The following is a 288,358-nucleotide window of genomic DNA, read 5'->3' as shown; positions in this document are numbered from 1 at the left end:
ATTTAAATATTAACTCACTTGCAAAGTAATGAGATGTTTAGAGTTGTTTTATATGCGGTATTTCATTTCTTACAAGATTCGGGTATAGGGGTGTTGGTTACTGGTAGTATGTCCTTCAGCTTAGTGAAATCCATCAATTCATCCTGCAACCTGTTTTATAGCAGATCCATTCACATCTACACTAACAAAGTACCTGTTGTAAGTAGCCGGGCGCGGTGGTCTCGTGGTTCTAGGCGCGCAGTCCGGAACCGTGCGACTGCTACGGTCGCAGGTTCGAATCCTACCTCGGGCATGGACGTGTGTGATGTCCTTAGGTTAGTTAGGTTTAAGTAGTTCTAAGTTCTAGGGGACTAATGACCACAGCAGTTGAGTCCCATAGTGCTCAGAGCCATTTTTTTGTTGTAAGTAGCAATGATTACAGTCCTCTCCATATGAGATGCCGTCTTTAAAGGTTGTACTATAACAAACGTAATTCTACGACAACTTCCTAGTTCATCTGAAATTTGAGGCCCCTCTTTCCTTTTGGTAATTTTTATTCCGATTCTAAGCTGCCAAATATGAGACTGACGTTTCCTACGCAATACATAGGTGGCAATTTCGAAATTTTATACTTTTCCAAATTTGTCGATAACGTATAACATTTTTGCATAGTGCTGTGATACAATGTTTTAATACGAAAATTACTTATCTCGCAGATTTCACTGTATAATTACCTAGATATAAAACAGAGTATGTAGCTGTGCTAAACTTGATCTGGTTTTTGTTTCCATTTCTCTCCATAACTCGTAACTAGTGCCAGATATACATGGTTATTTTTCAAATTTAATTTACGTTATGATAAACAAAAATTTATTGTTCATCAGACTAAGAAGCTCATTATATTTCAGAAACACACTAAACTTTTTCGGAAGTAGATTATATTGATGTAAAAGATAAATATTCTCAAACCTTTGACGCACCATATTTTTAAATTACTGAAATTATTTTCGTATTGATGTTACATTTCTGAAACTTTTGCGGGCTAAAATTTATAATTGTCGTTAGATTTGGTACTGTTTTAAAAAACCAGTAACTGTACAACATACTAATTTGATGCACTGATATTTTTAGGAACATTCAAAAAGCAATGTCTTTCCGTATGTAGTATACATCGAAATACGTTCCAAAGCACTGATTTCCTATTAGCTTCCAGTATGCGTTTGTCAGTCTTCAGTTTGTGAGAACATACACTCCGCGTCCAGGAAGTCTCTGTTTTGAAAAAGTGTTACAAAAATATCTCACCTGTGAGTAAAAACTTTATTTTTAGCTCTCGTGAACATTTTTCATGTAATCAAAAGGTGTCATGAGAAATCGTCAAAATAGAAATATCAAAAATGTCATATTTTAGTGTTGGTACAGGTTTCTGCTTCACTATTGCATTATTTACTCGTAAGTTCAAATGGCTCTGAGCACTATGCGACTTAATGTCTGAGGGTATCAGTACCCTAGAACTTGTTGTAGTTATTGTTGTTGTAGTCTTCAGTCCTGAGAATGGTTTGATGCAGCTCTCCATGCTACTCAATCCTGTGCGAGCTTCTTCATCTCCCAGTACCTACTGCAACCTACATCCTTCTGAATCTGTTTAGTGTATTCATCTCTTGGTGTCATTCTACGATTTTTACCCTCCACGCTGCCCTCCAGTACTAAATTGGTGATCCCTTGATACCCCAGAAGATCTCCTCCCAACCGATCCCTTCTTCTAGTCAAGTTCTTACACAAACTCCTCTTCTCCCCAGTTCTATTCAATACCTCCTCATTAGCTACGCGATGTACCAATCTAATCTTCAGAATTCTTCTGTACTACCACATTTCGAAAGCTTCTATTCTCTTCCCACAGTCTCCAGGTTTTGTAAATTTGCCCAAATGGTTTTCTCGAGAACTGTGTCGTGTGTCTCCGTAGGTTTCACATTTAACTTCCTTAAGTGTTTCTGTTATATTTTCTTACTGCCTATAGAGACATATCACAATCTAGCAGGCCGTTTCTGAATTCGTCTGTTACTATATCCTCATGATAAGGACTCCAAATACTGGAACAATGTCCCAGAGTTGGTCACACAACCATCTTGTACGTGATATCCTTTATAGATAATTTGCATTTTTCCAGTACCATTCTAACAAATCTGAGTCTTCTGTTCGCTTTCAATAGCCCTGATTATACATAATACTCCTACGTCTTGCCGCATGTTAGTTCAAATGGCTCTGAGCACTATGCGACTTAACATCTGAGGTCATCAGTCCCTTACAGCCTAGAACTTCTTAAACATAATTAACCTAAGGACATCACACACATCCATGCCCTAGGCAGTATTCGAACCTGCGACCGTAGCGGTCTCGCGATTCCAGACTGCAGCGCCTAGAACCACACGGCCACTTCGGCCGGCTAGGATCACATCGATCCAGGCGTTTGGGAGATCCTGACACACACACATACAGACACTAACTCATACAGACACTAACTCTGTGCTACATAAATAAGACATATGGTGGTAACAGTTTTTGAATCTAGTATTTCTTCCACACTTCCTTCTGCCTTCTTACCAATTTAAATGTTTACAAAATTAAAATGCTGAGATGTGTGTGAATTCCTAGAGGACCAAGCAGCTCAGGTTATCAGTCAGTCAGCCGAATGTTAGTGCTGCTAGCAAATACTTACATGATCTGACTTGTTGGAAACGTTCACCACTAACCTCGTGATCACATACTATCGGGTCGTTTCTGTTTTACGCAGACATCACGTTGAGTTTAAAGAGAACAGCCATTATTCACAGCAAGTGAAAGTTCTATCTAGGTTTTATCATTGTTCAACGACAATACGTTCGCAAACATCGTGCAGTGATGTGGTGATTGATTTACCGATTGGTACGACATTGACATCCTGTTGAAGTTGCATTTCACCTCTGGTAGAACTAGTTCTTACATCTCCCATGGTTTGCTCTTAACTTGTTATTGATAGTCTTCAGTTTCCTGATGAAGTGGAAGATCAGGTTCTATTTCTGTGATGAACGCGCGGTCGTAGGCATACATCGGCCAGGACTCGTCCCACTGTTTTTCCCACGTTGCGGTGACATTAAAAACTATTAGCTAGACCAGCAGTAACATACAAAGCGAAAATATTGACGCCGAAAACAAAAGACAAAAAACAATATTGTAGATGTGAAAATTATTCATTCTTGAATACTAAAATGATAAATTCTTCTCTTTCTAAACTTGTAACGGAACTTCATCGTTCTTCATTCCTCATCTATCCCCAAGTTCCTATTGCAGAGTGCTAAGAGCCATTAAAACAAAACTAAGAAAAGAAAAATTGATGTAGTTTAGTGAGTAAAGCACCGCATTAACCAAAAGTTATTTTGTCTCATGTTGGTGTTAGACATTGCATAGTTATTATCTCGTTAGGCACTGTACTGGTTATTGGTGCTGATCTTCTTCTCGTGCATTGTAGATACGGAAGAGATCTTCCGATTACAACCAGTATACAATGGTGGTCTCAATAAGGCATACACTGCCGAGCAAACTGTGTTCCACGTAAAGTCCATATTTGTTGTCATGAAACGGGGGCGTCTTCTCAACTACATAGATATGTTTACCTTTAGTTGTTGGAATTAAATCGAACACAAGTTAAGTAATATCTCGAATCTACAAAAGTTTTTTGTCACGTTTTGTTCTGAGTTGCGGGTAGATAGCTTCGAAATAACGTGATCTGAATAGTTTCAATTGCAAATTGGACAATATTGTAATAATTGTTAATTATCATTAACCTTCACAGCAAAATAACTAACTAACGGGCAACAATACTGTGGCCACCATACCACTTATAGGAAGCGAAAATGCGCAATGTCAATCCAAGTTGACGCTCCCGTCTGTCGTACCACATCGTAAAAAATGGCCAGAACTACCTGCCTTCGGTTAGGAAACTTCCTTTATTACGGTGGATCGTGAAGGGAGTTACAAACGAACGGTATCACCTTCTACGTATTCGATTCATTTTGCACCAGTGTGAAGAAATCCAATAGCTGTTCAGAGTAAGGCATTATATTTCGTCATCGTCTTCGTTGTGGTCTGATATTCATGTCGAAATTTTCATTTTCCTCCAACAATTCCATTACTGTATCGCATTTGAGGTATGGAGACGCCTTTGGTGCTTTGGCAGTGATCTACTTGTTCCAAAGGTGTGCTGGCCATAGAGTCACTGAAATTCTTAAAGACAGTTCCAGAACCTGCTTGTGTTAGTATCTTTGTATTATGGATGGTGAGGCTCAGACCACACCGTTTATATGTAGAACTGAAACACTTAACAGACAAAATCTTAAACATGGCTGCAAATCAGCAGGTGTATAGCTTTGAGGAGGTTGAAAAAATCAGCCTACGAGTTGCAAACCAAAGGTTTATTTATCCCTTGATCTAGGTTTAGATATTTATGAAAATGTAGGCCTTTGTCTGTGCCATATTTAATACTAAGATTAGGCAGATAATTTATCCTTTCAGTCCCTGTTATAATTTTATGTTGACAAGAGCCTTAACCAGTGGGCGAACATATTTGTGCACTTGTTCTGTCTTCCGATGAATGTAATATGGCTGTTGTCTTAAGCCATGGCATGTGACGTTTCTGGTCTTTATACCAATTTTACCTCTGCCAAGATCCACTCAGCGTCAGAAAATGTAATTTAGCACCATGTGATATTACAAGGCCCACTCTGAAGATCATATTTCTAGAAATATCAAAACTTAGGTCACGGGCTAAATAAACCTTTGGTTTGCATCTGGTTGGCTGATTTGATCTACTCTTCAGATTTACAGACAGCTGCAAGGTAGATGGCAAGCATCCTTGTCTGAGCCCATTAGGAATGGGGAATTTGTCAGATGCTTCATTCTGGTATAGCACTTCCCCATACATGTCATCGTGGATAGTCCCAGTGGGTCGAACAAAGCGTTCAGGGCATCAAAGCCGTTCTAAGACTTTACACATAGCTTCTCTGGGCAGAGAATCAAAGGCCTTTTCTGGGTCATACAATACAATTAATGTTGGTAGTACTAGGGGTTATTTCTGAAAAGGATACATGAGGTGAAAACCTGAAGTATGCGATGAAACCTGATAAACAAGAAATAAGTAAAAAGATTTACATGGAAAGAAACGCATAATGTCAACAAATGTCTTTCATTTAACTGCAAATTGTATTACTTTCCACGTTTAATACCTCTTGAAGCTATCCTATCAAGACACTATTTTTATTTTACTTGGTTCATTTATTTAATTCAAACTGTAACATAGGCACAGTTTTGAGTATAGTGTTTATATTTTTCCTGTTTGCTCCTTTTGTATTTGGATGTTGTTCAACTTTCTACGCAGCACCACACTTTCGAAGACGGCATTTACTGTACGTTCCCTCACGCTCCTCCATTTTCCTGCATTTATTCATTTCTGTTTATGTTACTGCTATTGCTTAAATTACTTATGTATTCTGTAGTTACATTGAGAATTCTTTCTTCTTTTATCCGGTCCATGTATCACTCTGCATGTTTTGTACCTCCTGAAGTAGCCTTATCAAGTATTACTTTTATTCTATTTCATTTTATTGGTTTTGTTTATTAATATAAACCGTTATTCAGGATTGCTGTTGCAGTTTTTTCCTGTTTACTCCATTTATATTTATCTACTGCTCAACTTTTTACTTTTTACATTGCATCATCAACACACTGTCAAAGATAGTTATTCACTGTACGTTTCTGCTTCAGTCTAGGTATGTAACTACTTTTCCAGTGTCGTTTATAGGCATTGTAACCTCTTTGGCGATGGTAGTCAGTAAATGTTTGATGATGGCCTTGTAAGCCGAAAACCGGTTTACGCATTAAAAGTAATACTGTACAACAAAAGCCAACTAGCGTTTTTCATTGATTTATTAATGTAAATAAAATTAATGCCGTAGCCTAAGTGACTTTTATGTTGCATGAGAACCAACTTGTACTACGCTAAAATTCAGGTTACGATGAACAAACAGTTTACCGTCTGAAACAACAGATTAGGCCTTCATATACAGTGCTTGCAGTCAGTTTTTGATTTACAAAAACAGCGGAGAATTCTCTAAATTATATTGCACTACGTCATGCCGATTGGCTTACATTCCCATGAATATGGACGAAGGTGTCCATTATAAGCTGTGAAACACAATGTAGTAGGCGTGACGACCATTTCAGTACTACTGGCGAAGAACGTAAACAGAGTGACGTACATTTAGCAATTGGGTTTTCCTACATTACTCATCTCTTTTTAAGGCGAGAAGGCTGGGGCATTCACGCATTGTCAAGCAGTGTGACAATGTGATCCGCCATCACCCAGCACGAGAGCTGTGACCACGGAGGCGATACGCAGAAATACGCGATTCAGCGGGAAGCCGTCAGCGCGGCACCTGGTTTTTATGGCTTCTCTCTCAATTAGACCGCTGGAAACCCTTCACAGTCGCCTATAGAAGCGGAATCAACGGATTTTGTGGCAAGCTCTTCTGACACAGCGTGAATCGATTCTGAGAATTAAACACAGCTGCAGAAGGGCTTCTTAAAATCCTTAGGGCTATGCGTCTGTTTGCATTGCTCTACTTCCCTCGTCACTTTTGTTGAAAGGGCGATAGCGTCACCTGTCTCCGTCTCCCTCGGCAGTCACTGGTAGAGAGTGAATAGTAAGGGACAAACCTTTTTATATATTCTCGGTACGCAGATGTAAATAGCATCGTTTCATCGGCTTGCAGATACCACAGAACGCTCCGACGATGGAACTGCTTGAATGAAGTCAGATAATCATGATATCATTCTCGAACACTTAATTCATATAATAGTTCGTGTATTAAGTTTTGTCTACATTTTCGAAGTGTGATATACGTATCATTTAAACATTTTCTTTTCAGAGAAACGTTATAGGTCCATTCCGACACTTTTTATGTCGGTAAACATCTCTGGAACGCCACCAGTCCGATAAGGTCCATCGAAATATTAAGAGAACTCAGGGTCTTCTTCTTTATGGCTTTATCCAGAGTTGAATATCATTAAGTTCACTTTTGTCGAATTAAATCAAGCGATGCTGACGGAATTAGATTATGGAACCCGACCCTTGAAGTAGTGGATGAGTTTTGATATTTGAACAGCAAAATAATTAATGATGGCCGAATTAGAGAGTATATAAAAAGGCAATTCCAAGATGAGCATTTCTGAAGAAAAGGACTTTGTTAACATCGAATATAGATTTAAGTGTTTGGAAGGCATAACCAATGAGCCGTAACTAATGAGGAGGTACTGAACAAAGGGAAGAGGGGGGAGAAATTTGTGGCACAACCAGACCGGACCGGATCAACCGATCCGGTTGATAGAACACGTTCTAAGACATCAAGGGATCACCAATTTAATGTTTTAGGGAACTGAGGGGAGGCAAATTTTTAGAGGGAGACCAAGCGATGATTAAGCAGTTTAAGAAAGATATTAAGTTGCGATAATTATTAGGAAGTAAAGAAGCTTGCACAGGATAGAGTAGTGTGGAGAGCTACAGCAAACTTGTCTTCGGACTGAAGGCCACAACAATACTGTTCCCAGAATTTATAGCTTGTTGGCTGTTGTGCTCCTAATTTAAGAAGATGCTATCAGTTTCTTTCAGACAGGTTAATGTCGTGCATAATAACAATCATATGCCAACACATCTTACAAGGCGCGAAAAAGCGTCTACAGACGCTGTTGGCAAACACCTGCATACTTCATACTAGAACTAAGCAACTTCTGCCACCACTGCTGGGTGAAGTGATCCTATTTAACTATAGCGCTATCTGTGTGATCAGTCATGAATCACAGGACATTTGGAGTAACATTGGTTTTGGTAGAAGAGAAATGTGAAGCATTGATTAACAGCTTACAATTTTTAAAGGTATTTTGCAGGTTTGGGATAATGATTTTAATTTCTCGGTTGAGATGAATTTGCAAGAAGCTAATACGAGCGTTATTTCAAAACAAAATAATTTTTTCTCTCTAAAATGTAAAATTGTAACAGTAAATTGCTGACCTTCGCTGTCCACGCTATTGTTCTGCTTAGAAATTGCTTCTACCTTTAATATATTCTCGTAAAGTAAATTTGTGACGTAAAGAATGATTAAATTCGACTATATAAATTAACCTGTTATCAGTGAAAATAGAGCCTATGTTTCCATGCTATTGCTTGTACCTAGGTAGTTTCACACCGTGCTTTATCTGAACCAGAACAATCTAACTGATGAGCTGTGTAAACATACTGATGTAATGTATAATGTGCAGTTCACTGCACAAATTTTGTGTGAGAATTCAGTGCAGCGAAGTCGGCGCTACAAAGCCTATTACGTGACTATGAACTGACTATCCTTACGTCTTGCAGAAGTGTTACTGTTCAATGGTGTGTACACAAAACAGGAATCCGGATATATGTACTCGCTTTATGAGTAAATGTATGTAGCCTGTTAGACATCTAACTAATATGCAAATTAGGAACAAAATTAAGATAGTGTATGGAATAGAAAGCTAATGGCATAATTCCCATATTTAGCTTACTGTCTATGGGAATTTAACTCTTCGGTAGTCCCCAGTTTTCGCTTTGTATTATGTTTTATTAAGCTCGAAACAGAACAGTAAATTGGAATTACATTACATATTTTGTGGTCATCTTGACCTTAACACCGAATTGTGATTTTGTATTAGCTAACTTCATAGCATGCAAAATGACACTTCATTCATCAGAAAAAAAGCAATTCAAGAAATAACCATATTTAAGTTATGTCTTTAGCTGTTGCTTACAAGTGAGTTAAGCGAAATGATGTATTAATAAATCTCTGAGCTGTTGGTTCAATCAAGACATGAAATGACACTTTACTCTGTTTATTAAACCATACTGATACATAAAACATTTACATACCTCACACGCACACAACATTTGGTGTTTTGTGTCGGACAACTTTTTCAAAGAAGGATGATGTCTAAGAAATACACTACTGGCCATTAAAATTGCTACACCAGAAAGATGACGTGCTACAGACGCGAAATGTAACCGACAGGAAGAATATTCTGTGATATGCAAATGATTAGCTTTTCAGAACATTCACACAAGGTAGGCGCCGGTGGAAAGTTTCCAACCGATTTCTCATACACAAACAACAGTTGACCGGCGTTGCATGCTGAAAAGTTGTTGTGATGCCTCGTGCAAGGAGAAGAACTGCGTACCATCACGTTTCCGACTCTGATAAAGGTCGGATTGTAGCCTATCGCAATTGAAGTTTATCGTATCGCGGCATTGCTGCTCGCGTTGGTCGAGATCCAATAACTTAGCAGAATATGGAATCGGTGGATTCAGGAGGGTAATACGGAACGCCGTGCTGGATCCCAAAGGCCTCGTATCAGTAGCAGTCGACATGACAGGCATCATATCCGCATGGCTGTAACGGATCGTGCAGTCACGTATCGATCCCTGAGTCAACAGATGGGGGCTTTTCCAAGACAACAACCATCTGCACCAACAGTTCGACGACGTTTGCAGCAGCATGGACTATTAGCTCGGAGACCATGGCTGCGGTTACTTTTGGCGCTGCATCACAGACAGGAACGCCTGCGATGGTGTACTCAACGCCGAACCTGGGTGCACGAATGGCAAAACGTAAATTTTTCGGGTGCATCCAGGTACTGTTTACAGCATCATGATGGTCGCATCCGTGTTTGGTGACACCGCAGTGAATGCACATTGGAAGCGTGAATTCGTCATCGCCATACTGGCATATCACCCGGCATGATGGTACGGGGTGCCATTGGTTACACGTCTCGGTCACCTCTTGTTCGCACTGACGGCACTTTGAACAGTGGACGTTACATTTTAGATGTATTACGACCTGTGGCTCTACCCTTCATTCGATCCCTGCGAAACCCTACATTTCAGCAGGAGAATGCACGACCGCATATTGCAGGTCCTGTGCGGCCCTTTCTGGATACAGAGAATGTTCGACTGCTGCCCTGGCCAACACGTTCTCCAGATCTCTCACCAACTGAAAACCTCTGGTCAATGTTGACCGAGCAACTGGCTAGTCACAATACGCCTGTCACTATTCTTGATGAACTGTGGTATCGTGTTGAAGCTACATGGGCAGCTGTACCTGTACACGCCATCCAAGCTCTGTCTGACTCAATGCCCAGGCGTATCAAGGCCTTTATTACGGCCAGATGTGGTTGTTCTGGGTACTGATTATTCAAGTGCTATGTACCCAAATTGCGTGAAAATGTAAACACATGTCCGTTCTATGACAATATATTGGTCCAATGAATACCCGTTTATCATCTGCTTTCTTTCTTGGTGTAGCAATTTTAATGGCCAGTAGTGTAAGTTAATATGGTTCCAATCCCCGGGTTCAACGCTTGCGGGATATTTGGTTGATTGTAAGGCGTATGCAGGAAGTGGTAAGTCCCTCCCATGTTTTTCCCAACTGGGATCCCCCCATTTGCCCCTCTATTACCTTCTCTGATAATTGACTGAAAGCAATCGCCACTCTTAACATGTTGGATCTCAAACAGCCTATTCCACTCCTAGTGTTTCGGTGTTTGTATCATCAACATCGACAAGTGCAATGAAGATGAATTATACGATACTCTATGGTATTCTGCGGTTTGAATTCACTCGCATTTTTTTATAGCAGTTGCATTGATTTGATTTTGTAAATGATACTTACAATGTTATATATATGTATCATGCGTTATTCAAACTACAACGTCTCCCGGATAATTACTTTGTTCAAATTGCACAAGAATTCCACCTGACGTAGTGTAATAATGTCGACTGTAAGCTGTGTTAAATCACTAAAATTGGAGATCGTACATCAGAGCTTTTATAATTTTTTTGTCTTCGATGGATTTAATTATTCTTAGCAAATTGTTCATGAAAGGGAACCACAGAATACCACCCACACATAACACTGATGTATGCTACCAAAAATATTTTTCTCCGTGATTCGTGCGTAGTTTAATTTTGGCCACATACATCAGCAATGAAATCTTGTTCAACAATAAATACCATCAGCACTGTTCTTAGAAAATGCAGTCTGATTAGATTATTTTTTGATTTTATTTTATAAATAGAGTTCAGTACCACCGGTGCACATTTATTTCTTACACATCGGAATATTGAAAGTTTGCAGTTTCAAGTAATTTAAATTTGTCGTTGTAATAAAAGTGAAGATGGCGGCCAGCATAAGATAGAGGATTTCTTTTTTAATTAAGATTTTCCTTTTCCGAATAAATCATTTAAATCATTTAAATTGATGCTACCAATAAGAAAAATGATTAAATTGTTTTTCAAATTAGTTTGACACAAACCCATGCTATTTTCAACTAGAAGTACAGACGAAGTTGCTATATAATCGCAACTAACAATGGCCTCGCTTCTTGCAGGTATTGTAAAACAATTAACACAAAATTATTACAAAAACAGGAAGTGAATTTTCAATAATTAATCATAGATAGTTTTAACGTATTTGGCTCTATTTGTTTTTATCAGCAAATGAACGTAAAAGTACAATAATTTTACATTACATGCTTTTAATTTAACAGACCTCAAATCGATTCGCGTCTTGCGATGTACATCCGAAGAAGACGACAAAAGGGTACAAAACCAAAGGAAAGAAGAAATAGATTAACAAAGAATGTGAGACAAATAATGTCACTGTTTTACATAATTATCATTTTTTTAAGAAATAACTACATAATTGAATGAATATTATCCACACATTCATATTCCACTCGTAATAAAAAAATTATATATCGTGGATGTTATACTACGACTGCAAAACGAAAAGAGTAAAAGGAAGAAACTGAGTTCACTCAGTGTCTTGCTGCATTTCACTTACATAGGGCATGTAGATTGATCCTACTGTTGTATTTGTGGGCGAATATCGATAAATATCTCAGTTTGATGATACCCCTACCATCCTGAACCACAGAAGTAGGCAATATGATGTCAGTGATTTACATGGGAATGTCAAGGAAAGGCAAACTCATCATTAAGCAGTCGTAAAGACTCTAAATTCTCTGAAGGGCATTGACTAAATTTGACAATGAGTTTAATTCTTTTCTGTATTTTTCAGACATCTGACCTATATTTCCCACTCATCTTAATATCAACCTTTCAATTCATTGAAAACATCGTCTCTGGCACTGTTCCCTGATGAACATGACAAAACAGGCCGATTCCTTCTGCCATAAGAAGGCATTGTTCTTCTTTGTCCACTGGAGCTGTTTTGTGCCAGAGCACATAAACAGGCGAACTTTCCACATCACCGTTCATCTCTATACCGTCTGTCCATCGAATTCTCTCACCGCCGTGGTTACTGTGAGGCATTAGATGTACAGGGCCATGTTGAAAAGTAATGATTCCCAATTATTATGTGAAAATTCTTAGATTCTAAATGAAAAAAATACTTTGTTAACATTCTACGCCTTTATTCTTGATGTCTACATATCTGCAGCCCCTACTGTTTGAGGGCTTCGGATTGAAACGTGTAACCTGGCGGTGTGTAACAAAACTATTTCGTTACGTGAGAAACAGTGAGCTGTAATCGAGTTTCGAATTAGAAGAGTCCGTCCACATAATGAGCACACTCTCCTTCAGTACGACAATGACAGACCATACACAAACGCTGAGGCATCTGTGGCAATCCGACACCGTGGGTTCTCTGACGTTGATCATCCGCCATACAGTCCCGACTTGGCCCCCTCCGATGTTAATCTGTTTCCGAAACTTGAGGCATCTCTTCGGGGCCTTTACTTTCAATTCGGAAGTGAAGTTCTATATACTGACTTGGAAGAAAATTCTAAGAAATTTTGGTCTTATGCCAAAACGGTAGGTGCGTCAAAACAAAATATCCAGACATTCTGTGACCAAAATGGTACTGAAACAGAGGATGACAGACTAAAGGCCGAAATACTAAATATCTTTTTTCCAAAGCTGTTTCACAGAGGAAGACTGCACTGTAGCTCCTTCTCTAGATTGTCGCACAGGTGACAGAATGGTAGATACCAAAATAGATGACAGAGTACGCGAAGGAACTTGCTCCCCCTTCTTGCAGCGGTGTACCGTAGGTCTCTAGAAGAACGTAGCGTTCCAAAGGATTGGAAAAGGGCACAGGTCATCCCCGTTTTCAAGAAGAGACGTCGAACACATGTGCAGGACAATAGACCTGTATCTCTAATGTCGATCAGCTGTAGAATTTTGGAGCACGTATTATGTTCGAGTATAATGACTTTTCTGGAGACAAGAAATCTTCTCTGTAGGAATCAGCATGGGTTTCGAAAAACAAGATCGTGTGAAACCCAGCTCGCGCTATTCGTCCACGACACTCAGACGGCCATACACACGGGTTCCCAGGTAGATTCCGCGTTTCTTGACTTCCGCAAGGTGTTCGATACAGTTCCTCACAGTCGTTTAATGAATAAAGTAGGAGCATATGGACCATCAGACCAGTTGTGTGATTGGATTGAAGAGTTCCTAGCTAACAGAACGAAGCATGTCATTCTCAATCGAGAGGAGTCTTCCGAAGTAAGAGTGATTTCAGGTGTGCCGCAGGGAAGTGTCGTAGGACCGTTGCTATTCACAATACACATAAATGACCTTGTGGATAAAATCGGAAGTTCACTGAGGCTTTTTGCGGATGATGCTGTGGTATATCGAGAGGTTATAACAATGGAAACTTGTTCTAAAATGCAGAAGGATCTCCAACGAATTGACGCATGGTGCAGGGAATGGTAATTTAATCTCAATGTAGACAAGTGTAATGTGCTGCGAATACATAGATAGAAAGATCCCTTATCATTTAGCTACAATATATCAGGTCAGCAACTGGAAGCAGGTAATTAGATAAATTATCTGGGAGTAAGCATTAGGAGTGATTTAAAATGGAATGATGATATGAAGTTGATCGTCAGTAAAGCCAGACTGATATTCATTGGAAGAATCCTAAGGAAATGCAATCCGAAAACGAAGTAAGTATGTTACAGCACAATTGTCCGCCCACTGCTTGAATACTGCTTAGCAGTGTGGGATCCGTGCCAGAGAGGGGTGATAGAAGAGATATAGAAGATCCAACGGAGAGCAGCGCGCTTCGTTACAGGATCATTTAGCAAACGAGAAAGCGTTACTGAGATGATAGACAAACTCCAGTGGAAGACTCTGCAGGAGAGATGCTCAGTAGCTCGGTGCGGGCTTTTGTTAAAGTTTGGAGAACATACTTTCACCGAAAACTCAAGCAGTATAATTGCTCGCTCCTACGTATATCTCGCGAAGAGACCATGAGGATAAAATCAGAGAGATTAGAGCCCACACAGAGGCATGCCGACAATCTTTCTTTCCACGAACAATACGAGACTGGAATGTAAGGGAGAACCGATGGAGGTACTCAAAGTACCCTGAGACACACACCGTCAGGAGGCTTGCAGAGTATGGATGTGGATGTAGAGGTGGATAGTAATGAATTGATGGAAAGTAGAGGTGCGGTTTCGCTCCGTCAAACATTCTTCAGTGACGGTATCAACAAACTGGTGTCTCATTGTGTGAAATGATCTCGCCTACAGGCTGACTATATTGAGAAATAAATATATAGACACGAAGAATAAATATCTGACATGCTACCAACGTTTGTTTTATTTAAAAATCTTTAGGAATTTTTTGGAGAAAAATTCGGAGGCATTACTATTGAGCACGCCCTCGTACAAGTTTGCGTAACTGACTTAGTCAGACAACCACGGCAGTGAGTTTTGCTGAAACGTGTTTACAGGTGATCATCTACCTTACTGTGTCAGATTCATTAAATGAAAACACACACACACTGACAGACAAGTCCTTGTGTTTGTTGGGGTCGTAACACCAACTGTCAGATGGAAGTAGCACTCAACTAGAATCATCTCCTCTCAACTACTTCCATCTGCGGATCCCTTGGCCCTTCCTCCTAGCTTACACATAATTTCAGTATTGAACAGTGTATTCGTATACAGTACTTAACGTCCAACGTCCCCACTTGGAACAGTAGAGGCACCACAAGAAATTTCAATTTTCACTTCTATGCTTCTACAAAGAAATTTTTAAAACTTTGTCAGCATTACCAGGAAGGATTCAGAATTCACACTCTTAACAGTGGAAGTTCGAAAACATAACGAAATAATTGTTTTACATGTGAAATTTCGTCATTTTTTTCACTTACTAATGGCAATATTTGTGGCTATAGGTACACTTTTCTTAATAAGTACGAGAGATCGTTCGATGAATTTTGCACAGCATGCAAAGCATACTTAAAGGTGTATGAAACTCTAGAATTTTCCAAATCTATTAAAAACTGTGGTAAAAATTGAGGTAACTAACTATAAAATTTGAGTTTTTTCTAAACATTATGTTTAAAATATAACAACTCATTCGTTTTTTCATAAATTAAATAAATTCTAGAGTCTCATACACCTGTAAGTATGGTATGTATTCTGTGGAAAATTCATCGAAGAATCTCTATAACTTATGAAGAAAAATGCACCTATAGCAACAAATGCAGCCATTAGTAAGTGTAAAAAATGATGAAATTTCACACATAAAAAAATTATTTGTTATGTTTTCAAACTTCCACTGCAATGAGTGTGAATCCGGAATCCTTCTTTGTGATGCTGACAAAGTCTTATGAATTTGTTTCTAAACGTATAGACACTGGAAATTATAATGTCCTGTGATGCCTCTCCTGCTCCAGGTCGGCCCGTTTGACGTCCTATCCCCTGTAAGCGGAACCGTGATTTGTCATCACTGAGGTCGGCTTACAGCAATTTTGGTATACTGCAGCAAACATTGTAATTACTTCAAGTGCTTTGCGACTATTACTTACTAAACTGATAATTAGGTAATATTCCCACACCTGACAGTATCTTTTCTTTTTACAGATGCACTAAATGCATTTTTCTTGTAAATTGGTGGGTATTTCACCTACGTCATCTCTATTGTACAACAAGTAGAATAGTTTTGTCACTAGGGATGGCGATTATAGCTGAAACAACAGGTTTTCGGTTATATCGTTGTTTTTTTTTCACGCCAGTTTAACCTGACAATTAAAACTTTTCAAAATAACCGCTTTCTGAAATAATCGAATTTCAATTTTTTATTCCTCTTATTTTCTTAATAAATGTATTAATCGAACAAAGATTGAAAAATTTTAAGTCTCTAAGTTTCAAGATACATAGAATCAAAATATTAAATACGCTAAAACTTTGTCTGTCCACTATTCCTTGCTTTCCTTGAAAAATGATCAGTGGTTGGATACTACAAGGAATCACCAGTACTCTACTATTGATTATAAATTTTTGAAACTCTGTTCAAAAATCATGTTGCATTTGGGAGTAATGCCATTATTTAGGCATTACGAATAGTCAGTGCTAATAGGTGAAACGTTATGTTGGCGTGCTTTATTTTTTGTGTTAATTTGTCGATTTTCAAGGGCTGCTGCCAGGTAAAGGCATATTATACAGGGTGGTCCATTGACAGTGACCGGGCCAAATATCTCACGAAATAAGCATGAAACGAAAAAACTACAAGAACGAAACTCGTCTAGCTTGAAGGGGGAAACCAGATGGCACTATGGTTGCCCTGCTAGGTGGCACTGCCATAGGTCAAACGGATATCAACTGCATTTTTAAAAAAATAAGAACACCCATTTTTATTACATATTCGTGTAGTACGTAAAGAAATATGAATGTTTTAGTTGGACCACTTTTCCGCTTTGTGATGGATGGTGCTGTAATACTCACAAACGTATAAGTACGTGGTATCACGTAACATTCCTACAGTGCGGACGATGTTTGCTTCGCGATGCATTACCCGTGTTAAATTGGACCGTACACCAATTGCGGAAAAAGTTGATATCGTGTTGATGTATGGCTATTGTGATCAAAATGCACAGCGGGCGTGTGCTATGTATGCTGCTCGGTATCCTGGATGACGTCATCAAAGTCACCGGACCGTTCGCCGGATAATTACGTTACTTAAGGAAACAGGAAGAGTTCAGCCACATGTGAAACGTCAACCACGACCTGCAACAAATGACGATGCGCAGGTAGGGGTTTTAGGTGCTGTCGCGGCTAACCCGCACATCGGTAGCAGACAAACTGCTCGAGAATTGGGAATCTCAAAAACGTTGGTGTTGAGAATGCTACGTCAACATCGATTGCACCCGTACCATATTTCTACGCACCCGGAATTGCATGGCGACTACTTTGAACGTCGTGTACAGTTCTGCCACCGGGCACAAGAGAAATTACAGGACGATGACACTTTTTGCACGCGTTCTATTTAGTGACGAAGCATCATTCACCAACAGCGGTAACATAAACCGACATAATATGCACTATTGGGCAACGGAAAATCCACAATGGCTGCGACAAGTGGAACATCAGCGACCTTGAAGGGTTAATGTATGGTGCGGCACTATGGGAGGAAGGATAATTGGCCCCCATTTTATCGATGGCAATCTAAATGGTGCAATGTATGCTGAATTCCTATCTAATGTTCTACTATAATATGTTTCACTACAGGACAGAATGGCGATGTACTTCCAACGTGATGGATGTCCGGCACATAGCTCGCTTGCAGTGGAAGTGGTATTGAATAGCACATTTCATGACAGGTGGACTGGTCGTCGAAGCAACATACCATGGCCCGCACGTTCACCAGATCTGACGTCCCCGGATTTTTTTTCTGTGGGGAAAGATGAAGGATATTTGCTATCGTGATCCACCGACAACGCCTGACAACATGCGTCAACACATTGTCAATACATGTGTGAACATTACGGACGGCGAACTACTCGCTGTTGAGAAGAATGTCGTTACACAATAAAAATGGGGTAAAAAAAGCAGTTGATATCCGTTTGACTTACGGCAGCGTCATCTAGCGGGCCAACCATAGCTCCATCTGGTTTCCCCCCTCAAGCTACTCAAGTTTCGTTCTTTGTCATTTTTGCGTTTGACGCTTATTTCGTTTGATATTTGGCCCGGTCACGATCAATGGACCACTCTCTATAGACACAAGCAGAATATCAGTTATTATTCGTTTTTGTAATATGAATGAATTTTTCTTGTGTTTTTAATTTCTTAGGTCACAATAATTTCTTTCCCCTTTTATTTTTTGATAGAAATGGCAGGCAAATCTTAGATTTCTTAAAGCAAATGAAGCAGTCTACTTCACTGCTATATTACTACGTAAAAAAATTCTTGAGACTAGGGTTGATGCCATTTTGCAATACAACGGATATCCGCCCTTGAGAGCGGGAAACTACCGTATAGAGCAGGTGGGGGAAGTCTTGCACACTGCACGTAGGCAGACACTTTAAGACGGGACACATGGTAAGAGGGACATACACTGATAAGCCAGAACAATATGTTAACCTATCTAATAGCTGTTATGTGCACCTTTGGCGAGGATAACAGCCGGTGACACATCGTGGCATGGGAGCAGTAAAATCTTGTTACGTCGCTGAAGGGAGCTGGGACAACAGCTGCACGTACAAGTCACCTGATCCCCGTAAAAAAAATCCGGTAAATTCCGAGTCGGAGAGCGATGAGCTCCGACGGTAAGTTCAATTATATCCTAGATGGTTCGATCGCGTTCAGACCTGGCAAGTTGAGGGGCGAGCACAATTGGAACCCGCTACTGTGTTCTTCGAACCACTGCATCTCACCCTTGGTCTTGTGACATGGCACATTGTCTTGCTGAAAAATGCCACTGCCGTCGGGAAACAGGATCTTTATGAAGGGGTGTACATGTTCTTAAACCATTATACGCTACTTGCACGAGCTTCACTTGACCTATGGATGGACACATGAATTATCCCCAGAGCCGTCGCGAGCTTGTCTCCGTGCCGCAGTGCAGGTGTCTCCTCGAAGACGACCGATTCGCGCCCTTCCATTGGCACGATCAGGAAGGGATTCGTCAGACCACGCTGCGCTCTGACAGTGCGCCAGAGTCCAGTGCTGATGGTCTCATGCGCATTTCAGTATTGGTGGGGTAACCATTAGCACGAGTGCAGAAGCCGATAAGTACCAGTGTTCGGCGCACTGTGTTTTCAGACACACTTGTAGTCTGCCGAGCATGAAAGTCTGGTGTCAGTTCAGCCGCCGGCCAGAGTGGCCGAGCGGTTCTAGGCGCTACAGTCTGGAACCGCGCGACCGCTACGGTCTCAGGTTCGATTCCTGCCTCGGGCATGGATGTGTGTGATGTACTTAGGTTAGTTAGGTTTAAGTAGTCCTACGTTCTAGGGGAATGATGACTTCATCAGTTAAGACCCATAGTGCTCAGAGCCATTTGAACCATTTTGAGCCACAGTTCGGCCTGTTCGTCACTTGTCATGTGTTACCCGTGTGCTCAGCCTACGACGTCCAACATTTGTAATGAGGAGTGGCTGCCCAAACTCACGACGTCTGGACGTGATTTTACTAAGGTTTGCCACTTGTTAAAGAGTTGCAATGATCACTATCTGAACGATGTGGCCTATTCTACACCTTCTTTTACATCCATGTAACGATGCTGTGCTGATTATATTTATATGTTTTGACGATGCCATTATGGCCTTATCACTTTAGGACATGCTGTAAAAAATATCTGAGGATGGTCATTACACACTGAAACCTGTCATCGTCTAGAGAATTGATATTGTGATCAGAGACTGGAATAAAAAACATTTGACAGTATTGGATCACTGTTTGTGTACACGATTATGTCGCAGTTGGTGAAACGTGTTAAAGACACTCTCCACAGCACTCATAGAACACCCGAAAAGTCAAGCAGTTTCCGAAATGCTCGTGCAGAGCCTCCAGACCCTCCTTCAATCTCGGATAGATCGCACGCCTTCCCCATTCTAGACACGGGCGGCTCTTTCACTGCGATTATTAGCACCGTGGCGTGTCTGACTGGCAGTTATTCCTCGCCTTGTGACGCTTCTATCTCCCGGAATAGTTTGTATGATAGTTGGTCGGTGTCGTGTCTGCTCATCACTGTACTGTCTCAGCAGTGTTGTACCAAGTCTTACGCCATGTGTTTGTTGCCCTTTTCTATCGACATTGTTGTTAAAACAGCAATGATTGCTTTCCTCATTTTCTAGAGTAATGCAATATTTCAAACCAAAAATTTCACAAATTTCCTTTTCTGTAACGTTGAGACGTGTCGAGTGTGCTGTTCACTTCTGTTTTGTACTTTTGTGTAACAGATGTCTGAAGATGGGTGTAATCCCGAAATGCATAGCATGTTCTAATGAAAGAGTCAATTGAACATCTCATGAACTTATTGCGATTGTACAGCGTCAGTAGACACTATTAAAATAGCTCCATTTTTGAAACAGTTTTATTTTAAGAAAATTAGCACTGCTAGCTGATTGATGTTTCTATTTTTTACGGTTATTAGTGAAAAATAAAAACAAAACACACCTGTTATAACCGAGACCGAACAAATGCCGGGAAGTAACGGTAATTCATGACTAAATTACCGGAATCGGTGCTAGCCGATCGGCTTTTTCCCCACCCCTACTTGTCACTGCTGCCTCCTGGGCTGCCAGCCGGTCTTGGGTAACTCGACTGCCCCACCTGTCTGTATTGGCAGCGTCCTCCTCGGAGTTGATTAATGGCGGCGCCGCTGTCTGTGCACTGAAGGGGCTCGCGCCCCGCTCATCGACGTGTTTGTTGTGATTAACGCGCTGGCGGCGGCACCTGCAATCTGGCGAAGTGGGGCGCTAATTGCAGAATGCTGTCTGGCCTCGCGAGATAAATGATTGCAGCACGTGGCACTTCTGTTCCAGGGACACCTTGACAGCCGTCAGCCGGTATATCTTGATACTGGTATGAAACTTCCACCTTAGACCAACAACAAAATCGTATAGTGACTGGAAGCGCTTGTTTCGATGGTTTATTGCCCCAAACTTTTTAACTATAAATTTACAGGATAAACAATTAAATAAAAATATATGTGAACAATGATTTATTTTCAAAGAATATTCTTAAGAATTTATTATATTTACAAGCGATTCATCAAGAAAATTAACAAATTTAATTACACTATGTAAGCATGGAAGTAGGTGCCAGGGAGTAATTGATGAAATCATGACAAAATTCCTTTTAGAAGGCCGGAGTGGCCGTGGGGATCTAGGCGCTACTGTCTTGAGCAGAGCGGCCGCTACGGTCGCAGGTTCGAATCCTGCCTCGGGAATGGATGTGTGTGATGTCCTTAGGTTAGTTAGGTTTAATTAGTTCTAAGTTCTAGGCGACTGATGTCCTCAGAAGTTAAGTCGCATAGTGCTCAGAGCCATTTGAACCATTTTGAGCCAATTCCTTGTAACAATGGGAATTTTGTTCACTTTAATAGCGCCTAAAATATTTTTTTAAGAACAGATTTAAAATTATAATCAGAAAGCACCCTTTAAATAAAGTTACAATTTATTCAGAGGAAGAAAGAAACAAGTTTTGACTGTATGAGATTTCGGGCAGAGAACCATGCCGCTTCCTTTTGACACGACCGTAGTTACAACGGCTCACAACAGCCTCTGAAAGAATACACTGGTACAAATCTGCTACACACCAGATAAGTTTAAACTAAGAGTTTTAACAATTTACACATTCAAACAAACTATGCGCCCTCCGTAGGAGGGATGGAAATGGTACAAAATACTAACAATTAAGACATTAACCTTGCCACCGAAGATGCAACTTCATTTTAACTTCTAAGAAAAGTCTTACGGTGAAAGGGTGAAACTTTATATACTAAAATCATCATTTAAATAAAAGCCCATGAAGTGCAATCTTATATAAAATCTACAAGGTTGGCCAAATAATAGTCAAGATGCTCTACGTTACACAGATACCGCCTCTCAAGACCATAGGCAATAATATCAAACTTTCCGAAGATCAAAACATAATTCAGGTATTTGCCGTTACACTCCAAGCAATAAATTTGTTAACACACCAAACCCGACAAACATGACACAGGCAACTACTAACGTACGGTAGATTGATAGGGAGATTACCGAACAACCCGAACCGCAGGTTGTTCTAACCAGCCCCTATTCCACAAGGGAAAAGCGGACCACCCAATTTATAAACAACTTCCTTCCTGCGGGTGGGCAAAAAAATCGTTCAAATGGCTCTGAGCACTATGGGACTCAACTGCTGTGGTCATTAGTCCCCTAGAACTTAGAACTACTTAAACCTAACTAACCTAAGCACATCACACACATCCAGGCAGGATTCGAACCTGCGACCGTACCAGTCGCACGGTTCCGGACTGCGCGCCTAGAACCGCGAGACCACCGTGGCCGGCGCGGGTGGGCAAACGGAGAAGAATGGTGGGACGACCCCAAAGCAAAACGGCTGGTGACATCACCAAAAAAATAAGTAGAATTTAACAAGATTAAATCAAACAACATATCACCAATCACTTAACTTCTAATAAACTGAGATTTCTCGAAAAGACCTGGCGCAGCACCCCCAAATAGCTCTCCCTAACCGTCCGCTGCCAGCCGCTTCAACGGACGCAGGAAGGCGCTCCGATCTCCCGTCTCACGGCGTCGCAGCTCGCACCGGCCAGACTGATGTCGTGGGTTGACTCCTGTTGCTCTCGTGTCGACCGCGAAGTCACTACCCCTCGCTATACGCCGCGGCCCACTGGACTCACGTGGTGACCTCACATGCGCCGACGCTCAAGACGGACGAGTCATCTAGTGTCTTAGTGGGCGACCGACCAACCGATCGATCCAACCGCCAATGGCCATTGCCTGAGCAAACTCGAGCAGACTGGCGGCCTGACGCGCAGACTCAGATGCAGGAACTCAGCCCCCACCGGGCGACCACTCGCTCAGATCTCTTACAGGCGGAGTGGAAAGACTCTCATTTTGGCGGCTTTAAAGGTTGATCCAAACGGAGACATACTAGCACTCCGAGCGACAGACAGACACTATCTGCCTAACAAATGCGGACGAGGGATAGACGAGCAAGCTGGGGACGAGTGACTGACCCAGACTGACCCACTGGCGTGCTCATAGCGCCCCTTAATTGCACGTGAACAGGCAACCTTTCCACTTTCGCACCAGAGGGACACACCAAAGCTGCGACTGCCACAGCTGCGCCACCACCAGAAACGGAGGGCAGCTGATTCACACTACGCGCTGCGGCGAGCTCTTCAATACGGCATTTTTTTTACGACGGCTCAATCTGTATTGCGTTTATTTGTCATCAGAGAAAGTTGCAACGTGTAGAAATCCAAACGACCGTGTTATTTTATCCATGTCAGATGTTCTTATGTTCCTATTATTCAGTTACACACTGAAGAGCGTAAAAAACTGATACACCTGACTAATACCGTGAAGGGCCTCCGCGAACCCGCGGAAGTGCAGCAACACGACGTGGCATCGACTCGACAAATGTCTGAGGTAGTGCTGGAGGGAACTGACGCTATGAATCCAGCACGGCTGCCCATAAACACGTAAGAGATATGGGGGAGTGAAGACTTCTTCTGAAGAGCGCGTTTCAAAGAATCCTAGATATGCTCAATAATATTCATGTCTGGGGAGTCTGTTGGCCAGCGGAACTGTTTAAAATCAGAAGAGTGTTCCTGGAGACGCTGTGTACCAATTCTGGACGTGTGGGGTGTCATACTGCCCTGCTGAAATTGCCTAAGTCGGTCGGAATGCACAATGGACATGAAAGGATGCAGGTGATCAGACAGCATACTTCTGCACGTGTCACCTGTCAGAGTCATAGCTAGACGCATCAGGGGTCTCGTATCACTCCAACTGTACACGCCCCGCACCATTGCAGAGCCTCCACCAGCTTGAACAGTCTCCTGCTGACATGCAGGTTCCATGGGTTCATGAGGTTGTCTGCATACCCGTAAGCGTCCATTGGTTCAATACAATTTGAAACAAGACTCGTCCGACAAGACAACACTTTTCCAGTCATCAACAGACCAATGTCGGTGCTGACAGGCCCAGGTGATGCATAAAGCATTGTGTCGTGGAATCATCAAGGGTACACGAGTAGGCCTTCGACTTTGAAAGCCCATATCCATGATCTTTTGTTGAGTGGTTCGCACGCTGACAGTTGTTGATGGCCAAGCTTTGAAATGTTCAGCAGTTTGTGGAAGTGTTGCACCTCTGACACGTTGAACGCTACTCTTCAGTCGTCGTTAGTACCGTTCTTGCAGGATCTTTTTCCGGTCGCAGCGATGTCGGAGATTTGATGTTTTACCTTCTTCCTGATATGCACGATACACTTCTGAAATGGTCCTACGGGAATACCCTCACTTCGTCGCTACCTCGGAGGTGCTGTGTCCCATTGCTCGTGCGCCAACTGTAAGACCACGTTCAAACACACTTAAATCGCGATAATCTGCCATTGTAGCTGGAGTAACAGACCTAAGAACCGTGCCAGATTCTAGTTGACTTACATAGGCGTTGCCTACCGCAGCACCGTATTCTGCCTGTTTACATATTTCTGCATTTGAACACTCATGCCTACACCAGCTTCATTGTATAAGAGCACACAACTATTTCACTTTACATGTTTTCAATTCCATCGACGTTAGAATATTTGTGTGTATTTCTTAAGTCTCCCACACAACACATAAAATAGTCTTTACTCATCGATATTGTTTTGAAGTACAGTAGCAAACCACATGTTGCTAACAATTCTGCCGCTGTACTAAAACAAGCGAAGCCGTCTGTAAATGGGGATACTGGACAGAAACAAGTTATGGTATTTAATTACAGCTTTCCGAAATAAAATATTTGTGACTGATTGCGCCCAAACTCAACTATTAAAAAACGTACTTACTGATGTCTAAGAAAATGGCGAATTATCTAAACAACTCACTGAGCTCACTGAAAAAATAATGCAGCGGAAATACAACCTCATTAATACAGTTTGATGCTAAAGATGACCGAACACAACGTTGAACTCCGAAAAAAACAGGGTGACAAGTCTAAATGACTTAGTATCCGTTTAAAATCTTCCGCAAATTGTGTTAGCTGATAGCCGCGGAAGGTGTGAGGCGGTAGCCTGGTAACACATGATCGTTCTCCAGATGTTGTTGTTCTTGTCTTCAGTCCTGAGACTGGTTTGATGCAGCTCTCCATGCTACGCTATCCTGTATAAGCCTCTTCATCTCCCAGTACCTACCGCAACCTACATCCTTCTGAATCTGCTAAGTGTATTCATCTCTTGGTTTCCCTCTACGACTTTTACCCTCCACACTACCCTCCAATACTAAATTAGTGATCCCTTGATGCCTCAGAACAAGTCCTACCAACCGATCCCTTCTTCTAGTCAAGTTGTGCCACAAACTTATCTTCTCCCCAATCCTATTCAATACTTCCTCATTAGTTATGTGATCTTCAGCATTCTTCTGTATCACCACATTTCAAAAGCTTCTATTCTCTTCTTGTCCAAACTACTTATCATCCATGTTTCACTTCCATACATGGCTACACTCCATACAAATACTTTCAGAAATGACTTCCTGACACTTAAATCTATACTCTTCTTCAGAAACGCTTTCCTTGCCTTTGCAAGTCTACATTTTATATCCTCTCTACATCGACCATCATCAGTTATTTTGCTCCCCAAATAGCAAAACTTCTTTACTACTTTAAGTGTCTCATTTCCTAATCTACACTCCTGGAAATTGAAATAAGAACACCGTGAATTCATTGTCCCAGGAAGGGGAAACTTTATTGACACATTCCTGGGGACAGATACATCACATGATCACACTGACAGAACCACAGGCACATAGACACAGGCAACAGAGCATGCACAATATTGGCACTAGTACAGTATATATCCACCTTTTGCAGCAATGCAGGCTGCTATTCTCCCATGGAGACGATCGTAGAGATGCTGGATGTAGTCCTGTGGAACGGCTTGCCATGCCATTTGCACCTGGCGCCTCAGTTGGACAAGACCGCGTGAGACGACGCTTCATCCAGTCCCAAACATGCTGAATGGGGGACAGATCCGGAGATCTTGCTGGCCAGGGTAGTTGACTTACACCTTCTAGAGCACGTTGGGTGGCACGGGATACGTGCGGACGTGCATTGGCCTGTTGAAACAGCAAGTTCCCTTGCGGTCTAGGAATGGTAGAACGATGGGTTCGATGACGGTTTGGATGTACCGTGCACTATTCAGTGTCCCCTCGACGAACACCAGAGGTGTACGGCCAGTGTAGGAGATCGCTCCTCACACCATGATGCCGGGTGTTGGCTCTGTGTGCCTCGGTCGTATGCAGTCCTGATTGTGGCGCTCACCTGCACGGCGCCAAACACGCATACGACCATCATTGGCACCAAGGGAGAAGCGACTCTCATCGCTGAAGACGACACGTCTCCATTCGTCTCTCCATTCACGCCTGTCGCGACACCACTGGAGGCGGGCTGCACGATGTTGGGGCGTGAGCGAAAGACGGCCTAACGGTGTGCGGGACCGTAGCCCAGCTTCATGGAGACGGTTGCGAATGGTCCTCGCCGATACCCCAGGAGCAACAGTGTCCATAATTTGCTGGGAAGTGGCGGTGCGGTCCCCTACGGCACTGCATAGGATCCTACGGTCTTGGCGTGCATCCGTGCGTCGCTGCGGTCCGGTCCCAGGTCGACGGGCAAGTGCACCTTCCGCCGACCACTGGCGACAACATCGATGTACTGTGGAGACCTCACGCCCCACGTGTTGAGCAATTCGGCGGTACGTCCACCCGGCCTCCCGCATGCCCACTATACGCCCTCGCTCAAAGTCCGTCAACTGCACATACGGTTCACGTCCACGCTGTCGCGGCATGCTACCAGTGTTAAAGACTGCGATGGAGCTCCGTATGCCACGGCAAACTGGCTGACACTGACGGCGGCGGTGCACAAATGCTGCGCAGCTAGCCCCATTCGACGGCCAACACCGCGGTTCCTGGTGTGTCCGCTGTGCTGTGCGTGTGATCATTGCTTGTACAGCCCTCTCACAGTGTCCGGAGCAAGTATGGTGGGTCTGACACACCGGTAACAATGTGTTCTTTTTTCCATTTCCAGAAGTGTAATTCCCTCAGCGTCACCCGACTTAATTCGACTACATTACATTATCCTCGTTTTGCTTTTATTGATGTTCATCTTATATCCTCCTTTCAAGACATTATGCATTCGGTTCGACTGCTCTTCCAAGTCCTTTGCTGTCTCTGACAGAATTACAATGTCATCGGCGAACCTCAAAGTTTTTATTTCTTCTACATGGATTTTAATACCTAATCCGCATTTTTCTTTTGTTTCCTTGACTACTTGCTCAATATACAGATTGTTCCTTTACTGCTTGCTCAATATACAGATTGAATAACATCGGGGACAGGCTACAGCTCTGTCTCACTGCCTTCCCAACCACTTCTTCCCTTTCGTGCCCCTAGATTCTTATAACTGCCATCTGGTTAGTGTACAAATTGTAAATAGCCTTTCGCTCCCTGTCCTTTACCCCTGCCACCTTCAGAATTTGAAAGAGAGTATTCCAGTCAACATCGTCAAAAGCTTTCTCTAAGTCTACAAATGCTAGAAACGTAGTTTTGCCCTTCCTTAATATAGCTTCTAAAATGAGTCATAGGGGCAGTATTGCCTCACGTGTTCCAACATTTCTACGGAATCCAAACGGATCTTCCCCGAGGTCGACTTCAACTAGTTTTTCCATTCTTCTGTAAAGAATTCGCGTTAGTATTTTGCAGCTGTGACTTATTAAAGTGTTAGTTCGGTAAAGTTCACATCTCCAAATATTTGTCCCTGATGTAAGTTAGCACCACTTTGCTTGTTTGTCAGTATCAACACGATCCAAGGAACGTAACGATAATCCGCTCAGATTTGTTTCAAGATGAAGAAGTCTTTTATTAGAAACTCATACGCCTCTGATGTTATTGTACGCAATGTTTGTAGGTAATTGGTTACTGCTGTTATTTACACTGAAAAACCACTTGTTAAATAATAACGCTACGTTTTTAGAAGAAATTACACCTCAGTACAGTATCTTGACCTACCCTGCTCAATCATTAACTCTATACATTCCAATGCCTGACTTCCACTACCTTTACTTGATTTTGCAAAAAATTTAACCGATAGCCCTAGTAATTAGCACCTCCACAGGCTGACTTCCTCAAGGAGTGTTATTGCCCAGTAACGCTGTTGTTTTTCAATTATTGACCTTTATCTCACTCCATTTAAGCTTTGCAACATTGTGGTTCTCTGTTTCTCAGTCATAATCGTATGGCGGTTATTTGTTTAGTAAAGAGTTTATTGCTTTAAGTGAACTCAGAATGCCAAAGAGGAAGTGTTAACTTCAAGGAAAGTATTCAGAAAAATGGTTCTCCATAAAACGAGGGAGGAGTGAGTATGAAGTAGAATGTGCATTTTGCGTTATGTTTTCATTGCATTGGCGGAAGGGCAAACAACAGACGCTTATAAATGAAGTATAGCTACTCACAGAACTCCAATGTGGGCTGTCAATTATCGACTGGCAGCGAAACTTGATAGATATCTTAATGCATTAAAACGAAACTGATTTACACTGTAAAAAAATAGTTTCAATTTTGGCCACCACGCACTCTATAGTATCTCGTTAACGTCTCGGGTGCTCATATTGAACGAATAGTGTAAGCGGTGGGTAATAATATAATCAACATTATCCCTTTTGCACTGTTTCGACAGTTTGTACTCATGTCCGGTATCCAATCCATCACACGTGGAAACATATCTACACGTCTTTCTTGCAATCACACCGCCAAGTTTGCACCCAGTGGTCTAAATTGGAACTAATTTTTTCCAGCTTAAATCGGTTTTGCATTAACACATTTGCATACCTAGCAAGTGTCGCTGCCGTACAATAAATAGATCCCACACTGGGGCTCTGTGAGTAGCTAAAGTTTCATTATAAACACCAGATATTAAGGATAATGTGTAATTATGTAATAGGCGTATTTAAACTGTTTTAGCATGTAATTATCTGAACTGTTTCTTATTTAAATTGTTTTGTTAATTAAATTGCATTGTGTATTACTGAGAAAGAGCGGGAAACTGCGCGCAGTAATACATCTGTAATGGTAGCAGGGATTGTCTGCACCAAAAACCATTGTTGGCGGCGAGACCGCACTTTTTGTAGCATTGAGCGTTGGAAGCGAGCAGTTGCGAGTAAGATGTGAGACGAGGCAGTCGTAGCTAGCGAGACATGAGAGGAGGTCGCTGTAAGCGAGGTATGAATTAACACTTTGAAAGAAGCGGTGTGCTCGCCAGCCACTCGCTATATGTAGCGCAATGCTAGTTTTTAAGAATTTTTGTAAAGAACTATGCCCCTTGTAATTGTTTGTCAAGATCGTTCTCAGAATATAGTTATGTAATTTTGATGGAAAATTAGGTATGTAGCGCAACGCTACTTTTTAAGAATTTTTGTAAAGAACTATACCCCTTGTAATTGTTTGTCAAGATCGTTCTCAGAATATAGTTAACTTCTACCAGATTAAATGCATTAAGAATTTTCAATCCCAAAATCATTCACGTAAATGCTTTACGGAATTTATTGTTATCTTAAAAGAAAAGTCTAAACTGAGCTTCAGCTTTTATCAAATCTAAATTAACTTCAACTTAAAGAATTCCAGTCACAAAGTATTATGAAACTCCACCAGCAGCTTATAATTATGTTAAAGAGAAGTAAGTATATTCATTCCACAGTTTGCTGTAGCAGTCAGATGGCGATCCAGTATAAATAATTAAAGGTAAGAATCAGTCTTAATAATTTCAGGTAACGACTGAGGGCCACGGCGACAACACATTTTATGTTTCGTCGTAATAATCAGCAGGTAGTCTTGACAGAGCAGCAGTTAAAAGATTTTAAGAGACGCAGCGTTCAGTCAGCAAGCAAACGAACATACAATATTAGACGGGAAGGTTTCTGTAATGATTATTTTATTAACTTGACGTGAATCTAAAACTAAACGTAGTGATCCATCCTTCTTTTCAACAATGTGTAGTGGATTTATATATTGGCTGGCTGCTGGTTCTATTATTCCTTGATCGATCATTGCTCGTAATTCTTTCTTAACTGCTTCTGTGTGTATGTGTGGGATTGGATAATGCTTTGCTTTGAAAGTCTCGTGTGGTTTCACCTGAAATTCGTACATAAATCCTGTCATTGTTCCTGGAACATTGACAAAAACTGCTTTGTGTTGTACCAGAATATTTTCAAGTTCTGTGCGTTCTGCGTCGCATTTTGCTACACTATTGTCTACCTTGCGTGTAATTGTCTCGAACATATTGTGCATGGGTGTGTGTGTTTGTACTTAGGATAATTTAGGTTAAGGGTATAAGGAATGAGTTTTTCGATGAAAAAATCGATTTTTGGGTAAATGCATTTTCGAAAAATTTGGACTCTCCTGTTTAATACCATGTATAAAATATTTCGATGACGTGAGTAGAACTATTTTAAATACACTTTTTAAAATAATTTCGATACACGATGTTCCGCACCTTGTATATGAGACGCGAAATATACCTGATATAGACAGCCTTGTCAGAGATATAATTGAGCACAAGAGAGTTAGATTTTCTGTTGGCTACACTGCTAGACAGTTGACAATAGATTCTGCACCATTTGTATTGTTTCCTTTGTGAGTACATCCATGTCATTGTTGTGAAAGTCATGTGTGGAGAAGTCATTCAGTTTTCTTTGCTTCAAATTGCCAAGAACTAGTCTGAAGGTATTTAGAAAGCGTGTACATTGGCGCAAGAAAGTAAAGTGTACTAAAAATTCATCTGATTCATCTTCGTCAGTATCTGCTGTCCCAGTAGCGACTAACCTCAACACTGGTAGTGATACATTGAGTGATGCTGCTGCCACTACACCGGAAAGTGCTTCAAGACGAAAACAAGCTGGAATTGAAGAAGAATACAAGAAACTAAATTCTGGGACTACATAATATGAGGTACTTAACGTCTCTTTATTATCATATGTTTTGGAGAACAATGTGTGCTTCAAACAATGTGGAAAATGTGGTGTTTCATTGAAAACAAACTTACATGTAGGACTTGCTTGTGAATTAGAGTTGATGTGTAGTTATTGCAAACACAATGTTACTTTCTTCAATTCCTCACATGTTACTGCAGATACAGGTAAACTATATGATATAAACAATAGACTGGTTTATGGATTATGCTGTATAGGAAAGGGCAGGGCTGCTGGTGCCATGTTTTGTGGTGTGATGAACCTCCCTCCTCCACCTTCAAAATTTACAAACACATAATTGCAATAGGCTCTGCTGTAGAAGATGTGGCACAGGAAAACATGAAAGAAGCTGTTGAGGAAGCAGTTGTTGAAAATAATAATAGCAGAGACTTGTCCATAGCTTTTGATGGAAGCTGGCAGAAGAGTGGCCACACATCTCTGAATGGTGTAGTAACAGCTACAAGTCTGGAGACTGGTAAGGTAGTTGATGTGGCAATACTTTCCAAGCATTGAAGATGTAAGGAGAAAATGAAAAATAAACATGAAGAGGAGTGCATGGCAAATTACTATTGGTCAAGTTGTGGTATGGAAGTTGGTGGTATAAGAAGTACTTATCAACGCTCAGTAAAATGGTACAACGTTAGATACATAAATTATCTTGGAGATGGTGACTCAAAGGCTTTCAAAGAAATTGAGGAACTGAGACCCTATGGTAACGATGTGAAAATTTCCAAACTGGAGTGTGTTGGCTATGTTCAGAAAAGGATGGGATCAAGACTTCGACAGCTCACGCTAGCAACACAGCAGATGCAGAATCAATGAGAAGAGCAGTCTGGGCTCTGTTTTTTCATACAGCTTCAAACAATGAGAATCCCCAACATGGGCTATGTCCAAAAGGACACGGTAGTTGGTGCAAGTACAACAGAGGCAAGGTAAGTAAGAAACAATACAATCACCCTCACCACCTGCCACCTGCCATAATGGATGAAATAATACCAAGACCTCGCACATATTAGTCTACTAAAGAAATGTCTTCATGGCCGGACTCAAAATCCAAATGAGGATGTGAACCATGTGATATGGAATAGACTACCTAAAACTGTGTTTGTGTGTATAAACACACTTCACTTTGGCGTTTATGGTGCTGTTTCATCATTCAATCAGGGCAGTATAACAAAATGCAAAGTTCTGCAGAAGGTGGAGCTCTGTCTAGGACTACGAACTGCCGCAGCTATGCCTTGTTTGGACAAGGAACGGCTAGACAGCATAGCAGAGCCATTAAGAAGAAGCTGTTGGACGATTCTGATGATACAAGCTATGGAGCAGGCTTGTACTGAAGTAGAAACTTTGAAGCAAATTTCCTGTAACTTTAGTTTTTATGTGTATAAGGTACATTTTCTCAGGGCCTATTTATAGTAGAAAGATGAAATTTTCTGTAGTTGTTCCTTACGACCTTCTAATATATCTGAATTGAAAGATATGTGGAATTATTTTGTATTAATGGATGTAAATTTTAAAATACTTGTTAAAATATATAACTTATTTAACATTTACAAAAAGTAGAGTATCTGAAAAACTATAAATTATTTTTTCAAAATTAATAATTCAGCATAAAAGCAGAACATACATCTTCGTTCTGTGAAAAAATCAAGAGTATCGCCCAAATAACAAATGAGAAAATGTTCCTAACTTTTAGCTCAATTTAACATTGTAAGCATAGGGCGCTCCGTATACCCTTAAGTAGAGTGTAAGCTTAGGGACTGATGACCTTAGGAGTTACGTCCCATAAGATTTCACACACATTTTTTTTGTTTGTTTGTGAAATGCGTGTTATAGCACAATACTGTCATACAAAATATACTATGCTCTTTCAAAGAACAGTTGTTTTGGTAGAACAACAGACGGTAGTAATCACAAAAATGACTCTGAGCACTATGGGACTTAACTTCTGAGGTCATCATTCCTCTATAACTTAGAACTACTTAAACCTAACTAACCTAAGTACATCACACACGTCCATGCCCGAGGCAGGATACGAACCTGGGAGCGCAGCGGTCACGCGGTTCCAGACTGTAGCGTCTAGTAGTCACAAAGCTGATAAAATGTTTCGATTAATTAATTCACTCTTGTGAGGTTATGGGGAGTTTCCTGGTTTCTATTTCGCAAATTACGTCAGTTTTCAGCGAGTTTAAGAGACATGTCGTGGCTCGCCAGACAGAAATAACGGGAACCACAGCTGAGCTGGTATAGGCGCCAGTATTAGAAGAGCGGTAAGGAGTATTACCAATCGTTGTGTGTGAAGTAATACGCACAGTGTGAGTAACTGGTGTCCTACACAGGGGTACTGCTGAGGTCAGTATGCCGCACATCTTGTCTGACATGTGCGGGTGCAGTATTCGTGAGTGGCTGCCGCATCAGCGATGTTGGCACTGCCGTAGACGGATTCCGCCGCGTGGAGCAACGGATCTGGCATCTGCTGCAAGCGGAAATCGGGAAAGCCCCCCATTGTGTTCGCGTCAGGGGAGCAGATTACAGTGTCGCCAACTGCTGACGAAGTGTAGTTCGGGGCAGAGCATAATGGCGGTGAGACAGAGGCGTCTCACGGAACACTCCCTGGCGCCGAGTTTCTGCTTGAGCACACCATACCGTCGACATATAGTTTACCAGGGCGGCATCTAACGCCTTCTTCCGGAAGAAAACTCGTTATAGCACAGTCAATGGCTATTGACCAATTTCTATTAGCAGTTACATTCTCTTCGCGGCGATAGAAAATCATTTTAATGTGTCTGTCTCCCACAAAAATGACGAGTAAATCTGGAATTCACGTACAGTGTAGATATCTACAGTGTCTCTATATCTAAAATAAGTGCTTCTTTCTAATTAGGAAAAGAAATACTCTAATTGTTTTGAAACGGATAGTTTTTCATGCCTAGGAAACAGTTCCAAACTTTTCACTTCGTAGCTAGAAACCTAGTCGTCATTGAAATACTTTTCTTTCCGTTGTTTATCGAAGTAGTTCGTTCAGCAACAGAACTTTCCAGTGTTACGTATAGTACTGAGTTTCCTATGTATAAGCTTCGGAAAATGGCATTTTTTGCAATTTTAGTGATTTTATACTCGTAAGAGGTATGAAGTTAGATGCCGCGCGGGATTAGCCGAGCGGTAAAGGCGCTGCAGTCATGGATTGTGCAGCAGGGCCCGACGGAGGTTCGAGTCCTCCTTCGGGCATGGTCGTGTGTGTGTGAGTTTGTCTTTAGAATAATTTAGGTTAAATAGTGTGTAAGCTTAGCAGTTACGTCCCATAAGATTTCACACACATTTTCACACATGACGTTAGATGACTTACCTGATACAAAAATCACAAAAGAATTCTATAACTGACATATGGAATAGAATTTCATAGAACAATAACAATATAAAAAATCCGTTCTTAATTTCATTTATGCCGGAATCTAAGCTTCTGCTCCAAATAACCGAAATTTTGCGTACAGGAAAGTTGCTTGTTTCAGAACCGTGTAGAGGATGTGGCAACACAGTGGTAGGCGACCGACGCTGATAGGTTCCCATTGGTTGCTGGTGTCGGAAGTAGGCCAACCTTCTAGATCTCAAATGCCAACCACTTAAAACGGAAATGAAAAGAAGGTGTAACATAGAGTACAGTCATTGATACCATAGTTATAAACGTTGTAAAGCTGAATGTTACAGTGAATGCAATTGAACGCTTATTTTCTTTTCTTTCTATCTCTCTCTCTCTCTCTTTTTTTCTACGAAAGTGTAACCCTTCTGCATTGTCAGTAATTTTTCAGGTGACCCGATAAAACCTGCTAACGGCTCACAGTTTTCACATAGTTAAATAGTCTTAGACTAAACCCTATCTAGACTATCAAAGAAATATTGTAACGTTCGAAAAGATTTGTTCCTGATCGATTATGACCAATGTAGTCTGTAGTAAACACGACCACAGAAGGACATGAGATGTTTTTATCTGAAAACCTTCAAACAAAAGTTCTCTTTCGAATGAGAAAACAAGAAGTTATTTTATTTAATAGCTTCCTTTGTGTACAGATGTATTCTCTCGCAGCGATAACCATTAACACAATATTCTGGCGTTTTGAAACGTACCCTTTGAAAAATTATACAAGACTGTGCTTAAATTGACACACAATATTTTTAGCGCACGCAATCTGACTTTCAAAAATCCCTACAAAAGAATGGCCCTGACTAACATTAACCTATACGTTTCACAAATTACTTACCTCACAAAAATCTTCGTTACTCGAACTACTGCAATACAGCGAGCGCCACTACTGTCAGCTAAATAAAAGATTCAAACTACGGAAGGCACTAACTACTGATAGGGATACTTAGCAAATGAAAGATTTTAATAGAGAACAAACAATGTATTTACCTTAATAGTCATAATATATATAGCAGTTCATGACATCCAGTCTTACAAATTTCAAAACTCCGCCATCTCTCTGCCCACGTCCACCACTGCTGGCGGCTCACCTCCAACTGCGCAATGCTACGCGCCGCTAAGAGCCAACTGCCCAACGTTACAATGGCGAGTATTTCAACAACTCCAACCAGCCAAAGACTGCACACAGCACAACCAGTGGTTTTCATACAGAGGTGGTGTTACAAATAAAAAACCTAAACAGCCTAATTACAGTTTCAAGTCGCGTCAAGTGGCTAACTCCATCGAATTTATCGTCTACGCCTTGTTGAAGTATCATATGGTTAGCTCTGACGTGGCTTCCCTAATCACGTGTGTGCCCATCACAGACTGTATAAGACTTGCTGTACCGGCACTTTGACGCCACCATAGAGGATTTATTTACACACTACGTTGGAATAAATTTTTTTACGTGGTGGAGAGTACTTCAACCAGACGGACGGCGTAGCGATGGCGAGCTTTTTATCTCCTTTTTAGCTAACGTCTTTATGGAATATTTCGAGGACGTCGCCTTGAACACGACTCCTGCGAGTCCTTATTCTTTCTATCGCTATGTAGGCGATACGTTCGTCAGACGGCCTCATGGATACAAAAAGCTTGAAGAGTTCCTGGAACACATAAGCGACATCCACGACCACATATAGTTCACGATGGAAGTATAGAAGGACGATTTCGTGCCGTTTTTCTCCGCTGTAAACCCAATGGGCATCTCCGTCACTGTATTTGACGGAAGTCCGCCCACACGGATAGCACGCCACCAGCTACCACCATCCGCTACAGAAACGGTAAGTTCTGAGGACCTTCGTACATCGAACTGAAACCGTCACAGACACCGAAAACCTGCCGAGGCAACTGCGCCACTTAGGTAAAGTTTCCAAGGAACTCGGTTACAACAACAGACAAATTTCGCAAGTAGTTTCACCTAAGCCACGAAATCAGAAGGCCTCCGAAGGAGACACGAAGCAGTGTGTTTTTTTACCGTTCTGTGACTTAATAACAGGGAAAATTATCTGGCTCCTGAAGAGGCATAAAATCGGCACGGGATTCAGGTCTCCTGGAAAGTTCTGGCAACCAACAAAGCGTATGAAAGACGATGCAGACTTCGGAACGCCTGAAATGTACAAAATCCGTGGGGGCGTGGGCGGTTTCATGTCGGTCAGACTGTCCGTACTCTTGGACAGCGTCGAATAGAACATGAAAAATCCCGAAAAATTAAGTGTAGCGGAACATGCGCCGAAAAACGGACACCGAAGTGGATTCGACGAGACTTCTTTTATTAAACGTGTAAATGTTATTGTAAATATAATACTGCCATTAATCTGTATATTTAAAAAAAAATTGTTCCTTAATAATTTTGAAAAATTAAGCAAATACTATAACGAAAGTAAGCGTTTGTTAAGCGTAGTTTATCTGTTTAAAATAAACTCTTTGACGTAGGTGGAATAAATGTATTAAAACCAATTTTCTAAATAATTAGGTAATATTTCAAGTACAACTATTATTATGTCAATTTTGTATGTATATGCTGTCATGCAATTGTAGATGGTTCATACTTAGCGTTTTTGTAAGCTAAAGTGTAAATTGAAAAGGTGTAGGGATCATAGGTGGAACGGAACTCCGTTCTGTAGTGGAATGGGAAAGGTGGTGTGGTGGCGCGCGAGTAGCATACAGTCGGTAGCTGCCCTGCAAGAGGTGAACACGCATTACGTTGGTCAAGCACTAGAGGCCCCGAATTTACCTTAAAGATTGGGGTTTTGGCCTCCGACGTGTTCTAAATGATTGGCGCAGTACGGCAATAAATTAATACCTCGGAAATTTGCAGTTTTATCGTCGCCACCAAGAGGAAGACAGATCTATGTACATCAAGAGTCGTACCTGCGCAATGTTACTGCGCAGCACAGCCTCGCGCCACCTTCGACATCAGTAACAGGCAAAGTACTTTATTTAGAAGTGTATCACAGTCTGAACCATCCGTCTTCAATCAGTAGAATATAAGTGTTAAATGTACCTTTGTGTTTAACTGTGATCTTCCTGTGTCATGTACCTCAGTAGGGTCCTTACCTAGACGAATTATTCCGAGTATCCTGACGTTTATTGAAGCTTACTGGCAAGAGTACTGTTTTAGTACTAAATTCTGAAAATCATTATTAAATACTAAAGTTTGCACGTATCAGTTTAAGGACCACCGCTTTGCATGACCATCGGGATAGGTTTTCAACAGTATTCCTCAAAGTAAAGTAATATAATTGTTTAACTGCAACAGTCTGAACAGTAATTGTTCGTGTTGCTTCTCCATATCAAAGAAAGACAGACAAATATTGGTGTTAGTAATACATTAACAAATAACAGTCCTAAAGAAATGAAATTTAGTGGTGTTAGACAATAGTTTTAGTCATATGAATGATAGCTATAAGTTTAATATTTTTTTGTATCCTTGTTGAATCATATGTGTGTCTTCTTTAAATAAATACTGAAGTTTAGTGATAAAGACCATAAGTAACAGAAAGTGGTATTAATAGGACTTATTGCCAAGTGACCGTAGTAAGTGAAAGTAGTAATTTATTCAGTGTCGAAAATTGACTTCATCTTTTTGTGTAGACACTGTACCCGATTTGGGCTGGCGGCTGTTTTATTAAGCGAAACAGTTTATTGTTATAACAGGCTTTGTCTGGTTAAAGGTTTCCAAAAGTAATTATTCTAACTGCTTTTCCCCCAAACTGTATGATTCGACACTTTACCATTGGATTCAACACGGTTAAAATCTCCCTCTGAGCGTCGATGGTTTTGCGTGTAAGTGCTGCTTGATTTTGTGGTTGTGTTCCTGTCGCTACTTACTGCACAGTTCTTACATTCCGAATCGCGGGTCTTCTGTCTTTACAGTGGTAGAACTTAAAAGTTCTGGTACCGTATTGACGAGAACGCGAAAGTACCGTTGCAAACGGACCAACGGCTTCTGTGATAACGTAATAAACGAGGCAAGAAACATTAACATATAGGACAATACTCTCAATAAAGACGGTGGATTGTAGCTGAGTGCATTCTGGGATCCTGTGACGTGGGAGTTGAAGTGTTCGCGGCGGTCGTGGCGCCAGAGTATCACCACGTATGGTGAGGCACTGGGCAACAGTGACGTCACTGGCGGCGGCGCGGTTATATAAGCATGGCAGCGGCAATAACACGACAGCCAACCGTTGGACAATGGCAGGGAAAAATTTTTCCGAAAACTTTATTTGTGTTAACTTTCAATGTTACGACATAGCTGAACACTCTAAACCAAGGAAATTTTCTTTCTGTACTTTTAGCACTTTTTAGTTCATACATCCTCACCGCTTCTATTATCTGACTCATCTGTATAAGCGTTGTCCACGTCACTTCAGCTAGGAGAATTAAGAAAATTTAGTCCCTTCTCTGCCAGTACGCGATTCTTTCTTTCCCTGCCAGTCGATTTTGCACCACTGATAGGAACAGTCGGGAAAAATCAAGTACTCAGGCATTTGATCCTTGTTTCGTATGATGAATGTTCTTCATGGTCCAATACAATTACCGAACTTTCACAAATGGATACTGCCTGTCCACCGTCTTGGTTCAAAGCATTTTCTGGTGAAGAGGTGGCTTTGAGGTTACAGAAAGTAAGGACCTACAGTTACCTTTATGGTCAAAATAATTCTTGCACAATGTTCACAAACTTAAACTGACTCTGGTATCTTCGCAGCTATGCTGTTATGTGATTCTACTGCAACACAGACAGCAAAAGGAACGTACACACACACGCTCGAACACCAGCAGAAAAAGAGAAATAAAAGTAAACTATGTCCAGATTCGATACCAAACTTACACCGGAACGAATGAACGTCGAGGAGGCTAGGACACACAACAACATCGTTTACACCAGGTCTTGCGAATTGAGTAGGCGTTTGTTAAACCAAAATTATACAAAGTACGCTAAACATGAGTATTCAGTGCTCTCAGGACCTGAAAGTAGAAGGATCTGTCACAACAAAACCTGTGTAATAACAAATATATAAAATATGACAATATATATACATATATATACAGTAAAACAATACACAAATATATACGCAAGAGCTCAGATGGAAACCCAGTTCTAAACAAAGAAGGGAAAGCAGAAAGGTGGAAGGAGTATATAGAGGGTCTGTACAAGGGCGATGTGCTTGAGGACAATATTATGGAAATGGAAGAGGGCGTAGATGAAGATGAAATGGGAGACAGGATACTGCGTGAAGAGTTTGAGAGAGCACTGAAAGACCTGAGTCGAAACAAGGCCCCGGGAGTAGACAACGTTCCATTAGAACTACCGACAGCCTTGGGAGAGCCAGTCCTGACAAGACTCTAGCATTTGGTGAGCAAGATGTATCAGACTGGGAAAATACCCTCAGACTTCTAGAAGAATTAATAATTCCAATCCCAAAGAAAGCAGGTCTTGGCAGATGTGAAAATTACCGATCTATCAGTTTAATAAGTCACAGCTGCGAAATACTAACGCGAATTCTTTACAGACGAATGGGAAAACTAGTAGAAGTGGACCTCGGGGAAGATCAGTTTGGTTTCCGTAGAAATATTGGAACACGTGACGCAATATTCACCCTACGACTTATCTTAGAAAATAGACTAAGGAAAGGCAAACCTACGTTCCTAGCATTAGTAGACTTAAAGAAAGCTTTTGACAATGTTGACTGGAATACCCTCTTTCAAATTCTGAATGTGGCAGGGGTAAAATACAGGGAGCGAAAGGCTATTTACAATTTGTACAGAAACCAGATAGCAGTTACAAGAGTCAAGGGACATGAAAGGGAAGCAGTGGTTGGAAAGGGAGTTAAACAGTGTTGTAGCCTCTTCCCGCTGTTACTCAATCTGTATATTGAGCAAGCAGTGAAGGCAACAAAATAAAAATTCGGAGTAGGTATTAAAATTCATGGAGAAGAAGTAAAAAATTGTAATTCTGTCAGAGACAGCAAAGGACTTGGAAGAACATTTTAACGGAATGGGTAGAGTCTTGAAAGGAGGATATAAGATGAACATCAACAAAGGCATAACGAGGATAATGGAATGTAGTCGAATTAAGCCGAGTGATGATGAGGGAATTAGATTAGGAAATGAGACACTTAAAGAAGTAAATGAGTTTTGCTATTTGGGGTGAAAATAACTGATGATGGTCGAAGTGGAGAGGATAAAAATGTAGACTGGCAATGGCTAGGAAAGCGTTTCTGAAGAAGAGAAATTTGTTAACATCGAATACAGATTTAAGTGTCAGGAAGTCGATTCTGACAGTATTTGTATGGAGTATAGCCCTGCATGGAAGTGAAACCTGGACGATAAATAGTTTGGAGAAGAAGAGAATAGAAGCTTTCGAAATGTGGTGCTACAGAAGAATGCTGAAGATTAGATGGGTAGATCACATAACTAACGAGGAGGTATTGGAGAGGATGGGGGAAAGGAGAAGTTTGTGGCACAACTTGACTAGAAGAAGGGATCGGTTGGTAGGACATGTTCTGAGGCATCAAGGGATCACCAATTTAATATTGGAGGGTCTCGTGGAGAGTAAAAATCGTAGAGGGAGACCAAGAGATGAATACACTAAGCACATCAGAGGGAAGTACGTTGCAGTAGGTAATGAGGGATGATGCAGCTTGAACAGGATAGAGTAGCATGGAGAGCTGCATCAAACCAGTCTCAGGACTGAAGACCACAACAACATACGCAAAACATTTTGCCACACCAAAATCACATTTATAAAAATCAAGGGAGGTGTTAACTCGCTGATAAAATTCACATTTACATCGTTTGGTTTACAGGTAATAAGCCACCAGCGCGTGTCATTATACAGCTAGTGCTGCATAGCTGTATAGTGTAAAATCAGGGTAAGAACAAAACCGGACAAAAACTGTCTTTAGGCCTCTCTTTCATAGACCAGGTACAACCTAAAATATGTTCACTTTCTGAAGTTTTTTAATAAACAAAAGCCACTGCTGATGGCAAAAGCGTGCCGAAACATCTTTGGGAAACAAGAAAGAACAGTGTTGTGCATAAATGGTGGAACATATATCCAATAATATATCCTTACGTTGTCAAGAGAATGTGTAGTCAGTCCTCTCTTGAGTACAGAAAATGATGATTATCTGTCACTGCTGCTTCTAAACGTTACGACGTTGTTCTTCACCAAGTGCTGCAGTACGTCCCACAGCAAATATTGGCTTTTATGGCAACCTTAATTTGTGCAGCTGTTTCACTTTCTCGAGCAGCAGTATATTATAGTAGTCGTCCCGCACTTCTCTAAAGTACGCCATATTTTCTTTCTCTGCCAAGGAATATTTCAACAAATTGCGAAAGTATTCAAAGCATGAATTGAAATGATATAACGAAATACATGGCTTTTATGTGGAGCTGATTGTAAGCTGGAATTTGCTTTCCGGATTTCACAGCAGTGGATTTTGGATACATTATTCACTGTCGGCTATTGAAGGAATGTTACATACTTTAAAGGCACAATCGGAGGATGGGCGTTAATATATTGCAAGTACGTAGGTATAAGTTGAGAATATAAATTAATAATTACTTAAGATAGTAATTAGTATAAGCCTTTGTATCGATTGTGGCGTGCAACCGCTGAAGCATTAGAATAACTTTATAACTACGCAGTTCAGTTGTCTTGAAGCGAAGAAGGCACCTTTTCTGTTCCTGTAGCGGACGCATATCTTCCATCGTTGCAGATAATCATTTGGCACACCACCATTATTACAATTTTATTGAGACGCAATCTCACTAGGCGTACTCATAGTTACACACAGCAACAGAATTAATCTAAGTTTCTATTTAAATTAATTTAGAATGATAGTTTGTGAATACAGTGATACCGTTTAATCTTGTGTTTCATTTACGTTGCAAGCTATTGTTCCAATTCAGCGGCGTCTAGGTATGGCTAAAGGTTCGTGTTATAAATCCTATGAAAGGTCCAGCACCAGCCAAAACTTTGAAATTACTCAGTCTACGAAGTCCAACAAAGAAAGATTTTCAGAAAAATCACTCACGGCCAAACTTACAATGAACGAACCTTACGCAAAAAGCCGTTGTCAAGCGCCCAAATTTCGTATTATGCGCCGATAAAAATTTATACCCTGATCACCTACTACTACCATTTCCTATTATTACTTCTCTTTTCTCTGATATTCTAAAACCAGACCGGAAAATCCGATACATAAAACTACGAAAGATAATTTGAGTGGTTGTTCCACCTAACTCATCATATCTTCGTTTTGAGTATTCGCTACTTTCTAACTGGAAATTGCACCCAGATAGAAATTGTTTTGTGTACTAGTGCTTTCACTTCACCTTAGATTGTTGCTAGCATTCTTTTAATTCGCCAATTTTACATGTTACTGATGGTATCATGAGTAACAAGTGAGGCTGTTAGATTACTATCAGTTCAGAAAACTACTTCAGTAACGTATGTTGTAGCTTCCCCAACCGAGTACTACAATCTCACTTCAACAAGTCGTGCTGTTGTTACAATTTATTTCAACCCACGGTGATGTTTTCACAAATGCGAATGGGCTTTGTACCCCTTACAAAACAGTAAATCGTACTTGTGTACATAAAGTAATTTAATGTTGTGGTCTGAGTATTAATGCTGTTAATATTTTTGCATTTTTACTGAATAGTGTCCTTTCCATATTTGTCGGATTTCGTTTTCGATTAAGTTACCCACATTAACTGAGCTCTAGTATTTCTCTTAGAAATCCCATATTAGCTTTGAAACGTTAGCCTTAACGACTTTTCCTGATTCGCTACCTTGTCAAAAGTTAACATTTTTAGAACCATGGCTGTAGTACAGATATTTGGTTCATAGTTTTAGCACCTAGTTTCTATTTAAAATATAAACATTTTAAGGTCTCGTTCCTCTCTGTGACTTCACACAAAGTAAGTGTCAGAGTTCGTCACACTGGATGTCTTCATGTCAAAAGGTTTCTGACGCTCTTTCTGGTGGGAAATGTGTTGAATGTAGTTCACAGTAACACTCATGTACTATTTATGGCTTTTAAATTCCTATTTTAACTTCGCTAGCCCTCGGACTTGTTTTAAGGTTTGATTCGGCCCACCAGACTTTCAAATTATAAGCCCGTCTCTTCAGCTCTGAGTAGAGTTCGTAGTCATGTTCTCAATTATTTGTTGGAGCTATTCCAATATCTGTCTTCCCCTCCAGTATGCCACTCTATGTCTGTCTCTAGCACCATCTAAGCTGCTCCCTGTCTCTTCTTCATGTCACTGTTCTTCACATATTTGTTTGTAGATTCTACACACAATATCCTCCTTCAGTATTTCATCAATGCACCTAAATTTCGCCATAGTTCGGTAAAATCACATGTCAAACGTATCGATCCTCTTTTTCTCGAGTTTTCTTACAGTCCATGTTTCAATTCCTCTCAGTAATGTACTACAGACATAAATTCTCAGAAACCTCTTACAGTGACCGTTATATCACACTTTAGATTGATAACCGCTTATTTCAAAGTACGTTAATGGGTTAAGAACTGGACAGAATTCGAAGAATGTAAACTCTCAATAAAGGGTGAAAAAGCTTGTCAATGGTGTAACGGGCGCATGTAGCATTATAGTAAGAGTTAAAAGCTAAACTTCGATAGCTATCGCCGTCTACGACACATTAAAATGAAGTGACGGAGCAAAATGTGTCTCCTCTGATAAAAGTATTGTTGGCACTTGGATGATTGATGGAGGGCATCCATTAAGATAATTACACCAGACAACTTCGCAGCTGATGGAAAAAAGAAAAGTGACATAGCTAACACTGTAACTTCTTGGCTGAACTTTGCTCGGACTTGTCACTGACATTTATGTGTACTGTCTTCAGTCAACATCACCAATCCATGCGCATTTCATTTTCATTTGGTAAAACGTAAGGTCTTCCTCTGAATGTAGGTCAGTTTATCTGAGCTCGATGTTAAGGTAAAGTTTACTCCACAGAAGAGCGTAGCAAGAATTTTCTATGTGGGAGTGTTTCCTTTGAACGTTTCTAGGTAGCGCCTGTCTCCGTCTTCCTTTTCCACCTCAAGAAAACCGCCGACGCAACATCATGTTCTCCGAAGCCATTGTTTTGTTTCCAGCAGATAACAGGAAAAATTGTTATCAGTATGATATCTCTAATCAATTTTATGGTATTCTTGTAGGTTGTAAGTCTGCTGTGCATAAATAAACGTCGCCTCTAATATACAGACGACTTACTCCTGTTAGCGGAAAAAGTGCTTGTACAGAACTGCCACTTAAATGCCAAAATTTATTTTGACATAAAAGGGTGCTCAATGATAATGCAACGCAGTTTTTCTGTACCAGGTCGGTTTTATTCAAGATTCCAGTACAATAAACTACACTCCTGGAAATTGAAATAAGAACACCGTGAATTCATTGTCCCAGGAAGGGGAAACTTTATTGACACATTCCTGGGGTCAGATACATCACATGATCACACTGACAGAACCACAGGCACATAGACACAGGCAACAGAGCATGCACAATGTCGGCACTAGTACAGTGTATATCCACCTTTCGCAGCAATGCAGGCTGCTATTCTTCCATGGAGACGATCGTAGAGATGCTGGATGTAGTCCTGTGGAACGGCTTGCCATGCCATTTCCACCTGGCGCCTCAGTTGGACCAGCGTTCGTGCTGGACGTGCAGACCGTGTGAGACGACGCTTCATCCAGTCCCAAACATACTCAATGGGGGACAGATCTGGAGATCTTGCTGGCCAGGGTAGTTGACTTACACCTTCTAGAGCACGTTGGGTGGCACGGGATACATGCGGACGTGCATTGTCCTGTTGGAACAGCAAGTTCCCTTGCCGGTCTAGGAATGGTAGAACGATGGGTTCGATGACGGTTTGGATGTACCGTGCACTATTCAGTGTCCCCTCGACGATCACCAGAGGTGTACGGCCATTGTAGGAGATCGCTCCCCACACCATGATGTCGGGTGTTGGCCCTGTGTGCCTCGGTCGTATGCAGTCCTGATTGTAGCGCTCACCTGCACGGCGCCAAACACGCATACGACCATCATTGGCACCAAGGCAGAAGCGACTCTCATCGCTGAAGACGACACGTCTCCATTCGTCCCTCCATTCACGCCTGTCGCGACACCACTGGAGGCGGGCTGCACGATGTTGGGGCGTGAGCGGAAGACGGCCTAACGGTGTGCGGGACCGTAGCCCAGCTTCATGGAGACGGTTGCGAATGGTCCTCGCCGATTCCCCAGGAGCAACAGTGTCCCTAATTTGCTGGGAAGTGGCGGTGCGGTCCCCTACGGCACTGCGTAGGATCCTACGGTCTTGGCGTGCATCTGTGCGTCACTGCGGTCCGGTCCCAGGTCGACAGGCACGTGCACCTTCCGCCGACCACTGGCGACAACATCGATGTTCTGTGGAGACCTCACGCCCCACGTGTTGAGCAATTCGGCGGTACGTCCACCCGGCCTCCCGCATGCCCACTAAACGCCCTCGCTCAAAGTCCGTCAACTACACATACAGTTCACGTACAAGCTGCCGCGGCATGCTACCAGTGTTAAAGACTGCGATGGAGCTCCGTATGCCACGGCAAACTGGCTGACACTGACGGCGGCGGTGCACAAATGCTGCGCAGCTAGCGCCATTCGACGGCCAACACCGTGGTTCCTGGTGTGTCCGCTGTGCCGTGCGTGTGATCATTGCTTGTAGAGCTCTCTCGGAGTGTCCGGAGCAAGTATGGTGGGTCTGACACACCGGTGTCAATGTGTTCTTTTTTCCATTTCCAGGAGTGTATTCCTCACTCATTTAGCTACAAAACCTTCTTTTCCACTGTAACCTCCGATCATTGTGACGGCCTTCGCCACGTTATGGGGAGGGCCTGTTTGCCCGCACAGTACTACTGTACTGGTCTATGTGGGTCCCAACGTCCTTCTGCGTCAGTTACTTCCCATTCATCCATGTACCGCGTCCCATCAAGTGCATCCTTCATTTGACCAAACACATGGAAGTCGCAAGATGGGAGATCCGGTCTGTACAGTGGATACTGAAAAACAGTCCAATGAAGTTTTGGCAGTTCTTCTCAGATTCACAGACTTGGTTGGTTGTTTGATTTGGGGGAGGGACCAAACAGCGAGATCGTCGCTTTCATCGGATTAGGGTATGATGGGGAAGTAAGTCGGCCGTGGCCTTCTGAAGGAACCATCCAGCCATTTGCCTGAAGCGATTTATGTAAACTACGAAAAACCTATATCACGATGACCGGAAGGCGGTGTTGAACTACGCACGGTGGTCCATTGATCGTGACCGGGCCAAATATCTCACGAAATAAGCATCAAACGAAAAAACTACAAAGAATGAAACTCGTCTAGCTTGAAGGGGGAAATCAGATGGCACCACCGTTGACCCGCTAGATGGCGATGCCGTAAGTCAAACGGTTATCAACTGCATTTTTTTTAGTAGGAACCCCATTTTTATTACATATTCTTGTAGCACGTAGAGAAGTATGAATGTTTTAGTTGGACCACTTTTTTCAATTTGTGATAGATGGCGCTGTAATAGTCGCAAACATATGGCTCATAATTTTAGACGAATAGTTGGTAAAAGGTAGGTTTTTTAAATCATAATACAGAACGTAGGTACGTTTGAACATTTTATTTCGGTTGATCCAATGTGATACAACTACGTTTATGAACTTATCATGTCTGAGAACGCATGCTGTTCCAGCGTGGTTACCTGTAAATACCACATTAACGCAATAAATGCTCAAAATGACGTCCGTCAACCTAATTGCATTTGGCAATACGTGTAACGACATTCTTCTCAACAGCGAGTAGTTCGCCTTCCGTAACGTTCGCACATGCATTGACAATGCGCTGACGCCTGTTGTCAGGCGTTGTCGGTGGATCACGATAGCAAATATCCTTCAACTTTCCCCACAGACAGACGTCAGATCCGGTGAACGTGCGGGTCATGGTATGGTGCTTCGACGACCACTCCACCCGTCATGAAAAATACTATTCAATACCGCTTGAATCGCACGCGAGCTATGTGCCGGACATCCATAATGTTGGAAGTACATCGCCATTCTGTCACGCAGTGAAACATCTTGTAGTACCATCGGTAGAACATTACATAGGAAATTAAGATACATTGCACCATTTAGATGGACATCGATAAAATGGAGGCCAATTATCCTTTCTCCCATAATGCCGCACCATACATTAACCCGCCAAGGTTGCTGATGTTCCACTTGTCGCAGCCATGGTGGATCTACCGTTGACCAGTAGTGCATTTTATGCCGGTTTACGTTACCGCTGTTTCTGAATGACGTTTAGTTGCTAAATAGAACGCGTGCAAAAAATCTGTCATCGTCCCGTAATTTCTCTTGTGCCCAGTGGCAGAACTGTACACAGCAATCACAGTCGTCGCCATGCAATTCCTGATGCATAGAAATATGGTACGGGTGCAATCGATGTTAATGTAGCATTCTGAACACAAAAATTTTTGAGATTCCCGGTACTCGCGCAATTTGTCTGCTACCGATGTGCGGATTAGCCGCAACAGCAGCTAAAACACCTACTTGGGCATCATCATTTGTTGCAGGTCGTGGTTGATGTTTCACATGTGGCTGAAGGCTTCTTGTTTCCTTAAATAACGTAACTATCTGGCGAACGGTCCGGACACTTGGATGACGTTGTCCAAGATACCGAGCAGCATACATAGTACACTCCCGTTGGGCATTTTGATGACAAGAGCCATACATCAACATGTTATCGACCTTTTCCGCAATTGGTAAACGGTCCATTTTAACACGGGTAATGTATCAGGAAGCAAATACCGTCCGCACTGTAGGAATGTTACGTGATACCACGTACTTATACGTTAGCGGCTATTACAGCGCCAAAATGAAAAACGTGGTCCAACTAAAACATTCATATTTCTTTACGTACTACACGAGTATGTAACAAAAAATGGGGTTTCCTGTTTAAAAAAAAACGAAGTTGATAAACCGTTTGGAGTATGGCAGCGTCATCTATCAGGCCAACCATAGCGCCATCCGGTTTCCCCCTTCAAGCTAGACGAGTTTCTTTCTTTGTATTTTGTCGGTTTGATGCTTATTTCGTGAGATATTTGGTCTGGTCACTATCAATGGACCACCCTGTATAGTCCTCCCTAATACGAGACCAGTGTGCTAACCACTGCACCATCTTGCTCGGTATGCGCCGACTAGAATGACGCCTTCTTTGAGAAGGAAAAGTTCGTTTGCATTTTTTTCGCGACGAACACGCTGAAGTTGATTCTTCAATTACGTGAGGGTAGCACAAAACATTTCAGAGTTGACGGCACACCACGAGAGAGGACATCCGACAGAATAATCAGAGTCACAGAAGGCCGTTTTCTTTCCGGTACGAAGTGATGAACCGGTGTAGCATCGCCTGTGACGATGTTCGACAAAACATTCTATTAGCCTCGCTGCTCTCTATGGTCTTCTTTTAGGCAGCAGGAAAACCAGCGGGCACACACCTTTCAGTACCCCAACTAGTGGGTGACTGTGTCAGTACTAACAACAGTGACGTCCAGTTGAGCAGTTAGGTGTTTGAATGTGATCGGTCGATCACCTTCAATGAGAGTGTCCACACGTTCCAACACTGCAGGAGTCACAGCTGTGTGCGGTCGGCCGGCACGCGGGGGATCGGACAGGTTTGCGGGACCTCGCTGCGATTGAAACCTTCCCGTCTCCTCTATATCTCTTTTTTTACGCAACCTTCCCTTCCACAATAATCTACGAAACCTTCCCTTTGGATTCCTACCTCTTGCTTAATAATAACAAATGAAATCTTCCCTTTGAAATTTATTCTCTTTCTCAATTTTCGCATACAAATTTAATTTCCGCTTATGAAAAGTGATTTTTTGATTGTTTTGACGAAACACAAAGTCGTTATCTGCAATAACCCAAAACTGTTTATTACTTTTTTACTGTTACTGGATCGCAATCTGATTGCTACATTGAACTACGACATGAATATACTTACTCTGTTTTACTATACTTTATTAGCTGCTGGTGGGCTGTCATAATAAGTGGCTGTATTTATTACCAAAGCTCACGTTATTCTTTAATAGCAAAGCTGACGTTATTCTTTAATTAATTTGACTGGAGTCACCTAATTCATAGTTAAACATTTCCTTGAAAACAATAAAATTTTGCGAAGTTTTACGTTGATAGTTTTTATAATGCAATATTGCTGGCAAAAATTAATTAAATTCTGAATGAGACGATTTTACAAACGTTCAAATGGAACTTACTTTTCACAATTATCTTACAACTAGCAATGCGCAAACATACCTTTAGTAGTCCTCAGTTTCTCAAAAAATTTATTCAATAACATTAGTTCCTCTTATGATAATAGTTAACTGATGTCTCTGTAAATCCGTTTATAATCTCATGTAAATCATAGCTAGTGGCTTTCAGGCACACCGCTACTCTCAACCTCTCGCTTCAGACCTGCTACCGACTCGCTTCACATCTCGCTTGCTACTGACTTCCTACGAATGCTAAAGTGCAGTCTCTCCTGCCAACAATGCTTTCTGGTGCAGAAATCTCTGCTACCATTACAAAATGTATCAATGCGCGGTCTTTCTCGCTCTTTTCTTAAAATGTATCCATACGCGGTGTCTCACGCCCTTTGTAAATTATATCAATTTGTGGTCTCTTTTGCCAACAATACTTTGGCGCAGACATTCCCTGCTACCACAATTATTTCGAATTATTCCTACTTAAGCCTATTAATAAAATATAAACATCTTTCATAAATTGTGGTTTCACAATAGACAATAGAAATATACACGTCTTACACGATGATGAGAGGCGCCTCGTCCAACGACTCACCGTGCTTTTTTTCACTGCCAGGTCCCGGTAGACGTTCTGCTAGCGCCTATGAATATCTGCGGTGCTCTGGTTTTCCGACAAAAGGAACTCAATGACAGCTCTCTGTCTGAAACGCACCGCCGTTGCAGACGCCATTTTGAAGGATGCGTATATCACCGCGAGCGATCGGAATTTCATGAAAGTGTAAGTGGTGAAGCGGGAACATTCCACAATGTCCCACAAAAAATTCTGCGTGTTACTAACCGGAATTGGCTGAGAAAAGGAATGTCTACCATTACTTATTGAACGTCACACGTATTAACTGCTGCAGTGGTGTGTGTAAGCCAGACGTTCGATTTCCTCAACCGTAGAATGTTTTATCAAAAGTAAAATTTATGAAACACGTATACTTGCGTAATAAGTAATACCGTATAGCCATGGTAGGTCTCCTTCTAGAGTCTGGTACTGGGCAATATCGTACAGGAAGACAGTTATTGGACTATATGAAATAAAATCGTCAAAATGTCGGAACGGTTTGCGTTAGGACCTTCAAAATACACCGTTGGTCGCGGACCATGATGGAAATTAGTATGCGCATTCTCTGTTTGGTTTAGCAACAAATCCCACTTTCATTTGGATGAATTCGTCAACAAGGCAAATTGACGCCTTAGGAGGAGGGGGGGGGGGGTGGACTGACAAAATGATTCCATCCCCATTACCCAGAGTGATCCTGATTTCGACAATATGTGGTTCATACAAGACATCTCGGCCCCACCGAAGCAGGAGAGCATTCAGTGTTCTGGAAGAGCTCTTTGGGGCTCGCATTCTGGTTTGGGGTACCCAGAGCCCACTGGCACGGGACTCGGTTGGCCTCCATATTCTCCGGATCTGAACACATGTGACTCCTTTTGTGGTGCTGTGTTAAAGACAAGTTATACATCAATAACCCCAAAACCAGTGCTGATATGAAAACACCCATTCAGGAGGTCATCGACAGCATCGATGTTCTGACACTTCAGCGGGTCATGCAGAATTCCGCTATTCGTCTGGCCCACATCAACGCCAGTGATGGCAGGCGTATCGAACCTGTCGTAACCTAAACCCGATTATCTGTAATGACGTTTACATGTTCAGTAAGGTGTGTTCACGCCATAGTCTGTAACTAATTTACGTTTCTTTTCATAAACTTACATCATTGTTACCCTGTAAGAACAAATACATCAATCGTACCTAAGTTAGTGATCTAAAACATATGAGCAAGGCTGTAACGAACTCTTAACTTTAAGAACCGGAGGTCAGAGATCTGTGACGTCCTTCAGTCCACATGTTCAGACCGGGAGGGCTCGAAAGACTGTAACAGTGCTCAAGAACTAAGCATAAAAGTCTTTTAGGGTGTTCTCCTTACACTTTTACAGACTTATTTATAGGGTCTTGTGGCCTAGTGGTGCAGTGCATACGCGTGAACCGACAGGCGCAGTCGCACCACGGAAAATTTTCAGCCTGTCCTAAATTTAGCCATCACTTCTCAGTGATGTTGAGGAGTCACCAGAAATGACACTTCGTCAGAATATCACGTTATACTCTAGGACTCATTTACCTGGTTGGATAACAGGAACAGATTAGAATACACAAGTCACCGAAGTGGCGTTAAATCGGAAGACTTGCTCTTAAATCGCACGAAACAAAATAGAATTTACGGCCTCGGCTGTAAACAGTGGTAAGGGAGAGTCGATAAGAAAAAAAAGAAAATTGCGTTTAAAACGTGGCACTTGGTGTGCTTTATTTATACAGTCTTTCCTTCTTTCTTTTGCTTGTGCCTTTGTCCCACAGTGATGCAGAGTCGGCATGGTTAATCGAATTCGGCAAGGTTAATGTAAGGGGTGGCCGGAACCCTTCCTGCCACCACCCCATACCTCCAGGGACGGAATTAGTGTACCCCAACTGTCTGCGCCTAATGTAATCCATGGAATAGTGTGAATGTGTTCAGATGTACGCATGACTGAAGCGCTACGTGGGGACCAGCCTGGTATTAACCTAGGGGGGGGGGGGGGGGGGTGGAAAACGGCCTAAAAACCACTTCCAGGCTGGCCGGCACTCTGGCCTCCGTCGTTAATCCGCCGGACGGATTCGATCTGGGGCCGGCGCGCCCACCCGAGTCCAGGAAGCAGCCCATTAACGCTCTCGCCTAACCTGGCGGATCGCTTTATTTGTACAGTATGGTGCACTTAAAAGTATTCCGCCTCCCCTTTGAGTGCAAACTCAATATTCCGACTTCTGAAATAGAGTAAACAACTACAACAGTGGACAGTTTTATGCAATAATCGATTGTTAGCATTCTTTTCTTTGCATTTCTGTTTATATCACAAGTTAGACTTTTTCTTTGAGGTCTGCAAAGTGACTTTCTGCACAGAAGAAAGAACTGTAACTGAGGAAGAATATGAGAAAACAGGTTCGATTAAGAAAAATTGCGAAATTTTCGAAGTCAAGAATCCGGTTTGAGGTCTACCAGCAAAAAGGGCAATACAGCACCTGTATAAAAATTTACGCACCGTACACGATACTAAAAGGAAAAAGGTATCAGTAAAACAGACCGAATACGATATATTTGCTACATAATTGCGATATTGTGGTCACCGTCCATCACTGGCTTCATTCTGTATAAAAGGCATATCAGTTAGGAAAGGCTAATAGTGATATACAGCATTAGGAAAAGTTATAGCAGACACTTTGGCGTAAGCGCACGACTACAGTTACATGGGCGTACCTGTAGTCACAGGAGGTGTTTACTGTGTCGTACCCTGACTCAGGACTGTATCCGCCGCCCCACGGGTCTGTCCTAGATGCAAAACGACAAGCCAGCGGGTATTCAAAGGTCTTAATTTGAACCCATATCGATGACGACTGTACAGCACTCGTTGGAAGATGACAGTCAGATACGTGTAGATTATTGTTCGTGGCTTTTGAATAACATCGGTTTGTAAGACCCTTTCCATTACATCGTGAGTGATGAAGCTTGTTTCATCTCTCTGGTCACGTACATTCACAGCGTATGGGGTACTGAGCAATAGAGTTCCCTAAGAGTGCCAGTCAGCAGCCGCTGCATCTTAAGAAAATCAGCTTTTAGTGAGGTGTAACGGAACGAATGGAGAAACGGGTGAATCTCGGGGAGGATCCGTTTGGATTCCGTAGAAATGTTGGAACTCGTAGGGTAATACTGACCCTACGACTTATCGCAGAACATAGTTAAGGAAAGGCATAAGTACGTTTCTAGCATTTGTAGAGTTAATGAAAGCTTTTGACGATGTTGACTGGAATACTTTCTTTCAAATTCTAAAGGTGGCCTGGGTAAAGGACAGGGAGCGAAAGGCTATTTGCAGTTTGTACAGAAACCAGATGGAAGTTTTAAGAGTCGAGGCGCATGAAAGGAAAGCAGTCGTTGGGAAGGGACTGAGGCAGGCATGTAGCCTATCCCCGGTGTTATTTAATCTGTATATTGAGTAAGCAGTAAAGGAAAATTAAAAAAAAATATAGAGCAGGAATTACAGTTCATGGTGAAGAAATAAAAACTTCGAGGTTTGCCGATGACATTGTAATTCTGCCAGAGACAGCAAAGGACCTGGAAGAGCAGTTGAACGGAATGGACAGTGTCTTGAAAGGAGGATATAAGATGAACACCAACAAAAGCAAAACGAAGATAGTGGAATGTAGTCGAATTAAATCAGATGATTCTGAGGGAATTAGATTAGGAAACGAGACACTTAAATTAGAGGATGAGTTTTGCTATTGGGGGAGCAAAATAACAGATGATGGTCGAAGTAGAGAGGATATCAAATGTAGACTAGCAATGGCAAGGAAAGCGTTTCTGAAGAAGAGTAATTTGTTAACATCGAGTATAGATTTAAGTGTCAGGAAGTCGTTTCTGAATGTATTTGAATGGAGTCGAGCAAAGTATGGATGTGAAACATGGTCGATAAATACCTTAGTCAAGAAGAGTACGGAAGCTTTCGAAATGTGGTGTTACAGAAGACTGCTGAAGATTAGATGAGTCGATCTCGTAACTAATGAGGGGGTATCGAATAGAACTGGGGAAAGAGGAATTTGTGGGTCAACTTGAATAGAAGGAGGGATCGGTTGGCAAGGCACAATCTGAGGTATCAAGGGATCACCAATTTAGTATTGGAGGGAAACGTGGAGGATAAAAATTGTAGAGGGATACGAAGGGATGAATACACTAAGCAGATTCAGAGGGATGTAGGTTGCATTAGTTAATTGGAGATGAAGAAGCTTGCACAGGGCACAGTTGCATGGAGAGCTGCATCAAAGCAGTCTGTGGACTGAGGACCACAACAACAACACAACAGGAACGTATATCATTAGACTCATATTTTTTGACACCACCTTCAACACAGTTGCATATGGCGAGATTTTTGATACTATTTGTGCTCAGGTCACTGAATATGAAAGACAATACCGCTTCTTGCAGCAATATGGGGATATATGTCACGTCTAAGGTTTAGGGATACAATGGGTCCATGACGTTTATAGTGAAAACGAACTTGCAGCAAATATTTCTATTCGCCACGTTCGCTGGCGTGTTTTATTTAAATCTAAATACAATACACTTAATAAACAATTACAGTGATGTGTACACAAGGATTTTTGGGATTGTTTGTAAAAGCTCCAGTATCTCTATGACATCAGCCAAGTTGTCATTCTCTCTGCAAACACCTCTATGAAGGTTTCTATCAAACCTTGGACGTCTCAGATGTAACTTGTAATCGGTTTTCACTCACACGTAAGTAGCATGATTAAAGTCTGTTACCCTATGAGTAATCACACAATTTGAAAAGCTCTTTCTATATCTTCTCTGAGACCAAGACATATTGCAAACCAATGAAAGCCCTTATCTGTTCCTTTAGCGTTCCTTTCCTTACCACGAATTACAGCTGTAAATTACAGCTGTAATTATTAGCACATGTTGCAATAATTGCTATTATATTTCCATCCAAAATCAGCTTCATATTATCTGTTTCTGTCTTTTTTTATACGAGTTTCATTGCTGGGTCCAGCAAAATGCTTACAATATAACAAAATGTCGTTCTGACATCGGTAGGATATTTAGCTATTCCATCCCTCCCCAAAACGAAATGCAGAATTACGTCTTCCTGTGATTCATATTCACAATACTCTGACACTACTTGCTCCGTACCTGAATCGTGAACTGTTTTACGTACACAATCCTCGATCTCTAAGTCAGCAATACCACTTTCGTTTCAGGATCTTTATCACTCAGCTCATGGTATCATTCCAGCCACATGTCAGGATATGTGCTAAACTTTGTCATAGGTGTTTCTTACCTTTGAAGTTAAATCCACAAAGTAAAACTGAAGAGAATATCTATTTTTAGTAGTAGGGGCAACTAAAACGGAGGCGTATGTGGTGAGAGGCCAGACAAACGCGTGGATTATGAAGAGGGGCAGCAGCCTTTTCAGTAGTTGCAGGACAACAGTCAGGAAAATGGACTGATATGGCCTTGTAACACTAACCAAAACGACCTTGCTGTGCTGGTACTGCGAACGGCTGATAGCAAGGGGAAACTACAGACGTAATTTTTCCCAAGGGCATGCAGCTTTACTATATGGTTAAATGATGATGGCGTCCTCTTGGGTAAAATATTCCGGAGGTAAAATTGTCCCCCATCGGATCTCCGGGCGGGGACTACTCAGGAGGACGTAGTTATCAAGAGAAAGAAAACTGGAGTTCTACGGATCGGAGCGTGGAATGTCAGATATCTTAATCGGGCAGGTAGGTTAGAAAATTTAAAAAAGGAAATGGATAGGTTAAAGTTAGATACAGTGGGAATTCGTGAAATTCGGTGGCAGGAGGATCAAGACTTTTGGTCAGGTGAATACGGGCTTATAAATACGAAATCAAATAGGGGTAATGAAGGAGTAGGTTAAATAATGAATTAAAAAAATATGAGTGCGGGTAAGCCACTACAAAAAGCATAGTGAACGTGTTATTGTGGCCAAGATAGACACGAAGTCCATACCTATTACAGTAGTACAAGTTTATATGCCAACTAGCTCTGCAGATGATGAAGAAATTGATGAAATAAATGATGAGATAAAAGAAATTATTCAGGAAGTGAAGGGAGACGAAACAATTTAATAGTCAAGGGTGACTGGAAATTGAAATTAGGAAAAGCGAGAGAAGGAAACATAGTAGGTGAATATGGATTGGGGGTAAGAAATAAAAGAGGAAGCGGTATTGTAGAATTTTGCACAGAGCATAGCTTAATCAAAGCTAACACTTGGTTCAAGAATCATAAAAGCAGGTTGTATACATGGAAGCATCCTGGAGATACTAGAAGGTACCAGATATATTATATAATGGTAAGACAAAGATTTAGGAAAAAGGTATTAACTTATAAGACATTTCCAGGGGCAGATATGGCCTCTGAACACAATCTATTGGTTATGAACTGTAGATTAAAACTGAAGAACCTGAGAAAAGATGGGAATTTAAGGAGTTGGGACCTGGATAAACTGACTAAAACAGATCTAGTACAGAGTTTCAGGAAGAGCATAAGGGAACAATTGACAGGAATTGGGGAAAGAAATACAGTAGACGAAGTATGGGTAGCTCTGAGGGATGAAGTAGTGGAAGCATCAGAGGATCAAGTAGGTAAAAAGACGAGGGCTAGTAGAAATCCTTGGGTAACAGAAGAAAAATTTAATTTAGTTGATGAATGGAGAAAATATAAAAATGCAGTGAATGAAGCAGGCAAAAAGGAATACAAACGTCTCAAAAATGAGATCGTCAGGAAGTGCAAAATGGCTAAGCAGGGATGGCTAGAGGACAAATGTAAGGACGTAGAAGCTTATCTCACTAGGGGTAAGATAGAAACTACCTAGAGGAAAATTAAAGGGACCTTTGGGGAAAAGAGAACCACTTGTATGAATATCAAGAGCTCAGATGGAAACCAAGTTATAAGCAAAGAAGGAAAAGCTGAAAGGTGGAAGAAGTATATAGACGGTTTATACAAGGGCGATGTACTTGAGGACAATATTATGGAAATGGAAGAGGATCTAGATGAAGATGAAATGGGAGATACGATGCTGTGTGAAGAGTTTGACAGACCACTGAAAGACCTGAGTCGAAACAAGTCCCCAGAAGTTGACAATATTCCATTAGAACTACTGATGGCCTTGGGAGACCCAGTTCCGACAAAACTCTAGCATCTGGTGAGCAAGATGAGACTGGCGAAATACCTTCAGACTTCAAGAAGAATATAACAATTCGAATCCCAAAGAAAGCAGGTGTTGACAGATGTGAAAATTACCGAACTATCTGTTTAATAAGTCACGGCTGCAAAATACTAACGCGAATTCTTTACAGACGAATGGAAAAACTGGTAGAAACCAACCTCTGGGAAGATCAGTCTGGATTCCGTAGAAATGTTGGAACACGTGAGACAATACTGACTTTACGACTTACCTTAGAAGAAAGATTAAGGAAAGGCAAAGCTACGTTTCTAGCATTTGTAGACTTAGAGAAAGCTTTTCATAATGTTGACTGGAATACTCTCTCTCAAATTCTAAAGGTGGCAGGTGTAAAACACAGGGAGCGAAAGGCTATTTACAATTTGTACAGAAACCAGATGGCAGGTATAAGAGTCGAAGGGCATGAAAGGGTTCAAATGGTTCAAATGGCTCTGAGCACTATGGGACTTAACATCTTAGGTCATCAGTCCCCTAGAACTTAGAACTAGTTAAACCAAACTAACCTAAGGACATCACACACATCCATGCCCGAGGCAGGATTCGAACCTGCGACCGTAGCAGTCGCGCGGTTCCTGACTGCGCGCCTAGAACCGCGAGACCACCGCGGGCATGAAAGGGAAGCAGTGGTTTGGAACGGAGTGAGAAATGGTTGTAGCCTGTCCCCGATGTTATTCCATCTGTATATTGAGCAAGCAGTGAAGGAAACAAAAGAAAAATTCCGAGTAGGAATTAAAATCCATGGAGAAAAAATAAAAACTTTGAGGTTCGCCGATGACATCGTAATTCTGTCAGAGACAGCAAAGGACTTAGAAGAGCAGTTGAATGGAATTGATGGTGTCTTAAAAGGAGGAAATAATATGAACATCAACAAAAGCAAAACGAGTATAATGGAATGTAATCGACATAAGTTGGGTGATGCTGAGGGAATTAGATTAGGAAATGAGACACTTAAAGTAGTAACGGAGTTTGTTATTTGGGGAGCAAAATAACTGATGATGGTCAAAGCAGAGAGGATATAAATTGTAAACTGGCAATGGCAAGGAAATCGTTTCTGAAGAAGAGAAATTTGTTAACATCGAGTATAGATTTAAGTGTCAGGAAGTCGTTTCTGAAAGTATTTGTATGGAGTGTAGCCATGTATGGAAGTGATACATGGACGATAAATATTTTGGAGAAGAACAGAATACAAGCTTTCGAAATGTGGTGCTACAGAAGAATGCTGAAGATTAGATGGATAGATCACATAACTAATGAGGAGGTATTTAACAGATTTGGGGAGGAGTTTGTGGCACAAGTTAACAAGAAGAAGGGACCGGTTGGTAGGATATGTTCTGAGTCATCAAGGGATCACAAATTTAGCATTGGAGGGCAGCATGGAGGGCAAAAGTCGTAGAGGGAGACCAAGAGATGAACACACTAAGCAGATTCAGAAGGATGTAGGTTGCAGTAAGTATTGGGAGATGAAGAAGCTTGCTCAGGATAGAGTAGCATGGAGAGTTGCATCAAACCAGTCTCAGGACTGAATACCACAACAGCAAAAACAACAACAACATACTTAACGCAGCGTTACAAAGAACAAATTTTCCCCTATTATTCGATTAGGATTGTCCTTTCTAGAGCTGATTGACTTAATTATGGAAGCTTTTTTTATTTAAATACTTCACCCGCGGTCAGACTTTAAACTAGATTCCATTTCAATCTACTTCACTCTCCGCCCAGATTCACCCGATTCTAACGGAGAAACACGGTCTTTCTGTCTACAACACATTACCAAATTTCAGTAGGCGTCCGAATAGAGAGAAAAATTTTAACTACATCAATTTTCATATAAAGTGGGCTAATTTTTGCCTTTCGTAGACAGTTGACAATGTTCACTTACCGAGCGATTCACGATACGTGTCTATCGCTTAGGGGCATATTTCTCCAATGTACCCAGTGTGCGAACTAACACAGATTGAGACACCGCTATCGGTTAGATCGAGTACTTGTTTTCAGCGGCCATTTAGTACAGTGGATGGTAATCGCTAGTAACCCATTTGAGATTCCATAAGCAGCTCAGACGACAATAGTCGACCGCAAAGCGGATGTCCCACGAAATATACACGCTTCTAAAGTTGCACAAACAATTCAGCTAATGGAAGAAAGAATTTTAAGAATTTTTACGGGCTGCAATATGATGCGAGGCTAGTATTTTTGGGAATGACAAGTAGAGACATTTTTTCATGCACAAGTTCTGTCGTTCTTTTGAATATGAAGCGATGTATTTCCTCAACAGCACTTCAAGCTGTCTCGAAATGGCTAATAGTGACATAATGTTCAAGTAGTAATAAAATTTTCTACCTTAGCCAGTAAACGTATTTATTATTCTCACAATATTTTTGAAAATTATCATCCACATAACTTTATTCATGGTAAAGGATATCTCCAGAAAATCCGCAACTGCGTCATTGAAGAGTTGAATGACGAAACACTGCACCAGTTACGTTTTGACATGCATAACACTACGAGCTGCGAGAATTTATTAAGTGCAAATATTTACTTTAGTATTTTATGTTAAATTTGGGTGTGTGTTGTTCTCCCTATCTCACCCCGCCATCGTCGTTTTGTGAATTTAAAGTACTGTGACTTAAAGGTATCATCTTTGTAAGATTACATTAACAGAACACAGTACGTTTTTGTGTCGTGTTCAAGTTTTGGGCCTGCTGCCCGCTATAAGATTACGATGTATGAGCCTTTGTTTGCCAACTGATCGTTGAATCACTGCATGACGTAATGAAACAGTATAAAATATCTTTTACCCAAATGCAGTTTCATCTACGCTGCGTTAATGTGTGAAATGACTGATTAACCAAAAACTAGTATGATCCCTTGTGACGCGTTTCTGCTGCCTTTGCTTCATTTTACTGTTCTCATTGTATTTTTCGTAGTATTTGAAAGAAGTATGGTTGTAATTATTAAGCCGGCCGCGGTGGTCTCGCGGTTCTAGGCGTGCAGTCCGGAACCGTGCGACTGCTACGGTCGCAGGTTCGAATCCTGCCTCGGGCATGGATGTGTGTGATGTCCTTATGTTAGTTAGGTTTAAGTAGTTTTAAGTTCTAGTTGAGTCCCATAGTGCTCAGAGCCATTTTTTTTTGTAATTATTAATGCAGCTTTTCAGGTTTGTGATTACATTTTAAAATGTCGAAACTAGTTATGCAACCTTTTAAAAATTTCATTGTTTTAGTGACGGTGGCTTTACGACCGTTTGTGGTGCCAAATAATCATTATAAAACTAGGTGAATTTACAGTTCTGATCTTTCATCAGTCATGTTTGTACATGTAATATGCCTACTTCGGAAGATATAGAGTTTTGGAAACGAAATAATCATTTATAGTTGCCATATGTTTTAGGCCCTGTGTTGTGTGGAAAATTTTGAATGTCTCTAGCAAACAGCCTCGTGCTGTAAGGAATACCCAAAGTGCCTTAAGTAAACTATTACATTTGCGTTGTTCTGTGGCGGCTACCTTGAATTCCCTTCGAGAAGAGATTCCAGTAAATGGTTTCGTAAGGCTCATCGGCGACCAAGGTTTCTTCAGTGAGATACTGAAGTGCCTCAGCTGGTGCATGAGCCCACGTTTCCACTGCTGAAGTCTGATCGAGGAAAACTCTAATGGACGCGCAATGATAAAAAAACAAAACGTGCAACGCTTAGCTCACTGTTCCAGCAACCTACATTATGATCGTCTGGATGTAGAAGTTGAAAACCTTAGCTCGTTTGATTTTCCGCCGTTACACGGTCGCTAAAGCTAAACGGATTTCATTGGACCTCTGATAGCTCTCTACTATGAAGAGGCTCTGCGTTACTCCGTGATAAGCGTCCGGCGCGGTGCTCCTCAGCAGCGACGGGAAGGTACTCTCGGTCCCCCATCTCCTTCCCCCGTAAACACAATGCAGTTAGGTCCATCTGCAGCAGCTCGTTACTCAGACAAGCGCCTACCGCCACCCACCATTATCGCCGCCATAACAGGCAGCCCATTCCCAGCAGCGACACGCCTCGCCACAGACGCACGAGAAGAAAGTTGGATTCCGCCTGCTGGATCGAAACAAATCAGTGTTATCATTTCGAGAGTCGCACTAAATAAAGAGATTAAAAATTAGAACCTCGCTTATGTGCAGAATTACGATTATTATCTGAAATTACTAAAGTTCGTAAAACATGTCCCGTGATTCTCTCTCTCTCTCTCTCTCTCTCTCTAGACGGAGAGTAAGTTGTTGTTTTTTTTTATCACCCTACACCCCCGCCCCGCCCCTCATTCCCGTCCTCCAACTCCATTCTGTGGGCCCCCCACAGTCACCCAGCTGGAAATTAAAGTCGTATATCTGTTGCTTAGTTCCTTGTTTGTAACTAACGTACGAAAGGCTTAATTTTAATCTGATACCGGGGAACTCGACGGATTTTAATGCCCCGGTCCGCGAGCCACCAGAATGAACTTTTGCTGTGAAGATAAAAATGGGGGGGGGGGGGGGGGGGGCAGGGGGTAGGGGGGAAGAGCTCATTTCTGGAACGGAGTCGCACAGCAGATGTAGCGTACGATCGTCTGCGATGACATGCAGCTGCTGTTTCAGCTACCAATTCATAAAATTCTATGTGTGTTTTACAAATAAACAGGGTTCTTGAGAAAAGTGGACAAAGTCAACACGACAGTGATCTGGAAAAAGAGTCTGTGATATAAGTTCACTGTCGACTGTGGACTATTGAACCAAGGTCAATAACTACTACCACGAACACACACTTTGACCCTAACCGAAATTGATATTACGTGAATTACATTTTTCTATACGTAACACAAGTTTATAACAAGAGCAGCACATTGGCGATTCCACAGATACAGTCCAAACTTTCCGAATTTTATGTGGCTGTGAACTGGTGATGTAAATTATAAACACTATATATCATAATAGGATAACATATTTCAATGGGAACCTATTTATTTAACTAATTCCAAAATTGTATCAAACGTCAAGGAGATAATATATGATACAATATAGAGATCCACACGACTGTTAACAAAAGTAATAAACCTCAATGATGCTACTAAACCAATGAGCATGTTTTACACATACAACTGTAAGCCAGAGACATTTAGTGAATTAATGTTAATAAAAATCAATACACAATTTTCTATAACTTCTGAATTATTATAGACTCTTAAAATCTAAGACCAGTTTAGGAATCAGCTAAAATTCTCCTTTAAGATGAGATATTTTACACATCATTTCACTGTAGTTTTAAATTTTGTAGTGATTGATAACCACAGCTGCTTGGTCTCTGAGGAATTCACATACATCTGATCATTTAAATTTAGTAAAAATTTAAATTGGTGAGGAGGCAGAAAGAAGTGTGGAAGAAATACTAGATTCAAAAACTGCTACCCCCATATGTCTTATGTATGTAGCACAAAGTTAGTGTCTGTATGACTTACTGTCCGTATGTGTGTGTGTGAGGATCTCCCAAACGCCTGGATCGATGTGATACTAATGTGGCACAGAAGCAGCAGGCCTCATGAGTATCAGAACTGTCAGGTTTGTGACCTCCTAGCCCTATGACGAGTAGAGATACAGGCGAGAACGTGATTTTTCCAGCCCCTGGCGTATGTCTTCCCTGCATGGCAGAATCATTTTGTGGGAACAGCATCAGTCTGCCAAATTAGTGTGATCGGCAGGGCACCCTATACCTCAGAGCCAGGGAACAGTTTTCTAGGCTCAGTTATATAGGCTGCCCTGCATGACAGGTGTGTTCCGCTGGGGTAGTATCGGCATGCATTATCAAACTGATTTCCATGGTGGCCTGAAAGTCAGGGGCAAGTAAATGATTTTCATGCTACTTATGAGTAGCCAGTCGTACATGAGAGGCATGTTATCGGAGAGGAATCAGGCTGCTTTGTTTAATTGTATTGGATGGGCTGCATGTCCCAATGAGAATGGCTGGGAACAGGTTGAGTTGGAGAGAGAGGACAGGCTGGGTGAGGGAGAGGAGGAAATAGACAGAGAGTGGGCTGGGAACAGGTTGAGTTGGAGAGAGAGGACAGACTGAATGAGGGAGAGGAGGAAATAGACAGAGAGGACGGAGGAGGGGAGATGCATGAGACAGTTGAAAGTGTAGGGCGTAATGGGGAGGTGGAGAAACAAGAGTGGGAGATGGAGATGGAAAGAAGGAGGTGAAGGACGATATGGTCAGATGTTGAGAGAGTAGGAAGGTATAGTCAGTGAGAGGTGATGGAGGAAACGTATAAAGAGATGGTGAGGGGGAGGAGAGGAGACAGAGAATATGATGAGGATGATATGGATAAAGACGAGAGGATGAGATGGACAGGGAGAGAGAGTAAGAGGTGCACACAGAGAAAGGGAGGAAGAGATGCTTTCAGTATATGTGTCAAACGGATATGCAAGTGAGGCCACAAAGAAAAGGCTAGTTACTATATGTTGCTAGGTAATACATGTTGCAGCTAAGTTACTGGTGACAGTTATTTCACTATATGAAATAAAATCGTTCAAATTGCGCGGTTGACCTTGGGGCCTGCTGCGAATTAGTATGCGCAATATGGTTTGGTTTAGCAACGAAGGCCATTTTCATTTGGATGAGTTCATCAATAAGCAAGATTGGCGCATTTGGAGGACTGAGAATCCGCATTTCGCCATCGAGAAGTCTCTTCACCCTTAACGGGTTACTAAGTAGTGTGCAATGTCCAGTCACGGAATAATCGATGCGATATTCCTTGACGTCACAATGACCAGCGAATGGTACGTGAAGGTTTTGGTTGACGACTTGATCCTCAGTTTCCAAAGTGACGCTGAATTCGACAAGCAGTGGTTCATGCAAGACTGAGAGCTGTACCCCATCAAAGGAGGAGAGTGTTTTATGTCCTGGAGGAACACTCTGGGGACCACATTCAGACTCTGGGGTACCCAGAAGCCACTGGAATGTGCCTGGATTGGCCGCCACATTCTCGGATCTGAACACATGCGACTCCTTTTTGTGGGGCTATATTAAAGACAAAGTGTACAGCAGTAACTCCAAAACCATTGCTGAGCTGAAAATAGTGATTGAGGAGATCGTCGACAGAATCGATGTACCGCAACTTCATCGGGTCATGCAGAATTTACACATTCGTCGGCACTATATCATCATCAGTGATGTCGGACATATAGAACGTCTCATAACGTAAATCCGAATAACTGTAGTGACGTTTACACGTTTAATAAAGTGTGGGCACGCAGTGGTCTGTAGCTAATTTGCGTTTCTTTTCACATAATTCAACAACTGTCACCCTGTAATATTCAACGGATCAACAATTTGATCTAAAAGCTAATAAAAAATAAAATAGTGCTAGACATTAGGCAGCTTAATACTACTACGAAGTAAATATTTTAACTGTATTTTAGTGACCTCACAGTATTTAAACTAATAGGGAGCAAAAGGCTTATATACAGGTTCTTAAGTGTCGCCATAGGCCATTCGGTGTCAGTTAAGGTTCAGATAGCTCATTGTAAAGGACAGTATCTATATATTTGTGAGTGTTATAGTAAGTTACATTTGTAACACTGGAAAAAGAAGGCCAATGCCTGTTGATTCTGTGATTGTGTATGTTATTCATATTTGCGTAACAAATGGAATTGTATGGAGACACATTTCTAACTATTACTGGGTACGTGGAACACGGTGGCAGCAGAAGTGAACCAATGGAAACCAATGGAACCAAACTCGTAGAACAACCCTCATAATTCATCATTGTTTGTTCATCTAATCCAGAGATGGATTTATACTGTAATTTTTAATGACTTAGAGTTTAGAATGTCGCACAATGCTACAGACGTGCTCTATGCATTCGGTGCTGAGATTGTTTTTGTTACGTCTGTACTGCTCGCTAAATGCTGGTTCCTGTGTTGAGATTCGGCGTTCGGTCCGATGTGAAATACTTATCATCCGATTTTTGGAAAACTATTTGTGGAAAAAATTGATTTTTGTACATATTGCAGCCTGATATCTTCACTCGATAGACAAACGAATTTCTTTTTGTTATCAAATTGTTCAAATGGCTCTAAGCACTATGGGACCTAACATCTAAGGTCATCAGTACCCTACACTTAGAACTACTTAAACTTAACTAAGCTAAGGGCATCACACACATACATGCCCGAGGCAGGATTCGAACCTGCGATCGTAGTAGCAGCGCGGTTCCGGACTGAAGTGCCTAGAACCACTCGACCACAACAGTCGGCTTTTGTTATCCATCGTATTTAACTGCGCTGCTTCAAATTAAGTAAAACGTTGCACCAAATTTCAACGAGTTCACTGGTATGAAAGCGTACTGCGAAAAATTTGCGCATGGTAGATTTTATCTCATATATTGCAGTGAACGAAATGTAGATAAGAGATCGAAATTTTATTTGAAACTTAGAGCAAAGGAATATCACATTTTCCGTCTCGAGTCACTGGGCTATATATCCGAAAGACAGTAGCGCGCGATGCGCCCATTCACGTCCTTGTGCGTCACGAATCACGTGGTCACAGTAGTCGTCATATTTCATAAACGATTCAAGATATCGAATCGACGTATACTGCAAATGACGGCACTCGGTGAGATAAATACGTGGTACGATAAGTACTCGAAACTTTTTTGTTCGCCGAGTCACGTAAGTATATCGTCCGCAGCTGCGACAGGTCGGCGGCTCAGGACGCGTATGCCTGCAGGAAAATCTCATCGGCTGGAGTACGCGGGGAACAGCAGAGCAGAACGTGTATACACGTTCACAGGAGCTATTTGTAACTTCCTTGGAAGTTAAGTGTTTGCTCCTTGAAAGAGCAAACACTCCACTTTGTAATGTTGTAGATGTTTTGGAAGTAGTACCAGGAGTGCATGTTGATACTAATGGCAATGAAATCAGTTTAGGTGTCACACGGTTATGTAGAATCGGCTCAAAAAGATGTGTGCGTCAGCGTGGAGAAGTGACACAAGGGTAAAAAGGACCTGTTGGGTTGGGAGCTACACATGCCCACACAGTGAGAGGAATTGTTCGAGTTATGGGACTGTCACCGCGCCCAACACGTTTACAAGAAATGATGTACCACTCGCAGAAATGTACCACTGAGTGCGAACTGTGGTCGACGTCGACCGACAGGGATCAGCGAGTACTGTCGAGCCTGGTCAGTGAAAGCCGGTTTAAAACCCGACTGCAATTACTATTGCCGGTGGTCGAATTCAGATTCGTTTTAGTTAGTTTCCGAGCGAACGTTGCGGAAAGACAGGAAGTGAGTTAGGTGCCCCGCTAAAAGGCCATTGTTCACAACCGCACGTAAAGCTGCACGTCTACAGCGCATCATACAGTACCGGAACCGCACAGTAGCTGACTGGGGGTATGTAGAGCACTCGACTAGTTCAGATTTAGCCTTTTTTTTAAACGCTGCAAGGTGTGGACTTGCAACGTCGCAAGTCAATCCGCAATTGCGTTTTAATGCAGTACGGGCTCGTAGCTTTTGAGTCGGTGACGGTGACAGCCGCTTGTATCTCGGCGTGATTCACTCACACCTGTCACTAGCTCCGCCGTGGGAAGTGCTACTTGTGTCAGTCCCAGCGACAGAATATTCAAGCCCCTAAGAATCGAAATAAATTATACTACACTACTGGCCATTAAAATTGCTACACCACGAACAAATGCAGATGATAAACGAGTATTCATTGGAAAAATGTGTTATATTAGAAATGACATGTAATTACATTTTGACGCAATTTGGGTGCATAGATCCTGAGAAATCAGTACCTAGAACAACCACGTCTGGCCGTAATAACTGCCTAGATACGCCTGGGCATTGATTCAATAAGAGCTTCGATGTCGTGTACAGGTGCAGCTGCCCATGCAGCTTCAACACGATACCACAGTTCATCAAGAGTAGTGACTGGCGTATTGTGACAAGCCAGTTGCTCGGCCACCATTCACCAGACGTTTTCAATTGGTGAGAGATCTGGAGAATGTGCTGGCCAGGGCAGCAGTCGAACATTTTCTGTATCCAGAGGGCCCGCACAGGACCTGCAACATGCGGTCGTGCATTATCATGCTGAAATGTAGGGTTTCGCAGTCGTCGAATGAAGGGTAGAGCCACGAGTCGTAACACATTTGAAATATAACGCCCGCTGTTCAAAGGACAGTCAGATCAACAAGAGGTGACCGAGACGTGTAATCAATGGCCCCCAATACCATCACGCCGGGCCGGCCGCGGTGGTCTAGCGGTTCTAGGCGCTCAGTCCGGAGCCGCGCGACTGCTACGGTCGCAGGTTCGAATCCTGCCTCGGGCATGGATGTGCGTGATGTCCTTAGGTTAGTTAAGTTTAATTAGTTCTAAGTTCTAGGTGACTGATGACCTGAGAAGTTTAGTCGTATAGTGCTCAGAGCCATTTGAGCCAGCCACCATCACACCGAGTGGCACGCCAGTATGGCAATGACGAATACACGCTTCCACTAGGCGTCCACCGCGATGTCGCCAAACACGGATGCGACCGTCATGATGCTGTAAACAGAACCTGGATTCATCCGAAAATATGACGTTTTGCGATTCGTGCACCCAGGTTCGTCGTTGAGTACACCATTGCAGGCGCTCCTGTCTCTGATGCAGCGACAAGGGTAACCGCAGCCATGGTCTCCGAGCTGATAATCCGTACTGCTGCAAACGTCGTAGAACTTTTCGTGCCGATGGTTGGTGTGTTGCAAACGTCCCCATCTGTTGACTCAGGGATCGAGACTTGGCTGCACGATCCGTTACAGACATGCGGATAAGATGCCTGTCATCTGGACCCGCTAGTGATACGAGTCCGTTGGGATCCAGCACGGCGTTCCGTATTACCCTCTTGAACCCACCGATTCCATATTCTGCTAACACCCGTTGGATCTTGACCAACCCTGGGAGCAATGTCGCGATACGATAAACCGCAATCGCATTAGGGTACAATCCGACCTTTATCAAAATCTGAAACGTGATGGTACGCATTTATCCTCCTTACACAAGGCATCAAACAACGTTTCACCAGGCAACGCCGGTCAACTGCTGTTTGTGTATGAGAAATCGGTCGGAAACTTTCCTCATGTCAGCACGTTGTAGGTGTTGCCACCGGCGCCAACCTTGTGTGAATGCTCTGAAAAGTTAATCATTTGCATATCACAGCCTCCGCTTCCTGTCGGTTAAATTTCGCGTCTGTAGGACGTCATCTTCATGGTGTAGCAATTTTAATGGCCAGTAGTGTAAATATTATTCAATTTTGATAAAACTTAATATGTAGCCTTTTGTTATTAAAAAAAAAGCTAGTTACAAAATCTCAGCTTTCTCGCTGATTTATTTTCTACAATAGAGTAAATTAGCTAAAATACCAGAAAACGACACTAGTAAGAGTAATATCAGTTCGGGTGCATAACAGTACGTCTTCTACAATCATTTGGAATTAATACAGAAGCTTACAAAATGTTAGGTCAATGTGTTAGGTCTTTTATGCTAAAATAACGTCCCACATTTTTCGTTTTCATAACACAAACTTCAGTAAGATTCAATATTCATTTGAGAACTATTTGTTTTATTGTGTAAGTAAATGAGAGTGTGTATGATGGACATACGAAGAGTTTCAATATTATATTTTATGTGTAGCGTAATGTCACCTACTCAAGAGAAAACGTGCAACAAGCTGCTGAAACTAAAGCTGTAATTCTCCTTTCTTGCTGATGACGTATTTCCAAGTGTGCTTGTGTTTGTAAGAAGGAAGCCAGAATAGTTATTTGTAGACTAATGTTTTTCTAAAGTGATCTCAAGATTAGTTTTTGTTTCGTTTGGTTTGGTTGAACATTTTAATAATATTTGCAGCATGAAATGACGTAAATGCATCTGAAAATGTTGATTGGAGTAAAACAGTTTAGGAGTGAATATGATCATGAAAGATTGATCTGATTGGCTGTTCATTTGATAAACCAATCAGAGTGAAATCGTTCCCGCGCTCTATCAAGTGGTATTTGCGCTGTGAGCAACGGCATTGTGGAGTCGTATTCTCGCTGTCGGACGCGCAGGCCATGTTGAATGTGTCCGAAAAAATTATATGTGAAATGAAGAAGTGACTGTTATTTCGCGTACGGATTACATCGCCGTGAAAGCAGATGTATTTATGGACAGATCGTGTAAGTTGGAGCGTTGTGAAGTAATTTGCGTGTGAACTCTTGGCCTTTGTGTAGTGAAATACCGCGTGGTATGTTCAGTATTCAATTACGGAACATTTCTGGCGAGCAGTTTCTGTTAAAAAAATCCAATGAAAAGTACCGAATGCAAACTCACATATCGTAGCAGATTATAGACTGTGAAATGGCGCAACAATTCGGGTGGAACTGGAGTACATTTCTAGCTGCCTTGCGTGTGTACGAAACTGTGAGCTGAGGATCAGTAATATTAGCCGGTAGTGTAAATGTCGGCCGATAGCTTTGCTTCTCAAGGCAATAAAGAAAATTTGCCGCATTTTGTCATTTTTTTTTTTTTGTTTGCCGGCCGCGGTGGTCTAGCGGTTCTAGGCGCGCAGTCCGGAACCGCGTGACTGATACGGTCGCAGGTTCGAATCCTGCCTCGGGCATGGATGTGTGTGATGTCCTTAGGTTAGTTAGGTTTAAGTAGTTCTAAGTTCTAGGGGACTGATGACCACAGTAGTTAAGTCCCATAGTGCTCAGAGCCATTTGAACCGTTTGAACATTTTTGTAAAACGATGAAGCAATTGCCCTCCACCCGAAACATTGCTATAAGATATTACAGGATACGTAGCTAGCGAGTGTTTGCGGACTCTACCAACGTAAGTACGGACGATGGTTTTCTTCAACGCTGCTTTTAACATCGGCTGGACAGTACCTACGTTGCAGAGTAGCAGGTTGGTGACTAGACGTTGTGCTGAGGTGGGTGGAACAATTCTCATTGACATCACGCTGGTTGACAGTACGCAGTAAGCGGTTACGCAACCGCTCCGCCGCAGACTGCAGCAACGCTCCAGTGGGGCGTTTAATGCGCAAAGTGTGGAGGCTGTAGTACAGGCTGCGGATGCTCCTCTTCTGTGTGCGTGTGTGTGTTTTTGTTTTTCCTTTTTTTGTACGTAGCGCGAGTTGGACACACTCATTCGCGTTAGGGTGCACGTGAATCGCGGTGTTTATTTCAACATACCCGGCGACCAGGTGTAGCACTTCGATGAGGAATAGTTGGTGAAAGTATGGCAACGCAGCAACTTCTATTTTGAAAAACATGATCCTGCATGAAATCCAGAACAGCGTCATTGCAAAATCCTGACGTGAATTATTTACAGAAGAATGGAAAAACTGGTGGAGGAGAATATAGAGACACGCGAGGCAGTACTGACTCTACAATGCGTCTTAAAATATACGTTAAAGAGGAGAAAATCTGTGTTTGGATGGTTTGTAGAATCAGGGAAACGTTTTGACAATGTTCACTGGTGTAAATCGTTTGAGATTCTGAAGTAGCAGGGGCAGAAAATACGGAGCGAAAGGGTATTAACAACTTGTACTCTGACCTGACGGCTGTTATGAAAGTCGAAGGGCATGAAATGGAAGATGAGGTTGGCAAGGGAGAGAGACAGGATTCTAGTCCATAGTCGGTGTTACTCGAACTGCAGATTCAGCAAGAAGTAAAGGAAAGCAAAGAAAAAATTAGAGTAGAAAATAAAGTTCAGGGAGAACTTGCCGAAGACATAGTAATATTGTCGGAGACAGGAAATGACTTGGAAGAGCCGTTGAGCGGAATGTACAGCGTCTTCATAGGCGGATACAGGGCGTACATCAACAAAAGCAAACAAGGCTGACGGAACGTATTCGAATTAAATCCGGCTTGGCTGAGGAAATTACGTTAGAAAAGGAGACAATAAAAGTAGTGATGCTACTTTGTCAGTACAATAACTAATGATAACCGTAGTAGAGAGGATATAAAATGTAGACTTTTAATGCAAGGAAGAACGTTTCTGAAGAAGAGAAATCCGATGTAAACAAATATAGATTTAAGTGAAGAAGGTCCTCCTGAAGATATTTTTGTAGATTGTAGTTTTGTACAGAAATGAAACGTGCACGATAGGCAGGTCAAACAAGAAGAGAACACAGGCCTTTGAAATGTGGCGATAGACAAGAACACTAAAGATTAGATGCGTAAATCGTCTAGCTAGTGGCGCAGTACCGACTAGAACAGGGGAAAAAAAATTGGCGTAACATGATTAACAGAAGAGATCAGTTGATACGACACTTTCAGATACATCAAGCAGTCATAATTTTAGTATTGTAGGGAAGTGTGGACGATATAAATTGTAGAGGGAGACGATGAGACGCGTACAGTAAGCAGACTCTAACTTTAGTGTGTTGACGTACTTACCCACAGTTAGAGAGATTTGCACTGAATAGAGTAGCGTGGAGAGCAGCATCTTTGGACGAAAGAGCACAATAGCGCAATAGCTGTATGCATTAACATTTATTGTTTCGAGTTAACGTCTACGTTTTTCCGAAATAATACCTCATATATGACTCATGCGAATGTAGTCTTAACAGTTACACGGAACTATTTCTTCAGTGGCATGTGCGTTTGTAGTCATTAGATACATTACCCTCCTTACAATGGTTCGACATACAACACTTCTATTCCCGTAGCGTTTGTGACTAATGAAGATTACTACTTGAATGACAGACACAAAGTTCTCTTAACCAAATCGATTTAATAGACGACGAACTTCAATAAATTTCGGTTTTTACTATACAATGTAAAAGACAATAATGCGTGCCTTACTTATATTCATTAATAGGCTATAAAAAGTGCAAGAAAGTCCACGATGGTGATCGGCCACCGTGTCATCATTTGCCATACGGCGGCTCTCGGATCGGTGTGGGTGTACAAGGAGTCAGCACACCGCCTCTCCAACCATTGTCGACGTTTAGATCTTGCAGCCAGTACCTCTCAGTCAGGCAGCTACTCAGTTGACGTTGCGTGGCTGGGTGCACCCTGGTCTAGTGTAGTTCTCACATTGAGGAAAACGTCCTTGACAGTACCGAGAATCGAACGCGGGTCTTCCACTTAAATTATGTTCACAAACTCGAGAGGACTCATAACTCTCTGATAGCTAGGTAGAAATCACACTCACCCCCTGTCGGTTGGTTTGCACCACAGCGTACCCTCCACAGTCTACAGGACAGCACTCAAAAATGGGAGCTATTGTTGGCGGCGGTGACATATATCTCTGGTGCGTTACCGTTCTGTAATGTTATCCCTACACAACAACAGACGTTCAGTAGTAAAGAAACTACCAAAACAATAAATAAACGCTGTTCTATGCTCATGGAACAAATTGAGAGTTTTAACACAGCACGAAACTTAACGGGTCATAGAACAAACCGACATCTATTCTTTTTAAATTATTGTCAATCCACTTTTCGCCGGCCGGAGTGGGCGAGCGGTTCTATGCGCTACAGTCTGGACCGCGCGACCGCTACGGTCGCAGGTTCGAATCCTACCTCGGGCATGATCCGCAGCTCGTGCTCGAGCGGCAGCGTTCTCGCTTCCAGCGCCCGGATGCATGGGTTCGATTCCCGGCGGTGTCAGGGATTTTCTCTGCCTCGTGATGACTGGGTGTTGTGTGATGTCTTTAGGTTAGTTAGGTTAAACTAGTTCTTTGTTCTAGGGGACTGATGACCATAGATGTTAAGTCCCATAGTGCTCAGAGCCATTTGAACCATTTTGAATCTCGGGCATGGATGTGTGTGATGTCCTTAGGTTATTTAGGTTTAAGTAGTTTTAAGTTCTAGGGAACTGATGACCTCAGAAGTTAAGTCCCATAGCGCTCAGAGCCATTTGAACCATTTTTGAATCCACTTTTGCCGTTAGAGCTGAGCTAAATTATATCTATGTGAAAACTTTCCAAACTGAATTCGATTACAGTTTCATGCATTACAAATACATAGACTTTCACTGCCTGTGCCAACTGGAATAAAATCATTTTTGGTGCTGGGCCACATCATTATAAAACACTACAAGCTACGTTTCGACTGCCTTCGCAGCGGTTGTCTTCAGGACAACTGCTGGATTGTAGGATGGTTTGCATATGTACGCTGCCTTATTTCCGTTGTCAGGTGACTATCAATGTCATATTCTGGTATTCCACTGGACATGCCTCTTGAGGGGTCGTTGCACAGCAGGCTGTAGGCTGCGGTACTGTAGCAGGTGACAGGTAGAAAATATTGATTCGGCTTCTTATGCTTATTCATTACGTACGTGACTGTTAATTGAATGCAAATACATAAAACTGAAACGAGTCACTTTTCTAAATAATTATTTATTATTCCATGAAACGGTTTTCGAACCTTTTCAGGTTGGTCTTCAGATAGTTTTCTGGAAGTTACATAACAATTTTTAGCACAGTGCTGTGTGCTGGCTCTTTGACAAAGATGGAACATGCTTTAACGTATCGCAATGAGTATTGTTTATCTGTCGATATTCATGTAAAATTTTATTTGTATACTAATTGAACCAGTATGGGTGGCTTTTTTCTATTAGTGTCCATCTGTATTCCTTCATTTTGAATTCCAGTAGGTACATCAGTTCACACACTGTTACACAATCTGTATACATGTACGGACCTACTGGCCTTCAAAATCACAACAGATCCTGTTTTATGTATTTAAATCGATTCGGCTGTTTGTACCCAGGGTTATCCGAACTGAGTCTAATGCGCATGGCACTTCTCTACTAGCTGCATGTTTCTTTCAGCGCATACTAGAGCTGGTCCGGGAACGATTCTCTATAAACGTTCTCGTCACCACCCATATCCCTCACACCCTGACTCAGAAATTAGTTTCTTTCTTTTGGCTTTTACTCATCATGCTCATGACATAAAAATTGATAATCGCCCTCCGTAGCACACTGGTAGCTTTCACGCTTTATAACGCGGCAGACCTTGGTTCGATTATTCGTCACGGCAGCCATTTAACCCAACCCGTCCACCAATCACTCAAATGACGTCAGATGGAAATAATTGCACCACACTAGATATATTTTTACTTTTTCTTCAATTTTTCTTGCGTAGTTACACCCAACTGATGTGCTTGCTTCCTTCTTCTTCCAAAATCTCTTCATTTTCTCACTGTGGTTTTGTTACTTTCCTCTGTCCATGTTCTGCTGGATATAGCATTTGTTTCAGCTCGTTTAGCTTTACACTGATGCTTGTCAGTTAAAGGTTTTGACTGGAACTATGTACTGTAGAATTTAGTTTGTAACGCCTACCTTCTGAAGAACTTTTTTCAACTCCATTTATGTCATTGTTTCAAAATGACGAAAATTTTTCTTTGCACATATGCGAGAACTTTATGACTTTTTCCCGTGAGGCTTTTACCATCTATTTTCCACATTTTTTCTATTATCACATCTTCTCACAGAACTTTATTGGTTTTCAGTCCACGTAATGCTATATCAGTTTCGTCCATTGTCTATAACCTTTATAACAGTAGTTTTGTTAATGTATGTGAAGTTTGGATCACAATAGCGAAAACCCATACAATGGAAGCCTACGATAACAGAGGCAAAGCAATAACAGTGCAATTCTAGGCATTACGGTAAGAGTTGTCTTTTTAGAGTACCAGTACCTGTAACAGGTAGTCGATATTGCAGCTTTGTAATCGTTTTCCGCTGAATCGTACGAGGGTCAAGCCAAAAGTAAGGTCTCCTATTTTTTTTTAAAGTACAGAACTCTGTTTGTGTGGCAGTTGGTCACACTGTTATGAAGAGTGCTTCACGCGCTGTGTGGTCTCACGGTTCTAGACGCGCAGTCCGGAGCCGTACGACTGCTACGGTCGCAGGTTCGAATCCTGCCTCGGCCATGGATGTATGTGATGTCCTTAGGTTAGTTAGGTTTAATTAGTTCTAAGTTCCACGGGACTGATGACCACATCTGTTAAGTCCCATAGTGCTCAGAGCCATTTGAACCATCACGCGCTGTGTGTAAACCTGCGCACGCTGCACTGAGACGCTCAGTCTTGGCTTGGCAGCCGTTGAGAATGGAGCTCCCGTTGGATGCTACCGCCAAGTGCGAATTGTGCTCAGTTATTCGGTTTTTGAACGCAAAGGAGACTGAGCCGATGAAAATCTATCGCCAATTAACGAAAGCGCATGGTGAGTCGTGCATGGATGTCAAAAATGTTCGTAAGTGGTGTAGAGAGTTAGCAGCTGGTCGGACTGAAATTCACGACGAACAAAGGAGAGGGACACCGTCAATTTCTGAGGAGACAGTGTTGAAGCTTGAGCAAAGCATGCGTGAAGATCGGCGGATCACCCTCGATGATCTCTACACGTTGGTTCCTGTGGTTTCCCGAAGCGCGGTCACAGAATTTTAACGGAAACATTGAACTACCGGAAAGTGTGCGCAGGATGGATGCGACGAATGCTGACTGAGGACCATATGCGGCGAAGAGTTGATGCTTCCCGCGCATTTCTTCACCGCCTTGCAGCCGAACAGGACAACTTTCTGGACTCAAATGTCACGGGTCACGAGACCTGGACGTACCACTTTACTCCTGAGACCAAGTAATAATCACGCCATTGGCGGCATTCTTCTTCGCCGAAGCCGCGGAAATTCAAAGTCATGGCAACGGTTTTTTGGGTTCGGAAAGGGGTATTGTTGGTCGACTATATACCCACTGGGACAAAAATTAACGCTGACAGGTACTGTCTGACTCTGAAAAAAATCAAACGGGCAATTCAGAACTGGGGAAGAAGAATGTTGAGCAAGGGCGTACACATTTCTCCATGAAAACGCTCGCCCACACATCGCTCGGCAAACGGTTGCTCTCCTGCAACAGGTTCAGTGGAACATAGTCATCCACGCACCCACCCTATGGTCCTGACTTGGCGCCCAGTGACTATCACCTGTTCCCTAAGTTAAAAGAACATTTGGGCGGAAAGCCATTCAGTTCCAACGACGAGGTGAAAGAAGAGGTTCACAACTTTCGGAACAGCATGGCGGCGAGCTGGTGTGATTGTTGTTGTCGTGGTCTTCGGTCCTGAGACTGGTTTGATGCAGCTCTCCATGCTACTCTATCCTGTGCAAGCTTATTCATCTCCCAGTAACCACTGCCACACACATCCTTCTGAATCTGCTTAGTGTATTCATCTCTTGGACTCCCTCTACGATTTTTACCCTCCACGCTGCCCTCCAATACCAAATTAGTGATCTCTTGATGCCTCAGAACATGTCTTACCAACCGATCCCTTCTTATGGTCAAGTTGTGCCACAAACGTCTCTTCTCTCCAATCCTATGCAATACTTCCTCATTAGTTATGTGTTCTACCCATCTAATCTTCAGCATTCTTCTGCAGCATCACATTTCGAAAGCTTCTATTCTCTTCTTGTCCCAACTATTTATCGATCATGTTTTACTTCCATATAAATACTTTCAGAAACGACTTCCTGACACTTAAAATCTATACTCGAGGTTAACAAATTTCTCTTCTTCAGAAATTCTTTCATTACCATCGCCAGTCTACATTTTATATCCTCTCTACTTCGACCATCCTCAGTTATTTTGCTCCCCAAATAGCAAAACTACTTTACTACTTTAAGTGTCTCATTTCCTAATCTAATTCCCTAAGCATCACCCGACTTAATTCGACTACATTCCATTATCATCGTTTAGCTTTTGTTGATGTTCATCTTATATCCTACTTTCAAGACACTATCCATTCCGTTCAACTGCTCTTCCAAGCCCTTTGCTGTCTCTGACAGAATTACGATGTCATCGGCGAACGTCAAAGTTTTTATTTCTTCTCCATGGATTTTAATACCTACTCCAAATTTTTCTTTTGTTTCCTTTACTGCTTGCTCAATATAAAGATTGAATAACATCGGGGAGAGGTTACAACCCTGTCTCACTCCCTTCCCAACAACTGCTTCCCTTTCATGTCCCTCAACTCTTATAACTGCCATCTGGTTTCTGTACAAATTTAAATAGCCTTTCGCTCCCTGTATTTTACCCCTGCCACCTTCATAATTTGAAAGAGAGTATTCCAGTCAAAATTGTCAAAAGCTTTCTCTACAAATGCTGGAAGCGTAGGTTTGCCCTTCCTTAATCTAGCTTGTAAGATGAGTAGTAGGGTCAGGATTGCCTCACGTGTTCCAACATTTCTAAGGAATCCAAACTGATCTTCCCCGAGGTCGGCTTCTACTAGTTTTTCCATTCGTCTGTAAAGAATTCGCGTTAGTATTTTGAAGCTGTGACTTATTAAACTGATAGTTCGGTAATTTTCACATCTGTCAACACCTGCTTTCTTTGGGATTGGAACTATTATATTCTTCTTTAGGTCTGAGGGTATTTCGCCTGTCTCATACATCTTGCTCACGAGATGGTAGAGTTTTGTCACGACTGGCTCTCCCAAGGCCGTCAGTAGTTCCAATGGAATGTTGTCTACTCCCGGGACCCTGTTTCGACTCAGGTCTTTCAGTGCCCTGTCAAACTCTTCACGCAGTATCGTATCTCCCATTTCATCTTCATCTACATCCTCTTCCATTTCCATACTATTGTCCTCAAGTACATCGCCCTTGTATAGACCCTCTATATACTCCTTCCACCTTTCTGCTTTCCCTTCTTTGCTTAGTACTGGGTTTCCATCTGAGCTCTTGATGTTCATACAAGTGGTTCTCTTACCTCCAAAGGTCTCTTAATTTCCTTGTAGGCAGTATCTATCTTACCCCTAGTGAGATAAGCTTCTACATCGCTACATTTGTCGTTTAGCCATCCCTGCTTAGCCATTTTGCACTTCCTGTCGATCTCTTTTTTGAGACGTTTGTATTCCTTTTTGCCTGCTTCATTTACTGCATTTTTATATTTTCTCCTTTTATCAATTAAATTCAGTATTTCTTCTGTTATCCAAGGATTTCTACTAGCCCTCGTCTTTTTACCCACTTGATCCTCTGCTTCCTTCACTACTTCATCCCTCAAAGCTACCCATTCTTCTTCCCCCATTCCTGTCAATAGCTCCCTTATGCTCTCTCTGAAACTCTGTACAGCTTCTGGTTCTTTTAGTTAATCCATGTCCCATCTCCTTAAATTCCCACCTTTTTGCAGTTTCTTCAGTTTTAATCTACATGTCATAACCAATAGATTGTGGTCAGAGTCCACATCTGCCCCTGGAAATGTCTTACAATAAAACCTGGTTCCTAAATCTCTGTCTTACCATTATATAATCTATCTGATACCTTTTAGTATCTCCAGGCTTCTTCCATGTATACAGCCTTCTTTTACGATTCTTGAACCAAGTGTTACATATGATTAAGTTGTGCTCTGTGCAAAATACTACCAGGCGGCTTCCTCTTTCATTTCTTTGCCCCTGTCCTTATTCACCTACTACGTTTCCTTCTCTCCCTTTTCCTACTACCGAATTCCAGTCACCCATGACTATTAAATTTTCGTCTCCCTTCACTACCTGAATAATTTATTTTATTTCATCATACATTTCTTCAATTTCTTTGTCATCTGCAGAGCTATTTGGCATAGAAACTTGTACTACTGTAGTAGGTGTGGGCTTCGTATCTATCTTGGCCACAACAATGCGTTCACTATGCTGTTTGTAGTAGCTTACCAGCACTCCTATTTTCCTATTCATTATTAAACCTAATCCTGCATTACCCCTATTTGATTTTGTGTTTATAACCCGGTAGTCACCTGACCAGAAGTCTTGCTCCTCATGCCACCGAAGTTCACTAATTCCCACTATATCTAACTTTAACCTATCCATTTCCCTTTTTAAGTTTTCTAATCTACCTGCCCGATTAAGGGATCTGACATTCCACGCTCCGATCCGTAGAACGCCAGTTTTCTTTCCCCTTACAACGACATCCTCTTGGGTAGTCCCCGCCCGGAGATCCGATGGGGGACTATTTTACCTCCGGAATATTTTACCCAAGAAGACGCCATCATTATTTAATCATACAGTAAATTTGCATGCCCTCGGGAAAAATTACGGCCGTAGTTTCCCCGTGCTTTCAGCCGTTCGCAGAACCAGCACAGCAAGGCCGTTATGGTTATTGTTACAAGGACAGATCAGTCAGTCATCCAGACTGTTGCCCCTGCAACTAATGAAAAGGCTGCTGCCCCTCTTCAGGAACCACACGTTTGTCTGGCTTGTTAACAGATACCCCTCCATTGTGGTTATACCTACGGTACGGCTACCTCTACCGCTGAGGCACGCAAGCCACCCCACCAACGGGAAGGTCCATGGTTCATGGGGGGAGAGCTGGTGTGATATGGACATGCAAAAACTGCCACAGCGTCTACAAAAACTGATCGACAGAAATGGTGATTATGTCGAAAAATAATTAAATGTTGAAGCTGTTAACTGATGTAAACTATTGTAGAAATAAACAGGTCTATGTACTTATAAAAAAATTGGTGACCTTACTTTTGGCATTACCCTCGGACATATAGAAATTACCACGCCACCTCCATGGTAAACAACGGCTCAGTCAAGCAGTATTTTCACGTGCACTAAGATCTAGTAGCAGTCTACAATGCCTGACATGGATTTCTACGCACATGCCAGTATGCTAGTACGTTTCTAACATCCAACAGCTGTCGCACCTCTGAAATCGCCTTCCGCTGTGCGTCGCACATTCTTTTACAGTTACACGGAGGCATTCCTTTTAGTGTTTCAGAGCGTCTACTACATGGATGTTCGTAGCTGCTTTACTTTTCCTGACGTATAGCGGTCATGAGCGCGCCACATTCGGACTAACCGCCCGCTACACGGCGAAAGTTACCATCGAAGCGCCGCCATGAGTCTCCCAGGCAGGCTTCTAATGAAACGAATAAATCCGGCGGAAGGAACGTACGGACAAAAACCTAAGCCCTCTCGCTGCAACACATTTCCGCCCGCTGTCGTCCTTTAAAGCGCGCGATTTATCTAAGGAGCGGCGCTTAATTTAGATACGGCTTTCGCCGGCGGAGAGCTGTGCCGCATATGCGTGCATTTATTATCGGCTCGCGCGGTCGACGGAGACATTTTTCTCGCTGCCGATTGCCTCCCACCACCCCCCACCCCCCACCCTCTGCCCCTCTCCCCGGGGTTATTTCACTTCGCATGATTCTATTTCCGTTCGGCGACCTAAGCCCACCAGTCAGAGATCGAGCATATTTTCCCCTTCTTCTTTTTTCTCCCACTGCTTTTAAAGTACGGTCCTGAGAAGGTATCGATACATCTCACCTTCTCTCTTTGTATATATATAATACTCCAATGCCTGTCAAAAAAAAAAGGGGGGGGGGGAAGCTCGCAGATGACACTGTCGGTTGTCAGTGTAACTTTGTACAAGCACACACCATCTGCTGCTATGTAGAATGCGGGGACGAAAATAATAGGTTAGCGATATTCTCGTTTAGAGACGGTCCTAGCATCGCGTACACGAGGCATAAAAGAGCGGTGAATTGGCGGAGCTCTCATTTGTAATTACGTGATTTATTTTAAAAGGTTTCCGACGTGATTATGGTCGTACGACTGTAATTAACAGACTTTGAACGCGGCATGCTAGTTAGAGTCAGACGCATGGAACATTCCATTTCGGAAATGATTTGTGCGAAACCCAGAGTTTCAAGAGTGGGCCGAAAATACCAAATTTTAAACTCACCACGACAAAGAGAGCAGTTGCAGCTGCTTACATTTGTCAGTGCTAACAGACAAGCAAAATAACTACAGGAGTCAATGTGAGACGTACGACGAATGTGTCCGGTAGGACAGAGCGGCGAAATTTGGCGTTAATGGGATATGGCAGCAGATGACCGGCTAGAGTGCAGCTTGACATTGCTTTCAGCGCATCTTCTTGTCTCGTGACCGTGACGGTTGTACGCTAGACAACTGGAAAACCGTGCCCTGATCAGGTCAGTCCCGATCTGAGCTGGTAAGAGTTGACAGTAGGGTTCGAGTGTGGCACAGTCTCCATGAAGCCATGAAACCAAGATGTCAACAAGGTACTGTGCATACGGTACTGCAGCACTTGCGTTATTCGGAATTAATATACGAAGCTCCTTAGGACGTGCTTGCATGTCCGAAGAAACAGGCACTGCGTCGACTATAGCCGTGTAGAAAGACATGAAATGTATTCGCAGTTGTGAATATGGAGTACCATCGGCTGTATAATGGAATGACGGCAGTGAAAACTTGTGCACGACCGTGACCACAACTCGGATATCCCGTTTCCCTCGAGCGGTAGCCCTATCATTTGGCTATCCTTGCACGACTCACGGCCAGACCCAAACTTCCAAATGTCATCAATCATCTGTCCGAAGGGACTTTGCATCGTAATTTGGAATAACACAAGCGCTGCAATACCATATTTATCAGCCGACACGTTGCAAGCGACTTTCAACTAGTGTGTCGCCTGTACAGGAGTATACCGGGTGATCAAAAAGTATGTATAAATTTGAAAACTTAATAAACCACGGAATAATGTAGATATCGAGGTAAAACTTGACACACATGCTTGGAATGACATGGGGTTTTATTAGAACAAAAACAAAAAAAAAGTATTGCGAGACGCGTGAAAGATCTCTTGCGCGCGTCGTTTGGTCATGATCGTGTGCTTAGCAGCCACTTTCATCATGATTGGCCTCCCAGGTCGCCAGACCCCAGTCCGTGCGATTACTGGCTTTGAGGTTACCTGAAATCGCAAGTGTATCGTGACCGACCGACATCTCTAGGGATGCTGAAAGACAACGTCCGATGCCAATGCCTCACCATAACTCCGGACATGCTTTACAGTGTTGTTCACAACATTATTCCTCGACTACAGCTATTGTTGAGGAATGATTGTGGACATATTGAGCATTTCCTGTAAAGAACATCATCTTTGCTTTGTCTTACTTTGTTATGCTAATTATTGCTATTCTGATCAGATGAAGCGCCATATGTCGGACATTTTGTAAACTTTTGTATTTTTTTTTTTTTGTTCTAATAAGACCCCATGTCATTCTAAGCATGTGTATTCAATTTGTACCTCTCTATCTACATTATTCCGTGATTTATTCAGTTTTCAAATTTATACTGACTTTTTGTTCACCCAGTACATAATGGATGTAAGTGTGCAGGTTACGAATACATGTTTGATGACATACGGAAGATTGGGTATGGCAGTGAGTAGTGCTCACATAGCCTAATAGTAAGGTGACCGCCCGCGATAGGCAGGAAACCCGGCTTCGAGTCGCAATTCAGCAAAAATTTTCATTGTCATTCCAATATACAGCTGATGGTAGTCCATATTCGCAAATGCGAATACATTTCAGGTAGTGTACAAGCTGGTGGTAGTTCAATGGAACGGACTGGGTTCTCTAGTTCAACTGAACCGATCATTCACTAGAATCGTTTGTGTTCGACTACGTGGAGACCATTTACAGCAACAAGTGTGCAATTTTTATGTATGACACCGAAATGACTTGAAAGATTCCCGCCAGTTATGGTTAGTCAGTGATTTCGATTTTGTAGTTTATTAGTGCCTAAGATGGCCATCGAAGAGGTTACGGAAGATGAATTACGTGATAAGTTGCTACAGCATGCTTCCCGTACCTTTTGTACAATAGTATGAAATTCTTGCAACGTTATCAGTAAACGAAAACAACAAAAAAGTCGCTAAATACCTTTTCATTATTTCAGTAGTGAGTTCTATGAAGCGAGAGAAGTAAAAAGAAGCTTGAACCAGGTCAGAATGCGCAAGAAAATGTCAATAGAAAATTTAGTATTCCAAAAACCATTATGGTCAGCTACTTGAACCTATACGTCACAGAAACAGCGAATTAAATAAAAATAGGAACTGAAAGGGGGAATAAAATTCATGGTGGAAGGTTCAAATGGCTCTGAGCACTATGGGACTTAACTTCTAAGGTCATCAGTCCCCTAGAACGTAGAACTACTTAAACCTATCTAACCTAAGGACATCACAAACATCCATGCCCGAGCAGGATTTGAACCTGCGACTGTAGCAGTCATACGGTTCCAGACTGTAGCGCCTAGAAATGCTCTGCCACCATCACGGTGGAAAGAAGTAAATAATAACATTAAAAAATGGTTCAAATGGCTCTGAGCACTATGGGACTCAACTGCTGTGGTCATTAGTCCCCTAGAACTTAGAACTACTTAAACCTAACTAACCTAAGGACAGCACACACATCCCTGCCCGAGGCAGGATTCGAACCTGCGACCGTAGCAGTCGCACGGTTCCGGACTGCGCGCCTAGAACCGCGAGACCACCGCGGCCGGCAAATAATAACATTCGCTGATGATATTCGCAGCACGCCGGTTCAATAAAGAATAACTATCTCATGACGTATCCATTTCCTGGATGTTCATTTTTCACTGCTATTAAAACAGACTCTCACTTTAATGAATTTTATGCTTTGTTCCCTAGGTGACGCTGTTCCTGGCTTCGTTGTTTTGTACTAGAGGTACGATGGTCTCGATAATATCTGCATGAAGAAATCAAAACATCTGAAGACTGTAAATACTCTTTGAGTTACAGATTACGAAATGGCACTTGTTCACAGTTTTAACTCATATATTCTGAATAATTTCACTCGACTGACTAACAAAATTTACACCCATGATCTTCCAGGCTTCCATGCGTGCTAAATTTGACACCCACAACATGTAGGGAAGCAGCCTACTCACGCCTTATAAAATTCACATCAGTCTTTCCGTTGGCTGCCGGCCTAGTCCGCTGTAACTAACTCTGACGTCATAAATATTGCGCAATACTCAAAAATGAAGTAAATAACCTGAAACGTTTCTAGCATGTCAGGAGTAATACAAAATCAATATATGTTGGATATCAGTTCAATAAATTTAACCATTTTCGAAATTTGGATGTTTTTCTGTAAAAATCATTGGCACAGCAGAAAAGAGCTAGAAACTTAAAACATTATATTTAGATTCCTTTTGCATAATAATTTAATAGAAACAGTATTCTGGATCTCACAAATTATAATTTCAGTTGAAATTCATGATTTTCTGTTGTTTTTTTTTTTTTAAATTAAGGAAGCAAGATAGATTAAGTAGGCGAATAAATAAAGGTAGGATGTTTACATTTAAGTAGAAGGGAGAACCGCTATAGTCATAAAGGTGTGAGAAGTTTCAACTGAATAATTATAAAACTATAGCTATAGCGTATCTCCAAAGAGCAAGTTCAGAGCTCGTCTACTGTGTGTAGTGTAATTAAATTAATTCTCTCGCCTAAAATGTTTGACTTAGCCACATCAGGCTTTTATTAAGATTACTTACTTGTGTGCTGATTGCACAATTAAATTGAAAGCTTCATCGGCCATCAGCAAAGGAAGCAATGATTTATTTGATAACTTAAAGTGGTGCATTACTAGCCCAGCGGCTAGTCGGGAGAGCAGATTTGATCAGGCGTTCTCTTAGCCGTCCGCACCGCGGCTTTATATGTAAGAACGCTGCGCGAGAAGAGGAAGGCCCCAGTTCTCTCCAGACGCTGATTATGGTGGTGGTTGTTTGTAACGTTCCGCCGACAACGAGGTCATTAGAGACGGAGCGCAAGCTCGGGTTAGGAAAGGATTGGGAATGAAATCGGCCATGCCCTTTCAAAGGAACCATCCCGGCATTTGCCTGAAACGATTTAGGGAAATCACGGAAAACCTAAATCAGGATGGTCGGAGACGGGATTGAACCGTCGTCCTCCGGAATGCGAGTCCAGGGTGCTAACCACTGCGCCACCTCGCTCGGTCAGACGCTGATTAGCACACCACCTGTGCCGGGAGTCGCGTCGCGTTGATATCGTTGATATAAACAGCCTCGGATGCAGTAATAAGTTACTTGGAATACGCATAACCATGAAATCGTTTTCGAGTGAAGTGTTAATTTTGGGATGACGTTAATGATATATCTTTAGTTTGCGTATGTCGTATTTTCAAGTGCCGCCTCAGGACAGACATTTTACCATTATTAGCGTGTCGTTTGATAAACATTATCATCAAATTATGGCGAGTATTCACTTAAACATTTAATTTCAACAGTTATAGTCGCATCACCGCTTTAGACTCTGAACTGCTCTGGTAGTTGGATTGTGTGTATTCTTTTAGGTCCGTGACTTTCAGAATATAGTGAACATTTTAGAGAAGATGGTTTTTGATTATGAATCCCAGACAATCTCCTAATTCCTCAGAGCTATAAGCTATGTATTTCTCAGATGAAGTGGGCAGTAGGAATTCTAATTACAGGCTTCACGTTCTGCTAATCACTTTCTGGTTGCCAATATTGTAGTTAGAGAGCCAGTGTTGAGAATGGCCAACAACAGCATTCAATAAATAATAGGTACATTAACAATTATTCCACCTGTGGCCCCACAAACAGAACTGCTCTTACTATAATTCTTGTACAACACTTCCCACCAAGTGCAGGCAAGAACGTAGATTGCAAATCAATACATAAAACTTAATTACAGGGTGACATTTGTTGAATTATAAGCAAAAACCCCAAATTGGTTATAAACTACGGAGTGCGCAGACATTATTCAACATGTAAACGTCACTAGAGATATTCGGATTTAGTTTAGGACATGTTCGATATGCCTGCCACCATTGGCCATTATATGTATGATCCGCAAAAGTTTCGGAACATCGATGCTGTCAATAGCCTCCTGAATGGCTGTTTCCAGCTGGTGAATGGAAATGCCGTGTGGCTAGGGCCTTCTGTTGGGTAGAGAGGTCGCCTGGTGCTAGTCTTTCGAGTTGACGCCACGACGGCGACTTGCGTGTCGATGGTGATGAAATGATGATGATAAGGACAACACAACAACCAGTCACTGAGCGGAGAAAATCTCCGACCCAGCCGGGAATCGAACCCGAGCCGTTAGGCATGTCATTTGGTCGCGCTGACCACTCAGCTACCAGGAGCGGACAGCTGACCAATGGTTTTTGGGTTATTGTTGTACATCTTGTCTTTAATACAGTCGCACAAAAAGCAGTCAGATGTGTTGAGATCTGGAAAATATTGTGACCAGTCGAAGCCAATGACAGTGGCCTCTGTGTACCCCAGAGGCATAATGTGGTCCCCAAGGTGGTCCTCAGGACATCAGATACTCTCCTGCTTCGACGGGTCGAGCTCCGCCTTGCATGAACCACATCTTGTGGAAATCAGGGTCACTCTGGATAATTGGGATGAAATTATTTTCCAGAACCTTCACGTACAGTTCTGTAGTCACCGTGCCAACAAGGAATATCCCACTGATTAATCTGTGAGCGGACATTGCACACCACACTGTCATCTGTTGAAGGCGAAGAGACCCCTCGATGGCGAAATGCGGATTCTCCGTCCCCCAATCTGAGCCAATTTGGCTTATTGATGAACCCATCCAAATGAAAGTCGGCTTCGTCGTAAAACCAAACCATTCATGCACCTACTAATTCCCACCATGCCCCGCGACCAGCAGTACAATTTTAACATCCTAACGCAAACCGTTCAGAGGTTGTGATGGTTCTGTTTTATATAGTTCAATAATTGTCACTCTGTATGTTCATCGCTGGTAAAGTTCTTATTTAAATCAAGTAATATATTTAGCGATACTGAGTTAAAATAAAGTAATGTATTATCATGTTCAGTCTTAAAAAATATCCTAATCACATGCAACATATACAGCCATTCACAGAATGATGCATATTGGTAAACCAAGGTACCAATCGGTATCGGCATCTTCAGACTGGGTATCAGGCGTCATTCCATCCCATTTAATGTTCTCATTACAAGTGATGAAGATTTACAAGATCTGTTCAGTAATACGAATATTCTACTGAGAACAGATTATGGGTTTAGAGTACACCAAAGGAAGACCGAATACTGAGTAGCAGCTGAAATGGGGTTATTGACTTACTTAACGTTAAAATTGGGGCTCACATCTTACATGAAGAGAGGTAATTCTGTACCATAATAAGACATCACCGACGAAATGAGATGAGCATAAGATACAAATTAGCGGAGGCAAGGAGAGCATTTGTCGGCAAAAGAAATACAGTAGTACCAATCGTAGACTATAATTCGACAAAGAATTTTATGGTGTATGGAGAAACTTATAAAGACCAAAATCGAAGCGTCTGCAAATTATGTAAGGCTGATGTTCTTAAGACGAATACAGAGATTTAACTTACGATACAAATGGATGATTTACTGTTGGTCGATCGATTTATTGATCTCTAGGGACCTAAATGCAGTAGGCAGATTGTCAAACACCAAGGGGTCGACGGTGGCATCCCTCACGTTCGATTTCTTTGGGGCTTTTCTACGCGTACTGGCATTTCCTCCGTATTGGATTGGGAGGTGTATTATTTGAGTACTTCGGTTAGGCTGAATTACACTCTAAGGGGGCAACTGAGACGTGTATACGCCTCGAAGAACTGCGGTTACTGTGTAAGTGCTGTGTGTGACTATGCTGCGGAGAATTAGGCAGTAGGATGTATAATTTTCGAGAATTACCCACTTGAGCCGTGGTAAAAATGGCTGTTTCGAAGAGCGCGCCGCAGCGCGTTGTGTGAAGCAGTCGCTCTCCGTTTCTGGCGGTGGCGCCGCTGTGGCAATCGCTGCTTTGCTGTCTCCGTCTTGTGGGAAAGGGGATAGGTAACCTTCTGACGTGCATTTAAGGGGCGTTACGAGCTCGCTGGGCGAGTCGAGTGGGGCAGATGGTCAGTAAGAGTGAGGCTGGGTCAGCCTCGCGTCACCAGTTGCTGGTCTGCCTGTCGTTCGTATTTGTGCGGCAGTTAGTGTCTGTCTGCCGTCGGAGTGCTAGTATGTCTGTCGTTTGGATCAAACTTTAAAGCCAGAAAATGAGAGTCTTGCGCCTTCACCAGTAACAGAAATCGGCTAGTGGTCACCGGGTCGGGGCTGAGTTCCTGCATCTGAGTCTGCACGTTAGGCCGCCAGTCTGCTCGAGTTGCTCGGGCAACGGTCATTGGCGGTTGGATCGATCGGTTGGTCGGTCGCGCACTGGGACACAAGATGACTAGTCCGCCTTGAGCGTCGGCGCATGTGAGGTCCCCACATGAGTCCAGTGGGCCGCGCGGTGGCCACGAGAGCAACAGTAGTCAACCCACGACAACGGTCTGCCCGGTGCGAGCTCCGACACTGTGAGACGGGAGACCGGCGCGCCTTCCTGCGTCCGTTGAAGCGGCTGGCAGCGGGCGGTTCGGAAGAGCGTTGGGCGGTGCTGTGCCAGGTCTTCGCCAGAAATCGCAGTTTCTTTGAAATTAAGTGATTGGAGATACACTCCTGGAAATGGAAAAAAGAACACATTGACACCGGTGTGTCAGACCCACCATACTTGCTCCGGACACTGCGAGAGGGCTGTACAAGCAATGATCACACGCACGGCACAGCAGACACACCAGGAAACGCAGTGTTGGCCGTCGAATGGCGCTAGCTGCGCAGCATTTGTGCACCGCCGCCGTCAGTGTCAGCCAGTTTGCCGCGACAGCGTGGACGTGAACCGTATGTGCAGTTGACGGACTTCGAGCTAGGGCGTATAGTGGGCATGTGGGAGGACGGGTGGACGTACCGCCGAATTGCTCAACACGTGGGGCGTGAGGTCTCCACAGTACATCGATGTTGTCGCCAGTGGTCGGCGGAAGGTGCACGTGCCCGTCGACCTGGGACCGGACCGCAGCGACGCACGGATGCACGCCAAGACCGTAGGATCCTACGCAGTGCCGTAGGGGACCGCACCGCCACTTCCCAGCAAATTAGGGACACTGTTGCTCCTGGGGTATCGGCGAGGACCATTTGCAACCGTCTCCATGAAGCTGGGCTACGGTCCCGCACACCGTTAGGCCGTCTTCCGCTCACGCCCCAACATCGTGCAGCCCGCCTCCAGTGGTGTCGCGACAGGCGTGAATGGAGGGACCAATGGAGACGTGTCGTCTTCAGCGATGAGAGTCGCTTCTGCCTTGGTGCCAATGATGGTCGTATGCGTGTTTGGCGCCGTGCAGGTGAGCGCTACAATCAGGACTGCATACGACCGAGGCACACTGGGCCAACACCCGGCATCATGGTGTGGGGAGCGATCTCCTACACTGGCCGTACACCTCTGGTGATCGCCGAGAGGACACTGAATAGTACACGGTACATCCAAACCGTCATCGAACCCATCGTTCTACCATTCGTAGACCGGCAAGGGAACTTGCTGTTCCAACAGGACAATGCACGTCCGCATGTATCCCGTGCCACCCAACGTGCTCTAGAAGGTGTAAGTCAACTACCCTGGCCAGCAAGATCTCCGGATCTGTCCCCCATTGAGCATGTTTGGGACTGGATGAAGCGTCGTCTCACGCGGTCTGCACGTTCAGCAGGAACGCTGGTCCCACTGAGGCGCCAGGTGGAAATGGCATGGCAAGCCGTTCCACAGGACTACATCCAGCATCTCTACGATCGTCTCCATGGGAGAATACCAGCCAGCATTGCTGCGAAAGGTGGATATACACTGTAGTAGTGCCGACATTGTGCATGCTCTGTTGCCTGTGTCTATGTGCCTGTGGTTCTGTCAGTGTGATCATGTGATGTATCTGACCCCAGGAATGTGTCAATAAAGTTTCCCCTCCCTGGGACAATGAATTCACGGTGTTCTTATTTCAATTTCTAGGAGTGTATGTTGTTCCATTTACTTGTTAAATTCTACTTGTTTTCTTGGTGAGGTCACCAGCCGCTTTGTTTTGTGGTCGTCCCAATATTCTCCTCCGTTTGCCCACCCGCGAGAAAGTGGTTATTTATGAATTGGGTGGTCCGTTTTTCCCGTATGGGGTAGGGGCGGGTTAGAGCAATCTGCGGTTCGGGTTGTTCAGTAATCCCCCTGTCAATCTGCCATACGTTAATAGGTGCCTCTGTCATGTTTGTCGGATATGAAACGTCCCCTTAGAAAAATTGTGCAGGACTGTGCTTAAGCTGACACACAATATTTTTTAGCGCAACGCAGTCTGACGTTCAATAACCCCTACAAAAGAATGGCCCTATACCTTTCACAAATCACTTACCTCAGAAAAATCTTCGTTACTCGAACTACTGCTATACAGCGAGCGCCATTACTGCCAGCTAAATAAAAGATTCAATCTACTGAAGGCACTAACTACTGATAGGCACAGTTAGCAAATGAAAGATTTTAATAGAGTACAAACAATGTATTTACCTCAATAGTTTTCAATAGTCATAGTGTATATAGCAGTTCATGATATCCAGTCTTACAAATTTAAAAACTCCGCCATCTCTCTCCCCACATCCACCACCGCTGGCGGCTCACGTCCAACTGCGCAACGCTACGCGCTGTTAACATCCAGCTGCCCAACACTACAATCGCGAGTATTACAACAATGCCAACCAGCCACTGGCTGCACACAGCACAGCCAGTGATTTTCATACAGAGCGCTACGTGGCGTTACCAATATAAAAAAAACCTAAACAGCCTACTTACAGTTGCTTAAGTTATAGAGGCCGAATTCCTGAAATATGTTTTTATCTTGCCTGTCACCTTGAGAGGGGGTATATGTGTAATGTAGAGCAAGTTTGTACATTTTATGCAGGATTGCATTTCATGGGTTTTTATTTAAATGGACATCTTAGTATATAAAGTTTCCACCCTTCCACCGTAAGAGTTTCCTTTTAAAAACACGTTGCACTCTCGGTGGCAAGTAATTTTTTTTTAATGTGAGTGTTTTGTACCATTTCCATCCCTCCTACGGGGTGCATAGTTTATGTGTTTGTGTGAGTTGTTAAAATTTTTAGTTTAAAGTAAACTGGTGTGTTGCAGATTTGCACCAGAATAGTCTTTCAGAGGTTGCTGTGAGCGGTCGTAACCACGGACGTGTCAAAAGGGAGCGGCAAGGTTCTCGGCCCGAAAGCTCATACTGTCAAATAAAAATTGTTATTTCTGCCTCTGAATAAATTGTAACTTGATATTTAGAGAGTGCTTTCTGATTATAATTTAAAATCTATTTTTTAAGAAAAAGAAAGGGTTTTTAGGAATAAAAATTTCCATTTGTTGAAAGGAATTTGTTTTCATCAGTTACCCACTGGCAACTACTTCCACGCTCACATGGTGTGATTAAATGTGTAAATGTTCTTGATGAATCGCTAGTAAGTAAAGTAAATTCTTTAAGAAAAGATTTTGAACCTAAATCCACGGTTCACCACTCATGCTTTTAAAAGACTTGCACAAGGTGGCAACAACACTGCTGCAATCTCCTCGTCTTATTTTAACATTAACGAGTATATTCATTTTCTGTGGACAGGATGTAACAAAAAAGAGTGGCCAAACTTTCGGGTAACATTTTTCACACGTAGAGAAACACACAGGGAAGGTACGCATAGGCACTGTATGGAACACTTCCTAAATTAAATGTTCAAAATGCCCTTCATTACGACGATATACGTATCGACGTGCCGACGCATTGAATCCACGTTGCGCTGAAGTATACCTGGAGAAATGCGTATTGTCTTGCACCCTCCCACACTACGGACACGAAGACTGTGCGTCTTCTGGCTGGGTTCCGCTGACAAGAGCATACCTCATCAAAACAAGGTATACTAGGTTTAGAGCGTGGAGACCATGGAATCGGGTAGACGATTCTTCAAGAACCTCATCTGGCAATCCAGATTTAGGTTTTCCGCAGTTGCCCTAAAACGCTCCAGGCAAATGCCGGGATGGCTCCACTGTAAAGGGCATGGCCGATTCCATTCCACGTTCTTTCGTAAGTCGAGCTGGTGCTCGGTCTCAAATGACCTCGCTATCGACGGGACGTTGAACTCTTATCTGCCATGTTCCTTCGTTCCTTCCATGATTTCATTACAGTCCGCATCTCGTGGTCGTGCGGTAGCGTTCTCGCTTCCCACGCCCGGGTTCCCGGGTTCGATTCCCGGCGGGGTCAGAGATTGTCTCTGCCTCGTGATGGCTGGGTGTTGTGTGATGTCCTTAGGTTAGTTAGGTTTAAGTAGTTCTAAGTTCTAGGGGACTGATGACCTAAGATGTTAAGTCCCATAGTGCTCAGAGCCATTTCAACCATTTTTTTTTATTTCTTTACACCTCGAAAGTTGAGTGACGAAAATTTCATGTAAGAAAACGTTTAATTTAGTGCTGGTACGTTCCGTTTCTGTGTGTTTACCATGTTTAAAGAGAAGCAGAAGGTGGCCTCTAACTAGGAAACGAAGTATTTCCGAATCCATGTCGATATAACACTTTTTATTCCTCTATGTAGGAGGAATGTTTCCTGAGAGTTTGTCCATACCTTTTAGTAGCGCTTTGTATAATTGTATGCTCTGTAATGCCATACAGTAAGAATAATAATGGAAATGAAATAATGATAATGATAATAATTTGCATTTTTCAGGGTTTACCACATATATCTAGACGATCCTTTCTTACTGACAGACGGATGTGACACCAACACCCAACAAATACACAGAATACTAAATCAATTACATCCAAAATAAAATCAATAAATGGATTACACGTGACCATTATCAACTTTAACAACACACAAAAATATCAAATTTACGGGGAATCCACAGCGATAGATAAAATTAACATCGTGAAATCCTGTCATCTTAAAGCTCATATATGCACATATTTCCTGAGAATGATTAACAGGATTATCAGTTTACCGCTACCTAAAGAAACGGTTCTACTGCAACAGGTAGTCCAAAAGAGAGATTTCAGTACAGAAATAGTAGTTGAACTCTATGAAAAACACACTAAAGCCATAAACAACGAAACCCATAAGGACATAAGATCAATAGTAGAATCACCAACGAAACATAGAACTTCGTAAATACCGATTATTTATGTAGGAAAAATATCTAATAAATGATATGCATTACCAAAAATAAAACAATGAAATTCGCTTAGAGTACGAGTAATAACTGAAAATCATGAATATACTCAGGGGAAACGAAATTACCATTCCATGTCAACCCAGCAATATATGATATCGAATGTAAAAATTTTCGAAAATTTTTCGTAAGAAAACCCTCATGAAATTTCGACATTATAAATCACACTAGACTTTACGGGACTAATGTTTCTACGTTTTCCAAACACTTAAAATCCGAGAACAACAAAGCAGAACATTCACTGATCAGCCAGACCATTATGACCACCGACCTCCTGTCCATATAAACACTTCCAGGCGACAGCAGCGCACCTGGCGAGGAATGACTGCTAGTCAGAGAGACGCACGGTGTGTGTAGTATCAGTGAGCGTGTTGTCCGTGTGTAGAATGGGGAAAGCACGCGATCTGCTTGAGTTTGACCGAGGGCAGCTTGCCATGGCCCGGAATCTCGGCCCGAGCATTTCGGAAACTGGGCGACTTGTCATGTGTTCGAAGAGTGCTGTGGTGAATGTCTTCAGCACATGACGAGACCAAGATGAAATCAGTCCAGAAGTCGTGGGGTAGGGGCGGCCAGCCCTCACTACAGATGGCTGACGTTGTAACCTTGGCAGACTGGCAACACAAGACAGGCGGTGGAGTGTAGACTTAAGTGCTGGGCACAGTATAAGTGCGTCTGAATATACAGTGGACCGAAAACTCCTAACGATGGGCCTCCTCAGCTGATGACACATGCATGTGCCAATGTTAACACCACGACATCGGCGACTATAATTGGAATGGACACGTGACCATCGGCTATGGACGTTGGCGCAGTGGCAGGACGTTGCAAGGTGTGATGAATCCCGATACCGTCTTTATCATGCCGATGGGAGAGCGCGAATTCGTCGTCTTCCAAGGGAACGTCTCCTTGACACCTGTACTGCGGGTCGGAGACGAGCCGGCGGCGGCTCCATTATGCTCTGGGGAACATTCACATGGGCACCCATGCGTCCAGTAGAGCTCGTGCCGGGCATCATGACGGCCAGAGAGTATCGTGAGCTGGTTGCAGACCACGTGTACCCCTACATAACGATCATGTTTCCCGACGGCTGTGACAATTTTCAGCAAGATAATGCGCCGTATCATAAGACCAGAAGTGTCATGAAGTGGCTCGAGGAACACAGTGGAGAGTCCAAATGACGTGCTGGCCTCCCAATTCGCCAGATCTGAACCCGATCGAACATGTCTGTGAAGTAACTGAATTAGGCATCAGAGCTCATCACCCCTTGCCCTGAATTTATAGTAATTAGATAATTTGTGTGAGTAGATATGTTACCGACTCCCTCCAGCGACCTACCAGGGCCTCATTGCTGCCATACCGCGACAAGTCGTGCCGGTATCCGTATCAAAGATGGACATACCAGCTATTAAGTAGGTGGTCATAGTTTTCTGACCGGTGTATGAAACCGAAATTTCCCTGTAGGTTATGCTAGCCGTCAGTGTAGGGTCCGTGAGACCGCATGTGAAGCGTCATTTGCTTCCTGTATCGGCTGACAACGAATGTCAACACACAGTAACACAAGTTCCGTACATTGGTATCTGTTTCTGTTCTGTAAATATGTCGAGGTTTGTGCCTACCAACTACGATTTGCGGACAGTATTTTCTGTTACCATTTGAAGAAAACTGCTGCAGAATCGCGTAGAACGTTTGTCGAAGCTTTCCGTGAACATGCTCTTGGGAAAACACAGTGTTTCGAGTGGTTCAAAAATGTCGAGAGTGGTGATTTGGACGTGGGAAAAGACGAGCACGGGAAACCACCGGAAAAAATCGAAGACAACCAATTGCAGGCCTTATTGGATGAAGATGATACTCAGACTCAACAGGAACTCGCGGAACAATTACACGTGACGCAGAAAGCCGTTTATCTTTGATTGAACGCTATGGGAAGCGTGCAGGAAGTAGGAAAATGGGTTCCGCATGAACTGAATGAAAGAAAGTCAGCAAGGAAATCGAAAAACCACTTCTGAAGTGGTACTCGCCAGATATAAAAGACAGTCGTTTATCTAAGCGAGTAGTAACAGGTGATGCAAAATGGAGAGATTTTGAGTATCCAAAGGGTCGTAAATCGTTGGTGAATCCAGGCAAACCATCGATATCCACTGCAAGATCAAATCGCTTTGGAAGGAAGAAAATGCTCTGTGTTTGGTAGGAACGGAGGGGTGTCATCTGTTATCAGCTGCTAAAACCTGGTGAAACCGTTAACACTGATCGCTACCAACAGCAAAAGATAGATTTAAATCGAGCGTTACTTGAAAAACGACCGGAATATGGAAAAGGGCATCACAGAGTTATATTGATCCATGATAGCGGTCCATCACACACAGTAAAATGGGTCAGGAAAACGATCAAGGCATTCAGTTGGGAAATACTAGGAATATGCGGCTTATTCTCCAGACTTCCCTCCTCCCGATTATCATGTATTTGCATCACTCGGTCACGCTCTCACTGAAAAACGCTTCAATTCGTATGAAAATGTACGAAAATGACTCGCTTGCTTGTTTGCTTCAAAAGAACTTTTTTTTGCCGTGGTTTTCATAGCTTCATAGCCTGCAGGAGAGGTAAGAGAAATGTGTAAATAGGAATAGAGATTATTTTGAATAAAGTATTGTTCATCAGTTTCAAACAACAGACGTGTAATTATTGCAAGAAAATGCCGGTTTCATACTTCTAGAACTGGTAGAACAAGCAATGAAAAACCTGAACAAAACACCAAAGGTAAAAGCAGTGAATGTTTTTCAAGAAGTCTAAATACATGTGCACATACTAAACGCATGAGCAGACTCCATAAAAAATATATAGAAAATTTTATTGAAATCATAGATTTCCATATCGGATAAACACAGACATGACGAAATTCTCAGGTTGAAAATAATAAACTTTCTTGAGACTGAAAAGCTTGTTTCCACGGATCAGCATGGTTTCAGAAAGAATCGCTGTTGCAAAACTCAGCTTGCCCTTTTCTCACATGGTATACTGAGAACTATAGATGAAGGACAACAAAAAGATTCTATATTTTTCGATTTCCGGAAAGCATTTGACTTGGTGCCCCATTGCAGGCTGTTAATGAAGGTACGAGCATATGGAATCGGTTCACAGATTCGTGACTGTCTCGAAGACTTCTTAAATAACAGACTTCCGCATGTGGTCCTCGATGGCGAGTGTTCATGAAAGATAAGAGTATCGTCAGGAGCGCCCCAGCGAAGTGTTGTAAGACCGCTGTTGTTCTCCGTATACGTGGGGAAGTTGGAAAATACGTTTCCCCTGTCGACTGTGGTCAGAGTTGTGTGTGAAAGGAAAAAAAAGTGAATGAGACTTTAAAGATAAGACATATCTTTATTTTTCTACATAATTTCCAAGTACATTGAGACATTTGTCATTCCGCTTTATATACTTCAAAAAGCCTTCCAGGAAAAAAGTCAGGGCGTTGCGTACGGAAGAAGCGTTGAACGGCTTGTTTGACGTCAGCATTGCTGCTAAAGCGCCTTCCGCCGAGAGTCTTCTTCAAAGCAGGAAACAGATGGTGCGAGATCCGGACTGTAAGGCGGAAAGCCAGATTTCCAGATCTGAGAAGGCCAGGCCGCTTTTTCCGAATCACCTCTTTCAATTTCGACAGACTGGCACGGTACCGCGCTGCATTGATGGTTGCATCCTCCAGGAAGTCCAGCAGCAAAACTCCTTTGGCGTCCCAGAAAACGGTGAGTAGCACTTTACCTGTAGACGGAGTGCTTTTGAACCTCTTTCGGACAGGCGATGACGGACGTTTCCACTTCATGGATGCGGCCTTCGATTCGGGCGTGTAATTGTGGACCCACGTTTCGTCCCCCGTCACAATTCGGAACAGAAGGTCATTGTCAGATTCATGGTAACGCACGAGCTGTTCCAGGCTGAGCTGCATGCGTTGTTCCATGTGTGTCGGAATCAGTTGGCAGGACACCCATCGTGCTGACACCTTCCTGTATCGAAGATTGTCGTGGATGATCTTGTGAGCTCGCTCATGTCCGATTCCAAGTTCTGCCGCTACCCCATCGATGGTAATACGCCGGTTCCCTTTAATCATGTCATCCACCTTCGTGACATTTGCATCTGTAGTGACCGTGCGCGTCATTGCAAGTCTCAGTATGTCCTGCACTTGCTGACATCCATCAATGAATTGTTGGCACCATCTCCGCACCATTCGCCTCGACATCACACCTGACCCATACACATCAACAAGCAGGTTATGAATTTCTGTGCCTGATACTCCACGTGCCCATTCATAGCGGATAACAGCTCTGACTTCCGCCTTTGACCACGACCCCAACACGTACCTTCTCTCCACAGCTCCGGGAAAAGACCGAGCGGCTGGCGTCCGCTTTGCGCAGGCACTGCGACACCGCCACCTGTTTGATAGCGGTCGACCTCTACCCAGTGGTGTATCGGTGCCTTGTACGTGCACGTTCACCTACCGTGTCGTCTTTCGCCAAAATCACCAACTCTGCCCACAGTCGAAAGGGGAAACTTATTTTCCAACTCCCTCGTACAAATGATTTGGTGGACAGGGTAAGTAGCAATCTGCTGTTCTTTGCTGATGATGCCGTGGCGTACGGTAAGGCGTCGAAGTTGAGTGACTGTAAGAAGCTACAAGACGGCTTCGACAACATTTCGACATGGTGCGATGAATGGTAGCTAGCTCTAAATGTGGAAAAAATGTAAGTTAATGCTGATGATTAGGAAGATCAAACTGTAGTGTTTGGATTCAGTGTTAATAGTGTCCTGCTTTACACAGTCAAGTCGTTTTAATATCTGGGCGTAACGTTGCAAAGCGATATAAGGTAGGAAGAGCATGTGAGAACTGTGGTAGACAAGGCAAGTGGTCGTCTTCGGTTTATTGGGAGAATTATAGGAAAGAGTGGTTCATTTGTAAAGGGTACCGCATATACGACGCTGGTGCGACCTATTCTTGAGTACTGCTGGAGTGTTTGGGATCCATACCAGGCCGGACTGAAGGAAGACATCAAAGCAATTCAGAGGCAGGCTGCTAGATTTGTTTCCGGAAGGTTCAAACAACACATAAGTGTTACGGAGTTGCTTCGGCAACTCAAATGGAGACGCTCTTTTCGAGAAAATTTAGAGAACCGGCATTTGAAGCTGATCGTCAAACGGTTATACTGACGCCAATATACATTGCGCGCAACAACCACGAAAATAAGATACGAGAAATTAGGGCTTATATGGAGGGATACAGACAGTCGTTTTGCCCTCGCTGTATTTGCGAGTGAAACAGGAGTGTAAATGACGAGTAGTGGTAAAGGGTACCCGCAGCCACGTACCGTGCGATGGCTATGTAGATGTAGAGCGAAAATATTTCATAGTCAAAGGTAATATAAGCAGCACAGATTAAACGATTAATCAACTAACTTTGTAGGCTATATAATGCAAGTTCGTAACCGTATAGCATCGTTGGTGGAACTGCCAAATACACTGTCAGTAATACGTTAACATATAAATACAAACCAAAACGCAGGGTGCAGCATCCATTGCATGAAACAGAACGAACAAGGTGCCACAAATTCCGTGACGTAAAGACATAGACCAAAAAATCGTAGACAGTACTGACCGATGTGATATGGAAATCAAGAATGACTAGACGTAAGTACCAACGTACACTCATGTCACAGAGCCATAGCATGTAAATACAAAAAATTGAGGAAGTAATGTCAAAATTCCATTAATTATTGCCAGACAACTTGACAATGGCAGCTATATCCGCTTTTTAAAACTATACATGTTGGTGGAATTGCGTAAAATAAATTGAGTTGGTGATTCGAAAAAGTGTGAAATGACCAAGTGTCAAGTAAAATCATGCTGTCAATTCTATTCCAATTTTATTTCAAGCATAATACGTCAGATGCCACTGAACTCGTATCTGAGATCTTGTATAATACCCCTTTTTCTAAATTAATTATACAACCTGCTGCTCTACAGAAGTAACAACGCAAAGTAGTAAAAATTATATGAAAGTAATATGTGATCCTTCAAATCTGAACTAATGTTTCTTGAAACAAATGATTCTGCTTTCTTTAGTAGGGAATCTTGTCTCCCTCAGTTTCTTCTGTCTTTTTTCCGGTGTAAGTGCAAGCTTTGATAGCGGGTGCTATGTGTTAATGTACAGATTCAGTGGCAGTAACTCTAATGATAATAATTGACAATTATTAAATAAATAAATAATTACAAGTAAATCCACTAAATAAAAAGTAAAACGAACCTAAATATTTCACACGCCACTTCATTAGTCTCTATAATAAAAACTATTTTTTGTCCCAAACTGCACACGATATTATCGACTACGTAAAAAAAACACTTCGATCCTCAGCTAATTCTACTCTTTTTTACATTTTTATATTACATTTTTTACATTGTTTGAAGTGAAGGTCGGTAGACTCGTGGCGTGCTGAAAAACGTTTAATTTGGCTTTTCTAACCGTCTTCTCGCCTCGCGAGAAAATTCAGAATAGTTTAATTTAGTTTCGTGGGTATCGCGTTGGCAACGTTAGAAAAAATATAGCAAAGTAAAAACTGTAACATTTATAAACTGGGGATTGATGATTGTTACTATGAAATGGAAGCAGAAATGGCAAATTAAACAAATATTATTTAATGAAAGATGCTTTATTAGACAGATGTCGGACATCTCGTGCATTAATCTCACATTTTTGGACATAACAAAGAATTTTTGCCTTATTCCGGCGAAATACGTAAAAATTATAATAATCTTAGCCCGACTCAGGAGCGAAAGAAGAAAGTATTCATAGTAAAGTCATATGAGTAATCGCAATTGGCGACAATAATGTCAGAATCAAACAAATTCCTAACAGGAACACAACTTCAGTTCATTTGAACAAAATGAAAGGAAATAAGAGTCTTATAGAGTAAGATGCTGTCGGAAAGGCCCGACTAAAGAAGAGTAAGAAAAGATGAGCACGCATTCTTATATACAACAAAATACAGATGATGGTGATATGCCGCTCTAATTACCCTAGGCGTACGTATTCGCTCACTTGTAGCGCAGTTCATTGACTCAGTGGTTAAATTACATCTTTAACTCTTGATATTTCGATGGGAAAGGAAAATCCTATTTTATTACGCCGCGTGCAGGGCACAACATTACATAAGTCAGTTAAACTCTGGAATGTTATTTAAAGTGAATTACTGCAGCTACTTTGTCCTGACCCGTATTTAACTATTTCACCTTCAACTTGAGTCGAGGCGACGTGGACGTGTTCATCAGGTGACGCAATTGATCGTCTAGGCGCTTCAGTCTTCCTCGTGATGACTGGGTGTTATGTGACGTCCATAGGGTACTTAGGTTTAAGTAGTTCTCGCTTCTAGGGGACTGACGACCATAGATGTTAAGTCCTATAGTGCTCAGAGCCATTTGAATCAGAGCTTCAGTCCGGAACGGCGCGACCACTACGGTCGCATGTTCGAATCCTGCCTCGGGAATGGACATGTGTGAAGTCCTTAGATTAGTTAGGTTTAAGTAGTTCTACGTTCTAGAGGACTGTTAACCTCAGATGTTGAGTACCATAGTGCTCAGAACCATTTGAACCATTTGACCGTCCCCCATTGTAGCAACTTAACTGCAAATTTTTATAATGAATAATAGAAGCTGTCTTCATAATCTCTTTCTGATTTATGAAGTCCGATTACAATTTATTGTGCCCATTTTTATGCACGCCAGTATTGGCGATTCGAACCTTTATTCAAAATGGTGTGTGAAATCTTATGGGACTTATCTGCTAAGGTCATCAATCCCTAAGTTTACACAATACTTAACCTAAATGATACTAAGGAGAAACACACACATCAATACCCGAGGGAGGACTCGAACCTCCACCGGGACCAGCCACACAGTACGTAACTGCAGCGCCCTAGATCGATCGGCTAAACCCGTGTGGCGTACTTTTATTACTGATAAACTGTCTAGCATAACCCTACTAATGACTGACCACGAAAACCAGCTAGGTCGATTTTGAAATATGATTGTAATGCATTTAAATTTCTTTATGAGAACGGCTCGCCTTTCTTTATAATATTTCTGTTCTCATCAACTACATGTTTATTTTTAATGAATAATCTGAACCGGAGCGGAAATATTATACTTGAACGACGTTACATAGCGCCAACAACATTCGTTTTGTAAGACCGGCTGAGATTTAAATCAAGTGTACAGTGTAGAGTTATCAATACAGTTCCGTATTTCACATCTCGTCTGCGGGTGCCATTAAAGCCTGTTCAATATTGTTGCCATGTAACGTGCAAATGCGATTGCGCATCTAAACATTCATGGTGGTGTCTGTTTGTTCTATATCGTGTCTCCATACCTCTTTCGCGCAACGACGCTCTGAGCGAGTTTTTTAGGGAATTAACTAGTTTGAACCTGGGACCTGTTGCTGGTACGGAGACGCCAGACCACACATGACATGTAGAGTTCAGAAGAGTTCAGTGATACTAGCGATGATATAACCAAATACTTAATGATATTCAGCGTCAGCTCCACTGCACTCCCTGTAAAAGAATCTTAATACTAACTAAATCTATTGGAAGGGGTTCAAGGCTTTCCTATATTTAGTTAGCTGCAAAAATAATGTCGAAAAAGCAATTAAGTTTACCAATGGAAATTTTATTCTACTCACAAAACATTGTTTATAAAATCCACTATTGATAAAAGGAGATGTTTTAATACAGGATGGTAAAAACCAACTGCGTTCAACAAAAATGTGAACGAATATCCCCTGAATGGGTTTCCAAGTTCTACAATCGATCGAAGGATGACCTATGCCATATCACATCTATAATCTAGGTTTAATTTAAGTTTCACAAAAGAAAAAACTACCAAAATGGTCTACAGTGACCCTCAATTATCTTTAATTACTTATCTAACTTGTCGTAAATGATAGTGGCTGATGTGGTTCTCAATAACCATATAAAAGAAAAATCATCGCGTTTCAGATTTGTTCTTCAAGTGGCAAATGTAAACACCATGAGTTTTAGTTAACGATCGACACTAGTATTACGCAAAAAGGGGGTGTAACAGATGAGACTTCTGCATTTCTGAGTGTAGCTTTATGCGCTGTTATGTGGCATAGCGTGCGTTCATTACCTTGTCGGTGTTCGTCAGGGGGCGGCGGCCGGCGCAGCAGCCATCCAGCTTGCCGTCTCGGAACTAACTCTTCTCCTAACTTCTCCTTACTACCATTTACCGAAGTTGGTTTATAAAAACTATCTGGCAGTGTTTTCATCTGACCAATCAGCGTCTCAATGTTAACCTTAAGCTCCGCCTACAACCATTCTGTGTATCCAATGAGAAACGTTATACTTTTCGTGGTGGGGTAATGTTTTTAAAGATTGCAGCATAACAGAGACGCGAAAAAGTCTCACGCTAAAACCTGCAGCTGGTGTGGTCCTTTTAGCGTTATCGTAAGATCTATACTGTTCTTCTGGAGGGCTCAATCTTTTAACATGGGCTGGGGGGTCGTCCTAATGTAACAGACACATGAAAAGGCTCACGCTAAAATTTGCGGGTGGTAGTGGCACTTTTTGTGTTATCGTAAGATCTATACTGTTTCTCTGGAGGGCTCTAGCTTTTAACACGGGCTGGAGGGCGGTCCTTAACGAAACAGAGACGCCAAAAAGTCTCACTCTAAAACGTGCAGATGCTAGTCTTAGCGGTAGGCAGCCGACGTGGGTGTCCAGTCCGTCCCTCATCGTAGGGCCTTCTGCTCTCGGCTTCTGTTCTCGTTTCTCCCCTCGGAACTGCGTCGGTCTCACAGTGGGAAAGTACGACATGCATTTAGGCATTCTTGTGTTAGTCTGTGGTATTCCATTTGCTCACTCGTTACTGGTATTACTTTAGTTAATTTCATGTCACGATTTATTCGGAGCTATGTGACATACTACTAGATTTGCTTATTATGTCAGGGTTTTCATGGAAGGTGTTGGATTTGCCTGACACCTTACACTCAGTTCATAACAAATTTCGTGAAATCAGTATACACCAACTTCAACGACCTCCCTTCTTCGACGATTCCGGATGGTGCCTAAGAATACTTGAGGTTGGATAATGAAAGTCAGCCACCAGCCTGACGTCATTCGCAGTTTCAATAGGTCTCATCGTATATAGTAAAATAGAACAAGTACAGCCGTCCTTATGAAGTTATTTATTATATGGCTATCGGTTTCTGTGCTATATTGCACCATCTTCAGGCATTAATTTACGCTGAGGGAGTTAACTCCAATCATATGTACGCTTAATCAGTGGCTAATATCTATGAACTGCTTTCCCTATGTTACCTGTGTCAATCTTGTTGTCTCTCCCACCACCAATAGTTAATGGGTTGAGACGAAACATCGTTACAGGTGGTCTGCGGAAAGCAGTTCATACCATTAAAGTTGCTACACCAAGAAGAAATGCAGATGATAAACGGGTATTCATTGAATAAATATATTATACTAGAATTGACATTTGATTACATTTTCACGCAATTTGGATGCATAGATCCCGAGAAATCAGTAGCCAGAACAACCACGTCTGGCTCTAATAACGACCTTGATACACCTGGGCATAGAGTCAAACAGAGATTGGATGGCGTGTACAGGTACAACTGCCCATGCAGCTTTAACGCGATACCACAGTTCATCAAGAGTAGTGAGTGGAGTATTGTGACGAGCCAGTTGCTCGGCCAGCATTGACCAGACGTTTTCAATTGGTGAGCGAGCTGGAGAATGTGCTGGCCAGGGCAGCAGTCGAACGTTTCCTGTATCCAGAAAGGCTCGTACGGGACCTGCAACATGCATTAGCCTGCTGAAATGCAGAGTTTCGCAGGGATCGAGGAAAGGTAGAGCCACGGGTCGTAACTCGTCTGAAATGTAACGTCCACAGTTCAAAGGGCCGTCAATGCGAACGAGAGCTGACCCAGACGTGTAACCATCTACATCTACATCTAAATGACTACTCTGCAATTCACATTTAAGTGCTTGGCAGAGGGTTCATCGAACCACAATCATACTATCTCTCTACTATTCCACTCCCGAACAGCGAGCGGGAAAAACGAACACTTAAACCTTTCTGTTCGAGCTCTGATTTCTCTTATTTTATTTTGATGATCATTCCTACCTATGTAGGTTGGGCTCAACAAAATATTTACGCATTCGGAAGAGAAAGTTGGTGACTGAAATTTCGTAAAATGGTCTCGCCGCGACGAAAAACGGCTATGCTGTAATGACTTCCATCCCAACTCGTGTATCATATCTGCCACACTCTCTCCCCTATAACGTGATAATACAAAACGAGCTGCCCTTTTTTGCATCCTTTCGATGTCCTCCGTCAATCCCACCTGGTAAGGATCCCACACCGCGCAGTAATATTCTAACAGAGGACGAACGAGTGTAGTGTAAGCTGTCTCTTTAGTGGCCTTGTTGCATCTTCTAAGTGTCCTGTCAATGAAACGCAATCTTTGGCTCGCCTTCCCGACAATATTATCTATGTGGTCCTTCCAACTGAAGTTGTTCGTAATTTTAACACCCAGGTACTTAGTTGAATTGACAGCCTTGAGAATTGTACTATTTATCGAGTAATCGAATTCCAACGGATTTCTTTTGGAACTCATGTGGATCATCTCACACTTTTCGTTATTTAGCGTCAACTGCCACCTGACACACCATACAGCAATCTTTTCTAAATCGCTTTGCAACTGATACTGGTCTTCGGATGACCTTACTAGACGGTAAATTACAGCATCATCTGCGAACAGTCTAAGAGAACTGCTAAGATTGTCACCCAGGTCATTTATATAGATCAGGAACAGTAGAGGTCCCAGGACGCTTCCCTGGGGAACACCTGATATCACTTCAGTTTTACTCGATGATTTGCCGTCTATTACTACGAACTGCGACCTTCCTGACAGGAGATCACGAATCCAGTCGCACAACTGAGACGATACCCCATAGCTCTGCAGCTTGATTACAAGTCGCTTATGAGGAACGGTGTCAAAAGCTTTCCGGAAATCTAGAAATACGGAATCAACTTGAGATCCCCTGTCGATAGCGGCCATTACTTCGTGCAAATAAAGAGCTAGCTGCGTTGCACAAGAGCGAAGTTTTCTGAAGCCATGCTGATTACGTATCAATAGATCGTTCCCTTCGAGGTGATTCATAATGTTTGAATACAGTATATGCTCCAAAACCCTACTGCAAACCGACGTCAATGATATAGGTCTGTAGTTAAATGGATTACTCCTACTACCCTTCGTGAAAACTGGTGCGACCTGCGCAATTTTTCAATCTGTAGGTACAGATCTATCGGTGAGCGAGCGGTTGTATATGAGTGCTAAGTAGGGAGCTATAGTATCAGCGTAATCTGAAAGGAACCTAATCGGTATACAATCTGAACCTGAAGACTTGCCCGTATCAAGCGATTTGAGTTGCTTCGCAACCCCTAACGTATCTACTTCTAAGAAACTCATGCTAGCAGATGTTCGTGTTTCAAATTCTGGAATATTCCTTTCGTCTTCCCTGGTGAAGGAATTTCGGAAAACTGCGTTCAATAACTCCGCTTTAGCGGCAGAGTCGTCGATAACAGTACCATCGGCACTGCCCAGCGAAGGTATTGACTGCGTCTTGCCGCTTGTGTACTTTACATACGACCAGAATTTCTTCGGATTTTCTACCAAATTTCGAGACAATGTTTCGTTGTGGAACCTATTAAAGGCATCTCGCATCGAAGTACGTGCCAAATTTCGAGCGTCTGTAAATTTTAGCCCATCTGCTCCCCATGCCATCACGCCGGGTGATACGCCAGTATGGCGATGACGAATACACGCTTCCAATATGCGTTCACCGCGATGTCGCCAAACACGCATGCGACCATCATGGCGCTGTAAACAGAGCCTGGATTCATCGGAAAAAATGACGTTTTACCATTCGTGCACTCAGGTTCGTCGTTGAGTTCACCATCACAGGCCCTCCTGTCTGTGATGCGGCGTCAAGGGTAACCGCAGCCATGTTCTCCGAGCTGATAGTCCATGCGGCTGCAAACGTCGTCGAACTGTTCGTGCAGGTGGTTTTTGTCTTGCAAACGTACCCATCTGTTGATTCAGGGATCGAGACATGTCTGCAAGATCCGTCACAGCCATGCGGATAATATGCCTGTCATCTCAACTGCTAGTGATACGAGGCCGTTGGGATCCAGCACGGCGTTCCGTAGTACCCTCCTGAAACCACAGATTCCGTATTCTGCCAACAGTCATTGGATCTCGACCAACGCGAGCAGCAACGTCGCGATACGATAAACCGCAATCGCGATAGGCTACAATCCGACCGAAAGTCGGAAACGTGATGGTACGCATTTCTCCTCCTTACATGAGGCATCACAACAACGTTTCACCAGGCAACGCCGGTCAACTGCTGTTTGTGTATGAGAAATCGATTGTAAACTTTCCTCATGTCAGCACGTTGTAGGTGTCGCCACCGGCGCCAACCTTGTGTGAATGCTCCGAAAAGTTAATAATTAGCATATCACAGCATCTTCTTCCTGTCGGTTAAATTTCGTGTCTATAGCACGTAATCTTGGTGGTGTAGCAATTTTAATGGGCAGTAGTGTAGATCATAATTGTTAGCCACTGATGAATCGTACTGATTGGAGTTAACCCCCTCAACGTCAGTTAAGTCCTAAAGATGGTGCAATAAACCACCGAAACTGACAGCCATATAATAAATAACAATTTAAGGACGGCTGTAGGTGTTTCATTTTATAACATAAGTGCACGGCCTCAAACCTCCAATGCGAAGAATGGACATACAAAATCAAGGCCCCTGTTATAAAATGTCGCTTTCCATCCTAAATTCTTTAAGCCTAGAAGTATTAATCTCAATTTCGGCGCAGCGGCGCTGCTCCACCGCTGCTTTAACGCTAGCGAGTTTCGCAGAGGCGGAGAAGCGGCTGCTTTGCGCAGAGGTCGGACCATTCTTCAGCTCATTTTATTTGCATGTTCTCGCGGCTTGGCAATTAGGCCCGCGGGCTTTGGCGAATAATCCGCCGCCTTGATAGCTTAATTACACTGCCGCTGCGAGGAGACGGCGCGCCGGCAGCGTCCCTCCCTGAGAACGGCCGGCCAGCCGAACACGTGACGTCAGCAGTGTTCGCTACCCCGCTACCGGTCACCTGAAACGAGGCCACTTTCAGGACTGTCCAGACGTAAGAATTAATGGCGCAGTCCTCTTCATTCAGCAAAAACCAGCAGTGTCAGCATATCTGTGTGACAGCTGCAGTGTTCATAATAGGTGTAGACTGGGTCGATAAAAGTAAGTTCTGAAAGAAAGAACTGAAAAAGCACAAGAATTTATCTCCGTGTGATTCAAACGTTTTCAATGTTTAGTCTATGACGCTATATTACATCCTTTAATTCATTGTACTGCACAACGGGATGGTACACATAAATTTAAATAAGTAACCGTGTATTGAAATAGTCACCAAAAACCGTTCTGTTACACTGAATGACGTTAAGTGTATCAGTTAAAAGTTATTAACTGCACGTGTGGGATTCCGAGATGTAAAGAATGAAATTAAATTTACTGTGCGACTCAAAAGCAATAAACCAGTACGCCATATACCCACCCCCTTCCTTCACTCAAACATGCAAAAAGCACGACCGAGGGCACTCAATAAACATCTTCGTCCGACATTAAATAAAGTTGCCAAAAGCGTATAGGACCAATGTTTTTGAATAATAAGAAGCATGGACCGAGAAATGCACTCAGTCATTCAAAATAATTTAATGAGTCCTACCCTTGCAACTTGCGTAATGCTGTACGGAAACCAGTCCCATGCATGTGTACACCAACAGTCAGATTTGAATGCAGCGTCTACTCCATTTCTGGACCAATCGGAACAGAGCACATTTACGATAGTTTCACGTGCAAGTCGCATAACGGCAGTTTGCAAATGCAACGACTTCACATTGTGTGTTACGTGACAATTCAGAACTTGTGTGAACTTGGCGAATGCACTAAGTGAATAGGAATGTGTATGACTACTATTTTACGTATTAATAGAAAAATATGGTAAGCGGGGATGTGAAGCAAACGCTACAAATATTAACCTGTTTGAGGCGTGTGTGGCTCACGCTCGTGTCATCTCTTATTTTACAGTCTGATTTTTTGTGTTGCCACCTAGCTATGTTAGTTTCAATCTCTGTTGTCACTGAGTTGCTGCTTTGTCTGCCCCGTTAGCGGCAGCAGCAGCACCTATCGATATAGCCCTCACGTGTTATCTTGCTGCACTGCTATTACTTACCGGCTGTCGCCTGTCGTGGAGTCAGTTGGAATGTGACAGGAGGGCAGTTCGGACCTGCCAGTCGTGGAGTTGGAACGTGGCACTCGTTCAGTCGGTTTGGAGCAGCAGTGAGGCCTGGCTGTCCACGGCTCGCCTCACCGTTGCCGCCACGCATCACTTGAGCCGGCGACTGTCTTCGTGGATGGTCGGTCTGTCCTCCTGCTGGACGACGTGAATTGGCTAGGCGATTATTTATGGTTTGGCTGTGTGTGCGTATCGACTCCCTATTTGTCTTCATGATTGCACAGCCACTGCTGAGTGTCGTTCAAGTCTTAGTGCAAGTGTTTGTCAAACTGTGTGTGTAATTGGTGTCATTTCCACTGACAAATTGTCTTAAATGTTCTCGGCGTACTGGAAGTGAGTAGGTAGGTTGGGGCAGATCAACAAACAAGTCTCCGAGCCTCGCAGTCTGCTGGGTCCACTGGCGGTCTACATGCAGTGTCGGAGCGTGAGGGGGCTGTTCCGATTGCTACAAGGTTCCTGGCTCACCGACCCAGGACATGAAAGATGAGTGGTGATTTTATTAGCGAAGCCACGTACAGGGTGTTTCAAAAATGACCGGTATACTTGAAACGGCAATAAAAGCTAAACGAGCAGCGATAGAAATACACCGTTTGTTGCAATATTCTTGGGACAATAGTACATTTTCAGGCGGACAAACTTTCGAAATTACAGTAGTTACAATTTTGAACAACAGATGGCGCTGCAAGTAATGTGAAAGATATAGAAGACAACGCAGTCTGTGGGTGCGCCATTCTGTACGTCGTCTTTCTGCTGTAAGCGTGTGCTGTTCACAACGTGCAAGTGTCCTGTGGACAACATGGTTTATTCCCTAGGACAGAGGATTTTTCTGGTGTTGGAATTCCACCGCCTAGAACACAGTGTTGTTGCAACAAGACGAAGTTTTCAACGGAGGTTTAATGTAGTCAAAGGACCGAAAAGCGATACAATAAAGGATCTGTTTGAAAAATTTCAACGGACTGGGAACGTGACGGATGAACGTGCTGGAAAGGTAGGGCGACCGCGTACAGCAACCACAGAGGGCAACGCGCAGCTAGTGCAGCAGGTGATGCAACAGCGGCCTCGGGTTTCCGTTCGCCGTGTTGCTGCTGCGGTCCAAATGACGCAAACGTCCACGTATCGTCTCATGCGCCAGAGTTTACACCTCTATCCATACAAAATTCAAACGCGGCAACCCCTCAGCGCTGCTACCATTGCTGCATGAGAGACATTCGGTAACGATATAGTGCACAGGATTGATGACGGCGATATGCATGTGGGCAGTATTTGGTTTACTGATGAAGCTTATTTTTACCGGGACGGCTTCGTCAATAAACAGAACTGGCGCATATGGGGAACCGAAAAGCCCCATGTTGCAGTCCCATCGTCCCTGCATCCTAAAAGGTACTGGTCTGGGCCGCCATTTCTTCCAAAGGAATCATTGGCCCATTTTTCAGATCCGAAACGATTACTGCATCACGTTATCTGGACATTCTTCGTGAATTTGTGGCGGTACAAACTGCCTTAGACGACACTGCGAACACCTTGTGGTTTATGCAAGATGGTGCCCCGCCACATCGCACGGCCGACGTCTTTAATTTCCTGAATGAATATTTCGATGATCGTGTGATTGCTTTGGGCTATCCGAAACATACAGGAGGCGGCGTGGATTGGCCTCCCTATTCGCCAGACATGAACCCCTGTGACTTCTTTCTGTGGGGACACTTGAAAGACCAGGTGTACCCCCAGAATCCAGAAACAATTGAACAGCTGAAGCAGTACATCTCATCTGCATGTGAAGCCATTCCGCCAGACACCTTGTCAAAGGTTTCGGGTAATTTAATTCAGAGACTACCCCATATTATTGCTACGCATGGTGGATATGTGGAAAATATCGTACTATAGAGTTTCCCAGACCGCAGCGCCATCCGTTGTTGACAATTGTAACTACTGTAATTTCGAAAGTTTGTCTGCCTGAAAATGTACTGTTGTCCCAAGCATATTGCAACAAACGGCGTATTTGTATCGCTGCTCGTTTAGTTTGTATTGCCGTTTAAATATACCGGTCATTTTTGAAACACCCTGTATGCTCATGTTGTCCCCTCGGTTGGTGGTTCGCTGTTGGCGATATTCCTGGATGAGACAGCGAGTGTTCGCGTAGGTGAATATTTAGCCTCCGTGTGGTGGAATTAACTATATTTGTCGGTTTCAAATTCAAGTGCACCAGCGGAATTTTCTGCCTAGTGGCCGTTAGTGTTCCGGTCACCTGCCCTGGTCGCTGACGTAAATTCAGCCAGTGTCCTTTCCTCACCTGTAGTCGCTGTCCAACATGGTGTGTAGTTTTTGACAGCTTAATGAATTTTTGGCTGTGGGCGGCTATGTCTGTAACGTTTCGGCTTTGGAATCCTCGTATACTGGTCGGTGGTTAGCAAGTCGTCTTGTCGGTGGGACCCTGACTGTCTCTTGGTTGTGTTGCCGGCGGACAGTGTATAGTTGGGCCGGCTTCTTGTCTCACCTAAGCGAACGTAAAGATTTCAAGGGCAGACCGAGTACCCTGCAAACTTCTGAGCGCCGTTGCCTATACTGCCTTTCTTGTTGACGTTTAATTGTGTGTTTTTAATGGCTCATAGCCGATGGTTGGAATTTGTATGCTTGTAATTGTGTTTTTAAAATCAAAGGCCTTCAGGCATTTTAAAAGTAAGTTCTTCTTAATTGGGCAAGTCTTACATCACTTGGGCTTAAGTACTACTTAAGGTTAAAAGCTTTGGGTCTTCTGCCTTGGAAAGTTGGTTGCAGTTTTTTTAAGCGAAGGCCTTCAGCCGGTTTCGAGTAAGGACTCTTACTGGTCACAAAGCTTGGGCCTTCTGCATTTTCAGAGGTTATTGTAGTTATGTTTTAAATTTGTCTGCCTTCAGCCGCTTTTAAAAGACTTAATCTATCTGCCTATTCAAGTCTTACATCTCTTGACCATAAATACTATTTGAGGTTAAAATCTAGACCCTTCTGTCTCGAAAAAAAAATAATTATAGTAGTTGTAGTAAATTCAACGGGCCTTCAGCTGTTTTAGTATTAAAGACGTTTTCTTTGATAGCCAAGCGTAGAAGTTGCGCTGTAATGTTTGGACAACTAAATAAAGCGTTTTGTTTGGAGTGTAACTGACAGCAGCTCATTCTGGCCCCCTTCCTCAATTCCTACTACTTGTCCTGGCCTGTGGGTTTAGCAGGGCGTCTCTCTTTTTTTTATTGCATCCTTTCAAATGGCTCTCAGCACTATGGGACTTAACAGCAATGGTCATCAGTCCCCTAGAACATAGAACTACTTAAATCTAAATAACCTAAAGACATCACACAACACCCAGCCATCACAAGGCAGAGAAAATCCCTGAACCCGCCGGGAATCGAACCCGGGAAACCGGGCGTGGGAAGCGAGAACGCTACCGCACGACCACGAGATGCGGGCGCATCCTTCCAAATAATAAATGAAATGTAATGATGCTGGTTGCCTTCAACTACGTACTCTCCGACACAACAAACGTTGAATTATTAAAAGTTCTGGCTGGTTTCGTTGTCTAGGGGCTGGAATACGTAGTTGCCGCGTTACAGGCCAAATACTGCTGAGTCGACAGTGTGCAGTATGAATACACACATGAATCGAATGGTAGAAGGTTCCTATCACTCGGCTATTGCAAAGATGAATGTAACACATAAATTTGTAAACGAAAGTCTGCATTAAATAAAATCTGCAGGTAGTATCCTAACGACTTTAAATGGTGAGTACGATAGTAGAACTACTTTTGAGGACGCGGTATATTTCTGCAAAACACTTATTGGTGTCGTCGGTCCAGCAAGTAAATAAGATGTAAGTTGAATGACAGGGAAACAATAGATTCCTACTGTACGTAATTAGTTATGAAAGACAACATAGCTCGCGAGATATTCACTTCTAAACGCAGACTATGTCTTCATTGTGGAAGCCACGGAAATCTCACAAGTGAACAAGTCAGCACTACGAAATACACTCCTGGAAATTGAAATAAAAACACCGTGAATTCATTGTCCCAGGAAGGCGAAACTTTATTGACACATTCCTGGGGTCAGATACATCACATGATCACACTGACAGAACCACAGGCACATAGACACAGGCAACAGAGCATGCACAATGTCGGCACTAGTACAGTGTATATCCACCTTTCGCAGTAATGCAGGCTGCTATTCTCCCATGGAGATGATCGTAGAGATGCTGGATGTAGTCCTGTGGAACGGCTTGCCATGCCATTTCCACCTGGCGCCTCAGTTGGACCAGCGTTCGTGCTGGACGTGCAGACCGCGTGAGACGACGCTTCATCCAGTCCCAAACATGCTCAATGGGGGACAGATCCGGAGATCTTGCTGGCCAGGGTAGTTGACTTACACCTTCTAGAGCACGTTGGGTGGCATGGGATACATGCGGACGTGCATTGTCCTGTTGGAACAGCAAGTTCCCTTGCCGGTGTAGGAATGGTAGAACGATGAGTTCGATGACGGTTTGGATGTACCGTGCACTATTCAGTGTCCCCTCGACGATCACCAGAGGTGTACGGCCAGTGTAGGAGATCGCTCCCCACACCATGATGCCGGGTGTTGGCCCTGTGTGCCTCGGTCGTATGCAGTCCTGATTGTGGCGCTCACCTGCACGGCGCCAAACACGCATACGACCATCATTGGCACCAAGGCAGAAGCGACTCTCGTCGCTGAAGACGACACGTCTCCATTCGTCCCTCCATTCACGCCTGTCGCGACACCACTGGAGTCGGGCTGCACGATGTTGGGGCGTGAGCGGAAGACGGCCTAACGGTGTGCGGGACCGTAGTCCAGCTTCATGGAGACGGTTGCGAATGGTCCTCGCCGATACCCCAGGAGCAACAGTATCCCTAATTTGCTGGGAAGCGGCGGTGCAGTCCCCTACGGCACTGAGTAGGATCCTACGGTCTTGGCGTGCATCCGTGCGTCGCTGCGTTCCGGTCCCAGGTCGACGGGCACGTGCACCTTCCGCCGACCACTGGCGACAACATCGGTGTACTGTGGAGACCTCACGTCCCACGTGTTGAGCAATTCGGCGGTACGTCCACCCGGCCTCCCGCATGCCCACTATACGCCCTCGCTTAAAGTCCGGCAACTGCACATACGGTTCACGTCCACGCTGTCGCGGCATGCTACCAGTGTTAAAGACTGCGATGGAGCTCCGTATGCCACGGCAAACTGGCTGGCACTGACGGCGGAGGTGCACAAGTGCTGCACAGCTAGCGCCATTCGACGGCCAACACCGCGGTTCCTGGTGTGTCCGCTGTGCCGTGCGTGTGATCATTGCTTGTACAGCCCTCTCGCAGTGTCCGGAGCAAGTATGGTGGGTCTGACACACCGGTATCAATGTGTTCTTTTTTCCATTTCCTGGAGTGTATTTCTGTGTCTCGCGACCACGCGCAAACCACTCCACTCTCCAAGTCTCTCTCGCCACCGTGCGTCCCTCGCGCCGTCCTGTCCCAGACTCTCCTCGTGTCCTTCGCGCCGCACCGTTCTGAACTGCCTTTTTCCACTACCTGAAACGATGCTCCTCCCCAACCTCCATACGTATCTCATAGTAACGAGCACTGTGATTGGCTAGAGCGCTCCCTCCATGTCTCCAAGCCAACGTACACTCACAAACATAGTGAAACACTTCCGATATAGCTTGAAATTAAATAAATATTCCTACGGCTGGATCATAAACACGCTCTAACACTCATTATTAAATATATAAACCCAAGTAGGCCAGTGGCCTAATATGTCTGTGATTTCTAACCAATTTCTTCATGGATAGCATGTATCGGGTATAAACAAAGACATAGACTAATGAATATGTTTATAAGCATGCTACTACCCTTTCTTCGTGTAACTGTGGAGGACTTATGGCCTAACGCGATCGATAGTAATCAGGCACTTTTACCTCCAATAACTCATGCACTATTCAAGTTACATGCCTGTAATTTATATCACTTTAGGTTTACACTAATAGCTGTCTAAAGACATGTCGATCGGCGAAATCGGATGAAGCGTTTTAGATTTTGGAAATTCGTTGCTGGGTGTTACTTGTATAATTTACCGTCAGATACCAAACTTTGAACTAATAAAGATATTGAAAATCTGATTACAGCATCAGAATCGTCGCGCAAATAATTGTAATTATATCATGATTCATCGGGCTACTATTAATTTCTATATAAACTGTGAAATGTCTGCCATTAAGGTTTCACAAAGTCCGCCACCTTTGGGACTCCCAGAGTGTCTCCATCGATACAGCATCAGAATGGAATACCCAGCCACGTGGCTGCACCTTACGCTGGCACTACCCTTCTCGTCCAGCTAACGTTCGGCCGCTGGGACGCGGGTTTGACGAGAGTCCTGTGCAGCCGCCCCAACTCAGAACATATAATATTTCCGGGACGCCACAACTCGTCCGTATAGACGCTTTCTTGTCTGTCCGAACGGTATACATTATGCCATACCAACAACATGGGATATTGTGGGTCCGCCATGATGCGAAACACTGTTGTTATTTATTGCAAAAACTTGTTTCAGTGACAAGTGTCGCCATCATCATTGGGTTCTTTGGTTCTAAGACATGCAGGAAGAGCATACTTACGAAATATTGTAAGATATTGTCACGTGTGTCTTGTTTTGTACCAATTATGGTTGTCCGTGAATAATATCGTAATAGCTTAATTAATGTACGCCACAACTGGGTTTTGCAATTCTTGCCACTGTTTCCGACCGTTTTTCTCGGCATACATCATATCCTTAGCAACTGTGTTAGTGGCTACTAGTAAACAAACAAAAAAAAACGTGAACTTATGTATTCAGCCTTATACAGTTGGGATTGTGGTAGTACGTGAGTTCATTAGTGGTGTGGAACAGGGAACGGGCGTGGGGAGCGGGTGCCATACAAGCATAATTCAGAGCACCGCCTTACGTGTTGGAGTTCCTGGACGATGGCTGTGCTTAGCAGTTGGCGTCAGTGCCCGTACAGGCGCTGTCTGCGGAACGTACCTGCTGCAGAAAGAGCCGGCGACAGCTCCTTCGGTTTATGAGTGTACCTGTGTAGCGCCTGAAGCATTTTCTTCCTTCCTTGGCATACGTATCACTTGAAATCAGGGAAAAAAATTATTTCGACATATGGAACCCCACAGCCCTTACCGCAGAGAGTGGGGTTGAAAAGGATGACGATAACTCAGCGACACCTCGTGCACTTTGAACCAGATGCATGACTCATTTTATTACTTTTTTAATGAGTAGCTCTCTTGTCCGTCTGTTTGTTCGGAAAAATTGTTTAGTTGATTTCAAACTAACTTCGTAATGAGATAGATATTTTTAACTTTGAACATAGTTCGGTATAGGGTGACACTGCAATATTAACTCGCTTTCTTTTTTCGTCTGTGGGCATATCCATCAAACAGTTCCAGTCGCGGATGGTTCACGGCATGAATGTTTTCTGGTGGCCTCAGTGTCAGCTACAATCTCTAATTTTTACCTTCACGGTCCTTTCACGAGATATGTGTAGGAGGAAGCAATATGTTGGTTGATTCAGGTGAAGATAAACTGAGATAAACATGAAATTTACCGTATTTCTCTCTTGTAATCTCACCAAGAAGTCTAGAGGCGACTGAAAATTTTCACACACAAGACAAATAAAGCAGAAAATAGGAATTTAAATATAAATAAATTTTAACATAAAACCTTTTTATATCATTGTAAAAGGTATAAAATAATTTTTCCTATCAACATATGGATTCCTAATTCCCTAGAAGAAGTTCTTAAAATTTACGATTATGGACTTTACCTGCCACGTGCACTACATACTTGATTGATATATAGTTCACCCCCTAATAATTTTCTGTAGCAAATGCATCCCTTTTTTGTTATTTAGCTTACAAGTATATTCGTACCTATTAAAAGTTCAGAATTACAAATTGTGTATGGGGTTGGGAATTTGTGTGGCGCTAAGAGAAATTATTTTATACTTATCAGTTCGTTAAAAATGTTTTACAATGAAAGTTTGTTTTTATTTAAATAATTGTGGGTCAGAAAGGTTGCAGTAACATGTGACAATACTTTCGATCTAAGACAATACTACAAGTGGATATCATTTCATTTTAATAGAAAACAATACCAACTTTTGCTTGTGAGAAGCTGACGCTATTTGCCAGAACGTTTCCAAAATCTCCATTTCGGCTGCATCTCAGCTCGTTGTAAATTTCCGAGACACCGTGCCGACGATGATGTGCGAAGCTGGCATCTGACTGTTCTGCCCTTAAAACAATGTCTCCAGATGAGCTATGTATCTCTTTCAGCTAACGATATGACTGTCGCTATGTAACAGCTTTCGTCGAGAGCTTGCTGTAGCGATACTGAAGTTCCAGGGTGCGCTCAATTTGAAATGTCTGTTTGTTGGATTTGTGTCTTCTAACATGCCCATCCCGCCTCTACCAGCCCCTGCTCAGGCGCCACAGCCACAAGCGTTAGAAGCCACACAGCTGATGCAGATGTTTCAGTTCCAGACGCAACAGATCTCCACATTACCCGACACAGTGCAACAGCTCCTGGCCAACGCTGCACGCTCGATGGAACAAGTATCTCATCCTACAGGTGCTACAGCTCACAACGTACCAGTTGCTGTGAAAGTTCCATGTCTATTATCCACAGCAGGAAGTGCAGTGTTCCGGTTCATTACCAGACTTTTCCCTAACGCAACTCAGACTGAACTGTCTTATGAAGAACTGGTAGACTCGCTAACTAACTGTTATGCCGGCCTGAGTAGCAGTGCGGTTCTAGGCGCTACAGTCTGGAGCCGAGCGACCGCTACGGTCGCAGGTTCGAATCCTACCTCGGGCATGGATGTGTGTAATGTCCTTAAGTTAGTTAAATTTAAGTAGTTCTAGGTTCTAGGCGACTGATGACCTCATAAGTTAAGTCGCCTTGTGCTCAGAGCCATTTGAACCATTTTTGAACTTACTGTTATGACCAACAGATGAATGTGGTAGCAACTCTGTATCAATTCGTTAATTGCAGAAAACGGTCAGAACAGACTTACCGCGAGTGCGTAACAGATTTTCAGGCTATGACAAGGAAATGCAGATTCAAATGTACTTGCATTGCTTTATAGACAGATGTTATGTTGTGTGATACGATCATGTACATTGTACCTGATGTCAAACTCAGAGAGCAGATTTTGAAACAGTCCAATCTATCATTTCAGCTAGTAGTGTAAATACTAGATCAGTAAAATTTCGGTGCCCTGTCGGCTGTTACATTTGAGCAGCCAGCTATTTGTGGAGTTGAGTCCCTTGCTTGCGATCGGCCCATTCCGCACCGGCGGCTTGCGCTAGCCAAGCCAAGTAAACAACCCTCCACGCCATGTAAGCAATTCGCTAAACAGGTGGGTACCCAGGCGAACAGAATAAAGTCTTGTGCTCCGAGCTACACACGGCAGAAACGCCAAGACTGCCCTCCCGACAAGCTCAGTGTTGCGCTTGTGGTAAGAGAGAATATGTACACTCCGTATGTTTGCAAAGGAACAAGCATAAGAACTCGGTCCAGTCACAAAACTCTAGTCACAAGGCCCATGTCATTAATGCAGTATATTCAAAGTCTGCAACAGGCAAGCGAGCAGTTTCTTCAGTGATGCACCATTCGAACAAACTTTTTGTTCATTTACTTCTTTGTGGGAAACATGTGAAATTTCAATTGGAGACAGGTGTCTGAGTCACATTGCTCAACCATATGAACTGTTAGGATCCCCACACTTGTGTTAAACTAGCGCGTATCTGACAGCTTATAATAGACAAGACATTCCCGTTCTCGGAACATGTACTTTGCTTGCCATGTGTCACTCGCATACGCGAACATTGACTTCTACAGTGCTCCAATCACGCGAGTGTGAGAACATATTTGTTCTTGATTCTTTTAATTTGTTTGGCTTTAACATTCTGGAGAATGTGTTGTCAGTGTATGCATTCAATGCACAATACTGCTAAAAGAATTCCCCGAAACTCTCTTGCGAAGGGTTTGGCTGAGCTAACAATTTTGTTGTACATGTTACTCTGGAAGACAATGCTCAGCCGAAATTTTGCTGGATCAGGACTACTCCCATTCCATTACAGAACAAAGTCGCTGCATAACTCAAAGAATTGCATGATAGCTAAGTTATTGCATCAATATCAGCTAGTCAAAGGGCAAGTCCACTGGTTTGCTACCTAAATCTTCAGGTCACATTCGCCTCTGAGTTTACTTTAAGTCTACAGTCAAACCACGCCCAGAGGATCTCATGGACAGACTAGTCTCAGGATCTACTCTTCTAAAATTGATTTCCGCGACGCATATCTTCCAATACAGCTCGATGAAAAATCTCAATAAGTGTGTGTAGGAACTACACATTTGGGCTAGTTTAAATATTTGCGTTTGCATTTTGGCAGTGCTTCCGCACCCGCCATTTTCCAACGGTATATGGACCAGCTGACTGCACAAGTGCCAAACTGTTCAAACTTTTTGGATGGCATTGTCGCAGAAGGTTAAACACCTGAAGAACATATTGCAAATTCATGTGTTTTGTTTCGTGTGTTATTTGATGCAGGACTAAAGTATAGACTGGACAAGTGTGATTTATTTAAACCTGCTTTGCAGTATCTGGGTCATGTCATAAACAGTCGAGGTGTACATCCTCTTCCATCGCATTTGTTAACCATACGAAACTTGCCCGTTCCTAGCAATATCACAGAATTGCAGTCAGTTTTAGGGAAAATGAACTATTGTATTGGGTTCATACCGAATGCTACACAATTCGCAGCTCCATTTCATCGCTTGCGTCGCAAGAACTTCCCATTTGTTTGTACTGATGAGTACCAAGTAGCTTTTCAAAAACCTAAAGATGCATTGTTTAGTGATCGATGCTTAGTTCACTTAGATCATGACAAACCACTGGCATTGCAAATTGGCGCTTCCTCTTCCGGAATCGGTGCAGTGCTTTCGCACAGGATTGCGGATAGAGACAGGCCAATTACTTTCGCGTCAAATGTGTTGTCCAAAGCTGAGTGTAACTACTCACAAACCGAGAAAAAGGCATTGGCTATTGTGTATGATCTCACCAAATTCCGCCACTGATTGTACGGCAGAAAAGTCTACTTAATAACGGATCACAAGCCTTTGCAGTCACTGTTTCATCCGACGAAACTGGTTCCAGTACAAAATGCCGAAAATTGCAAAGGTAGGCTTCGTCGCAATCTCAGTACCGGTACGAGATTGTGTATTGTCCGGCTACTCAACATGGTAATGCGGACGCACTAACACGCCTTCCGATTGCCCCGGATATAGACTTTGACACTTAAGCTGCATCCTGTTGTTACATCGATGCTCAGGATTCTAAATTGCTTCAGTCTTTTCCGCTGAACTATAGGAAAATTTCACAGGCCACGGAAGCCGATTCATATTTGAACATTTTGCTAACATACATTGGCACGTCTTGGCCTCGTTCCTTGTACAGCATAAAGAACTCTGTCTTGGGTCTATACTGTATCAGCAGGCATAGCCTCGCGGTACAGAAAGGTGTGATTCTTGTTCAAAGTGACAGGACAGTCACGTGTGTTGATACCTAAAGCTTTGCCAAAGTAGGTTTTGCAGTTACTTCACCAAGAACACTGGGAATTGTACGAACGAAACATTTAGCACGTCGACACTGTACCTGGCAGGTTAGGGACACCAAAATAGAACAGATGGTGTCCCAATGCCACGTATGTGCGGAAAATCAGTCCGCCTCAAAACTTTTCTGCTTCGTCTGAGTTGCAATCGCCATGGCAACGTGTGCACATAGACTCTGCAGGATCTGTTTGAAACACTAGCTGGTTGATTGCGGTTGACTCATAGAGCAAGTCTCCTTTGGCTGCGCCAATGAGTTCGACAACGTCATCTACATCTACATCTTCATCCATACTCCACAAGCCACCTGACTGTGTGTGGCGGAGGGTACCCTGAGTACCTCTATCGGTGCTCCCTTCAGTTCCAGTCTCGTATTGTTCGTGGAAAAAAGGATTGTCGGTATGACTCTGTGTGGGCTCTAATCTCTCTGATTTTATCCTCATGGCCTCTTCGTGAGATATACGTAAGAGGGAGCAATATACTTCTTGACTCTTCGGTCAAGGTATGTTCTCGAAACTTTAACAAAAGCCCGTACCGAGCTACTGAGCGTCTCTCCTGCAGAGTCTTCCACTGGAGTTTATCTATCATCTCCGTAACGCTTTCGCGATTACTAAATGATCCTATAACGAAGTGCGCTGTTCTCCCTTGGATCTTCTCTATCTCTTCTATCAATCCTATCTGGTACGGATCCCACACTGGTGAGCAGTATTCAAGCAGTGGGCGAACAAGCGTACTGTAACCTACTTCCTTTGTTTTCGGATTGCATTTCCTTAGGATTCTTCTAGCGAATCTCAGTTTGGCATCTGATTTACCGACGATCAACTTTATATGATCAGTCCATATTAAATCACTCCTGGTGCGTACTTCCAGATAATTTATGGAATTAATTGCTTCCAGTTGCTGACCTGCTATTTTGTAGCTAAATGATAAGGGATCTATCTTTCTATTTATTCGCAGCACATTACACTTGTCTACATTGTGATTCAATTGCCATTCCCTGCACCATGCGTCAATTCACTGCAGATCCTCCTGCATTTCAGTACAATTTTCCATTGTGTCAACCTCTCGATACACCACAGCATCATCCGCGAAAAGCCTCAGTGAATTTCCGATGTCATCCACCAGGTCATTTATGTATATTGTGAATGTCAACGGTCCTTCCCCTGTGGCACACCTGAAATCACTCTTACTTCGGAAGACTTCTATCCATTGAGAATGACATGCTGCGTTCTGTTATCTGGGAGCTCGTCAATCCAATCACACAATTGATCTGATAGTCCATATGCTCTTACTTTGTTTATTAAACGACTGTGAGGAACTGTATCAAACGGCTTGCGGAAGTCAAGAAACACGGCATCTACCTGTGAACCCGTGTCTATGGCCCTGTGAGTCTCATGGACGAATAGCGCGGGCTGGGTCATGTAGCACACTGCAGGTGTTCTCCTATACTTTTTTTTCCTAGAAGGTTTACCTGAAGTAATAGTGTCAGACAACTGCCCGCAGTTCACGTCAAATGAATCTGAAACTTTCTGTGATCGCAATGGAATACACCATCTAACTAGAGCACCGTTCTATCCACAGTGAAACGGCGATGCAGATCGTTTTGTTAGAACCTCCCAGCAGCAGGTGGCCAAACTCCGCTCCGCACACACCAGGGATCAAGCATTGCAAGTCTTTCTCATCTCATATCGTTCGCTCCTACAGTATGAACCATCGCCGGCGGAATTGCTTCAAGGCCACCGCCATCGCACACTGCTCCATCTACTCCACCCTCCTTGCAGCACGCCACCAATATCAACTTCGCCTGTGTCACGTACACGATGATCTTTCACTTTGTCTTCCCCAAGATTCACGGACGCAGAGGACAGCGCAGCCACAGCAGCCGCCAGAAGGCGTAATCCGTGCATCTTCTTTCAGGTCGCGATGGCTTGCAGCACCGCCACCAATATCAACTTCGGCTGTGTCGCGTACACGATGATCTTTCACTTTCTCTTCCCCAAGATTCACGGATGCAGAGGACAGCGCAGCCACAGCAGCTGCCAGAAGGCGTCATCAGGACACCGCGGGACTACCCTCTGGAGACGGAGCCTTCGCCTCCTCCACCTCGTCTCGTCCTACCGATGCATCTGGACCCGCCACACCGCTGCAGTCTCCGCCTTCTTCATCTGGTTCATGGAATTGTAACCTCCCCCTCACTTATCGGCCTTGATGACAGTGAAAAATTAAACCACGTGCACCTAATGGAAATTTGGGAAAAGCAATCGTCGCCGAAGTTAATTTGTCGGTAAAGAGGGAGGAAAGCGTTACATCTAAATGACAGGAAAAATGCAAATGAAATTGGTGGCAATTAATTTCGAGAAACGGGTAAAATTAATAAAGAAAGTAAATCTGCGGTCGTTACGTTAACAATTAACTGCCGTTAATTAGATATTTGAGGTTTGTGGAAAATTACGGTCGGTAACTACTACAATAAATGAAAAAGAAAGGTTATTGCACACATAATTAGCACTACAAACGTGGCAACTGAAGGTTGACACTTGCTGTGTGAAAACTGATTGTTTGTCAGAAGTAATAAATTTCGCTACACTCTGACTTAATTTAGCAAAAGAATTAATAAAACCGGAAAATTGAAAGTTAATTTAATGACTGAAATTAACAGTGAACTTTGTTTCTGAAGCACTACAAAATTCAATAAAATAAGGTTAAGTTTGGGCTACTTGAATCGACGCAATTTAGAAATAAGAGAGTTAACTTTGAATTTGAATTAAATGATTCTGAAAATTAACAATAGTAAAATTTAGGCTTACCAAGCTGAGGTGCAATCACAGGTAAGCTGAAATATGGCAACAAAACTCGAACTCTTAATTTCTGCTTCTGTAATGTAAATATTGTGGCCAGCAATGAATACTTTAACTGACTTTGAAATTAAAGCAGGGAAATGGAATGATATTACTTAAATGCTGGCGTATGAATTTCAACGACACTCGGGTTCATTCCAGAAAAGGAAGGTACCCTGCTTGGTAATGCATTGGTACAATGAGCAACAAAGGTCCATGCTAAGTTGCTGTATTTTTATGATGCAACAGTTTGAAAAGCTGAGGTCTGCCATACGGTTCTAAAACTTTACGTGCTTTTAGTCTTCCTTGTTGGTTGATTGAAGGTTTGCAGTCGCCGATAAGGGAGGTCGTCGCTGTTGCAGAAGCTGGATGTTGTCGCGCCTTCTTCTCGACGTGGTCACCAGGCGAAACGGGCTCTTGATGTGCGCCAGCTAATGCTTCCCGTCCGCGACGCCGTGTCAGAAACTATCATAGCAAATCGAGCGCAATCACATGCTGCCAAACCCCGAAAGCGCGGCAACTCGCGGGAGCGTCACACAACACATCTGCTCCACCGCCCTACTCCAGCCAGACTCCCTCTGTCCACGCTCCATGCGGCAGAGTTAGCACTACAGGAGATCCTAAACACTTTGGTTCTCCACACGACCTATCGATGTAATTGTTCGATAGCATAGTTTTCCCTAGGCCAGACCCAGCGTAAAAATACAAATAATATTTACAAAACAAACCAATTATACATCCACAGTAAAACAATTATAATATGTAAAAATACAGAAATGTCGTATCTGCAGGTAACAAATAAAGGAAAAAAAATAGTACAATAGATGGAAATATGAGGATGTGAATTACCGACTTTACAGAATTGTAAGGTGGACTCGTAACCTTCTGGTTATTTTCCAGGGGCGTTTCCGCCAGAGCGCATACCGGATGGCTGGGTTCGGTCAGACGCTTGACGTTCACTGCCGTCCCGGCTCCCAGCCCGGTGATGCTTCCAGCCTCCAGCATCCCCTGCTGTGGTCCCATTCCCTACACGCTGACGGTCCGTCACTTTGGGGGCGGTGGGAAGAATGTTCCGGCGAACTGATAAGCGTCGGCACGAAGATGAAGAACGCAAGAGCAAAGAAGGTGTAAGATGACGTCATGCAATAGCCCGCTGACAAGTACCGCACCAGGACAGGCGCGCTTTCTAGCCGAAAAGAACACAAGCGCCTCTCCTGCCAGCCTCGCCCCAATTGTATTAGGGCAGTACCAGACCGGGACTCGCAGACCAGTACAGTAGCAGACCGGCCCTACGATTGGAGTGACGTGTGATCCATATCCATTGCTTACACGAAATATTGTATATAGCAAAGGAGTTTGACTGTTTGCATGTCGCCCATCGCTTGCGACCTGTTCTTATAAATACAAAAGTAATGTCAACCTGCTTATTTATACACTACGGGCCATTAAAATTGCTACACCACGAAGATGTCGTGCTACAGACGCGAAATTTAACCGACAGGAAGACGATGCTGTGATATGCAGATGATTAGCTTTTCAGAGCATTCACACAAGGTTCGCGCCGGTGGCGACACCTACAACGTGCTGACATGTGGAAACTTTCCAACTGATTTCACATACACACCACTTAGACAGGGTGCCCCAGGAGAAACAGTAAGTATTCAGGGATAAGAGAGGAACGATTGTTCGAAGCAAAACTGTCAAGCAATGACTGGCTCTAAAACGAATGCCTTAAGAACTATGAGCATTTCTTCATCTTTGGCACTGTGAAACAAATCTCTTCAAGTGCAAGATATTTCCGTTCCACATTTTGGGACGTAACAGTGTGAACCCAAACAAGAGTATTTGGTCTGGTATACATAGACTCCAATACACATACCTTAAGAGCTAAGAGCACTTTTAGACTATAACAGATGTGTTTCACAATAGCGAATATTAACAAGTGTTCATGACTTGCAAAAACAGTGGCAAGAACGTTCACATGGGGTGTGAATGTTATCTTTCGACTCGGAAAACGAATCACAACACTACGCCGTAAACTAGAATTCTTATTTCAGAATACTTCGGATGAACAACAGTGTAAACGTGAATGTAATACCTATAGTCTCTAGACTTATCTGTAGTTAATAAATAGTGTTGTAATGCCACTCTTGAGTGCTGACCATTCTTTAGCCTAGTGGTCGGCACTTGTTCCAATGTGTACGATAATTCTGTTCCAGTGGCTGTTTAGCAGGTGATATGTCTCTAATTAAGTCAGTTTCTTGAATGAAGAACTGTTATCTCTGTCAAGGATTGAGGGCAGATCACCTTGCTGTAGGCGCTGTAATTTCTGATACATAAGTAATACTTTATGGGACAGCATGGGTAGAAAAGGTAAAGGCAAACAAGTGGGGAAAGAGGAACAAACCTTGTAACATTCATGAAGAGTATACATCCTTATGTACAACATAAGAATATGTCAGGCGCCGGAAGATAGGCAAAGGAGCAATAAAAAGTCTCTCGAAGGTCGCACTAACTCCTTGGTAAATTTCGGTGCTTGTATACCAGCATATGTATCGCGTTTGGGTTACATATACGCCGCAGAAACCCCCTCAAACAGAAACTCTTTGATCACACCTTATATAAAGATTTCACTCGCGCTAATCCAAAGTTCAAGGGACTTGAGAAATAGTTTGAATAACTGAGAGCTCAATTTAACGAAAGTTTTACTGGTCAGCACTAAATGAAGAAACAGTCGAAATATGGGTGCAAAGTACTGAAAGAAGTTAAAAAAGATGTCTGTGATATTTTCTGCTTCAGTGACCCTTTTGCCACCAAAGCCAAAAATACATCTTCCTCTGCTTCCTCTCGATGGATGTATATGCGTAACATCTTCGTTGATGACAATGCCTATCCTTGACTCACAATTGGAATTGAAATTTCTTCTACTCCTACTTCTAGTCACACTTTCCAAATAACCATTGAACTATGTGAACTCAGTTAATGCCACATTTTCTTTTATAGTATGAAGATGATCCTACGAATATTAAACACTTGTACTTCTTTGAAGTTATTTATGCGACTGATTTGTGTACTGTATTCCATTATTCGTTACTGATTAAACGAAGGAGTGTCACGAAGAGTCGAATATCGTAACAATTACCGAAATGACTGAATAGTCAGTGATATTACCAAGAATTAGTTAGAAGCAGGATTCGTTTTGCGGAGTTTGTGTATGTTGTGGAACTGTATAGGCTCAGAAAGAAGCCTGGTGCTATTTTTTGGGTGCGGTTAGCAGTCAACTGATACAGCATTTTGCCATACTGCAGGGCTTCCTCAAAGGCGATCGAGACCTCAAGGCAATGACCAGTTTCAAGAAGTTTCAGTGGCGCTAAAGCATTTGGCAGTACTTCTCATGGACTTTAACAACACTTTTTGGTCATTCAAAAAATGGTTCAAACGGCTCTGAGAACTGTGTGACTTAACATCGGAGGTCATCAGTCCCCTAGAACTTAGAACTACTTATACCAAACTAACATAGGGACATCACACACATCGATGCCCGAGGCAGGATTCGAACCTGCGACCATAGCAGTCACGCGGTTCCGGACTGAAGCTCCTAGAACCGCTCGGCCACCACGGCCGGGCTCTTTGGTCAACTGAGCAGATGGCCAGTATGACTGCGCTACACATGACGCCCACTGTGTGTCGGTCCCTGCCATGGGGTCAGTGACATACTTCTAATGCAGTTATCACCTAAACAGCCTGGCTGCAAAGCCACAATCCCTGCACGATAGCCTCACTGCCAGGTCTCGTTCGCTCTACCCCCGGCTCAACAAGACCACCTGTCACCCATCCCGTCATTGATTCATGCTGGAGACAATGAACTGCTCCCAGCTCTGCACCGCTGGGATCTGATGTCACCAAATGCAGGGTACCAACCACTAGGCCATGGCTCTTCATCCGTGCCATCTCCCACTATGCTAACCACCAGACTGCCGGCCGGAGTGGGCGAGCGGTTCTAGGCGCTACAGTTTGGAACCACGCGACGGCTACGGTCGCAGGTTAGAATCCTGCCTCGGTCATGTATGTCTGTGATGTCCTTAGGTTAGTTAGGTTTAAGTAGTTCTAAGTTATAGGGGACTGATGACCTCAATAGATAAGTCCCATAGTGCTCAGAGCCATTTGAACCATTTTTTTAACCACCAGACTACTTCTCTCCAGCCCCATGAGACGGGATGCAACCTCCCCATACTGACGCAGCAACAGCTGGTCTCTCGGAAGCACTAGTAACCAACGCTGCTCACTGGTGGGCTGAATCTTCTAGAAGCACTTACAGTAGCGCATTCAATCCATTGCATCTGAACGCAGGATTCTACACCTGTCGCCTGTCACCTACTTACTGCAAGCATATTCCCCTGCTGTGTTTACGTTTAACAACGGACAGCTTTGATACCATTTAGCTGTCTTCATAGTTTACACCTCCGTGCAACTCCACGAGAGAACTACTCGCCCCCTATATGCCTTTTGACATCATTACATGCAGGAATATAAGTACCGACCTCAACTCTTATCAGCCTGTGTGGCTGTTTTTTTGTTTCTTTTCTTGTCTTTGTTGCTTAGGTGGTAGTAGAAAAGTAAAATATCTTTCAGTGAAAAAAATTTCAGTGGGGAACGATATAGCATTTGTTAGATCAGGAGGTCAGGTGCAAGCTGGTAATATGGAATATCATGGGGATATGGAAGAGTTGAGGCAGGAAAGAAAGGAATGATAAGATCATAGAGTATGCATATCTGCGAACACTGCCTCGTGTAGCCCCATTTTCTGATAGGTCTGAGAGATATGTTCTTCATTCCTTTGGTAATACGGATACAGAGGCCAAGAACAAATATGGAATAACGAGCAGTTGTTAAGTATGCCTTAGTTAAAGTTGGGGAACTGGGATGATGTGCGATTGTTACGGATGGTTTGGTTGAAGTTATCAAGCGATTCTAGGGTTTAAGGGATGTGCTATGAGAAATTTTGGAATGCTCAGAGGACTTTCAGGCAGGAAATGTAGAGCGGTATAGACGGTACAATACATCAAGATATCATCTGGAACAGCTTAATGTCACCCCGCATCTCGCAGTCGTGTGGTAGCGTTCTCGCTTCCCACGCCCGGGTTCCCGGGTTCGATTCCCGGCGGGGTCAGGGATTTTCTCTGCCTCGTGATGGCTGGATGTTGTGTGATGTCCTTAGGTTAGTTAGGTTTAAGTAGTTCTAAGTTCTAGGGGACTGATGACCATAGACGTTAAGTCCAATAGTGCTCAGAGCCATTTTTGAGCTTAATGTGATACACCAAAACAAGGGGAATCAGTAGAGAACTTTGCAGATTATACCGCGAGGATCACTATTAATACATATGAATGAACTGGTTACCACAGCGCCACTTTGCCACGACAGAGTAGAGGGCGCTTGATGTATTTTCATGTGGTCTACCAACTGAAATCTCGTGTAAAGTGTGCATAGAGATCCTGAAAGTCTTGAATAAATCGACAGTAATTGTAGAAGATTTGTCTGAGGTTAAACATGCCAAGAGAAAGAAAGGTAGTCCTTAACGTGGAGTGTAAATGCTATAGATGTGGCCATCTGGGTCACATTCAGCGCTGTTTTAAGAAGCTATCATGTAAGAGATGCAAGCAGCAGGAGCACTCCAATCGGTATTGTCTGCACACGTTTCCACAGATGCAAAAGAAATACAGCTAGGATAAAACTTCCAATGCTACATTAAATGGGGCGGAGCGATGTGAGCTCTGTGTGGTGATCCCACTAAATATGACGTCATACCAAGTGTACACAGTGCCCTGTGTACACTTGGTATTAAATTCATTTGCTTCTAATATTCCTGCCTCATATATTGATATAAATGACATGCTCTGCACATTATTTAAATAGTGATAAATGTAAAATTGCACCAGAAACCATTTTAACTCTTATCTGTGAAGTGGTCCATGACTGAAACCAGTCGATATTTGGATTTAGAATGAAAGCAGCTGATGGTTGAACATGCATTTTATAAAATAAAGATGAAGCTGAATGTTTGTATGTGGTGGCTATAAGAATGTTTTTCTTCAAATATTCGCAGGCTGTAGCAATTTACCTACTCAAACTGATAAACTGTTTCAAGCAAAATGATGTAATTTTTGTGGCTTACAAGATATAGATGAAAGCCATCTGGCACATGTTAGGATAGGCAATTTTAGTCTTGAAGAATTAAAGCTATCACATGCTTCAATAGTACATAAGTGAGAAGTGTCAGAGGTAGATGAGCTATGTTCAAAATTAAAAATATCTATCTCATTAGGAAGTTAGTTTGAATTGAACTACACAATTTTTTCCGAACAAACAGACGGACAAGAGAGCTACTCATTAAAAAAGTAATAAAATGAGTCATGCATCTGGTTCAAAGTCCACGAGGTGTCGCTGAGTTATCGTTATCCTTTTCAACCCTACTCTGTGCGGTAAGGGCTATGGGGGTCCTTATGTCGAAATCATTTTTTTCCCTGATTGCATGTGATACGTATGCCAAGGTAGGAAGAAAATGCTTCAGGCGCTACATAGGTACACTCATAAATCGAAGGAGCTGTCGCCGGCTCTTTCTGCAGCAGGTACTTTCCGCAGACTGCGCCTGTAGGGGCACTGACGCCAACTGCTAAGCACAGCCGTCATCCAGGAACTCCAACACGAAAGGCGGTACTCTTAATTATGCTTCTATGGCACCCTCTCCCCACGCCCGTTCCCTGTTGGAGGCAGGTGGTTTTTTACCGCTACATTATTGCACTGTCATGCAGTTATAAGCTGTTTTTCAAATTTCAAGTCTCTATCCCATCGGGAAGTTAGTTTGAAATCTATCGTATAATAATAATGTCATTTTCAGTGTCTTCCATTGGCCTGTATTTGGTTCAAATGGTTTAAATGGCTCTGAGCACTATGGGACTCAACATCTGAGGTCATCAGTCTCCTAGAACTTAGAACTACTTGAACCTAACTAACCTAAAGACATCACACAAATCCATATCGGAGGCAGGATTCTAATCTGTGACCGTGGTGGTTCCGCTGTTCCAAACTGACACATCTAGAACCGCTCAGCCACAGCAGCTGGCGGTAGATGAGTTGAACAGAGATTTTAGAACAGAACATTCTTAGCCAGCACAGTCTGAACAAGTAGCCACACATTAAGGTGGAAGGTGTCACATTTGAAAGGATGTGGTAGGGATCACTGGGAAAGCTTACTAGAGGAATATGTGGAATTATTTTATCCTCCTGGACACCTGTCAGCTATACCCCAAATGCCACATAGTATTCTCAATGGACTCAACAACCTGTATATAAAAATCCTGCATCATCTACAACCATTAATCGAAGAATTTATTAATCAGCAGGTCTATGATAGAATCATAGAAGAGAGTGTATATCCTGGGAAGCACCAGTACTTATCATTCCAAAAAAAGTCTACAGATGGTAGTAAAGCTTCGAGGCTTTTTGTGGCTCTAGGTATTTCAATCAAGAGACAGTCATGGATGCTTTCCATGCATAACAACACAAAGACCTCAGACTATCTTTCGTGATGGAATGAGGTACTGATGTGGCTCATTATTCAATTTTGGCAGGACACAGTGCCCAAAAGGCCGGGGACCACTTAATTGCCAAATTATTGGTGGAAGATGTGTAAGAACATTCAGCAATATGTAAAGTACTGTATATGTAAAGAACTGAGAGCGCAGCTGCATCATCTGAAAAATCAATTACAAAGTTTGTCTGAGGCAGCCTGGCCAAGTCAAATGATTGGTATGAATATTATTTGTCCCTTTCCACAAATACCAGTAGGCAATCACTATGTACTAAGGACAACTAATCATTTCTCACAGTATTTGTCCATGATGACTGTACTGAATCAACAGTGAGGAAAGGAGTCCCAGGCAATATTCAATCAGTGGATATTCAGGTTTGGAACTGCCAGAGTCTGTAATAAGTTACCAGGCACTAACTTTATCTGTGGTTTTATGAAGAATGTGTGTTGACTGCTATGCATTCACATGTTATGGACCAATGCAGGCAAAGAGACGACTAAGAGAGTACATAGATCAATAGAGAAAATGCTGAGTTATCAGAACAATAATGAGGATAGTAACTGAGATGATCTACTACAACATGTAGTAGCACCATATAATTCATGATCCATGAGGATACAGGTTTATCTACTCATGAGCCTGTTTTATATCAAATGATGACCTACTCTTTCAAGTTACCGAAACTGCCCCCAGGAGAATATGTGCCTATCAGGCTAAAATTTTGCTAAGAGATTAAAAAGTATGTGAGCCAGTGCACAAGTACAATGTTGGTTAGTGGGTAATGTTAACTGACCCATAAATGTCGCCGGCTGGGGTGGCCAAGCGGTTCCAGGCGCTACAGTCTGGAACTGCGCGACCACTACGGTCGCAGGTTCGAATCCTGCCTCGGGCATGGATGTGTGTGATGTCCTTAGGTTAGTTACGTTTAAGTAGTTCAAAGTTCTAGGGGACTGATGACCTCAGCAGTTAAGTGCCATAGTGGTCAGAACCATTAGAACCATTCCATAAATGTCAACAGGGAAAACAAACAAGTTGGTTTCTGATTACCAAGAATATTATTGGTTAGTTGAGGTAACATCTCCAGTTAACATCAAACTGCAGCTCTCAACTCATATTATAGATGTGCATGTAGGACAGGGTCATCGATTTACGAGTGCCCCAGAAGCACTGCATTAATTGGCCACTGCTCATTGAGATGGGGAAGAGGAGATGAGAGGTAATGCCAGGCAAGTGAAGTGGGATACGCCCACAGCTACCCTGACCCATCCCCATTCCTGTACGCTATAGAAGAGACAGGCGAGCTAACGAAGATTTCATCTTATAGTAGGGCACAGTCCAAAACGAACCCAGGACCAGTTCATGGAGAACAAGGGGTAGTCACTCCAGATCCATGTTTTGAGGGCAAGACTAAGTGACAAGTGAAAGGAAGAAGCATCGGTGTAGTGCTGATCCTGTGCATGTTGTGCAGTTATAAAGTGGCAGAAGCTCTCAATGTACATCATTTGAGTGATGGCGTATGGTTTACACAACAGCTGAACAGAATAGGATCAGAACACCAATGGACATTGAGGAAGGACTTTAACATGTGGGAAATATAAAAGGAAATTCAATGGTTGGAAGATACCTTTGGAAAACTACAACTCATGATGCAAGGCAAAACAGGATTAGACGACCCATGAGAGGAATATCAACTATTGTGAGCAACATTCATATGCTTACAGATACAACGGCCCCTTAGAAATTAGACCTACAGGTCCAACAGGAGAGGAGTTAAGTTAGTTCCAGCTGGTCGAATCCTGAAAATGGCATTCAGTTCCGTTTGTGCAGAAAAATTAGAAACGATAAATTTAGTGTTGCAATAAGTACAGGCAAGCACAGGAGGTAACCAGAGGGCTATTGAATAGCACACAAAGCAGCTTGCAAGATTCCAAAAAGATGCAATGAAAGAGGCCCAAGAACGCTCATGGCACACAGTCAAAAATCAGTACACATAACAAACCATGACCGATATTCTCAGGGAATGTCTAGATAACGTTGACACCTAACTTACTACCTTGAGGCACCTTCACACTTTCACGAACAGTATTACCGGAATGTATATTAAATCAGCAGAACTGTGGAAAGTGATCCTCCACGCTTTTTCTGATCATCTGACTCCCAATACCCTTGCCCCTGGATCAGTTCTTAGAAGAATTGTGTAAAGTTCGAGCAGAGTTAGTGGCAATTACTTGCAGAGTAGACAAGGACTCCCTACCATTACTCTACTGTATCACCAATGTTACCAGTACATAAGAGGGAACAAGTTTCAGAGTTCATGTACAGTTACCACTAACATGTAAGTATTTGAGGTTTCAGTGTTTCACTACCCATACCCACCACATAGCACTGGGAGCCCTGTGGAAACATTTGCGTGTAATGATGCAAGCAAAATATTATTGATAGCACTCAATAGAAAGCCGAATTCCGTGCTCTCCATCACTGAATTACTACTGTGCCGAAATGGCTAAGGCACAACGTGATTCACAAACTGGAAATACACCGTTCCTGGGTCGTGTGCGTTTACCCTGTTCAATTCACAAAAACATGTGACCCACTGCTGTAGGGAGACAATTGCAAATATAGCTGAATTTTTTAAAAAAGAATGGGTCGCATTAAATGTGTTCAGTGACAGGACCCGCAGTCGGTATTCGCGCCTGCTATGAACAAGGTCATTTCATAGGTGCATATCAACTAGAATTGCAGGGCAAGTGTTGCTGGTTAATGGCAGAAGATGCGACTTTCCCTCCGATTACCTGACGCTATTACTGGAACCCTAAGCATCACCTATTCTGCGACCTACCTGCTGGAATAATCTTTCGAGTCCCTAAATCAGATGGCATACAAGTAGGTAACTTTACGATGGAACATGTGAGAAAGTATCGTACCGGAACCATGCGACTGCTACGGTCGCAGGTTCGAATCCTGCCTCGGGCATGGATGTGTGTGATGTCCTTAGGTTAGTTAGGTTTAAGTAGTTCTACGTTCTAGGGGACTAATGACCACAGCAGTTGAGTCCCATAGTGCTCAGAGCCAAAGTATCGTACCAAACATCATCACTGACTCATCAGTGTAAGAACTACCACATCAGCAGCCTGAGTGCTTTTGCTGATTACAGACATTGTCTGCTGCCACTTCAATTTAGACTTGCCCAGATCCCGCCCTTTTCTACCTTCAACCTGAGGTTCCATATGGTAGTGTCGGCACTAGTTAAGAAACGAATCAGTATCAGAGGATTGAAGCAAGCTAGTACAAAAGAGGACTCCATGTTTGTGCCTCATAGGAGTAAGACAGTGAACACTGTGTAAATATAGAAATGGTGGTGGTGGTGGGTAGTGTTTAATGTCCCGTCGGCAGCGAGGTCATTAGAGACGGAGCGCAAGCTCGGTTTAGGGAAGGATTGGGAAGGAAATCGGCCGTGCCCTTTCAAAGGAACCATCCCGGCATTTGCCTGAAACGATTTAGGGAAATCATGGAAAACGTAAATCAGGATGGCGGGAGACGGTATTGAACCGTCGTCCTCCCGAATGAGAGTCCAGTGTGCTAACCACTGCGCCACCTCGCTCGGTAAATATAGAAATGGAAAAAAAATGGGCACGCAAAGGTGTATGTTGCTCGTGAGTGGTTTCTGGACTTGAATAGGAGCCTGACAAATGTAGACCGTTGTACGAGGGTCAGTCAAAAAGTAATGCCTCCTATTTTTTTTCTACGTTTAATTGTCAGGAAATTTAAATGCAATTACATAGGTTGAAAACTACAACATTGAGGATCATTTTGTCATTTTTCAATGTAATCTCCGCCCATCTCTACAGTTTTGGTCCATCTTTGAACAAGGGCATGTATCCCAGCACGGTAACAATCACAGCTCTGCTTCCTAAGCCATTGATGCACGGATGTTTTGACGGCCTCCTCATCTTCAAAATGAATCCCACGATGAGCTTCTTTTAGTGGCCCGAACAGATGGAAGTCTGATGGTGCCAGGTCAGGGCTGTATGGGGGATGAGGCAAAACTTCCCATCCAATTTTGACAATCTCGTCAGAGGTGTGACGACTGGTGTGTGGTCTTGCATTGTCATGCAAAAGAAGAACATCTGCCATTGATTTTGTTGGGCGAACTCGCTGAAGACGTGCTTTAAGTTTTTTGAGGGTTGTGACGTATTGAACAGAATTTATTGTGCATCCCTGCTCCAAAAAATCAACCAGAATCACACCCTCTGTATCCCAGAAAACTGTTGCCATAACTTTCCCTGCCGATCGCACAGTTTTGAATTTTTTCTTCCTCGGCGAGCTTGTGTGACGCCACTCCATTGACTGCCTCTTTGATTCGGGTTCAAAAAAATGCACCCATGTTCCGTCCCCGGTCACAATTTTTTTCAGAAACTCATCTCCCTCCAAACGGAAGCGCTGCAAGTGTTGGGAGGCTATTGTTTTCCTTGCCTCTTTATTCTGATCGGTTAACATTCTTGGAACCCACCGTGCACAAACTTTTGAGTACCCCAATTGTTTAATAATCGTGATCACACTGCCTTTACTAAGAGAAATAATGCGACACACTTCATCTGCAGTGACCCGACGGTCACCACGAATGATGTCATCAACTTGCTGAATGTTGTGTGGAGTCACTGCACTCACCGGCCTGCCGCTCCGCTTTTCGTCAGTCAACGGTGTTTGCCCTTCAGCTTCCTTACAACGACGAACCCATCGTCTAACAGTGCTGACATCCACTGTCACAACACCATACACCTTCTTCAGTCTTTCATGAATGCGTATGGGCGTTTCACCTTCTGCATTCAAGAATTCAATCACACAACGCTGTCTCAAACGAACATCGATGTCGGCCATCTTACAAACTTCTGCTGTGCTGCCACCTGTTGACACAGAAAGTTACTACTGCAGTGTATTGCAGAAGGAGGTTTGAGGAATGGCGCCAAATTCAAATTTTTCACTTAACTTAATTTTTTTGAGTAGAAAAAATGGGAGGCATTACTTTTTGACCGACCCTCGTAAATATACAGGAATCACATGAAGAATGTTAAACATTCAGGACAATGGCAGCAACAATCACTGGAAGGAGAAGAGGCTAGAAAACATGGACTGTAAAGCGCACAGCTTAAGAGCTATGATTACTTCATCCTTGCTGCTGTGAAACACGCCTCTTCCACTACAATCTCTCTGTTTTCTGTATTTTGGTAGTTAGTAGTATGGAAGAAAACAAGACAAAAATGTCCAATAAACATGGGTCCTAGTGTGCAAACCTTAAGAGCTATGAGCACTGGTTCGTCTTCGCTGCTGTGAAAAGATTTTAGAGCGCATGTTTATTGCAAATTTTTTCTTGTTTTCGTCCACATTACCTCTTTCCAAAATATGGAAAGCAAAAATCTTTCAGAAGCGGAGATTTTATTCACTGTATCTAAGGCGAAGAACTGCTGACAGCTCCTAAGGTATGCATTTCTGAGCTCACGTTTACTATAACGTTTTCCAAAAATGGTCGTTGTTGCCACCTTGTATTAGTGTTGCTATTGTGATGTGTCGTTTGAGCTGTTTAGTGTACCCCAAAGATGCTTCAAGTTCAGTCCCCGTTGACCTACAGGGAACTGGAGCTCCCCAAGAGAGCATGCAAATTCAAGAAAAACGATTCTGGGTTACAGAACACTCTTATTGATAGGAACTATTAAGTGTGACCCAATTAAGCATGAAAGTATGTGCACGACACCACGTATTAGAACGGCAGTAATAGTGGGAGAGTCCAGTTCGCCCTGTGGACTCAATTCTAATGTGGAGACATTGTTCTGTGCGATGCCTCAGTAGCAAGCGTGTACTCACCTCCAATAGGAAGTGCCCTCTCACTTAATTCCTCGAATCTTGCCTGGATCTGCCTCTGTACAAATCCCGCCGCCAACTCCTGCAAACATTTCAAGTTCCGACCAACAATAATTTCATAAATAAGTTTAGCAAACTCCTACTCTCATTGATTCTGTTGTGGTTACCCAATGATGATCTGGCGTATGGAGGAAGTCAGAACGTCTCTCTCACTCCTTGGCTGTTTTCTAATCCCTGCCAGTCAGAAGGTGTACACGTGGACACGCATGGGAAAATGCGTCTTCTACTGAAGTAATTATTGTCGGTCAGCCAGTCCCTGTTATAAGAATTATAAACATTGTTTCGTGAATTGCCTACACAGGTAAGGACAGTCACTTTCTCTCATATTCCGAGCTCTACATTGGGCATCTTAACCTTTCATGAAAGAACTTGTTGTAGTGTCTTGGGCAAAGCAGCTCAAGAACAGAAAGGTTGCCTCCTGCGATGCGATGGGATGAAGCGAATTCTCTGTCCCCAACCTGCTTGGGAGGGCTGCTTTCCAATCTGTACGATTTTATGTCTGTCTGGTCCTTCTACGTTAAATTCAATATGTAGAGCCAGCTATAGCTGAGTCGGCTAGGTAGATTTCTGGCAGTAGCAGTGGGCTGCATGTGTCAACTTTGCAGGTCTAACTCAAGCAGTAAAGTAGTGCCATTGTGTAAACGTCTCTATGGGAATGCCTCATTGTTGCTACTGTTCTGTAGATGGCTACTATACTTGCCTGCAACTTAGCGCTTGACAGTTGAAACCTGCAAGGAGTCAGGGATCATCTTACGCCACCTCGATTATAGGAAGAGCTCCCAAGGCTGCAGAAAGTAACAGGTCGTCCTCACCATAATAATGGAAAAGCGGAAGAACAAGAATTTATCTGTGCAGTGAATATTGTGAATATTGTGTGAAGATTTCATGCAGCACTAAAATATCGACCATACTGACTGCTGTGATGTGCATTTTCAATAGACAATACGTTGCAAGGAATTTTGGATACAAACTGCCACGTAAAATTGCTACGGCCAGTTTTTCAAGAAGGAATGTGGTGGGCTGAACTATTCCGAGGAGGGACGAAATATAACAGTACGGCCCCGGGCAGGAGACAGTGTTATATTCAGTGCACGGGACCCAGCCAGCTGATGAAGCATTTCGCCATACTGTCAGCTTCTCCAATAGCGACCCAGTTCTCTGGTCAACGACAAGCCTTCAGTAAGGTCTGACGCACTGAACGTATGTGAGAGTACTTGCTTCCCCATTAACAAGCACTTTTAACAATGTGTATACTCCCGGGCCAACCTAGCTGCTCGTCAGTACAACTGGGCTCTACACGGACACCCGCCTCGTGTCCGTCCCTGCCACAAGGTCGCCGACACTCTGCTGGTGCAGCTACCATCGACACAGCCTGACTGCAAACCATCAACTACAGCCTGATGGCCTAAACATTCGGTCAGCCTCACTCTGCCTTATGGTCAAAGGCGTGAACTGAGCTGCTGGGTCCGATGATGCCTGACACAGCGTTACAGACATTGAGCCGCAATGCGTCACCCAGACCTCACTACTGTCTTCCTCTAGGTTGGCCACTGTTTTACTTCTCTCCAGCAACCAGATCCAAAATCCTGACACGCCATCCTGACTCAGAAACAGCCAGTCACTTGCACTGTTCTGGTAAAGAAGGCTGCCTCTACGAGAAGCGCTTGCAGCAGCCACCTGTGTGCCTGGGTGCGGAGTTCAACGCTCGTCGCTTGTCGTCTGCTTAATCCAGATACGTGGCTCTAAGTCTGTTTGTGGCTATCAGTAAAGAACTTTGCCAGCATCTCGCTGAGTTCATCTACCGCCAGCAGAAACACTTGCCCTACACCATTACAGTAGTATGTCATGACAACAGCTTCGATCTATTGAGTCTACCAACACACAAAGAATTTCTTAGCATTACCGAAGTCTTTTACAAGAACAGCAAACTAGTTCGAATATAAAGGTTACAATTAACCAGGGTTGAGTGTCTATGATTCTTCTATTATCTTACAACTTGCATACTGCTGGATCAGGAAAACTTATAATGGAACCGAAAATACATGGTAACAATTATAGAACTACAGTACTGGCTATTAAAATTGCTACACCAAGAAGAAATGCAGATGATAAATAGGTATTCATTGGACAAATATATTATACTAGAACTGACATATGATTACATTTTCACGCAATTGGTGCATAGATCGTTAGAAATCTGTACCCAGAACTACCAATTCTGTCCGTGATAACGGCCTTAATACGCCTGGGCATTGAGTCTTACAGATCTTGGATGGCGTGTACAGGTTCAGCTGCCCATGTAGCTTCAACACGATACCACAGTTCATCAGGAGTAGTGACTGGCGTACTGTGACCTGCCAGTTGCTTTGCTACCATTACAAACGTTTTCAGTTGGTGAGAGATCGGGAGAATGTGCAGACCAGGGCAGCAGTCGAATATTTTCTGTATCCAGAAAGGTCTGTACAGGCCCTGAAACATGCGGTCGTGCATTATCCTGCTGAAATGTAGGGTTTCGCAGGGATCGAATGAAGGGTAGAGCCACGAGTCGTAAAACATCTTAAATGTAATGCCCACTGTTCAAAGTGCCGTCAATGCGAACAAGAGGTGACCGAGACGTGTAACCATTGGTTCCCCATACCATCACGCCGGGTGATACGCCAGTATGGCGATGACGAATACACGCTTCCGATGTGCGTTCACCGCGATGTCGCCAAACACGGATGCGACCATCATGATGCTGTAAACAGAACCTACATTCATCCGAAAAAATAATGTTTTGCATTCGAACACCCAGGTTCATCGTTGAGTACACAATCGCAGGCGCTCCTGTCTGTGATGCAGCGTTAAGGGTAACCGCAGCCATGATCTCCGAGCTGATAGTCCATGCTGCTGCAAACGTCTTAGAACTGTTCGTGCAGATGGTTGGTGTCTTGCAAACGTCCCCATCTGTTGACTCAGGGATCGAGACGTGGGTGCACGATCCGTTCCGGCGATGCGGATAAGATGCCTTTCATCTCGACTGATAGTGATACGAGTCTGTTGGGATCCAGCACGGCGTTCCGTATTACCCTCCTGAACCTATCGATTACATATTCTGCTAACGGTCATTGGATCTCGACCAACGCTAGGAGCAATGTCGTGATACGATAAACCGCAATCGCGATATGCTACAATCCGACCTTTGTCAAAATCTAAAACGTGATGGTACGCCTTTATCCTCCTTACACAAGGCATCAAACAACGTTTTACCTGGCAACGCCGGTCAACTGCTGTTTCTGTATGAGGAATCGGTTGGAAACTTTCCTCATGTCAGCACGTTGTAGGTGTCGCCACCGGCGCCAACCTTGTGTGAATGAAAAGATAATCATTGGCTTATCACAATATCTTCTTCCGGTCGGTCAAATTTCGCGTCTGTAACACATCATCTACGTGGTGTAGCAGTTTTAAAGGCCAGTAGTGTATATTACATAAGATTGTCATAACTACTGAACGGTTTGCGTTAGGACGATCAAACTGAGTGGTTGGCCGCGGGGCACGATGGAAATTGGTAGGCGATGGCATGGTTAGATTTAGCAAGGAAGCTCACTTTCATTATGAATGGGTTCGCCAATATGCAAAATTGGTGTATTTGGAGGACTGAGAATCCGTATTTCGCGATCGAGAAGTTTTATCAGCCTCAATGGGTTACTGTGTGCTGTACAGTGTCCTGTCACGGAATAATCGGTGCTATATTCTTCGATGGTAAGGTGACTACCGAACGGACCGTGAAAGATTTGGAAGATGATTTCATCCCCATTATCTAAAGTGACCCTAATGTCAACAAGATGTGATTCATGCAAGACAGAGTTCGACCCCATCGAAGCAGGAGAGTGTTTGATGTGCTGGATGTCTGGTACTAGGGTACCCAGAGGCTACTGGCATGGACCTCGATTTGCTACCATGTTCTCTGGATCCGAACACATGTACTCCTTTTTATGGGGCTATAATAAAGACGATGTTTACAGAAATACCCGCAAAATCATTGTTGAGCTGAAAACAGTCATTCAGGAGGTCATCGACAGCATTGGTGTTCCGACACGTTAGCAGGTCATGCAGAATTTTGCTATTCGTTTGCGTCACATCATCGCCAATAATGGCAGGCATATCGAATATGGCATAACCAATATCTGAATATCTGCAGTGACGTTTACATGTTGAATGAAGTGTGTGCACGCCATAATTTGTAACTAACTTACATTTTTTGCATGTAGTTAAATAATTGTCACCCTGTAAATTTGTTTGCCTCATGTTGGTCAGAGCCTTAATATGACCACGTTGGTAACGCAAGGATTAAGAATACAGGAACGTAGTATGATTGTCGAAGTTCGAATTAACCAGAGTGGTTCAAATGACTCTGACCACTATGGGACTTAACATCGGAGGTCATCAGTCTCCTAGACTTAGAACTACTTAAACCTAACAAACTTCAGGACACCACACACAACCTTGCCCGAGGCAGGATTCGAACCTGCGACCGTAGCAGCAGCGCTGTTCCGGACTGAAGCGCCTAGAACCGCTCGTAATCAGAGTGGTCTGTATATGATTCTGCCACTTCTTACCACTTTCAGATTGTAGTAGAAGAAACAATCATGAAAAACGTAAGTAAATAAGTCTGTTTCGTGTAAGAACATAAATAAGTTAGTCTGTTTCGCGTTGGTCAGATTATGAAAATGAAACCATTGATAAGGCGAGTAAAGTGGATGCACTTAGGGACACCGGAATCTTATGAGAGAGCAAGTGATGAATTGACTTTGTTGACTGGAGGGAAATGTGCGGCTCTGTTTGGTTACTTGCTCTTTTGGTTACGTACACCATGTGAAGTGTTTGTCTTCAGAACTTCTGCCTCCATCTGACTGTGTCTCGAGCCGTCCGCTCGTCTTCCTGCGAAGCACTTTAGTCTCTAATTAGCATCCAGTTCGATGTGAGACTGCGGCTCCAAGGTCTACCTCTTAACGAGACTGTTCACGTTGCGAAAAGCACACTATGCTTCGTGGCCAAACTGCAAATCGCAAGTCTTTCGAGTAAAGGTAATAGCATCTTTCTCTGAAGTACCATATAATATACTGTTCCACGCTATAAAATAGTCCTCAGTAAAGCTTTCATCCAGGAAAAACTGACAAGTAGGTCATTTTGAATGAAATGAGCACAGAACTATAGGCCTGATTCGATGACGTCGACTTCTTGCGTAATTTAAGAAAATGCGCTTCGTCGACACTGAATAATCTCCCCTGAAAATTCAATAGGGATTCTGGAAACGACTAGCGTTCGAAACGCACCTTGCTCTGTTTGCCCACGATGATCAGGACACAGTTGGTATCGAAGACAGATTGATACCGTGTTCCTCTACATCTAGAAGGCATGTCGCCCAATGAATGGAGAAAAGCCCACTAAGTATACTACCAGTTGTGATCGAATTGAAGAATACCAGGCAGCATGTCGTTCTTAACGGAAGAAAATCTTGTACATAATCGGATTTCAGTCGTAGCCAGAAGTAAGCTTTATAGAGTACCCTTAGTGTTCACAACATATATAAATGACCTACAGGATAAATTAGAAGGCTCCATGACGCTTTTGTGTGCAAAAAAGTCGCAGTGCTAAACAAGTGCAGTAAATGTAGGAAGATATTAGAGGATCAATTGACCCTCAAAATAAAGAACTATGACGTATCACGCGTAAATGGAAGGAAATTTAAAGTGGATCGACCAGATGAAAGTAATCGCAGGAAACGCAGATGTCAGACTGCTGTTGACTGGATAAATCCTCAGGAGATGTAGTTCACCTATACCCCTATCACTACTATTGTAATTTAGTATGCTTTTGCCTACATAACACAAAAACCTGTCTCTTGTCTTCTATAATACACCCCCAACAGAACAAATAGTTATGTCACCGGCAAAGTCACGTGTAACCCTCTACCTATAATTTAGTTTCATTTCCAAATAAAGAACGTTATGAGAGGATAGTGCTGTTAATAGGAAAAGCTAATCAATAGTGTTACCCTTTTTACCAGGATCTGAGCCTGTGCTGTGTTTAATGGATAAGTAAATCAGACTATTCAATTCTTTTCCTACGATTTTACCCAGCAGTTAAATAGAAGCTCAATATGAATAATATTATACTCAAGCTAGGACAACTCAGTTCCAAGTTTATTTAGTAGTTTGAAACATGTACTAATGGTCGCCAGCCTATCCAGGCAATGAAACAATGAAGTATTGGGAAAGCAGGAATATGAGTTTTTGCTTGCTTTCTTGTTACTCAATGAAAGCAATGTTGATGCACACATTGGAGTTTCTTTTTTATTAATAAATCCCTACACATTACGTTTTTATAAAGAGAACACCTCAGTAGATAACTATAGGGAAGCTAAAAAAATATTTGGCCAGGGAGGACATACAGAAAGACATTTTCTATAATAAACAACTTCAATACTAAAATACTTAGATACTAAAGTACACACTTTTAATACTTCTAATTTCACTTCAAGATAACTTCTTTCTTACTGGAATTTACTTTCAAAAGCTATTATTCTTTGAATTAACTCTGTATAGTCATTTAACAGAGTAAAGTAACTTGGCTATATTCTGATTGAATTTTGCGGAAGCAAACTTTTACTTTAACACTTAGCAAATTGCCAAGGAAACACAAAAACAATTTAAATGGTGCATCTTTATATGAAATTGGCACTTCATAAATCTGTAAAATAGGACACTCGGATTCCTCAAAATCCAGGAAGGAACTCCATATAGGTGTATGATTAGGATGAAATAACAGAGTGAACCACTTTCTTTAAAGTTCAAGAATAATTATTAAAACACAGTGTAAATTAATGATTCACGCTGTACAAAATTAAATTTACTATAAAAATGCCTTCTCTGGTGGCTGTATGTTTGGGTGCGGAGAATAATTGTGGCGGCTACTCTATCCACAGTACGTCTGCAAGTCTCTTGCTGTGTGGGCTCAATTTCTCTTCTTGGCGTCGTTCAGTTCTGACAGTTCATAGCTATGCCGTAAGCCGATCGTAGTCTCCATCCGAGGCATTTTGTGCGAATTTTCAGGCAAAGCTTCTCTTGCTCCACAAAGGTGTTGCCTCAATCATTGCTGCCTACAGACTTTTTAACTTACTTCCTGTGCCTGCTCTACGTAGCGCTCCAGTTCGCCCTTGCCACCTTTTCCACTCCCCTGAGCCACTTTCGTTTTAAACAAGAAGTCACTCCCTTTTAAATATCGCGTATTCCTTATAGAGTTGCTAAGCGTAACCAATTCTTAAATTGTCATATTACATCAACATGACCAATTTATACAACCAAATATTTTTAAATAGGCAAAGTCACCAGAAAATTATTTAACATAATAAACAATTTACATAGTATTTTCAGACATTACTCACATGCAGAACTCCAACTTCCAATATAACACACTTTACTTTACATATATAGAAATTTTAATACCAATATGCATTTTGAAGCAAAAAAAATGTAAAATTTTAAATGAACCATAAACAAATATAGTTACACACTGAAAGGGTACAGTACCGCCTGATATTCAAAACAGGTACAACATTCTTCGTTAATCTTGTCGCAACAACATATTTTTGGTAATAATAACTCAATTTCACTTAATACACCAAATCCGGATACCAGTGTAGGAAAGAAGAACAATTTATTTATTTAACTGATCACATGTGCACTCCCACAAAATAAACCCCTACTGCAAATTTTGTGAGGTCTGTGAAATGAATGAATGTATAGTTGTCTGCTAACCACAGATTGTGAATGTGCAATGTATGATCATCTTTGAGATGGTCCTTTGGTCACCTTTGGTGGAACCAAAGAGATGAAATTTGCCTGAGCTTTAAGTACCCGAAATGTGGCTGACCAATACGGTAGCATGGTGCTCCCCCACCTGAGCGGAGGTGCGAGATGAGCTGAAGAACAGCCATGTTTCAGCACTGTGGCGCTGGATCTTGTGTTGGTAAGACGTGTCTTAAGTGTGCTCTGTAAAGAGAAAAGAGTGGAGAGAATGGTATGCATGTGAAATACTTAAGAGTAGTTTGGAATAATTATTTCTCTATTTCAGGAACTTTTGGGGGGAGATTTAAATGACAGGCAGGTAATATTAAGGGGATCGTAGTAAGCTTCGGAAGTGACCAACGGTCACAATGAAACCACGTGTAGCAATAAGTTGAAATACTTGCGAGTGCTAGTACTAAGTCAAAATACTTCCGAGTGCTAAAGTTAAGCTAAATTACTGGCGTGGGTACAATAAGTTGGAAATATTTAAGAAATGGCGTGTGCAGGACTAGAAATTAGAGACGAGCACTTACACGTGGTGAGTACTGTGTGAGTCTCAGTCTGTGTACGAGACAAAGGATAAAGAGAAGTACTCGTCCAAGGTAGCAGTTGAGGACCCGCGTGTGGGACGAATATGATCTTAATATTACTTTGCGTGTTATGTTTCCGTGTGACGCTAGATTCAAACTCTAATACTGTGAGAGAGAAGCAAGGTGAGTCAGCCGCCTATCCAGCAACGCCACTTTGCTTGCATTGCACAGGAAGACGTGCATATATCTTCCAGAGTCGTAGTAGGAAAGAAAAAGTTACGAAGTGAGGCAGTGTCGTGTGAAACTTGGATGAATACTAATTGAAGTGGGAAAGCTGAAAGCGAAGTGATTCTAACGTTGTGAGTATTCTTTGTGATGTATTCTATGTTGCCAGTGTGATGTATCTCATGTAATTTAAGTATGTGTGGTTTGTATGGGAGAGTAGCAAGATAGGTTCAGAGGTAGTGGGCTATGCATGTTCCTTTTCGTACCACTCGGTGTGTAATATATTTTCGTGATGATGGGTGTGAGAGTCGAAGTGTGAGATATAGCAAAAGAACCACCAACCTATCCTGAAAGTGCACTGTAGCGTTAGATAATTACGAGACCATAAGATAGTGAATCACCAATGTAAAGCCATGCGCACTAGGCGGAGTTTCTCATGTGTGTTTAGGAGTGTTTAGGTTGTCTTTGAATCATAACAGAATTTATCGGAATATAAAAGATAGTGAAAAGAAAAAGATGGGTGGCCTTGTTCTTCGAATTGTGTGTAGTCATAATAGCCAGAATTTATAATGTGTGTGCCATTCTTATTCAGTGCGATGGCCCCTTGTTGATCAAATCCGTTGGGTAAGAAAGAAAATGTGCTATTGCCAGAGCGTAGTGAACAATCAGAGCTGTGTAAATTCCAAATAGTCAGATGAGCGGTATCCGTTTCCGTCGCGTAATGTTCAAACAGGAGAATAATTCGTTGTTTAATTGAGGGTACTAGAGCTTATAATCAGTCATTGATGTTACTGGACAAATAAGAATAAATCCACTCACTTGGCAGCCCACTCATCTTGCAGGCGTGAATGCTTGATGTCATAGTATGAGAAAAGCACGTGGGTGCGTCTCAACACCCAAAAAAGGAAGTAACTTACCAAAGGCCCATTCAACCGATACTTAGATACTGTTCGTTAATCTGGGACGCTTAATAGATAAGACTGACAGAGATATGAAAGAAGTTCATAAGAAGAGCAGTGCGTTCCGTCACATGCTCGTTTAGTAAACGGAAAAGTATCACGTAGATGCTCTTACAAAAAAGAGTCATTATGCATAACGGTGCCGTCTACTGTTAAATTCCATGGAACATTCTTTTTTACAAGTGTCAATCATTGCCTTGTTTCCACGTGCGGATATCTCGGGAAAGGCCGTGAAGGTAATACTGAATACTTTGTGAAACCTATTAACGAACTATTTTGTATCTGTATCGATATTTATATGTCAATTCGTAGTGTTGCTTATATAGAATGTTGTATCTGTCATGAAAATTCTTTGACCATGTATACCTATTTCAGTTACGTGCACTTTAAAACGACGTTGTTTAAACTGTGCTCGTGAATTTAAATAACTACTGGAATGATCGTTATATAATATATTGTAAATGACTTGGCCCATAGTTAGAGAAACAAGGGTTGAATGTTAAAGGTGAGGGGAGGCCTCGCAGCTACGGAAGTAGCCTGTCGGAGTGGAAAAAGTGTGGTTGGCGCGCAAGTGGCAACTCGTCCTTTGTGATGACTGAGGAGTCTGGACTGAGAAGTGCTATGGTTAACACCTCGCTAGTAGTAGTGGATCATTATGGCTCATATTCTTGGATTTTTGATGCCAGAAGAACTTAAGAGCAGTATTTATGGGCCTCGGGTGCTGTATTTGGTGATAATATTATCATGGCATGGTTTTTGGCCCCATAAAAACTTACTTCCGACGCCTAGAAGATCAGTAATAAGGCAAGGCTAACATTACTGCCATGACTGCATCACCTCCAAGGTAACAGCCACTACAAATTACACCAGCAGTTCCACGAGCCTTCCACTAAATTGGCTATATTTGGCACTCTGTAAATGGACACGCTGATAGCGAAATTTGGTTGATTCTAATAATAATCGTGGCGCAGCTAAAAACACTACCAAACACCCGCGATTATCTCAAATCACAAACCTGGACAAGATCCTATCCTACTGAATTTCAGTCCAAATGTCTTCATTTACTATGGAAAGACTTATTCAGCATCTTTAAAAATAGTTACGATTGCTTTGTAGTGTGTGAAATTATAGTGCTGAAAGTTCAGTTTTATAGTCTGAGAAATACTCCATTTCTTGTGGAATTTTAAATCAATCTGCAGTTATTTTCTTATACAAATTGCCTTACTTGAAAAGCCACTTGGAAATAATAAATGTAAAGTGAAATGAGAAAGATTATTAATCGTTGCATTTATGAACTTTGATCATTATTACGAAGTTTTACCAGTTTTCATTCATTGAAAAAGTGGTTGAATTTGAATTTAATGTTGTGTTGGGATTTTCACAGGCAATTACATTTTGAGTAGGTTAAAAGATTGCTTTTCAATGCACATTTGTTATTTACAGAGTTATGGTACGTCGTGCTGTACGCTATTGATAATGAAGCAACGTAAAGGCTCCTTCAGAGCCAGTGTAGTTACATTTTCATTCTGTTTAATTGCTTCAAACCGAGTTTAAGAAAGAAATAATTACTGTGTTAGCTATTCTAATGCAAGTTCGTTAATGCACAGGCATAGAGACCCTGTACTAAGCAAAGAAGTTTTAGAGTATAATCAATAGCAAAACCCCTGATTTAAATCAAAATAATATCATGCTTTTCCGTGTTTAGCATTATTACTAGTTCCATTTGTGTAGGCGACTGTTTCCATAAAGTGCTACATCTGGTTCACTTAAAGTACATGTTGCTGAGAGACATTTGTTACTGTTTTTTATCTCAGTGGACATTTATTTGTCTGACTTCCAAGTTAGTAGCATATTTATCTATAAGTTTGTAAGGTGTCAGGCAAATCCAACACCTTTCATGAAAACCCTGACATGATAAGCAAATCCAGTACTATGTCACATGGCTCCGAATAAATCGAGACATTAACCAAAGTAATACGAGTAACGAGTGAGCAAATAGAATACCACAGACTAACACAAGAATGCCTAAATGCATGTCATACCTTCCCACCGTGAGACAGACGCAGTTCCGAGGGTAGGAACGAGAATAGAAGCTGAGAGCAGAACCGTGTTAAGCTAGAAGACCCTACGATAAGGGGCGGACTGGACACCCACGTCGCCAGCTAACCAATAGGACCACGCCAGCTGCAAGTTTCAGTGTGAGACTTTTTCAGGTCTCTGTTACGTCAAGGACCACCCCCTAGCGCATGTTAAAAGCTAGAGCCCTCCAGAAGAACAGTACAGATATTACGATAACACAAAAAGGGCCACACCACCTGCAAGTTTTAGCGTGAGAGTTTTTCGCGTCTCTGTTACGTTTCAATCTTTAAAAACATTGCCCCACCAAGTAAAGTATAACGTTTCTCATTGGATGGACCGAAATTTTGTAGGTGGAGCTTAAGGTTAACATTGAGACCCTGATTAGTCAGATGAAAACACAGCCAGATAGTTTTTTTTAGGCAACTTCGGTAAATGGTTGTAAGGAGAAGTTAGGAGAAGAGTTACTTCCGAGACAGCGAGCGGGATGGCTGCTGCGCTGGCCGCCGCCCCCTGGCGAACACCAACAAGGTAATGAACGCACGCGATGCAGCATAACAACGCAAAAAGCTTCACTCAGAACGGCAGAAGTCTCATCTGTTACACCCCATTTTTGCGCAATACTAGTGTCGATCGTCTATTAAAGCTCATGGTGTTCACATTTGTCACTTGAAGTAAAAATCTGAAACGCGATGATTTTTCTGTTATATACTTATTGAGAAGCCACATCAGCCACTGTAATTTACGACAAGTTACATAAGTAATTAAAGATAATTGAGGGCCACTGTAGACCATTTTGATAGTTTTCTCTGTTGTCAAACTTAATTGAAACCTAGACTATAGATGTGATATGGCATAGGTCATCCTTCGATCCATTGTAGAACTTGGAAACCCATTCAGGGAATATTCGTTCACATTTTTGTTGAACGCGGTTGGTTTTTACCATCCTGTATTAAAACACTTCCTTTTATCACTAGTGCAATTTATAAACAATGTTTTGTGAGTAGAATAAAATTTCCAGTGGTAAATTTAACTGCTTTTTCGACATTATTTTTGCAGCTAACAAAATATAGGAAAGCCTTGAACCCCTTCCAATAGATTTAGTTAGTATTAAGATTCTTTTACAGGGAGTGCAGTGGAGCTGACGCATTTAGTATTTGGTTATATCATCGCTAGTCTGACTGAACTCTTCTGAATTCTACATGTCATGTGTCGTCTGGCGTCTCCTTACCAGCAACAGGTCCCAGGTTCAAACTAGTCAATTCCCTAAAAAAACACGCTCAGAGCGTCGATGCGCGAAAGTGGTAGGGAGACATGATATAGAACAAACAGACACCACCCAGAATGTTAGAAAATGGCGAACCTGCCAGAATGGTAAAGTACCATGATTGAAGGTCGACCACATGCCTAACTGCCGGCCGCGGTGGTCTCGCGGTTGTAGGCGCGCAGTCCGGAACTGTGCGACTGCTACAGTCGCAGGTTCGAGTCCTGCCTCGGGCATGGATGTGTGTGTTGTCCTTAGGTTAGTTAGGTTTAAGTAGTTCTAAGTTCTAGGGGACTGATGACCACAGTTGTTAAGTCCCGTAGTGCTCAGAGCCATTTGAAGCATTTGAACCACATGCTTAACTAGGTCAGAAAAATACCCGCTGAATAATTTTCTTAAAGTTATGCATAGTCGATAACAGTAGCTGCAGCGGTAGATAGTAAGAAAGCATTCAATAAATAGTGAGACATTGTAGCAGAGACAATAGCATAATTAAGTTATGAATTTTAATATTGCTAGAATTAAGTTTCCTCTCCAATGCAAGTAAGGTTTGTCAAGTCGTGTGTGCAAAACGTTGATGAAACGCGTGAGATCGTATGAGCGCATGTTCACGCGAAGTAGGGCGCGTGATTTGCTTTTAAAACAGAAAATAAGGGATTCGGAAAGATTAGCAATGGCAGATCGAGACCTTGACCGAATTGAGGTAGAGACCCAGCATGAAAATGGACAGAGATTAGAGGTCAGTACAAGAGACGAAGCAGTCTCGCGAGAAATAGTACATATAACGCACCATAACAAGGATAATGTACGTCAAGGCATAGAAAACATAAGGCAGCATACGACAGAGGAGCAGGAAAGTAGTGTGAGAAGCGATGATGATTCTAACTTGCGTCTTGAATACGTAGAACCCACAGTACAAGTAATCAGAGCTCCTTCACCACAGACTACAAGGAATGCGAGCAGAAACGTGTCACAACACATATCAATGCAATCGGTTGCAAACCAACAATTGGGCGTAAATACAGAGAGTAGGACGTCGGAAGGAAACGCAATAGGACCCACCAATCTGGCAGAATTATTATAATTAATGACGGAAACCATGACAAGACAAAATAAAGAAGTTGGGAACCAAATTAAAATTCAGAACGCAGAAATGATGAAACAAAATGCAGAAACAACGAGAAAAATGCGTGCGATTAAAGAACAAAACAAAAAAATTCAGTTACACCTAAGTCATATTGAAGACAAGCAAAAGAATCTCTAGAAGTGATAGGAAGCTTAATAACAGGTCGCAATCAATTGAGAACAGACATTGACAAGGTACAAGCGGACGTACAAACATTGCATAATGACATCCAGGACTAGATCAAAACATTACGTAACAATACCAAGGGAGAAGTCAAGATACTAGAGAAACAGATAAACGAAATTACTAGACAAGCAGGTACAGCACGTGAAATTGTTGAAAACAAGTCAAAATAGAAGCGCAAACGAAGTGATAATTTCAGAAATTGCTAACAGAGTTGTTGCAAACCATTGAAGAGCGTAGTGAACAGGATCGAACAAGCACACAGTCAACCATATATGTATCTGTAAAAGGACCGGAAAAACAAGCAATTAACGAAGATATTACGCATTTGCTATTCCAATCACAGGTGGAAAGTAACATACGTGAAATTAGACAGCCTGCACAGCAACAAACACGTTTAGAAATTCTTGATGAACAAACGTCATCACAAACATATGCGGATCCACAAATGTATGTTTCAAGACAGTCTGGATCGTGCAATGAAGCAGCAAGGTTAGCCAGACAAGATACCAAACCAGTACGTGACAATGTAAAGCCAGGTCGTGAAGACTACAGTGCAATGCATTCAGCTACACGTCCACAACCGATGGAAGAAAATTATTGCGTACCACTCCAACGATACTACGCAAAGGTAGGTGAAAGTTACAGAGGACAATATCCAATGGATCTACCACAACCGGAAAGAACGACGGGAGAAATGGTCGGAAACAAAAGTGGCGAAGAATCGCGAATTTGATATTGAACTATGACGAAGTACGACAACGATCATTTCCTCACAGTCAGAAAATTTCAACACTTTCGAGAAGGAAACTCATTACATTCACGAACTTTCGTTGATCAAATCCGAGTAGAATTACCAGAACACTGGACGCTAGCACACAAATTAGACTTTATATGTGCACACATGTCAGGAATGTTGCAGAAACCATGCAGAATGTTGCAGCGAAGTGCCGATCGTAGGAAGATTTCAGAGAGAAGTTTCTCTCACAATATTGGTCCAGCGAAGCACAGAACAGAGTGAAGTACGAATTATTACAGAACCCATATTTTGAAAATTCAGGAGAGAAGCGTCCCGTGAAATTTTTCGAAGTAATGGCAAACAAAAATCAATGCTTAGATGTACCATACAGTGACAGAGGGTTGTTTAAATTATGCGCGATGAATCTACCATTGAAATACCACAATCATTAGTAGGTCGCGGAGGCAATGACGTCGAAGCATTTAAAGGTATTCTAAGGGCACTAGAGTTCACATTTTCGGAAGATGATGCAAGAAAAAGAGGAAGCGCACGTGAAAACGAAAGCAAAATGTAGTGGAATCAGCAAGACACAGTATGAAGAAATAATAATTACGAACCATGTGATAACTACGCACCAAGAAACGACAATAGATTTCAACAAAGAACCGGTTATGGATTTAGAAGAGAATATGGCAATAACTATAATTCACCCAGTAACGGCAACAACTATTACAGAGGGAATAACGACAACTGGAACCGATAATCAATAGACCGACAAATTATCAACAAAGAAACCACTATCAACAAGCTGAACAAGAAAAGCGAATACAGATAGAAGAGGTGGAGGAAGACCACCAAACCCCGATAAACGTTCGAATTGACAGCTAAGTGCCCTTCCCAAAGAGAATGACGCACCGACCCAGGACAATTGCAGCACCTTGAACAGTGCTTGATTCCAGACAGATGAACACTATCATAATCACTGAGACAGATCGCACAGAAAAATTAGAGGAATTGACACAAAACGTCCAAGGCGCTAAGATATTTTCATCAATTGATTTACGGAGTAGTTTCTGGCAAATAGAATTGGCCCCAGAATGTAGAAAATTTACAGCATTTATCGTATTCGGTAGATGTCACCAGTTTAAACGATTGACATCTGGTTTAAACATATCATCGTCAGCGTTTGTTAGGGGATTTAATACTACACTCAGTTCTGAAATTTTACAAAAAAAGTTACTTGTTATGTTGATGAAGTGATTATAGCAGAGCCCTCTTGGAAACATCACAACGACACATTAAATCAGTTTTTACAGATCATGAAAGAGCATGGGGTCACAGTAAATATAACAAAATCCAAATTTGGAAGGTGAGAGGTCAGATTTCTAGGATACATAATTTCCGAGAAAGGGGTAACGCCCGACCCATAAAAACTAACGGCAATCAAAGAATTCTGTAAGCCATATATTAAAAAACTCTCAGAGGATTTCTAGGTCTCACCGGATTGTATAAAAAGTTTATTTGGATCGACTCTCGCAACACCACGCCTATGTGCATTGATTGGAAAGAACACACCATGGGTATGGGATCAACAACCCAATGAAGAATTTTTAAAAGTTAAATACGCACTAACAACAGCACCGATTTTAGCACATCCTGATCTAACCCAAAACTTTTGTATGGCCACTGATAGCGCGAAAACAGGTTTAGGAGTTGTTTTATTACAAGAATACGAACGGGCAGGGCTAAGATCATATTTCTCATTGTATCGACCGAATTTTTGTAGGCGGAGCTTAAGGTTAACATTGAGACCCTGATTGGTCAGATGAAAACACATAAAGATAGTTTTTTTTAAAAAAATGCTTCGGTAAGTGGCAATAAGGAGAAGGTAGGAGAAGAGTTAGTTCCGAGACGGCGAGCTGGATGGCTGCTGCTCTGTCCGCCGCCCCCTGACGAACACCATAAGGTAACGAACACACGTGATGCCGCATAACAGCGCATAAAGCTTCACTCAGAACTGCAGAAGTATCATCTGCTACACCCCCTTTTTGCGTAATACTAGTGTCGATCGTCAATTAAAGCTCACGGTGTTCACATTTGCCGCTTGAAGTAAAACTGTGAAACGCGATGATTTTTCTGTTATATAGTTATTGAGAAGCCACATCAGTCACTGTAATTTACGACAAGTTAGATAAGTAATTAAAGATAATTGAGGGTCACTGTAGACCATTATGATAGTTTTCTCTGTTGTGAAACTTAATTGAAACCTAGACTATATATGTGATATGTCATATCTTATCCTTCGATCCGTTCTAGAACTTGGAAACTCATTCAGGGAATATTCATTCACATTTTTGTTGATGGCATTTGGTTTTTACCATCCTGTATTAAAACACTTCCTACATAAGTATTTGGTTATATCATCGCTAGTCTCACTGAACTCTTCTAAATTCTACATGCCATGTGTGGTCTGGCGTCTCCTTACCAGCAACAGATCACAGGTTCAAACTAGTCAATTCCCTAAAAAAACACGCTCAGAGCTTCGATGCGCGAAAGTGGTAGGGAGACACGATATAGAACAAACAGACACCACCCAGAATGTTAGAAGTTTAGGTGATTGTTTTGTAACGTGAACGGATATAAAGAAAGAGTTTAGTGTGTGTGTGAATCAAGGAAAGTTAGGGTAGCTTTAGCACTGCCTTCTGATACAAGAATGACTAATTAGGCTTGCGACCGATAGTGATATGTAAGTTACTATTTGTTTCTGTTGTGGGAGAACATCTATTCCTGACCCTTTTACTTACTGTTAGTTATACTCTGCTAGAGTGTTTCGGAAATGAATCGCAGTCTGTTTCGTTTCCATTAGGCTATGTCACGGTCACAACTTTCAAACATTTCTCGCAGAGGTATAACATTAGCATCGATGGCCGTTTAAGGTGGTCGACGGTACCGTTACAACTCCTTCCGGCTCACCATTCGCCATCGGAACATAAAATGGAACATAGCACTAAGAGTGGTACACAAATTACTTTTCGCCAGAGCCAACCCGACTAGCCGCGCAGTCTACGCGCTGCTTCCGGAGTGGCAAGACGTGCCTGACCCCGCCACGAATGCGCCAGGCGTGTCAGTGTCGAGGTCCGGTGTGCTGGCGAGCCAGTTGATGGTTTTTAAGGCGGTTTTCCATCTGCCTCGACGAATGCCGGCTGGTTTCCCTTACTCTGCCTTAGTTACACTGTGTAAGCGATTTCTGCAGAAACAGTCTCCACGTACGTGTATACCATCATTACTCTATCACACAAACATTGGGGTTACACTCGTCTGATATGAGACATTCCTGGGGAAGGGGGATCCACTGTGGCTCGAACCGCACAATAAGCCTGGGTTCAGTGTGCGGCGGTGGTGAGGTGGGTGGACTGCTGTGGCCTGTTGTGGGGTTTTCAATCACTGAGGGCTATGGTGGGACGAAGCCTCATCATCCTTTCTAGGTCTCTAGTTCAATAAACAGTACACACACCCTTCACCAAACACCATGAAGTGCACTTGATCGGGATGTAGGCTTTGTTGTAAAAACAGCCTTTGTAATGTCCGGTCTCCAAACCAATTAAAATACTATTTAAAAACATGTTGACTACCCGTATGAAATTCGGTCTCCAGAAATGACAGTGACTCATTAATACACACGTTTCATACTTTCCTGACAATGTCAAAAGGTTGTGCACAAATTCACATATTAAAATTGAGGCTTTATCAGATATTTACTTTTAAAATATTCCAACATATCTTTATTATAAATATTGTGCCTCTACCGTCTGTAACATCCCCATTCAGACTTGAGCATAGGATATAGCGTTAGTCTCTCTAAAACCCACATATAATCAAGATTTTATGTGACGAATTTATATTGTATCTGAGATGAAAAATCTTTAGAAGTGAAATACATATGCGATTTGGTAATCCGCATGGGGAGAAGCACACAAATGAACTATTTTACGAATGTAGCGCCAAGATCTCGATTTCATTTCCTCTGTTTTCTTGCGTATCGAACTTCCTTGCATTACTGCTGTATACGATAAAAGAATAATGAACAACGGAAAAAGTAGATGAGGAGTTCTAACTTCATCCTCCACTTCATTCCTCTTTTCTGAGAATTAATAGAGACTTAATAAAGTTATAGAGATTGCAATTTAATTCGGAAATTGCATCCTTCCTCCAGTAGCAGCCATGCCTATTCTGGGAGTGTGGGCGGAATGACAGCACTCCACGGACGTCTGTAACTAATGCAAAAGTCACTCTGAGTGCGGTCGCTGTATTGGACGCTATCTAAATTTCTGAGCGGAATACCTAACTGCCTGAGCGTCGTCTAACGTGACGGCCCAATGGCAAGTTAGACCGCTTTTGTGCTAACCAGATGGAGAATGGATCGTTTTGTGGGATTAGTGTGCACTTCAAACCTTTCACCTAAACATAACACTATTTGAATCTATACATACTTTCGTCAAGTTGTCAATTTGTGTAGATTCATATTGGACAAGAACACCGGTGACGCAGTTTAGTCGCCTTACGTTAGGTATGTTGCGATAATTACATCAGCAAATGAAGTGCTGCAAGTAGTAGATACGTTCAGCTGTTTGATCAGGTAGATAACTGGACGACGCAGAACAGAAAAAGGACATAAAATAGGATTCAAAGCTTTCCTGACTATGTAAAATGTGATGAAATGGAACACGAACTTACGATATACAGAATCTTTTCCGGAAGTATTCTGCATCTACAGCTGCATACATACTCAGAAAGCCACTCTGCGGTGTGTGGCGGAGCCGGCCGCATTAGCCGTGCAGTTCTAGGGGCTACAGTCTGGATATGCGCGACCGCTACGGTCGCAGGTTCGAATCCTGCCTCGGGCATGGATGTGTGTGATGTCCTTAGGTTACTTAGGTTTAAGTAGTTCTAAGTTTTAGGGGACTGATGACCTCCGCTGTTAAGTCCCATAGTGCTCAGAGCCATCTGAACCATTTGTGTGGACGAGGATACACTGTACCACTAATGGTTATTTCCTTAACTGTCTCAGGCGCTAATAGAGCGAGGGGAATTGCCTAGGTATGAGCCCTAATTTCTTGTATCTTATCTTCTTGGTTCGTACGCGAAATATACGGTGGTGGCAGTAGAATCTTTCTGCAGTCAGCGTCAAATGCCAGTTCTCTAAATTTTCTCAATGACGTTTCTCGGAAAGAACGTCGCCTTTCCTCCGAGGATTCCCATTTCAATTTCCGAAATGTCTCCGTAACACTTCCTTGTTGTTCGAACCTACCATATCAAACCTAGCAGCCAGCATCTGAGTTGCTTCGATGTCTTCCTTTAAGCAAATATTTCTTGGGAGTTGAGACTTTCATGGAAATAATACACGCAAGAAAACAATAGAAGCTTTTAATAACTGGTGTTAGAGAAAACTGATGTAAGGTTCACATACCATGTTACTAATCAATATATACTAAATACAAATAGGCAGAAGATAACTTTATGGTACTTGACTAAACGATGACATGTGGTATGAAACTCCATGGTGCATTACAACAGTGTGCTGGTCTGCGGCTCGAACTCGTAACCTAGCAAGGCAACGTTTGTGTTCGAGTACTACTGTAACCCACGGAAAGTTTCAAAACACTACTAATTTCGCTGCCGAGAGAAACATCAATTCTGGAAGAGATATGTTGATAAGACAGAACCTTACCTACCAGTAAAATAGTTAATTTGGTAGAGGAGAGTTGTGTGAGGCCAGGTAAAAATGTTTAAGAGATTTGAAGGCTTAATTATGTCAAGCCAGTTGAAGGATACAGGGGGCACTGATTATGCAGAAGGGATGAATGTGATGTCTCATCTACAAATTTATGTGCATATGAACGTCATCCCATCCACAGCTTCGTGGTTGTTGTGGAGAGTGTTCTATGCACACTGATGGAAAAAAATCGGTCCACCGGAAAGTATTTAATGTAGAGTGTTGAAGTTTCGAGAATACATTTGTGTGGGTAACATATTTTAGTAATTAATATTGCTCGATGACTCGTTAATGTAAGCGTAAGGTAAAGCATTGCAAATAGGAAATGCTGGTACATTACACTAGATAATAAATTTGAACCTTTTTCTGCATCTGGTTTGAAAATGCTCGGATTTACCTAATTTTGGGGTGCTGAATACACTGGTGAAGTCAGTTTTTCTCCATAACGTCACATTTCCTAGATACACAGCAGAATAAAAATTGAGAATAGCGAAATTTGACACAATTAAGTCAAACAAAAATACACATTCAGAACGTTTGAAATCAATATTATTTTGTATGTATACTGGACATATATACTATACCACAGGTGCTGTCTTCTATCTTCCAGTTTATTTGTACTTTTCTGTCTCATTCCCACTGCCACTGTTTCTCTCGGCATAAAATAGCAATTTGTTGCGGTTAATCGCATGCCAAAATGTTTGGAAAGTTTTTAAAGGTACTGAGGGCGGCAGAATGTGGCAGCTGATACCCCACTTTTCACTCAAAGTCTTTTAAAAAGGAGGTTATTCGCCTTTTTTGGCTTCCATAGGAGCATTTTCACTGCACCTCTTCTTAACCTGCTGCATCAGGTAATCTAACTCATATGAGAGAAATTTTACAGGTCAGTAATATTTTGATAAACTGAAATAATGCAAAACTAATTTTACACCTCAGACCGGAAATAACGTCCACAGACATTTAGTTAAGTGCTTCAGGTACTACAGTATATGGTTCGCAGAAACCTTTTGAAGATAAAGGAGACACCTTAGAGCATACTTATTCGTACTACGTCACTTTGTAAACTACATTTACTTCTCACATCGGATTCTATGTGCAAATTTTACGTACCGTATACAAGTGCAGATACTTTGAACTCGTGTATTTCGGAAACACATAAAGATATCAAGAAAATTTTCGAGGATTTTTGAGATCAGAGTCTTACAAATATGTCGCAAAAATTACAAACACTGGCCATGAATAGCAGCCGAGGAATCCGTGATTCGTATCTCGTATCCAAAAGTCAAGTATTTAGGGAGTTGATTGGTAACGGGTAAAGATTTTTGAAAGCGGGAAGAGGATGCTTCTAGATAAATGCGTAGAGAATATGCGTCAAAATTTGAGCAGTTTGTTGCGGTTATTTATTGTTTGGATTTCAAATCACCCCAGATTATACGTGCGTATTTTACGTCTGCAAGTGTCCAGGAAACAGATAAAGATACCAAGAAAATTTCCAAGGTTGTTGGAGTTGAGGATATTAGAAACATTCTCAAAAAAATCGAAGCCATTGGCCGTGTTGGAAATCGCGACTTGGTTCTGGTATCCAAAAACCAAGTCTTTATGGTATTTCTAGACAACGGATGGATATTTTTGAAAAGGTGAAGATGCCACTTCTAGATAAATGCCGAGAGAATATACGGTCAGTTATTTAGATATTCGCTGCCGACTGTGAAAAAAATGGTGGAAAAGGCCATTTTCGGGTTTTCTGTTGAATCGACCAGTGATTAAATGGTGCCTTCAAAAGCGCCGTAGACCATGCAAAAAGAACCAACCGATTCTGTCCATTTGCCTAAGCTTCAGGAATTTTTAGTATTTACACTTTGACTCTTTACTGTAGGATAATTATTGTAAGACGATCCTTCTGTAGGGTATACGAAGGGTCCCTAGTTCTAGGGCTATCCAAAACACTTGGCCGGACCTCCGTATCATCAAGAGAGCCCGAGGCATGACGCTAAGAAAAATCTGTTTTTATGAGCGGAGTTTTGATATATACTCGTAGCACATGTTGTCGCATGCGTAACGATAGTGTCTGAGCTTTTTAATTCAATCACAATCACGAAACTATATAGAAAATTTTGTATTGGAAGCTTTTACGTATGTTACCTAGATAGTTTTCCAGACATGTCCTGAAAGTTTTTGTATAAAAAAATGGTTCAAATTTCTCTGAGCGCTATGGGACTTAACTTCTGATGTCATCAGCCCCCTAGAACTTAGAACTATTTAAACCTAACTAACCTAAGGACATCACACACATCAATGCTCGAGGCAGGATTCGAACATGCGACCGTAGTGGTCGCGCGGTTCCAGACTGTAGCGCCTAGAACCGCTTGGCCACTCCCGTTTTGTATACCAAACTTGCTTTTTTAGTCCTGTCGGGTAGATAATTTGTAACGAAAGCGTGAGGTGCATTCGTTATCGACTTGCCTACTTCGGTGTAATTTTCATTGCCATAATTGTAGGACTATTTTCTCATACTAGAATGGAAAGTAACGTAATTAATCACGTGCTTCACGCGTGCTGAGGTTTGTGGATCGTGTTTTCTCAGCTCACTGGCACATGAAAACTAGCCGTGTGTGCGCACCGTTGCACTCGATTTCAAGATCTGAAGCGCTTCTACTAGTACTGTCTGATGTTGCTGTGCGGCTGCACAGGTAGGGACTTGCGCTGTTTTTGCGCCTTTTGGTTGGAGGCGCTACTGGTGGCCTAAGACTGTATATTCTTTCCGTAGCAGTACGCTCATTCTGCTCCTCAGACAACAAACTTTGCTCGTTGTGTGACGTTTCACATTCCCGGAAAGAAAAACCTAAACCTTTACTATGTTTCTTCTTTATGACATATTCAAAGTTCAGAATAAGAATGGCTAACAACTGCACAGCAGCTTAAGAATGAATCAGATTTTTCACACACTATAGATGCCATGGACGGGAAGCTCACCATGCTAAGAGCGCGCGTGAAATCAGGCACACGTTACTGTAACTACTACCATTTTCACAAAATTTGTCAACTGCTTAAATGAACTTCTCTGCATCAAAGGAATTGTAACACTTACGCAAGTTGCTGACCACTGCTGATATTTTAACAAAACGAAACGTTTATGGCAATGAAAACCAGGTTCTAGGAATTTCTCATACAAGTGAAATAGTGTATTATCATTACGAAATAAATCTCGGGTGAACAGCCTGGTAGGAGTGTGCATAGGACACAATGTTTTGGCAATCGACCGCGTGGCCATCATCAGGTGCGCTGATGTACTGACAGGCGGTGGGCTGACGCCATATTTACAGGGTGTTACAAAAAGGTACGGCCAAACTTTCAGGAAACATTCCTCACATACAAAGAAAGAAAATATGTTATGTGGACATGTGTCCGGAAACGCTTACTTTCCATGTTAGAGCTGATTTTATTACTTCTCTTCAAATCACATTAATCATGGAATGGAAACACACACCAACAGAACGTACCAGCGTGACTTCAAACACTTTGTTACAGGAAATGTTCAAAGTGTCCTCCGTTAGCGAGGATACATGCATCCCCCCTCCGTCGCATGGAATCCCTGATGCACTGATGCAGCCCTGGAGAATGGCGTATTGTATCACAGCCGTCCACGATACAAGCATGAAGAGTCTCTACATTTGGTACCGGGGTTCGTAGACAAGAGCTTTCAAATGCCCCCATAAATGTAAGTCAAGGGGGTTGAGGTCAGGAGAGCGTGGAGGCCACGGAATTGGTCCGCCTCTACCAATCCATTGGTCACCGAATCTGTTGTTGAGAAGCGTACGAACACTTCGACTGATGCGCAGGAGCTCCATCGCGCATGACCCACATGTTGTGTCGTACTTGTAAAGGCATATATTCTAGCAGCACAGGTAGAGTATCCCGTATGAAATCATGATAACGTGCTCCATTGAGCGTAGGTGGACGAAACTAAAATGAGCTCTAACATGGAAATTAAGCGTTTCCGGACACATGTCCACATAACATCTTTTCTTTATTTGTGTGCGATGAATGTTTCCTGAAAGTTTTGCCGTACCTTTTTGTAACACACTGTATATATGACAGTCCCCCTCCCTCTCCTCCCTCAGGCGCATCCTACGAGTCGGTAGACCTAGGTTGTCCTTGACACTTCCAAGAAGGCTCTTGGTTTTGCTTGGAGGACGGAAGATGGTGTTCACTTGGTGTTTACGTAAATCCGGGGTTTATTACATACCTTGCCAATCCGGTAGTGTATACATAGGGCAGACCATTGGTACCATTGAGGACCGATGCCGAAAACATCAACGGCACACTAGACTGCAACAGCCCAGTAAGTCGGCAATCGCTTTTCATTGCCTGTCGGAACTCCACGACATGGATTATGACCAAACCAAAGTCCCGACACAGACTTCTAAATGCTGGGATTATGTAATCAAAGAAGCCATAGAGATCAGAGTAAGGGAGCCACCACTAAATCGTGACAACGGTTACTTCTTAGTGCCGACCTGAGTGGCCGAGCGGTTCTAGGCGCTACTGTCTGGAACCGTGCGACCACTACGGTCGCAGGTTCGAATCCTGCCTCGGGTATGGATGTGTGTGGTGTCCTTAGGTTAGTTAGGTTTAAGTAGTTCTAAGTTGTAGGGAACCGATGACCTCCGAAGTTAAGTCCCATAGTGCTCAGAACCATTTGAACCATTTTTTACATCCTCAGAAAGACGTGGGAACCTGCGATCACCCGGATTAAGAAGAAAAAGGATATTTCCCAGAGTGTACTGACTTCGGGGGACGGAGGGAAGAATAACGAGAGCGGTGCCGGCAGACCCTCCTGAACGAGAAGACCTAGGACGCAGCGCCCAGACGGCGGGAGAACGGACGCTGTACGTGGACCGCGCGCGGGACGTGGACCGCACCGACTCATAGGAAGCTCCTGACGGTGGAGAGGGAGGGGGACTGTCCTATATATACATGGCGCCGGCCCACCGCCGGTTAGTACATTAGCGCACCTGATGACGGCAATGTGGTCGATTGCCGAAATATTGTGTCCTATGCACACTCATACCAGGCTATTCACCGGAGATTTATTTCGCCATATGGTACGCCTGGAGAAATTGAAGAATCACATGTATTATCATTGTTTATAAGTGTACCCTCACAATTACGTAATTACATAAACACTATCCAGACACATTAATGTTGGCACTAGTCAAAAGACTTAGAAACAGCCTTCTAGAGTGCAGACGACCGCGAGATTTGAAGGAAGAGTAACTGAGGTCCTGGAAGGTACAGACAAGGATGTCGAGCCATGTAGATTCCAGTGCCGTGCGAGCTTCGCTACGTTTTTCGGGTCAGTATTCATGTCGAGAACAGCTCGATCGAGGTGGCTCCACAAATTATAGACTGGGTTTTAATCTGGGGAATTTGGTGGCCAGGGATCACGGTGAACTCATCCTGGTGCTCTTCTGCCCAGGAACATTGACTTCGAGCTGTGTGACATGTTGCATTGTCTTGCTGGTAGAATCCATTCTGTTGAGGAAAAAACCGCTGTAGGGTTGGATATGGTCGCCAACGATAGATGCAATCTTTTGGAAATCCATTGTGCTTTCCAGAATGACGACATCACCCAGGGAATGCCACGAAAGCATTCTCCAGACCAGAACGCTGCCTTCTCCAGGCTGGGTGTTTCCATACAAAAAGTTTCACACTGTGCACGCCAACAACGAGCTGTCGGATGGACTATAAGACTTGATTCGTACCTGTCGCCCCTCTGTGGACGTCCAGTTGAGGTACTGGCGCACAGGTTTCAGCCTTCGTCGTCGATGAACAGAGATTAGATCTGATTATATTAGTGCTGGTTCCATAGATCATGAATACGACACTTCGTAATGATGTGGAACTTGTCAGGTTAATAAAAGATGTCTATACAGGAGATTACATTACACAAAATATTACATGACACTTAATATTTTTAATTTTTTGTGTGGGTTGGGGAAATTACCCACTTACTATATCCAAAAATTAATCTAATGGGTAGAAGGAGTTGCCATTAAGAAATTTAGTTAATTTCCTTTTAAATGCTATATGGTTATCTGTCAGACTTTTGATGCTATTAGGTAAGGGACCAAAGACTTATGTGGCAGCATAATTTACCCCTTCCGAGCTCATGTTAGATTTAACCCTGAGTAGTGAAGATCATCCTTTCTCCTAGTGTTGTAGCCATGTACACTACTATTACTTTTGAATTCGTTCGGATTGTTAATAACAAATTTCATAAGTGAATATATATATATATATATATATATATATATATATATATATATATATATATATATATATATATATATATATATATATATATATATATATTGTGAGGCTACAGTGAAGATACCTAGCTCTTTAAGTAAGTGTCTGCAGGATAATCTTGGATGAGCTCCAGCAATTATTCTGATTACATGCTTTTGTGCAATGAACATTCTTTTACTCAATGATGGTTTACCCCAGAATATGATGCAGTCGAAAGCAGAGAATGAAAATAGGCGTGGTAAGCAAATTTACTGAGATGTATACCGCCAAAATTTGCAATGATCCTAATTGCATAAGTAGCTGAACTCAAACGTTTCAGCAGATCCTCAGTGTGTTTTTTCCAGTTCAACCCCTCATCAATGTGTACATCTAGAAATTGTGAATAATCTACCTTAGCTACCGATTTTTGATCGAAGTTTATATGTATTAATGGTGTCATTCCATTTACTGTGTGGAACTGTATATACTGTGTATTGTCAAAGTTTTATGAGAGCCCATTTGCGGAGAACCAGTAAATGACTCTCTGAAAAACATCGTTTACAATTTCACCAGTTAATTCTTGTCTGTTGGGTGTGATAGCTATACTTGTATCATTGGCTAAAAGTACCAGCTTTCCATCTTCGTGAATATAGAATGGCAAGTCATTAATATATATTAACAGCAGCAGAGGACCCAAGACCGAGCCTTGCGGCACCCCAATCTTGATTGTTCCCCAGTTTGAGAAATCACCATGTTTTTGCATATTATGTGGACTGCTTATTTCAACTTTCTGCACTCTTCCAGTTAGGTATGATTTAAACCATTTGAGCACTGTCCCATTCATACCACAGAACTTGAGCTTATCAAGAAGCATTCCATGATTTACACAATCAAAAGCCTTTGATAGATCACAAAAAATCCCAACGAGTGATTTCGGGTTACTTAGAGCATTTAATATTTCATTAATGAAAGTATATATATCATTTTCCTTTGAAACACTCTTCTGGAAACCAAACTGACATTTTGTTAAAATTTATTTTTACAAAGGTGTGAAGCTACTCTACAATACTTTACTGTTTCAAGAATTTTGGATAAGGCATTCAGAAGAGAGATTAGGCGGTTGTTGTTGACATCAGACTTTTTTATGCAGTGCTTTAACAACGGCATACTTTAGTCTATCTGGGAAAATACCCTGCCTCAGAGAGCTGTTACATATGTTGCTAAGAATCCCACTTATTTCTTGGGAACAAGCATTTATTATCCTGCTGGAAATGCCATCAATTCCATGTGAGCTTTTATTCTTGAGAGAGTTTATCATCTTCCTAATTTCAGAAGGAGAGGTGGGTGGAACTTCAATTGTATCAAATGGTGTGGGGAAGGCCTCTTCCATTAACTGCCTTGCTTCTTCTAACGAACATTTAGATCCTATTTTCTCTACAACATTTAAAAAATTATTATTCAAAATGTTTTTGATGGTGATGCCGTCATCTTGTACTTTTGGTTTCCCTGTCTCCCTTGTAATAATATTCCAAATTGTTTTGATTTTGTTATCAGAGGTATTATCTCAGACATGAACAACAGTAAGTATGGGTGCATAAAACAGCTGCCTACTGCATGGGCCCATAGCCAGTAACGGTCGTTAAGGAGACACCTTCGGTTGCTTCTCCGTACATCTGGGCGGTCAGTGGCTCAAATGTTGCCCGTCTATTCACCTTGTACTCATCTCTGCAGCTATCGTTCACCCGTGTCATTTATGTCCCTTGATGCATCACTATTCTCCTGTCACCATTTTTGGATACCATCATTTTGCCATGCACGGTATACTTTAAACACGGCAGCACGCGACCAGATTGCAAACTCAGCCGTTTCGGAAACGCTTTCGCCCTTGTCCCGAAAGCCAATGAACTTGCACAAAATGTCACACAAAATGGTCCGCTTCCGCATTACGACGACGCCTGCACTGTCCCTCCTCTCCCCCCCCCCCCCCCCCCCCCGTTTTACATACCCTCCATAGCTAGTGTTGCCATTTGCCATATGGGAGTGGTTATTGCACGTAGACGTCGAACGCTGGACATTGTAGCAGAAGCTGTAGAGATTCTAAAAGCTGTTAAAGGCTCCCGCGAGAGGGCTCTTAAGTCTGTTCTGCTTCCGGCGTACTGCGTCACATTTTAGAAGATTGTATTTCGTTTTCAGATAAGAGGTCAACACCTCGTTTGCCTCCGATTTCGCATGTGTTTTAACTAACAATGACACGAAAGTTGCACGTATTTTACTATTCATTAAAGTATCCGACTTCTTCCCTAAAATTTTAGGGCGACATTTAGAGTGTGTTATCAGGGTGCCTGGTCATCCACATTTTTTGTAAGTGATCGGCCAGCCATATAATTCAGAAGCGGGCTACTGGATTTGCTGCGGGTGCGTTCGTACCACAAGCAACTGTTACGGACATGCTTCGGGAATTCAAATGGAAATCCCTGATGGGAAAGCGACATTCTTTTCGAATAAGAACATTGAGAAAATTTAGAGAACCGGCATTTGAAGCAGAACTGCCTCTAACACACGCTGCGCGTACGGATCACGAAGGTATGATACGAGAAATTACAGCACATACAGAGGGGTGTAGACAGTAGTTTTTTCCCTCACTCTATTTGCGAGTGGAGCAGTAAATGGAATCAGTATATAGTAATGGTACGGGGTACCCTCTGCCTCGCGCCGTAGGGTGAATTGGGAAGTATTTATGTACAGGGTGACAATCATTGAACTATGCGAAATAAAATCGTCATAACTTCTGAACGTTTGGCGTCTGGACATTCAAACTGCGTGGATGACCGCGGGACATGATGGGAATTAGTGTGGTTTGGTTTAGCGACGAAGCCCTTTCACTTGTACGGGTTTCTTCAAGGAGAAAAACTGGCGCATTTGGGGGACTGGGAATTAGCATTTTGCTATCGAGAAGTCTCTTCGGCGTCGTCGGGTGACTGTGTGGTGTGCAGTCTCCAGTCACGACATAATCGGTACGATATTCCTTGATGGCACGGTGACTACCTAACGGTATTTGAAGTTTTAGGAAGGTGATTTGATCCCCTTTATACAAAGTGACACTGACTTTGACAAGATGTGGTTCATGTATGACGGAGTTCGACCCCATCGAAGCAGGAGAGTGTTTGATGTCCGGGAGGAGCACTTTGCGGACCGCATTCTTTCTCTGAGGTACCCAGAGGCCACTGGCATGGGCCTCGATTGACCGCCATATTCTCCGGATCTTTACAAGTGCGACTGCTTTTTGTGTGGCTATATTGAAGACAAGGTGTACAGCAATAGCATCAAAACCGCTGCTGAGCTGAAAACAGCCATTCAGGATGTCATCGATGTTGCGACACTTCAGCGGGTCATGCACCATTTCTCTAATCGTGTGCGTCACATGATCGCCAATGATGACAGGCCTCTCGAACATGTCATAAACTAAATCTGAATATCTGCAGTGACGTTTACATGTTGAATAAAGTGAGTGTACGCCGTACTTTGTAACTAATTCACGTTTAAATTCATGTAATTCAACAATTGTCACTCTGTAGACGTAGACGTAGATATAATCCTCAGAGAGTACTTTAGTTGAGTACTTGTCTTACTGATGTTTCAATTATCAGTCTCAAAACACCTGACCATTTCAACACTGTGTTACAGGATGTGAGCTAGCGTGGTGGTGCGGCGGACTTTGCGTAACAGTGGTGGAGAGTGCTTATCTCAGATTGCTTTCTCCTTATTCATGTTCACCCCTGGTAACTGAGTGGTTTGGACGAATTAATCCTAAATTGCGGTACATTAGCGAATACTTTCTAATTATCGGTACCTGCGGTGCTGATATACCTTCTTTGACGCATATTACTAAGACCATGTTATCACACCTTCTGGGTGCACCATGTTCCCTTTCTTCTGTTGCACTTGCTTCCCCGTCAACATCTTGGAGAATGGTCTCGTCTCATGTTAGTCTTCCTATATTGGCGACGGACGCTGTTCCAACGTGGTTTAAGGCGATTCACCGTTTGATACCTACTGGTGATCGACTTTTCCGTATTGGCCTTCGTCCGACTGATTAGTGTGAGGAATGCCATCGAACTGACACCTTACTTCACAGGCTTCTTGCTTGCGTACGGGATCATTGGTTCTGGGTCCGCCGTCAATCAGCTTTCCTTATTCTAGTGCCTGAACCCGTTTCCCCCGCTATATTTTCCTACATCCGGACAAATCCTTTTTTCTCAGACGAAAACGAACACGACTGTATGGCTCTTGGGTTCCTATGTCCACTATGTCTTTGACGGCGGGAATGACCTAGATCCCCGCGTTTTTCACCATTATCTGACAGCTGGGCATTGGAAATGGCAGCGGTTGCCATGATACCGAACGCTTTTTGCGAATGTCCTTTTTCTTGTGTTTAACCGTCAGGGTGTTGGTTAAGTTCCCCTGTGATCCTTGTTTCTTCCCTGAGCTTGAGTCCCCTCCCTTGTAGCTTTGTTTTTCAAATTTTTGTCTTCCACATGAATTTAAAAAAAATTGACAAGAAGGGTGGGATGATGGGTTAGTCTTCCCGTTCGTAATTTAATAATTGTTTGTGCCTCAACTAATTTGTTGATTTTCTTTTTGCAGCTGATATTAAATGATCATTTTAATATGTTTGTCTGATTTTCATGATAATACCAAGTCAATCTTATAATAAAAAATGTTCACCGCGACGGAATATCATGCCTAACAGCCCAGGTTCGATTCCCGTCCGGGTCGGAGATTTTCTCTGCTCACGTGCTGGGTATTGTGTTGCCCCTATCATCATAATTTCATCCCCATCGACACGCAAGGCTGCGAATTGGGGTCAACTTGAAAGATTTGCTCGAGGCGAACCGTCTACCCGAGGGGAGGCCCTAGCCACACGGCATTTCCATTTTTGTCACATTCATTTCGACTAATTGAGGACCTCTAAACCACGATCACATACATCCATCCACGTACACACACCCACCCACCCACGCACCCACCCACCCACCCACACACACACACACACACACACACACACACACACACACACACACACACACACACACAAATATACACACATGTGTTACTAGGTGTCGATTCTTCGTTGACTCGTGCCTACGTGGTCTTTAATTTCCTTAACCTTCAACTATCGACTACACACAAATCAAGAGTTACACAGATAAATGATCGTGACGAGTGGTTCAATAGAAAGAAATCCCCGTATTTGTAAATAATTTTCATCCTGTTTTTGCCTTTACAGCTGGGGCTCTTTCCTTGCTAGGCAGCACAGTAGAAAGCAATTGCACAACAACTTGATATGACAGTGCTACTAGTCCACACTGTTGATTAACGGAAAGCTACTTAGGGACCGTGACACACCGGTGGGCTTTGCTAAACGTGCGCTGGCGCCTGCCATACTCCAGCCCGAACCACCGCCGCCTGACATAAGGCTGACAGAATTTGGCGGGTGGCTGAGGAAGCCCTCACGTCCAGCTGACAGTTAAAGCCACGCCGTAGCGAAGGGGGGGAGGGGGCAGCTCTTCAGACCGCTAATCAGTCCCGAGCCAGGATATCGCAGGGCAGCGGTCATAAGGTGGGATTATGTTCCCTCTGGCAGGAGCGAGAGACTCAGCGAACGGAAAAAAATTGGCCAAGAGGGATTACGCTATTGGAAAAACAGACGGCAGTGCATGGACGATGTGAGTAGGCTGTCCTCTTCAACTTGATCTCTTCGTTCACTACCAAATGGTTAGACGTATCTGCAAAATGCAGTAAAGGATATGGTGCGAGACGGAATGCACGCACTGCCCATCCACCGCAGTGTACCTCTGAAATGATACCTGCTGTAACTGTTTTTTCCCCCGTCGCTTATTTCGTCACTTTATATCTGTCCTTTTAACTAAGAAGGGATGACACGGAAAGAAGGCTATGGTTTTTACCAGATGATCCCGTGAAAAATATAGTGGCTGGGTACTGGATTTCGGAATAGTGACTGCAATAAAATTTAGCTTAAATGGGAGGATCAGTAACAAAGAAGAATCTTACTTACGCAACGGTTTAAGTGAGTGGGACTGGCTCGAAGACCTGTAATTTCATTGCGAAAATATTAGCAGCTATGCCGCTGCCACCGTTGTATTTGAAACTACAATAATGACAGAATGATTTGAAGACATCGGACTCTGAAAATCCCGAATTAAACGTTCGAGAAGACAAGGTTCTTAGACAGTTTGGCCGTAAAATTTGCACTTACAACATTGAAAATTTCTGCTCGCCAAATGCATCTCTTTGTTATCGGCATATGGCGACAATCCCGCAGACAATGTGAAGCTTCAAGGAGAGAAGCATGGATCGTCTTTTAATATAGTGATGATCAATGCAAAATAAATTATTCGAACAACTGACGGAGTTAACTTAAATACATTTTCCGACATTTACGTAAATGTTACACATTACAAAATGTTTACCGCATATGTAATGGAAAAAGGCATCTAGTCGGTACTAGAGATGAAAAAGAAGTGTGTCTCCTTCACGGCAGCGAAGGAGACGTAAAGTTATGATTCATTTATTTAAACAAAACATATCGCACAGATTAGTTAAAGGTTCTTAAATACAGCTCATCGTTACTTTATCGATATGGGGGTGTTACACTGGACACAAAAAGTTAAATGTTTCTAAGCTGTTACTAGAAAAATACGCAACACTCTTCAGAGATTAGAGAAGTATGTTCCACGTTAACTAACTGTTCCTCAAGCAAACCAAAGGATTTGAATGTAGTAGATATATAGTTTATTGAAAAAACTAACTATACCACAAATTTTCATTGTGTGAATAATGTGAAAGGCAAGGTACCTCGATAGATTTCCTCGTTCAGCATACAGTTTTAATCTATTGTTGCTGTGGTCTTGAGTCCGAAAATAAGTTTGATGCAGCTCTCTACGGTCCTCTGTCCCGTGCAAGCCCCTTCATCTCCGAGTAACTGCTGCAACTTACATTCTTCTAAATCTGGTTACTTTATTCTTCTCTTGGTCTCCCTCTACGACTTTTAACCCTGCCCCCTCCCCCCCCCCCCCCATCTCATCAGTTCCAATACTTAACTGGTGATTCCTTGATGCCTTAAATGTGTCCTGTCTAGTCATGTTGGGTCACAAGTTTCTTTTTCCGCAATTCTAGTCATTAAGTCCTCATTAGTCGTGTGATCCAACCACCTAATTTTTAGCATTCTTATATAGCACCACATTTCAAATGCTTCTGTACTCTTCTTGTCTAAGCAGTTCTTCGTCCCTGTTTGACTGTAATACGTGCCTACACTCCATTCAAGTATGTTCAGGAAAGACTTGCTACCACTTAAATCAATTTTCGATGTTAACAGATTTCTCTTCTTTAGTAACACTTTCCTGCCCATTGCCAGTCTCCATTTTATGTCAGTTCTACTTCAGCCACCATCAGTTATTTGGCTGCCTAAATAGCAAAACTCATCTACCACTCCCTCATAATCACTTGTAATTACACCTAATTACATTATCGTTGTTTGCTTTTGTTCACGTTCATCTTATATTCTTCTTTCAACACACTGTCCAATCATCGGAAAACCTCAAGGTGTTGATATCTGCTGCTCCGTGTACAGATTAGACAACACAGTGAATAGGCTACAAAACTATCTCACTCCCTTCTCAACCACCGCTTCCCTCTCATGCTCCTCGACTGTCATAACACCTGTCTTGGTTTTATGAAAGTAGTAAAAAGCCTTTTGCTCCCTGTATTTTACCACCGCTACCTTGAGAATTTCAAAGACAGTATTGCACTCAGCATTGTCAAAAGCTTTTTATATGTGTACAAATGCTATACACATAGGTGTGCCTTTGCTAACCTGTCTCCTACGATAAGTCGTAGTAAGTATTGTGTCACGTGTTCCGACATTTCTCCGGAAAACAAACTGATCTTCCCCAAGTTCGGCAGTCCGGCTTCTGCTAGTTTTTCTATTCTATTGTGTCCGCCCCCGGTAGCTGAGTGGTCAACGCGACAGACTGTTAATCCTAAGGGCCCGGGTACGATTTTTCTCCGCTCAGGGACTGGGTGTTGTGTTGTCCTAATCATCATCATTTCATCCCCATCGACGCGCAAGTCGCCGAAGTGACGTCAAATCGAAAGAGTTGCACCAGGGCAGCAGTTTACCCGACGGGAGGCCCTCGTCACACGCCATTATTATTATAATTCTTATGTAAAGAATTGGTGTCAGTTTTTGGCAATCATGACTTATTAAACTTATAGTTTGGTAATATTACATTTTTAATCTGCTCCATGAGCTTTCAGGATTGCAGCAGGAGAAGTCAACATCTAACCACAGCGTTTCTGACGAGAACCGCGCATCTATCATTAGGTGAGTCTTTTCTATTGTTTCACGTTGTAAACGACCCGCTTCAATATGGCTGAATTGTTGGCATCTGAAATGTCGTGGCAAGATGTCGTTGTCTGACGGCTGCAGTTCCGAAGCATCATGGAATATTCCCACATCTGGAAAACTTCAAGACTCACAATACTCATCTGCTAGGTACCTTAACCAAGTTTTTAATAGTCTATTTGCCATGATAATTAAAAAAAAACATTCTTGATCGCAAATTTCTTTTAATCGGAGTGACCAGTTTCAGTTCTTAAGGATCATCTTCAGACTCTGAAATAAAACATCTACAGATACAGGGATCCTTACAGTAACGTATATAAACTGAAGTAAGATTAGAAACCACATGTACTCATAACAGGCGGACTTCCATGGAGCAGGCTGCGCTGATCCACGACGCTGAACTGACTGCAAATGGATAGGCAGGGAGTGGTCTTAAATAACACTTGTCCCACTCACCGTATTGTGTATGACACCAGTGTCAACCAGTCAGAAGTACAGTATATTCTATTAGCATAAAATCTATTACAATAGCCTATATTGCTAAGATTTGAAGGAGCGTTATAGGTAAAATACATCGTTAAATAGCTATGAAGTAGCTATTCGTCAAAAACTATAAACATTAGTAAATAATTAGCTTAAAATAATGTAATATAGGCTGCCCTTTGTTATCCGTTCCGAAATAAACGTGTTGTTGGCAAAGATATATGGAATAGCTCTCATACCTCCTGAATTACATCTCGTACAATGATGTACACTCCTGGAAATTGAAATACGAACACCGTGAATTCATTGTCCCAGGAAGGGGAAACTTTATTGATACATTCCTGGGGTCAGATACATCACATGATCACACTGACAGAACCACAGGCACATAGACACAGGCAACGGAGCATGCACAATGTCGGCACTAGTACAGTGTAATCCACCTTTCGCAGCAATGCAGGCTGCTATTCTCCCATGGAGACGATCGTAGAGATGCTGGATGTAGTCCTGTGGAACGGCTTGCCATGCCAATTCCACCTGGCGCCTCAGTTGGAGCAGCGTTCGTGCTGGACGTGCAGACCGCGTGACACGACGCTTCATCCAGTCCCAAACATGCTCAGGGTAGTTGACTTATACCTTCTAGAGCACGTTGGGTGGCACGGGATATATGCGGACTTGCATTGTCCTGTTGGAACAGCAAGTTCCCTTGCCGGTCTAGGAATGGTAGAACGATGGGTTCAATGACGGTTTGGATGTACCGTGCACTACTCAGTGTCCTCTCGACGATCACCAGAGGTGTACGGCCAGTGTAGGAGATCGCTCCCCACACCATGATGCCGGGTGTTGGCCCTGTGTGCCTCGGTCGTATGCAGTCCTGATTGTGGCGTTCACCTGCACGGCGCCAAACACGCATACGACCATCATTGGCACCAAGGTAGAAGCGACTCTCATCGCTGAAGACGACACGTCTCCATTCGTCCCTCCATTCACGCCTGTCGCGTCACCACTGGAGGCGGGCTGCACGATGTTGGGTTGTGAGCGGAAGACGGCCTAACGGTGTGCGGGACCGTAGCCCAGCTTCATGGAGACGGTTGCGAATGGTCCTCGCCTATACCCCAGGAGCAACAGTGTCCCTAATTTGCTGGGAAGTGGTGGTGCGGTCCCCTACGGCACTGCGTAGGATCCTACGGTCTTGGTGTGCATCCGTGCGTCGCTGCGGTCCGGTCCCAGGTCGACGGGCACGTGCACCTTCCGCCGACCACTGGCGACAACATCGATGTATTGTGGAGACCTCACGCCCCACGTGTTGAGCAATTCGGCGGTACGTCCACCCGGCCTCCTGCATGCCCACTATACACCCTCGCTCAAAGTGCGTCAACTGCACATACGGTTCACGTCCACGCTGTCGCGGCATGTTACCAGTGTTAAAGACTGCGATGGAGCTCCGTATGCCACGGCAAACTGGCTGACACTGACGGCGGCGGTGCACAATTGCTGCGCAGCTAGCGCCATTCGACGTTCAACACCGCGGTTCCTGGTGTGTCCGCTGTGCTGTGCTTGTGATCATTGCTTGTATGCCCTTTCGCAGTGTCTGGAGCAAGTATGGTGGGTCTGACACACCGGTGTCAATGTGTTCTTTTTTCCATTTCCAGGAGTGTATTTGTGTAGTTACATTCAGCGCCATATGTGGATAGTGTCTGCGAAATGTGTTCCGAATAGAGTTAGTAGCAAATAAGTGATGTACGCCATGTAATACAACACGGCAGTTTTTCACGCTTCTCGCAGTTCAGCAAGTCATACAGACAGATCCACAAGAAAGTGTACGTTGTTATCTGTGTGAAATAAAAGACACTATTATAAATATACTTTTACACGAAAATACATGTTATTACTAATTGCACAGTTACCTAATAGTCAAAACAAGCGCTAACATTATTGATTATAGCTAGGCACGTTTTGGCATGCTTTCCACGAGATTATCTGAATATTCTCTCGGTAATGATCTCCATATCCTCCTGATTTTATATGACAGCTGCTTTAAAGTATATATTGGCTTTCCTTTAAGCTTCATCTTAATATACGACCAGACATTTCGATTGGGTTAGCATCTGGAGACAATGCAGGCCTGCCCATCGTGACAACCACATTGTCTTGTTTCCACGTTGCGCAAAGGCGACTGTGATGTTTCGGATCAATATCCTCTTGAAACACCCAGTTTACTTCTTTAGAACCAAACTGCTTCTTAATGGACCTCAGAAGGCATTTTTGATAAATAGTCCACATTTTGTCAGAGTTTAAATTTGCTGTAAATAAGTGCAAAGACCCAATACTACTACATACTCTTACATACTGTTCATACACTCAATTATCAGCTATCTCATTCTGTTTTGGGGAACGAATGCACAAAATATGAACACAATTTTCAAATTCCAGAAAATAGCCATCAGAATAATAACCAAAAACAGTAGTAGAGCTCATTGTAAAGATCAGTTCAAAACACGGGGGATTTTATCCACACCATGTGAATACATTCAGTCAGCTGTACACATAAGAAATAACACAGCTCTGTCCACGACTATGGAACAAGAGCTAGACTCAACTTACATTTACCAAGAAAAAATAAACATAAAACTCAGAACAGCGTTTTCTACTAAGATAAAAATTGTACCATAAATTACCAAAAGAGATTAAAGAAATTGCAAAACTAAACTTATTTAAAAAGGCAGCTAAAAAGTACCTGTTATGCAATACATTTTACACATTGAAGGATTACTTAGAGAAAACAGAGTAGGGATTTGTTTAAAAAAAATGCTGTACAAATAAATAATAATAATGATTATAAAAAATCCAACATCCCACCTAACAACTTCACGCTATATTTTTTTCCTTCTTTTTCCCTTTTCTATAAATACTTACCCCCAAGCCATGCATAGCACAACACTAACGCCGTTTCCTCTTTCTGAGCCCAACATCTCACTCATTATAAAGCGATGGTGGCACAGTTTTTCAGAATAGCAAATGGAAAGTTGTGGTACAGAAAATGGCCCAGCGATCACCAGTGTGTGTGTGTGTGTGTGTGTGTGTGTGTGTGTGTGTGTGTGTGCAGTGAGTGAAGTGTTGTGAAACAATGTGTGTATAGTGTGTTCAGTGACTGATAGTGAGATATGAGTGAACAGTGTGGCATTACATTGTTTAATACTTTATTTGTAAAGAATGTATTGTATACCAGGAGCAAATATAATAATTGTCTGTAACTTAAAGTCTGTAAATGCATGTGCATACGAATAAGCTCATTTTAAATTGATCTAAACTCGTAAATACTTTGACAGGTCCTATATCCTTGTAAAAAGAGATCTATTGATGGACAAGGCTACTACTACTACCACTACTAAAACAACAACAGAAAAAACAAAACATTCAACTACCGCACTGTTTATCTATACATTGTGCAAAAGCCCATCGAGTACAGATTCGAGAACACTACCAGAGATGTCGCTGCAGACGTTACGTTTAACATTATGGCACACACTTTCTTGTGGATCTGACCGTATCTCCTGAACTATACTATATGATCTAAGGTATCCGGACACCTAGCTGAAAATGTTCGTGGAGACCTCGACAGGTAATGCTGGAATTCAATATAGTGTTGGCCCACCCTTAGCCTGGATGGCAGCTTCCACTCTCGCAGGAATACATTCAATCAGGTGCCGGAAGGTTTAATTGGGAATGGCAACCCATTCTTCACGGAGTGCTGCACTGAGGAGAGGTATCGATGTCGGTCAGTGAGGCCTGGCACGTGGTCGAAGTTTCATAACATCCCATAGGTGTTCTATAGGATTCAGGTCAAGACTCCGTACAGACCAGTCCATTACAGTGATGTTATTTTCGTGTTACCACTCCGCCACAGGCCGCGCGTTTTGAACAGGTGCTTGATCATGTTAGAAGATCCAGCACCCATCCCCGAACTGCTCTTCAACTGTGGGAAGCAAGAAGGTGCTTAAAATATCAATGTACGCCTGTGTTGCGGTAGTGCCGCGCGAAACAACAACGGCTGCAAGCCCCCTCCATGAAAAACACGACCACACCATAACACCACCGCCTCCCAATTTTACTATTGGCACCACACACGCTGGCAGATGGCGTTCAACAGGCATTCGCCATACCCATAGACTGCCATCGGGTTGTCACATTGTGTACCGTGATTCGTCATTCCACACAACGTTTTCCCACTGTTCAGTCGTCCAATGTTTACGGTCCATACATCAAACGAGGTGTCGTTTGGCCTTTACCGGCGTGATGTGAGGCTTATTAGCAGAGGCTCGACCACGAAATCCCAGTTTCCTCACCTTCCGCCTAGCTGTCATAGTACTTGTAGCGGATCTTCATGCAATTTGTAATTCCTGTGAGATGGTCTGGGTAGATGTCTGCCTATTACATATTACTACTCTCTTCAACTGTCGGCCTGTACGCTTTTGTGCCGTACGTGTCGCTTCACGTTTCTACTTCACTACCACACCTTAAACAGTGGACCTAGAGATGTTTAGCAGTGTGGAAATCTCGCGTACAGACGTATGACACAAGTGACACACAATCACCTGACCACGTTCGAAGTCCTTGAGTTCCGCGGAGCGCTTCATTCTGCTCTCTCACGATGTCTAATGATTACTGAGGTCCCTGATATGGAGCACCTGGCAGTGGGTGGCAGCGCAATGCACTTAATATGAAAGGCGTACGTTTCTGAGGTATCCGGATACTTTTGATCACATAATGTATGTGTGTTACCATTATATATATTTGAAGGTGCATTTAGTGGCACACTCGGATGCTGCATGTGAAATTAACCGTCAATGAAAGTATTAGGACAAAAGTAACAAATCTCAAGCGCTGGGCACGCTGCAGCAGTTTTTTAAGCATCTCGTTGTTTACTTCATACCTCCAGAAGTTTGATATGTGGGTGGTTCTCATCCCGACATTCATACACACACACACACACACACACACACACACACACACACACACACACACACACACATAGATACATACATATATTTTTATAATATATCTAGATTACAAAATCGGAGACATACAGTGAAAGACACACGATATTAAATATTTCTAACCAGATTACCAGACTTTACAGTTGCAGATCAGACACCAGCGTGTTGTAACCAGTAGTGAGATAACGTACCACATAGAAGAGTAAGAATGTTGTGTTCTTCAGTCCGAAGACTGGTTTGATACAACTCTTCACGCTAGTCTATCATGTATAAGCCTCGGATAACTACTGCAACCTACATCTACGTGAATCTGCATTCTGTAATCAAGCCTAGGACTCATTCTACAATTTGTACTCCGAACAACCACACACACATACACACACACACACATACACACACACACACACACACACACACACACACACACATAGGCACACACACACACATCTCCCTCCAACACTAAATTTAGATGTTCCATGATGTCTCAGGACATGTACTATCAACCGAGCTCTTATCTTAGTCTCGTTATGACACAAGTTTCTTCTCTACGGAAATCAATTCACTACGGTATTAGTTATCCCGTATACACGCATAAACTTCCACGTCCTGCTGTAGCAGCACATTCCTACGACTTCTGTTATCTTCTTGTGTGAAGTGTTTATCGCCCACTTTACACTCCTGTACACGGCTACACTCCAAAGACTGTCGAAAAAGACTTCATAACTCTGAAAATTGTTTTCAACGTTACCTGTTCCTGATTTTCTTAAATAATTTTCTAGCCATTGCCAATCTGTATTTCACATCCTGTCTCATGTATCACTCACTCCAGGTGGAACGTTTCTTCATGTTATGTTCTCCCAGGGGTCTCAATAATTTCGTGGGAATTTTGTCTAGTCCAGGCACCTTGTTTCGACTTTCATTACTGGATGATATTTTTCTTGCAGTATCACATCTCCAAATCTTCTTCATGTATTTTCACTGTCCCTTCTATAATACCGTCTTCGATTTCGTTCCTCCATATTGGCCTTTTACCCTTCCCATTTTCGTTCAACAGGCGCATGCTATATGACATCTTAATACACATACAGGTTCTCATATTTTTTTCTGAAGGACTCTCAGTTATTCCGCAGGCAGCATTTTACTTTCCAATAGCTATGCAAACTTCTGCATCTCCGTATTGCTCTGTCAATTTCTACATTACCGTTTTGCACTTACTGTCATTCGATGTTTTTGGAGATTTCTATTCACTTTCGCATCCTTCATTTGCCAGATTTACCTATTTCTTCCCTTCGTATACTGACTACCATACCCCATATCTTATCCAAGGACATATACTGGGCCATGCCTTTTTGCGTGTTTGACCCTGTAAAGCCTTCGCTATTTCATTGCTGCAAGTTACATATTCGTCTTCTATTATATGCCTTTACACTCATAATGTCAATCGATACCCAACGATCCGCCTGAAACGGTAAAAGATATCGCTTCTATCAGTTTATCCAGGTTCAAGTTCTTTCGTTTCCTACCTTTCTGTAATTTCTTCATATTTAATCTGCAGGCCATAACCAAAGCCTTTTGTCAGACTCCACATCTGTACTTTGAAACAATTTATGTTCTAAAATACTTTTTCCTAATGTCTTTTTTACTGTTATGTACTCAACCTGAAACCTCTGTGTGTATTCCATTTATAAAGTATTCTTCAGTATTCTTAACCCTTTCACGTACATGGGACCCATTTGTCCCGCATATAAATCACCTTACTAATTGGACTGTAATCACAGTTGATGTGGTTTAGATATATTTGTTTTCTTTAATATCGTACATCTTTGATGGCAACAATTACTATAACTACCATTAGTCGTCGGTTATTGTTAGTGGTTCTCACTTCGAGCAGACACACAAATTTATTCACTTATTGTGTGCGTATTGCATTCTCTGCCTTACTGTCAAAGCTTGAAAGTGTATTCAAGTAAGTTTCTCTTTTACTTTAGACCATTCGTTTAGAAAATAACTGTATTTCATCAGTGGAAATCTTTGTTTTCATTCTTTGGGACATAGTCGTCCCAATGTACCACAATGGTAATTTCTGTACTTGTTTTTGAATGTCATGAAATCGTTGCTATTACGTAAAAAAATGAGCAAAATTAAATCTGCTTTATGGTCATGTGTTCCAGAAAAAGAGAATTTTTCATCATTGATGAACGTGTTATGCAGATTTTGGATGTTTGCAGTAGTGATTACGAAGATTATCTGTTACTGGATGAAGAAGATAAAATTTTTCTTGAAGGAGATATGGAAGATGAAAGAGAACACGTTATTATAGAAAATCCCGAAAATGAAATACGTAGCCCAACTAGCAAATGAAGGCATACAGACGAAATATCAGAACCAAATGCTGAGGTACCTGATTCCCTCCCAGATTTACCAGAATTTAAATGGTCCAGAACTTACCAACCAAGACAGTTCAGTAATAACATGAAACATGAATTTGGGAAAGTGCTTTTGTTTAGTGTCAGTGAAAATCGTGAACTGCCACAGCGATTTGAAATTTTTTCTTCCACTATTGGCCTAAATGATTTGTTGCATGATATATTAATTGCTGAAGGTATTCGGTATGCAGAACAATCAGGCAACGCATTCAGCACAAATGAAGATGAAATCAGAGCATTTCTTGGTATGAACCTGGTAATGGGGTACCATATTTTGCCTACATTTAGAAGCTACTGGGCAACTGAACCTGATTTACGTGTTCCTTATATAGCTCAGGTTATGGCACTACATCGGTTTGAAGAGGTTCGAAAGTACTTACATTTTTCCAACAATGCAGATAAGTCAATATCATGTATGGCAGTGAAGAGGCGTCAGTCTGGTTCTTCTGAAAAGCTCAATGTCAGTGTCCTCTTATGACAAGAAAGTACAACGAGTTGATGGGACCAGAAGATAGTGACTTATGAGATCAGGAAGGCAAGGATTACGTATTACCTCAAAATTTTATTTGATTTTATGACATTGGTGTAAACAATGCGTACGTAATATATTCAAAATTGGCCGAAGAATCAGGACTGAAATCAACACTATCATCCTTAGAGTTCAGACAATGCATTGCGAGAAATCTAATTGTAAATTATTCTAGTCGACAAAGGAATTCATCAACAGCAGTGAAAACATGAAGAAGGTTGCAGACCAGTTGCAGTCCAAAGAGACCAGAGCAGCGAATGATAAAATCAGACGTAAGGAAGAGATGTGTTCATTGTGCTTCAAAGTGTGCTGAAAATCGCACTTATAATATTTGTGAACAGTGTGGTGTTAATTTATGATTTAATTCAAGCAGAAACTGTTTTGAAGAATTTCACATAAAATAGACAACATATACACAGCCTCTGTAATTTTTCGATGTATTAAGTATGATGTGTTCTGTAACTGTCCTTCAAGGAACACAGGGACCAACACGTCCCAGCTTTTTTTATAGCAGTACAAACAAAATTGTTTGAAATAACAATTTTGTTTATAAAACCTCCAGTTACCAAAGAGAAACAAAAACTTTAATCGCTAGCACTTTAGTTTCCTTATGTACCTGAAAGGGTTAAACCAATGTGTGTGCAATCATTAAATTACGTTTTGTGCTAACTTCTATATGGCAGCTTTCCCTCTCATTCCATTCCACTAGTCCGTCTTTTTCTAATATCTTCTTTTTCTGTTCCTTTTCGTACTATCCCCAAGCGTAATGAAACGTTTATCTTCCTTAACAATATGAATAATTACTTTCGTCTCACCATACGTTCGTCCAAACTCTTCATGATGTAACGAGCAAGTAAGCACACACTGATCATCTAGGGCACTATGACCATTTGCCTAATATCTGGTGTGTCCACCTTTGGCAAGGATATCAGCGGCGACGCGTCGTGGCCTGGAAGCAATGAGGCTTTGGTAGGTCGGTGGACGCTGTTGGCACCACACCTGCACGCACAAGTCACCTAATACATATAAATTCCGGGAAGGAGGCCGATCAGCTTGGCGCCATGTTTAATCGCATGTTTCCGCCCAGTTTCAGGTCTGGCAAGTTGGAGGGCCAGCACATTATGGAACTCGCTACCGTGCTTCACGGACCACTTCATCAACCTCCTGACTTGCAATGTAGCACATTATCTTGTTGAAAAATCCAACTGCCCTCGGGAAACATAATCGTTATGAAGGGGTGTACGTGGTCTTTAACCAGTGTACGATACTCCTTGGGCGTCAAGGTGCCTCGCACGAACTCCACTGGACCCATGCATTCCCACGTAATAAACCCCAGATCATAATGCTGCCACCGACAGCTTGTCTCCGAGCTGTAGTGCAAGTGTCAAGGAACTGTTCCCCTGGAAGACGACGGATTCGGGCCGTACCATCTGCATTATGAGGATGGTATCACGAAACATCACACCATGCAACGCTCTGCCACTGCTCCAACTTTCTAGTGCCGATGGTCACGTGACCATTTCAGTCGTAGCTGCCAGTGTCGTCATGTTAATATTGGCACATTAGGAGTTTAAGGTCCAGACTATGAACCTCGTCATGGAAATGATGAAGGAATTCATTGATGTCCAGAGGCAGATTACTCAGATCCTCGTTGTCCTTCAGGCAGCAGTTCAGTGTCCGTTCCCCTCTGCGACTTCGTCAGTAGTTTCGAAGCCCCATAATGGATGGACGACCAAATATCCAAGGCCTAACAATAGGCATCTATAACGCAGATGGGACTGTTAATCAAGAGGTCGAGTTCAGAGAACACATGAAGGGGTTCCCCATCGACACATGCATGATGGGGAAACCCACCTAAAACCGGGAATAAAGCGACATTTCCCAACTACATTAGCTACAGTAAAGACAGGCCAACCCAAGGCAGAGGAGTGGACACATACATAAAAAGAGGGACCCCCATCACCCGGTATGATTCACATACCAACTGACACTTCACAACACAACAACAGGATCAACTGTTTCTACAGCAAAAATACTGCAATGCATTCAGATATGATTGTTACTTTTTTTTCTTTTTGCCCTCCAGAGTTTGTACTGTATTTAGTCATCGAGAACACATGTTTACACATAATACATATCTGTATAGAACGGAAACCTGAACCTTTTACCACAACAAATGTTTCGCATTAAATGAAACAACAAGTTTACTGTTAACAGTCACTGTTGACTTACCTCCACGACGCATTTAAAAGGTTTAAACCTCCATCATCAGGTGTATTAACAGTTTTAGGATGACATGTGTATATGTGTTGAGATAGAATCTTTTGCACGAACGCCGGCTGGTGTGGCAGAGCGGTTCTAGAGGCTATAGTCGAACGCTAGGTTTCTTTTGACAAAAAAACTAAACGTGTATCAAACGCTAAAAATAAAATAAGTAAAATAGAGTAACTCCAGTGGTGGTAGGTTCCTTTCATGGTCGTAACGTATCACATGTCTACTGACATATTTTATAAAGAAGTATGGCGTCTGGAAACGATTAGGTGCAAGGATCATATAGCAGAAGAGAAATACTATCACAAAGTACAAAGAATATACATTGTAACAACATTATTACAGAATAAGTTTTAACGTATTTTTGAGATTTTTGTTTTGAGGTGTTGAATACAAATATTTCAGGTGGTATATAAATCCGATTTTGTCACGTTAGTGTCGCTTAAACTTCATATCCGTTTGTATAACAATGTGGCGTGTTGGAAACATAAATTGCAATAATTATGTTGGTTACAGTAGTAAAATTATACATAAATAACCAGTTTCGTTGGGATTCACATAGAGGAATAAAAGGCTGGAGGCAGAGGCAGAGGACGAGTCAGAGAAAATGAGAGGGAGAGAGAGTGTGGAAGGAGTGACTGGCTGAGAGCAAACTTTCCAAAGCAGGCGGGTCTTACGATTATATCTTTTACATGTAATAACTTCCTGAAGGTTGTTTTAAAGTAATATTATAGTACATATTGTCATTTTTGTCATTTAGGATGGATTAACGTTATTTCTTGTTTATATATTTTGAGTGTTTCAAAGACGTCTAGTTTTTTTGTCTTTAGATTGGATCTGTAGGATGCTGATAATTGTGTTGTTAACGTGACGTTTTGTTACATGCAGGTAGGTTACTATTGCTGATGTGTCGTCTTTTTTGTTTCTTTGTGCTGCCATGTGTTCTTTGAATCTAATCTCAAATTATCTGCCCGTTTGGCCTATGTAGAAGCAGTCACAGTCAAAACATTTTAGTTTATTTTATTCTTACTGTTAGATATATGACTAGATTTAATCAAAAGAAAACCGAAACCACGTTCTGAAACAATGTTTCATTTCTCGGCTAGACAGTGCCGTAAGCTCATCCAAAAAATCGTAACACAACACCCACACACACCACGCCAACATGTAATACTAACATGTCCACCTTATGATTGAGGTTTAAGCACATAAATAAACAGTGACCGGTAACAATAAACTTGTTGTTTCACTTAATGTCACTAACAGTCAAATGGTTCAAATGGCTCTGAGCACTATGGGACTTAACATCTGAAGTCATCAGTCCCCTAGAACTTAGAACTACTTAAACCTAACTAACCTAAGGACATCACACACATCCATACACAAGGCAGGATTCGAACCTGCGACCGTAAAAGTCGTGAAGTTCCGGACCGAAGTGCCTAGAACCGCTTGGCCACCGCGGCCGGCCACTAACAGTCACCGTGAAGCTTAATCTAAAATATTCCCATTTATAATTAAATGTTTAACAAATAGACTGATAAGTAAACTAGACTCATTTATGTAATCAGTTCACTCTATTTGTTAAATTTAATAATAATGGATACAGATAAATGACAAGATGAGTTCTAGAGATTTTCCCCTTATACTCTTAAGAAAATTAACAATTACTTTATAGAGAAGAATGCCTTTAGAAATCCAAAGAGAAGACGATAACTACGCTCTTAAGTCAGTAAACTGCATAGTTTGCATTGTTAGCATACGCTTTCAACAGTTATTGCACATTTTCTTAAACTTACGGGTAAATATTTTGTAAAAATACGACAACCATTTCCCTGCGCTATTATTTATGTGATGTCTGGAGATGAACTGGACTCACTACAGAGTATCTCGGGGACACAAGTCATCCCCATTTTCAAGAAGGGACGTCGAACAGATGTGCAAAACCATAGACCTATATCTCTAATGTCGATCAGTTGTAGAATTTTGAAACACGTATTATGTTTGAGTATAATGATTTTTCTGGAAACTAGAAATCTACTCTGTAGCAATCAGCATGTGTTTCGAAAAAGACGATCCTGTGAAACCCAGCTCGCGCTCTTCGTCCATGAGACTGAGAGGGCCATAGACGCGGGTTAGCAGGTAGGTGCCGTGTTTCTTGACTTCCGCAAGGCGTTCGATACAGTTCCCCACAGTCGTTTAATGAACAAAGTAAGAGCATTTGGATTATCAGACAAATTGTGCGATTGAATTGAAGAGTTCCTTGGTAACAGAACGCAGCATGTCATTCTCAACGGAGAGGAGTCTTCTGAAGTAACAGTGATTGCAGGTGTGCCGCAGGGGAGTGTCGTAGGACCGTTGCTACTCACAATATACATAAATAACCTTGTGGATGACATCGGAAGTTCACTGTGGCTTTTTGCGGAAGGTGCTGTGGTATATCCAGAGGTCGTAACAATGGAAAATTGTACTGAAATGCAGGAGGATCTGCAGCGAATTGACGCGTGGTACAGCGATTGGCAATTGAATCTCAATGGAGACAAGTATAAAGTGCTGCGAATACATAAAAAGAAAGATTCCATATAATGTAGCCACAGTATAGCAGGTCAGCATCTGGAAGCAGTTAATTCCATAAATTATCTGGGAGTACGCTTTAGGGGTGATTTAAAATGGAATGATCATATAAAGTTGATCGTCGGCAAAGCAGATGCCAGACTGAGATTCATTGGAAGAATCCTAAGGAAATGCAATCCGACAACAAAGGAAGTAGGTTAGAGTACGCTTGTTCGCCGACTGCTTCAATACTGCTCAGCAGTGTGGGATCATTACGAGATATCGTTGATAGAGGAGATAGAGAAGATCCAACGGAGAGCAGCGCGCTTCTTTACAGGATCATTTAGTAATCGCGAAAGCGTTACGGAGGTGATAGATAAACTCCAGTGGAAGACTCTGCAGGAGAGACGCTCAGTAGCAGGGTACGGGTTTTTGTTGAAGTTTCGAGGACATACCTTCACCGAGGAGTCAAGCAGTATATTGTTCCTTCCTACGTATATCTCGCGAAGAGACCATGAGGATAAAATCAGAGAGATTAGAGCCCACACAGAGGCATATCGACAATCCTTCTTTCCACGAACAATAAGAGACTGGAATAGAAGGGAGAACCGATAGAGGTACTCAAGGTACTGTCTGCCACACACCGTCAGGTGACAAGCGGAGTATGGATGTATATGTAGATGTAGATTATGAAGTAGTGCCCGCTTCTCTCTCTTGGGAAGATCACTCTATGGTCGATGAATCACGCTATTGCTTATTGCCCGAATGTTACATGATACCCGGATTTCACGTCCTCCTGACCGAAATTCCCTTTATCTACGAGGCGATGACGCTGATTGTGAAATTAGGCAAAAGCAGGCCGCACTGAAAAGTAAGAGTAGTCCCTCTACCGAAGCTCTATCCGCGAATGAGAGGTGAATAAACCCTGTTACGGGGGTACTGTACAGAAGTGCCCTCCGCCATTCGCGAGCCAGAGCGTGCACGAGCAGAGACGCCGACGCCAGACCCGGCCGGCCGGACGACGGAGTCAGCTATCGCGCGGTTGATTTAGCGCTGGGCCGCGCCGCTCACAGTGAATACTAATGCGCCTTGTTGATGATGGTCGTTACCACCTCACCCCCCGACCGCCTCGCCGCCGCCTTCATGTATATGCAATACCACCGCCGAATAAAGCCCCGGCGGCCGGTCGCCGGCGTCGCTTGGTACAGGGCTGCCAACCTGCCGCATCCGACTCGGCGCTCCCCTCGCCGCATCCCCAGACGCCGACTAATAATCTATTTGCCTCCTCAGACACTCCAGGAATTACGCCCGCTTTATCTCGGCCGGCAGTCTGTTCTGCCCTGTCGGCGGCGCGCGGTTCCCACCCCTCAAGACGGCGCCGAGGAAGTGCGATTGCGGCCATAAATGTGTGTTATTGCTGCCGCGATCCCCCCCAGGCATGCCTCTGCAGCCGCACGGCCGGGGGGAGCATTAATTATTCCACCCTGTTGCAGACCCCCGCAACGAGGAGTGTCGAGTTGTTCGCCCATAGACCACGCACGAACTAGTGCATGATACCATTAACAAAAACGCATCTCGACCAGGTGATGACTGAATACAGGCTAAACGACATTGTTTGTTTATTGTAGTGTCTTAAAATATTTTGGAAGATAACAGAGAAGGCTGATACACCTTTGGTTACGAGTGAATACAAGGGTCCTTCAATAAATAATACGAAACACACTTTTTTCTTGACCGGTTCCGGCTGAGAAAATGTGGAATATGTTGTGTGACATCAGGAGTACTCCCGCTACAACCACTATGGTTTCATGAACTTCCGATTGATGGCGGTGCCCTCAAAATGGCGTCTCTGACGGGGATGTGTTCTAACAAGGGAACCTCCCCATCGCACTCCCCTCAGATTTGGTCATAAGTTGCCACAGTGGATAGGCCTTGAAAAACTGAACACAGATCAATCGAGAAAACAGGAAGAAGTTTTGTGGAACTATTAAAAACATAGCAAAATATACAGACTGAGTAGTCCATGTGCAAGATAGGCAACATCTACGGGACTGCGAAGTAAGGAGCGCCGTGGTCCCGTGGTTAGTGTGAAAAGCTCCATAACGAGAGGTCCTTGATTCTAGTCGGCCCTCGAGTGAAAAACTTAATTTTTTATTTTCAGTTTATGTGACAAACTCTTATGTTTTCATCACTTTTTAGGGAGTGATTATCACATCCACAAGAAGACCTAAATCGGGCAAGGTAGAAGAATCTTTTTACCCTTCGCCAAGTGTACAAGTTAGGTGGGTCGACAACACATTCCTGTCGTGTGACGCACATGCCGTCACCACTGTCGCATACACGTGTTTTCCTGTGGAGGAATCGGTTGACCTATGACCCTGCGATCAAATGTTTTCGGTTCCCATTGGAGAGGCACGTCCTTTCGTGTACTAATCGCACCGTTTTGCGGCGCGGTCGCAAAGCACATACACTAAACTTATTACAGTAAACAGAGACGTCAATGAACGAACGGACAGACCACAACTTTGCGAATATAAGGAAGGCAAACTTTTCACTCGAAGGTAGACTTGAACACAGGACCTCTCGGTCCGCAGATGCTCACGCTAACCACGGGAGCACGGCGCTCCTGGGTTTTGCGTAATTCTTGTTGTTGCATATGTTGCTCAGGGACTACTCAGTTTGTATAATTTGCTTATTTTTGTAATAGTTTCACACAACTTCTTCCTGTTTTCTCGATTGATCTGTGTTCAATTTTTCAAGGCCTATCCACTGTGGCAACTTATAACTAGATCTGAGGGGTGTGTGATGGGGAGGTTCCCTTGTAAGTAGAGAGCTGTCCTTCAGTTTCTTTTGAACAAAAACCAGATCATCGCAGATATTCATAGGCGCATTCAGAGTGTCTGCGGTGACACGCCAGTGAACAAAAGCACGTTGAGTCGTTGGGAGAGGCGTCTGTCATCATCGCAACAAGATTGCGCAAACAGTCCAGTCATCCACGTGCGACATGCGTGCAATGTAGGAACGTGCGGCCACTCTTTTTCGAGGAGATCGACGGATCACAATAAAACACTTCGCTGTACAACTAGACGTTTCTGTCGGTAGTGTTCAAACACTCTTCCACACGTTGGGCTGCACAAAGATGTGTGCCCATTGGACTACTCGCCACCTATCACAAGATCACAAAGATCAACGGAGGATTACATGTTCAGAATTGTTTGCGTGGTAGAAGACTGATCATGACAATATTTTGTCGACTATCGTCACAAGAGATGTAAAATGTGTTCGCCACTTCGAATCGGAAACAAAACGGCAATCCCTGGAGTGCCGTCACAGCACCTCTCTTCCGAAGAAAAACTTGAAAGCCGCACACTCAGTTGATAAAGTCAGAGGGAAAGTCTTCTTTGACCCTAAAGTGGTTATTCTGTTTAAAATCCTCCATCATGGTGCCACCATCAACTCGGAAGGGTATTGTGCTTCCCTCAGGGAATTAAGGAAATGACTTCAGGTGTTCGTTCCCGAGAATATCTCCTTCTCTGTGACAGCGAAAGGCCCCACGCCAGTATGTGTACCCAGAGGAGCTCACGAAACATCATTTAACTGATCTTCCTCTACCACCCTACAGCTCGGATCCCGCATTTCCCGACTTACAACTGTTTGGTCCAATGAGAAGCAGTACTTGGATGGTGTGGAGGTTATCGACGAAACAAGACGCTCGCTCCGAGGTCGACCATTAGAGTGGTACCATGTGGGCATACGGGCCATCCCAGTAAGCTGGCGCTATGCCGTGGCATTGAAAGGAGATTTTGGTGAAAAACAGTGTTTTGAGTCCAAAAGTGTGGGGAATAATATGGTGTATTCGAATCCTGAATAAAACGGCCTGCTTTAAGAAAGAAAAGTGTACCGTTGAGTACTGAACGCTACTCGTGTCATTTTACAATGGATTAATGTGCCATTCCAACGTTAAGATTATATAAAAACATCAAAACTCTGTTGACATATTTACTAAGGTGAAGTCACTGAATCCTGCTTCGGGCATGGATGTGTGTAATGTCCTTAGGTTAGTTAGGTTTAAGTAATTCTAAGTTCTAGGGGGCTGATGACCTCAGAAGTTAAGTCCCATAGTGCTCAGAGCCATTTGAACCATTTTGAAGTCACAGAATAATAGGTGATGAGGAGCGATATAGTTGCGTGGTAGATGCCAACGTACTCTCTTTACCGAAACTTTATTTGTTGCAAACGGTACGGATTTATTGATGAAGGGTCTCACAAGAATAAGTGTGGACATTCGTTAGCTATTAATTACTTTTGATTGCCGAAATTTTCCGTTGCTGGAGGACAGTAATGCGTTTCACTCAGCGTTGTGATGGCACTTTGGAGCTAGTTGACCGCGTAGCAGCAACACCAGATGCACTAAACCGACAACGGACGCATCCTAGTGTCGCCATTGCATGAGGATGACACGGCGGTCGGTCGGTCGCGATTCACCCATCTGCGCCCAGAAGAGAGGCTCTATACATTTTTGTTAGAGTGTTAAGCAACATTTAATGGTCGCCGAAGCCGTATGCTGTTCTTAAATTCTATAGAAGTAAATACATACCATTCAGGCTATGGCGAACTTAAGGCGAATCCAAGTGTAATAAGGTGCTATATGTAGCAAGCCATACTCTTGGGGGGAGCCTTTTATTACGTGGACGCCCTACTGCTGGGACTTACGTCGTCAGTTTGCATGAGGAGAAAGCACAACGCTTCGTATTGGCTGAAAGAGGCAGAGTATTACTTGGTAGTAAGAAAACACGTGGATCCTGATTGGCCGTAAATTTTGAGGCTGACATTCCGGTATCACTGCTGGATATAGTCGATTGAAAGAGGGCTGCAGCTGATGGCACGTCATTGTAAAAGAGTTTGATAAATACGCTAATTATTTCATTTTTCGTCAGAAAGGTGTTACAAAATCGCGGGACGAAGCTGAGTTGGATCGCGTGTGTTTAGCAAGAATGTGAAATATTGTTCATTATTATTATTATTATTATTATTACGCACGAGTGAGTATTGCATGTTGTCCAATAGCTCGCGTCTAAAGTTGGCAGTGCTGTGTTAAGAAGTTAAGCACCAAATAAACGGCTTTCGTTTTTGAACGAAGGTTAAGTGCTTTTATTGAGAGGTAGTACAAGATATCCCTAGGATTTTCACCGTTATATCATCGTATCATCAGTAAAGTCATGACGAAGTGTCACCTTCTGTAGCAAAAGGGACAAATGTTTAGAAAACGCCAGGTAGAAGAACAATAGAAACAGTGTGACATGTTACTTAAAAACCGTCTTGATTGCAAATATTTTTATTCATATGAGCGGTTTCGGTTCATTCAGAACCATCTTCAGATCTGATATTTCAGTTACAGGAGTAACCAGTCCAAATCCAGCAGTTTTTTCTTTTTTTTTTCTTTTTTTTATGTGACGTAGCATGTGAAAACTGCTGGATTTGGCCGGGTTACTCCTGTAACTGAAATATCAGATCTGAAGATGGTTCTGAATGAACCGAAACCGGTCATATGAATAAAAATATTTGCAATCAAGACGGTTTTTAAGTAACATTATAATTTCACTGATTGCTGTTGTCCCATAAGACATTATGTCTGTTTTTGCAAACTGTGACATGTACTTGATACAGTACATCTCTGTCGACATTCCTCGTGTGTGCAGCAGGTGTTACAACCAGATACCTCTAAAGAGCTGGACGTGCTATAGACTCTGACCACACCAGATCTTATTAACGTTTCCAGCTTTACAGTTTGTTGTACTACTCACTGATTTCGATAGTGTCGCAGTTCAAGCGCGACTACTTGTTGAGGTACATCAAATTGTACGTTAGTAGGAGGAATAAATTACTATGAGAACAGTCCATATCTGTAATGTTCCCTTCTAGTTATTATTATTATTATTATACAATACAGTGTTGTCAGGTAATGACTCAGAATTTTTATTCTGTCCTTAATATCGGTCGAGATACTGCATACCAACTATACACTGAGGTGACGAAACTCATGTGATAGCAATATTTACGTATGTAGATGGCGCAGGTATCACGCACACATGTTATGAAAGGACATTGGATTGGCGGAGCTATCATTTCTACTCAGGTGATTCACATGAAAAGATTTGCGACCTGATTATGGCCGCGAGACGGTAATCAGACTTTGAACTCGGAATGGTAGCTCGAGCTAGATGCATGAGACATTCCATTTCGGAAATCGTTAGGGAATTCGACATCTCAGGATCCATAGTGTCGAGAGTGTGTCGAGAATATCAAATTTTAGGCATTATCTTTCACCACGGACAACGCAATGGCCGACAGCCTTGACTTAACGACAGCAGCGACATCTGCGTAGGGTTGTCAGCGCTCAGAGACTAGCAGCACTGTGTGAAATAACCACATAAATCAATGTGAGACCTACGATGAACGTATCCGCTAGCATTGTGCGACGAAATTTGCCGTTAATGTGCAGTGGCAGCGGACGATCAAAGCTCTGGATTGTAGCGCCTTTGCTAACAGCACGACATCGCCTGCAGCGTCTCTCCTGGACTCGTGACCATATCCGTTGGACCCTAGTGGACTGGGAAACCGCGACCTAGTCAGATGAATCCCGATTTCAGTTGGTAAGAGGTGATGGTAGGGTACGAGCGTGGCACAGACCCCACGACGGCATCGACAGATATTGTCAACGAGGCAGTGTGCAAGCGGGTGGTGGCCTCATGAAGGTGTGGGCTGTGCCTACATGGAAAGGACTGGGTCCGCTGGCCCAACTGAACCAATCATTGATTGGTTCGGCTGCTTACAGACTATTTGCAGGCGTTCGTGGACTTCATGAGCACACACAACGACAGAATTTTTATTGATGACGTTGCTCCCTGCCATCGTGCCTCAATTGTTCGCGGTTGGTTTGAAGAACATTCAAGTGCGTTGAGTCAAATGATCTGGCCATCTACATCGTCCGACACGAATCGCTTCAGACATGTGTGAGACATAACTGAGAGCTCAGTTCGTGGACAAAACCCTGCGCCGGCAACACTTCCGCAATTATGGACGGCTATAGAAGCAGCAAGGCTCAGTATTTCTGCAAGGGACTCGCAACGACTTGTTGAGCCTGTGCCACGTCGAGTTGCTGAACTGCGCCGCTTAGAAGGACATCCGACACGACATTAGGTTGTATCTCATGACTTTTGCCCCTCATTGTATTACTCGGTTGAATTTCCCGCTTCGCTGAGGCACTTTGCAGCCCACTGCCGCTGGAGGGCTCTGGATTGTAGCACGTAACATGGCAGTGTGTATTATAAGCGTACGGAGTGTCAAAAGAGCCTACTGTAATCCCTCTCGGCGGCCGTTGCGGCCAAGCGGTTCTACGCGCTTCAGTCTGGAGGCGCGCTGATGCTGCAGTAGCAGGTTCGTATCCTGCCTCGGGCATGGATGTGTGTGATGTCCTTAGGTTAGTTAGGTTTAAGTAGTTCTAAGTCTAGGGGACTGATGACCTCAGATGTTAAGTCCCATAGTCTCAGAGCCATTCCTTTTTACTTGTTTTTTTTTCCCCTCAGAAAACTGAAAGCACTATTCGAAGAGTTCGTCAGCACATAGAGTTCCCTGTCCTTCATCATGACAATGGCAGACCACACATGAGCGCCGCGACTTCTGCAACAATCCGGCGCCTTGGGTTCACTGGATCATCGATCATCCCCCATACAGTCCTGACTTGACCTCACCCAGTTTTCATCTGTTTTCAAAACTTAAAGAACACCTTTGAGGGCTTCAGTTTCATAGCAATGACACAGTGCAGGCAAATATGACGTTTGGGCTCCTTCAACAAAATCAGACATTCCACAGTGACGGTATCAACAAACTGGCCTGTCGTTAAGAGACATGTGGTCGTCGCTAGGGTAACTATGTTGTAAAATAAGTATGTGGACACGAACAATAAAGATTTAGGATTTTCATCAAGTTGCATTATTAAAAAAACCTTCATAAATTATCACAAAAAAATCGGAGGTATTACTTTTCAGCACGCCTTTGTAGTTCTAAATGAATTATTGCTTATTCAATGACATAGTCTCCTTGATCCAGAAGCCTAACTGAATAAAAATTACATAAAATAAAACTACTCCTTTATTACGTTCTCATGCGTGACGTTATAATTTTGTGAACTTCAGTTCAGACCTTATTTAGAATGTATGAAGGAAAGAAACGTTGAGGAGCGTCCCAGATTTGTCACTCTAGCTTAAAGTGGTTAGAAGCGGTTCTTGTTTCTGCTGATTATTGCTTCTCTTTTAAGTTCACAACTTTAGCTAATGAGCATGGCTATACAGAGCCAGATGTACATAGCTCTTGTATATGTAACGAGAGGTAATGAACATCGTACAACGGAACGAATCAATTACAATGTTTTTCAAACACGTTGTTTAACTAATTATGCCGCGATATGAAACCATTACACGGTGGTTGATTGACAAGCATGCTAACAAGGCTGGAAACCTGCTGCAGGACAGATGATAATTGGAAGTAGGTGAGTATTTAATCGCCCGTTGACGTTTCAGATAGATTACTATAGGGAAACTAAATGAAATTATACCATGTTTTCTTGATCCAAATTAATTTCTTTTTTCCAGATGCGTTAAGCCAATTTCTTGCTCTAAGGAATTTTCAGTGGGTTCTAGAACGATACAGTTTTATTATTTTTAGATTGTCAAACAGTTCATATCGCATTTTTTATGTAAGCAAGTAATTACTTACAGTTTGTTGGTATCTGTGTTTCCTCTCACCTGGTTTGGCGATTGCACTAACACTTCATTTCCCAAACAGAAGCACTATTTTGCATTCCGAACTATTCTTTCACACTGTTAACCATGTTTCTCCTTCTTATTTTTGGCGCGCTATTATTATTTTAGCACTACTTACAGTTATTTTTTCGAGCACTGTGCTTTCTTCGACGTAAATATTTTGAGTTCATTATGTGTTTCATCCTGTTTGGTATGTTGACCTACATGTTACCAGTCTACGAAGTACGTGTTCAAAACTAAAGCCTATTCATGATGTTGATATCTGTGTGTGTGAGAGAGAGAGAGAGTGAGCTGAATAGTGTATGTATGTTTTTTTTCGAGTGTGTGTGTTGGGGGGGGGGGGGGGGGGGGGAGGGGCGGTTGATGGTTTGAGTTATAGAGTGTTGAATATGAATGAGAGAGTGGTTGAAAGCATTGGAGAACACGTCATTTGAGTTATGATTTAAATGTTCTGTGGAGGGTTTCATGGACAACTGAATGAAGCTGAAAACAGACGATCCCTAAGTTTTAAACCTCTCTCTAAAGGTTATTACATTCATATTCAGTGCTCTACAACTCAAATCACCGAGATCCCTCCCCCCCCCCCCCCTCCTCCCTACACACACACACACAAACACTTAAAAAGAAAACATATACACACTATTAAGCTCTTCTGTCTTCTGTACACACACACACACACACACACACACACACACACACAAACACTCACTCACTCACTCACTCACACACACACACACACACTCACTCACTCACACACACACACACACACACACACACACACACACACACACACAGAGAGAGAGAGAGAGAGAGAGAGAGAGAGAGAGAGAGAGAGAGAGAGAGAGATAAACATCAGGGGAAGGCTCTAGTTTTCAACATGTACTATGTTACATTGGCAACATAAGTAAACAAACCAAACAGGAGGAAACACATTATGAACTCACAATATTTACATCGTGACAACTAGTGGTAAAGGAATAATAGTGCACAACAAAGAAATGGGAGAAACATGCTGAACAGTGCGAAATGATAAGTTCGGAATACAAAATTGTGGTTCTGTTTCGGAAATGAAGTGGTAGTGCGACCCCCAGGCCAGGTGAGAGGAAACACAGAGGCCAACAATCTGTAAATAATTACATATATACAAAAAAACGCTATTGAACTGTCTGACAGTCTAAAAATAACAAAACTGTATCGTTCTAGACCCCACTGAAAATGCCTTAGAGTAAGAAAAATTCGAAAGGCGCCTGGGAGAAATAAATTAACTTACAGCAAGAAAAGGCGGTTTTATTTACCAAATATTCCTGTGCTTGCTGCGGAGGATGGCCACGCAAACAAACTTGTTAAATTTAATACATCTATTCTCATAAAATGAGTGTTGGATGCACTGTACCACAACGGAACCATCATTGGTGGAGCAGGATGCAGCAGCACATGCTCTTGATCGGAGCAATCGATATACAGGGTGTCAGGAGAAAATGTACATGCTTTCAGGGCTGATAGTATTGATGATTCTGAACAAAAAACTGACAATGAATATATGTCCTTGGGTTAATCGTGTCTGACATAATCTGACATAAAGCTGTTTGAAAATCTCGGCCGCCAGTCACATGTCCTTCTTCACTGGCACACACATGCGAATACAACCAAAGCGACATCAGACTAGGTAGTGTTATCCTTACTGATAAACGCAGACTGGACCCAAAGGAAGAACTTCTCGCTTGTATTTTACATGCGTGTACTCAAGAACAGGACAGGACGAATGAGTTCACATTGAAACGGAACTTGTAGTCTCGTTCCATATTTTCCCAATAAATTCCGTTACAGTAGAACCATAGCAAGAGTGTTTTGACTGTGCAGAAGCGAATTCCGTGTATAACAAATAGAAGAGAATGGACCAAGTGGTGTTTATTCATTCATTTTATTTCATGTATGCCACGTTCCCTTGTATCCTTTCCCTTATGCGACCTTGGACTGTATGAATGAGGTTGTATGTGATGTAGCAGAAAGCTCTGGTCAGAAGTCGTAGCATTGCAAGTGTAGAGTCGTTCTGTGGTAGGATAGTACCAACCTCTTAACGTGAAAATTTTTAGCAAAGATGGTGGGCAAGTCATGTCAGACAGATCACGAAGGTCCGAGGATTGGTTCTGTTAGGTTGGCGAACCATCCTCTCCACCACCTTTTGAGCGAATAACAGTCAGGCGAGGTGTCCTGTCGAGCTCATGTTCCTGGGTAGCTTCGCTAGACAGAGACAGAGACGCAGCTCTCGTTTTGGTAATGTTAACAAAGGTATTGGATTGTCTAAATTTTGCTCGGTAATGATGTAGAACCTCATTAATTGGTATGAGATGGAACTGATCCCCCATGGTACACAAAACAGGTCCGAACGCTGTTTCAGAGCCAACGGGAAAAGCATGCGAAGTTCAGAACGCGAAATCCAGATGATTGGCTAAAATTTACAGACGCGCGAAATTTGGCTCGGACTTTAATGCGAGATGCCTTTAATAGATTCCACAACGAAACATTGTCTCGAAATTTGGTAGAAAATCCGAAGGAATTCTGGTCGTATGTTAAGTACACAAGAGGCAAGACGCAGTCACTACCTTTGCTGCGCAGTGCCGATGGTACTGTTGCCGACGACTGTGCCGCTAAAGCGGAGTTATTGAACGTAGTTTTCCGAAATTCCTTCACCAGGGAAGACGAATGAAATATTCCAGAATTTGAAACACGAACAGCTGCTAGCATGAGTTTCTTAGAAGAAACCTTAGGGGTTGCGAAGCAACTCATATCGCTTGATACGGCAAGTTTTCAGGTTCAGATTGTTTACCGATTAGGTTCCTTTCAGATTACGCTGATACAATAGCTCCGTACTTACCAATCATATACAACCGCTCTCTCACCGATAGATCTGTACCTACAGATATGAAAATTGCGCAGGTCTCACCAGTGTTTAATGAGGGTAGTAGGAGCAATCCATTGAACTACAGACCTATATCACTGACGTCGGTATGCAGTAAGGTTTTGGAGCGTATAGTGTATTCAAACATTATGAATCACCTCGAAGAAAACGATCTATTGATACGTAATCAGCATGGTTACAGAAAACATCGTTCTTGAGCACCGCAACTAGTTCTTTATTCGCAAGAAGTAATGGCCGCTATCCACAGGGGATCTCAAGTTGATTCCATATTTCTAGATTTCCTGCAAGCTTTTGACACCGTTCCTCACAAGCGACTTCTAATCAAGCGGCGGGCCTATGGGGTATCGTCTCAGTTGTGCGACTGGATTCGTGATCTCCTGTCAGGAACGTCACATTTCGTAGTATTAGACGGCAAATCATCGAGTAAAACTGAAGTGATTTCAGGTGTTCCTCAGGGAAGCGTCCTGGGACCTCTGCTGTTCCTGATTTATATAAATGACCTGGGTGACAATCTGAGCACTTCTCTTAGGTTGTTCGCAGATGATGCTGTAATTTAGCGTCTAGTAAGGTCATCCGAAGACCAGTATCAGTTGCAAAGCGATTTAGACAAGATTGCTGTATGGTGTGGCAGGTGGCAGTTGACACTAAATAACGAAAAGTGTGAGGTGACCCACATGAGTTTCAAAAGAAATCCGTTGGAATTTGATTACATGATAAATAGTACAATCCTCAAGGCTGTCAATTCAACTAACTACCTGGGTGTCAAAATTACGAACAACTTCAGTTGGAAAGACGACATAGATAATATTGTGGGGGAGGCGAGCCAAAGGTTGCGTTTCATTGGCAGGACACTTAGAAGATGCAAGTCCATTAAAGAGACAGCTTACACTACACTCGTTCGTCCTGTGTTAGAATACTGCTGCGCGCTGTGGGATCCTTATCAGGTGTGATTGACGGAGGACATCGAAAGGGTGCCAAAAAGGGCAGCTCGTTTTGTATTATCACGTAATAGGGGAGAGAGTGTGGCAGATATGATACGCGAGTTGGGATGGAAGTCATTAAAGCAAAGACGTTTTTCGTCGCGGCGAGATCTATTTACAAAATTTCAGTCACCAACTTTCTCTTCCGAATGAAAAAATATTTTGTTGAGTCCAACCTACATAGGTAGGAATCATCATCAAAATAAAATAAGAGAAATTAGAGCTCGGGAAGAAAGGTTTAGGTGTTCGTTTTTCCCGCGCGCTGTTCGGGAGTGGAATGGTAAAGAGATAGTATGATTGTAATTCGATGAACCTCTGCCAAGCACTTAAATGTGAATTGCAGTGTAATCATGTAGATGTAGAGGTAGACGTAGAAATCATTTGCGAGATTACTACTAAACCCCATATGTGGATTTATTTTCATAATTCATTCGAATTTCAGTAGATCTTTTCGTTTCTGCCTTGTTCAGGCCACGCACCATGGGCTCACGGTCCATATTATTGCTCTGTGTTTAAGGGAAATTCACTCATTCAATATATTTTAATGTACTCTTTCATTTACAGGAATATTTTGGGGGAATCTTATTTATTTTCCATATGTTTTCTTTGTGAACTTGCTTTCGCACCATGTGGTCGGTTGGAGCAACCGCCACATTGATAAAGTGGATTTTCGGTCTTAAAATGTACATGATGAATAATCATACGATAGTGAGATAGTGTAAAATAAGGAAGGAATGTTCTTGTGTGTCCGTATTTTTTCTGGATTTCTGTTGGCTACCGAAACTTCGCCACGTGTGTTGTATAGCATTGAAGTGATGATGTTTCTTGTGCTCCCCCATAACTGTGCGATAGGTAAAATACATGGTTTAAACTCGTGCCAATATGAAAAGTATGGAACTTTAGTGCCCATTGATTTGATAAAGACTTGCGAGATACTCTTCCATCCTGACCTAGTTTTGCTTGTAGTGTCTTTGCTGAACTTGTTCTGAGTCACCTATAGCAACTGAATGTAATAAGCATGGGCTTCGGTATAATTGTGTGTTTGTATAAAATTATATTGAAGCCAGGTCTGCGCTCCCCTGTCCCATTCCATAATTACGTGGCTAAACGGAACCATGTAACTAGAGAGACAAGGTTTGATGATCTATATATTGCAAGTGCACGACTAGTTGTTGAAATACCATCGGTACTGAATAAATATCAATTAATCTCTACTCTCAACTCATTATTTGCTCCCTCTATCATAAAGAATAGGTGAAAGTCAGTATCACACTCGAACTCTGGGTCATGGAAGCAAATGAAAGCTATATACTGTATATTAAACCCTGTATGCGTGCCTTCTGCAGTGGTTAAAAAAATCTTCCGTTATTTGTTGCGTTAAAATTTTTACCAGTTGGCTAAAACCGTCCGCTAGAAATTATTGATACCCGGTAATAGCTCGCAGGTGTCAGTAATTTCGTAGACCACACGAATTTGAGAAACCATTTACTACAGACTGTAGCCTGCAGGAGCGGTAGGACATGGCAAAGCGACGGTAATCTTCCTACTTAGGCAGAGTTCTACCACCACCAGTAATGGAAGGTTACGTTGCAATATCAGCAACACAGCAGCAAAATGCACTACAGTTGCCGGCGGACTTACTGAACGATCTTTTTGAGGATATGTACAGAATGAAACAAATCACTAGATCACAATGTTTCATTTACTATCACCTTCATTTTTCCTATTTCACAATTTTTTCATTAGTTTTCTCGGAAACTGTTAAGAATAGGAGATATCTTCATTTGAGGTTTCATGTTCAGAATAACTAATAAAATAACACCTCAAAGCATCTATCTTCTACCCTGACTCTCCCTGTACCCACTCATCTTAGCTATTAAGGTACATCAACGTAAACAGGTGATTTTGCATACCCATCAGCTCTTACTGGTAAACTTGTTAAGTGACAGCCTACACTTTAGGCTTTCGTCCTCAACCTAAAACAAGTCCTTCTCCTTCTGCATCAGCCAGCCAACAGGTTGTTCCTGTCATTCGAAAGTGCTCTTATCTGTCTCCCAAGAAATTCAATGGTTGTTCCTGTCGTTCGAAAGTGCTCTTATCTGTCCCTAAGAAATTCAATACTGATCAATCAGGAGACTCCATTACTCTTCTCCCCCCTCACTTCCCAATTAAACTACCGTCGTATCATTACTTCGTTAGTTAGTGCTGCTTTGGCTATTAGGTGAAGGTAATTGCCGAAACTTCGGAGTTCAAGATATCTCAACTGCTCTGTACCCTTCTTCTAAAGTCTTTTACTCATTGCAGTAACAATGACGTCAGTTTTGGTCACAGCCTGGTCCTCAAAGACTGGTCGCACCAGGGAAAAGTCTCATGGTACCAGCAAACTTGACATTCCCCGTAGTACCTAGAGCGAACGAAAGTCTTAGAAATTCGGTTAACCAACACCTCTCATTTTCTCTAGGAAAGACTAGGTGCATCTTCTGAGTTTTGACAAAATAACTGCTCTAATTCATTGAATGTACCATACTGTATACTGTTATTTCGCGATATGTCAAATAGGTAATCAGATAAGGATAATATGTTACTACTACTGTACAGAGGAGATGGTGATTCAGCAGAAGTGCAAATGGAGAACAACAGAACGTGAAACGGTAGCTGCAGACTGTCATTGCTGTGTGACTCCACAAAGCATATCAGTGTACCTGCTGAAACAGCCCCCCAGCCGCTGTGGCCGAGCGTTTGTAGGCTCTTCAGTCTGGAACCACGCGACCCCTCGGTCGCAGGTTCGAATCCTGCCTCTGGCATGGATGTGTGTGATGTCCTTAGGTTACTTAGGTTTAAGTAGTTCTAAGTTCTAGGGGACTGATGACCTCAGATGTCAAGTCTCATAGTGCTCAGCGCCATTTGAAACATTTTTTTGAAACAGCCACTGAAAGGAGGAACCCTGAGGCACGTATCAACCGAGCAGGACACATTATCTTCACAGCGAACGTCATGCAGCGAGAAATGGAAACTGAGAACCGACCGACGAGGTAATACTATGCTCTAATCTGTCGTCGCTGTTACAAAGTACATTCATCAACATGCGCAGCTGTTCACGTAGGTACCCTTCTCTGTCCGTCGACGTCTGTGGCACCTGCAGTACATTCCACTGACAACACTTTGTATTGTGGATTTTTCTTCCTAAGATGTTTGAATGATGCTGTTGTGTGTTATTTGTTGTCTAATTTAGTTTTTACTACTCTGTATCGTATTAATCGAAATCCTATGCTCCGGAATGTCTTTTGTTATTTGTCCTATGGTTTCTATTCAATTTCAACATGTTTTTTGTGGCTCTTCTCCATATTCGCATTTCTACTGCTACTAATTGTTTTCTTTCCTCGCTTCCCGAGAGTTTAACGTTCACAGCTATAGCCCCATATAAATGGTTTAATCATTTTTTTTGTTTGTATACTAAGGTCAATGACTTACTGTTGTTTTCGAAGACTTGTTTTTCCACTGCAATACTTACTTTAACAGCCAATATCTTTCTACGTGAATGATATCGAGAAAAAAGGCACGGTGATAGTGTGAGGAGATTACGAACATGGGTTTCGGAACAAATGAAGTTCTTCATCTACATTTAAGTGATTACTCTGCTATTCACAAAAAAAGTGCCTGGCAGAGGTTTCAATGAACCACCTTCAAGCTGTCTCTCTACCTTTCCACTCTCGAACGGCACGGGGAAAAAACGAGCACTTAAATTTTTCTGTGCGATCCCTGATCTCTCTTATTTTTATCGTGATGATCATTTCTCCCTATGTAGGTGGGTGCCAACACAATGTTTTCTATCTCCCCTATTTCGCAATAGCAAAAATGAGATGTCCTTCTTTGTACTTTTTCGATGTCATCTGTCAGTCCCACCTGATGCGGATCCTACACCGCACAGCAATACCCAATAATAGGGGGGACAATAGTAGTGTAAGCAGTCGCATTGGTAGACCTGTTGCATCTTCTAAGTGTTGCCAATGAATCGCAGTCTTTGGTTTGCTCTACACACGATATTATCTATGTCATCGTTCCAGTTTAGGTTATTTGTAATTGTAATCCCTAAGTATTCAGCTGAATTTACAGCCTTCGGATTTGTGTGACTTATCGCGTAATCAAAATTTAGATGATTTCTTTTAGTACTCATGTGAATAACATCATACTTTTCTTTATTCAGGGTCAATTGCCACTTTTAGCACCATACAGATATCTTATCTAATTCATTTTGGACTCCGTTCTGATCATCTGATGACTTTACAAGGCGGCAGATGACAGCATTATCTGCAAAAAGTCTAAGACGTCTACTCAGATTGTCTCCTGTATCGTTAATATAGATCAGGAACAATAGAGTTCAGTCTGGTGACGGTCTTTTCAACTTTCGAGCAGAAACGTGTGGCACGAGCGATGGCGGTGTGGAGAAGGCAGCGTCATAGGACCTTTTCTCCTCCGTTCAGGATAGAACTCGGACTGCGTGTACACCAAATCTGAAAGGACCCATGATCACACATACTCCCAAAAAGAGCTTGAAATGTTGTGCGATGTGGTTGGTATCTGTGAGGGTGGCTGTGCTGCCTCTAGATTGTTTCCTTCTGCTTGGCCTCACTCGAACACCATCTCGGCTTGGTAACGATATGAATACCTGACCATTCTGCTGCTTACAGTACGCTGCGTCAATTACACAACTTGCAATGCACAAGGAAAACACGGCACGTCGTCAGAGGAAATCTCATTCGTCAGCTCCATCTACCACGGCAAAAATGAATTTCCAGACACATATTCTTAGAACCTGTTTTCCTTCATTGTCAGACAGGAATCCCATCCCTAAAGTTTGTCGCTTTTATTAATGTTCACACGGATAAACTTAGACTGTGCGTTTCAATGGCTGATGGTTGGTTCATTTGGGGCAGGGGACTCAACACCGGGGTCATCGATACCACCGGTTTAGGGACGGATATGGAAGGAAGTTGGCCGCGCCCCTTTCAAAAGAGCCATCCCGGCATTTACCTAAAGTGATTTAGGGAAGTCGCGTAGAACCTAAATCAGGATGGGTTTGAACCGTCGTACCCCCGAATGCGACTTCAGTGTGCTAACCACTGCGCCACCTCCCTGGATAGTGCGATTCTAATCTCAACTCATTAAACACATACTTCGCATGAGCTGCATCACTGTTTATAGTTTACATTGTGTTGCAGATCGTAATCTATTTTTGGTGTGGTATTTATCTTACGTGCAATACTGATTTTGTAAATTATATTAGAAGATATATTTACCAAAGGCAAATTTACATTCCTTTTGTGTACTGAGAAAAACCCGTTTTACAGTGTTAACTTCAATAAAATATTTGGAATTCTAAAGCTACTAGATTATTCAATTCAGCAAGTAGTTAAGAAATCCAAAGGTACATTTTCAAAATGTTTTAAAGTTCTCGGAGAAGACATAAAAACTTCGAGGTTTTCAGATGACAAAGTAAGTCTCTCGGAGGCGACAAAGGATTTGGAAGATAATTTTATAGGAATAGACAGTGGCTTGCAAAGCTGTTGTAACCAGATTATCAATAAAAGAAAAAAAATATGGAACTTAAAAGAATTAAAGCAGGCTACGCTGGAGATATCATAGTGGAAAACAAGACACTAAAAGTAGCAGATGAATTTCGCTATTTGAGTGACAAAATAACTGATAATGAGAAAAATAGAAAGGATGTAAAATGCAAACTAGCAATAGAAGAGAAAGAAATTCCGGAAAAGATAAATTTCTCAACACTGAATACAAATTTCAGTTTGGTGAAGTATTTTATAAAGGTATTTGCGTAGAGTGCAGCCTTTTGCGGATGAAAAACGTGAATCGCAAAAATTCCAGACAGTATGAGAATAAGAGATCTAGAAATGTACGTTACAGAAGGATTCTGAAGCGTAGATGGGTACATCTTGCAAGTAATGAGGTGAAACTCAATCGGAATGGAAAAGAAAGGAAAATAATGGCACGAATCGTCCAAAAAAGGACCCTCTGGTAGGGCATAACCTGAGACATCAAGGAGACGTCTATTTAGTAATGGTGGGAAGTGTGGCTGGTAATAATTGTAGTGAGAGAGAAAGGCTTGAATACATTAAGCAGAAACCAATGAACGTCGGTTTCAGTGGTTATGATGAAATGAAAAGAGTTTCACAGGATAGTCTAGCAAAGAATTAACTCATGCGATGATAGGGGAATCATAGAAGGAACCCATGTGTTAAAATTGGAGGAAGAACTTTGCTTTATGAGCAGCAAAATAACTGACGACAGCAGAAACGAAGACGTTACATAAGGAGCGATCAAAATGAGTTCGTCTGAGAGTGTTTGCTACGATGTATATTCAACATATCATCCCTCCAATGCCTGTATACTAGCACCGTCTTGTAGGCAGTCGTATATTTGGACACGCGTGCGATGAATTAGGAAACGTGGACTATGGCGAAGATTTTACCAAATACGTCTAAAGACCACCAACGTGCTGGTTTTCTTCTCTCGGCTGCCGAAGAGCAAACACCGGTAGACATCCATTGGAGAAAGGATATGCATGGAGCTAGGACACACACACTAGCACCCTCTCTGTAATCCTGATCTCTCCCCGTGCGATTATCAATACGGTGGTCCCTTAAAAAGGACCCTGAAGGGTCGGCACTTCCTGTCGGCCGAGGGTGTGAAGCATGCAGTTACGGATTTCTTCACGCAGCAGGACTCGGTGTTTTATGAAAACGGTATTTCCAGCCTGGTGTTTCGGTGTGATGATTACGTCAATGCTACGGCGATTTTTCCTGATTGCCATACCGATTCTGGACTCTACGACCTTTAAATGAAAACTTTTTCATAGCATTTTATAGATATAAAAAGGCACAGCGATAACAGATTTTCTGAAAACGGAAGACGTAAACGAATTGCTGTAAGATATTTCGCTTAAGGTGCGTTTGGATAAGAAGTTACAGTGAAGCCAACAGGTAGCAAAACTAAGCCAGAAGCTCAGTTCTACATTTGGAAGCATGTCTGAATGTGTTGACCTGAAGGAAAGACTGGTGGCTTATTTCCAGTCCCTTGTGTGCACTGCACCAAAAGTAAATATAATGATATTAAGCAGAAGGGAGCACTAAAAACATTGTATAAAGAAGATAACAGAACATCTTATAAAAACGTATCTAAGCCTCATAGGACTGTTACAATCACATCCTAATAAGTTTCCTCCATTATGATTTTTGTTGCTAATACTAAGTATTTCAGTCCAGTTGAGCTGTAATTTACACAGTTGCGACACGACATTCAAAAAATATTTTTTTCCTTGCTGATAGTAAAAAAAATTCAGTTCCAATTGAACTGTGATTTACACAGTCACGACACAAGATTCTAAACATAATTTTCATCGGTACTTTGGCTCCGCATCTACAATTTAGAACGGAACTATGTACACAGGTGCGAAGATATTGGCTAAGCTCCCATCCAACACAAAGGAGGGGAGAAGGATCATAGTTTAACGCTCCGTCGGCGCGCGGTAATTAGAGACGGAGCACAAGTTTGGATTACTAATGGGTGCTGAAGGATATCGACCGTGTCCTTTACAAAGGAAGCCATTTGCCTGGAGTAATTCACGGAAATTACAGAAAATCTGAATCTGGATGTCCGGACGGGGATTTGAACCGCCGTCCTCCCAGATGCGTGTTCAGTGCGCTGATCACTGCGCCGCCTCTCTTCATTATCCAACATACGGACAGAAATTGGGAATCCTTACCAGATGAAATAAAAAGTAAAAACATTATCTTACCCATCACCATTCCTACAAATTATCTGAATATCTGGATTCAGACATTGAAACTTTCTGTTAACTGCAAGGCGAATGTCAATGTTTGTTATAAAAGTACATGGCAAGTAGTAACGCAGTGTAAACAAGGCTCCGTATTTAAAGAATGTTTCGTCCGAGTAACACCATTACAGTCAATTAACTACGAATTAGAGAAACAGCAGCTCCATACGAGAGTTAGTAAGGCAGTACTTTTTTCCTGAGTATTGGCTTTTTTACTAACTTACTCGTTTATATTTATACTAGCTGACCCAGCGAACTTCGTTCCGCCTTAAAGCCAATAAATAATCAGATTTTGGATCAGCGGGTACTGAACGATATGTTTCAGATATTAGTTGCAGTTGCCCAGTATCGCGACGTGTAAGCTCAATATCGCGTGTTTCCAAGTGTTCACCAACAATCAGGATGGCAACTTCATCTATTGTTGGAGCGTAGAATGTGCGTTTGTGTGTTCCAGATTGTCGTTTATCTGCTCTGATCACGACTTTGTAGTCATCATTTGGCATGCGCTCTAAAGCACTCTTGAACATCCTGACCAACGCATGATGTTCATGAAGTAGTTGCTACAAATATTGAAGAGTTGCTCTTTTCATTGCGTCATTGATCTTTTGACGTCACTCAAGTTGTTTTTCCATGTTGCCCATGACATATATTTGTAAAACTTTATGCTGTGCATCTTCGAGAGGTAGCAACGATCCAGTTCGATGGTGAATCTGTCCTTGTATCTACAAAATGAAATACTAGTGATTTGCAAACACTTTTTTTGGAATTAGTAAACATAATACGTACGAATAAGTATAGTAAATTATCCTTATACTATATTGTAAGTACAAAAATAAATAAATAAATACCTTGAATGGCGGATTAAATCTTCGTTCGCCGATACTGTCTACCTCAACTGAGGTCATTTGGAAACAACTATTGTATTTTTTGGTGTTGGCAAGAAAATGACGTGATTCGGGTGTTTCGTCACAAGGCAACGAATGAAATGGCTCAGGTGGCGGAGTCAATAATGGCAATTTCACTTTCCCACTAAGGCAGCACAATCTGTGCGTTTCTCTGGAAAACTTCAATGCGCCACAATACTCGCAAACAACGTCCATCGGCCCAATGCAAACGCAAGGATGCAAGCAGTCATCAGTGCTACAATCGTATCTAAACGCTGCACCATTCAAATCATCACGTGATAACTCTCTTCTTGTGCGTCGAAAATTATCTACATGTTGACCTCTCTTGTCCATTCGACGATTTCGCATTGCCAACCGAGCCGTTTCACGGGTTGCCTCACTTTGCTCTTGTGACTGAGAAGCACGAAGTCCTGCCATACTAAAGCCGTCGGCACACGGACACTGCAGCCGAACGTTGAGCGTTGAGCGTGCCGAGTTTCTGACGTCGTAGCGTGGAATAGCACGTCCGGGAGTCTTTCCGAACGTGCAGAGCAATATCTGGCATGTCAGATATTCTGAGCATGCGTCTGAGCGATGACCAATGAGATGGCACAACGCCCCCTACGTCACACGAGCGCCGTCTCCCTTCAGTACACAGTTGTGAGGCGCCGTATTGGCATTCATTTCAAGCCTATATGTATATATGCCGTTTCTGAGCACCAGAAAATTGGGAATCACTGGAAAATCCGTTGTTAGATGTGTGATTCATTCTAACAAAATAATGAGATACATCGTATTCGTGGCAAAAAAATTATTGTAACTTGCGTATTTTGAGAGTAGGCTATTTGAAGGTAGTGACACACTGAACATCCACCCAAAACGCATTGTTCGTGGTACAATTTGTTATAATTAAATTTCAATTAGTAACATAATTATCTTCGATTAACGTTTTTAGGAAGGGGTAAGACAGTATGATTAAGTATAACAAGTGTGTTGATTGTTTAGAGTAAGCCGGCACGGTAACTCAGCATGTTCGGCCAGAGGGTTAGCTGCCCTCTATAGTAAAAAAAAAATAACTCCTACAGAGTTGCTGGAATTTTATTGGGTACCAGAACTACCGAGATGTACCAGCACACTAACAAAAAATGTAGTGCAAATGAGAGGACACAGGATCCCGGTGTAATATTAAACAATGCCTATTAATTTACAAACCACCTAGGCGTTGTTATGCCATCATTAGGTACGAAGAGTTTATGGCGCTGAAACGTTTGCGCGATCAGAGGCATTAAAACTACAGTATGTGCATCTACAGTGTAGATTACATTAGATTGGATGTACTTTTCGTTCCAGTGGATCCACAGTGAGGAGAATCTCCAGGATTATCTGAGAAACAAGGCTACACAACATATATTTACAAAGAAAAACAAAGGTGTTAATATACCTTCCAAAGATAACAACTGAAGTGGCCCTCAAGAATGTGGAATGACTAATAAAAGAAAAAATATATTTTATTTAAAAGGAAATAAATAACACGTCACAAAGCATATAAATGTTCAGTACACTGAGGCGCATGTTATAATTCATAGGCTGTTGTGGACGTGCATCAAGAAATAGAAAAAGCCTTTCACAGCATACATTTACAATGATCGCACTACTGCAGTGAGTAAGTACAGGAATCATAATGTACTTATACTCGCATTATTTGATATTACGAGGGTCTCACGCTGTAAGACAGAAATGAAGAAAATAATTAATATTGCAAAATACCCCTACAGGCCTTCAGCATACTCACCATTATTGCTCTGACAGCTTCCCTAAGTTTTGACAACTTTTTTATTCCAAATAGGGTACCTTCATTGTTGAGTTGTCAGATTAATAGTCACCTCACTTGGAGCTTTATCACTTATATGAAAAGGTTTTCCAGGCAGTTGTACCTTGAATTTAGGAAACAGATCAAAATCTGGTGGGCTCATATCAGAACTGTATGGTGGACAGGGAAGTATTTCCCACCATATTTGTCGGGTGTTTGTTTCACTGATAGGTAAGTATCGTTTACATTACCGTGCAAAATGACACCAAATGCAAGCACGTGAGGCTTTCTTTGACACATTACGACAGATGTTCTGAGAAGACGAATAAATTGTACAACACAAACTTTTATGACACGTTACAAGGGACTGACTAAACAAGATAATCTTGTCCTTAAAGGTCCAGTATTATAAACAGATGATGAGTTAGAAATGAAAGTAAACAGGTAGGTGAAATGACTGTTGTTATAAAAGGTACTATTTTAACAGGGCAAGTGAAACTACAGTAACTCAAATAAAGGAAAGAATGGACAATATGAGCAGGAGGGGTAATTTACAAAGCTGTCTGGATGGGATTATTAGCAGTACTTGCAGATACAAGTGGCGAGTAAGGGAACTCAGTCTACTGATTCAGGACCAACAACGAACCCCTTGAGTATACGAGGTTGCAAGTTGAACCTTCAGCAAGGCGCATTTGAAAGTGTTCTGTTAATTTTTACGACAGGAGAAATATTGGCTGCAGATGACGAACCAAGTTCGTCGGAAGGACGACAGACAATGAGTGTCCGGAAGGTGCAGAACCAACCTTCTATGGGATGTATGCGTTACATTCACTTCACGAAATGGACATCGTCGAGATTCAAGAAATGTTCAAAACAGACCATAAACTTCCGCCATGAATACCGAATGAAAAATGGCGCATCACAGTGATCACAAAGGTGCGCACCACCAATATCCGCGGTGAGCTTTGTAGGAGTTACGAACAGTGCAGGACATTCAGCCAGCTGTCCACTCTTAAAGAACACGTGTAGAATCATATTGATGTAATGAGGTGATGAGAACTGATGGAATGTGAAGCCATGCAACCGAATGAGGCACAGTCAGTTGCGGAGATTATCGTGAAACTAGCTACCCTTTAAGTCTTAGCTGCAGATAGTGTGACAGTATGTTTTACAAGCATCCAGGGGCTGAATTTGTCCAGTGGTTCCTGTCGGTATGAACTGCTGTATCATATGGTGCGAACTGCTATGTCACACACTTTTCAGGAGGGATAGTTTACTCTAAAGGAATGGGATTTTTATACGGAGATCAGGAATCAAGCAAAAGCAAGTTATTTTGACCAGCTACTTCGCAAAGCAGTGCTCATACGATAATCGTTGTTCTCTTACGATCATTTTTCAACTCTTTCTTGCTGTGACGTAAATATACCCAACTCCCTTGCAAAATTACGCACACGAGAAAGATTGGTAGAGGGCAGATTGCCTTCAACTTCTCGCAACACAATAAATAAATTTCCAGCCAATTATCCATGCAGATTGCCATTCGGCATGATTGCACACGAATGCGTCAAGTCATTTATGTTAGTTGATCTTGACACAACTCTCTTGGTGGTTATAATCTACAGGATTCCTGTCATATGCATTTGCTCTTCAGATCCAGATTGCTAGGGGTTCAAAACAAATTCCTTACTGAACGACGGGATAAGTTTATCTCATTTACATATTTTCGGGCCAATTCCGAAGTTTACTGTGCACCGTCAAGTAGACGCTTTCTTGAAAATCCATTATCTTAAATCTTCCAATTCATTTGAACTCTTGGAAGTTATGCAGCCAAACACAAATCCCTTCAAATCTGTGTCACTCTCAGTCTGTTGTGCATAATGTAGTAGCTCAATAGTACCCACATCTTGTAAAACGTATCGAGCTTCCTTGAAATGGGCAAACATCAGTTGTTGTAACAATTGCGCCTTGTCCTCCCTTGAAACTCAGTAGTTTCTTTCGTGAACTACACGGTCATATTGCTGCAGACTTACACTGTGTGATCAAAAGTATTCGCACACTTGGCTGAAAATGACTTAACAAGTTAGTGGCGCCCTCCATTGATAATTCTGGAATTCAGTATGGTGATGGCCAACCCTTAGCCTCGACGGCAGCTTCCACTCTCGCAGGCATACGTTCAGTCAGGTGGTGGAAGGTTTCTACGGGAATGGCAGCCAATTCTTCACGGAGTGCTGCACTGAGAAGACGTATCGATGTCGATCGGTGAGGTCTGGCACGAAGTCGATGTTCCTAAATATTTGAAAGGCGTTCTGTAGGATTCAGGTGAGGACGCTCTGCAGGCCAGTGCATTACAGGGATTTTATTGTAGCACAACCATTCCGCCTCACGCAGTCCATTATGAGCAGGTGCTCGATCGTGCTGAACGATGTAATCACCAATCCAGAATTCCTCTTCAACAGTGCGAAGCAAGAAGGTGCTTAAGACATCAATGTATTCCTGTGCTGTGATAGTGCCACCAAAACAAGAAGAGGTAAAGCCCTCTCCATGAACAGCACGGCCACACCATGGCACCAACGCCTCCGAATTTTTCTGTTCGCACTACACACGCTGGCAGAGGACGTTCACCGGGCATTCGCCATACCGACACCCTGCCATCGGATGGCACATTGTGTACCGTGATTCGTCACTCCACATAACGTTTTTCCACTTTTCAATCGTCCAATCTTACTGTCCTTACACAAAGAGAGGCGTCGTTTGGCATTTACCTGCGTGATGGATGGCTTATGACCAGCTGCTCGACCATGAAACCCAAGTTTTCTCACCTCCTGCCTAACTGTCACAGTACTTACAGTGGATCCTCATGCAGTTTGAAATTCCGTGTGATTATCTGGATAGATGTCTGCCTATTACACGTTATGACCCTCTTGAACTGTCGGTCAACAGACGAGGTCGTCCTGTAGGCTTTTGTGCTGTATGTGTTCCCTCATGTTTCCATTTCACTACCCCATCGGAAACAGTGGACCTATGGATGTTTAGGAGTATCGAAATCTCGCTTACAGACGTATGACACAAGTGATACCGAACCACCTGACCACGTTCGAGGTCTCTGAGTTCCTGATGTGGAGTACCGGGCAGTAGGTGGCATAACAGTACACCTGATATACGGTACACCTAATATGAAAAACATATATTTTTGGGAGTGGCCGGATACTTTTGATCACATAGTGTATTCTAAATCTCATCATAATCGTTTCCTTTTTTGTGCTCCAGATGATCTCAGAGTACTAAATTATGATTAGTACACTCCTGGAAATTGAAATAAGAACACCGTGAATTCATTGTCCCAGGAAGGGGATCGCTCCCCACACCATGTGTTGGCCCTGTGTGCCTCGGTCGTATGCAGTCCTGATTGTGGCGCTCACCTACACGACAACCACGCATACGACCATCATTGGCACCAAGGTAGAAGCGACTCTCATCGCTGAAGACGACACGTCTCCATTCGTCCCTCCATTCACGCCTGTCGCGACACCACTGGAGGCGGGCTGCACGATGTTGGGGCGTGAGCGGAAGACGGCCTAACGGTGTGCGGGAACGTAGCCCAGCTTCATGGAGACGGTTGCGAATGGTCCTCGTCGATACCCCAGGAGCAACAGTGTCCCTAATTTGCTGGGAAGTGGCGGTGCGGTCCCCTACGGCACTGCGTAGGATCCTACGGTCTTGGCGTGCATCCGTGCGTCGCTGCGGTCCGGTCCCAGGTCGACGGGCACGTGCACCTTCCGCCAACCACTGGCGACAACATCGATGTACTGTGGAGACCTCACGCCCCACGTGTTGAGCAATTCGGCGGTACGTCCACCCGGCCTCCCGCATGCTCACTATACGCCCTCGCTCAAAGTCCGTCAACTGCTCATACGGTTCACGTCCACGCTGTCGCGGCATGCTACCAGTGTTAAAGACTGCGATGGAGCTCCGTATGCCACGGCAAACTGGCTGACACTGACGGCGGCGGTGCACAAATGCTGCGCAGCTAGCGCCATTCGACGGCCAACACCGCGGTTCCTGGTGTGTCCGCTGTACCGTGCGTGTGATCATTGCTTGTACAGCCCTCTCGCAGTGTCCGGAGCAAGTATGGTGGGTCTGACACACCGGTGTCAATGTGTTCTTTTTTCCATTTCCAGGAGTGTATTAGCTTTTGGAGAACGACTGTCCTTTACTGCGTTTTACTGAAGACGAGATTTGAGGCGACGTATTCGGTAAGGATGGTGAACTACATAGCTTGACAGCTGCTTCTATATAATTTTTATTTTTAAGGACACAGCATCATCACTGCACTCCTCAGACAACCGTACACTACAAAATAAATGTCTCCAACCTTTCTTTCACAAACGTCAGTATTTCATCCGCCACTTCTTTCTCACTCTGCGAAATTCCTTGGGTCCCGTTGAGATCAAATATCAACTTCGTCCACTGTTGCTGAAATATTGCAATGTTTGCAACGTTTATGCCTGCTATTGCTCTGCTTTGTATCAACACCACTAACACTGTTGCGAGCTACTCGTCGCTTAAGCAGTTCAACTGTGCTCTGTAATCTGATGCTGTGCTTGCCAATGGATACCTCCACTACCGCCCCTGTTGCCATTAGCGATCATTACATTGATTTTGTGGTAGACAATATGTGGGGCGTCGTATCCCGTAAACATCATTAGCCTTTAGCGACCTTGGACTAAATGGGTTTCTTGTAAGCTTGACGAGTAGAGTTACTAATTTCCATTATTTCAGTGTAGATCATCTTCCTTCATTTCTGGACATTGTGTCAGACTTTACGTTGCAGTTTGTTTAAAATCTCCAGCCCCACAAATATTTCACCTCCACACATATTTGTTTAATGTTGAAAGGGTCCCCTCGCCATCTTTAATTAGCCCGGTAGCCCACTTTCACTAGCATTTCTCTTTCTTTTCCTTGTTTCTCTTTTCTCTTAACGCTCATAGTGGTGTGGTTGAATGAATGTGGTTGTGTATCACGTTGCTAGACGGTGTAGTAGTCTGCTGCAGAAAGTCTGCGATAGTAGTACAGATTCAGCAGCAGTTATACAGAATAGCCAATTCTCGTAGTGGTCAAGTAGGCAAAGAGGTTTGCGCTACTGGTGAGAAATGCACCTGCGTTAGGTTGGTGGCGGAAATGGCATCTTTGGGTTTTCCGGGCCACGCGGAGCGTGGAAGAGGCTGGAGAACAAAAAGGGAGACAGTCTGCTGCCGGTACGGGAAGCGTCCACAGCTGTGCTCCAGTCGAAGAAGGGTGAGTTTGACTGACCGCGTGGCGCGTTGTTACTTGGCGAGAGAAGGGCTGTTGGCTTTTGGTCTCGCTTTTCAGCTCTGAAAGATTGCTTAGCCTTGTCGCAGCAAGGAATGTAAAACTTTGGCAGATTTTTGTTTAAGTAAATTTCTGTAGCAGACTTGGATCCGCCGGAAGACCGCTACACAAAGGTGTCGATAAGAAGTGAACACTCGCTCCTGTATGAATGTCTCTTTGCCTTCAGCTGTGCCTGTATAAACTTTTATTTTCCTAAATATCAATAGCTTTGCCTTCTCGTAAATTTGCCTTACTTTATGTATCTTTCGTCCTTGGGGAGCCTACCACGTGGTTGAACATTAGAGTTTGTTGGGCTACCGTCATCACTCACTGTCCGATCTCATGTTTGTCTTAAAGAATGTTAACTGTTCATGATTGTGTGATGTAATATTGTTGGAATTTGGCCACAATACCTACAAATTGCGTCTCTACAAACCATTCGGGTGTAGTGTGAAACGTGTACCGTTTCACGACTTATTGCGATCAGTTATCAGGCAACAGCAGTTGTATGAATGATTCACATCAATGATTTTAGGTGTAGATTATAACGGTGAATCTATCGATGCTTTGCTTTAATGTTTTAGGAATTAATGTTATCAGGAATTGTGAACATGCCTCACATCCATATCTTAGAAATAAATGATTTTATCCACAATTTTCTCTTGTATCCCGAGGTTACGTTTTTGCACCTAAGCCACTCACCTCGTAGCTCTCCCGTTAGCACATCCAACGCTTTTCCTTACGGACAGGTCCAGTGATTAGTTTCCCCTTTTATTTTAAAACGAATCCTGTAGATTAAGTCTTATTTTCAGGTGTGTTGCTGGGAACTCATCTTATGCACAGTGTTCATGCATTTTCTAGTTTATTTTAAATGTTTGATTCTCGTGAACAGTGCACGGGAAATACTATTAATTACATCGCATCCTCTGTGAGCGATATCACGACGTATGCATTTTTATGAGTTTTGGTCTGTGATCGAATTAATTTATTTTCTGACTCGGTCAAACCTTTGATTAGTTGTATGACTAGAGTCGGTGGCGACCCTAATCTTAACGTAATAACGCACAGAAACAGGTCAGTTACAATATTTTGATTAGATTACATTCAACATCCATTAAGTAATCGAAGAAACACATTTTAATCATCAGCTGTTTTTATTTGAACCTCAGTATCTACTGTTTTCGGTCGTGCACCATCTTCACAGGATATCTATGAAAATAACAAAAAGGCGACAAGTAATGTACATGGAAAAATAAAAAAATCCAAAATTCGTAGTAAGTACATAAGCGTAGTCTGTTCATGAATACTTACAAGGCTGAAAAGATTAGGTGAATGTATAAATAACTTTTTTAGGTATGACAGAAAATCCTAAGCGTCATAATATTTGTAAGAAAAGAACATGGCATATTTCACCGAAGTCTAATACAGATGTGGTCAACACAGCTGCATTTAACGTACTGATGTACAAAAGGATAAGAAACCAAAGAGATACCATAAGAGTTACACATCGTAGCCTCTGTATGAAAGACAAGGACCATATCAAAACACAGTACGTGAGACGGAAAGCGAGAAAAGGTCTTCTTACCGAAACTTTTGGATTTTGAGCTATAGTAATTTATAATTTTTACATTCAGCTCAAATTTTGAACAATTTGTTAATATTAGAAATGACGCACTTTAAAGTTTTAACTTATTGCCATAGCTTAGTCTGACAGATTTACGATACAAATTCTGCATATGTTCTATATTAAGCTTAGAATGCCACTTGTCAAATGGTACAGACTGCTGTAAGTTAACATTACGTACTAAGTGGTTAGACTCTTCAGATCTGTGGCACATTATAGTGTCCAAAAAAACCAAATAAATTAGGGCTGCGTAATGAAATATAGAGATATGAAAACAGGCAGAATACGGCGCTGCGGCCGGCAGTGCCTATATAAGACAAGAAGTGTCTGGCGCAGTTGTTACACCGATTACTGCTGCTACAATGGCAGATTATCAAGATTTAAGTGAGTCTGAAGGTGGTGTCACAGTCGGGGCACGAGCAATGGGACACAGTATCTCCGAAATAGGGATGAAGTGGGGATTTTACCGTGCGACCTTCAACGTGAGAGAAGCGCAACTCTTTCGCAAATTACTGAAGATTTCAGTGCTGGGCTATCAACAAGTGTCAGCGTGCCTGCAATTCAACAAACCATCATCGATATGGGCTTTTAGAGCCGAAGGACCGCTCGTGTACCCTTGAGGACTGCATGACACAAATCTTTACGTCTCGCCTGGACCCATCAACACTAACTTGGACTGCTGATGACTGGAAACATGCTGTACGGTCTGACGTGTCTCGTTTCAAATTGTATCGAGCGCATGGACGTGTATGGGTATGGAGACATCTTCATGAACCCATGGACCGTACATGACAGAAACGGATTGTACAAGCTGCTGGAGCCTCTGTAATAGTGTTGGGCATGTGCAGTTAGAGTGATATACGTCTACATAGGACTCTGACAGGTGAGCCGTACGTAAGCATCCCGTCTGACCATGTGCATCCATTCATGTCCATTGTGCATTCTGACGGACCTCGGCAGTTCCAGCAGGACAATACGACACCCCAAACGTCCCGAATTGCCACAGAGTGGCTCCAGGAACACTCTTCTGAGTTGAAACACTTCCGCTGGGCACCACACTCCCCAGACATGAACACTATTGAGCTTACCTGGGATGCCTTCCAAAGTGCTGTTCAGAAGAGATCTCCACCTCTTGTACCCTTACGGATTTATGGAAAGACTTGTAGGATCCATGGCGTTAATTACCTCCAGCACTACTTCAGACAATAGTGTAGTTCATGCCCCGCCATTTTGAGGAACTTCTGCTTACTCTCCGGCCCCCTATACGATATTAGTCAGTAAAAGGGACCTCTCGTCTTTTGTGGCATTACTGCATTCACAAAAGCGTCCTTCTTTCGTACAAATCTACTCTCAGCTCCTTACAGTATATATAAAATTTAGGAGACGCTTAGTCATCTGAGAGATGCAGAAAAGTCGCCTCTTGACGGGCAATTGTCATTTCCCATAGTGAAAAGAGATCCTTTCTCAGAAGACTGACATCGATTGCTTTTAATGATATTACTGACTTCTGTTGGATTCAACCAACTAAGAAATCGATACGAGCGTGTACAGAAAGAAATAAATCACTGCAGTATACAAGGAAGATATATCATAGACATTATCCAACGTTTCCACTTGTTCCGAAAATTTTTCTTCTCCGACAAGAAGACCCTTTTTACTTTCAGTCTCACAGACAGGGTGTTTCAAAAGTGATGGTCAATATTCAGGGATACCACAGCAACGATCATTCGAAACAAAAAAAGGTCAAGTAAACATGAGTTCTAAAACGCATAAATTAAGATCTAAGAGAAATTTTTGATTCTCGATACTGTGATACAAATCTACCGTAAACTGTTTGCTTTCCATATTTTAGGTAGAAGAAACAACAAAACAAAACAAAAACGAAGTCCCGTAAACATGGGCAATAAAATGCATACCTTAAAGGTTATGAGCACTTGTCCATTAGAAGAGTTGTGTTTCGAAGTAGCGAAGATAAACAAGTGCTCATATCTCTTAAGGTGTGCATTTTCGAGCACATGTTTACTGAACACATTTTCCTTGTTTTGGTTCGTACTAACACTTCGCAAAATATGGAAAGCAAAGAGCTTGTAGTAGAAGAGATATGTTTCACATCATCGAAGTGCATGAAATGCTTATAGCTATTAAGGTATGCGTTTTAGAGACCATATTTACTCAACTTTTTATTTCGAATGATCATTCCTATCATATCTCTGAATACTGACCATCAATTCTGAAGTAAAGCTGTGAGGACGGGGCGTGAGTCGTGCTTGGGTAGCTCAGTTGGTAGAGCACTTGCCGCGAAAGGTAAATGTCCCGAGTTTGAGTCTCGGTCCGGCACACAGTTTTAATTTGCCAGTTTACATCTGGAACTGGATGGCAGCCGAAGACAGCTACATAGAACATCTTTGGAAGTCATCTTATTCGGCATGCAAAGCAAACAAAGGTGAAAGTGAAGTTACAGTGCTGATACTTGTAACAGTCACCTACAGTAAAAGAGTTATGTGCTTGTAATTAAAGTGTCTAATTTTCTACAGCTTTTGCCTACAACACGTTCCTATTTCTCATTAAAATATTATAGTTACAATTACTGTTTGTTGTTTGCTGGATGGTGAATATGCAACGAGATAATTATTTATATTCTCATTGCTGTGTCAAACAGTCAGTTAGTGTAACAAAGATATATTAAGAGGTTTTATTTCTTCCAAGAGATAGTTATATGATCATCCCTCGCACTAACAACAGCACCAACTCCGTTACGAATCTTAAGAAAATCCAAGGTGTTGTGTATTATTCGTTATGTTTTTTTTAAAGAAGATGGCGTCGGAAGGTGAGGTCTGACAAGTGCGTGGTTTACGTATCCTTACTGGCTACTGCAGCCCAAGAAACAACCGTTTTCCGGTAGGCTGGACCGAGAGATGGCTTCCGGGCAGTGAGACAGCTGGAGCTATCAAGAGCTGCCGGAACCGCGAATGAGTGACCGCACTGGCCCCGGAACATTGGAGGAGAGTAGCGGTCGCGGGGTTGAGATTGAAGATGTGGCCGCGAGCGCGGCGTGGAACACGGGCCCTTTGTTGGCAGCTGGCAGGTCTTCTCCCTGCCCCTTCCCTCCTCCCTCCCTCTCACCCCCTCCTTGCCCACGGCTTTCCCACCCTCGCAGCGCCAGATTTCTGCTACATCGACCGCGGCCGCCTCCAACAGATCCGCTCCGTTCAGCCGCGGAGACTTAGTTCGCCCCGAAGGCCAAGGGGGGCGGGGGGCGGAAGGCAGAGCGGGCGAAAGCGTAGTCGCGGGGGGCTGGGGGCGGGAACCTGATGAAGAAAAGGAAAAACACGCTCGCAGCCTTTCAATTTCTATCAGCGGCGGCAATCTTTACCCCGACTCCCGACGCATGGCTGTTGCCGCAGATGGAGCCGTGTTACGAGTATTAGAGCGCTGGGCCTTCCCTGCAGATCGGCGAAGCGGACCCCGGCGGAAAAAAATAAGCACCGCAGACACCCCCTCGCGCTTTCTTACTCTGGGCGGAGTACTTGTGTTAAGGACAGCTACATTCGCCCGAAGCGAAAAGCAATCAATCGGTCTTGGAGAGACTAAGGCCGAATACTTATGTTAAGACTGCCGAAGCCCTCCCCAGGAGAATTCTGTCATTCAGAGCTAGAAATTTGAAGCTTACATTTACAGAATGGCATGGCTTCCACGAAGTTCAATAAAAGAGCGCTTTACTCAGCACTATCAGCTAGTCTTGAGCCGGTGACAATCAAAAGTGTAGCTACAAACGTAGTAACATCCGAAACTCAAATGAGAATCAGACTACAAGGTTCCTACAACTGCTCTAGATATAGTGTTTTCTAGCAAACATAGTTTGATTAGATGAAATTAGCTGTGGGTATACAGTGTGTTGAAAAATAAAAAGTCAATCATAATTTGAGTTATGGTAGTGTGGACCAAAGGTAGAAAAAAAGTCCGGTAAACAAGGGCACTAAAATGCACACCTCATGCCATTAAAGACTATGAAGCGTTGTTCATCTTAGTCACTCTGAAAGGTCACTCTTTTACTGCAAGCTCGTTGCCTTCCATATTATAGAGGTGGTAGTGTGGACCAAGACAGGAGTAAAATGTCAAGTAAACATAACTTTAAGATACACGCCTTAAGAGCTACGAGCACTTGTTCATCTTTGCTGCTATGAAACACGTCTCTTCTTCTTAACAAGTGTCCGTAGCTCTTGGTGTATGCATTTCAAACCCACGTGTATTGAACACTTCTTTTCTTATCTTCGCACACACCACCATCTCTCAAAATGCGGAATAGGTTTTTTAACACGCTCGTAAGTAGCATAAACCATCATTCACTTGCCGTTCAGAATCACGACAGGTAATCATAAACTACACTCCTGGAAATGGAAAAAAGAACACATTGACACCGGTGTGTCAGACCCACCATACTTGCTCCGGACACTGCGAGAGGGCTGTACAAGCAATGATCACACGCACGGCACAGCGGACACACCAGGAACCGCGGTGTTGGCCGTCGAATGGCGCTAGCTGCGCTGCATTTGTGCACCGCCGCCGTCAGTGTCAGCCAGTTTGCCGTGGCATACGGAGCTCCATCGCAGTCTTTAACACTGGTAGCATGCCGCGACAGCGTGGACGTGAACCGTATGTGCAGTTGACGGACTTTGAGCGAGGGCGTATAGTGGGCATGCGGGAGGCCGGGTGGACGTATCGCCGAATTGCTCAACACGTGGGGCGTGAGGTCTCCACAGTTCATCGATGTTGTCGCCAGTGGTCGGCGGAAGGTGCACGTGCCCGTAGACCTGGGACCGGACCGCAGCGACGCACGGATGAACGCCAAGACCGTAGGATCCTACGCAGTGCCGTAGGGGACCGCACCGCCACTTCCCAGCAAATTAGGGACACTGTTGTTCCTGGGGTATCGGCGAGGACCATTCGCAACCGTCTCCATGAAGCTGGGCTACGGACCCGCACACCGTTAGGCCGTCTTCCGCTCACGACCCAACATCGTGCAGCCCACCTCCAGTGGTGTCGCGACAGGCGTGAATAGAAGGACGAATGGAGACGTGTCGTCTTCAGCGATGAGATTCGCTTCTGCCTTGGTGCCAATGATGGTCGTATGCGTGTTTGACGCCGTGCAGGTGAGCGCCACGATCAGGACTGCATACGACCGAGGCACACAGGGCCAACACCCGGCATCATGGTGTGGGGAGTGATCTTCTACACTGGCCGTACACCTCTGGTCATCGTCGAGGGGGCACTGAATAGTGCACGGTACATCCAAACCGTCATTGAACCCATCGTTCTACCATTCCTAGACCGACAAGGGAACTTGCTGTTCCAACAGGACAATGCACGTCCGCATGTATCCCGTGCCACCCAACGTGCTCTAGAAGGTGTAAGTCAACTACCCTGGCCAGCAATATCTCCGGATCTGTCCCCCATTGAGCATGTTTGGGACTGGATGAAGCGTCGTCTCACGCGGTCTGCACGACCAGCACGAACGCTAGTCCAACTGAGGCCCCAGGTGGAAATGGCATGGCAAGCCGTTCCACAGGACTACATTCAGCATCTCTACGTTCGTCTCCAAGGGAGAATTGCAGCCTGCATTGCTGCGAAAGGTGGATATACACTGTACTAGTGCCGACATTGTGCATGCTCTGTTGCCTGTGTCCATGTGCCTGTGGTTCTGTCAGTGTGGTCATATGATGTATCTGACCCCAGGAATGTGTCAATAAAGTTTCCCCTTCCTGGTACAATGAATTCACGGTGTTCTTATTTCAATTTCCAGGAGTGTATTAATTATCGCCCTTAAAAGGTAGTCACGTAATTATTTTTTTGTTTGAATAAAATCATCTTGGTTTCGAAGCCGCTTCATTTCGAATAAAATATCCAAAATTTCAATGCCTATCTCCCGCTTCAGTATGTAAACCATAGACAGTAGTATTGCGCTTTCAGAATCAGACGGCGCTGCTACGGCTCTGCAAGGGGACATATAATATTACGAGAGCATCTTTACATAACCGGTACGAAGAAGTCCTACGCGGCGTCCCACCAAACCAGTTCGACGACGGGCTGGCTTTATTGGCGCTAAACTCTGGTGATAAAGCGTGGCCAGCTGTACTGTACGCCCCTTGTACCACCACCTAAGGACTCACTGGATAAATTGAGACTTTTCTGGAGGTTTAGTACGAGTAGGGGGTTCAAAGTGAAGCTGTAAGACACAGAATTGCGCTACAATGGGTTAGTTTTTAGTGTGTAATGGCATTGATGTGTTGCCTCTGACTTTTGTTCCTTACTTTCTTTAATTACTTTCTACTCGTGAAGCAGTGAAACGTTCTGTGTTCGACTAGGTTTCGCCTGCAAGCAGCGGCAAGACCTAAGAGAATGAAAGTAACAGGAACAGGACATAAATACAATACAAATACTACGTTTCCTCCGGCAACCGGATAAGCAGTTTCTCCTGCAGGCACCATGCACACTGTTAACGTGTGATATTATTGGCTAATTAGGCCCATGCCGAAACCTGCCATATCCGAAACATGTTATTGTTTTATTAGGAGAGAGTGTCATTCCAGCCAAATAATGCAGCATGTGGAAACTGCAATGTTTTTCAGTACGGGATAAAGTCAACCGGGCAACACATGTCGCGTTCTGATCACGCACTTGCTGCTTGGTGGATGGCGCGAAACGACTGGGAAACACGTCTGTCAACTACCATTAACTATCCATTATAAGGTAACGTATCTTTTCTGGTACTTCGTTATAGTCTGAGAGTGAACGGGCGTAGAGAAAGGCGTGTATATGAGAGGTGAGCATGTCATTTTCATTTTTGTATATTATCGATGTGCACGTCAGAGACAGAGCAACGTTTGTTACTGTTAAACAATCTTTGGTCATGTTATAACACATTTTTTTCCTCTGCGCAGCCTGATACTTTCTTAGTTGAAATGTGGTAAGTGATGGACGTATTCCGTAATGTGGTGACTTGCGATTATATCTGATATAGCAATGCCTATATTATTCTGATTGTTATTCACTGCGGCGACCGTAACCGTTACGAAACACGTCAAATGAATTCGCAAAACAGATGTAGAATGGAACGACGACTGTGAAAATTTGTGAAAGACCGGGACTCTAACAGGATATCACGCTTATCGTGAGCGGTCGCCTTATCATTTGGCTATCCGTTTACGACTTACGGCCACACCCGCACTTCCACATGTCGTCAACCATGCGTCTACGACTTGTAATCCTACATCCATTACATATATTCCCATACAGGTCAGACGTTGTACTTGAAAGTCACTTGCCCGGTATCGACAGATAAGTACGTTATTGCAGTGACTGTGTTATTCTGATAATTATACACTGCGGCGACCACAGCCGTTATCTGATTATACCTGTTAGATGGTGGAAGATTTATTGTAAAGGACGGCGATGATGAAACCATGTATATACTGAAAGGCGAAAAGAATATAAATTTCTTTTTCTTTTTTGAAGAGAAGAAATCTGAGGTAAGACTGCAGCACTGCGCAGCTAGCTGGTCGGAATGATTATTGTCGGCTAGTGAACTTTGTTCGGTTGCTCATAGGTGAGAGAAAAACCATCTCACTTCCCTCAATCACGCATTAACATATCAACTGATTAACCTGTTTGGTTTTTGTAGGAAATCCCTGTTCACATAATACCTTTTTAAAACCATTGTTCACTGCGTGAAGCACAGTACTGTTCTGACCACGATTATGTGTGAAGATCACGCGAAGTTTTACTCTGTCTTTTTCAATACATACTTCATTCTAAAATCGTTGTCTTGGAATATAATTTCACACGAACAGTTACTCTCCCTTCCCACTGTTTAAAGAAGGTTTATCTTAACGCATTACAACACTGAACCATGTGGTATACAACAGACTGAATATAGTTCAGAAATTAAAAGAGAAAAAAAAAAGGAATAGAAATCTAGCATATCCACTGCCTGTTTGCTGTTGTGTTTTCAAAACATCTGCAACAGTGTCGCCAAGACACGAAGTCCGTGGAAATTTTATTTTGTAGGCCTGATAATGGTTTTACTTCAGTAGCGTTTTTAGTGCAAAGACAAGCTGTAGTGAGATCAATTACAGTTCATTTCCAGTTAGGTTCTGTTAACATAAAAAGTTAGCACAGTACGAGTTTAATTATCTGAACATTCATGGTGGTGTCTGTTTGTTCTATTTAGTGTCTCCCTACCATATTCGCACAACGACGCACTGAGCGTGTTTATTAGGGAATTGACTAGTTTGAACCTGGGACCTGTGGCTGGTAAGGAGACGCCAGACCAAACATGACATGTAGAATTCAGAAGAGTTCAGTGAGACTAGCGATGATATAACGAAATACTAAATGATCTCAGCGTCAGCTCCACTGCACTCCCTGTAAAAGAATCTTAATACTAACTAAATTTAGTGGAAGGGGTTCGAGGCTTTCCTATTTTTAGTTAGCTGGTAAAATAATGTCGAAAAAGCAGTTAAGTTTACCATTGGAAATTTTATTCTACTCACAAAACTTTGTTTATAAATTGCACTATAGATAAAAGGAAATGTTTTAATACAGGATGATAAAAACCAACTACGTTCAACAAAACTGTGAACGAATATTCCATGAATGGGTTTCCAAGTTCTACAATGAATTGAAAGATGACCTATGCCATATCACATCTATAATTTAGGTTTAAGTTAAGTTTCACAGAAGAGAAAACTATCAAAATGGTCTACAGTGACCCTCAATTATCTTTAATTACTTATCTCACTTGTCGTAAATTACAGTGGCTGATGTGGCTTCTCAATAATTATATAACAGAGAAATCATCGCGTTTCAGATTTTTACTTCAAGTGGCAAATGTGAACACCATGAGCTTTAATTGACGATCGACACTAGTATTAAGCAAAAAGGGGGTGTAACAGATGAGACTTCTGCAGTTCTGAGTGAAGCTTTATGCGCTGTTATGCGGCATCGTGTGCGTTCATTACCTTGTCGGTGTTCGTCAGGGGGCCGCGGCCAGCGCAGCTCCGCTCACCTCGCTGTCTCGGAAGCAACTCTCCTCTAACTTCTCCTTACTACAATTTACCGAAGTTGGTTTAAAAAAGAACTATCTGGCTGTGTTTTCTTCTGACCAATCAGGGTCTCAATGTTAACCTTAAGCTCCGCCTACAAAAACTCTGTCTATCCAATGAGAAGCGTTATACTTTTCGTGGTGGGGCAATGTTTTTAAAGTTTGCAACGTAACAGAGACGCGAAAAAGTCTCACGCTAAAAGTTGCGGGTCGTGTGGTCCTAGTGGTTAGCTGGCGACGTGGGTATCCAGTCCGTCCCTTGTCGTAGGGCCTTCTAGCTTAACACGGTTCTGCTCTCGGCTTCTGTTCTCGTTTCTCCCCTCGGAACTGCGTCGGTCTCACCGTGGGAAGGTACGACATGCATTTAGGCATTCTTGTGTAAGTCTGTGGTATTCCATTTCCTCACTCGTTACTCGTATTACTTTGGTTAATTTAATGTCACGATTTATTCGGATCTATGTGACATACTACTGGATTTGCTTATCATGTCAGGGTTTTAATGGAAGGTGTTGGATTTGCCTGACACCTTACATATCACCACCATTCGAACTTAATTTTTGCACTGAATTTAGGCAATGATTGAATCGTTGTCGAAGTCAGTAAAAAATTTTCTAATTTGTCTAAATTTTGTTGCGTACTGTTCAGCCACGTTATTCTGTTCTATGCTAGTTCGTATTACTAATTCATATTTTTATATTCTTCCACATTATGATTAAAAATAACAAGAGAAGAATATTTTTATACTATTATTAATTTATAATGATTTTTTTTTCTTTATTTATGTGTCAAGTTTGTTTTTTAAGAAGTTTGTTATCGAAAGTGAGGAGTCTTTCACATCGATTTTCTTAGAAATATTGTTTTTATAAATGTAGTAATTAAGTAAAATCTATTCCTAACACATTTTATAAATATCATCTACAAGTAAAATGTTTTTGTTTCTAGACACTCATTTCAACATTGTTACACTAACAAATAAGAATTATTTCCCACCGAGCAAGGTGGCGCAGTGGTAAGGCACTGGACTCGCATTCGGGAGGACGACGGTTCAATCACGCGTCCGGCATCCTGATTTAGGTTTTCCGTGATTTCCCTAAATCACTGCAGGCAAATGGCGGGATGGATCCCCTGAAAGGGCACGGCCGACTTCCTTCCCCATCCCACCGATGAGACGATGACCAAGCTGTCTGGTCACCTTCCCCAAAACAACCAACCAACCAATTATTTCCAAGAATTGCTTTGAGAAAGAAATATACATACACAAGTATTTCATGTTTGCATCTTGACCTATAAAACTATGTGATGAATGGGGGTTACTTCAGCGTGATGGTAGTCAAAGCAACATCGAGAATATGGATACAATGCCTGTGCCGACTGACATTAGACACTACGCTTTGTATCCCAGATAGTTGTATAGCATTATGTCACGTTTCTCTACGAGAAATTCGGTGTTCGAGCCATTGACGATTCCAGAACCTTCTTCGCCATTTTCTCCGCTCTCCTTTGACCATCGCCAACTATAATATTCACTTCCGTTTTCATAAGGAAACCGTGTGACTTACACGCCACATGCAGTCTGGAAATGTCACTGGACAGCGCTGAAGCTGGAAATAGCGCTAAGGAACAAGTTGAATGAGATGTAGCAGCAGGTCATTTCACAGTGAGCAGGACCCACGGCGGACGACCACGTCTGGCGTGCTTCGTGACGAGAAACACGTCTCGGGTGAGGACGGCTTAACGGAACGTGAAGAGAGTCAGCCCTGCTTGAGGCTCGAACATCCAGTACACGCGACGGTCCGTCCGAGTCAGAACACTACTTTTTTGAAATTTAAAAGACCACAAGACAATAAGCAAGACATTGGCCAGAACACCTCTATCTAGCACAAAATCAATAAAATCAGTGTCGATAGCGTTTTCAGATATTTTATTTGTTAGCAGCCGCTTTCGGTTCTTTCCTCAGACCCTCTTCAGGCTTATCACCGCTGCAATACTGTAATAGTACGTATTCAGTATGAGGGTGAAGTGGGTTTGGGGGAAGAAAAATATGGCTAACAATATCTAAAATATAAGCTGCAAAGTACGATGTTATATCTGTTATTGCTGCTGGCAGCGGCAGACGGAGGGAGATCCGTAAAAGGACGGCTGTCACTGATGAATAAGGCAGAGTTGGACGAGGTTATATACTGTAAGCTAGGCCCACCTCCTACGGCATTACGACATAGATGAACAATATGGGTAAGATATACTACATTGAATGGTTTAGTCGAATCTATGAGAAAAACAGATACAGCAATAAATACATGCATAATGTAGATAACATTTTACATATATATCCTATCACAATTGATTAAAGCAAAGAAAGAAAACGACAGGCATGCTGAGGTAGCTACTGCCCGCCTGTCGTCGTTTGTATGTACTCGCTGCAGCAGAAACTGCTGTATTTGGTTGCTATAGCAATGGGTCAACTGGTTATGACCTGTAGATTAAAACTGAAGAAACTGCAAAAAGGTGGGAATTTAAGGACATGGGATCTGGAAAAGCTGAAAGAACCAGAGGTTGTACAGAGTTTCAAGGAGAGCATAAGGGAATAATTCACAGGAATGGGGGAAAGAAACATAGTAGAAGAAGAATGGGTAGCTTTGAGGGATGAAGTAGTGAGGGCAGCAGAGGATAAAGTAGCTAAAAAAACGAGGGCTGCTAGATATCCTTGGGTAAGAGAAGAAATATTGAATTTAATTGATGTAAGGAGAAAATATAAAACTGCAGTAAATGAAGCAGGCAAAAAGGAATACAAACGTCTCAAAAATGAGATCGACAGGAAGTGCAAAATGGCTAAGCAGGGATGGCTAGAGGACAAATGTAAGGATGTAGAAGCTTATCTCTCTAGGGTTAAGATAGATACTACATACAGGAAAATTAAAAAGACCTTTGGAGAGAAGAGAACCACGTGTATGAATATCAAGAGCTCAGATGGCAACCCAGTTCTAAGCAAAGAAGGGAAGGCAGAAAGGTGGAAGTAGTATATAGAGGGTTTATACAAGGGCGATGTACTTGAGGACAATATTATGGACATCGAGGTGGATGTAGATGAAGACGAAATGGGAGATAAGATACTGCGTGAAGAGTTTGACAGAGCACTGAAAGACCTGAGTCGAAACAAGGCCCCGGGAGTAGACAACATTCCATTAGAACTACTGACGGCCTTGGGAGAGCCACTCACGACAAAACTCTACCAGATGGTGAGAAAGATGTATGAGACAGGCGAAATACCCTCAGACTTCAAGAAGAATTATCCAATCCCAAAGAAAGCAGGTGCTGACAGATGTGAAAATTGCGAACTATCAGTTTAATAAGTCACATCTGCAAAATACTAACGCGAATTCTTTACAGACGAATGGAAAAACTGGTAGATGCGGACCTCGGGGAAGATCAGTTTGGATTCCGTAGAAATGTTGCAACACGTGAGGCAATACTGACCTTACGACTTATCTTAGAAGAAACATTAAGAAAAGGCAATTCTACGTTTCTAACATTTGTAGACTAGGAGAAAGCTTTTGACAATGTTGACTGGAATACTCTCTTTCAAATTCTGAAGGTGGCAGGGGTAAAATACAGGGAGCGAAAGGCTATTTACAATTTGTACAGAAACCAGATGGCAGTTATTAGAGTCGAGGGGCATGAAAGGGAAGCAGTTGTTGGGAAAGGAGTGAGACATGGTAGTAGCCTCTCCCCGATGTTATTCAATCTAAATATTTAGCAAGCAGTAAAGGAAACAAAAGAAAAATTCGGAGTAGGTATTAAAATTCATGTAGAAGAAGTAAAAACTTGTAATTCTGTCATAGACAGCGAAGGACCTGGAAGATCTGTTGAACGGAATGGACAGTGTGTTGAAAGGAGGATATAAGATGAACATCAACAAAAGCAAAACGAGGATAATGGAATGTAGTCGAATTAAGTCGGGTGAATTAGATTAGGAAATGAGACACTTAAAATAGTAAAGGAGTTCTGCTATTTAGGAAGTAAAGTAACTGACGATGATCGAAGTAGAGAGGATATAAAATGTAGACGGGCAATGGAAAGGAAAGCGTTTCTGAAGAAGAGAAATTTGTTAACATCGAGTATAGATTTATGTATCAGGAAGTCGTTTCTGAAAGTATTTGTATGGAGTGTAGCCATGTATGGAAGTGAAACATGGACGATAACTAGTTTGTACAAGAAGAGAATACAAGCTTTCGAAATGTGGTGCTACAGAAGAATGCTGAAGATAAGGTGGATAGATCACGAAACTAATGAGGAGGTATTGAATAGGATTGGGGAGAAGAGACGTTTGTGGCACAACTAGACCAGAAGAAGGGATCGGTTGGTAGGACATGTCCTGAGGCATCAAGGGATCACAAATTTAGCATTGGAGGGCAGCGTGGAGGGTAAAAATCGTAGAGGGAGACCAAGAGATGAATAAACTAAGCAGATTCAGAAGGATATAGGTTGCAGTAGGTACTGTGAGATGAAGAAGCTTGCACAGGACAGAGTAGCATGGAGAGCTGCATCAAACCAGTCTCAGGACTGAAGACCACAACAACAACAACAGCAATGGCTCTCCAGTATCGATAGTGGTCCATCACACGTACCACGGCAGAGGAACCCTGAGGAGCCGGCCGTGGTGGCCGAGCGGTTCTAGGCGCTTCAGACAGGAACCACGCAACTGCTACGGTCGCAGGTTCGAATCCTGACTCGGGCATGGATGTGTGTGATGTCCTTATGTTAGTTATGTTTAAGTAGTTCTAAGTTCTAGGGGACTGATGACCTCAGATGTTAAGTCCCATAGTGCTCAGAGCCCCTTTAACCATTTGAACGCTGAGAGGGCAACGGACGTCTGGTGGCTTGGAACTTGATCTTCGTACTTCAGTTTTGCTCGATGGTAGTAGCGAAAACTGACTGACACAATATTGCATTTAGTGGTCAGAATAAATTGCATAAGCCATCATTTGTATGAACCGTAGATCACTGTCAAAGATACTGGTTATAAGCTAGGACGATACTGTGTTTAATCCTCTATGTACACTATTTAATCAAAAGTATCCGGACGCCATCAAAAACATATGTTCTTCATATTAGGTGTATTGCGCTGTCACCTACTGCCAGGTATTCCATATCAGCGACCTCAGTAGTCATTAGACATCGCGAGAGAGCAGAATCGGGCGCTCCGTGGAACTCACGGATGTCGAACATGGTTTGGTGACTGGGTGTCATTTGTGTCATACGTCTGTACGCGAGATTTCGATACTCCTAAACATCCATAGGTCCACTATTTCCGGTGTGATAGTAAAGTGGAAACGTGAAGGGACACATGCGGCACAAAAGTGTACAGGTCAGCCTCGTCTGTTAACCTACAGAGACCGCCGACGGTTGAGGAGTATCGTAATGTGTAATAGGCAGACATCACCCAGACCATCACACAGGAATTCCAAACTGCAAGTACAATGCCTGTTAGGCGGGAGGAGGGAAAACTTGGATTTCATGGTCAAGTGGCTGCTCATCACGCCTGTAGATGCCAAGCGACGCCTCGCTTGGTATAAGGAGCGTAAATATTGGATGACTGAACAGTGGAAAAACGTGTGGAGTGACGGTTCTCGGCAAACAATGTGGCGATCCAATGGCAAGGTGTGGGTATGGCGAATGCCCGGTGAACGTCATCTGTCAGCGTATGTGGTGCCAACAGTAAAATTTATAGGCCGTCGTGTTAGGTGTGGTCGTGTTTTTCATTAACTTGTTTTGCTTCCACTATCACAGCACTGGTCTCCATTGACGTCTTAAGTATCTTCTTGCTTCCCATTGTTGAACAGCAATTCGGGAATGGCTATTGCATCTTTCAATACGATCGTGCACCTGTTCATAATGCAAGGCCTGTGACGGAGTGGTTACACGACAATACCATCCGTGTAATGGACTGGCCTGCACAGAGTCCTGACCTGAACGTTACAAAACACCTCTGGCGTGTTTTGGAACGCCGACTTCACGCTAGGCCCTACCGACCGACATCGATACCTCTCCTCAGTGCAGCACACCGTGAGGAATGGGCTGCAGTTCCCCACGAAATCTTCCAGCACCTAATTGAGGGTATGCCTGCGAGAGTGGAAGCTGTCATCTAGGCTAAGAGAGAGCGAACACCACATTGAATTCGGGCATTACCGATGGAGGGCATGACGACCTTGTAAGACATTTTCAGCCAGGTGTCCGGATACTTTTGATCACATAGTGTATTACTTAGTATTAACGAAATATTATAACGAAATATTATTATAATAAAATAGTACACAGCGAACTGTCTGTAGACAATAGCGATTCGATAATGCCTGTCATTTCTTTCTTTTACTTAAATACGATAGGGTAGACACGTAAAATTTTATGTATATTATATATGTATTCATTGCTGTACCTGTTTTTCTTATAAATTCGCCTAAACCAGTCAGTGTGGTATATCTCATGCATGATTAGTCATAATGATGTAATGCTGTAGGTGATGACGGAGCTTACAGTGTACAATCTCGTCCAATTCAGCAGTGACTACCGTACTTCTACGGATCTCGCTCCGTCTACTGCAACCAAGAGCGATAATAGGTGAACACGGCACTTTGCAGCTAGTATTTTCGAAATTGTTAACCATATTTTCATCTTCCTATACTGGGTACGCACTATCAATGTATTGCAGCTGTGATAAGCCTCAAGATGGTCTGAACAAAGTGCCGAAAACTATTGATAAAAGAAAAAGTATCTGAGAACACTATCGACACTGCTTTTATCGATTTTAGCATATTAATCAGATCGCAGTGCTCCACTCAAGAATGCTTTCTAAAATTTTAAAGCTCCATCTAGGCACAGACTTTTCTGTTTTGTTTTGTTTTGTTTTAGGGTGCAAAAAACAACTGGGGTCATACTCGCCCAAGTCAAAACTACAGAACACGAGCACAGACAGGAGTTAAACGACTGTACGTCAGTCCCAACGGACAAAATAGGAGACAGCTAAAAACTGGCACATGGAAAAAGGGCTAAAAGAAACACCGCACAGAAATGGAGGTCCAAAATTAAAAATTAAATGGCCTTCGCTATATTTTTTCAGCGGATAAAAAGTAAAACCAGAGTAAGAGGAGCATTTACACCAACCTATGCTCGGACACGTCGTGAAAGACCGAGGAGGGAAACAGATGGATTCTTGTGGCAAAACTGGATAATTTAAGTGGTTGATAACAAGTGGAGCAGCAGAACTGGGTTAAGTATTGAACAAAAAACACCGTCCGAACAGGCCATGGGGGGCCAAACGGTGCCGACCGGCCGCGATCTCATCCCCAGTTCTTAGGCGTTACTGGAGGCAGATATGGAGGGGCGTGTGGTCAGCAAACCGCTCTCCCGTCCGTTGTCTGTTCTCCTGACCACTGTCGCTCCTCACGTAGCCTCAGAAGGGCTGAGTGTACCCTGCCTGCAAACAGCATCCTACAGTCCCTAATAGCGACTCCGTCCAAGTACCAGCCAAGCCCGACTGCACTTAATTTCGGTGATATTATGAAAACCGGTGTGTCCACTGCAGCAAGGCCATTGGCGATTAATCATTGATAACATTAAATGTATCTGTCTTTTGTGCACTGATGTATCGTAAGCTTAGAACCGTAGTTGTGAGGTCATTGATCTTATCGCTATATTGTTCCATGTTAAGCTGTCACTAAAATTTGGTCACTTAGTTCGGCAGAAGAAAGATTTGATTCCAAAGATGCATTTCATTTGTAATTGCAATATGAAGACAATCGTTTTAATACTGTCTAATAATATTTCAGGACGAAGTATGGTATTGGCCAGTTAGTGATACAATATGGCAATATGTTTGCTCTTGTAGATTATCTAAGAGTCGCAACGACGTATTAATAATGCTCTCCTTTCTTCTCGTGTTAATGAAACTATTTTATTTTAGAGCAAAAATAGTAATCTAACTATAGTTGTGTTATTTGTGATGAATGAGAAACAATAGTGTATGAGACATGCACTCGTAGAGCGTAAAGTCTGGTTTAATCAGTTAGCGTTGTGATACAATATCCAACTTTTGCCTGACGTACTTAACTTGTTACTTCCGTCTTCACCTCCCTTCCTCCTGGCTTCGATATTTTAAGATGTATGTATCATTGCAAGTTTCTTTGAAGTGAGAGTGATACTTATTTTTGTTTAAATCTTGTATCACGTTATTTTATTTTGTATAAATAATAATCTTGATTTGTTTTTGATAGGTTTTACAGTGGAAGCGCGGGTGAGTGTGTTTAGCCACCGTTAGAGATATCCCACTGAGATCGCCAGAGACTGTAGCAGTTATTCGAAATTTGCCTGCATTTTGATTTAAAAATTACAGTTTCCTAGTGCGAACAATGTTGGCCCACTTAAGATATCACAAGCTGACACGTTCACGAAAGTAAGAAACGAAGCTAGTTATTTCTGCATCTTACAATATTTCGTTCAAAAGTAAGAGTTTATAATCACCGTCAATTGAACCCCCCAATGGAGATAAAGTTCAAACGACTGCGTAAGTCAGAGGCCGATACGATAGATACAGGAGATCCATGTTGTCAGCATAGCTAGAGCCATCAATGCCTCGGGTACTAATACATAATGATAATAATAATAATTCACTACTTGCCATTAAAATTGGTACACCACGAAGCTGACTTGCTAAGAATGCGAAATGTAACCGATAGGAAGACGATGTTGTGATATGCAACTGATTAGTTTTTCAGAGCATTCACACAAGGCTGGCGCCGGTGGCGACACCTGCACCGTGCTGACATGAGGAAAGTTTCCAACCGATTTCTCATACACAAACAGCCGTTGACCGGCATTGCCTGGTGAACAGTTGTTGTGATGCCTCGTGTAAGAAGGAGCCTATCGCGATTGCGGTTTATCGTAACGTGACATTGTTGCTCGAATTGGTCGAGATCCTATGACTGTTAGCAGAATATAGAGTCGGTGCGTTCAGGAGGGTCATACGGAAGGCCTTGCTAGATTCCTAAGGCTTCGTATCACTAGCAGTCGAGATGACAGGCATCTTATCCGCATGGCTGTAATGGATCGTGCAGCCACGTCTCGATCTCTGAGTCCACAGATGGGGACGTTTGCAAGACAACAACCATCTGCACGGACGGTTTGTAGCAACATGGTCTGTCAGCTCGGAGACCATGGCTGCGGTTACCCTTGACGCTGCATCTCAGACAGGAGCACCTGCGATGGAGTACTCAACGACGAACCGGGGAAAACGTCATTTTTTCGGATGAATCCAGGTTCTGTTTACAGCATCATGATGGTCGCATCCGTGCTTGGCGACATCGCAGTAAACGCACATTGGAAGCGTGTATTCGTCATCGCCATACTGGCGTATCACCCGGCGTGATGGTATAGGGTGGCATTGGTTACACGTCTCGGTCACCTTTTGTTTGCATTGACGGCAATTTGAACAGTGGACGTTACATTTCAGATGTGTTACGACCCGTGGCTCTACCCTTCACTCGATCTCTGCGAAACCCTAAATTTCAGCAGGATAATGCACGAGCGCATGTTACAAGTCCTGTACGGGCCTTTCTAGAAACAGATAATGTTCGACTGCTGGCCTGGCCAGCAAATTCTCCAGGTCTCTCACCAATTGAAAACGTCAGACCAATGATGGCCGAGCATCTGGTTCGTCACAATACGCCAGTCACTACACTTTAGAACTGTGGTATCGTGTTGAAGTTGCTTGGGCAGCTGTACCTGTACACGTCATCCAAGCTCTGTTTGACTCAATATCCAGCCGTATTAAGGCCGTTATTACGGCCAGAGGTGTTGTTCTGGGTACTGATTTCTCAGGATCTATGCACCCAGATTGCTGGAAAATATAATCACATGTCAGTTCTAGTATAACATATTTGTCCAATGAATATCCGTTTATCATCTGCATTTCTTCTTGGTGTAGTAGTGTAATAATAATAATAATAGCACAACTACAAGACACGCTGCCAAACTCGTGGTCAATATCGAAGCAGTGTGTTAATCACTTGCAGTGATCCTTATTCAAGGTGAGGGCTCTCAACAGACCTACTACTGCCATACGATGTCACCGGCCTAAGAGACAGACTGTATGCATAGATAGCTTAAGCCGAGAGGAAACAACATTAGTACCTGTACCTGAAGAATAACTGTCCACCTGCCACGCTTGCGTGAATTGTATCCCTGTTGCAGCCAGCACTTTTTCGGCAGTAATAAAGTGTAGAGCTGTTCCAGGCGGACAACGTGTAGCTGTCCGAAACTTGGGAATCTGCCCTCAATAATGGCGACACGGGCAGCAACTTGGCCAGCGGTTCGTGCTCGAGGACGCGGCCACAACAACAACAACAATAACAACAAATACAGGTGCAGTGGCGGACGCAGGGCAAACACGGCATCCAGCGTTCCGGCAAGACCATCCGGGCGGATAGAATCCGGCTGTCCATTTTACATGAGGCGTCCAAGTGCGTGGGCGGTGGCGTAGCACGTGGTACCGCCCCCTTCCAGCGCCCCACAGGTCTGGGCGCCGGAAAGCCGCTCAACGTGTGTGTGTGTGTGTGTGTGTGTGTGTGTGTGTGGCAGGCAGCTGGCGCTGCCGCTGGGATTTACGCGATCCAATAACGCTACGCCGGCACAGCGATGTAGCAGAGACTCGAGCAGGGCGCTTATTTGCCGCGTAGCGACGCAAACGCCCTGTGGCAGCGACGTCGTAATGACTAAACTGGGCCGACGTATGCACCAGCGCCGTTAAAAGTGGAGTTCCACTCAAGAAACGGATTTTACCTTCCCAGATTTCTGACAGTCTTTCGCGCTGTACCAGCGATTCGACTAATAACCAATATATGAAGATGGTATCTGTTCTCTCGGACATGAGCGAAAGAACAGAAACCACCTTCACATAGATAACGCTTACCGGCCAATGATCTTCTTCAGTGTGGATGCACTCACATTGCTCAGTCTCTTACGGGAATCGGTAGATCGACTGCGCGAGTAATTAGTATAGTGGGCAGGAGCCTACAAATGTGATGTGTGGACAGTAAGTTGAAAATATGAGTCTCACGGGGAGCTGGCCAGAGAGAAGTCCCTGCAGTTGCGCTCTCCTCTGTGTCCTCGATGGCTCAGTCGGACAAAACGTCTGCCAGGTAAGCAGGAGGCCCCGGGTTCGAGTCCCGCTCGGGGCACACATTTTCAACTGTCCCGTTGATATTTATCAATGCCAGTAAGCAGCTAATGGTCTGGATTTCATTGTAATAACCAATATATGAAATTAGTGGAGTTGGAATACTACTATAGGTTACCGTAGACTATCACCTGTAAGTGTTGGCTACGGTGGTTTTTCTAACAACCTTGGTCAGTTAAGGCGGTAACTGCGTTACCTATACACTAATTACCCAGAATAATATTACCACCTACTTAACAGCCGGTATGTATACCTTTAGCTCGGATAACAGCGGCGACGTCTCGTGGCATGGAAGCAATGAGGCCTTGGTAGGTCGCTGGAGAGCGTCGACACAGCATCGCCACACGCAAGTCACCTGATTCCTGTGAATTCCGGTGAAGGGGGGAGGGGGGGGGGGCACCATGAGCTCTGACGCCACGTTCAATCACATCCCATGTGTGTTCGATCGAGTTTACATACAGTGTTTTGAGGGGGGGGGGGGGGGGAGAGTAGCACATCAATTGCAACTCGCCACTGTGTTCCTCGAACCTCTCCATCACACTCCTGGCCTTGTAATATGGCTCGTTATCTTGCTGAAAAATGCCAGGAAACTTGATCACCATGAAGGGGTCTACGCGGTCTGGAACGAGTGTACGTTAGTCCTCGGTTGTTATTGTGCCTTGTACGAACTGCACTGGACCAATGGAAGCTCACGTGAATGTTCCCTAGGGCATAATGGAGCCGCCGCCAGCTCGTCTCCATCCCTCAGTACAGAAGTCAAAGAGCTGTTTCCCAGGAAGATGACGGATATACGAATTCCTATCGTTATGATGAAGATATTATCGGGATTCATCAGACCATGCAATGCTCTGCCACTGCGCCAACGTCAGTGCCGATTATCACATGCCCTTTTCGGTTGTAGTTATCGATGTCGTGGTTTTGACACTTGCACATGCATGGGTTGTCGGGGGCGGAGGCCTTTCGTCAAATGTGTTCGGTGAACTGTGTGTTCAGTCACACTTGTACTCTGCCCAGCATTAAAATCTGATATTGGTTCCGCCACAGTTCACCACCTGTCCTGTTTTACCAGTCTGCCCAGCCTACAACGTCCGACATCTATAATGATTGATGGCCGTCCAACCCCACGACGTCTGGACGTGGTTTCACCTCGGTTTCGTCAAGTGTTGAAGACACTCGCTGCAGCACTCCTCGAAGGCGCCTTCCCCATTCTATACACGGACAGCACGCGGACTGATACAACATGCACTGTGCCTGTGTCTGACTAGCAGAAATTTCTCGCCAGATGATAGTAATGTTCTGGCTGATGATCACGTGTGACCTTGTTATTGTACTGCAGAGTGTTGTATATTCAGACACTTCTCAGATTTGCACCTCATCACTGTAACACAACTATAACAACAGTTCGTATTCCATTTTTAAATGATGATATTCACTTCGATATGCTACAGTCTTTTCATTAGATTACAAAAATTTCTCCGTAAAATTAATGTTTTTCCACATGTAAATATATGTTATAAGGTATAAAATTGTAAGACACTTCTGAATATATACTATACTGAAATTTAAAAGCGTTGCAATCGAGAATAACTTATCAAAACGGTATTTAGTCGTATATGTGTTACACTATTACTACATTACGCACCAATATTCAGGTTGTGAAATCAAATTAAGCAAAAGTCATGTCAAAAACAAAATACAAGTTAAAAGCGTTCTGAAACTGAAGTTGTTGGAAAGTATTAAAAATTTCCATTTTCAAGAAATGTAAAATCGTTAAGGCATTAACGAATGTAGTTTACTTTCGAAACATCCCGTTCTCTACTCTAAAAGACTATCTTCCAGATGTGTTCAAAATATTAGACTAAACATTTCTTTTTCATACTCTTTAAGTTTTCTGATATAAAAATAGGAGAGAAAAGTGTTGGTTGGTTCAAATGGCTCTGAGCACTATCGGACTTAACATCTGAGGTCATCAGTCCCCTAGAACTTAGAACTACTTAAACCTAACTAACCTAAGGACAGCACACACATCCATGCCCGAGGCAGGGTTCGAACATGCGACCGTTGCGGTCCCGCGGTTCCAGACTGTAGCGCCTTCGAACCGCACGGCCACATCGGTCGGCTGAGGAAAGTGTAATAATTGATTTGTTTTAATGGTTTGATTGAAGCCACGAAATTTCCCTTCCAAGCAACTCTCAGATAACTGAATTTCCACAGTTCTTATCATTTGTCATTTTGCTTTCAAGCCGTATTGGTGTTAGCTGTCTGTGTACATTCTTTGAGACTGTGTTTACAGTAATGTTCTATGTTTGTGTGGTGTAATTCAGCTCATTATTTATTCTGTCAACTTCTTGCTACATTAACAGGACGTTATATAGCCTGTTAACGTGCACGTTTTTAGCTATAGGAATAAATCGTGGAGTTTCAAAAGATAGTGAGGTTGTGGGGAAGACAAAGGATGTTTAACCATGGAAAGTTTCAGCTGTGGTAGCACTTCTTGCTTAAAATCCCTATACACAGCAAGAAATTGCTGACAGGATTAGAATATCACTGAAAACGGTCAGCAGAATCAAACTTTCAGTGCAAAAATGTGATGAATACAATCAAACAAAAAAGGATCATGTGGACGTGAAAGGAAAAATCCGTTCTAGAATAATAAGACTTACAAACATGGTAACAATGAACCATAAACTTACTTTTACGAACATGAGCCATCAGCTGAAAGGTTTTGGTGTTGAAGTTTCACCTGTGACAGCAAGGAGGAGACTGTTTGAATGTCATTTAAAGGCATCCCGACCAAGGAAAAAAACAGAAAATGACACCTGCCTTGAAAAACAAAAGATTGCAGTGGGCTAAACAACTTCAGGAGTAGACAAGTGAGGAATGGACTAAGGTATGTGCAGTGATATGGTAAATTAAGCGGGTCTTATCTCTGAAGTTATGATTTTTGATTTGAAATTGCAATGATTTATTGATACTGAAGAAATGCACATTTAAATTTTGGGACTGTTGAGGTCTCCTGTGCCACTATTTCAAACTTTCTAACTTGCAGTTTTGTACACATGCTTCAGGTACGCTTCAGTGACGAATCTGTATTTACTGTGATGGAAGAACACAGCCATTAAGTTCGTCCCAGACCTGGAGAACAGTTCAAAGCTGAGTGTGTGCAGCAATTTGTGAAGCATCCAACTTCAGTTATGGTCTTGAGTATGACGTTCGTGAAAGGTCGTGGCAGATTACACATTGGTAAAGGGACAATGAGGCAAGAACAACATAAAGAAATCCTGGAGAAGGAACTTTTCACCTAAAAAAATGAGTGTATTCCTAAGAAAGTTGCCATTTTTATGCATGATGGGTCACATTGTCACAAAGCCAAAAGTGTTTACAAGTACTTTGAAGAAAAACAACTGAATGTGATGGCTGGCCAGGGAATAGACCTGATATGAATCCAATTGAAAGTTTATTGGCTATTGTGAAACAGATGACAAGAAAATTTACAATAACCACCAAACAAGATCTCATGGAGAAACTAGAGAAAATCTGGTACCATGACAATGACATTAAAATTTCATGTGAAAAGTTAATGAAAACTATGCTAAACATGATAAAACTGTTGATTAAGAACAAAGGAATGCAAACAATGTATTGAATGTAGAAATATAATCTGTATGTGGATGTAATAAATGTAAAGTTTTGAAAAAATTGTCTTTAGTCTAATATTTTGAACACGTCTGTATGTATCAAGAGGTATAACATGGTGGACTCCCGGAGAAACCTGGATTTCCCGTCCACAAATTACATAATTATTTTTAAAAATATATGCCACTTTATTCCATTCTGTAACTGAAGAATTAACAGTTTAGTCCATGTATCTTCAACACATGACATATCAATGTAATGTGGTTTACTCAAATACAAGTGCAGCACGAAACAGAACACCGCGTGTAACATAAAAACAAAAACAAAATAAAGTAGGAAACGGCGGAAGCTAAGTGTGGCGGTGTCTAGCGCGAATTACTTCATGTGATTCTAAAATCAGTCACTACACTGTGTTTCTAGGTACAAGTCTATCCCTATTGGGAAAAGAATGCTCAACAGAGACAGAATTTACGAATATCTGTATAACACACACACTCCGGAAGCCACTGTACTGTGCTTGGCGGAGCGTTCCTTCCACCACTGTCGGTCATTACCTTCCCCGTACCAGTCTCTATAGTCCCTTCATATCGCACGTGTAGCTACCCTGAAGAAAGGTTTACATTAACTAAAGCGTGCACAGAAGCATTTAGGAAGTCATCCCTCCCGTTCCCCTTAGGCGATGGAATGGAAATAAATGTGAATAGGGGAAAATTGCCATTTGTAACATTGTATCAGTTACATATGGTAAAATGTAAATGTCGTGTGACTAGGGCCTCCCGTCGGGCAGACCGTTCAGAGGGTGCTAGTCTTTCGATTTGACGCCACTTCGGCTACTTGCGCGTCGATGGGGATGAAATGATGATGATTAGGACAACACAGTACCCAGTCCCTGAGGGGACAAAATCTCCGACCCTGCTGGTGATCGAACCCGGGTCCTCAGGATTGACATTCTGTGACGCTGACCATTTTTTTTTTTTTTGGTCGTTGTGTTTGGTCGTTGCGGACGTCACATGACATCAGTTCAAGTTCGTAGTTGATCCTTTCATTCACTTTTTTTTTTTTTTATTACAGAGGCCAACCAGCTCTCTGACCGAACACGCTGAGCTACTGTGCCGGCTGGTTGAAACATCGCTGACTTATGGGGAAAACGACCACCACTCAGCTACCGGGGGCGGACAGTTACATATGATGCTCCCATATTATGAACTGATACAATAGGGAACACAGAATAAATCTATTACAATCCTATGAGCCTAAGAATGAAGCTCTTAGTGCTTTGAAATCTATTGCAGACACCCAAAAATCAATAAATAATCCTGCTAGGACAAAAAATAATAAACGAAAGTTAATAGTTTTATTTTTGCGTACCATGATATATGGCAGCTCCTGACAGGATTGATGTTAATATCATCAAACTATTAATTTAATAAGCCATGGATGGAAATTACTGGCATGACTTGTTTACAGGAGAAGAACAAGGCGGTTAAAGGTTGAGGCTTTCCCGGCAGACTAGTTGTAAATGTCGTTCTCTGTCTAGACGTCGGATGTCGTTGTCAAAGTTCCACAATATTTCATCCACGCAAGTGACCGACATCTTCAGGTGCTGAGAACACTCGGCTCAGACTGTGGCCGAAGCCTCCTCTTTATGTGAATCAGAGAAGAAACTACGCAGGCGTGAACGCAACAAATTCTGGTGATGAATAGCGCTGATATGCAGATCGGTAGCGAAGTATACAGCAACGCCACCTGTCAGAAGGAAGTGAGGAGTTGGAAGAAAGAGATGAACACATAGGAATCGTCGTTTCCCATAAGTCGGCGATGTTTCATTGAAAATAGGAGGATTACTGGAAAAAAATAAAATTAAAGGAGTCTTTCGACCGCCGACATAGTTATTTTAGACAACATAGTTGTATGGAGATAAGCAGCGATTAATTTACTTATAATCGATTATTCAAAATGACAGTCACAATCGCATTATTTATATTGCCGACAACCGGTTTCAACCCGCGATGGGGTCATCTTCAGGGCTATTTACACTGTAAATTTATAATATTTGTAAGTAATCATGTATGTAATTTACAAGCAATTAGTCAAAGTTACATAGAATAGATTTTTGCACCCACTTGGTCGCTCGCTCATGTCGTCACCCTGCCTGTGCACAGTTGGTAACCATGCGTGGTTGGGTCTCTGCGTGAGCTTAAATAACGGCCAACAACACGTGTGCACACAGTAACGCCCTCCACGGTGAACAACGGTAGTTACATGCTTAAGCAAGAAATCGTAAATTTTAAAGTTTTTCCAGTTGTAATATAAAACATAATAAATAATAATTATAACTAATTAAATTTGGAGCAATTTACAATCATTTGAAATTCAGATAACTGTTGTCACATTCATTTTTCTCATCATTTGTGGATAGAGCAGGGCCCTCTATCTTTTGTGGTAGGGAGCCCGTTGTCATGGACATAGTATATACTGAAACGTCCCCTTAGAAAAATTATTACAAGACTGTGCTTAAACTGAAACACAATATTTTTTAGCGCAACGCAATCTGACTTTCAAAAATCCCTACGAAAAGAATGGCCCTGACTAACAATAACCTATACGTTTCACAAATCACTTACCTCACAAAAATCTTCGTTACTCATGCTACTGCAATACAGCGAGCGCCACTACTGCCAGCTAAATAAAAGATTCAAACTACTGAATGCACTAACTACTGATAGGCATAGTTAGCAAATGAAAGATTTTAATAGAGAACAAACAATGTATTTACCTCACTAGTCATAATATATATAGCAGTTCATGACACCAATTCTTACAAATTTCAAAACTCCGCCATCTCTCTCCTCACGTCCACCACTGCTGGCGGCTCACCTCCAACTGCACAGCGCTACGCGCTGTTAGCATCCAGCTGCCGTTGCTCAACACTACAATGGCAGACAACAATGCAAACTAAACACAGACTGCGCACAGCACAGCCAGTGATTTTTATACAGAGCGCTACGTGGCGGCGGCGTTACCAATAAAAAAACCTAAACAGCTTACTTACATAGCCCCCATGCTCCCCACGAAAAAAATTTACAAATTGTTTTGGGCAGTGGCCAGTACAGATTTGAAAAATTTTTTCATAATTACAATGACAAAGAAATGAAATGCACACACTTATGGATACAATGTTGGTCAAAAGCTAAAATTTTCTCACAGTCCATAAAGACAGTCCTGATCATTCATCAAAATAAAAGTGCAGTGTTTTTCTCAAAGTCTGAGTAGTAAAAGAAAATGCACTTGGAAGTAGTGGATTTCTAAGCAGTCTTGAAGAAGTAGTGTTGTCCTTCCAACGGACAGACAGTGCTGACTCATGACATGCAGACAGTTAAAGGGCCACAACAGAGCATACCCACTGTAGTCCTGGTAGAGATTATGGTATTGGTGGGCCACCAGAGATGCAGACTGACTGTAGACCTTGTAGAAATAATGGTATTGGTGGGTCATAAAAGGTGTAGACCCACTGTAGTCATTGTAGAAATGGCCAGCAGCCATCTGTTTGACTGCGCAGGCGCACAATCACCATTGAAGAGTCTTGCGGATAATATAGCAAGTCCATAACCCACCACTTGTCCACTCACAAAGTTTTTGGAATTGTCCTTAGAACCAGCAATGCTGTTAACCAGTCCCTTGCTGAATTATCAATACACTTGCAAACACTATCAATCCCTACTTCTCACATATTGTGCATATACTATGACCAACAGAATCGTGTGCAGTGAAATGTAATTTACAAGTTACTTAATTTGATGAACTGGTGTCAATTACAATTTTATAACATAAGAATACAATAACAAAGGTCAAAATATATCATTAAAGAACATAACAATACAGATAACATTTGTAGTAGTACAGGCTTTACAAAAGAATCGAAATAGCAAATACATCAGTGTTACAAAAATTACGACATAAGTACATACGTAAAAGATCAGAATAACTTTTGAAACATCAACTTCACATATGAGCATTAGAACAAAACAGAATAAATTATGTGTAAACATGTTACGAAAGTAAATAACATGTTATTAACGCAAATTATATTTGAGGATAACAGTATTCCTCATCATAGTGAACGTAGCTTAGTATTATAAAAATTCTGCAACATAAGTCTTATCAGATAAACATATAAAGACCGGTAGAACATAAATACACAAACACATAGTGGGATAACACAAGGAAAGGACAGGGTTTGTTTTCAGTGTACTGCAGTCCAACCCAAAACTTCATTCTGTAAATCTTTCGTTATATCTCAACACTTGTTTCCACCAAAAAAATCCTATCAAAGCATGCTTTCTGTATTTATATGTTTACTTATTTCTTACCTCATCATTTATTTTCCAGTATCTTACCTCATCATTTATTTCCAAGAGAATCCTACCTATACCTGCTTTCTGTACATTTTTCGTGTAACCTCTCAGTGCATTTCTTCCAATTCATCGCAACTCATTCTTTTATATAGGCTACCCCCTCTTCAGCTAACTTAAATCCACTGAGCTCAGATGCTAAACTAAGGGACGAGGCAATGCAGCAGCACAAAACAATTAACACAAACAGCAATAATAAAAAAATGGAAATTGGCAAAAAAAGGCAGCAATATTACAACTAATATAAGGCAATGCGCAGCAAACAAGAAAAATAAATCAGTAATAAAATTGGCTTAACCTAGCAATACAAAGTGACATTCAGTAGCACTATGCATGGCAAACAACAGAAGCAAATGCTATAACTTATACCTAAACATGACAAAGCTCAAGCAGAAAAAATGTTACACTAAAGACAACAATGCAGATAAGGACAATGTCTATTCACATCTTAATGTCTATGTAATTAAAGTGGTGCACCACAAAAATTTATTGTAAAAAAATATTACCATGTACTTGAAAAGAAAATTCTGTATGCAATTTCTGTGAAGGGAAATGTGTTTTTGTGCTCCTTCGTTTTTTCTAAAGTACATCATAAAGTTATTATTTACTGGATCTGTAGGCATAAAATATTTATATTAGTACATCCATAAAATTTATTTTAACCAATGCTTCAGTGCAGTTAGAAACTAGATATTATACAAAATGAGTAAATAAATGCATAAAGCAAGACATATGGCATTTCTCTCAACTAGCAGGACAATAGTCATTAAATGTTTCTCATCGTTTCATTAGGCATTTTGGTAAATATCATAAATTAAGAGCTCCACAGTGTAATCACATGTTTTCAAGTTTGGGCGTGTCGTATTTGCAATGCTTTCTACAAAAGAATGTCAATAGCGAGATTAATGGCCTCCCTTTCTTTTTTTACCTATGCCTCTCAAAGGCACACACTAATGGCTTGTTTCCTGGTGGCTGTCGCCAAGCTGGGCGGCGACGACGCATTACGTCCAGGTGGTCACTTAACTTTCTTACCGAAATATTTACGACACCAGTTTCCGCTACAGTGGCAGTCTCATATAAAAAATTTCACAGGTCAAGCATTTGCGTTACAAATATGTAGAAACAAAATCCTGTAAATATAACAGTGTACAAACATTTTTGGCGGCCTTGTGATACATTCACACGTATACACACATTTCATAACTCATACAGTACGATTCTTGGTTTCCAACATTCTTTTCATAAATCAGAGTCCCTAACCACTACTCCTTATTTCTTACCTTATTAAACATGTACATATTCGTCGACACGTCAATCTTGCGGCGACACATCAATATTTCATCATAATAAATACATAGCATAATCAAATAACTCTTATACCATCAGCTTATTGATGATAAACGTACCGCAACAGCATAATACACATCGTCGTCGTAATAATATCATAACATTTCAGTCAATTCTCAAAAACGTTGTAGCTTCCTCCAATAATTTCAAAACCTAAAAAAAATTCTCTGCTCATGTCAAAAGTGTCATATACCTCAACTGTACTTTAAAAATCATGATCTCATACCCAATTATTTCATTCAAAGCTCTCATAGTATCACAATGGTTCCGAAAATGTATGAACAGTTCACAAAGTACAGACAAAATACAATTTCGTAAGTGTGAAGTTATCCAACTGTGTAATTACGTAAACATCTGTCACTGATGTAGTATAATAAATGTTTGTTTCTCTCAGTTAAATGATCAGATAGCTGTGTAATTTATGTGTTAGAGAAATATGGTACCGATGTGTAAAGTTGTATAAGCAAATACCATATTAGCTACGGCTCCAACTGTGTAATTACGTAAACATCTGTCACTGATGTAGTATAATAAATGTTTGTTTCTCTCAGTTAAATGATCAGATAGCTGTGTAATTTATGTGTTAGAGAAATATGGTACCGATGTGTAAAGTTGTATAAGCAAATACCATATTAGCTACGGCTCCTTGTGCTTGCCATACACATGGTACACAAAGTAAGCGTGTACCCCCCTGAGGATTAATGTTACACCCTTAGGTGTTACAGAATACAGCAATGGAATGAAATGTATCGCGGAAAACTTTCTTTGTAATTAAAAAATCTTTAAAAATAAATGTTTTAAGTACAAAATTAATCACTCAAATACGTGTACTGTAGCACTAAACTGTGCGTCTTGTTGTAAGACAATCTCTGTGGAAATGTCGTAGTTATTGTCCTCCGAAAGCTAAGTTCTGCAGAAGTCAATGTACTTATCTCATGATAAACGAAATTGAAATGCTTTGCGTATAGATACCTTAGTTATTACGCTTATTGCCGTGATGAAGTAAGTACTGTACCGTACGTATTGTTGTGCTACAGAAAAGGCTGTCTCATTGTAGCTATACCACAAAGTTACTACTAAAACATGTTTTACTTTCCAGAATAATACAGAAAAACTGTGCAGATATAAAACAGATAAACTGCAAAAGCAACATTGTAAATTGTCACTTATTAGTAGCGTCGTGATAAAATCGTGTAGCTGCGTCACTGTGTCATCTGGTATCTCACAGAAAGTACTTTAAATCCAAAATGTATTTTCAAGTAAACCAAAATGTTGCATTAAAATCTCATTAGCAATACTGGTAAATGTTCTAAGTATGTGAGCCTTATAGTCGTTACGTAATCGTGCAACTAACAAGCAAGAATGTACATACGCAATAACACTGTGATGTCTGTTCACTATAACAATGCACTCGTAAATACTGTCTAAATATGTTCCGTAGGTTCTAGACTGGATAGTTAGCTTCAAAACATTGTTGCATGTTAACAGTTTCTAAGACTGACAAAGCATACTAGAAATGTGAAGTGAAATGTTTTATGGCAAAGACAAAGTTAAAAAGCTGATTATCTCTCAATAAACGATTTTACATGTAAAATGTGGTGCGAGCCTTCATTCTTCCTACTATGCAAAGCTCGAGCTACAACGAAATTATCATGTCGTTTACGTCGGTAAAGAATGCTAAAAATTTTCTCAAGGTTAGTGTCTCCGTTATTTTTCTCTGAGCCACCAGGCGCAGGTGGCTGCCTGCGGTGCGAGTCATTGTCTGTTTCTTTGTTGGCGCTGCCCGTTATTAGGATTAGGAGACCTAACTTCTACAAATTCACCTTGCCGAGAGGGCCCAGCTCTGTTTGAATCCCGCCAGTTCTGATGCAATTCAGGTTTGTCGTTACGATCATATCGTCTGTCTTCATGTCGGTAATTTCTGTAATTAATTTCTTGTCGGTTAAGTGGTGGAGAATTTCTCCCTGAATCGTAACTGCGCGCTGGAACGTTGCGTCTGAAGTTATTCCGTCTCCCTTGATAATAATTATTTTGGTTTCCATATTGTCTGTTTCTCTGATTGTCTCTGTGATAGTTATTACTACGGAAATGCGATCTTTCTCTGTAACTATTATTACTCCGCCAGTGGTTGTCATATGTGTGGTGTCTGTTTTGGTCACGATTTGCGTTGTAATAATAGACTTGTCGTGTCCAGTTATTGTTTCTGTCGTCACGGAATTGTGACGGATGTGAACTGTAGTGGTTGTTTTCCTGTTTTCGCATCCCGCAACTGTCTGTGTCAATTTCTAATTCTTGTAAGAGTCCCTGAAAAGCTTCAATGTCGTCTTTGCAACGCCCTGCCAAAATAATATTCCTTAAATGTTCATGCAATTTCATTATGCAAATGCGGATGAGTTCTAAAGGGCTATATGGGTTTGAAAGATATTGGTTCTTATGCAACATGTCTTCAAAATATTTGACAAGACTGGAAAATTCAGATTGTTCAAAGTGTTTCATCATCATTATGCTATGTTTTACTCGGTCTTGTGTAGCTTGAGACCAATATGCTGAGAGGAAAGCATGATAAAATTCTCCTTCACAGTGACAATCGTGAATGACCGATCGCATTCTTACAGCTGGTTCATTCTCCAGGTAGCCACACATAAATTCTAATCTGTGCTCTAGTGACCAGTTGGGAGGAAAACAATGAGAGAATTGATAGAGCCACGCTTGTGGATGAATATCGTTGCAAGAACTCTTAAATGTTTTGAATTTACGTGTAGTAATGAACAGCTTATAGTCAAAATCATCGTGTCGGCGGGTCGCATATCGGTCATTGTTACGTCGTTTCGGCGGTTCCATCTCAAAATTCGGTGCACCTTGCCAATTACTTTCATGATTTCCGAAATGCCCTGTGTTATTATTTTGTGGTTGTTCTGTATTGCTATGTCCCTCTTCCCATACTGGGGCGCGAGTGTCCTCTGAAATATGTAATTCTTGTATTACTTGAGCCAACTGATCTTGTACTTCCCGCATTTCTCTTTTGTACTGTGTGTTGATTTGATTTTCATTCTGTTTGAATTTCCTAATTTGTTCATACTCTTCAGGGTCAGTGAAGGCTACAGGTTTTGTGTCATTCAGATCATCATCTACCTTCGTAAATAAGTTAGTGAACTGTTCTGAAAGTTCGGCTACTTTATCCGACAGTGAAATTATTTCCTCTGTGTGTCTTTCTGAACCAATTTTCAGAGTATCTACTGTGTCCTTTAAGTTCGCTTGAGTTTTTGCAAGTTGCGTAACCGAATCGGTAGATGCAACTGAGTCAATTTTAGCTTGCAAGGTCTCATGATTTTCATGAACAATAGTTTGCACTTCTTTTATGGCTGCTTCGTGATTCTGTAATGCATTTTCATGGCGCGAAAAAATAGGTTGGAAATGCTCACAAATTTGTGTTTTTACGTCATTACAGACTTTTTGACATTTCGATTCGATTTAATGTAATTCAGTAGTTAAATCTTCATGTGTTGGTTCAAGCGTATGTTCCACTGAGTCTAACTTTAGAAGCTTTTGCTCCATTGCGTCTAACTTTTGAAGATTTGGTCCATTGTGTCTAACTTTAGAAGCTTTTGTTGTGTTTGTCTCTGATTTTGTTCCATTGTGTCTAACTTTTGAAGATTTTGTCCCATTTGTTTCTGATTTTGTTCAAGCGTTGTGTCTAACTTTTGTAGCCTTTGTCCCATTTGTTGCATTAACTGTAATAACAGTGCACTGGTGTCTGAAACATGTTCCTCAGTGCTTTTCGGCAGTGCATTTGAACCGGCAATATGCGCATTTTGAAAAGCAGAAAATGTGTCTTGATTTATTTGAGAAAACGGTGATGACGCAAAATCTGAATCTACAGTATTTGCAAGGTTGTGTCCTCTCATTTCGGAATCCTGAGGCGAGCTGTTGCCGACCGATCTATCGATAATGCTTCCCTGTTCACTAATTGTTTCACTACCTACACCATTATTTGCAGCCCGCTCCATTTCCCTATGCGCTATTACCAAATTACTGCTTTGAACGTTAGTGAATTCATTACATGGTGACGCTAACACACTGCTTTCGTCTTCACTGTCATTTCTCAGTTTACTTTGGAGCCTAGTGTTACGTTTTTCACACGCCATTATTGTCACAATTTTTCACACGACAACACAGGAAAACACAATTTGAAGAACAAAAATAAGAGAACACATTAACATAGCACTGAAAATAATATCTAGTTTATTTGCAAGCAGAACTGCGAAATACTTGGTGCAAATCTACATGCATGCCACAACTTTTTTACTGTACAACAATGAAAGACTGCAACTACAAAGGAAATTCTCTCTATGATTACGCGCTAGCAATAAACAAAGGCTACACTAACTACACAAACTACAAGAAAAAAATCAGAAGATTCCAGTGAGGTATCCGTGGCTAAGGGTCGACATATGAAACGTCCCCTTAGAAAAATTATTACAAGACTCTGCTTAAACTGAAACACAATATTTTTTAGCGCAACGCAATCTGACTTTCAAAAATCCCTACGAAAGAATGGCCCTGACTAACAATAACCTATACGTTTCGCAAATCACTTACCTCACAAAAATCTTCGTTACTCAAGCTACTGCAATACAGCGAGCGCCACTACTGCCAGCTAAATAAAAGATTCAAACTACTGAATGCACTAACTACAGATAGGCATAGTTAGCAAATGAAAGATTTTAATAGAGAACAAACAATGTATTTACCTCACTAGTCATAATATATATAGCAGTTCATGACACCAATTCTTACAAATTTCAAAACTCCGCCATCTCTCTCCTCACGTCCACCACTGCTGGCGGCTCACCTCCAACTGCGCAGCGCTACGCGCTGTTAGCATCCAGCTGCCACTGCTCAACACTACAATGGCAGACAACAATGCAAACTAAACACAGACTGCGCACAGCACAGCCAGTGATTTTTATACAGAGCGCTACGTGGCGGCGGCGTTACCAATAAAAAAACCTAAACAGCTTACTTACAATATCAAGCGCCCCCTAGCTTGTGTGGTTAGGACGTTGTAGTCATGGTAACCGCTTCGTATAAGTCGTCTTGCTCTAATACCATCTTTGTGCGGCGTTCGTTGTAATGGCATCGGCGTACCATAACCATTCTTCTGCCATGTTGTTGTCAATCCATGTGGTCTTCTGCTGCTTCGGTATCTTTGCACAGCAGGCGTTGTCGTGGCGTGTTGTGGCTGCTGTCCATAAAAGTTGTTCGTAGTAATTAGTAAAAAAACTTCAAAATCAGTGTATTATCCATTATAAAATTAACATATTAGGAAAAAAAGTATATGAAGTACCCGTTAGCCTATTTGGCTAGGATCCCGTCGTCATAGTAGCCTCTTCGTACGTGTCGTCTGCTGTAGCACGGCATTCGATATCGTAGCATCTATGTACCACAATCCTCCCTTCACCATGCAGCCGTCGATCCACAGTCGTTATATTACGGATACTCATCCACAAAGTAGTTTCTGAATTATACATATTAATATTTATAATTATTTTGAAATCTTCGCAAATATTATTAGTTCATGACGATGCTGCTTCTCCTTGTCAGCTATGTTAATATTGTATGACGATGTATGTCGATACTACTTTCGTTACATTGTTTCAATTTTATAATGAAGACCTACAAACCTTAAAGATTTCCTTATATAAGTCCTAAACTATTAATATATAGGGCTCTGCTTTATCCACAAATGATGTGTAAAATGAATGGGACAACAGTTACCTGAATTTTAAATGATACTGGAAAAACTTTTCCATTTCCGATTTTTGCTTAAGCATGTAACTACCATTGGTCACCGTGGAGGGCGTTACCGTCTGCCCACGTGTTGTTGGCCGTTATTTAAGCTCATGCAGAGAACCAACCATGCCTAGTTACCATCCGTGCACAGGCAGGGCGACGATACCAACGAGGGACCAAATGGGCATAAAAATCTGTTTATTTAAGTAACTTTGACTAACTGCTTGTAAATTATGTATATGATTGTTGTTGTTGTTGTTGTGGTCTTCAGTCCTGAGACTGGTTTGATGCAGCTATCAATGCTACTCTATCCTGTGCAAGCTTCTTCATCTCCTAGCACCTACTGCAGCCTACATCCTTTTGAATCTGCTTAGTATATTCATCTCTTGGTCTGCCTCTACGATTTTTACCCTCCACGCTGCCCTCCAATACTAAATTGGTGATCCCTCGATGTCTCAGAACATGTCCTACCAACGGATCCCTACTTCTAGTCAAGATGTGCCACAAGCTCCTCTTCTACCCAATTCTATTCAATACCTCCTCATTAGTTATTTGATGTACCCATCTAATATTCAGCATCCCTCTGTAGCACCAGATTTCAAAAGCATCTATTCTCTTCTTGTTTAAACTATTTATCGTCCACGTTTCACTTCCATACATGGCTCCACTCCATAAAAATACTTTAAGAAACGACTTCCTGACTTTTAAATCAATACTCGATGTTAACAAATTTCTCTTCTTCAGAAACACTTTCCTTGCCATTGCCAGTGTACATTTTATATTCTCTCTACTTTCACCATAATCAGTTATTTTGCTCCCCAAATAACAATACTCCTTTACTACTTTAAGTGTCTCATTTCCTAATCTAATTCCCTCAGCATCAGCCGACTTAATTCGACTACATTCCATTATCCTCGTTTTGCTTTCGTGGATGTTCATCTTATACCCTCCTTTCAAGACACTGTCCATTCCGTTCAACTGCTCTTCCAAGTCCTTTGCTGTCTCTGACAGAATTACAATGATTACTTACAAATGTTATAGCTTTACAGTGTTCCCTGAAGATGACCCCACCGCTGGTTGAAACCGGATGGCGGCAAAAAAAAGAAATAATGCGATTGTGGCTGTCATTTTGAATAATTTATTACAACTCATACTCATTTTAGGCTCAGTGGTAGATGATTTTGGTCTAAGATCGCCTGGTGTCTATAAGATTCACTGTAGCTGAGGGACTTCATACATTGGACAAACCTGTCGCACTGTGGAGGGCAGATGTGTGGAACATCGACGACACACGTCTGGACCAGGCAGTGGCCGAGCAATGTATCAACACGCAGTATGGAATACAAAAACACCTAAATTCTGTGGCCAGCGCTTTGGTACTGGCATAGTATTGAGAGCTGCATCAAACCAGTCTCAGGACTGAGGACCACAACATCGACATAGTGTTATTAAAGAAACAGTGTAAATTCTCAGCTCGACTAATTTGTTTAACAGGGGCACGGGATACCAACTCAGCATAACATGAGATCAAGCGCTGTGTGTGTTAAAATCACAGCGAACACAAAGAAGGATGATGCTGTGGTGGCGAGGACAGGCACCTGCCAGCACCGAGACGTACTTCGGGAACTGCACGCGCCAGAGGGCGCTGGCGCGGCCAACGGCGGGGCACAGTTTGATTGACAGACCATGCGCGTGAGCCCATCGTCCGTAGCTGGCTGTGTCACCATCCAACTGCATATCTGCACTATTGGTCACCAAAATCTGGCGCAATTACGCATGTGCAGTTTCTTTTCTGATTGACATACACTGACCAGCCAAAACGTTAGGACCATTAGCCACCGCGAAGATGGATGCAAACTGGTGCGTTGTGGGCACGTGACGCGGTATGAAAGGGACATAGGCGCAACAGAGACGGATGAGGAATCACCCTAGCGCAGATACGGGTTGAAAATTGGGAAAGCCATTGAGATCAGCGACTCTGACAAAGGGTAAACTACTATTACGCAAAGCCTCTAAACGAGTATCTCGAAAACAGCAAAGGTGGTCGAATGTTTGCGTTCTGCTGTCTTGAGCATCTATGGAAAGAGGCAGAAGAACAGTGGAACTAACGCCAGGCGCTAAATGATTGGACGTTCACCTCTCTTTACCGAAAGTGGGGTTCGGAGCGTTGTTTGCTCGTTAAAGGAGGACAGGTGGCGATCTCTGGCGTTTCTACCGAAGGAGAGCAATGTTTGTGCACGCACAAGTGTTTCGGAGCACACTGTTCATTCTACATTCTAGAACACGGAGCTCTGCCGTGGACCATCCCTAAGTGTCTACATATTGACCCTACGGCATCCTCAATTACGGCTGCAGTGGGTATGGGACCATCGGGATTCGACCGTCAATAGAAACGTATCGGCTCGTCGGTTGAATAAAATTTTTTCCGCACTAGGTCGATGGTCGTCTCCACAAACGCCATCATAGAAGTGAACGGCGCCTCAAAACGTACAGCGCTGTTGGGAGCATCCTCCTGCTCCTGCATCGGACCTGTGACAGTGGTCCACGACACGTTGACAGCTGCGAACCACCTGCATCCCTTCATGCTTGATGGTCTTCTCTGACGGCGATGTCATCTTTCAGCAATTATACGTGTCTCACGGCCAAAACAGTGCTACAGTGGTTTGAGGAGATTTCTACCGAACTCACATTGATGGCCTGGCGACCAAATTCGCCTGACGTAAATCCTGTGGAACCCATGTGGATCGATATCGGGTGCGATCACCGCGTACACATATCAGCGGCAGTTATTTACGCGGATTGTGTAACTTATGCGAACACATCTAATGCCACATATCCCAGCAAACCTACCAACAAACTGTCGCATCCTGATACGCAGAACCAATGACGTATTTATTTTTAAAGGCGGACAAACAAGCTATTAAGCAGGTGGTTAATGCTTTGGTTCATCAGAATAAATAGGAGGCTTCGGTCACAAACTGAGCGGTATGGTCCCCGCACCTGAATATGTACCCGACATATAGCTCGAGAAACATATTTACCGTATCATTTTGGATTGAGGAGAAATATAGGAACACGCGAGGTCCTGTGTATGCTGTGACTTACATTACTCGATAGCTTGAAGAAATACAAACCTAAATGTATAAGATTCGTAGTTATAGAAAAATCTTTTAATAGTATTGTAGAGATGAAATAGAGAGAGAGAAATTTTATTTACGACTTGTGTTTAAACTGGACTGCTATTATGAGGCTCAGCCGGCCGAAGTGGCCGCACGGTTCTACGCGCTTAAGTCCGTAACCGCGCTGCTGCTACGGTCGCAGGTACGAATTCTGCCTCGGGCATGGATGTGCGTGATGTCCTTAGGTTAGTTAGGTTTAAATAGTTCTGCGTTCTAGGGGACTGAGGAAATCAGATGACAAGTCCCATAGTGCTCAGAGCCATTTTATTTTATTATGAGGCTCGAGGGATATGAAATGGAACCAGTATATGAGAAGGGAGTTATAGTGAATTGTAGACTATCCCCAGTGTTATTCAATGTACACGCTATTTAGACAGCAAAGCAAGATAAGCAAAAATGAGGAAACTTAATAAAAGTACTGCTAAGAAACGTAAGAACTCTGCACTTTTTCGTAAATATTGCAGTTGTGTCAAAGACGACAAATTACTTCTAAGATGAGTTGAAGGGAATGGACAATGTTTTGGAAGAACGTTATAACACGAACATAAACAAAAATAAGGCAGTGATTATCGAATGTTGTCGAATTAAGTCAGGTGATGTCGAGGGAACTGTATAAGGACGTGAGACACTAAAAGTAGCCAACGGGGTTGGTTGGCTGGGCTACAAAATACCTGATTATGGTTGAAGCGAAAAAAATTTAAAATGCTGATTGGCAACAGCAAGAAAAGCGTATCGAAGAAGAGAAACTTGTTAACATCAAACATAGCTTCAATGTTAGGATTTATTTTCTTAAGATATTTGTCTGTAGTGTATCCCTGTACGGAAATGAAACGAAGACGATGAAGAATTCAGACAATAGAAATATCATGCCACAGAAGAATGCTGAAGATTAGATGAATAGACCCAACAGTTAATGAGGGGGCACTGAATGGTAGTGGGATGAAGGAAAAAGATTGTGTGGCACATTCTGAGGCATCAGTGACCCATCATTGTGGTGATCCAAGGAAGTGTGTGTTTTTGGGGAAGGTGGTGGCAACAGCTGCAGAAGGAGCTCAAAGATTCAGTACAATAATTAGGTACAAATGGACGTAGGTTGTAATAATTAAACAGAGATGATAAGTCTTGCACTGTATCGACTGGCATGGAGAGCTGCTTATGACCACAACAGCACAACGCCACACAATACATTCACACGTTGAGTTCCTCGCTGATGTTTTGTCAGATGGAATCCATTACTTTACACTGGACAACACATATGAAACATAAAAATAATCTTTACGGTATGGAATGTATTACTTAACAGGTACTTTTAAAAATATTTTCAGCTTAGTAATGTTCTTGAGCAATGTATCGCACAGCCTGATTGATTGTTAGAAAATTCTGTTTTGAGCTTTATATTTATGTTTTCGTAGGTCTACATGTTGTTTCATGATCATCGACAGAGAGCTATTCGTGCAGTAATTAACCAAGTTATTTTTGATGTGCACAAGTTATTTTTAAATGAACTCACGCCAACGGAAAGGAACAATTTCTAATAGGAGGTTATTACGGGAGAAGAAGTATTTGTTTCTATGCAGCCATACCAGATGCTGCTGCCTTGGGAAGCAGGAGTAGACACAATGGCATGCAAAACTTGTTCAAACTGCTGCAAAGAACAGACAGAGTTTTTGTACTAGATAAACATCGCGCATCATCTGTTAGACACATATCCAGTTCACAAAAGCATCCATTGCAATTCAGATAAAAAAAACGCAGTAAGTTCAATTAAAAATCTAGAAGACGATGTTAAGATGTATTAGCATTTCCACAAATTACGTCCAATGGCTTTAATTCAGAAGCTAGTTACTTCGGAAGAAGAAATCAATAGTGACAAGCTAGATAATGGATCGATTAATTTCTTTCAATGTTTCTCTTTTATATAACAAATATAGTAAATGAATTAAAATGTGTAATCTTTCAAACGTTTCTCTCATATTTAGCAACAACAGCAAATGCAGCAGATAGTATAAAAGTCGAATATAAAGCGTAACTTTTAACGTAAATATTCGTGCTGTTATTGATGTCAGTTATCCGTGATAATTTATTCTCAAACTAAATGTAATACTGTAAAAGAGAACACCTCTGATGGTACCCAATCTGTGTGGGAATCAATATTCGTGCTATGTTACGATTTAACGTAACGCAAGCAGTGTGAATGATAGTTTTCTAATGTGTGTATTTCTGCTAAATGAAGGAAGAACAATACCTCTAAATAGACAGACAAAAAATACTGTTTTCTGAAACATCTAGAAACTGCAAGATCCTATCTTCCGATTATCTGATTACAGCAACTCCATAAAATGACGGCTGCAGGAGGACTGAAGCAGAACGGCATACGCAGATAACATATACAAAAATAACGTAGAGTCTCACAGTACTTGAAAATGCGAATAATTTCCTGAAACACATTTTTTGATAAGCATGCATTAAAAGTAACTGGCGCATTATTACGACCAGTATTTACACATCTGTAGGCTTCAATCGTTTAAAATGGATGAAATTAAAAGAACTAACGTCGTTACTCAAGGAATTTCATGTATTCGTTCACGCAGCAGTGGACAACGGCTACCATGTTAATATCTTCTACCTTGAATTTCGGAAGACATTCGATTTAGTTATGTAGTGCCGCCAAATTAACAAAAAACCAATTTGTGGAATATGTATCCTATTTACTTTGTGATTCAGAACGTCTAAGCTGATAGAAGTTAGAAATAAGATCGGAACGGGAAGAAAACGTCATAGGTGTGAACCATATCTGGCGTACGGAAAGAAAGTACTAATTTGTTTTTACTGGCACGGTATATACGAATGACTTTATGGATAAAGTCAAAGGTTTGGAAGGTTCTTCAGAGACGATGCTTTCGTACATCGTTAAGCCACAACGCTAGAACATTGTTCTGAAATTCAGTTTAATTCACTCTTAATCGATTCTATTTCAAAGTCTTGTCGACCTGTTCAATTTTTTTCCCTTTTAACAACCTGTTGTTTGTCGTCCATTGTTTCATTTCTGCGTGTGTGTGGTTGTTTGTGAAATTTTGTAGCACTGTTGGTAATTTCCAAGAATGATTACCTATAGAAGTCGCGGGGTCCAAACGATAAATATCGAACGTGCAATCCTAAATCGATCTCGCGACTCTGGTGACGGGCGTAATGAGTATGTTTACGGTAGTCACTACAGCAATGACGAAAGAAGACCGTTACAAAAATAGTTGTAAATTACAGAGGAGATGACTTACCTTACTCGACGTCATATGAAAGTCCATGTGATGTGAACGCTACGGGAACAATTCCCTTTTTGCCATTAATTCGCCGAGTTATGTTACTTAGAGCAACTAAGGGTCTGACGGAAAACCGATAAAAATGACGATCACAAATAATTGATCGTTTTAGGATCGTGCATTCGATATTTATCATTTGGAACCCGCGACTGCGATAGGCAATCATTGTTGGAAATTACCGCACTATTGATCTCGCATATAATTGAGCAAGGTAACATTCTGTAAAAGGCTGTAACGTAGTGTATAAAAAATTCACGCACCACACCTGGCAGAGTGCCACTTTTCCCAAATGTTGCCTCCTTCAGACCACAAGAAGCACTTTTGAACGTTAAATTCGTAGAACTCACCAACGTACTCTTTGGAATGTGGAGATACATATTGCAAACCTTGTCAACGGAACTATTCATATCAGCGACTGTAAACTGCAGCTGTCGAGAACTGAGGCAGGCGTTACCATAAAAACGTCAACAAACTCGAATTAACCGTAGCTAGTCGAGGCGGCAAAGCAAAAGAACAGCAAGGTGAGCACTTCAACTGCCAGGAATATAATCTCAAAAAAAAGAAGTACAAATGTGTGTGTATTCCTAACGGACCAAACTGCTGAGGTCATGGGTCCCTACACTTACATGCTACTTAAATCAACTTAAACTAACGTATGCTAAGAACAACACACACCGAAGCCTGAGAGAGGACTCGAACCTCCTGCGGGAGGTGTCATACAATCCGAGACATGGCGCCTTAAACCACGCGGCGAATCTACTCTCAGCGAAAAGCGTATTGGCCAATAAATGAGACAACCTCTCACATACGAACAATTAAACGTATCTAATTAACTCATCGTTGACTACAGACTACCAGTAAATTCCCCTGAAATGAAAGATTGTTTCGTGTCTGTTCTCCTTCTTCGTATTGTCGCCTGGAAAGTGGAAGTGGAGATGTTGCTGACAGGATTGATAAATACTAAAGAAAGAGCACGAAATTTTGTTAATGTATACAATGGTTTGTAAGTGTTATTTTCTCAACGGTTTTGTCCGATTTTTCATCCAATATATCAGGAAATTTTAGTAGTGTGCATGGCTATTTAGCTATTTTACTCGTAACTAGTTTGTACGTAGTTTCAAAGTGATCGAATTGTCAGTTGATTGCTGGCAGCAGCGTTTAGTGATGAACGTCACACCTTTTCTAAATGTTGTTTTAAAGCTTTGGCTGTGACCAGTAGACAAAGGTGAAATTCATGAACTTAAAACAAATGGTTACTGGATAGGTAAATTTAGAATACTATCGCACGAGTACTGGTGCTTTGGTTTTTCGAAGAAAAGGTTGACAAAATTCATTCGCAAAACGTAATTCTCTGCAAGACTGAAGACAAAATGCGGAAGCAAAACCTCACCTTGTGAACTAATATGAGGTCAAAAGTAAAATAAAGGGTTTGGACAAACTGAGGAGTACGTAGCAACTGGAGAAAATAGTTTAGAGGCCAGAAAACAGAGATGGCGACAATTACGTAGTATGTAATGTATGATTACCATTTGTTAAAGCAGTGTTTGTCTCGTACTTTGGTACATTACCAGACAGCCTGCACAGGGTAAAGCGTAGGAGAACCACGTTTACACGGAAAAAAACAGCTGGAACTGCGAGGCGTTTTGTATCTCGTCGTCTGATACATTGCTAGACAGCGTGCATGGGGCAAAGCGAAGGAGAACCACGCTTACACGGAAGAAACAGCTAAAACTGCGAGTCTTGTACGATGCCTTCGCCTTTCAGGGAAGTTCCTGCAACGGCTATCCATCGAGTTCAGATGTTTCAAAAGGCTCTGAGCACTATGGGACTTAACATCTGAGTTCATCAGTCCCCTAGAACTTACAACTACTTAAACGTAAGTAACCTAAGGACATCACACAAATCCATGCCTGAGGCAGCATTCGAACCTTTGACCATAACGGTCGCGCGGTTCCAGACTGAAGCGCCTAGAACCGCTCGGCCACACCAGCCGGCACGCATCGAGTGCTTTCGGCTATACTTCAGCAGTGAGGCAAACAGAGTTTTCTTGATTGTCCGCGGAGGGTCTTCATTCCGTCGATTGTATCATTTTAGATATAGTTGACTCAGCACGTCACTTCTACGTACGCAGACAAAATTTCCTAGTGTTGTCTGCCATCTAACGTTGGACACAGTGTAAACCAGTCGAACCGGTGAATCACTCGATTTCCATCCATTCAGCTGCTACAGTTATGCACATCGCCGACAGACACCCTAGAGCTCACGTTTAGTATGAAACGGCAAGGAGATGCTTAGTCATCCAGTTCTGTTAAGTACAGAATGGACTCATCCAAAACTGAAGATCATTACGAATTATCTCGAAAATGATACACAGTCAGCACGGATTTAGAGAACATCGTTCTTGTGAAACACAACTATCTTTTTAAACACCAAGTGTTGAGCGCTATCGGCAAGGGATTTCAAGTTTATTCAGTGTTTCTACATTCCCACAACGCTTTTGACACCGTACCTCACAAGCGGCTTGTGATCAAATCAAATGTAATGCTTATAGAATATCGTCTCAGTTATGTGACTGGATTCGTAATTTCCCATCAGAGAGGTCACAGTTCGTAGTAATTGACTGAAATTCATAGAGTAAAACAGAAGTGATTTCTGGTGTTCCCCAGGGTAGTGTAGGCTGCCGTTTTTTTTCCCCTTTTAAACTGTTTAGGAGACAATCGGAGCAACCATCTTACTTTGTTTTCAGATGATGCTATCATTCATCGCCTTGTGAAGTTATCAGAAGGTCAAATACAATTGCAAAACGGTTTAGATAATATCTGTGTGTTATGAAGTTTGGCAACTGGCCCTAAATAATCAAAAGATTGAGCGCTGAGAGAAATACGTCAGACGTCCGGGTACACTATAATTCAATAAAATCTAAAGGCCATAAATGCAACTAAGTACCTGTGAATTACAGTTACCAAAAACATAAATCGCAAACAACACATAGAAAATGTTGAGGGGAAGGCGAACCAAATGCTGGGTTCTATTGATAGAACACTTAGTAGATGCAATAGATCTACTAAAGAGATTGCCTTCATTACGCTTGTCCGCGGTGTGGAGTCCTTACGAGGTAGGACTAACTGAGTACTTCGAGAAAGTTCAAAGAAGGGCAGCACGTTATGTACTATAGAGAAATGGGGGAAAGAGTGCTACAGACATCGTACAGGATTTGGTTGGAAATCATTAAAACAAAGGCGTTTTTCTTTGCGGCACCACCTCACGAAATTTCAGTCACAAGCTTCCTCCTCCGAATGTGAAAATGATTTGTTGAAGCCCATCTACGTAGGGATGAACAATAACCATAACAAAATAAGGGGAATCGGAGATCGTACTGGAAGATATAGGTATTCTTTTTTTCCGTGTGCTTTTCGAGGGTGGAATAACAGAGAATTAGTCTGAAGGAGGATCAATGAACCCTCCGCGAGGAACTTATGTGTCATTTCCAGAGTAGCTGCAGAATGTCTGCCAGCGAACTGTGATAGGGAATGAAATGCTTTTAGAGAGAAACACTTGCGAAAGGTCATACTGCAAGTTGCAGATATTATGGTCTTCAGTCCGAATAGTGCTTTTATGCAGCTCTTGAATCTGCTTAACTGTTTCATTCTACTACCTCTCCCGTTCCAAACCCCCCCCCCCCCCCCTCCGACCTAACCCTTCTTCAAAGCGCTGGTTTGCTGCATTCAGACCGTGGTTTCCGTGGCCTCTTCCAACAAGTAGCACTTTCATAGATCCCCAATCACGAAATTAATTGTTCTCTGATGTCTCAGAATGGGTCCTGCCAACCTATCTGTTCACTTAGCCAAATTGTACCATTGAAATGTTTTCCCCCGAATTGATTCAGTATTTCTTCATTTGTTACTCTGATGTACTCATTTGCAAAAATCTCTAGGAATTCAATTACAGATTTGTAACAGGGGTGTACATCGTTAGCATCTCGAGAGCAGGTAAGATTATGTCCTCTGATTCTGCACATAACGCCCAAGTATAATTTATTACACAAGGTGTACTCAGACATTTACTTGATTAGTGGCTGCAATAAGTTTACTACTGTTTCATAAGGTTGAGAGATTGCAGGGCACTCTCACTTCTGATTGGGTGTCATGCCACTTAATTTTCTTAGGGAAGATGATCTTTATTACGATCTGACTTCATACATCATGATGAAATGGTGGGCAGTAATTAACGCTCTTGTTTGTGTGCTCTAGTGAAGGAATAGTGGTAAGCTTTACCTGTGCTCAAAGGAATAGGGTGCCAATTTAAACGGCTGCAGTAAATGCGTATGGTGACTGAGGGCCGATGGGAGCTCGTTTTTTTCTGCAGAACCTGGGTGAAAACATTTACAGACTGCCAAGTTCTGCAGTCTCATTGTGCAGACACTTTGGATGGCGCCGGTCGGTTAAGCGTCGAATCCAAGTAGGCTCACTAGCGCCGAGGAGCCGCCTATCCAATGGGTCAAGGCACTGAAGACTGGCAATAAAGCAGAGGATGCACCAGACTGCCGAGTTCCATGGTCCCTTTGTGCATACAAATGGATGGTGATGGTCGGTTGGGGGCCATGTCCTGATAGGATGACTAGGGCCGAGGAGAGGCGCTGCAATGGACGAAGCATTGGAAACTGGTAATAAAGCAGAGGATGGGCCCTTTTTGGCAGGAAGCCGATGAGACAACTATGAGCTTTCCGCAAATTTCCGTGTGACAGGTCACTGGAGCTCTGACGTCCAGGCTCTGTTACAAAAGATATTGCTGAAGGCACAAGGCTTTTAGCGAGTTTATGGGTGTTCTTTGGAAAGTTCGAAATGGACGGAGTACTGGAAATAGCAGAATTTTCATGGAGGGCTTTGGTACCATCCTGGTCATGTTGTTAACAAAAGACACACTGTAAACACGTGAGAAAGAGGCCTTGAAGCTGAATCTTTTTTCCTTTTTTCCCAATTAACTGTAAAGTCTCTGATTTGTCAAATCTGTGTATGCAGAGTAAGGGGCAGTCTCCCGTCTTTGAATGTGGCGCTCCAGCTTGTGTTTGGCTTATGCTAGGGAGTAGTCTAACATGTAAATTTGCTTTGCTATCGATCTGACTAGGAAAGTGGAGGGAAAGAGAACAGATCACTCTTGTACTGGCGCTTCGCTAGTAGAGAACTGCAGGTCTTTACCCATACGGTGAGACTTGCGTCCCTTGCAAGCGTGCCACTTAGACCCTGTGACAATCACCTTTTCAACCATCAGAGGTAATGCTTCTAGTATAATGTACACAACGATTGATGCATGAGTGTACTTATTTGTCCTGAGCCGGCCATCTAAAGGTTTGACATATTCCGTCACGCATAGTTTGGGACAGAGTCAAATTGGCTTGGCAGACTAGCAAACAGGTCAACCTGCTTACTGGAATTCATCGGGATTTCAGAGACTCATGAGGAAGTACCGGCAATCCGAATTACCTGAACGCAAGACTGCGTACTTGCATTCCTCGGGCGCACGCCATTAATAACAGATTGCTGCCGTACACGACTTCAGTCGCCGAACTCGCTGCTATGGCGTAGGCCCCCAGTATATGTTTCTCAGCACCCCGTTCTTTTGAACCATACTTTCGTGTTTGGAACAGTGGAATATAGACGCTTGACGGTGGCGTACTTTTTGTGAAACACCCCGGATTCACATGTATGAAGTCAGATATAGCAACACAGTGTCCTGGTTAGTGTTGTCTGACGATCCCCAGCTGATCACTTTCTCCACCATAAACCCATATTAGTGAAACCGTTTGTCAAACGAAAATGTTTCTGTGATGTTTCTTTAGCCTTTTTCTTTGTCTTGTGATGTTAAGAATGAATAAATCTATTGTTATTTAAATCACATCTCCTCTCTGTGTTATGATCAACATTACCTTTGACATTGTTATTAATGTCCTGATTACAAAAGAAAGTATTAGCTTGTGAGGTTAAGTCAAATTTAGGGTCTGATGCAGTGAAATGTATGTGTTTCGTTGCAGATGTTCACTGTAATACCAGGCAGAGGAGTATGCAGAAGACAAACAGTCGCGCGTGTGACTGTGGGGGCTACAAGTCCAGCACTGGAGCACACAGGCCATTGCTTCCTCTTAGATAGACTTATTCGTGTTGTCGCTGGCGATGTGGTAAGTAGCAATGAGAGTCACAACGACCTTACTGCAAACCACCGACAACCGCAAAAGATCAAAGCGTTAAACATGGCGATTCATTAAATTACCTAGAACGCTGCAGTCGAATTTTCCGTAGGACTTTGAACTCAAAATCACTCCGTTTGTGACACCTGACTTGTGTTAGTTACAGTTTCGTTGGTGCAATATGTCTTTCATACGCTGCACTATGGAAAGGGCAATGAAGTGCAGGGAGAAAAAATAAAAATTGGAAGGTCTGACAATGACATTGCAGTTCTGGGAGAGACAGCAAAGAATTTAGGACTACAGTTGTCCGGGATGGATGAGGTCCTGAAAAGAGATTTTAGGATGACCATAAAAAAAAGTAAAAAAGGGCATTGGTAATGGAGGGTAATCGAATTAACCAGGCAATGCTGAAGGAATTAGATTAGGAAATGGGGCAGTACAAGTAGTAGGTGAGTTTTGTTATTCACACAGTAAAATAACTGATGATGGTCGAAGTAGAGATGACGTAAACTGCAGACTGGCAATGACAAGAAAATTCGTTGTGAAAAAGAGTAATTTGTTACATACCATATAAATTTAAGCGTTAGGAAATGTTCTGTGAAAATATATGGCTGGTGTGTAGCCATGTATGGGAGTGAAACGTGGATGATAAGCAATTAAGACAAGAACAGAGCACAAGGTTTCTAAATGTGGCATAGAAGAGTGCTGAAGATTAGATGGGTAGTTAGAATAATAGACAAAGGTTCTACATCGAATACGGAGAAAAAAAGAATTTACAGCGCAGGTTGACTAAAGAAATTGTTAGGTTGAAAGGATAAATCCTGCGGCATCAAAGAATATTCGATTTGGTTATGGAAGGAAGTGTGTCTGCGGGGCTGGGGATTAAAATTGTAAAGGGAGATCGAGGCTTAAATACTGTTAACAGATCCTAACGAAGGTAGGAAAAGCTAGTCGTTCAGAGATGAAGAAGCTTGCACAAGATGGACTATCATGCAAAGCTGCATCACATTAGTCTTTCATCTGAAGACCACAACAACAACAATTTTATAGTAATCTAACTGATTTTATTCAAACGTATTGCGAAGAAATTGGAAGCTAATTACTATTACATCTGTAAAACCGAACTGATTCTGTACTGAAGATGAGTTAACGGAGATTTTTTTTTTTTACTCTCATAGGGTACAGCGCGGCTATTACACTCACGTGGATAACCTGCCTGAAATAAGGGTTACTGCATCAGTGCCCGAGTTGCTCACAGAGTCAACGTCGTTTGCGTTCAATGTGGGGCAGCACCTCTGTGCCGCCGCATGTTGTTGTAGTAAGGGTGTTTTATGTTACGTCAGTGACGAGACAGAAGAACAAAAGCTATAGGTAAGCAAACTGTGATGGATTTTAGCCCTAGTTAGAGGATACAAACTGGCAAATTAAGGTGAACCATGCACAATAACGTAATATTTTAAACTCTTGCTGTTACTTGCATAAAAACACAGATAATGTAGTGTGTGTGTGTCAGCAAATTTTGATGGCTTTTTCCACAAAGATCTGATTTGCCGCTTCTTTAGAAATGTCTTCACATGGTGCAACTTCGCCCCAAACAAGTGGGGGTATTTACGCTCCGTTGCAGAAAGCTGTGGCAGAGTGGTTCTAGGCGCTTCAGTGCGGAGCCGCGCTGCTGCTAGATTCGCAGGTAAGAATAATGGATATCGGATATGTGTGATGTCCTTAGGTTAGTTAGGTTTAAGCAGTCGTATGTCTAGCGGACTGATGACCCCATATGCTAAGTCCCCTAGTGCTGAGAGCCATTTGAACCGATCCGTCAAATACTAGTTTGATGTTTTACTGCGAAATTATAGAGAACACGTTTTCTTGTTTTCTTTTCAGACAGTCTGTCCACACAAAAGGTAAAAGAAATCCCACTGCTGCATAGTCCGAGGAAGATATGAAACAAACAGTATCAAGTGTTGCAAGCAACTCCTCTGAATAAAGTGCCAGGAATGTGTAAGGTGTCAGGCACATCCAACACCTTCCATGAAAACCCTGACATAATAAGCAAATCTACTAGTATGTCACATAGCTCCGAATAAATCGTGACATTAAATTAACCAAAGTAATACGAGTAACGAGTGAGCAAATGGAATACCACACACTAACACAAGAATGCCTAAATGCATGTCGTACCTTCCCACCGTGAGGCAGACGCAGTTCCGAGGGGAGAAACGAGGACAGAAGCCGAGAGCAGAACCGTGTTAAGCTAGAAAAGAGAGGGGCTGGGCACCCACGCCGCGAGCCTACCTGTACGACTATACAACCCGCACGTTTTAGCGTGAGGCTTTTTCGCGTCTCAGGTATGTCAAGGACAACCCCCAGCCCATGTTAAAAACTAGAGCGCTCCAGAAAAGCAGTATAGATCTTACGATAACACAAAAAGGGCCACTACCACCCGCAAGTTTTAGCGTGAGACTTTTTCGCGTGTCTGTTACATTAGGATCACTCCCCAGCCCATGTTAAAAGATAGAGCCCTGCAGAAGAGCAGTATAGATCTTACGATAACGCTAAAAGGACCACACTAGCTGCAGGTTTTAGCGTGAGACATTTTAGCGTCTCTGTTACGTTGCAAACTTTAAAAACATTGCCCCACCACGAAAAGTATAACGTTTCTCATTGGATAGACAGAATTTTTGTAGGCGGAGCTTAAGGTTAACATTGAGACCCTGATTGGTCAGATGAAAACATAGCCAGATAGTTTTTTTAAACTAACTTCGGTAAATTGTAGTAAGGAGAAGTTCGAGAGTTAGTTCCGAGACGGCGGGCTGGATGGCTGCTGCGCCGGCCACTGCCGCCCTGACGCTGCTTAGACACCGACAAGGTAATGAACGCACGCGATGCCGCATTTTTGAGCGCATAAGGCTTCACTCAGAACTGCAGAAGTCTCATCTGTTACACCCCTTTTTTCCGTAAAACTAATGGTGATTGTTAATTAAAACTCATGGTGTTCACATTTGCCACTTGAAGAACAGATCTGAAACGCGATGATTTTTCTTTTATATAGTTATTGAGAAGCCACATCAGCCACTGTAATTTACGACAAGTTAGATAAGTTATTAAAGATAATTGAGGGTCACTGTAGACCATTTTGATAGTTTTCTCTTTTGTGAAACTTAAATTAAACCTAGATTATAGATGTGATATGGCATAGGTCATCCTTCGATCGATTGTAGAATTTGGAAACCCATTTACGGAATATTCGTTCACATTTTTGTTGAACGCTGTTGGTTTTTACCATCCTGTATTAAAACATTTCCTTTTATCAATAGTGCAATTTATAAACGATGTTTTGTGATTAGAATAAATTTCCAACGGTAAACTTAACTGCTTTTTCGACGTTATTTTACCAGCTAACTAAAAATAGGAAAGCCTTGAACCCTTCCACTATATTTAGTTAGAATCAAGATTCTTTTACAGGGAGTGCAGTGGAGCTGACGCTGAGATCATTTAGAATTTGGTTATATCATCGCTAGTCTCACTGAACTCTTCTGAATTCTACATGTCATGTGTGGTCTGGCGTCTCCTTACCAGCAACAGGTCCCAGGTTCAAACTAGTTAATTCCCTAAAAACCACGCTCAGAGCGTCGTTGCGCGAAAGTGGTAGGGAGACACGATATAATACAAACAGACACCACCATGAATGTTTAGAAATGTGCTGCGTGACTTCATGAAAACTGTTTACTTGTGGTAAGCGTTTATCTTGACACTGAAATACACTTGGTGGAATAGCTTGCTGTCTTGGAGGAGTACCCCACTATTATTATAGAGTGTGACTTCTGCCTTATCCGGATGTTTGTTTACTACTTAATTCATCCAAAGTAATTTCGAACTTTTATATTGTATTGTATTGGTTTTTATGTTAACCGGGGACCTAGAAACGACGGAAAGGCTCCGTCCCCAACGCCGCCGCAGTGGTCCACAACCCTACGACGACTGCCGAAGTCCACTTCACCCCTCCGCCGCCCCACACCGAACCAAGCTTTAATGTGCGGCTCGGTCCATATTTCTAAATTTCCGAAAATTATCAACACGGTACCCCACTGCAGACTGTTAACGCAGGTATGTGTACACGGAATAGGCTCCCAAATATGTGACTCTGCGAGGTAACATCCAAAAAATGTTCGGGCTCACATGCAGTTCCTCTTCGTCGAAATGTCTTGGCTCAAACTCGTCTATGTGTTGAACTGCACGTGTCTCATTACACGTCCTAAATTACACACTCGTGACCCTTTAGTTAAATTGTCTGGCTGATGGCAAGTTTGCGAAATACGAAGATAACATACACTCCTGGAAATTGAAATAAGAACACCGTGAATTCATTGTACCAGAAAGGGGAAACTTTATTGACACATTCCTGGGGTCAGATACATCACATGATCACACTGACAGAATCACAGGCACATAGACACAAGCAACAGAGCATGCACAATGTCGGCACTAGTACAGTGTATATCCACCTTTCGCAGCAATGCAGACTGCCATTCTCCCATGGAGACGATCGTAGAGATACTGAATGTAGACCTGTGGAACGGTTTGCCATGCCATTTCCACCTGGCGCCTCAGTTGGACCAGCGTTCGTGCTGGACGTGCAGACCGCGTGAGACGACGCTTCATCCAGTCCCAAACATGCTCAATGGGGGACAGATCCGGAGATCTTGCTGGCATGGGTAGTTGACTTACACCTTCTAGAGCACGTTGGGTGGCACGGGATACATGCGGACGATGGGTTCGATGACGGTTTGGATTTACCGTGCACTATTCAGTATCCCCTCGACGATCACCAGAGGTGTACGGCCAGTGTAGGAGATCGCTCCCCACACCATGATGCCGGGTGTTGGCCCTGTGTGCCTCGGTCGTATGCAGTCCTGATTGTGGCGCTCACCTGCACGGCGCCAAACACGCATACGACCAACATTTGCACGAAGGCAGAAGCGCCTCTCTGGAGGCGGGCTGCACGATGTTGGGGCGTGAGCGGAAGACGGCCTAACGGTGTGCGGGACCGTAGCCCAGCTTCATGGAGACGGTTTCGAATGGTCCTCGCCGATACCCCAGGAGCAACAGTGTCCCTAATTTGATGGGAAGTGGCGGTGCTGTCCCCTACGGCACTGCGTAGGATCCTACGGTCTTGGCGTTGCATCCGTGCGTCGCTGCGGTTCGGTCCCAGGTCGACGGGCACGTGCACCTTCCGCCGACCACTGGCGACAACATCGATGTACTGTGGAGACCTCACGCCCCACGAGTTGAGCAATCGGCGGTACGTCCACCCGGCCTCCCGCATGCCCACTATACGCCCTCGCTCAAAGTCCGTCAGCTGCACACACGGTTCACGTCCACGCTGTCGCGGCATGCTACCAGTGTTAAAGACTGCGATGGAGCTCCGTATGCCACGGCAAACTGGCTGACACTGACAGCGGCGGTGCACAAATGCTGCGCAGCTAGCGCCATTCGACGGCCAATACCGCGGTTGCTGGTGTGTCCGCTGTGCCGTGCGTGTGATCATTGCTTGTACAGCCCTCTCGCAGTGTCCGGAGCAAGTATGGTGGGTCTGACACACCGGTGTCAATGTGTTCTTTTTTCCATTTCCAGGAGTGCATAATAACAGTAATAATAAAATCTGAAATTAAAATAACGGCCCATAAATGATGTAGACTACACAGTTGCGATTTGGTAAGAATAATGTTTATTCAGAAAGCAAATTAATAGTGAAAGTCGTCGTATTTAGATTTACTGTTACACTCGAGCCCACATCCATATGACGCAGTTCGATCATTTACAACCTCATCGCGAAATACAAGTTATCTACGCGAAAAGTTAAGAGTTCACACCAGGCGCGCGGCTGCTCACACCCCTCAGAGACTACGTCCTGCGATACCACAAAACTCGAAATATATATATAAGGCTCACCGGCCATTATTCTACCATCTGCTTCTGTGCGTATGCGCAAACAGTGCCCGAACTTTTACGGGAATCGGCAGCAAAGCCACGATTAATGAGTATGATGGGCAGCGGCACTATGAATAGAGTCCGGGACAATAAGCTGCGAATGTGGGTCTCACGAGAGGCGTGCCAGAGACAAGTTCCTCCAGTCACACTATCCTCTGTGTCCTCGGTGGCTCAGATGCCGGCACTGTAACTCAACGTGTTCGGTATGAGGGTTAGGTGCCCCCTGTAATGAAAAAAAAAAAAAAGAAGTCTGAGTTAATGGATCAACGACGAACTGAAACGGGTGTCTTGATACGTCCGCCACGAGCAGATGCAAGCAACAAAATGAGATTATACAAAAAAGATGGATAGAGCGTCTGCCATGTAAGCAGGAGATAACGGGTTCGAGTGCCGCTCAGGGCACACATTTTTAACATGTCCCAATTGACTTATATCAACGCCTGTATGCAGCTAAGGATATTCATTGCATTGTAAAGTTATTTTGTGCATTCACTCACGAACAACTCTGGACAGGAAAGGGGTACCACTAATCATGAATTCAAAAGTTACACTAATGAACGAAAAGGAAATAATTAACGGTCGCTAGCCCACTAGGGCAATTTTCACCCAAAACTCTGTGCAAGATGATTGGAAAGAAAAACATGAATTATTAAACACTGACGTGGCAACTGAAGGTGGTCACGTTCTCAGACAATAATTTTAAGTGAGTATGTAATGATAAAGAAAAATGAGAAGTCACTCTTATGTAATGTTTGGCATTTAATTTTGAAAAAGGTAATCGAGTAATAATTTGAAAATACGTAATTAAACAGAATGTTAGTACTGAACTTCGTTAAGTGAATAATTACTTTCAGTGACCTCAACATAGCTTCATCAAAGAAATTTAGAAAAAAAACAAGCACTTTTAACTTTGCTGCTACGTATTTTGCAAACTGGATTTCATATTATTGTCTGAACAACTCAGCCTTTTTTTTACTGACTTGAACATAATTTAACACTAGCATACATACCACACCAAACAGCCATGTTCTCCAAGCGATATGTAAAATAAATAAAACTTCCACACTCTTTATTTGTGCATTTCTTTACATTTGGATTTTTTCCAGTGATTGATTCTCATACTTGAAAAATGATATTACTTTCCTTTAGTCATGTACTGAAACTTCTGCTGTACAACAGTTAATTGAAAGTAGACTGAGGCTAAAATTCGTAAAAGTGAAATTATTCATTAATAAACTGGCTGTAACTATTCAGTTTGTTGCTTATGACTCTCAATTAGCATATATGAAAAAAAAGGCACAAGGGTCCTGCTTTGTAACAATGTCTTGGGGCAATGAGGACACAATCGCCCTTAGTTTGACTGACTATTATTTTAATAAATCTTATCAATCAGATCATTCAGTTGTGCTGCTGGGTTAGCCGTTAATACTTTCTACCAAAAAACAGTCTTACTTCGGTGACGTACATATGACAAAACTCGGAGCCGACGACGAAACTGAGTTGCTGGAACTCGTGCTGTTTTTGAAGACGGTAGCATCTTGTGGAGCCAAGGCTAATTACAGGGCCGGGCAATCGTAATTAATACAGCTTCTTCCGCCCGTCCACTGTCCGTACTCCTGCTCTAGACACCTGGCCCGCACACGTACATGATGCCGCCGAAAACGGTACTCTCTACTGCGAGAGCGTTAACACCACACCTCCGCACACTAGAAGCGCTGAAACCCGTCTCCCCTCCCTCCGCACGCTCTGTGCAACAACCCCCTACCCAAAGATTTTGCAACGCACAAGCTCTGCTATTATCGTTGCTAGTCGATGCAAATAACAACTGCTTTGGCTTTTTCCCAGCGCTTATAAGTTTTGCTGTAGGACACAGATAAATACAATGTAATATCAACAGACTTCAACCTAAATTTGCACATACAGTGAAACAATGTCCTTACTTATTAAAAGAACGCATTTAAATTACAAATATGTACGTATAGTTTAGCAAAAAAATATATATATTTCGGTAGCAGGCGTCATGCATCCTGAATTTTCGGTGTTAACTAGTAGGTAGGTGGTCATAATGTTCTGGCTGATCAGTGTACACGTAAACGAAACATATTAATGATATGTAGGTACTCAAATCCACTATTGTACAAGAGTAATAGTGATGAAATATTGCTGGAAACAGTAACCACCATAAAATATCTACGGGAATCTATCCGGAGTGTTCTGCAGTAGAATGACTAGGTAAACTAATAGCAGGAAAGACGATGGAAAGCTGAGATTCAAAGGAAGAATCTTATAAGAATTTCCTTAAAAGAAAAAAGCAGCTGACTAGGCGTTTTTCCAACCCATTACTGAGTCTTATTCATGCAGCAAAGACTAGTAGAAAAGGCAAAGAAGATCCAAGGAAGAGCGGCGCGATTCGTCACGTGATCGTTTGGTCGGCATTGAAGCGTTACACAGACGGTTAACAAACTCAGTGGCAGACGCTGCAAGAGAGGTGTTGTGTATCACGAAGAGTTTTGCTATTGAAATTTCAAGTGAACACTTTCTGGGAAAGTCGGACAACATATTGCTCCCTCTCACATAATCTCGCTATATCATCACATCATCAAAAATTCGAGAAACTGGAGCTAATGCAGAGGCTTACCGACAGTCATTCTCCCCTCGCGCCATTCGCGATTGGAATAGTGATGGCGCGGTCCAGTTACCGGTATCATAAATGCCCTCCAGCACAGATTGGTTGCTGAGTACTGATGCAGGTATAGGCGTAAACCCCTTAGTTGTCCTAGTGGAAGCTCTGTCTCCTCAGGAAGTATAATTCTTTCAGGCAGATTGCGTTATGTAGGGTGTTAGTCAACGCAGTAAATTGACTTACATTTTTAAGTGCCAAACTGGATTCATAGTTATTCATGAATATCTAGGTTTTGTATTTCACGGAATGATAGCTTTCAACATTGTCTCAATAAAGTTGCTTATAACCGTTACTTTTCATTGTATTCATTTATTTATTTAACCTGTTATTGAGAGAAGTAACCCTGCAGTAGACATAAACTACAATTGTAGAATTACGAGAGCTAACCTGCGTTCATCGACTGAAAAGTGGCCAGTATTTGTTGGATAGAAACCACAGCCGACCTTGAGATACAGCAGGCGGGCACTGACCACACTTCGCCGAAGACAGAAACTGCGTAGCCGGTTCCACGAGATGTGTAGACAGACGAGTGTCGCAGAGTCGAGTGCGACCTATGTTGCCCCACGGCAACGCCATTGATGCTGTTGCCTGTTTCGCTATAAAAGCGGGCTCTGTAAGTGCTGAGTGATAGGGGTTAATACCAAAGGTGGCGTACATACGTTTTGGGCCTACTAACTGCAAAAATGTGGTGTTTGGGGAAGACCCCTGCTGCTGCTGATTATGAGCCTTCACTTTCCTATTCACTCTGCACCCCCGCCCCTCCACCCCCTCCCCCCCTCCCCCCCCCTCCCCCCCAAAGAACGGAATCAGAATACCACATCTGTGTGCATCTAAGTTCTACGTGCACGTGTGAGAAGCGTCTCTAAATGTTTGTACGGCTCTGAATGTTTTTGAGGTGGGTTGTGAGTACCAGGCAGGTCCTAACTTAGTGGGATGTGAGAAACTGCCTAAAAACAACATCTATGCTGGCCGGACCACCTGCTTTCATATGGCTAGGATAGCTAGGAGTAGTCGGACAATGGTCAGTGTGCCTCCGTGTCCCGGGAGGGAGCGCTTCAGTGCGAATGGCCATCTGAGCATATGGTAATACAGTGCTAGCATCATAAGGACCGAGCGAGGACGCTTGCTCCGTGATAAGACACAGTGTCGGCATTCAAGTGGACTGCACTTTAAAATCTTTGTTGGGCCATCTGCATTTAGTTTTTCCACGTTTTCCCTAAATCGCTTAAAGCAAAGGCCTTGACAGTTCCTTTGAAATGACCAATTTTCTTCCCCCATACCTCCAGAACGCCTATTTCCGATGTTATTCAGTCTGTATATTGAGCAAGCAGTAAAGGAAACAAAAGAAAAATTCGGAGTAGGAATTAAAATTCATGCGGAAGAAATAAAAACTTTGAGGTTCGCTGATGACATTGTAATTCTGTGACAGACAGCACAGGACTTGGGAGAGCAGTTGGACGGAATGGACAGTGTATTGAAAGGAGGATATAAGATGAACATCAACAAAAGCAAAACGAAGATAATGCAATCTACTCGAATTAAATCGGGCGATGCTGAGGGAATTACATTAGGAAATGAGACACTTAAAGTAGTAGATGAGATTTGGTATTTGGGGAGGAAAATAATTGATGATGCTCGAAGTAGAGAGGATAGAAAATGTAGGCTGGCAATGGCAGGGAAAGCGTTTCTGAAGAAGAGATATTTGTTAACAATGAGTATAGATTTAAATGTCAGGAAGTCTTTTCTGAAAGTATTTGTATGTAGTGTAGCAATGTATGGAAGTGAAAAGTGGACGATAAGTAGTTTAGACAAGAAGAGAATAGAAGCTTTCGAAATGTGGTGCCACGAAAGGATAGGGAAGATTAGATGGGTAAATTACGTAAGTAATTAGGAGGTACGGAATAGAATTGGGGAGAAGAGGAATTTGTGACACCACTTGAGTAGAAGAAGGGATCGGTTGGTACAACACGTTCTGAGGCATCAAGGAATCATCAATTTAGTATTGGAGGAAACCGCAGAGACTAAAAGTCGTATAGGGAGACTATAGCATCACGACACTAAACAGATTCAGAAGACTGTAGGTTGCAGTAGTTACTCGGAGATGGTTCAAATTGGTTTAAATGGCTCTGAGAACTATGGGACTTAACACCTGAGGTCATCAGGTGCCTAGAACTTAGAACTACTTAAACCTAACTAATCTAAGGACATCACACACATCCATGCCCGAGGCAGGATTCGAACGTGCGAGCGTAGCGGTCGCGCGATTTCAGACTGAAGCCCCTAGATCCGCTCGACCATACCGGCCGGCTGTTACTCGGAGATGAGGAGGCTTGCACAGTATAGAGTAGCGTGGAGAGCTGCATCAAACCACTATCTGGACTAAAGTCCACAACAACAACAACAGCCGCCCCCAGACGAGCTTGTTGTAGTGCTGCAACAATGTCGTCGTCAATGGGGTATCATACACTAACATTTGTAGCTTTCATTTCAACAACGCCCTGAGAGATAGATGAGGGTATGAAGAGGTGACATGAAGAAATTGGTGAAGAGTATGTATTACAGTTCCTCGTCATACTGTTGTAGACTGTTGTCATTAGCAGTGTCATTCAAGCCCCCAGAGATGGAGGTGTAGGTTAGGAAAGCTGGCATGTAATCATCACTGTGGAACACTTGACTTAATTTCAAACATCCATTGTATACATGTGAGCTGTCACTGCTCTTGGATTTTTTTTTTTTTTTGAGTACGTTTGAAGCCTATGTGCTAGGCAGTGTTTTAGCCTGTGTGCTGCAGTACACAAGCTACAACAATAAAAACGTACAGAATTCTCTTGAGTGTGAGATAAATGGGGAGAGCAATAGCGCCAGAATTCTGCTCTGAGAGTTTACCTTCATACTGCAACAATAGAGAGCTCAGTGATGCTTGGAGTCCACTGGCAGAAGCAGAAGTTCAATACTCATGCGGGCAGCCACATGAAACGTCTCTGCTCTGACACAGCGACTCTTGTTCCATACCCAAAACACTTGGCATTTCGTCGGTGATAGTCCACTGCACTGGATGCACCCCAAGTCACCAACCTAGTTGGTGTCGCAGGCTTTATCCTCCCACAGGGATAACAGAAGAAGTTTTCATTTACCAGGTTTTCTGGTTTTCATGGTGCGATTGTTTAATGGTGTTCTTTTGGGTTTTCTGCCATGTTGTTGTTTCCATTAAAACAGGACAGGTCTGGTAGCTTAGTATGGGCTGGGAGTCTTCGTTGAGGGATGATATAGTGCAGCTGAAGAAGGACCGGTTACAGTTACAATGACTACTTTATTCAGTATTGGTTACAATCATTAGCGGACGGAGTGGAGTATATGATGGCATCTCCACAGATGACATCGCTTTCTATTGGTAGCCGACTTCTGCTGCGCCACCATAACCAGTGTGATGGGTGATGGCGACATGGGTGTCAGACTGCGTCACCCTCCCAGGCTCGGGGTGTGGTTGTCTTCTGTAAGTGTCCCAGAAGGGACAGATATGGCGCGAACTTCCCTGAGGACTTCCGGGATGGTGACCAAGCGTTCAAATGGTTCAAATGGCTCTGAGCATTGTGGGACTTAACTTCTGTGGTCATCAGTCCCCTAGAACTTAGAACTACTTAAACCTAAGTAACCTAAGGACGTCACACACATCCATGCCCGAGGCAGCATTAGAACCTGCGACCGTAGCGGTCACGCGGTTCCAGACTGAAGCGCCTAGAACCGCACGGCCACACCGGCCGGTTGACAAAGCGTGATGCTGGCCCTGCTGCCCTGACTCGTGGACGCCAGTGATTCACAACCCTGTTGTTGTTGTTGTGGTCTTCAGTCCTGAGACTGGTTTGATGCAGCTCTCCATGCTGCCCCATCCTGTGTAAGCGTCTTCATCTCCAAGTACTTACTGCAACCCCCATCCTTTTGAATCTGCTTAGTGTATTCATCTCTTGGTTTCCCTCTACGATTTTTACCCTCCACGCTGACCTCCAATAGGTGATCCCTTGATGCCTCAGAACATGTCCTAGTATCCGATCCCCTTTTCTAGTCAAGTTGTGCCACAAACTCCTCTTCTCCCCAATTCTATGCAATACCTCCTCATTAGTTATGTGATCTACCCATCTAATCTTCAGCATTCTTCTGTAACACCACATTTCGAAAGCTTCTATTCTCTTCGTCTCCAAACTATTTATTGTTCTTGTTTCACTTCCATATATGGCTACATGCCATACAAATACTTTCAGAAACGACTTCCTGACAGTTAAATCTATACTCGAAGTTAACAAATTTCTCTTCTTCAGAAACGCTTTTCTTGCCATTGCCATTTTATATCCTCTCTACTTCGACCATCATCAGTTATTTTGCTCCCCAAATAGCAATACTCCTTTACTACTTTAAGTATCTCATTTCCTAATCTAATTCCCTCAGCATCAGCAGACTTAATTCGACTACATTCAATTATCCTCGTTTTGCTTTTGTTGATGTTCATCTTGTATCCTCCTTTCAAGAGACTGTCCATTCCGTTCATTTACTCTTCCAGGTCCTTTGCTGTCTGTAACAGAAAATGTCATCGGCGAACCTCAAAGTTTTTATTTCTTCTCCATGGATTTCCATACCTACTCCGAACTTTTCTTTTGTTTCCTTTCCTGCTTGATCAATATACAAATTGAATAACATCGGGGAGAGGCTACAACCCTGTCTCACTCCCTTCCCAACCTCAGCTTCCCTTTCATGTACCTCGACTCTTATAACTGCCATCTGCTTTCGGTACAAATTGTAAACAGCCTTTCGCACCCTGTATTTTACCCCTGCCCCCTCAGAATTTGAAAGAGAGTATTGTAGTCAACATTGTGAAAAACTTTCTCTAAGTCTACAAATGCTAGAAACGTAGGTTTGCCTTTCCTTAATCGTTCTTCTAAGATAAGTCGTAGGGTCAGTATTAAATCACCTGTTCCAATATTTCTACGGAATCCAAACTGATCTTCCCCGAGGTTGGCTTCTACCAGTTTTTCCATTCGTCTGTAAAGAATTAGCTTTAGTATTTTGCAGCTGTGAGTTATAAAACTGATAGTTCGGTAATTTTGACATCTGTCAACACCTGATTTTTTTTGGGATTGGAATTATTGTATTCTTCTTGAAGTCTGAGGGAATTTCGCCTGTCTCATACATCTTGCTCACAAGATGGTAGAGTTTTGTCAGGACTGGCTCTCCCAAGGCTGTCAGTAGTTCGGCTGTAATGTTGTCTGCTCTTCTGGCCTTGATACTTGTGTAGTTACTATTTTGCCAGTAACTTTATTTAAATGTTGATTCAGACTGCTGTTAAAAATTGAGGTGATTTAAAAGTGCTCCTTTTGCATGTGTTAGTTGACGTCATCATTGAAAAGAGAACCAAAAGACGCTTCTATCATGTACACGGAAACAATTGTTGAAACAATATTTAACGAAAATGTATCGTTACGTAATGTGAGCGCACTTCTACAAGAATACTAGTTTACTTGTTTATGAAGTAACATCCATTTGTAATTATTGTAAATGGTGTGAGTGTGACCAAATGTATGTAACATATGTTGATATAAACATTGTTTTAATACACTACTTTAGTGCAGAAAGTGGTCAAGTTGTGCTACACCATTGTTGTAAAACTCATAAAAATGTATTTTCGTGGGGACGGCCTTCAGGCAATGGCGAAGTAAACATTGGGGGAAGACTGCTGAAGTCAGATGAAGATGGACACTTTTCGTGAGAGACGTCAATGGAGCGTTTCTTGACACGTTTGCGTTTTTGCTGGAAGTTATACTGAGAGGTGAAGGGCCACTACAGTACTCTGTTTTTCTCCTATTGCATTATGGAATTGAGAACTCACAAGAATATATGTTTCCAGTCGTTATCTCGAATGTGGTTATCTGCAAGCCATAAAGTTGAACTCTGAACTACTTTCAGCTGCTTTGATATTGTGTGTGTTATGATCACGAAATGGACTTGCTTTTCGCTCGTCTTGGATGAATATTTAGCTTGGGGATTCTGCAGCCATTCTCGTAACCGTCTCATGTAACTTTAGTGCATTTGATAAGGTTATTTTCTGTCTGTATTGTACTTAATTATCGTAGGATTACTTTCCGTTCATACTTTAATGAATTAACTGTATTCAACATAGTTCTCTTGTGTGGTCTACATCAGTTACAGATATTAGGACAGAACCCTTTTATTAAATTATTCATAGATATTTTATTTCATATTATGTGTATTTTATTATCTCGCAGTTTCAGTCAGTGCGTAGACTATTTGAGCACAGGACCACAGATACAGGTTATTATTTACAGCGAATTAGCTGCGGTGCGCGTAAGCAGACGTAGGCGGCTCGGTCCTTTGACTAGATCGAACTATTATTCTTTTTGAACAGAGCCGTGCCTAGCCCAGTCCCCGAAGGTATGAGCAGTGACAGCTAAGGATGGAAGTGGTTTACCCGTGTGGGATGGTGTTCAGAGAGCAACTACTTAGCAGAAGCCGGCCGCGGCGGCCGAGTGGTTCTAGGCGCTTCAGTCTGGAACAGCACGACCGCTACGGTCGCAGGTTCGAATCCGGCCTCGGGTACGGATGTGTGTGATGTCCTTAGGTTAGTTAGGTTTAAGTAGTTCTAGGTGACTGATGACCTCAGAAGTTAAGTCCCATAGTGCTCAGCGCCATTTGAACCATTTGAACTCAGCAGAAAACCTACAGGTAGCGTCGCCAGTGTTGCGAAGCCACTGATCACACAGTCCCCCAGCAGGCTCTTACCGACTTGATAGTGCCCTAGTTCTGAAATGTTTCTCCTCTACTGCTTCCAAGTCTCATTTATAACTTCACCTCATTACACCATTTTATGTACAATATTTTGATGACCACATGGAGCGGTAAAGCTTAAGAGTTCCTGGAACACTGAAACTATCAATTGTAATGTCAAATTCACGTTAGACGGGAAAAGATGGCCTACTACCTTTCCTCGACCTGTTTCTTAAGAGAAGAAGTGACGTGTCCCTGGGTCACCTACGCACACTGACCTCCAGCCGCCACCATCCGTCACAAGGAAATTCGGTGTTAAAATCTCGGGTACATAGAGCTCGAAAAATTTCAGGCAAAGAGAGCCTCGCTAAAGAATCAGAACACCAACGAATAGTATTCTGTTGAGTACTCAGATCACCTAAATGAGCGAGCGAGGCAGTGACGATCAAGAACGCCCGAGGAAGAGGTTCAGATTGAGACTGAGGAAGAAAATTCAAAAATTGCTTTTCTAGCTCATATTGGCCCAATATCATGAATGATCGATAGACTCCTGGGGAAATAATGTCCAGTATATTTCGTTACCTGCAGCTAAAATAAAAAGCTCCCTGTGTAATATTTGAGGCAGATTAGATCTCCGAAAGCCCTGTGTGTGTGTGTGTGTGTGTGTGTGTGTGTGTGTGTGTGTAGCATTCCATGCTAAGGTGGCAACTCTTGCGCGGGACAGACTATCAGACAAATTTTTGTATGTCCATCTTTCTGACTAGAGGCCTTGTGAGCCACAGCCGTTCACTATTGTAAGAAAATGAAACTCCTAGAGCCGTCCTTACGATTTCATTCATTGTGTACCTACCAGTTTCGGCGCTTCAGTGCGCCATCTTCAGGCCTTTCTTCACACCGAACGGGTTATCACGATCCTTATATACGCTGCATCGGTGGGCAACATAAGTGGTTTACGCAGGTTATCTTTAACTGCGATGTCAGCACTCTGACCATCAACTGCCAACTCCAGACAGCAGTTGATCGTGGGAGTGCTCACATCACAGTTACAGATAACCTGCGTAATCCAGTTAAGTTGGCCACTGATGCAGCGTATGTATGGATCGTGATAACCCCTTCGGCGTCAACTAAGGCCTCAAGATGTCGCACTGAAGCGCCGAAAATGGTAGCTCCACAATAAATGAGATGACAAAGCTGGCTGTAGGCGTTTCACCTTCTTACAATATCTGAGCAATTGTCAGACTGTGTTTACTCTTTGTTTATATCCTGTGGTACTGTCTTAGCCCGATGACCTATACAGTGAACATCTGAACTTGTACACATCTGGACCAATTAAACGTTAAACATCAGAAAATTTGAGGAGAGATGCAAAGAACGTCGCGACACGCCCGACGAAAATAACGAAACAAATTAGCTGTCGCCGAGCACTGCCTCGAATTTAATCATGTAACGAAATCCGATGTGGCCAGTATCGTGGTTCAACAGTTTGATTATAAAGGCTCTGTCCCCCAGTAAAGATGTCAGATAACCTAATAAACAGGGTTGAAAGTTACCATTACAAAAACGTTTAGGTTCCGGTACTCAATTGGTTTAAATCTCGCCGACCATCACATCCACCAGAGTTCGAAAGCGCTGGGAGAATTTGCATTTCACAGAATTCCAGTGGGAGCTATGAAAAATAAAACAGCATTGAAGGGTGTAAGCTCGGTCGATTCCATACTGTGTATGAAATAGAAATAACTCGCAGAACACCCGGAAAACCAAATTAGAAGAATTTGTCTTTGTGAAGTGCCCCGGTAGAACTTACTTTTTGCACGAAGCTTGAGACTGCAGAAATTAACTATGTCAGCTTCACACAGGGCTCTCACTTCTCTCCAAAGAAGCAGTCATTTTATAAAATTCCCATAGTGCATAACCATTAGCCATGTGTCACGAAATGTGTGCCATTTTTCCTTCGTCATCACCCTCGTTCATCTCACTGATAGGTTTAAAAATATGTATAACGTAAACTTTTACGGCTGGAAATGCACAACTATAAAATTTTCCGGGGTATTTTGCAATGGTTGACTGTATTTCTCATTTGAACCCAACTTTTCGTCCGCATCTGCGGAGGACATTTTCAAGGGGGAACGTAGATTCTCTGAGTGTCCGATTCACATCCTGGCTCGCTACTGCCTACAGCAAAAATTCCATTTAAGCGGGCTTCTGCGCAGTATTGTGACGTCACATGTTTTGAATACACGAGTGCAGTTGGTGGTTGTCGGCTGCCGTCGTCGGCTATTGCTGTCACCTCGTGGTGGAGGACATCCATGATAAACTTCGCATCTAGGGCTGTAACAGCGGTCAAACAGGGCGTAAGGGGTTCACTGACCTCGGCGCATGCGGGATGAATTATTAGTGAGCCCTGCGGGACTCCACCTCTTTACCGGCCGGGCCGACACGCGCGATAAGCCGGGGGCGGTGGAGGTGGTGAGGGCGGGAAGGGGTCGCCACCTCAGGTACTTGCCCTTCACACGCGCCTCTTCCGCAGCCGCTACGCTGACATCCATGTCTGACCCCCAGTTCCTCTCGTGGTCCTCACGTCCCAGAGTGTATCAGGTGCCCCACAAACGAGTGTCTCAGCGATTCACAATGGTGTTCCGTGTAATACTCTATAAAAGTAGAAAAACGGAGGTAGAAAAATTAGTTGGACATAGGATATCAGATCAACTGTATTCAGACACCTGCTACAGTATATCCATATGGGTAGAGGTCTGCGCGGATGCGGATATCCGCGGATATCCGCGGTATTTGTTACTTGGCGGATAAAATCGCGACCGGCGCGGATATCCGCGGGTAATCTGCGGATAATGAGCAAGGCATCTGCCCAATACCTATGTAGCAATGTTAGATGAAAACTTCAAGTCTGTTGACATTCTTGGTATCTTGCAGGGCCCGGGTAGAGCGGATGTCTGTAGTCCTCAGCCTCTGGCTACGACCGACGTAGCTATACCCAAGAGACCTGGGCCTAATCCGTTTCTGCGACCGTGTCTTTTCTGTGATCTGTGAAGTGCTCTCTGGGTGGCAAACATGCCCACTGTCTACCGTCAGATGGTTAGAGGGTTTGCCATGTAAGCAGGAGATCCAGGGTTCGAGTCCCGGTCGGGGCTCACATTTTCATCTGTCCCCGTTGGCGTATGTCAATGCCTGTAAACAACTAAGGGTGTTCATTTCATTGTAATTTCATTGTAACGTGCTGCATGGTCACTTATGGTATCTGTTCTTTCGGACATATCCGAATGAACAGATATCATCTTAGTATATATAAAACGTAGTTAAGTTGTCGCAGAAATGGCACCCTGACAATAACTATGTCATTACATACGATAATTCTATGTACTGCTGTCTATTACTGTTAATTACACATTTAAAACTTAAATCTATGCGGATCCGGATAAGGAACTTGCGGATGCGGTGCTGATGCGGATTGCACTTTTCTTACCCGCGCAGACCTCTACATATGGGGTATGTCCACCGTTAGCCTTTGTGGCCGACTGAACTGTACCGGGGACACTTTCAGTTGGGTCTCAGAATGTCTCTGGAGGAATGGCAATCAGTTCATCCTAAAGAGGCGAAAGCAGAGAAGTTAGTTGGGCCCTGGAGTCTAGAGGGAAGTATTAAAACTCATCGCCGCTGAGGCCGAGCGGTTCCAGGCGCTTCAGTCCGGAGCTGCACTGCTGCTGCGGTCACAGGTTCGAATCCTGCCTCGGGCATGGATGTGTTTGATGTCCTTATGTTAGTTAGGTTTAAGTAGTTCTAAGTCTAGGGGACTGAGGACCTCAGATGTTAAGTCCCATAGCGCTTAGAGCCATTTTCTAACTCACCCCAAAGGTGTTGCACTGGGCTCAGGTCGGGACACAGTGCAGGACGGTCCATGTCAGAAATTTTAATATCGGCAAACCATTCCCTCACGGACGCTGCTTTAAAACTTAGTGCACTTACATGCTCACGCAAACAGTCATCGCCCCCATGGTCCCTTGCTGAAAATTCGTGGCAGATTAAAACTGTGTACAGGACCAAGACTCAAACTCTAGAAGTTTGTCTTTTTGTAGGAATGTGTACTACCAAATGATCTACGTAAGCGCAACTCACGACTGGTCCTCACAGCTTTTCTACCACCAATACCTCATCTCCTACCGTCCATATTTCACAGCAGTTGGCCAGCGAAGCTTATAGGGCTAGCGCTCCTGGAAGGAAGGATATGGCGGTGACATGGCTTAGCCACAGCCTGTAGTATCTTTCCTAATTTTTCACTGTGCAAGGGGAGTTTGTGCTGATATGAAGCTTACAGGTAAAGTAAAACTGTGTCTCGGGCCGAGAATGAGATCTGCCAGGAAGTTCCATATCAGCCTACACTCCGACTCAAAGTTAAATATTAATCCCAGGCTGTGGCTAGACCATATTCCTCCAATATCCATTCTTCCAAAGGTGCTAGTCCAGCAACGTTCACTGGAGAACTTTGGAAAGCACAAGATGATGTACTAGTTGAAGTAAGGCTGTGATGACGAGTCGTGAGTCGTGCTTTGGTGGGTCAGTCGTCGGAGCACATACCCACGAAAAATCAAGGCTCCAGAGTTTGAGTCTTGATGCCGCACACAGTTTTAATCTGACAGGAAGATAAAGTAGGGTCCATTTCTTGGGTGGAGCACTTGCCCCTGAAAGACTTTGACACAGGTTGGACATACAGTTTTAATCTTCCAGATAGTTGTGTATCAGTGTACACTTTCCTGCACAGAGGAGAGTTCATTAGATCCTCTATGATGTACACAGTCGTATAAAATGCCTTCACATCCTTCTGTATTTAGCATTTTCTTAGCGCCATTAGGGGACCACACATCAACCACGGAAAACCATCCCACGTTGATTTTGTTACTCAGGTGATATCCAAAGACCGATCTGCGTTGGAAGCCATTAAGTTCTCGGGACTGACCCAGTCTGCTGTTACAGCTTCTCTGCTGACAACACAGTACTTCCCTCCTACTTTTATTCCGGCGTGTCCGCTTCTAGTGACGTCTTGTGGGCATTTCAACATGAGATTGGGGTGTCCAGGTACTTCTGACCAGATAGCGTCCAAGCATGATTGCTAGAGGCGATTCCTCAATAGCTGTAGCACACAACCGTTGTAGCAATCAGCCAGCAGTCTGGTTTGCTGAAGCCCTCAGAGCTTGACTTTATGCTGCATAGTCGCAAAAGTACGGCACCCTACATCCAGTTCTATCCTTCTTACTCCATTTAAGCACTTATCTGCCTTTACAGTTAACCCAAAAACTTGACGCTATCCATCCTTTAGTCTCCCCCCCTCCCTCCCAATTACTTACTGCTACTTATACTCTGCCGTTCGTCTGCCACCACATCCTCCCAAGTCTACATCTCCCCACTCTCCACATCCTACCTCTATGACACTTTATTTGCCCTCCCTTACCTGATCATGAAATCAGCCCTGGTACTTACCCATCCTACCAGATCTAAAAGAACGCATCCCACCTCCTCCAGTTGAGGCTCCCTACATTACAACTCCTCTCTACTCACATGGTTACTTAGCCTTGGTCTGGCATGGCATCCCTCTTCACTCTCCTGAATTCCTCCTCTATTCATCTGCCAGCACGAACACACTCTTCAGCACCACCTTAACGTATATGTACCCATAATAACCCCTTTCCACACACACAAACACACAAACATATCCCTCATTAATGCCTCAGGATATGTCCTAGCAACATACAATTTGCTACTCAAAATAACCAAGGACCTGAATATTGCGTCCAAACAAATAGCAGTATAATTTTATTCCTCTAGCTGTGACCTTCAGTTCCATTGTGAGTGCATTGGCTTGAAGGTTCTTACTGATTTGTTTATACTATGTTCAGCTGTGTCTGCAAATTTAGAAATGCTGAGATGAAGGAACCAAGCATCTACATTATATTTCGTTCTGAATCTCGCAAAACTTAAACTGGAACCCATCTCCTGCTAATAGAGGCTTTTTCTGAGTGATATTTGACACTTCAAGAAAATTTGAGTGCTTTAATTGTTTTAAAATTTTCTAGAAGTCAATGTTAATAGTGGAAAGCTATTTTCCATTCCCATTTTCGTTTACTACGAGAGTGTCACAATGATTAGAGGATAATGATGGCACAGAACGCTGTAATAAGGCTTTAGTAAAGTGAACTGAATTACAGTGGCTGTACATACTGACTTTCAGCTAATATCAAATTCATTTAACATGGTGCAGATCTTCTGTGCTTTTCTCTTTGCTTTCTATGAGTATGTGGGAATGGGAAACACGCTGGATCTGAGACAGGCAAGACAGCGACTGTTGTAACGAGAAAAGTGGCCGTCTGGCATCGGAAAATGCTGGCAGCCTCTGATGTTTATGTAATGAAAATCACCACATTGGGCCAGCCGCAGATGGTGTCAACTGGTGAGCCTTTACGACTGAGCCCTACCCTGCAACTGAGCTCAGGCCAGGGAAGGGACACTGTCAGTGGAACTCTCCTAATGCCACCCATGCTGATCGGTTGGCCAAGTCGCTCTGCTGACTAGGTATCCCCCAACATGTTCGCCTTCGTGATGTGCCATTTTCGAGAGACCTGCTCCATGGCCTGGGTGCATCAGCTCCACGAGTGTTCCACTACCTGCTAGCGCCAACCATTACCTGCCACCCCACACCACATCCTTTACTCTTCTGTTTTTGGGATGGTGAAAGCTGACACACGACTGGGCATATGTACAGTCTACCACACAGTCACTATGGGCTACATACTATCAGAGGGTTTGCCGACCTGCTTACGTGGCTGGGGGAAGGGGGGGGGAGGGAAGGTGTTGGCAGATTCATCTGCCTGTGAGTGGGAGGCTCAAAGAAAAATGGCTTGCAGAAAAATAAAGCCACCCTTTCACAGGGAGTCCATCTGCCCAAACCTCCCTGCAAAATGGGTCTGCCATGACAGATGACGGTCAGGTCGAAGGCCTGGGTGCGTCAGCTCCAGCAGCACACTGCCACATACTACTCCTGACCATCAACTGTCACCTCACACCCCGCCCTGTGCCCTCTGTTTTGGCATGGTGAAAGGCGGCACGTGACTAGGTGCATGTAGGGTCCGTCATGCTTGGCGCCCTTCTGAGCAAGTGGGTAGGGTGAGTATGCTGACTCATCAGTGTGTGAATGGGTGGTTTAAGAATCCAGCTTTAGCCATAGTTTTTACTTTCAAAGGATCCTCTCCTGCAGGGCTAGTGATCGGGGAGTAAAACGCATGGGTAGTAAAACTGTTTGTGACGTGATGGAGACGGTTAAGGAGTGGCAGATTTTCGGAAGATAAGGAGTGAATCGAAAAGCTATTGGCGTATTTTAGAGGTGTGTAGTTCTTGGCGGGATTTTTGTGCAGAAAGAAACCTCCTCATTTACTGGCTGAGCACTTCATATTCTACGATTGCCTTTCATGTCCTTTTTGATTGGAAGGAATAGCATTGTTTACAATTCAGCTAAAAAAAAGTGGGAGTTCATTGGCAGATGGGGTGTAGCATCCATCTTGTGCACATCACTCTTTCATTCGAGGATGGAGAGCCGTGAGTATCGGACGTGCATCTTAACGCCTACCATTAATACCAAATAAATTTGTTTGTAATTTTCCACTTTAGGGTAGACAGCTTAAATCGTAAATTGTTCTCGTTATACAGGGTGAGTCACCTAACATTACCGCTGGATATATTTCGTAAACCACATCAAATACTGACGAATCGATTCCACAGACCGAAAGTGAGGAGAGGGGATAGTGTAGTTGGTTAATACAAACAATAAAAAAGTACGGAAGTATTTTTTTTAACAGAAACCTACGTTTTTTTTAAAAAATGGAACCCCGTTAGTTTTGTTAGCACACCTGATCATATAAACAAATACGTAAACAGTGTAAAATGTTAATTATATCCGGAGATATTGTAACCTAAAGTTGACTCCACCGCTGTTCGATCGTGTGTACCGGAGAGCACAGAATTACGTAGGGATCCAAAGGGAACGGTGATGGACCTTAGGTACAGAAGAGACTGGAACAGCACATTACGTCCACATCTAACACCTTTTTATTGGTCTTTTTCACTGACGCACATGTACATTACCATGAGGGTTGAGGTACACATACACACGTGGTTTCCGTTTTCAGTTACGGAGGGGATTAAAGTGTGCCCCGACATATCAGGCCAATAGATGTTCAATGTGGTGGCCATCATTTGCTGCACACAATTGCAATCTATAGAGTAATGAATGTCGTACACTCCGCAGTACATCTGGTGTAATGTCGCCGCAGGCTGCCACAATACGTTGTTTCATATCCTCTGGGGTTGTAGGCACATCACGGTACACATTCTCCTTTGACGTACCCCACAGGAAGAAGTCCAGAGTTGTAAGATCAGGAGAACGGACTGGCCAATTTATTCGTCCTCCACATCCTATGAAACGCCCGTCGAACATCCAGTCAAGGGACAGCCTAGTGTTAATTGCGGTATGTGGAGGTGCACCGTCATGCTGATACCACATACGTCGACGCATTTCCAGTGGGACGTTTTCGAGCAACGTTGGCAGATCATTCTGTAGAAACAGGATGTATGTTGCAGCTGTTTGGGCCCCTGAAATGAAGTGAGGACCAATGAGGTGGTCGCCAATGATTCCGCACCATACATTTACAGTCCACGGT

Source organism: Schistocerca gregaria, chromosome 8 (genome assembly GCF_023897955.1).
Source record: "Schistocerca gregaria isolate iqSchGreg1 chromosome 8, iqSchGreg1.2, whole genome shotgun sequence".
Classification (NCBI taxonomy): Eukaryota; Metazoa; Arthropoda; class Insecta; order Orthoptera; family Acrididae; genus Schistocerca; species Schistocerca gregaria.
Note: the sequence above shows the minus strand (reverse complement) of the source record.